The sequence below is a fragment of the Eleutherodactylus coqui genome, chromosome 6, assembly GCF_035609145.1.
Source record: "Eleutherodactylus coqui strain aEleCoq1 chromosome 6, aEleCoq1.hap1, whole genome shotgun sequence".
NCBI lineage: Eukaryota > Metazoa > Chordata > Amphibia > Anura > Eleutherodactylidae > Eleutherodactylus > Eleutherodactylus coqui.
In genome coordinates, this window is record NC_089842.1 from 141,078,901 (window position 1) to 141,367,258 (window position 288,358).

The 288,358-nt window shown below is 43.6% G+C and overlaps 2 protein-coding genes across 3 annotated transcripts in view; both read left to right on the plus strand.

Annotated features, from left to right (window-relative positions):
- Positions 1-10,791, plus strand: part of TMEM86B (transmembrane protein 86B) — a 15,226-nt gene extending 4,435 nt beyond the window's left edge. Inside the window, exons 2-3 of the mRNA XM_066605776.1 lie at positions 1,862-2,120; positions 10,364-10,791. Coding sequence (XP_066461873.1) covers positions 1,862-2,120; positions 10,364-10,791 — 687 coding nt within the window. The remainder of the gene's footprint in view (positions 1-1,861; positions 2,121-10,363) is intronic.
- Positions 10,792-39,065: 28,274 nt separating this feature from the next.
- On the plus strand, positions 39,066-171,865 carry PTPRH (protein tyrosine phosphatase receptor type H). 2 transcript variants are annotated; one of them, XM_066607753.1, is made up of 21 exons: positions 39,066-39,312; positions 122,422-122,467; positions 125,782-126,045; positions 128,749-129,012; positions 137,085-137,348; positions 139,801-140,064; positions 142,923-143,186; positions 144,046-144,315; positions 146,194-146,460; positions 149,313-149,627; positions 152,071-152,337; positions 152,471-152,555; positions 155,811-155,858; positions 156,705-156,792; positions 158,544-158,634; positions 161,392-161,468; positions 161,595-161,729; positions 162,418-162,540; positions 163,637-163,797; positions 164,820-164,955; positions 166,237-171,865. In XM_066607753.1, exons 1-21 carry the CDS (start codon positions 39,259-39,261, stop codon positions 166,381-166,383), a joined length of 3,630 nt encoding a protein of 1,209 aa, XP_066463850.1. In that variant the 5' UTR covers positions 39,066-39,258; the 3' UTR covers positions 166,384-171,865. The 2 variants fall into 2 exon arrangements, with proteins under 2 accessions (XP_066463850.1, XP_066463851.1); XM_066607754.1 differs by lacking the exon at positions 137,085-137,348.
- Positions 171,866-288,358: the final 116,493 nt, after the last annotated feature.

Below are 288,358 nucleotides of genomic sequence, written 5' to 3' on the forward strand. Positions count from 1 at the left end.
TGCATGAGGTAAGGCAAAAATTTCAGCCAGTGTGGATTGGTCTTTGAAAGGAGGTCTAATTTGGTGGGAGTGCAGAATTTGAGTGGAAAAACAAAAAAAAGCAGTTTTGAGAATTTACATTTGAAAGAATCTCTAGGTGTCAAGTTTGTAATTACTGAAAAAAAAACAATGGCTAGTATAGGTGTTCTCTGCATTGGCATTGAGAAAAAACCAGTAGGTGGAAGGTTCATGTTAAAAAAAACAAGGCGTTTTGTGAATTGACCTCTAAAAGAATCTTTTTTTGTAGGAAGAAGTAGCGAAAGCTGCTCGTGCCCAAAGATATATCCTCGATGTAGAGGCCGTGACCTTTGCATGCACAGTAAAAGATGGCGAATGTATTTTCGATCCTCTTTGTGGCTTCTGAGGTATATGGCAGAACTAGAGATGAGCGAGCACCCAAATGCTCGGGTCCGCGTTATTCGAGTCGAGCTTACCGTAAAATACGAGAGCTCTACTCAAGTAACGAACCCCATTGGGACGCTGGGTGCCAAGCTTTTTTTTTCTTTCTCTCTCTGCCAAAACAGGCACGGCACAGCGGGTTCGAACACGAATTGATGCTCGTTCGAGTAGCGAGCACCATCGAGTACGCTAATACTCGAAGGAGCATCAAGCTCGACAGAGTACGTTCGCTCAACTCTAGTCAGAACGGCCAATGATTTACCAGCAATTGGTTGAGCATTAGGAGAGCGTGTAAAAAGAGCTGCTTTGTTCCCCCAACAGCCAATTGCTCTGCCTTTTAAGACGCAAAATTGGTAACCACTCACCACAAATCGCTGAAGGGCTGAACGATTGTCATTGAAACCAAGCGAAAAGCGAACTGCCAAACGACGGATTTTATGTGGACTAAAAGTCAACGATGAACGAATACTGAATGAAAAATGCACAACTCCTCGCGTTTACGCGTAACGATTATAGCTTACTTTCGATCATTTGAACCAATCTTGAGCGATAATCGTTACATGTAAATGGGCCTTTAGAAGAAACTCCTAACCGAGAGCAAATGTCTTAGGCCGGTTTCGCACAGCCGAAATTTGTGCATTACGAGTCACACAAATCTCACCCAATTATGAACCCCATTCTTTTGAATGGGGTCATACACTTAAGCAAATTTTTCCTGCATTGCACGATGATACGATGCTATGCGGGAAACAAATCCCACCATGTTCTATCAGGTGCGTGCTCTTGCATCACATCTCCCATTGTTTCCAATGGGGCCGGCGGCAGCATCGCACCACGTGCTAGGTGCATGGGATGCAAGATCTCCTATTGAAAACAATAGGAGAAACTCCGTGAACCTCCCATTTTCTGGTGTGATGCGGGGAAAAAAATTGTGCGATGTCCTATCTTTGGGCGTGCCCTTACATTGCATCGCCCATTGTTTGAAATGGGACTGGCAGCAGGTGCCCGCGATGCGATGTTAGGTTTCCCCACTGAAAACAATGAAATCGCTACTTCCCCGAAATGATGCAAGATGTGTTTTATACAAAAACCGCAGCAAAATTACATGTTGGCGAGCGTGATATCTTGCAACCCGGACCGCTATCACACTTGCCCATGTGAAATTGGCCTAGGATCCACTACTATTTTGGGAATAAAACACCCCAGACATGTATCTTTCCTAGACAGATTTGGGACATTTATACTTGGCCAACATTCTATAAATAGATTTATAATAGCCTCACATTATTTTCTTGACATTGCATTGGACCATGCTGCTTCCATTAGCATCTTGGATGATATTTGAAGTTACTATTTTTGTTCTCTGCAAAACATACTGAAATGAATAAATAAACAAGGACATAACTGTTTGTTTTCTGTCTAGGTGAGGAACACTGTGTCAAAACTGCTCCCCTTCTTTATGGCTGTGTGCATTTACTTTGTGCTGTGGATTCCACTCTCCGAGCCCGGCTTGTACAATGCCTTCATTAAATGTCTGCCTATTGTAAGCCTGCAGTTCTATGTTCTCATCCATTCCATTGGTGTGTGCAAGATCAGCTTCTATGCTCAGAAAATCTATCTGGGACTAATCTTCTCAGCAGCTGGAGATATCTGCCTGGTTTGGCCAGAATACTTTCAACTAGGTAAGAGCGTTACAAGGAATGGCAAGCTTTAACTAACCCACAGCAGTGTCACAATATAATGCTATAGGCTCATCATAACTTAAATGGAACCCGCCATATCCCACCGCACCATAAACTAAGTTCAGAGTGCTGTTTGGGGACGTGACATGAAGCTGGGTGATGTGATCCAGAGGTGTCCCCCCTCTGAAGTCGGCAGGCGGCACAAAAATAGGACTCTTTTCAGAGTCCCCTGCATGCGTGCTACCACAGACATATTGGAGAGCGCATGCACGGGACTCTGATTAGAGTCAGATTAACAACTGGACCACAAGAGCGGGGGAATATAAAAAATGCATCACCTGACACCCTGCCCATCCCTTAACAGCACTATAACTTAGTTTATGGTGCTGTGGGGACGTGACAGGTTCCCTTTATAGGACTTTTTATGGACATTAAAAAAATTCAGTGAGCTTAAAATAGTGTGAAATAAAGAAAAAAATGAACACTTGCCTATTTGAGCAGTTCCACATCCAGCGCTTGGAACCTGGAAGATGGGGCGGGCAATCATGTACTGTTCATTGTGAGGATGACTGCTCAGCTAATCACAGGGTTCAGTGCCCAATTTTCCATGATCTTGCACAAAGAAGTACACGTAACCCCCTGTCTCTTATTCCGGGTTACAAGTGGTGGGTACTAGGGCTGCAGCACTTGACGGGGTGCCAACACATAGATGAGCATTGAGCATTCATATTTTCTTTATGGGATCAGTAAGAGAAACCAAGTAATTTTGAAGATATATCTTTTAATGGCTAACAAAAATACATGATGTTATAGCGAGCTTTTGAAGCTACTTGGGGTTCTTCCTCAGGCATAATGAAATAGATCTGAAAGGGTATATATACATATACATATGAGAAGGCACAGACGTGATGTGATTTTATTTTTGCACTTAAAAAAATACCAGAACAGGATGAGCAGAGGAGTAAAAACTTAATTAGTCCACTGATAAGGGATGTGAAAGTTTTATGGTCTCTAAATCGTGTTAATGGGTCACCAGTAGAGATGAGCGAGCACGCTCAGATAAGGCAGTTACTCGGGCAAGCATCGTTCTTCTCGAGTAACTGCATTCTTGTCCGAGCAGGTTCGGGGGTGAGCGGGGGGCGGCGGTGGCTAACCGGGGGGAGAAAGATCTTTCACTCCCCCCCCCCCCCCCCCCCCCCACTCCCACCCGAGCCTTCTCGGACGAGAATGCAGTTGCTCGAGAAGAATGATGCTCGCTCGAGTAACTGCCTTATCTGAGCGTGTTCGCTCATCTCTAGTCACTAGGCCAGAGTGTTATCTCTGCTCCAGATTTCTCATGTTCTTCTCTAATGTAAAAAGCCCCCTCCTAGGTTCAGTCCATTCTTGATCGTGTTAAAAATGGTCATAAACTTGTATTCCCAAATCCTTCTGTGATGCAGAAGGGGGGGAGGGGGAGGGGGAGGGAGATCTTGCCACCTGAGGCCCTAAAAGTGGTTTCACCCTTGCCCTATAAAAATGTTTTCAGAGGCTATTTGTGTGTAGTGACCTCTTTTTCCACTTGTGTAGAGCTTTATGACCACTAGACATGCCTCTATGATGTAATGCAAGAGATTTTACCCAGTTAATAGTTTGAGAGGGGAAGCCATGAAAAAAAAAAATGACTTACACAGATACAACCCAAACAAGGACTGGAGGAAAAGGATTGGGATAGGGGAACGTACATACACAATGAACTCTATAACAAGCTGAACTGCAAACAGGACTTGCGAGCAGACATCTAACAACGGCTGACAACCACCAAAACACTTACCTGGAATACCAACACCCGTAAGCAGATGTCCGCGTCTTGTCTTATTCCCTACTGTACCAAGACAACTTAACCCCAGGAGCCCTGCCTACAACTGGGGCGATCGTTCTAGCAGGGAGGGACCCACACTGGACCTTAGGTGCCTGGATCACTCTAGATGGTATACGCTGAACAGGACACAGTTCACACACACAAACAGACAAGGGACATACACCTTGAACAGGGAGCTGAACACACCAAGTGTCTGGTCTCCTATACAAGTCGTCGTTCACACTAACAACAGGGAATTCCACCCAGAACCTCATGCAAGCAAGGAAGACCACAGCAGAATATGCATGACTCCTAAAAACAGGGTTTTGAAAGGGAATTAGGAAAACAGCAAAAGGAATAATTGACCAGTGCCCTCCGGACAGAGGGGCTGGTATTTATATGCAGCAGACCTACAGGTCCCAGGAACACAAGATGACGGAATGTGGAATGTGGGAAGCTGAATGGTTGTATTGATGAATTGCTGCTACCTGAGCCATTCTGACCAGACTGTTAGGAGTTGTTGGGACTAGTGGATGTGTGAGAGCACACACACAAGGCAATCGGGCTCAAGACGCCCTTGACAGACCACCAGTAGACAGAATCATTTAATCGCCCGACAAGCATGGGCAGCTCCAACCGTTTCATTGTCCACAAGCCAGAAACAGGTGGCACCATCGTTACAGGCCCCCGTGGCCAAGCACCTGTAAATAGTTCTGACAGACAAAGGACATTTGATCTCATGGCATCCGTAACACATACTGTCTTTGAGACCCACCGTTGCTTCCATTTGCAGTGGTGTTGTGAATGACGAAACTGGAATGCTATGGAGTGGAACCAGGCTGTCTTCAGCTACGAATCTAGTTGAGCTTAGGCAATGATGACGGCCGTGTTCATGGCTGGAGATGTGTGGGTGAGTGCGTCAATCCTGCCTTTGCTGTGGAGCGGCACACTGCCCTCTGCTGGTGTGATGGTCTGAGGGAGCCATCCCATGCAACAGTTGGGCACCCCTAATAAGGGAAAATGATACCTCAGTGATATGCATGTGTTGCCTCTCATAGCGGCTTCCAAGAGGGATTTTCCAGCAGGATAACGTTTGGCCGCACACATAAGGGGGTCACAGGAATGCCTTCACAACATTGTCACACTTCCGTGCCTGCCCGTTCGCCAGATTTATCACTAATAGAACATGTATGGGAACATCTGGGACGCCAACTTCAACAGCCTATGAGTCTGCACGATCTAGAGGCTCAGTTACAGCAATTGTAGACCAATATGCCACAGGATTCCATATGGAACCTGTATGCATCCATGCTCGTCTGTATAAAATCTTGCGTCCACGCTAGAACTAGGCCAACAGGGTACTAGAGCCTCGCTTCAAGTTTTCAGTTTTGCATAATAAATTATCCTTTTTCTCTGATATTGTAATCACTTATCAACATTACAATCACACATAAAGTTTCATTCGATTTAGTCATGGTCACTTCTAGGTGCTTGATTTTGACAAATGCATTAAATAAGCATCCATATAATACAACACGTAGCCACAGGCCTGAGGGACTGGAAGGTGTTCCTTCCAAAGGCTCTCCATTCTGAGCAACAGATGTAATACACATGATTGGTTGTGCAGGATTAGAAAAACATGGCTACTTTCTTCTAGGAACAATGCCACATCTCTCCATGGGTTGTGTCTGGTATTGCAGCTCACCTGAATTTAAGGCCTGTTTCACACGGGCGACATGACATTGGCGCAAGCAAATTACAGCGATATCACATCAGTAGTCCGTGCAATATCGCTAAGCTTTCTTGCAACAGTACCGCAATTTTGTAGCACTACAAAGTCGCACGACTTTGTAGCACCACGTGCAAGGATTTTCGGGAGGTGGGGTGAAATATAAGCCCTACCCCAAAAATAAACCCTAGCTGCAGCAAAAGAAAAAGAATACATTACCTGTCCAACTAGGGCCTGTCTTCTCCCTGGTCCCCGGCAGTTGTCTTCAGCATCTCTTCTGGCCGAGGATTAGAAAATTCCCAACTCCAGCGCTCGCTGAACCAATTGAATCTGTGCTTGATTCTTTGAATGGTTGTGATTGGTTCATCGAGCACTGGCTCTGATTGGCTAAGCGGCACAGTGCTCAGCCAATCAGAGGCAGTGCTTCCAGGAGGCGGGGATTTTTTTAGATGATGAAGAACAGTACCAGTGACCGGGAAGAAGATGCAGTGGAGCCGTTGATGTATTCTTTTTTTTCCCCTGCAGCTACGGCTTAGTTTAGGGCTTTGACAATAGGATTTCCTACTGTCAAAGTAGCATCGTATTGCACGAAAACCGTGTTGCAAGAGAAAGGAAGGCTCCATAGGGAAAAATGGGCTACAAAGCTCGCGAATCGTGTGCATATCGCGAAACCTGCAAGGTTTTTGACTTGCAATGTTGCATGCTATAAAACATCGCAAATGTGAAGGAACCCATAGAAAAGCATGGGCTTCACATACATGTGATTTGTAGCATTGTAACAACGCGAGAAAATCGCGCAATTTTGTCTCCCATCTGAAAGAGGCCTAAAGGGTCACTGTGGTGCTTTTTTTTTCATTCATTATGTAACTATCCGCCCAGTATATGTAAGTGAGCTAGTGTTACCTTAATTAATTATTCCTTTCTATCTGGAACTGCTAGCCTCAGATGGTCATGTGATCTCTGTTCAGATCTACTTGGGAGTATGCTGTCTAAAACTAGTCGATTTCACTAGAGGGTGACACAGAATCTCCTGTCACAGTTACAGCTGATAACACAGCTCCTATCACACTGGTATATTAAAAGAGATCCCTCCTGACTGTATACGTATGGTCTGTAGTTTCTTTAGGTGAATATTGGAGGTAATAAAATTACCTCCTATATTGAATTAAACTGTCCCCACAGCAGACAGAAAAGATACAGCCTCTAGCTAATGCTGTGTTGATGCATCATAGGATTGATTTGAAAGTGAAAGTAAAAAAATCTTACTCTTAAGATGGTGCCCAATAAGCATCAGACAGGAGGCTGCACTGCATGTAAGTGGATTTAATACACAAAGAAGACAGTGACAGGCAATCAGGTGGTGGTGGTGGTGGTGGGAGGACTGAAGATAAGAAAATGTGTTTTTGCGACTCTTTAATTAAATAGGGCTGATCTGAGCAAAACTTCACCCAACTTTGGTGCTGTTTTTGGAGTGAAGCAGCCATATTAAGCAAAGCTACCAAAGAATAAGGCCCAATGCACATGATCTATGTTGTTTATAAATATGAGTGTTTTGGGTGTGGTAGTCAGTCCATCATTTTCTGGGTTCCTGAGCGAGAGTGCCCGGAACATGGGGGTACCTTCAACCCTCATGTAGTGCAGTATGAAAGAAGAGGAGCGGTTTCTGAGGGTTCATATGCCAGGAACCGTGAAGGAGAGAGAGCAAGAGAAGTAAGAGAGAGAGAAAGGGTTGAGAGTGAGCGTGTCCAGAAAAGGCTGAGATCACCATGCAGAGGTACTGCGGAGTGACCCTATGCTCCTCTTGACAGTTCCCCTGCCAGGAGCGGTTCCTGTCAGATAACTGAGACTGCAGGACTGATGCTTGACAAAGACCGGTGGTATACTTTGAAATGGAGGAATAAAAGTTTTTTTACTTTTCTACTGCATCGTTGTGCTGCCACAGACTATGTGTCTCTTATGGGTTATCTTGCAACTATAGTCCGGGCTCCCTTTTTTGTGGCTTTGCACTGCTGGATCCCGCCCTGTGGTCAATAAGTGAGTGCTGCTTGTGCAACTCTTTTTTTTAGACTGCAGGACCGGTGTCATTCTGTGCTTCCTCCCTGAGCTCAAATCTGCTGTTTTGCCTGCACAGCCGTCTTTTGTATTTTGTGCCTTGTACCAAAATTTTCTGCAAGTAAAGTTTTGCATGGCCCTGACCGTTCCCAGGGTAACAGAACGGTGGCATCACCCGTGACAACCTTATATCCCGTTTTCATGTTTATTGGCTTTCCCTCTCCTATGGGTGTCCGGAAAAGGCCCAGCGCTGCTCTGGCTGAGGCTACGTGTGTTCCTCCAGGAAGGGGCCTGGTAAGTGCCTCCGTGACAAGTGAACAATCTACCCTCCCAGCTCCTCAACGTATGTCCTGTGTCCAGAGTTACCCTATGGGTCGCTGCCCTTTTTAATGCATCACAGAAGGGGAAATCAAGAATTAAAAACAATCACAGAAAAATGGTCATTACTTACTGACTGAGGAGTGCATATAGATGCATCCTCCTCTCACCATGCAGGTAGCTGACTACCAAATGGAGGAGCCAATAACACCTGTGCAGGACACCGATAAAACATCCACTCACACTACCTCCTGATAATGAGGGGGGTGGATGTTTGGTGTACACTCCCACATATAGTGGATACAGGGTGCCAGACCATTATGATATATGTAGTTCGCCATGCAGACCAGCAACCTATTAATGACACCATGATAATTCGGCGGGTTGCCCTGCATATCCATCAGTGAACCACATTGGTACTGCCACCCTGGGCTCCCCCTGGAGTCTTAATGCCACACTGCATGTGAATGATAGATAATGAATGCAAGGCATTGGTTGGATGTTGGCCAAGATACATGAGCCCACTAACCACTTCACAGTTCCTTGCGTTGTAGTGGGTCCCTACACTAATATAAATGCATCACAGAAGGGGAAATCAAGAATTAAAAACAATCACAGAAAAATGGCCATTACTTACTGACTGAGGAGTGCATATAGATGCATCCTCCTCTCACCATGCAGGTAGCTGACTTTTTAATGCCCATAAGTGGAAATCAACTGCAATTTTCTGCTCGTGGGGGAAAAATCGCAGCATGTCCTATTCTAGTGCAAACCTCACACAGCCTCTCATGGACGGCTTCCTTTGCAGTTAATGGAAGCCGTCCATCCCACGGTGAGTCGCCGTATATCCGCATCATCGCAGGCGCGACGGCGCGTCATTCTCTGCACTGCACATGTGCGGCGGAGTGACAGCCAGCACATCCACAGAGCAGAGAGAAGACAACATGACAGGTACGCGGGGGTCTCAGCCGGGGCACAGGGTCTGAGTAGGAATCCGACCCAGCCATGTGCATTCGGCCTTAAATGTCTTTCTTATTCTGTTCCCTCAAAAAAATGAATAAAAGTCATAACATGTATCCTGTTTAACAAATACAACTCATCCTACAAAAAACAAGCCCTTATACAGCTACGTTGACAGAAAAAAAAAAAAAAAATGGATGACTTTTAAAATGTGGAATAAAAATAAAGAAAAAGTTGTACCAAATTAAGTGCCAAACTAGGCTGGGTCCCTAAGGGGTTAAATCTAATCGCAATAAAAGAGACAATGGCGCATATTTATTTTTCTGCATCTATAGATTTGTCTGCTTTCATTCAGTATTTATTTATGATAGCTTATCTTTTATATTTACTAATGGTGACTTTTTGAAAGGTTAATAATCTATGCACAAAATCCTTTCACTCTTAGGCTAGTCTCACACGGGCGATCGCAATTTTGCCGTGAGAAAATCGCCTCTTTGTTTCTGCAATGTTAAAATCGCAACGTGCGTTTATTGCGTTGCGATAAAAAACACCTCCCTGGGGAAACATGAAAGATAAAATATTTGCTCATCGCAATTTTTTATTCTCTCAACATCGCAGATGGGAAGAAAACCAAAGTAAATCATTGGTTTCATAATCTGCTTTTTTACTGACTCTCGCACCACGTGAAAATCACGAGAAAACACTAGCAAGCACGATATGGATCTGTGAATCCCAACCCTTATATCGCGTTTTCATGTCAAAACCGCCTGGCATCACTTTGGTGAAGAAGCAATCTCTGACTGCCGCAGCAGAGGTTTGCGGAGTTTCTCCCATTGTTTTCAATGGGAGACCTTGCATGGCATCGTGTGCACCTAGCACATGGTGCAATGCTGCCGCCGACCCCATTCAGAACAATGGGCACTGGGATGCGAAAGCACACAGCAAGATAGAACATGCTGCGATTTGTTTTCTGTATAGCATCGCATCGCGGTTCCATGCAGGAAAATATCGCTCATGAGTATGACCCCATTCAAAAGAATAGGGTTCATATTTGTGTGTCTCACAACACGCAAATCTCGCACGATTTTGACACCACTGTGAAGGCAACCTAAAACAATCTTGTCTAATTGTCAATTACTGATAAATGTGGGCTAATGAGTTAATCTGAGTACGTTTTCTATTTATAATTCAGTGTCTCTTATTTTAGAATGTTGTTATATTATATTATTCGCAGAATAGCTTTCATTTTATCTGTTTGATTTTCTGCATGCTGACTATTTCCATGTTTAGCCCAAATAAGCATCTGAAAGGCATATTTACATGAAAACATGTTTTGGTCTCTTTCAGGTATGGTCATGTTTGGATTGGCACATATCATGTACACAATTGCATTTGGCTTTCACCCTCTGAATCTCCGAATCTTCATTTTTATTGCCCTGCTTTGTGGCGGTTTTTATTCTGTGACTTTCTCATACCTCAGTGGTCCTTTTGTATATATGGTAGCAGGATACACTATGCTGATTGGAACAATGACATGGAGGGCACTTTCTAGGGTCAACTTGGCATCTCACACATTCTCATGGACATGTGTCTCTGCAGCTCTGGGATCCATCTTCTTCATAATTTCTGACTGTGTACTGGCCATTGATAAATTCTGCTTTCCTGTTTTCAACTCCCGGGAGGTTATCATGTCAACGTATTATGGTGCACAGATGCTGATAGCCCTCTCCATCCCTGACTTGTCCAGGGATAACTTTATGTGGAAGTCAAAATAATTTTTGAAACAAAAGATTTTCATCATATCATGTATTGGTAATTGAGCTGGCCTGGTCATCACTTCACTAAAATAAAATCCAGTTAGCATAAACGTATATTTCTATGCAATGTAATTCTGCTATTATATGGATTATTTCATAAAGACAATTTTATACAGAAGTTGGTGCAGTGATCAGCTTACTACTGTAGGTATGACTTAGAGGAAGCATGGCAGGTGGGGCACTTGCCCTGGGTGCAGTGAGGCAAGGATGTGTTTGGGAAGCATTCCAGGGATTGTGGTTTATTTAGTTGGTGCTGCTTCTTTTGTTAACGTAAAACATTAAGAAAACCAAGTAGGGAAATAGCAAATAAACACAGTGCATGTCAACAGCCTCAGATATCATTCAAAGTCGCCAGTCCAGCCACTATAAATTATTTACAGGCATTATGCAGCTAGCAGTGGTTTTCTGCCAACTACAAGGCTGATAAGTTGCATAAAACTACATTAAATAGTAAGCAAAGCTAAATAAAAACAGATGACGCTTATCGTTAAGCTTAAACAGCCACCGTTCCATAGCGAACGGCCGCTGTATATATCAATGGAGATGGGCGGGGGAGCAAGAGGAGAGAAATCTCCTGCACTGCCCTGCCCCCCTCCTGGCCGCTCCATGTGTGGGACAGCTGTGCGAGCTCCTGTGCAGGAGCACGGGAGCGCAGAGACACAGGGATGAGTGTCGGGCATCGTTTGCCCAACACTCGTCCAATGTAAATGGGCTTTAAGAAGGAAGCATGAAGAAAGCAAGGGGTAGAAGACATGGAGGTGGTGGAGGACTGACTAAGTTGGTACCTAAAGCAGCTTCCATTGAAGCAACAGCTCCACGTTCCACCACCCCATTTTCCTCCCAGTTGCGGACAGGCAGCAGTCAGTCGGCACCAGTTGGCCATAAGCATCGCTTCTAATTCACCTTGTGTCACATCCCACGCACCCTCCGAAGTACGGTGCATGGATCAATCTGGGGAGCTGTTTGTCTCGGATGTTAATCGAGCAGTCCAAACAGCCAGAGGGAGAAGACCAACACGTTGAATGCACTGATGCCCAACCATTTTTTCCTCTGAAGAGGAAGCTGAGGGTGGTTCTGTGCATGTGGTCAGCCCACCACAGACAATGTGTACTCAGGAAAATATGGAAACAGAGGTGCCAGCTCTTGGTCCTCACTGTGACATAGAGTTTATTCAGGAGGAGAAGGACGATGAAGGGGATGAAGTACTTTATCTAACATGCAGAGGCACGGTATCAGCTTGCAAGGAGAGAGGAAGAGGCGGATGTTGCAGGGCAGCACCGTGCTAAGACAGTGAGCAGGGTGTTGCAGACAAACATAAGAGCTGTACCATCACCATCAGCTACTACTAGTTGCAGCAGCACCAACATCAGGCCCACAGGTAGGTCTGTTCACAGGACTTGTGCATTCTTTGAAACGGCACATGATGACAGAAGAACGGTCATCTGTAAGATCTACGGTTAGAATTTAGAACGTGGAAAGAATGTAAACAACCTCAGAACAAAATGTCTTAACAGTCACATGAGCTCCCCCCAGCCGCTGCCTTGGAGAGCCCACCTGGGCCAGAGGGCAAAGACTCAGCCACATCCTGCTCCCTCTTCCACTACTGTAGCTGTCTCTTCCTCCATCTCCCTCCCTGTTCACACAGTAGCCTCTGAGCACAGAGAGGTAGTTTTGTGTAGGGGCAGTAGCACACCTACTTCAGGCCTCTCCTTGACGATCCGACTGCAGGCTTCAGAGCCAGGAGTGGAAAACAGAGAGCAGAAGTTGAGCCGCCACCACCTTCACCGAAATTGACATCTACCTCAAATTCCATCATGTCCCAGGTCAGCAGCCAGCCCTCCATTCCCCAGCTATGGAAACATTAAAAAAAATACCACCCCACCATTACACAGCTGTTTGCAATGGAAACAATGCCCTTGAGGCTAGTGGACACAGATGCTTTTTGCAACGTGATACTCCATGCTAACTCACAGTACTAGATGCCCAGCCATCATTTCTTTGCCGAAAAAGCTGTCCCTGCCCTGTATTGCCATGTGAGTGATAATTTACCCCTGGTGTTGAAAAACCTTGTCAGTGGCAGGGTGCACCACTGCATGGCCACAGGCATTACACATCCTTAACAGCACTCTGGGTCAATGTCCTGCAGGTGGGGTAGAAAGCCTAAAGTGGTGGTCCACATTTCATGGTGCCCCAATGAAATGTGGACTCCGCTGTGTTCAGTATGACTATCCCTGATGTCTGCCTGTAGGGACAGATGGGTACTGGTGTACCTTGAGCCACTGGAAGCTAGGGTACGCCCCTGTCAAACCCCTAGCTCCCGATTGGCTGCGGACCCATCACAGCTTTGAGAAGGCAGAAAGCAGTGTGCCGTGATTTGTGACAGGGATGGAGCATTGGGGTGAGAGGTAAGTGTAACAGTTAGCCTTACTTTAATAATATAAGGCTAATTGTTACACTTAGCCCTCACCCTAAACCTTGATCTCTGCCAAAAATTGCCGCATGGTGCTGTTCCCCTGCCGGACCGCTCCTCCACTGACAGACCCCAATCCTGACACTGTGCTCTCAGCCCCTCTTTCCCCTGCAGCCAGCTGCACATGTGCCCCTGCCGACACTGTCCTGGCCATGTGCCCCCGCACTGCAGCCCTGCCCCCCTTGTCCCTGTGGCCGCTTGGCCATGTAACCCTGCCCACAGTGCACCAAACCCGCCTCCGCTGCGCTGGCCCTTCCAATGCTACCGTTGTGCTGCCGATGCCGCCGCCTCTCACAATGCTGCCCTCCTGCTCTGTTGCTTGTCTGGGGCCAACCAAGGAACTGCTGCTGGTCCTGGTCCCACTGCCGCGGCTGCCGTCCTCTCTTTTTTCGCTGGCCCAGGTGCTGCTGCTGGTCCCAGTCCGCTGCCGCGGTTGCCGCCCTTTCTTCTTCTGCTGTCCCGGCGGCCCAGATGTCCGAATGCCCCCAGCCAATCACAAACTGGGGGCGATACCATTTCTGACAACTGATGTCTTATGTCGCCACCCCTAGCTTCCGGTGGCGACATAATACACTATTAACGAACAGATGCTACAGGACCTCAAAGACAATGACGTGTTGATGTCACAAGAGAAGGAGGAGGGGATACCAATCTCCCAACTGTCTTTCTGAATGCCAGTCTGCCATTACTCAACACCACAGGGAGGGTGGCTTTTGGCAAAAAGGGGGAGCTAACTCCAGCTATTCTACGTGGATGGCAGGAACAGCCAGAGGGCAGGATGGGGGAGGGCACACATAGCATTTTAAGGGAAAAACACCACTCTTTTATGTATTCTTTCTGGTGTTTTTTTTCAGCATTTTTTAAAAAATCTGCAGTTAGTTGTTAAAGTCAATATTGAGATATGAAACCCACTACAAATAGTGCATTTTTTGTGGAATGTTTCTTCAACCCTGGTACATTTTTTTTAGGTCCATGGCATTTTTTTCAAAATGCAGCAGGCTCTAGATGTGGTATTTTTCCCATGCAGTTCCCATAAGCTTCTACACAACTAGAAAACACATCAAGAAACATATATTAAAAAAAGGCCTCATAAAAAATTTGAAAAAGAGGAATTAAAACAGGATGATGTTTTTTATAAGCCAAAAAAAAACTACAGAAACCCGTGCAGCGGCCTTCAGACAAAATGTAAATGCTGGAGAGATTTCACAAGTCTCCTTCACATGGAATGGAAAATTTCCACACCAAATTCGCAGCATTTTTGAAAAATGCTGTAGATTCTAAATCTGCTGCAAGACTATTTATGCTTTGAATTTCTGCTCTGGATTTTAACCATACCATTTAGGTGTTGATTTGGCTGCTGTGGATTTGTGGCATATTTGTTGTGGATTTTTTTCTGCAGAATGCCAATAGCAGATACGCCCTGTGCTAAGGCAGCTCAAAGAAGTTGTGCCAAGAATGCAAGTTATGCCCTATCCATAGGATCATTGGGGGACTTATTACTGAGACCTGCGCCAATCTGCAGAATGGGACTCCAGTGTCTGTCACTCCGGGAGCTGCTTCTTCCTCCGGAGTAATGTCAAGATGTAGGGAGCGCTGGCCGAGCCTGCACAGTCAACACTCCATTCATTTCAATAGGGCCAATGGAAATAACCAAAAGGGTCATGCTCAATTGTCTCCTTAGCCACATTGAAAGTGAATGAAGCACTGATGCACTTTTGTGACCAGTGCTCCATTGAGTCTCCACCTCACTGCAGCAATAAAGTGAGGAGGATGGGAAACAAAGGAACCTCGGTCTTAAGATTGTCGAGGGGTCTCACCTGTGAGACTTCCACCGATTAGTGAGCTATCCCCTATATTATGTACATTATGCATAGGGGATCACTTGTAATCTCAATCCTTTTAAGGGTGGCTTTACATGGAACGACGATCTTCTGAATAATTGCTCAATTCATTGAATGTAAGCAATAATTGTTCTGTGTAAACATGGCCACCAACCGGATGACAATCAATAATTTGTTCGCTAGTTGCATCGTTTCAGCTCACCTAAAAATAGCTGGTGGTTGATTAATTATCGTCTGGTTACACAGGCAATCATTTTTCTTTCAAAAACTAGCCAATGAACGTTGCAGGAAGGTGTGTGCTTTAGTGACTGTGAACAGGTACAAGAATTGCTCTGTGTAAAAGCACAAGAACAACAGTTGCTTGTATGCTAACAACTGATAATAGTTGTTCCATGTAAACCCACTCTAAGGGCTCATTAACATGGGAATCATAATCGCACAGAAGTTAGTCGCACAAAAAAATCTCGGCTAACTGCGCTACAATGTGCATGAATGGATGATTTTCTGCAATCGAGTCCCGAGCCTCATTAGCGGTAAAGATGCCTATTCCCACAATCTGGAGCTGCATGTTGCAGGTAAAAATGCGCTGCTCTTCGGAATTCCCTCGGTCAATAGAAATCCTCCTAGTGACTTCTAATGTCCAAAATACATGGCATCTGTCTTCTCTTCCGAGTGTTACACGCAACTAAACTGCCTCCGCCTCGCTTTTTTTCCCCATCTCCCATAGGAGTCTACAACAACTCCTGTGCATCGTGCACCAAAGATAGATCAGGTCCTATCTTTACACACAGCAGGGAATTTGAGTTGCGTGAATTTTGGTCGCTGTTTTTTTTTAGGTGCAAGTTTTTTGCGTGGCTAAAATCCCTTCGCCTGAACATTCCCATTGGGAAACTATTGGTTCTAGTAGTTGCAATTTTTTTCGCAACTATGTAAATTAGCTTTATAATGTTAGTTAGCTGCGCAAATTCCCCCGTGTGAAAGAGCCCTAAGGCTGGTGTCACACGGGCATGTGTGCATTTACCTGTGCACCTGCGCCACTTCTTTGCATAGTGGACGTTGCATTTTTGTGTGCTCCCCTGCGTTTTGCACTTGCGTTTTTGCGAGCACAAATCATCCGCACTTTCTTGTGCAGAAAAACACGCAGCCACGGTCCCAGCCATTGAGATGGCCAGTTAGTCTAATGAGTTCCAAATGTTCTATTTCCCTGCATAAATGTGCAGGAAAATAGAACATGCTGCATATTTTTTTGCGTGACCGAATTGCGCAAGCAAGATATGCGGATGTGAACAAACCCATTGATTTCAAGTACTGCAAACACACATTTTATGTGCACAAATAGACCTGGGTGACACAGGCCTAAGATCAATAGTTAAAACAGGGGAGAAAAGAGTTCGTCACGACTGGGGTGCTGAATTGATAAGACGCTGCATCATCAGAATTTTAATGACATCCTCTAAGGCAGACAAGAATGCAGAAAACAGTAAAAGGCAAGTGGTCACTTACACCCACTTCTAGTGCTTGGATCTTTTGTCATCCTAACAAAAGAATTTGTTTTGTAATTATTAACTATTGTATACAAAATATTCCATTCCCAATTTAAATGTACTCCCAGTTGCCACTAGGGGGAAACCTAATCAAAGCCCTGCATACAACTACAGACCTTGCAGCCCTAGTAGTAAGCACAGTGACTACCATGACAGCGCAAGAGTCCGGGAAACACATATGTAATATTAAATATAAAACAAAAATTTAAAAAATTATGGAGGTGATAGCTTTATTGGCGAACTAAATAAATGATATATGCAAACTTTCGGGGCTACTTAAGGCTTCTTCATCAGGCTAGGGTCAGATGAAAACTGAGAAAATAGCCAATGAGTGAAGTACGTAACACACGTGTGCGATAAAAGTATTGAAATTATTAAAGAAAGAGGTGACAGCTGGGTTCACTTACTTTTTCTTGCACCTGTATGTAGTGCTGCATACATGAAATTTCTTCTCATCGCTATTACTATCAGTGCATGAATATCCGTGTTGCCTTATTGCTTGCTGGCTGCACAGAACATGCTCGGCAGGACAGTTAGGAAGTTGATCAATATGTAATTTAGGTTGCCATGTAACTTTGTGGCTACATTACACACATCACATATAAGTAGAGCTTCGTTCTTAGCGAAACGGCATTCTTTGTTAAATCTAACATCCAAACTGTTACCCCACATTCCTTGGCAGATGCCCAAGATCTGGGAGTGAGCGCAGAGAAAGCATCTCATTATGTCAAGTCACACAGACACTCCCTGATGATATAAATAGCTTTCCACACAATACTAATTTCTTCTTCCACCATGACCAGGAGTCCAGACTTCATTCTGCCAGGAAGTGGGAAGGAGGGGGGGGGGGGGGGCACTGTGTACTGACACTTGGCTCCTTCATCCACTGTAACATTGACCTACTTCTCCCGACACAAGTAAGGCCATTGTACCCATTTTGTACCCTTTTAGATTGTGATCTCCAGGCCTCTCATAGTTAGACTCAGTAATAAATGATGATAGATGACTGCTCTCCATGCTGAAGTCTACCATTTTCAATGCTCCAGACTATTCCATGTTAGTGATGACAGCATATGGGAAGTCTAGAATGCAAATGTGTCAATATCTTATTGTATATCTATTGCTTGAATATCCTTATTAAGCACTATGATCAAATAACATTCTTACTTGTCATGTAGCTATGCACAGAATTAACATGTGCTACCGGTACAGGGGCCCCGCAGGCAAGGGGCCCACTGCTTCCTTAAAAGGAAGTAACAGCGGCTCCTAGTGGTGATTACTGTAGATGTAATGTCCGAGCCTGGGTTTTCGGGTTCTTTCTCTGGATCGGAGTTAAGCCAAGGCTCAGCATCAGATTGTAAGTGCCCACATAGGGGAAGATTTATGAAACTGCTTGGAATTAAAATGGTCTTTGTTGCCCGTAGCATCCAATCACAGAGCAGCTTTCATGTTTCAACAACAGAATATGAAATGAAATGAAACAAATGTTATTGGTTGCTATGGGCAACAGTCATTTTTTGTTTTAGACATAAATCTCTCACATAGGGACTATAACTGAGGACTAATAAGCCGAAAACACAGATTCTAACATCATCAATTGAATACTATACAGATATAGCAAAAATGGTCAAACACCTGTGGGGTGGATATATAGAACCATAGAGGAAATGGTTGGCAATTGGTGATATTAAAAGTTATGTCTTCAGCTTACGCACCCCCTTGGTATTGCATTGTATATACCATAAGCCCTTTATATCCTTTCATGTTGGTCATAGTAGTGTTGAGTGTCCGCATAGCGTTCACCAAAATAATTGCACCATTCTAAGTGTTCCCAACTGCAATAGTGCCAATAATTCCCCCCAAAATAAATGTGCCGACCACAATGCCCCCAACATTAATAGTGCCAGCATAGTAATCCCAAAATAACTGTGCCAAAGTAGAGGTCCCCCATAGCACCCCCAACATTAGTGCCCTATGTGTTCCTCTAAGTGCCCCTAAAAGTAATAGCTCCCCCAAGCGGAGTTCTTAACCGTGTATTCCTAAAAATAAAGTAAAAGTAGCTGAGAAGCCTTCAGAACGGCACAGGCAGACACATTGACTGTATAGCATTTGCTTATGCTGGGGACCTGCTTTCTCATAGGCCGCGGGCCTAAAGTGGCCTGTGGGATATGAGGATGAACTGCGGGGCATGGAGCCGATGGCAGCATTCAGTTTAATCCATTTTCTGAGGACAAAGTTAAAAAGAACACTGGCATTGGCATGTAATCTATGCAGGAAGTACAGGCGATTGACGCATTGCTAACCCCTGCCTTAGGGGATAAGCTGTTGTCAGAAGTTCTCACATTCTTTGTATTGAAACCTCTGGCTAAGCCGAAAATACGTTTATGAGAGATAGCTGTCAGTGATGATGAGCAGAAATGCAGCCGACAGCCATATGACGTCTGTGACCTGCTTAAGACCGTCATATATGGCCTATCCAACAGCTTAAGCCATTGGTCATATAACATGGGAAACATGTTGCATTAGGCCACTTCCACACATCACGCGATTTTGTCACTATGTGACAGTGCTACAAATCGCATGTATGGGAAGCCCATGCTTTCCTATGGGTTCTTCCACCCAAGTGATGTTTTGTAGCCTGCGACATTGTGAGAATACAAAATCGTCGCATGCTTGATTTTTTTGTAACCCATGTTTCATTATGGAGCCTTCCTATGTGTTGCATCTCACTGCACGAAAACTGTGTTTTTGTGTGGTGCGATGCAACTTTTACAGTAGAAAAACCTAGTGTTTGAGTCTTAAAATAAGCCCTAGCTGCATAAAAAAACACAAACATCACCTAAGATGTGCTGTCAGCTGCGCCGCGTCTTCTCCCCGGTCCCCGGCACTTGTCTTCAGGCATCTTTTCCTGGTCAGGGATTTGAAAATCCCCGCCTAAAGAAAGCGCTGCCTCTGATTGGCGGAGTGCTGCGGTGCTCAGTCAATCAGAGCCAGCACTCCATGAACAAATCACAGCCATTCATTGACTTTGTAGCGACCCAAAATCAAGATATCGCTGTGAGAAAATGCAGCGATATAGCATAGACCACCAATGTGATAGCGCTAAGATTTTCTTGCAGCGATATCTCATTGCCCGTGTGGTAGCGGGATTAATCAAAGATATGGAAAAATTGCATGTAGTCTAGTCAAACTGTAGACCGCCACCGCTATCAGAAGATAACTACACCACTAATCTGAATATTCCTTTTTTCCAACAGCATTTCCTGGTATGACTAATAAGGATACTTTTGGAGGTGACTGCTTAACAATATGCAAAACCATGGACATTTTACATATACCGTACACAGCATGGAAATCCTCTAGGCTGGTTTCACAGGGCTACAAAAATTTTTGTTGATTTTGTAGTGATGCGAAAGTACTACGAAACGCATGTATGTGGAGCCAATAGATCGAGCGAGCATTGCCTTTATCGAGTACCTGCTCGCTCGAGACCAAAGATTCGGGTGCCGGCGGGGGGCGGGGAGCGGCGGGGGAGAGCGGGGAGGAACAGAGGGGAGATCTCTCTCTCCCTCTCTCCCCCCGCTCCCTCCTGCTGACTGCCGCTACTCACTGCTCCCCCGCGCCGGCACCCGAACCTTTGGTCTCGAGCGGGCAGGTACTCGCTAAAGGCAATGCTCGCTCGAGCAATTGTCTTTAGCGAGTATACTCGCTCATCTCTATTTCCAATGGGTTCTTCCACACAAGAGATGTCTTGTAGGCTGCTACATTGTGAGAATCTATACAGCCGCGATTTGCTATATTCTGTAGCCTGCGTTTCCCTATGGAGCCTCCTTGTTTATCGCATCGCACGAATTTGTGATTTTCGTGCGATATAATTTTAACATTAGAAAGTCCTATTAACTTTCTCGCTATAAAATCGCGGCTAGCAGCGACGCAATGTTACATTTTTCCCCTTTTGCAGTGATATCGCTGTCGCCTGTGTGAAAGAGGCCGTAGCCTGCTGTTGGGTGGGGGTCCCAGCGATAGTCCATCTATGTGTTTTCCTGGTAAACTTTTTTCCCACTTGCATTCATTCTGTCCCATCTCATACTGCAATTCTAATTAGGGTTAGGAATAGAAAAAAGCACGTCTTTGTTAAGTGATTCAGAAAACCATTAATTTCCATCCTTCCCTAATGAAAATGCGATGAAGCTTGTGCTGGGCTGTCCTGGCTGGGAGGCAGCTGCTGTGTGCAATGAGGACCAGATCTTCTCTCACTTGGTTCTTATCTGCAGATAGTAGGGTTTAATGACTGCTTCAGGGGTTCGAAGAACTAACAAATAAATGCAAAGTGGGTGCATCTTCATTGTGGGAGCAGTTTGGCAAATAACTGTATGCTTTGGTATTGCTCATTTTTCCAGGCAGCGCCTGCTGGCAGTGCTGGGATACACCGGGGTCAGAGTGGAAGCTGCTGCTCCGACCCCTGTGTAGTGGCTGGTATTTGTAAACTGCAGGTATGGCTCCCATGGGTGCAGGCACAGCCTCCTGCAATTACAAGCGCCAGCCACTACATGGGGTCGGAGCAGCAGCTTACATTCCGATCCTGGTGTATCCAGGTGCTGCCTGGAAAACCCGTTTATTAATCATGAAAAGCTGAAAGGATCTCACATTACAAAAGGCTGTTTTATTATGAAACGCTGAAACATAGCTTTCAGCATTTCAGATGAGCGCTGCAGCTGCTTCGCTCCAATGATCAGTGCGGATCTCAGCACCCAGACTGCCGGCAATCAAAACTTTTGACATGTCTCTATGTTTTTTTTTCATCAGACGACCAGTTCAAGTGCAAAAAAAATCACAACATGTCTTATTCTGTTGCAATTTTGGGATCAAAATAAGCCTTCAAGTCTATGGGCCTCTTTAACAAAATGGATTGCACTTGTTTGATGCTTTTGTAATCATTTTTCAATGCCTGTAACGATGGTAACCATAAAAAAAGAACAAGGAAGTGCCAAGCTTGGACATTTCTGCATTCAATGCATAAAAACTGCATGCAAATCACAAGAAAAACAAGACAGATTTTTCAGCACTAGGAAAAAAAAAATCTTATTCACAGGAATGTATATCGGCCGGGTTTTCACGCTACCATCTAAGCTGTTTTCCCCTTCCCTCCCCCTCGCCGGCTCACATCCTCTCTCCTCCCCTCCAGCTGTTTGCAATGTGAGGGCGCGGGGCAGAGCTAAGCTCCCGCCCCCTCCCTGCCCTTTCTCCACAACCAGCAATGGGAGGGGGCGAGATGTTAGTCCTGAAAAATCACACCAAATCTTCCTGCACTTTTCACATGATTTTTATGCACTTGTGCAGTTTTTTCCCCCGCCCCCTTTCTGCCTTCTCTCCACCCCCCTGCACTATTTTCAATGAGGAGAGGTGGGGATCGGAGCCAATTCCTGGAACTTAGCCCCACCTCCGTCCCACCTCCTCTCTTTGCAAATAGTGCAGAGGGGCGGAGAGGGGGTGGAGAGGAGGCAGAGAGGGGGCGGGAGCTCAGAGCACTGCTCCCGGCTCTTCTAGCCTTCTCCCCCTGCAGAGAGAGACGCCGTATATCGGCTGGGCGTGAATACCCGACCGTCTGAATGCACCCGTAAAATCAGATGGATGGATGATTTTTCCGTCCAAGTTTCGAAAAAACTGGACCAATATTGTATGGAATTAGAGCACATTCATTTGAATGTGGATCTTCATACGGGCTTTTTTTTTTTAACTTAGACGAATAGTCAGAGTAAAATAAAACTCATCTATCCTATTTTCATCTGATTGTCTGCCGAAAATTGCTCATTCACTGAATGGGTGCATTAAAAAAAACGGATTGCACTCACTTGATGAGATTTTGATCTGTTTTTAACGCATGTAACCATGGTTTTTTCTACAAGCATGAAAAAAAGATGCAAAATAGATAGCAAATCGTGTGAAAATCGACATAAAATCAGACTTATTTTTCAGGACTGAAACTTAATGCCCTTGTGCATAAAGCCGAGGAGAGAATACTCTGGAAGACGAATAGTGCAGACACTGTATGAAATGTTTTGTACACAAGTAACCAGCAACGCTGCACAAGTAAACATTGTGGATAGGACATTATGTTAATATTTGCCTGGCACCACATGCTTCCTTTTATCTGCACCTTGAGTGCTGTTATGTTCATTTTATGTTGCCATTAATTCACCCTATTATTACCACTCTGAGTCCAAAAAAGTTGAGACACTGTGTAAAATATAAATAAAAGTTAAGAAAAAAAGAATGCAATGATTTGGAAGTCTCACCATATTTTATTCATAAGAGAACACAAAAGGTGAAAGTGAGACATTTTTCCATTTCATTAAAAACAATGAACTTAGAAATTGATGGCAGCAACACATCTCAAAAAAGTTGGGACAGGGTTAAAAAGAGGCTGGAAAAGTAGGTGGTACCAATAAAAAACAAATCACATGACTGTTTATAAAAAGAGCATGTTAGGGAGGCATCATTTCTCAGAAGCAAAGATGGTCAGAGGTTCACCAATCTGTGAAAAACTGCATCTAAAAATTGTGGAAGAATTTCAGAAAAATGTTTCCCCATGTGAAATGGTAAAGACTTTGAATATCCCACCATCTACAGTACGTAATATCATCAAATCTGGAGAAATTCACGTGTACAAGGGACAAGGCCAACAATCAATACTGAATGCTGAAAGTGATCTATGGGTCCTCATGCTTCACTGCATTGAAAACAGGCATGATACTGTATTGCAAATCACTGCATGGGCTCAGGAATAGTTCCAGAAATCACCATCTGTGAACACAGTTAGCAGTGCAATCCACAAATGAAAGTTAAAGTTGTATCATGCTATGAAGAAGCCCTTTAACCCCTCAGTGTCACGTTTATTATTACCATGTCATGCCTCACAGGTTTTTCAAATGAGTGGAATTTAATCTTGCAAGTATTTGAAAGTGCTGTACTACTATGACAGTTGGTATTATGGCAGGGAAATTTCCAGGGCTTGCTGCGCTGAGTATGCAGTAAAACCTCCGGAAGACTTCAGATGACAGCTCAGTGCTTTGCACATTTCAGCACTAGAGCTGACCACGGAAATCTTCTGGGGTTTAAATGCATGGTCAGTGCAGCAAGCCCTGGAGATTTTTCGGGCGTGCCACTAAAGGGGTTTTCCTGGCAAGTACTATTGGTGACCTATGTTCAGGATGGGGCATCAATAGTTCAGCACTGGTGATCCAATGTTCGGGATCCCTGTTGATCAGCTGACCCACTGTCAGTGCAGGGGCGGCGGGCATCATCATCGGAACAGGAAGTCTCAGAGGTGTATTCACTACTATGGAAGTCACTGGGATTGAAGCCCCCCCCTAAGACCTCCTACTCCAACCCGAATGTGGAGCCGGAAGCACACGAGGTGGCTTTGCTCACACTGGAGGGCTCCCAAACCCCATGGTCATCCAAAGAGACATAACTTTAAGCTCCTGGGCCTCAATGCAAAACCTGTAACAGGGCCCCCAACTATAATGCTTTATTAATAGTACTGGGCTCCCTATATGGAGAAGAGAGGCCTTATGAGCCCTCTAAAGCTCCTGGGCCCGGGGGCAACCGCATCCCCTATAGTTACACCCCTGGTCATCCAATAACGTCAGTCAATCAGTCAATTATACTGATTAGAAAAAAAAATCTGTCTTTAATAACTGCTCCACCTTGGACCTTAATGACCAAGCAATATTTTACATTTTTTCATCTTCCCATTCAAAGAGCGAGAACTTTTTTATTTTTCCATTGATGTAGTCATATGAGAACTTTGTTTCATTTACAATATGGATTTTATTTATAATGGCAGCGTTTTGGGGCTCATATTATATGTATATGGTATGACATCTACAAATTTATTGGGGGGAGGGGAGGTGAACAAAAAACTGCAATTCCACTGCAGCTTTTTAGGTTTTATTTTTATGGTGTGCACTGTGAGTTATGTACAAACCTGATAACATTAGACTCTGTGTCAGCATGATTACAATGATAACACATGTATACTATTTTTTTTTCAAAATATTTTTAAATTTGCACAATAAAATACTTTAAAAAATTGTTTTTGTGTTGCCATAACCTTTTGGTCGATGAAGCTATATCAGGGCATGTTGGTTGCAGAGTGACATGCATAGTTTTGTGTTGCCTGACAGACAGGCTTTCCTTGCAGTGCCTTGATCAGAGAAAACTACGATCCCGGTCATTGAACTCCCTACATGCCATGGTCAATAATGACCGTGGCATCTAGGTGGTTAGATTGCAAATGCAATTGTGGTATGCCGATGGGTAGCCACGGCAGCAAGAGGCATAGGAGAGGCCTCCAGGCATGCCACAACCCTATGCCTATTAGGCTAAGCCTTCAGCACAGACTAATACATTGCTTTGCAGTTTCAGAAGCATATGGAATAATTCTTGGCTATTCTGACTATACCAAAGAATTAAAAAAGGGTTCAAACTGTCACAGGACCCTATAAAATCTGGATGCTAGGAGACAAGCTGGGGGGCGGACAGTTCTTATAGCGAGTACAATCTCCTGGAGTTCTGATGAAGAAAGCTTCCCTGGGGTCTTAAGGACTCTCCCAGTCACACCTTCTACCTCCCACTCACAGCAGAAGGCTGATTAGATGTTAGAAGCTTGAAGATGAATATACAACTCAACATATTGATCATATCGCCTCATGAGGAACTTCTAGGCACAATCTATGACTGCAATGTTTTATAACCTGATTGTATATAGCTATAGACACCAGGCTTGCATAGGAGACATTATTAACTCAGTTTGATATCAGTTTTGGCCTGATTCAAATGCTGCACAAAGATGGAAGCCGATGCCTGAAGATATGATTGTTTTCAGTCTACACCCTACAGGGGACCCGGAATCTTCAGTTATTAATTCTCCCATAGTTTAACACTGTTCTCGTCCTCTAGGATAATCTGGAGATGTGACGTGTGGGGGATTGTGTATTTGCCTGAATAGTTACTGAAAATGGCCATATACTTACTGACACAGAGGGCAAACATGTGCACCACCTCAGCATGCAGGCAGCCATACTGCCAAATGAGGGAGCCAATTACACCTGTGGAGGACACCGATGAGACTGCCACTTACACAGCCTCCTATATAGAGGGGGGTAGCTGCTTGGTGTATACTCGTGCACAGAGTAGATACAAAGTGTCTGACCATCCTGATACATGTAGTTCACCATGCAAACAAGCAACCTCTAAATGATGCCATAATAGTTCGACAGCTTGCCCTGCACCTTAAAAAGTGAACCACATTGGTACTCTCACCCTTGTCTCCCCTGGTGTTTAAAGCCGCAGTACATGTAAATAATACATAATAATTGTGAGGTATTAGTTGGAATTTGGCTAAAACACTTGGGCTCATAAGCCAATCGTCAAGGCTCCTCGCATTTTGTGAGTCCCTACACTAATATAAATATATCACAGAAAGGGAAATATAGAAACAAACAATCACTGAAAACGACCATATACTAACTGACAGAGGAGGGCAAACCTGTGCACCAACCTCAGCATGCAGGCAGCCATACTGCTGAATGAGGGAGCCAATAACACCTGTGAAGTATCTACTCTGTGCAGGAGTGTACACCAAGCAGCCACCCCCCTCTATATAGCAGGTTGTGTGAGTGGCTGTCTCATCGGTGTCCTCCACAGGTGTAATTGACTCCCTCATTTGGCATTTGGCTGCCTGCATGCTGAGGTGGTGCACATGTTTGCCCTCCCATGTCTATTCAGGCATCCCTTTCTTAGATGCCTGAATAGTTAGGACAATAAGGCTGCTTTCACACAGGCGACAAAACGTGCGATTTTCTCGTGTTGCGACAGTGTTACAAACTGCATGTATGTGAAGCCTGTGCTTTCCAATGGGTTACTTCACATTAGTGATGTTTTGTAGCCTGTGACAGTGTGAGAAAAAAATAGTGGCATGCTCTATACAGCTGCAATTTGCGATGTTTTGTAGCCTATGTTTCCCTATGGAGCCTTCCTTTGTGTTGCATTGCATCGCACAAAAAAGCAGTTTTCGTGCGGTGCAACTTTTACAGTAGGAAGTCCTACTGTTTGTCCCTAAAATAAGTCCTAGCTGCATTAAAAAAATCCAAAACAACAAATTACTTAACAGGTGCTGTCCACTCCACCACACTTCTCCTCCTGAAGCTCTGGCACACTTGTCTGCAGTCTTCAGCCAGTGCTTCCTGGTCAGGGGATTCAAAAATCCCGCCTCCAGGAAGCGCTGGCTCTGATAGGTTTTCGGGTGTCGCGGCTCAGCCAATCACTGCAGTGCTCGAAGAACCAATCACACCCATTCAATGTACCATTCATTCTAGACTGTGAAACGCTGAGCAAGAAGCAAAAGCCCAGCGATCCAGCCGCCAAGTCTGTCTATCTAAACGCTCTGGACAAGCACTAATGACTGTAGAGGTAACCACAGGAGTACCGCTAGGGGTCGCAATTGCGACCCGTCCTCTTAGCTGGTGGGGCCCCTCACCACCGACCACACACAACTTGCAAGCACAGGGATTGTGGCAGAGTACAGGAAGACCTTAGTAATCAATGAGCGATTCCGTCATCAGACCACACTCATTGGTTTTCCCACTGATCAATCAGAGCTTCTATCACTGGTCAGTGACATCTGGCTGAGAGGCTGCAGTTACAGCTCTGCTGCATATGGTCATTCCTCACAGCCTCCCGCCTTCCTGCACTGACAGAGCAGCTCTGCTGTCGGAAGGGAGGGGAGGAGGGAGGAGGCTGCAGAGACAGACATCAGGGCTGGAGGACCGCCACATCCATCCTGTGCTACGCCCTCCTGCTGCCCGGAGAACATATGGCTCCTCTGCTGCTGTCCTGCCTAGTAAACACAGAGGTCCAGGATACAGGAATGGTAAGTATGTGTGTAATGTTGTGTCTGTATACTGGATGTATGGACGGCCACTCACCGCTTTTTACAGTATTTAGCTCTATGTTTCAAATGTCGCGCTAAACGCTGTAAAACGCCTCCATTGATTGCATTGGGGCCTCTCAGACTGGCGTTCAAACGCAGCATTTCGAACACTGTGATTTTCGGGTGCTGTCTGTTCTCTCGCTGGCATTAAGTATTTTTAAATGCAGTACATCGCCCATTGAAATCAATGGGGATCATTTTCAATGCTGTCAAAAACACAGGTGAACATTGTGCACTGCATTTTTGAACACAGCGTTCAATGTCACTGAGAGGGAAAATGGTGATGTCATCAGCTTGCTCTGCCTACGTTTTTACTATCACCTATGTGAGCCTGGCCTAAGGCCTCATGTCCACAGGCGGGTCGGATTCTGCATGCATACCTGTCCGGATCTTCTATTGTGCGTGGAAGCACCAGCCAGCGCACATGCTCGGTAGACTTTGTTTTGCTTTTAAACTCCTGCTTTCCCATAGAATCCGTGGCCTGTCCGCAATTGAATTGCGGACAGGCAGCGGATCGGATGGCTTTCATTGACTTCAACGGAAGCCGCCCGTGCGGAATCCGCATGGACATGGAGCATGCTGCCAATTCTTTTTCCGGACAAAAGGGTCCTCAAAACAAATCTGCATACTTTAATTCTGGTGTGGATGCCCATGCTTCCCTATGGGTGGATTTAATTGCGGATCTTCTGTGCGGATGCCCCGCACGGATTCCGCAACTGAGATCCACCCATGGACATTGGGCCAAAGGGTCAGTTCACATCAGCGTTGGAGGTTTAATTCAGAGCCTCCATCATTGAATTCGCTAAAAAAACATGACTAAATGGTGCAGCATGCTGTAAAATGCAAGATGGAAACCAAATAGACCCCGCTGTAGTCAATGCGATCCGTTCGGTTGATCTATTTGACCAACGGATGCTGCTCCCCCAAACAGAGAAGGAACACCGCATCCTTTAGCACCAATGAGACTGAGCCCTGATATGTGTAATGTATATCTGATTAATGTATGTGCATGTAGTGCAAAGGCATCAAAACACCTTAAAAGGCCTCCGTCAGACGAGTGGGTTTTTTTTTGCACGCCTATGTGCACAAAAAAACCCCAAAACGCTCCACATATGTGCAAAATGTGCGTGACCGAAGCTCCGTACTGTTTTTGACATGTGTGGGAGCAACTGTACTTCTAGAAGCACAGCTGCTTCATGAAGGTCCCCTCATCACTGAACACTGTGACAGCACTGTTACAGTGTTTAGTGATGATAGGACTCCCCGTGGACACGAAAGAATCCCCTGCCACAGCTGTCAGAGCTGTGGCAGAGGACCATGATGCTATCCGATTGCTTTCAATGCAATGGGATGAAGGTAACCCCTGCAGTGATGATTTTCAAGGTAGGGAAGGGGCTTGAAATATAAGCCTTACCCCAAAAATGATCCCTAGCTGTTAAAAAAAAAATGAACTCCCCTAGAAGCGCTGTCCAGCTCTTCTCCTCGTCCACGGCAGTCTTCATCTGAATTCTGGTGTCCGGAGATTGAAAAATCCCCACCTCCATAGAGCACTGCCTCTGACTGGCTGAGTGCTGTGACCAATCAGAGGCAGCGCTCCGCTTTCATTCAAGGCACGCATATCCTATTTTTGCAGGTGCGAGAATCCTGTGCCTCTAAAAAAATGGACATGTGAGCACTTCATAGGAAAACAATGGTTCTAATAGACGATATTTGGAAAGCGACAGTTGGAGATGACCACCGGTGGTTGAAATGTCTGCTGACCCTAAGCGGAGCGATTTCACAACCTCCTTAATACTATAACAGTAGATGGACTAAAGGTCGCTTTACTGTTTCTAGTATATTTCAGTGATAGTGATGACTATGAGCATGTTTTATTGTCTCTACTGCTTACATTCTTGGGTTTTGCTTTATCATTTGTGACTCCTTCTCAAAGATTTTGCCAGCCACTTAGGACTCAATGGTAACATTAGAAAGCATAGGCTCTTTCAGTGTATTGACTGGGTTGAAGTGGAACCCCTAAAACTGACTCCACCATAACCAATTGAAGTAAGTATATTAAGTTTTATTCTTGTAGTTGCATTTAATTAGCCTAATTAGTTTTATATAGAGAGACTAAGGTAAAAAGTCTTAATCTTAAGGCTAGCTTCATATTGGCTAGAAGATCGCGGAAGTTTGGACGTTGCGAGATGCACAAATATGAAGCCGTTCTTTTGAATTGGGGTCATATACATGAGCTTCGCATCCGCAGAGAAAATGCATGTTGGCGAGCGCGATATCACGCTCGCCCTTGTGAAGTTAGCCTAATATTATAATTCTACTGTTTTCCTTTTATATAGCCAAGTGAACCTCGTTATTATTCTAGGCCATTCTATCTGGATAAATTAGAAGAGCGCAGGTCAGAACAGAAATGTCTGCAAAAGACCAGGCCTTGTTTGAGCGATTTTTTTCCCCCCGCTATTTTGAAAACCCTTGATAAGACACCAGCTCTATTGTCCTCAGACCCAAGGTATGGCCCTGAAGGTGGAGAACCCAGAAGGTACCATCGCTGGTGGTAAGTATAAGCACAAAAATATCTGTGCTTCATTATAAGGCTGGGTTCACACGGGGAAGAACTGACACAAAATTTCCGTGCAGACTTTCGTCAGAAAAATTCTGCCTGCAATCTTAAACCCAAACCTAAGCAGCAAAAATCTTTTTCACACTCTGGGGGCAGTCCGCTGTGGCCAAGCCGCACGGAAACTGACATGCAGCATGGAATTCAAATCCTCAGCATGTCAGTTGTATCACTGTTTCCGCTGCGGGCTCTCTCCTCTCTATGGGGAGAGATTCCCGCAGTGGAATACAGGCGGACAAGCCGCTTCAAACCCGAGTTTTGAAGCTGGCTTTCTGCTGCAGAAATTTCACGGAATTTCCGTGGAGTCCCGCTTCGGACATTCCGTTAGATTTCCGTCCCATGGGAACCCAGCCTAAACATGCAAAAAAACATTTCTTACTACCAGTTACTGAAGAACTTATTTTGAAAGTGACTTAAATCCAAAACAAGATTTTCTGTGGTGTGACTTTGGATACTTTGGAATAAAGCATGATCTTTGCAGCGAATGTTTTGTAGGTATTTTAATGTTTTGGGCTATAATATATTGCTGATGATACAGCAGGCATCATGAAAAGTACATAACCACACTTGCCTCAGCTTCTTCCGAAAGTGGATATGTCACTTTGGAAATCACCTCTTCAATTAGATTTCCTCATGCTCATATTGGCTCCAGCTTTTAGTGCTGTTTTGGCTATAGAGGAAATTATATGGTGTGTGATGGCCAACTATGAAGGGTTATGGTGGAAGCTAGATTTTTTCCCAAGTAACAACCTTGCATGTGCCTGTATTAATTTTACCATTACTGATAGTTGGAATGATGGGAAGAGCTGAATGCTGGGAACAGTAGAGTATGAAGAAGGAAGGACTCCTGATCCAAAGCATACCACATCATCTGTCATATAGTGGAGGAAGTATTACAGCATAGACAAGTATGACTGCCAATGGAACTGGGTCACTGGTGTTAATTAAAGGGGTTGTATAAACTAATTAGGGTCTATCCTTAGGATAGGCCATCAATAAGTGGATCAGCGGGGGTCGCTGGGCCAGTGTGCTTGTGCACTGAGGTGATTCCTGCAGGAAGCAGACAGCTCCATTCTTACTGCAGTGACGAGGCTTGGTATTAAAGAGAATGGGAACTTTCGATGTAATACCAAGCCTCATCACTGCAGTGGGAACTGGGCTCTCTGCTTCCTGCAGAAATCAGGATAGTGCATGAACAGAACAGCAAATCCTTGCTGATCTACTATTGATGGCCTATCTTAAGGATAAGTCTTCAGTAGTTTACAACTAGACAACCCCTTTAATGATGTGACTGCGGATAGACATTGCAGTGTGAATTCTGAAGTTTTTAGAGCTAGACCTTCTGCTCACATACAGTCAATTGCTGCAAAAATGATGCGACAGCGCAGCACAGTATAGATAGATAATGACCCAAAACAGAAATAACCCAAGAGCTTCTGGACTATAGGACTCTACTAAATGCCTGTTATCTGATCTCTACCTGATTGAACTTTCACTCTTTGAAGAAACAAACAAACAAGCAATAAATGAAGGCGGCTGCAGTAAAGGCCTGGCAGAGCATCTCAAAAGAGGAAATTTGGTAATGTCCATGCATGTCTATTTATAAGGCCGCTCTCACATGACAGAGTTTGAATTGCGGAATCCGTGATATTCACCCGCATGGACGATTTTCAATATTCTGCAATCATACAAAAAATAGAAATTCACTGGAGCAGAGAGGTCTATGTCAAATTATAATGCCCTTTACTATATAAACACTAAAATCAACTTTATTAGATATTCATTAAAACATACGGGGCTAAGACTGACACTCAAACATACAACAATTAGTTTTCCTCAATATTGGAATGGTTAGTGCAGGATGAGAGAGGCCTGCTTAATCCAGAATGGACAAGAAGAAAGAAGGGTACAATTCAGAGATTTGATCCCTATGATAAGACACTAATCACAGTAGGGACAGATATAATTATTAAACAACTAGTCGCCAATCAATGTGACAGGTCATTAACGAGTAGATCTGTCCTCATACATAGTGTATAATTTAGTGTTATTTCAAGAGTCAAGAACACCTAGATGTTCCCAGAAGCTGACCTGCTGAATGTTACAGATGATGGGATCACGAAGACTAGAAAAATATAGACCCTCTTACATTAGTGCCATAGTGCCCCCACTATAGCTAGTATAGACTAAGAAGACAGAGTAAGGACTAGATGTCTCCCTAATTGAATAGTTTTTTCAGGAACCAAATATCAATGTCTAAATAAATTCCAACTCGTGGAAGACAACAAATGCTGCCCCACTGGAAGATGACGAATTGTGGAATGTCCGTCAATCCTGATTGTCAACGACGGTAGACGACTAAAAAGATACACTTTCTAGTGTAGTGGCGGGCTCAATGACCCAACTTAGCTAGCAGTTATAGAACTCAGATATATATTAGTCCGTAGCAGGCCAGATAGTCGGCATTATTGTATCTTGTCACCACCAGGAAGCTAAGGGTTTGACAGGAGTTGGATGGAGGAACGCCCCTGTCACACTCCTAGATTCTGATTGTGTGACTTCTCAAAGGTCCTTACAGTAGACCTTATGGTTAGGGTTAGGGGTTTGTCTTCAGGTGAGCGTTACATTTTTCGCTCAAAATAGTTCCAAGATAGAGGGGTAACATGGAACCATAAACAGTGATTAATCTAAGCCTCACCTGAAGAAAAACCCCTAACCCTAAACGATAGCATGCAGCCCAGGGAAAAATCTATACACACGCTGCTGTAAGGAGCTTCTTCGGAATATTACCCCTAATATTTCCCCATGGCAAGTGTTAGATCGAACAGAGGCAGAGGTTCCGCTGACTCTGTGCTCCGGTGTCTGCAGCCCCTGCCCCAATCACCCTCCAGTATGGACTCAGTGTTCTTCAGTGTCCTGCCTGTGCTGCTATCCACCTGCACTCACCCAGGAGCTCCGCTCACTCACTGGTCCGCTATGTACTGCCGCATCCGCAATCCACCAGCACTGAGGCAGGGCCTCTGCTGCCTCTGTGCTCTGGTGTGTCCTGCCGCCGCATGTACTCCGAGCCTTGCCGCAGATGTAGGGGCATTACCAATCCCTCTGCATCGCCTCCCACGGCTGGATGTCCATGTGCTGCCGCTGCCTTCGCTGCTCCCAGGTTTGCGCAGCTTGTTCCCTGCCTGAGGATCCTCTGCCACTGTGGAAGAAGCCTTAGTGGGCTGCCAGGACCAGCAGCCCAGCTTGGGCTGTAGCCAATCAGCTACAGGAGGCGTAACCGGCCTGTCAGTCTTGTATCTACCAGCACTTCCTGGTGGTGACAAGATACAGTAATACCCAGATAGTCCTACCTAGGAGCTAAGAGAATGAAAACTGACTATCGATCCGAACTGCCAGCAGCAGTAAGTCGTTACAATGACTTAGCCCCATACGTTTTAATGAATATCTAATGATGTTGATTTTAGTGTCTATACTGTGAAGGGCATTTCACAAAATAGAACATTTGCATGTCCGCTCACATGAGCGGACAGCAATTGCGATTTCCACTCGCAGAAATTAGATTGCAGCATGTTCTATTTTAGTGCGGATTCCGCACGGACAGCTTCCATTGAAGTCAATGGAAGCTGTCCGACCCACGGCCCATTCGCAACTGACATTGCGGATAGGTCACAGGCACCCAGTGATGGCGCAGGAAAAATAGAAATTTTTTTTAAAAAACTACTGCACATGACCGACGGCAGTTCACCACAGCCATCCGCAATACAGATATTGAAAGGTACGCACGGATATCGGCCAGGAACAGGGACGAATTCCATTGTGGAGTCCCACATGCAGGATCCAACCTGCCCGTGTGAGACCGGCCTTATTATGTTAGTTTGTCCAATTACTTTTGATTCAGTGAAAAGGGAGGGGCCATATAAGAAATGGCTGCAATTCCTAAATAACTAATGTAATATTAAACCCCTGACTTAACCCTTTCCAATCCACTGTCTGATGTCTTCCTACATTCTGATTGAAGTTTGTACAGCTCCAATGTCAAAAGATGTCTGACAGGGAATTCTTACCATCTATTTCCAACCACTGTGCTGTCGGAGCCTCTCTGGCGCACACACACTGGCTTTAGCCAGCAAATGGCACCATTGTATAACAGCAAAAAGAGAAAGCCTTTTAGGAAACCCTGAAAGGTTAACCCTTTCCAATCCACTGTCTGACGTTTTCAGACATTCTGATTGAAGCCTGTGCAGCTCCGATGTCGGAAGACGTCCGGCAGGATATTCTTATTGTATATTACTGGCCACTTTGTTGTCAGGGGCCTCTCCAGCATGCCCCATACCGCAGTGCTGGCTCTAGCCAGCTGATGGCACCATTGTATGATGGCAGAAAGAGAAAAACCCCTAGGAAACACTGAATCTAAAATTGGATTGCAAAGGGTTAAACCTGAAAACCTACACTTCAATCATATATTGATGGCTTTGCTTTAAATGCATTCTAGTAGTGTACAGAGGCAAAATTACGAAAACTGTTACTGCCTTAATACTTCTACACCCAAAAAGTATACACACAAATATAAACAGACTTATTTTTAACATAGTTCTCATTATTTATGGAGTGCTAATGGAAGATAGGACAATGCCTCTGCAGCGCCACCTATTGGAAGGCAGCATTCCTGCAAGTCAGTGTCAGACTCTTTAACAAGCCTTTCCCATATTAGCATAGTAGTTTCATAAATTGTTACAGAATAAAACGTGTTCTAACTCCTGGTCTTAGCTAACTGTTTGCTATGATAACTTCAGTAAGGGCATTCCCTTCAGTTCTGATAGCTTAGGCCTCATACCCACGGACACGCATGGTTTCCAAGTGTAGAATCCCACAGCTGTTTCCACCTGTGCCTGCAGCCATGAGGCCAAAAATTACATTTGTTGACCTGATGGACGCTGCAGGGCTCTCCTCCGTCATGGCCGGATCTTCTTTATTCTGCCTGGCAGCATGCTGCGAAGCATGCGCCATGCTCACTCTTTAAAAAAAACTGCTCTCCCACGAATTTGTGCTGTGCCGCGGATATGACAGCTTCCACTGACTTCAATGGAAGCTGTCCCTGCGGGATCGCAGGACAATGGAGCATGCTGCGATTTCTTACCGCGCCTGGGATTCCACACGTCGGGAAAAAGAACACATCTTCATGCTTTAAATTGCCCTGCAGATGCTAATGCATTCCTATGAGTTTCTAGTTCTGCAGATCTCCCGTGGGGGAGACACGCGCGGAAATCAGCCCGTGGACATTGGGCCTAAATCTGAATTTTTTTTTACATAGAAAGACATGGTTTATACACTAAGTAATCATATATTGTTTCACTAGTATTACCAGTAATATTAGCTAAAAAGTAATACTTAGGCCGGGCTCTCACGAGTATATTGTAAAGTGCTGCGTGTATAACTCAGCGGTTTATCTCACAAACGCTGTCATGCACAGTCTGACTTGTTTCTTTTTTTATTTCCCCCTCTGTCACTTAGCAATGTTGCGTATAAATGCCACACATACGCAATGTAATGGCATATGTACAGCGTTTATTACATGCCCATAGGAAACAATAGAGCTCTATCTCACATAACACATGGTAAAATAGTACGTTAGGTAGTTTTTTTGCGTGCATTATATGCAATGTATATAAAAAAGTGTGAATGGTTCAATGAAAATCAATGTACTTTCATTGACCCCATGCACCGCACATTATACACGAGTATATCATGCATGTAATATGCTATTAAATTACGCTCATGCGAGCCTTCCGTTACTACAAGCAGTATTCACTTTAGAAGCGCCTCCCAGCATGCCTTGTGCTCTCCTGAAAAGGGTTTGTACAGTTTCTTAATGTCATTCACTTTTAGCTTATCAACTTTGGGTTCGTTAGGAGAGATGAGCGAGCGTACTCGGAAAAGCACTACTCGCTCGAGTAATGTGCTTTATCCAAGTATCGCTGTGCTCGTCCCTGAAGATTCGGGTGCCGCTGCGGCTGACAGGTGAGTCGCAGCGGGGAGCAGGGGAGAGCGGGCGGGAGAGAGGGAGAGAAAGATCTCCCCTCCATTCCTCCCCGCTCTCCCCTGCAGCTCCCCGCTCCGTGCCGGCACCCGAATCTTCAGGGACGAGCACAGCGATACTCGGATAAAGCAAATTACTCGAGCGAGTAGTGCTTTTCCGAGTACGCTCGCTCATCCCTATTCGTTAGTATTCAGCTTCGCAGTAGGAATGATATCTACCTCTGTTTCTAGCAAATCATCCATAATTAAAGGGGTTTTCTCACAACCTAAAATAGCCTCAAAACCACTCTGTGCTTCCTGGTGGCAGCTGACCAGGACCTGTGACTGCGGCAGCCAATCACTGGTTATAGATGGTTGTGAGCAGTGATTGGCTGCCACAGTCACAGGTCCTGGTCAGCAGCAACCAGGAAGGACAAAGTACTTGTAAAGCAATTTTACATAGAGAGAAAATCCCTTTAATAACAATTTGATGCAGTTTTACACCACATACAACTCCGCTCTCCACCGTTACCAGCACCGTCACATTTCCGCCTGTCAGCTGACAAAATACAAGACGGCAATTGGTCAGAAGAATTAGAACACTATGGCTCGGACTATACCGTATCCTGCGGAGTTAGAACAAAATGGAATGATTGGTATCCCTCATAGACATGCGATCTGAGCTTATATAATACTGTCTCCTCGTAAACAACGGAAGTTAGAATACAGGTGTCTGTTTAGCAGAAATCAGTCTAAAGTGAGGTTAAAACAGTATAGAACTAAGGTAGCGCTGTATCAGATTTACAGAAGTGACAGGATGTAACTGTGTTGTTGGCATAATATTTACGTGCCCCTTTAATTTTGCCCAGGCCACACGTTGCCTAAAACTGAGGCCGGGCTCACACGAACGGGTAGGATTCCACAGCGGAAGACCTGTGATCATTTGCGGAAAGTAATTGCAAGTGATCGCAGAAGATCGCGTATGTGAGCGTTTTTCCGTGTGGATGTACGTGTATTGCCCAAGCGAAGAAAGATCTCACTCTCCCCTCCAGCCAGCATTCCAGGTTTTCTATCTATTTTTCTATGAAGTTGCGAGCGTTTCCACTGCTCATACACAATTAACATTGCGTATGGGCGATGGAACACTCGCATCCATTGACTTTAATAGAGGCCAGCTGCGCGGAATCTGCGCTAGCATAGAGCATGCTATGCACGCAGAACATGTAATTGGTACTCGGAAGTGTGAACGAAAATTAGAAAATACATGCCTTTCAATGCCCGCGTTTTACCTTCCGCGGACCTTCCGTGTGGACGGTGATTGCGGAATCAGCAATTCAAATCCGTTCGTGTGAACCTGGCCTGACTCTGACTGCCTGCAAATACATATTTCAAATGAATACAAAACTGATCATTGCAATGAATCATTTTTAGAAAAACTTGCATATGAAGTATCTGCACTTCTGGACACTTGTTAGTGGGACCTTAGTTGAATTTCTGCAATAATCGTGATCATGAAATCAATATCATGTTATATCAAAGACTCATATTGCACAAAATTTAGCGTACATGCACAATAATACACTGCATTTATGGCCATTATGCTAACAGCTAGTTGTTATATCCCCACATAGAGAAAAGGAAGAATAAGGGTACCTTAACACGGGATGAATGTCGGGCAAACGATGCCTGACACTCATCCCCGCACATACTCGCTCTTGTGCTGCTTCAGGGGAGCTAGTATCACTGGCTCACAGCAGGGAGGCTGCAGGACATTTGTCTCCTCGCTCTCCCCTGCTCCTTTCCATTGACTTAACATAGCGGCCGTTGAGTACTGAACGGCTGCTATTTACACTGAACGATGATCGTTCAGCTGATCATCCATTGTTTATGCTGCATAAATGATGGACAATGAGCTGATCGTTCATCGTTCAGTGTAAATAGCAGCCGTTCAGTATTAAATGGCCACTATGCTAAGTCAATGGAGAGGTGCGGGGGAGTATGAGGAGACAAATCTCCTGCAGCTGCCCCACCACCCTGCTGGCCACTTTGTGAGCGAACCAGCGATACTAGCTCCCATGCAGGAGCACGGGAGCTAGCATGTTCGGGGACGAGTGTCGGACATCGTTTGCCCGACATTCGTCCCGTGTAATTGGGACTTTACACATAGGTCACTTTCACGTATGCATAATACGGGCACATTTTTGTGCAGGTATTACAGACAAGTCCCTGGACGGACTGCAGGTCTACCCAAACCCAAGCTTACAGCATCGTAGACCCCTATAATAAATGTGGCTATATTACGCTGGTAAGAAAGTGGCCATAGAGGGTTTGTGTGTCTGCGGGCTTCCATAAAAATAAAGTGTGATTGTTCTCAGTGAGAGAAACCAAGTAATCTTGTAGATATGATACCTTTTAATGGCTAACAAAAATACATGATGTTACAGCGAGCTTTCCAACTTACTTAGGGTTCTTCTTTCAGTAAAAATACAAGACACCTGCAGTGGGGTATGCTGGAGCTACTTGTATATTGATTTTGTCATTTATCTGCCCCTTGTATTTGAATACAGGGCAGGTGTCTTACATAGTAGAGCTCAGTTTGCTACCAGAACTCAGTTATTAACTTTGTGTAAGATGCAACTTCCTACTGTGCAAAGGGAGGTGGCCATTCTAATAGAAGAATAAAAGGTTAAAGTCCTGCCTTGAATAGAGGAGGGGAATTGTGTGACGACTGCTGCTCCTATTAGTAATTTCACTGTCTCACTTCCCTGTTGCTCTAAAAGTACAAAGATCTGTCTAGTCCTAACTTCATTCTGAGTGATAATGAGAGAGTGACCGGAGCAGCAGGTGACAGTGACATCCAGAATTCTAGCACAGCAGGTGAAACTGGAGTTCCCGGGGACCTGAGCCTCTCAGGTGTTTGTCCTAACAAGAATCTCAATGTACCAATGGCGTTTCACTACATCACCCCAGGGCCATGCAACCTGGCGTCTCTGCTACTGGTAAGTTTTGTGCAGTTATGGCAGAAGTCTGATCAGTATTTGGGACAGCTGGGACTTGTATTTTCACAGCAACTTCTCAATAATGATGACTCCAATTGAAACATGTTGGAGCCGATATGTACAAACTGCTGGTAGTGAGAAATATCTCTAAAATAGTACATATATGTGCGCTACGTATACAGTGAGACACTTATCTTCCATTGATAGGGCTTCTTATTTTGTGTTTACAATATATGGTGAAACATTGTGTCATTTTTCCCCAAAACACACATTTGGAATATATACGAGAGCAGATAGCTGTCATATACTGTCTTGTGAGTGATATGCAGTATATATCGAACATTGTGAGCCCTTTTCTGCTTATGTCGCACTTCTGAGACAATGCCGTCCCATAGATATGATTTATACGGCACTATTTGTATAGTGATTGGATATGAAATAGGATTGTGATGTGTTGGCATGTGGTGTCTTTACAGTTCCAGGTTGTGTTATATTGGCCGAAGTAGCAGAAAAGTCGTATAATGTGCACAGATACATTTCTACATCTTTCTATGAATTTTTGTGTACTTTCTTAAGTGCTGATTTAACTTTGTTTGTGTTTTCGGTTCCTCATTTCGAATCCTAAAGTTCATGGAGAAAAACCATCTATATAAATACCTTCTACATACAGTGTATTGTAATGCTATAGAGTTAAACATCTAGTAAGTGGAAACTTGATGTTAATATAGTCATTATGCAAATAAGCAGTGCAGAAATCCTATTTGCATATTCATATTATGATCAGGCTTGATGAGCAAACCACATTCTCCAGAGAGGTGCGCTATTACATATGGAGCAACAGATAACTTATTGGGGCAGATTTATCAATACCGATACAGAAAAATTGTCATTATTTTAAGCAATGTCTGAGACTGGTTGCAGACGAGCGTATTACAACACGTGTGGAAGGTGGATCCATATTACGGACAGGCTTCAAAAGATATTACATCCGTAGTTACCAATTTGTCATCGGTATTTGCCTCTGTATTTTCTATTAGGCAAATACTAATCATATACTGATAGCTGGGCAATGACGCAGAATCCATGACCTTTCCACAATGTCAACTGTGGAAGAGCTGCAGGTCAGACGGCTCCCATTGACTTCAATGGAAGCCGTTCATGTGGAATCCACACGTAAATAGAGAATGCCACGATTTCTCCTCCACTTATGTAAATTGCAATTCATTTTGCACGAGCGGAGGAAACCACAATGTGTAGGAAAAAGCTATTTTACATTGCATGCTCTGAACGGTATTTGCTGCGGAGTGGTTGCTGCGGATTCACGGTGTGGACGCCGACCGCGGATTCCCCAAGGCAAATCCGTTTGTGTGCCACTGGCTTTAGGCCTGTTTCAGACAAGCGTATTTTACGGATCCATAATACGGAGGTGTTACAGATGACCTTACAACCGGACGTCTTCTGAGTTTCATTGCTGTTTCATTTGTATTTGCTGTCATTGGTATTATTTTCTGCTCGGTAAATATGGATCCATATTTGCCCAATAGAACACAATACACACAAAAGTAAATGCGGGGGTAAAATTAGGTCATGCTGCGTCTTTAAAACATGGCCATGAAAAATACAACCTTGTAAATAAATACATAGATTTACATTAGCTCTGTGTTACGGCCCATAAAATAAGGGCCAAATACAGAGTAACAATAGCCTAGTCTGAAATCGTCCCTTAGGCCGCCTGCAGATGATTCTCGCCGCGGGACCCGACCCGAGCGCCTGCAGGGACCAGCGCGTACTCACCCGCGCCCGCGGCTCTGGCTGCCGGCGCATGCGCAGACCGGAGACGGCGGTGGGTGAGTGACATTTCTGTGCGGGGCTCGCAAGAAATAGAGCATGCCGCGATTTGTTTGCTGCGCAAGATTTTGCGCGTTCCAAATCGCGGCCGTCTGCATAGGATGGCGTTTGTTAACGCCATCGTATGCAGGCTTCCAGCAGCGAAAATTCCACGGGAAATCCCGCCATGGAATTTCCGCTTGTGTGCAGGCGCCCTAAGGCTGCCATCACACGTGGAATAATCGCTGGGGGCATTCTGCTGCAAAAAGCTGCAGCAATTACACTGGAAATCAACTGTGGCCAAATTCACACCTAAATAGGACAGATTTGGCCACGTTTTTAATTGCGGATCAACTTTGGGATTTAACCCTTGTTTTGCACGGGGCAGTTTGTGCAGCATAAATTTGCAGCATAAATACACATTGTGGGGATTTAGAATCTGCAGTGTCATGGGCGCAACCACGTTCGGCACTGCTCAGCATAGTTGCTCAAACGGAAGTTCAAACTCTGTGGCAGAGCGTAGGAGTTTGAAAAAAGAAGCAGGAACATAGCGGCTGCTCCATCTTCCCCGCACCATGTAGTTACTATATGCGGGGAAGATGGGGCATGTCCTGCATTTTCTCGGCTGTAGTATTCACTGCTGAGAAATCCCCGCAGTGAAAACGAAACCACTGAACTCCTATGAATATCGCCCCCATATTACGCTCCCCACCATGTGAAAGTCACTTGGAAGTGAGGAGTTTTCATATGAAAACAGCCTTTCATCACTGCGGGGATGTAAGGAATCCCCTGCCGCGGCTGTCACAGCTGTGGCAAAGGATCACAGAGTTCTCCTTCTGCTTTCAATGGGGTTGGCACTGCTGCCGCGGCCTATTATAAGCAAATGGGATGCGATGTGAGATCCCGCAGCCAGATAGAACTTGCCGCAATTTGTTTCCTGACATGCAAAACAGCATTGCTAATGTGTATGGCCCAATGCAAAAAACGGGGTTCATATTTGTGCGTCTCACAAAGCACAAATCTTGCGCGATTTTCACGCCAGTTTGAAGGCAGCCTGAGTGTGGCCTTATAGCTTCTGTTGATTCCACTTGTGGCTTTAGCTTTTTGGAAAAACACCACTGTAGTTCTTTTAAGCTAAAGCTACAAGTGGATCCCGCAGGATGAAGTAGATGTCCTTTCTTTATAATGCCCATTACTTTTGAATCACTTCTGGCTGTGGATCAAAAAGCTGCACGGAAAACTGCCACAAAAATGTGTTTTGTTTTTTAATGCAGTGTGTGAATCCGCTCTCACTCAATTTTTACAGCTGTAATACCATTCTGAGTAATTACACCTTAAATTACACACCACTCATAAAATGGGACTTTTATTTCTTTATTAGACATCTACTGGGAGCTATAAAGTCATCTAAAAACGCCCTTACTGGTATTGATCATGCTTTAAAGATATCCTGCTTTGTACATAATGCTCATGGTCATCCACACGGTCGGTTGTATGAAGGGCTTCTGTAGCGGTGCCTGAACTCTCTACTGTACTTGCATTTGCATCTATTATTTTATGGAGGTCATGTGTCATGCTCCACGCTAGACTCCAATAAGTATGGAGGTATTAGTAACAGCAAGATGGAGATGATATAGGTAGAGACTGAATTCCATCCCATTTGGAATTTATTTGGGAAGGTTGTGTTGTTTTTATACCTGAAATTCTACAGCAAGCATCTATCTAGTCGTTTAGGTCGGGTGTTTGTACCATTTTGTATAATATACCGTTCCAAGGACATCATGTGCACACAGAATGTACGGGGGACAAACAGACGTACCCTATCCTACCAAAAGTGATTGAACAAGAATCAAAAGTAGTATTTATTTACATATGTTAATACTTAGTGGGGCTCATTTGACCCTAATGACATTGGATACTCCCCGTGGCATACTTACTACTAATGTGTGATACACTTCAGATGGTATTTCCCTTCATTCATCCTGCAATTTTCTTTCAAGTTCTTTCAAAGAAGATGGGCGCTGTTCATATTTCCTGACCCCATGTTCCATTTCATCCTAAAGATGTTGAGTAGGGTTCAGTTCAGTACTCTGTGCAGACAAGCCCAATCGTGTAACATCCATATCCTCAAGCCTACGTAAAGCAGCATTTGATTTGTGACAAGGTGTGTTGCCTTGTTGCCTTGTTGTGACAAGGTGTATTGCTGAGCATTTCCAGAGTATCCCTACATTGTTGGTAGCCCAGTATTTTCTAGAATGTCAAGGTACACCTCCGTATTCATGGTTCTTTTAACTACAACCAGCAGACCGAGACCATGCCATGTAACATATCCCCAGACTATGACGGAACTTCTGCCGTACTTAACTGTTGGCACAACACACTTGGGCAAAAGGTGTTCATCAGACCTCTCCCACACCCAAGTATAGACATCTGATTTGAAGACAGAGTATCGTGATTTGTCACTCCATAGAATGTTCTTCCATTGCTCAACTGTCCAATGATGAAGCTACTTGCATCACTGTAGTTGGGCCAGAGCATCTTCCTTGAGAGAACTTGACAGACATTTGCAGGTTGAATGGAGGGACATAGCAGCATACGTGTATCAGACGTTAGTAGAAAGTCTGCCACTGAGATATCCGATGTCATTAGTGCGAAAGGTGCCCCACGAAGTATTACCATATGTAAATAAATACTACTTTTGATTCCTGCTCAGGTTTCCAATTACTTTTAGTAGGATAGTGTACATAGAATTGTTTGTGCCCCTAACAGTTTCTTTATTGTTGGCAGCACATCCCCGTTCACATGGGGGGATGTGTTGCAGGCAGTGGTAATTTATTTGGTTGCACAAAAAATGCGATCAGCTGATGAACAAGTATTTGCGCGTTCATCAGCTGATTGGGTACAGCTTCACATGATCCCGATCCGGCAAGCAGTATTTATGGGTAAAAGGCCCTTAACTACTAGTTAAAATCTCAGTAGTTAGTGGAAACTAAGTCTCATTTCTGTATTTTATATTGTGAAATATATGGAAGAACTGAATGGCTAAGTATTATATGCAATATTTACATTATATTGGAAGGCCATATTCAGAAATGCAGTTCTGCAAAAGCAAGGAAAACTGTATGTACCATAAAGTCACATGAAATCAGACAAAACAACAGAACTGGAGTCTGCAGCCTAGAGCTCTCATGTGTCAGATGGGAATCGTAGCAGAATAAGGGGGAAAAGACAAAGGCCGTTTTCATACCGACTACTGAGGCTTGTGTGTGACTGTGCACTATGATGATACTGTGTACGTCTCTAACCATTTTACCCACAGCGGGCTAGACCCTCGGTTACCACCCCTCAGCTTAAGGAACTTTTCTGCTTTAAACTATACCCATATATAGATATTTAATGATGATCATAAAGATTTTTCAATGGATTCATATTAGAAATTATTGCAATTAGATATATTCTAGGGGGGAATATGCTTAAAAAAGTGATTCATAAGTCTCAAAAAGTTTCAGTGAGCTGTTAGTTGACTGTCTCAAGGACAGATTCTGGCCAAATGGGGGCCCAAGACTGCATAGAGAATTCAACATAAGGGCTCCTTCACACATATTTATTTTCTGGTGCTTTAAAATGAATGGAATGGCCTTTTAATTTGCCTGGGAATGCTTTTAACAGTAGGTAACAGGTGCTTTTTCTGACATTTTTCAACTCCCATACAGATAATTATGGGGAAAAAAACTGCAAAAAAAATACCATACCCAGAGTGTTCTGTCTGGAAAATAATAGCACATAAAATAGCATTTTATGTAATAAGTATTATGTAACGATAGACTTCAAATAAACATTTGGCTGAAAAAAATACACAATAAAATCGCTGTTAAATATGAAATGAAGGCCATGGCGTGTATTAGAACAACTCAGTGAAACTAACCCTTTTCTCTTGAAATAGTTGTGTTGTATTGAAATAGGTAAAACTGCAGCAAAATCTTCATACTGCAGATTTTTCCTGGGTTTGGTTGTGAACATACCCCTAAATGTTTCTTCTAGTTTAACTAAAAGCCACCTCAGTGATCAGATAGCCATTGCCTGAAAACAGCAGATATTGCCGGAGGAAGTTTCATTTGCCCACAGAGGTATTGCACAGGGGTCTGGGGTATAACCTGGTGCTTGTTCAGCATTGTAGCCAATCTTTCTTTCTTTTTTTGTGGGTCTCCATCTATAATACTACGGGTGGGTCGTGACTGAAGAGCCTGCCTTTATGATGTCCTAATAAATCAAATTGACAGGGGTTGTCTTCATTAATTAACTTTTTTTTTAAAAGGACTTATCTTGTCCTTATGTCAGTGGGGCTGGCTGCATAGCTTTTCAGCTGTGGTCCTGCTGACTCTAATGATGTCTCTCTTTTCCCTCTACTTCCTCCCATTTTCCCATATGGACTTGTCTTAGTTTCAGAATTTGTGAATGTGTCAAGTGGGGAGTCCCAACTACTTACTGTCAATAGGTAATGTCAGACGTGATTGACAGTGAGCAGTGGAAACCACCCACGTGACCAGTCCATGGGATAGGGGATAACTAGCTGATCAGTGGGTTCACGACCGCTGGGACCAATACCGATCTCAAGAAAGGGGGTTTGGTCAGTCCTGAAATGAATGCAGTGGAGCTTGTACAAGCACACCACTGTTCCATTCATATCAATGAGAATACTCGAGATTTCCAAGTGTAAGTGCTTGGCAGTCATTGACGCTCCCATTGAAGTGAATGGAGCAGTGGTGTACTTGTGCAACCTTTGCTGCATTCATTTCGGGACTGATCAGACTCCAGTTGTCGGGATTGGTGGAGGTCCAGTGGTCTGACTCCCACTAATCAGCTGGTAACAGTTAGATAATTTGTAACAACCAGAATACTCCTTTAATGTAATAGAAAAAAAGCTAACAACCTCTTTGGCTCTCTGACCCTGATATTATTTAATTAAATAACTTTCCCCTATTAGCAGACATTATAATAGCCATTTGAAGACAGTCAGTCACATCCATCTTACCTAAGGAACCTTGTTGTGGCCCCTACCCCTGCCAGTTAGTGTAGAGTACACTATAGGGGACATAGACTTAACTTGATGTCCCTATTTCAGACTTTTATAGCATATCCACAGGATGTAATATAAAAGTCTGATAGGTTTCAACCCTCACTCAGTGGCCTCACTAGCTATGGTGGTCCGGGGCATATGTCCCTGATCTCTAATGCAGTATCCCAAGTGCCACCTGTGCCAGGACTGTGACAGAGGGAGATTGAGCATTAAGGGATCGCAATGTTTGGGTAAAGGGGTTGTTTTATGCATATTTTCTGTTCCAGTGACAGTAAATGGTAAAGAAGGTAGCCTCTGACTTCCTGCTCTATCATTGTAATCAACTACATCGGACACTGAAGGGGGACATCATCAGTATCATGTAAGGTAGCTCTCAAGAGGGAGGCATTATAACGACACAAGGGGGCTCTAATGTGGGGCATTATTGCTTTATAAGGGTGTGGCAGATTTTGGTAAGGATGCGCAGCAAAATTAGCATCAAAATCCACATTCAGTTTTACAATTGGTCTGGCGGTATTATTTGGGCTATGTATAGTCATATTGGTCATTCTATATTGGATTTTATTCAGTAACAGTATGGTTATATAAAAGGGAATCTGTCAGCTTGTACATGCTGTCCAAACTGCAGGCATTATGTTATAGAGCAGGAGGAGCTGAGCAGACCGATATATAGTATTATGGAGAAATGATTGAGTAGAACTTGTATTCATTTATACCTCTGCACATTCTGAGCTGAACAGTCCAATGGGCGGTCCTATCAGTGACTGACAGCTATGTGTATATGGCTGTTAATACACAGTCCCAATGCTAACCTTAAACATGACACATTCACACAGAAACTAAGAAGAGTCCGTAAAGGGGAACAAAAAAAAGTAGAGGAAAAGAAGAACCATTGTTAGAGTCAGTGGGACACCAGCTGTAGAGCTATGCAGCCAGCCCTGCTGATATGAGGAAATGGCGGGTTCTCTTTAAGGTTAACTGGAAAGAAGACAAAAATAACAGCAAAATAATTCCCCTTTAATAGATACACAAGGTTGAAGGGAACTTGTATAATCCAATTCATTAATATTGAACTTTACGTCTCAGTCTTTATATCCTTCAGGGCAAAGGGCAGACCAAAACACCCCAAATATGCAACAATGTAGCTGCATTAAAATACAATTAATATCAAATTTTCTAATTACTGCTATAATTACTTCATCTACTCTTTTACTAATATGTATGGTAATGTAATATAGATTTCATGCCTATGTCATTTCAAAGAAGGATCTTTTTCTTCTCCTTCCACAGAGAATTAAATTGGTAACAGAAGTGGTAAACTGGAACTACAGGTTCACAGACTAGAGGAACCTTAGAGTAAAAATAGTGAGAACAATGAGAAATAGTGAAAGGATGACACATCCTATGTTTACAGCCACTATTAATAATATCTGTCATACAACACGCGATATACGTAGAGTCCTTCAAATAGTTCTACTACACAAACAAGAGAACTCATAGAGAGGGTAACATCCAAATCATCACTGGAAATATGGGTCTCACTCCTTTTTATGATTTTTAAAGGGAATGTCCCATCAAAAAATGACGCCTTGTATAAATTATGTTTTCTGTTCAACATATTTTTTAAGAACTTTTACAGTTTACATTTATTTTAACTTTCAATGTCACAATTTATATTTAAAAAGAAATCCTAAAATTCTGCCATTTGACCACTAAAATTCATAATAGGCAGAGACTTTCTGCTCTGCAGAGAAAACCTGTCGGCAGTCATCTCATTTTCATCACAGACAGGAATACAATGAACGGTCTTCCAAAGGCCCACTTCTTCTCCGTTGTGTTTATAATCCATTAATTCTGCTGTAAAGCATCTATGAATGCTGTTAAATGCAGCAAAGGCAAGATGGCAGCCCCATAGTCATATAGAGACAATAGAATGCAAAAATCTACCATCAGAAAATAAAAACAGATTAGAAAATTTTAATTTTTGTTTTACTATCTGTTTTTTTTAATGTGTTTTTTTTATTTGTGTGTAAAGTGTGCAATTATATACAGGGAGATGTATAACTTATACCAGCCATAGATAGATAGATAGATAGATAGATAGATAGATAGATAGATAGATAGATAGATAGATTACAGTACTTACCATCTCCTCCACTGCCGGACTCGTGATTGGTCAGTGCACTGCAGGCCAGACCAATTACGTGGCTGCCAGTGCACTGATAGACTGTAGTTGTGCCCAATCACAACTGCAGTCAATCAGTGGAAAGGAGAAGCGATCCGGGGAGGTCTGCAGCCTGCAATTGGCAGCTGGCTGCCAGGATAACAGCCCTTCCCTCCCCCAGCGTCACCCACAGCCGGGCCACGGGCCTCGGCGGTGAGAGTGTATCTGGCAGGGGGTTTTAGGACCCCCATTTTCTTGGGGGCCGGGTCACAATTGCAATCCCTAGTGATACGCCATTGACTCCAGATGATTGGCTATCCTTGTAATACAACGACAGCTCAGAATCCAGCAAAATTTCAGCCTCTCTGTTCCAGCTTGAAGAAAGGAATCCAGAGCAGGGGCCGTTTCTCTATGATTTTCATGCCCTAATAGGGTATATAAACAGGGTTTGAAGTTCTTAGCAGTACCCCTCTTAACTCATTGGAACCACTGTTGGACAAATGACGCATAGGATATGTTAACTCTTTGTTTTGTGTTTATTCATTTGTTTTCTATTGACTTTAAAGGCCCCTTTACACACAACGATTATCGCTGAAAATGTATCCATTAATGCCATTAACACTTTATGCAAATACATCGCTAAATCTTTCAATCTTTCAGCCGTTTGAAAGATTATCTTTGCGTGTAAAAGGACCTTAAGGCTACTTTCACACGGCAGTATTTTGGTCAGTAAGACGAAACCAGAGTGGAGACTGCAAAGAAAAAAGCATAATTGAAAGATTTACATGTCTTCCATGTTTTGGACTGAGTTCTAGCTTTTGCTTACAAATACTGATGAAAAACTCTGACCAAATACTGCCATGTGAAAGCGGCCTAAGAAGGCAAAAGCAGACATATATTTTTGAGTTCATTGGTGCCCTCCCCCAAACAATGTAGTCAATGGATCTAAACTAAAACTGATGACAAATTCGCATTCAGTGAATGAAAAAAGCAGTCTCATGATTCAACCGATAAAAACTGATTAAACTATGGCATTAGTTTAGGTTATTCAGCAAACAAATGAATGGGATCAGGATATAGACATGAGATACATGATTGCAAAAGTGGGAAATAACATTATTTCTTATAAATGGTCTATTTATTAGCCTTGGTCATTTGTGCAGATTTGAATTATTCGGTTATTTAAAAATGATGACATACCCTTAGCATAGGCAATGAATGCCAGACCTGTGGGCTTAAGCTCTTGGCACCCCCAACAATCAGTTATTTGTAGGGGCTGGGGCACTTCTGTGAGTGCTATGTCCCCTCACAGCTGTACTCAGCTCTGTCACACACACAGCAGGGTGCGTTGCTCTTGCCTGCTGCCGGAAAGCCCTGTCTCCTGCGCGGGGCCAACAAGAGACATATATACAGACCTCTATTAATGTAAGCGGGGAGTCTTCTTTTGGTCCAACGCCGGAGGTGTTTCAGCTGGCCTGCATAGCAGCGGGGTCTGTTCTTGTGGACGGCCGAGGGGAGTGTGTTTTAGGTGTCCCAATGCACGGATCGGCAATAAACGGAGGTAAAGGAATCCCAAAATTTTTGCTGCAGCCTAAGCTTACTGTGCTGCCAGAACCTGCTGCACAAAAGGTCTTCCAGCCAATCATGTACAGGGGCGTCAACCTCTGACAATCTCGACTCCACCAGTAAATCCTGGTGGCGTCAAAATACTTTAATACTGGCAAGTGCGATATCATATGTGATGCATATGATAAACACGCAATATGCATCAGATGTACTTGTGTTTTTCATGCAAGTGAAAAAAATCACAAGTGGTTCCAATAGGTAAAATGGACTCGCATTAAAAAAAATCGCATTTACATGAGAGTGTGAAGCATTTTTTTGGATTCAATAGGAATAAATGGTCGATTCTCACAGCAGAATCACCCAAAAATAGGATTATTGGTGCAAGCAAAAAATCGTTAATGTAATTTAACCCAATGTAAATAATGGATTCTATTCACATGCAAGTTCACAGAAATTGTACGTTAAAATCGCCTATGTGAATGCACCCTTAGATAAACAAGCTTAACAAATCCAGAGCCACGTATAGGTCAACGCCTGTTATTGGTGGGGATCCCAGGCTCAGTTATGTAACGCAAGATCTCTTAAGATACCCATTATAGACCTTTTTCATAGAGTGGTTTTGCTACCATTTTAAAAGACATGAAAAATGTCTGTAGTTTTACACTTTTTTATATAGTATTTTTTACAAGTGTGTCATTTTGCCTGATTACACTGCATCACAGAAAATTTAAAGTTTTGTCTGCTACTTGGGCTATTTCATGTGTTCTTTACCAAATCTGTAGTCGGGTTTTGCCTAGGGCAGCGGGTTCTGAAGTTATACACTGTGTCATTGGCTATTCATGCAGATACAAGAAACTGATGTTATGTTGGTTATCCAGCTACTCTACATATCTATATTGTGCTACAAAACTGTGAGATTACAAAAGCTTGTTCACATTAACAAACGTGTAATTAAAAAGTTCACTTGTCTTTACACAATGCACATACACCGTACAGAAGTGCTTTAGACACTTGCTTTTGCACTTGTGAGTTTCTGTTGTTGACCGCTGCAGAAGGCAGCAGTAGTCGCCCATTATATTGAGGTTGAAGTGGCCTTGATATCTTTTTTCCATGGTGGCACTATCCTGTTGGAATCTTTCCCCATGTTCATCCATTACGTCACCCCAAAAATCCAGGTGAGAATGTAAGAAATGAATTTTGGGCGACATTCGGCAGCCGAGTTGCTGATACGCTGCTAACATGTTGCTTACAAGTTCAGCATGGTTTCAGCTCAATGGTTGCCAAGAAAGTTTTGCACAACTAGCTTAAATGTGTCCCAAGTGACGAGTTGAAGCACGCTCAATTTGGATCTGAATGTGTCATCACGCATTAATTTGCAGATTTCCAGACCCACAAAATTCCTGCTTTTACTTTGGCTTCCGTTTTGGTTTTTCCAAACTTGTCCTTCAGATACTGGAAACCATTTCCATTATGATCCATAGCCATGGCAAAGTTTTTCATTAGGCCCAACTTAAAGTGAAATGGTGAAAGGTACACTTTAATTGGATCAACCAGTGATGTATGTAGCACATTGGACATGCACATATGGACTTATTCAAACTCCGCACTAATGTACGCGAGTTTGGGGGAAAAAAAGCGGTAAGATAGGTCCTGCCCTATTGTTGTGTCGGTTTGAGTTGCACTCTGCTGGTGGTTTGGTTTTTCTGATGTCTCTCTGACACTGATGGGACTGGTTGTGGGTTGTTACTGTTGGAGCACACCTGAGGGCTATCAGAATAGGGTTTTATTTCCTATTCAGCCATGGTTCTGTGCCAGTCAATTGTGATTGCAGTCTCGGGGAGTGTAGGAGACAATAGCTGGGTTCAGTGGCCCACCCAGTGTTTGGATTCTGTGTCCCTTCCAGCAGCCTTAAGGCTGGGTTCACACGGGGCGGTTATGCCGCGGTTTTGCCGCGGCAGATCCGCCCGCGGCAAAACCGCCTGCGGCCGCTAATCTCGGGGTTAGCCAGCCATGTGGACGAGATTTCTCAGAAACCTCGTCCACATGGGACGGCTAATCCGCTGTGGTAAATCCGGCTGAAACCGCGGCTGCGGCCGCCGCAGCCGCGGTTTCAAAAGAAGCAGCATGTCTATTTACTTTTTTTTTTTTAGTTTATTTACGTTGTGGCTGCGCTCTCCTCTATGGGAGCGCTGGCCACAAGGTAAAAAAGCATGCGGCCGGGCCGCTTCAAAGCCGCCGCGGCTTAAACCGCGGCAGTTATCCCGGCGGAAATCTCACAGTTTTTGCTGCGGCCAATCCGCGAGATTTACGACGGGAATCCGCCCTGTGTGAACCCAGCCTAAAACACAAGTTCTGTGTTTAATTTATAGTGGAGTGTGTACACTGGTTTTGGGATATATTTATCTCTAGGTCAGGGATAGTGAGAGCCCCAGGTTCCAGCGTGAGTGCGTCCTTCTCAGGACGATCCATTCATTATTTATTTAGGTACGGACTATCACTTGCTAGAGTTCCATAGGGATAGTTCTCTTCTTTGTTTTCTTCTGTCCACTTACTATTTGCTTTCTGGGTTCTGTGATGTGAACAGTTCCTGAGCGTTTATTTCAGGAATACAGTTACCGCATGTTTGTAGTGACGTGACGCCTATCTGTTCTTGTATGTACTATTAACACGCAAGAATACTGCTAGTGAAAACGAAACCATTAAAAACAATGGTTTTGTTTCATCCCGTTATGATTTTCATGGCCGCATAACGAGACAAAATCAACCCATCTGTTAAGGTCCTTAGTAAATAAAATGCAGCCAAATGCAGTGTGTGAAGTCGGCCTTAACATTTATACATTCAGTTGCCATCCATTTCCTAAAATCCATCCTTTGATTGACAACTCTTGATCTACTGCTCTCATTATTCTTGGGGGTTTAATTACATGGAAGGAATATTAAAATATTAAAGAGGGAACGGTGAACCCCAGGTTAGGATTCTTAGATTGTAGCTACCAATGTGCTTGGCAAAAACAGATGATATTCTCTTTTGTAATAGGCGCATTAGAGGAAAAAGGGAAATGGTGAAAAAGAATCTAACATACAACAATGCCAACAATGAAACTAACAGAGAAAAGTTGGCAATTTTACACAATGCCTATATTTCAAATTGTAATATAGGGAACTGAAACCTAAAGGGAATTTCCAGCCTGTCATTACTATATAAAGACTTGATCTGTATTTCCTTTTTTATTCAACTCATGAAAATATATTGCATGCAGGTCAGTGCCTCCGACTGATGCTTGTGTGTTGGTTGCTTTTCACTTTAGTTCTGGTAGGGCACAGCTACCGTACGATCAGTGACTACATTGTGTAATCTTGGTCTGGGTTTGGCCTGAAATCTGGTGTGAAAGACAGAAGTGAAACAGAATGTGGTCAAAAGTGTTCTCAGCAGCCTCAACAACCATGGAAACAAACCCTGATCCGCACGGTTGGTTTCTGTGGTTGCACATTTATCTGGGCATTAATTACAATGTGGTTCTATATTAAAGGGATTTTCTAGATCTTAGTAAATAAAGCTTTTATAATCTACTTTACCTTTACCCTCAGGTTTTTATTTTGAAATGCACAGATGATATAAACTATGGACCTCGTGTATCTAAAGGGTCTCAGGAAACAAGTATCTTTGCTTCCCATAGCAACAATTTAGAGACCTCTTCTTATTTCTCAAAAACAATATGCAAAACGTATGATGAACTCTAATTGGTTACTTTGACAATACGACCATTTTTCTGGGACAGAAAACAGGAAAATAAATATTTAAAGGGAAACTTTACAAAATAAAGATCAATGAGACGTGTCTGAAAATGGCATTGGTTGGGATTTGTTTCCTTTGACTTACATCAAGTGAAACATTCCTTTGCTTTTATGACTCTTGAGATCTTTGTATCTTTGAGGGTATGGTTAGAATCTTTAATTTATAGCAATGGAGTTTTAATGTAGGTGTATAGCCTGTGAGGAGTTATAGTTCTAAATGCATTGTGCTACTGAAGGAAAAACATGAACATTTTAAAAAGTTTGTTATTTGTATAGTGCCAATTTATTCTGCAGTGCTTTCATGTAATTTATTTATTACCCCCCACTAAGCTTGGTACTCATTTTACCGGCCTCGAAAGGATGGAAGGCTGAGTAAAGCCCATTTACACAGGACAAGTGTTGGGCAAATGATGCCCGATACTCATCCCTGTGTCTCTGCGCTCCCGTGCTCCTGCACAGGAGCTAGCGGAGCTGGCTGGGTCACAGAGCGGCCAGCAGGGGAGCGGGGCAGTGCAGGAGATTTCTCTGCTCTCACCCCCCTCCTCCCCTCCATTGAGATAACACAGCGGCCGTTTGCTAATGAACAGCCCGATGAGTGATGAGCTTCATCGCTGATCTTTCATGCTGCATAAAAGATGAGCGATGATACAGTTTAAACAGTGGCTGTTCAGTAGCGAACGGCCACTGTGTTATTTCAATGGAGGGGAGGAGGGGGGTGAGAGCAGAGAAATCTCCTGCACTGCCCCGCTCCCCTGCTGGCCGCTCTGTGACCCAGCCAGCTCCGCTAGCTCCCGTGCAGGAGCACGGGAGCACGGGGATACAGGGATGAGTGTCGGGCATTGTTTGCCCGACACTCGTCCTGTGTAAATGGACCTTTAACCTTAAGGTTGACAGTGAGGATGATCAATGAGTGGAACAGGTTACCACAGGAGGTGGTGAGTTCTCCTTCAATGGAAGTGTTCATACAAAGGCTTGACAAATATCTGTCTGGGATGATTTAGTGAATCCTGCACTGGGCAGGCGGTTGTACCTGATGACCTAATGACCCTTCCAACTCTACCATTCTATGATTCTATGAACCTTGAGCCGGCTACCTGAACCACGCGGGGATTAAACTTGCAACCATCAGGTCGTGGTTAAAATGAAAACACCAAACAGTTAGTGGTGTGAATGAGCTGCTTTTCTACACTATTTGCATATAATAGAACAGTGTCTAAAAGTTTTATAAAATGACAATAAAACTTTTAACAATTAGAATGTAAAGTGAAGCCTGCAACTATTCATATATAAGTATTCTTCATTTCCTATAAAGCAGACATATTGTAATTCAAAAAGTGAACGATTAAAGGATAAAAATTAATGTCCCTGTGTGAGACTTACTTCACCTTTAATGTGAATTGAAAGGTGAACTTAGTTTCCATTGACTAAAAATAACATATTGCACGTTCAGGGCACATATAGACACCTGGAAGCCAAGCAAGTGTGAACCAAGTTCTGCAACCGTTTATTGAACTGTTCCTTAAAGTGGAACTAGCCAAATTTCAGATGTTGGCGACAAGTGTTTCCATTCAACTGAACATAAATCATCTAGAAGGAGGCAAATTGACAAAAGTGCATAATACAAAGAATTCATGGATGAGATGTACAGAAAACCCAGTAGAGGCTGTTTTCAAACACTGCGGTCTTATTGCAGTTTTTGTAGTGACCATGGCAAAAAACATCCCATTGTAAAATAGGATTCAAGACCTTATATGAAATTTACATAAAAATGCAAATATATAGCTTTTTCCACAATTCTAAACCTAACAGCTCAGCTAATTGTGTAACTGTCATCAGAGCTCTCACAACACACTACTCTCTTTTAACAGGAAACCAATTTTTCGCTTTACACAAGCACATCCCAAAATCATTGCAAAATAAGCAATGCAGAACATTTACAAAGTTACTTAAAGGAACAATCCAGGTAAAACTGAGACACTGTGCAAAGTGCAGAGCCGGAATTAGAGGGGCATTTCTTCACACAGAAATGTCATCTCTGCTACTGTATGCTTGGAGTTCCTCTGTCATGGACCGCTCCCTCATGCCGTTTTTCTAACATCTTGCAGACTTTAACAATGCAATATTGTAAACGATTGTACAAAAAAGAGGAGTTGCTCTTTAAGTTTTGCCCTACAGGATTTTTTTAGGGGATCCACACAAGGCAGCTACATTGTAGCAACCATTGCATGTTGTTCATGACATTCATGAATGCTTTTTCTTCTGTTACCCTATGCAATGGATTCCCAACTGAGGGGCTGTGAGCATCTACAAGAGTTCTCCAACATTCGGGCTAGGAAATGAGAAGTAGATGCACTGCAGTCACTTTCCGTCCCCAATACTTCCATCCAAAAGGACCCAGGCCTGGGACCAGAGAACACGCCAGACAAAAGTACCACCCATGACATACATTCACGTTGCCTTACAAGAGAGGAGCAGAACAGGAGAAAAGATGAAAACTATAAAAAAAACACAAAGACATAGATTGATTACTGGGGACAGGCAAGAGGGTGGCTGGCAAATTACATGGCTGCTGGAGGGGATGGGGTGACAAATTACATGGCTGCTGTTTGGCATGATAGCAGTAAGAAGAGAGGGAGTACTGAAAATGGTTGCTTCTGGGGGTGAGGTAGCGGAAGTGAGCCTTGCAAATGGCATGGGGGAGAATTAAGCCCTGAACATGGCTGCTACTTGGGGAGAGGGGGAGAATGAGCTTTATACACTTTTGAATGTGATTATACTGTTGTGGGGAGGGATGGTGCAGGTCTGAATGTGATTATATTGCAGTTGGGAGGGATGGTAAAGTCATAGATGCGACTATACTGTGGAGGGGAGAAATAAGAATGGTTCTGGATGTGATTGGCTATTAAAAACTACTTATTTTTATCTGGTTCCCCCAGATATTTTTTTTCCTTAGGGATGCACTGATACTGAATAGTTAGAGAACACTGTCCTATCCACGTTTCCTTGTATATTTTGTCACAAGATAGTTGTATGGAAATTTCATGACAGCAGCAGATACTTCCATTTCAGTGCATCCCTATTGACTGTTACGCTATAATAATGACATATTGCCACTTGATTGTGGCTTCTATTCATAAACAGAAGCCATAACACTGTTGGATCCATCACAAGTTGTGAATTACAGTGGGGTTCATCATTTTCATGGGACGAATGGCCACTGTACTCAACTTCTCTTTGGCAATCCCACAGAACTGAATGAAATGGCAGTCTGCATGCTCGGTCATTGCTCTATTTAAGCTCATACTCACTGTGTAGGTGCAGTGCGGAGAAAATTAAATTCCTAATTGAGAGTATACTCCTTAAAGGATTTTCAGTAACAATACTTATATGTATTCAACTGATCATGGTCTTTCCTATACTTGAGTAACCACACAAAAGTTTCCTTCTAGTAGGTCAGTTCAAAGCTTTGCCAAAGATTGAGTTAGTGCTATGTAAATATTGTATGTCAGTACTATGTAGCCACTGTATGGCATCATTATTTGGAAGACACTCTACTATCACAGGATTAATTTCCATTTTCCTCCTTGCTTAAAGGGGGTTTCCAAAAGTAAGATAATGATGACCTATCCTTAATATAGGTCATCAATATCAGATTAGTGGGGTCTGCCGCTCAGCTATTTGACACGGCTTCCTTAGTGCATACCAGGCACAGCACCATGCATTGTATAGCGGCTGTGTCTGGTATGCGCAATTCAATCCTATTTATTTGAATCCGGCTGAGCTGCCATCAAATTATGTGACCAATGAACATGGCGTCACATGCCTGAAAAGAGGCCACAGCACTTACATGAGGGCTTTGGCATCTTCAAAAAGCTGATCGGTAGACCTCCACCAATTTGATATTCATATCTTAGTCCTAGTGTACCTCCAAGTATGTAGAAAAACAATTCTACAATAGTGCTGAAGTGTGCACTGATAATCATTTTAATAAATAACCTGTATAACAGACTTTGCTACTAAATAGCAGCATGAACTGGCTGCAGTCCATTCAGCTGGCTGCTCACGACTGTGCAGGAGTAGTCAGGGAGTCCTCAGGTTCACAACACAGTCTTGTCAAATCACATTGCATCAAATGATTATTGTGGACACTCCTGCACTATAATTACTAAAAACTAGAAAAAACAACTAGAAAACATTTTTGTGGGGCTTCCATGCTTGTTTTGCTCATCGGTCTCCATAGATGTTGTTCCGGTATAAACAATAGAATAAATAACTAAAAAGTTCTAAATAAATAAAAGGACATAAAAATGAAGATTACGTGGACATCTCTCTCGCCACGTCTACATTTGGTAGAGATTGCAGCAGATTGGAACTTTGAATGTGGACCTTTTGGTCAGTCTACCTATACAGAGATAGCTGTGTACTATCACACTGGTTTCCTTAATATTAGTCGGGGGAAACTGTATATGGTCGACATCCTTGTGGAGCTTCAAGGGTCTCTGTTTTTGTATACAGCAATGAGAAGCTGACGTCAAATGTACTTTCTTTTACAGGTGGTGCACGTTTCATATTGTTTGAGTGTTAAAGAGAATGTATCACCTATATTTTTTTAACTAATTATCCCCTTAAAGGAGATGTCCCGCGCCGAAACGGGTTTTTTTTTTTTTTAAACCCCCCCCCCGTTCGGCGCGAGACAACCCCGATGCAGGGGTTAAAAAACCCACCCGCACAGCGCTTACCTGAATCCCGGCGGTCCGGCGTCTTCATACTCACCTGCTGAAGATGGCCGCCGGGATCCTCTGTCTTCATGGACCGCAGGGCTTCTGTGCGGTCCATTGCCGATTCCAGCCTCCTGATTGGCTGGAATCGGCACGTGACGGGGCGGAGCTACACGGAGCTACACGGAGCCCCATAGAGAAGAGGAGAAGACCCGGACTGCGCAAGCGCGGCTAATTTGGCCATCGGAGGGCGAAAATTAGTCGGCACCATGGAGACGAGGACGCCAGCAACGGAGCAGGTAAGTATAAAACTTTTGATAACTTCTGTATGGCTCATAATTAATGCACAATGTACATTACAAAGTGCATTAATATGGCCATACAGAAGTGTATAGACCCACTTGCTGCCTCGGGACAACCCCTTTAAGGCCACATGACGTATATTTGCATCATAGAGGCAGAGGGTTTGTATGGAGCGGAAGCTGATCCCCCTCCATACACAGCAGGTGGCAGCTGTTATTTATAATAAGAATAGCAAATCAAACCTATAAACATAATTAGTATCGCTGCATCCATAAAAGTCTGATCTATCAAAGTAATACATCAACTATCCCGCACGGTGAATGTCGTCAGAGAAAAAAAATACACATGACCAGAATTGCACTTGTCTACCCCCCTCCCCCCCCATGCCAAGAAAAAATGGGATTAAAAGAGATCAAAAAGTCGTATGTACTCCAAAATGGGACCAATAGAAACTACAGGACTGCGGCAGTATGTATACCGTAAAAACAAATTTCCCTCTCCCCCAAACATGGAGGAATTGCGTCTTTTTTTTCATTTCAGTCCCCTTAGAAACTTTTTAAAGTTTTTCACTACATTATATGGTACATTAAATAGTACCACTGAAAAATCCAACTCACCCCACAAAAAACAAGCCTTCAGATACTTACTTTGACGGAAAAATAAAAGAATTACAATTTTTTTGAAACTAGAGAGGAGAAAAAAAGGGACTGTATTAATGATGAGCGAGCATACTCGCTAAGGGCAATTGCCCTTAGCGAGTACCTGCCAGCCCGAGAGAAAAGGTTCGGGTGCCGGTGGCGGGCAAGGAGCTGCGGGGGAGAGCGGGGAGGAACCAAGGGGAGATCTCTCTCTCCCTCTCCCCCCCCCCCCCACTCCCTCTGCTCACTGCCGCAACCCACCTGTCGCCCATGCCGGCAGCCGAACCTTTTCTCTCGAGTGGGCAGGTACTCGCTAAGGGCAATGCTCGCTCGAGCAATTGCCCTTAGCGAGTATGCTCGCTCATCACTAGACTGTATCCTTCGCCCTTAAGGGGCTAAAATTTGACAGAGAAAGATATTCCATAATTCTAATGTTTTTATTTTCTGACTGCAGAATTTTTATTCTGTTGCCTTAACATGACTATGGGGGCGGCCATCTTTGCAGAACTACATTTGCTGCTCTTTTCCGATGGCTCTGTGCACACATTCTCCCATTCATCTCTATGGGAGCGCATGCGCACAGAGCCGTCTGAAAAGGGTCTCTCTGTTTACGTGTGCTGATTTCCAGGGGACACAGCGATGGAATAGAGTTAGCCTAATTTGGAGGAATTTTTAATGAGCACAACTCCCTTTTTGAACTTTAGTAGTTCTGGATGTGTACCATCCAGGGATTACATAGCCTGAAGATAGTCCACTGATTGATGTCACCGCAGCTCATAATTACTGTTTTTTTATGTGCTAATAATGATAATATAAATACAAAAGTAATCCATGTTGAGCTGCTGTAACATTGCTCCGCACCAATTATCCCGTGCGGAGTGACTCACAGAGGAGGCCTTGGGGTAGACTTATTCTGTAATGTTTACAACAACATCACCTCTAATTGAGTAGGATAATATCACATGTGCGTTAACACTGAACGGGTGTCATTTATATGTCACAATATTATAGTAACAAGAGGATAAGAATCTTCCTGTCTGTTCTACATACGCTACTAAGAGTGCAATATGTCAGGGTGTAATATGATTATGTTGGTGCTTATGAAGGATTCACAACCTTTGTGAAGCCACTGATCACTATATAATGCTGTGCAATATAATATAAACAACTATACTGTATTCTACTGTATTATATATGCTTTATATATCAAGGTTTGTCTTCATTTTTGTTTTGACTTACGTATGTTCACTTGAAGGCAGGAGAAATCTACTTTACATGGGATATATAGAGTTATTATATTCAACTTTTACAGTCCAAAATGACTGTTTCTAGTAGCAAAGTGTATGTATGGACATAGTCTAGGAATAAAACTATAAGTAGTTGATTTCACCATTTAGGGAAGGCCTACTGGCAAACAAAATTGGGCCTCCATGCAGTTGTGCACTTTTGGCTGTATTATAGTTGGCAGTCTCAGATGGCGGCTTATCCTACCTCCTCCCTTTGCCCGTTATGGTCCGTAACATCTCCCTTGTGTCATGTGCGGCAGACACTGCACCATCCAGTCAGTCAGGGACCCTGTCAATTCTGCCCCTAGGGTGCACATGCTTGCTCTCCCTGTTTCTTAAAGGGCCAGCGTGTGCATTCAGGTTTCCTTCCCCAGCCAATCTGGATATATCTTATATCCTATTTTAGGCATCCTCCCCCACTGGACAGCACCTGAGCAATTGGTTCCACATGGTTCTGCAATCGTGCTATTGTATTCTCACTGACTACTGGTATGACCAATGCTTGATTCATCCAGCTTTTTCGTCTTTCCCTGTCCACACCTTGGCTTGTACCCTGACCACAAAATATCTATTTTCTGCCTGCCCTAACTCTCTGCCTGCCTCCCTGTTGTGCAAGAACTTTGCCTGTCACAACCTTAGCTTTGTATATCAACTACATCGATGTTTGTTCCTCTGGTACCGTGCTAGGCTATTTTTGACCTCCTGGGGTAATGGCTTAGGACCCCTACAGTGCAGATTGTATCCAAATTGAAAGGGTTAAAGGGTGACAACTTGGGTACCCCCTAGGTGCTGCCTTCAGGAGTAACCCAAGTCAAATCAGTCACTGGCATGGTGGGTTCACACCGGCTGCTAGCTGTATCACATGTTTTCAGTGTCCTGTATTGACTATACATTGTTTCTGGTGTGCCTTACATGTTGAAACGACCAATACTGCATGGGAAGTGTAGTGTTGTCTTGCTCGCCACAAGATACAGATCCTGGAGAATGTGAGTCAGGTGTCCTGGCTCTGAATAGCTCTTTCTTCAAGTGCATATTTGGTAATTTATCATGTATTCTTAGGGAATTTGAGGGGAAACTGATCAAATTTGCCAATGACACAAAGCTAGGAGGGATAGCTAATATTAGAGAAGAAAGAGAGGATTCAAAAAGATATAGAAAAGCTTGAACAGTGAGTGGTGACTAACAGAATGGTATTTATCATAGAGAAATGCAAAGTCCTACATCTGGGCAAGAAAAATGAAAAAAGCACATACAGAATGGGAGGAATTGATCTAAGCAGCAGCACATGTGAAAAAGACTTGGGTATACTAATAGATCACATACTGAAGTTGAGTCAATAGTACGACGCAGCAGCAAAAAGGCAAACACAATTCTGGGATGTATTAAAAGATGTATTATTCTTGCCTACTCTTCCTTATTGAGACCTCATCTGGAATACTGTATCTAGTGCTGGGCACCCCAATTTAAAAAAGACCAATAAACTGGAGCAAGTTCAGAGAAGAGCTACCAGGATGGTGAGCGGTTTGCAAATTATGTCCTATGAGGAACGGTTAAAGGATCTGGGAATGTTTAGCCTGCAAAAAAGAAGGCTGAGAGGATACTTGATAACGGTCTACAAATATCTGAAGGGCTGTCACAGTGCAGAGGGATCAGCCCTATTCTCATTTGCACAAGGAAAGACTAGAAGCAATAGGATGAAACTGATAGGGATGAGACAGAAATTAGATATTAGAAAAAACTTTCTAACGGTGAGGGGGATCAATGAGTGGAACAGGTTACCACAGGAGGTGGTGAGTTCTCTTTCAATGGAAGTCTTCAACCAGAGGCTGGACAAATGTCTGTTTGGGATGATTTAGTAAATCCTACAACGAGCAGGCGGTTGGACCCGATGACCCTGGAGGTCCCATCCAACTCTACCATTCTATGATTCTGAGCAGAGAGGACATAGGTAAGTATGTCTTTACCCCACATCCCTGTACCATGACTGCCCCGATCTTGCTGCTCTGCGCTGTCTGTTCTGGGCAGTCAGATGGTGGTGTGTGTGGGGTCTAGCAGCTAAGGGGAGCAGCACTGCATCCCTACATCTTTATCCTGTTCTAGTGGCTCTGAAGCTCTCAGTATGCATGTGCCTTTAGAAGTCATTTTGGACACATACCGTAGATGGCAGGGGTTGCAACATAAATAGCTCCTGAGGATGCAAATCTAGTTGGAATTAGGACACGTGGCTTGTCTCGTGGGGGCAACGTGACAGCGCCAAAAAGGACTGTGCCTCTGGATCCAGGACAGTTGGGAGGCTTATCAATCTTGTAAAGCATGATTTACGGTTATAGACAGAGGCGTAACTTGAAGCTCCTGGGCCCCAATGCAAAACCTGTAATAGGGCCCCCAACTGTAATGCTTTATTCATAGTACTGGGCTCCCTATGTGGAGAGGAGAGGCCTTATGGGCCCCCTAAGGCTCCTGGGCCCGGGTGCAACCGCATCCACTGCACCCTCTATAGTTACGCCCCTGGTTATAGAGGAATGCACAGTTGCAAGAGTGTAAGCACCATATATGCGCACCACGCAGTGGCTTCAAAAGGTCTTGTTAGAAACATGCAGTTTTTAAATATATATGTGATGCAAGAACTGGATTTACTTGTACCACCAAAATTACTTCATGGTATTTTGTGTCGGTATTTGTATGAAGAGACTTGTCAATCTAGTAGGTCTGGGTAAGGAGAGGCTGGCAGGAAGCCGCCCTCATGACTCATCTTACCATCCCCGTGTTTTTTAAAGAATATTTTCTCTGAAATGTCTTAGCATTTCAGAATAAACCCCTCGGACATCTTTTTCAGGTTCCTTTTAAATGAGGTTCTGACAAAAGACAAGAAAAGTAAATTATTTTATTTTCTGAAAAAGCGCCACTCTTGCACATGGGCTGAGACTAGTATTGCAACTTTTTAAGTATGGCAAAGCGGCAATAGCAATCACAACTGATTGACAAGAGTGATACTATGTTTTAAAAGGAAAAAAAATGTTTTTTTTTTTTTTAATATAGTCATATGGTCTTTTATTTATGTTCCTGCATACACATTTCATTACATTTCTTTCTCTTTATTTACTGATATCATATGCAGAGCTGTGGAGGTAGAATCAGTTTTGGGTGAAGTTGGAGTCCGTACAAATTTACGGTATTTTTCTATCAAGTCCTGGCGGAAACAAGAGTGACAGGGGGGTGATGCCCCCTGTACCTTATTGGCTGGAAAAGATGGGTTGGCTGCAGGTCCTGCCAGGCCAGTATAACTCTGGTGTCCCGGCTCCGAGCTGCTGTACTTTGGTCCCCGGCGCTGTGGTCCCAGGTGGTGTTGGTAACTTTCCATAGCTGTGCTTCCCCCTTGTGCTGTATTGTCCCCAGCCCAGTGCTCCCCACTCCTGCAGTTTACTCACCTGGCGTTCGCCGCTGCAGCTCCTCATCTCCACTGCCAGGCAACTTGAAAACTCTCCCCTCTGGCCTGGGCGGCGGTAGCAGCAGATCCACGGCAGTGCTAGATGTTTTGCTGCTTACTGTGTATTGACTGTTGGCTGCCGTGGACGGTTAGGGTGAGGGATCTTTCACCTGTTAGCCTTACATTGTTAACTGTAAATGCTTCCATGTTACATGTGTAACATGCAAGCATTTCGAAATAACAATGTAAGGCTAACAGGTGAAAGATTCCTCACCCTAACCGTCCACGGCAGCCAACAGTCAATACACAGCGTCCTGCTAGGACCTTTTATCAAGTCACCCAATCAAGAGCTAGGGTTGTGACAGGGCCGTTTCTCCTGTCAAACCCCTAGCTTCCTGGTGGCGTCAAGATACAATAATACCCAAATGTACTAACTCTAAGGGCTCACTCACACGGCCATGATTTTGGCGCGTATTATGCACTGTCGCGTGATATGCGGTGAATAGAATCAATGAAAGTATATGGACCTTCACTGCTCTGTTCACATTAGTGTGTAATAACTGCGTGTAGATACATGTGTGAAAAAGATCACAGTATGCTCTAGTTCACCACGTATCATGAGCCCTATTTTCTATGGGTAACGTATGCAGCGCTGTCCGTATGCAATACATTGCGAACGGGCGATGATGCATAAACAACCCCGCTATGAAAAAACACAGTGGGGAATTGAAAAAAAAAATACAAAAGTCACACTGCGCATAACAGAGTGCGTGACGTACACTGTCATGCGCAGTGCACTTGCTGCCATAAGCAACTGGTAAAACGCTGCATAACCCACGCAGCGTTTTATGTATACGGTTATACAGAGTCGCAGTATGGAAAATAGAAGAGTTGGGATTGTAAGTTTGGCCTACCAATTCCACAGCCCTGATTTTATGTTTCTTTTACTATTAGTATTGTGAACTGAAGTGTTCAGCATACCAATTTTCCTTTAGTTGTCTGTTTTACTGCAGGCTGCTTTTCACCCTAGGTTAATATGAAGCAACATATAATAGAACATACTCATGATATACACTATAACCTATATATAACATGCTATAGCTTAACATACAATAACAAAATGAAAGATCAGAGGATGGAAATATTTGCACGTGGTGACTGTATACTGAAATAACAGCCTGTGGGCAGTGGGATGTGAAAGGTTTTCTTGTGGCACAAAGATTAGCAATGAAGAGAACAAAATTACCAAGCCCTTTCCTGTGCACTCCTTGTATTTCATAGCCTCAAGTGCAGAGAAAAATGAAACTTGGTGCAGCCACACTTCACCGCACTCCGCCTGCTCTGCCCAGCAACTATTTCCTCTCCGATAAGTTTGCACTGGAAACTGCTGTTTGGGTTCTAATCTGCAGTATGGGGGTTTTCTTGTAGGTGACAATAGAATGCATTGTATTACTGGCAAGCAGAGGACATGACTAATAATGTATGTATCTTATAATGCCGTGGTCTGTAGTCACCTGAAGGACAGGGAAGATCTATAACTCACAGAGTATAATGATCCAGTATTACTGCGCTCCATCAGACATTACTTAAACTTCCTAGGCCACAACGCAGAATTTTTAATAAGGCCCCCACCTACTATGGGCCATTTATAATACTAGTGGTAGCTTTTGGGCCCCTAGGCAACCAGGACCGGAGGCAAATACTTATCCTGCTGAGCTAAAATGTTCTACAGTACATGTTATGATTAAAATCACTATAATTATTGATAAGTGGTTATGACTTGAAACCACGTAACTAATTACGAGCACCCTTGATAAACATATAAAATTTTATAACTCTGCACACAAAGACCTGTACTCTTACTCCTCTCATCTCTCTCTCTCTCTCTCTCTCTCTCACTTATTTCCTACTTATTCCTCTCTTTTCCTTTAGACTGCGTTTCCACGGGACGGAAATCTTGCGGAAATCTCGCGGAATGTCCGCAGCGGGACTGCATGGGAATTCTGTGAGATTTCCGCAGTGGAAAGGTTGTTCCAAAACCTGCGGCTTTTCCGCTTGTGTTCCCCAAAGAGATACAATTAATATGAATTCGGCGCCGCATGTCAGTTTCCACGCGGTTTGTCTGCAGGGGACTGTCCGCAGCGTGTTTATGAGATTTTTGCAAATCTCATCCACTTTGCTGCTTAGTCTTGGGCTTAAGAATGCATGCAGAATGGAGCGTTCGCACGGAAATTCCATGGCAATTCCGCCCCGTGTGAACCCAGTGTTAAGGGCTGTCAACCTGTTTTTTTTTCTTTTTTTTTTGGATTACTTAAAGAATAATAGACAATCAACATTTTTTATAGAAACACTGGAAAACAATAATGAACCACAGAGAGTATAAGCGATATATGTCTGTAGGCCAGATACTGATATGTACTCATTACCAGCATTCACTGTGACTTGTAAAATAAGGACACTTTTATAATAATCTTTACAATCTTCTCCAGCCGCAGATAAGTCAAGGTCACATCGATTGTATTTTTACGGACAGGCTAGAAATTATTCCTGCACAGTTTGTAAAAACAGGGCGCTTTTTCCAGTCTCTGTGAAGAAAAACGGTGCGTCTGCGATTTTTCTTCTTAAGGCTGTTGGCACTTGAGAAGGTTATTATGACTGTAATTATCATCATTTTACAGCTCCCAGTAAATGCTGGTAATGAGTTCATATCTTATACTCATATAGAAAACGCAAAATCTGTTTGTTTGTGTCGTTTACAAATCCACAGTTCTGGTCTGATTTGAGTGAAAGTTTGCATGAGAGTTCTTCAGCACCCGGCGACCAACACTGGCGTAATTAAAAATCGAAAACTCACCGACTTCCCCTGTAATTTTTATTGCCAATAGCAACCTTTCTCAGATTTTATTTCTTACACAGCTGGGGTACAATGAAAGCTGCGCTGTAATTGGTTGTTATGGGCATGGTTTTCCATTCGGACAGCTTCCATAAGGCCTCATGTCCACGGGGGAAAATCAGGCCCGCGCGGATTCTTCATGTAGAATCCGCAGCGGGTCCCTCCTGCCCTGCGGACATGAGGCTAAAAATCAGAATAAACTCACCTGCTACGGACGATGCGGATTTTCCTTCCTTCGCGGCCGGATCTTCTTTCTTCGGCCCGGCGGATGTGCTCAGCACGCCGGTGGCGTGTCACGCGCATGCGCCGAGCACATCCGCCGGGCTGAAGAAAGAAGATCCGGCAGCGAAGGAAGGAAGATCCGCATCGTCCGGAGCAGGTGAGTTTTATTCTGGTACGGGTCTCCTGCGGATCCGGACGGCTTCCATAGGCTTCAATAGAAGCCTGCGGGAGCTGTCCCCGCGGGAGACCCACACAAAAATGGAGCACGTCCATTTTTTTTCCTGCACGCGGATCCGCGCCTGATGGGACAAATGACATCCGCAGGTATTTAACTACCTGCGGATGTCCAATGCATCCCTATGGGGCGCGGATCCGCGTGCGGGAAAAACGCAGCAGATTTTAAATAATAATTTACCCGTGGACATGAGGCCTAACAGTGTGGTGCTGGGCTCATATTTGTCACTCACTTTGTATATTCCAGGGCTGCTATTCAAAAAAATCGCCATGCAACGCATGGATATACGCCACTTGTAATCTTTATCATTCGTTAGGGCTTTCCAATGTGTCCGTAAAAATATTAACTGTCTGTGATTTTTGGATAAGTTGTCTTGTAAAAAGAAAAAAGCAGGTTGACAACCCTTCTTCCTTTGTCTCCTTTTCCATTTTAATTCTTCCTCTTGTGTTTCTCTAGAATGTCTTCAAGATCTCTGGAGTCTTGAAGCACAATATCTCTGGTACTTTATAGCTCACCCATTAATAAATTCCCATCCAAACCATTCCCCATATACAAATAAACGGGAATCTTGAATAAATTTGTATTATTGACCAAGATCCTGTCAAATTCTATAATTTCATTACTTGCATAAGAATTGTTATATGTAACTTTCTGAAAGTAAGCCTTTTGTAGCACGGGGGCGCTGTTCATCTACCCCACGTTCAGATCTATTGTCCAACAATATTGAAGAAATAGTTCAGGTAGCTTTCGCTAGAACTGGCCCAAAGGGGGTTTTAAATGATGGTCAATGTTTTTTTAATCTATTGTGCTGGCATATATGTGTATGTTAATACATTAGTCTGTGTACTAATAGCAGGCAGGCAGTTGTTGGGGCTTAATTTACTATATGCAAATTGGACTGAGAGCTCTAGAGTCCTTCAATGGACACATGGACTATCTGCCCATAAATGGTATGGGCACATTATTGTGTCACAGGAATTCCCTTTGATGCAATCAGAAGGATGCTCATTTGTGTGATGTAATCAGTGTTGAATATGGCAACCAATGGGTTAAACAGCAGAAATCAGAGGTTGTGTATTAGAACCCATGTCTACCTTGTTTACCTTTATACTCCTCATGATTTGGCTACTGCTTATCTCTCATGATGTGATACCTATTTTTTGTGTCTTCATCATGGGATGAAATAAAAAGAAATGTAAATGTATTTCCGTAAGTTGTCTTCTTATAACTTGTTAAATAGAGGATTCCTGTATCAGGGTGGTAGCCATATGCATCACTACAGCACCAATGGGGGAGTTAGGCTAGTTTCAGGTATTAGTGTACCTTGACGCCACCAGCAAGTGCTGGTGGAGTCAAGATTGACAGGTGGTGACGCCCCCTGTACCTGATTGGCTGGCCAGATGCAAAGGTTCTAGATCCTGAGAGCCACAATGCGGAAGCCCCCTCACTGTTTTGCCGGAGTGCAAAACACGGCAAAATCGCAACTTTTTTCCTGCGATTTTTGAATGGCGGTGCTGCTTATTTTCACAAGAACATAGATGTCACTTTTTTCTGCACGATTTTGCTGTAATCTTGTAGCGCGAAAGACAATAGGACTTTCTAATGTTAGAAACGCATCCCACGAAAATCGCACGTTTGTGCTTTGTGATGCTATAAAAGGCACACTTCATAGGAAAACATGGGAGATAATAAAAATCCGCAAAATGTAGAAAGATAGGACAAGCCGCAATTTTTTTCTCTCGCAACATCGCATGAGTGAAAACATCGCAAATGTGAAGGAAACCATTGAAAATCATTAGTTTCATAATTCTGCGTTTTTACTCACTCTGTGCGAAAATGGTGTGATTTTATCACCTGTGTGAACCCGCCCTTACCTGGTTTTCCCAGACTGTCTAATACCATTGTTTTATCACTGGCCATATTTACTATTCAGGAGGAGCTGTATAAACAGACATTGTGTCATATTGTTACCCAGTGTTCTTAGAAACAGATAAAACAAAGGCCGGTCTCACACGACTGGATGTGGATTCTGCGATCGTATGATCTGCGCTAATATGGTGTTCAATCAATTATATTGGAATACAGAAAATAAAACGCAGCATGTTCTATTCAACCATCCATTGTGCTCTATGGTAGCAGATATACCCACAGCCCATTCACAGCGCTAAGCAACCGTGTGGGAAATACAAACAAACAGAACAAGCGGTCATATGCAGTGTAATTACGCAACGTATGCAGGGTCACCGCCTGGAATCTTCTGCAGGCCCCCCACACGTGGTATCCCCCCCGGCCATGGGAGCCTGGCCTTAGAAATGTCCAAACAGAATATAAAGCAACTTAATAGAAAATATATACTGTAATTCTTAGGAGTTAGTTCACTGTGTGCTCAGAGCAGGAGCGCTTTACTAGGACCGGGCTCTTTTGCATATCACAATAGTACACCTATTTCTGAATGCCCATATCTGTGTCTGAAAGAGGAAGTCACTGTGTTCTCTTTCAGGATTATAAATGACACCCTGCTGGGCCTTTGTTAGGGAAGGGAAAGAACAAAGTATTTACAAATACTTGACTTATTAATTCATTATAGTACATAATAGTCACAAAACTGCCAGCTTTGTAGATAAGCTGGTGGATAATAATTCTTTTTACGTCGCTCTTACAGTCATTTGGGAGCACTTCCTGATTCTGCCTTATAATCGGGCAGGTCTTTGTATTTCATGCTCTAGGCCTAAGGGGAATGAAAACTGGTTACTTATCAAGAGTATTTTCTAACATGCATTGAAATACATAGGCTCACTTCACCTTTTGTTTCTTGCTCACATTTGACATCTCTATTCCTTTGACTGGCATCAGCATTCACATCCTTGGCACCATGATGCCAAGAATTTAGAACAGCAAGGCCGAATGCACACGACCGGGTCCGGTTCCACATGAGGGATCACGCAGCAGAAGCTGACCAGGTGCCCAGCCGGTGAGCCCTGCGTACCGGTCCGGATGCTTTTTCTCTTGTGCTGTGGATGTGCCATCCATCACGATGGTATACATGCGCAGTACCGATGTGACCGCGCCGTTGCTAAGCAATGATGCAGATCCCGCTGCATTTCCACAATGATGATTGCAGAAGGGTCACGGGATGGACGTAATCCGGCTCAAAATAGAGCATGCTGCGATTTTGCCCCCGCGAGCAGAAAATCACACTTGATTTTTACTCGTGGGAATGGAAACCCGCTTTTACATTGCTTGCTATGGCAGGTATTTGCTGCGGATTCAAGAGGCGGACACCCGCTCCAGATTCTGCAATGAAAATCCGCCCGTGTGCATTGGGCCTAACACAGCAGCCTCTAATTGCCCGCAGCAGTCAGGTTACTTCCATTGACATCAACAACCCCTTTAAACTATTGATCACCTATCCTCATGATGGGTCATCAATAGTTGGTTGGCAGGGGTCTGCCACTATTATCCCTGCCAATCAGCTGAAGAGGCTGAGGCAAATGAGTGAGCACTGAGGCCTCTTCTCAGACCTGTCATGTCACATTCATCAGTTAGTCACATGACCTGAGAGCAGATCAGTCCCATCAAAGTCAATTGGATTGAGCTGAAGTGCCATACACAGTCGCAATACAATGTAGGGAGCTGTGTCTGGTAGGAGCTGAAGTGACAGCAGTGCTTAATGGAGATCTGTTGTCACTTCAATCAAATGATCGATGGGGATTCTGAGTGATAGTCCCCTACCAGTCAACTATTGATGATCTGTCCTGAGGATAGGTCATCAATAGTTTAGGGTTGGAAGTCTCTTTTAAAAAGAAAACAATGAAGATATACAAAATTTCAGAATGTCACCAAATCCACGATGTATACCTTTCTGTACGGCATTATCTTCCAAGCAGCAAAAGATAGCTGATTCAGAATGTACATTGTATCTTAAAGGGGTTGTTTCCACTTGTAACCTGTAGACATTTCTTCAATGTATAATCATGACATTGGTATTTTCGACATTTCACCATTTTCTAGAATGAGGAGTGAGGCAGTCTTCTTATAAGTGTGATGCAAATAAGACACATCAGTGACCCCACAAGGATGCGGTTGCATACAATGTGAGTAGTCTTTAGATGGACAATTAGATAGCACTGTTAACTCATTCTTTTGCTTTTAGCAAAACTTTCTTGTTGTTCTGGTGACTTTGTACATTTTTCCACTGCCATAGTAAAAGGTTATTGCAAAACCGATCACAACCAAGGTGTATGGTCAGAAAAAAGTTGAAAATACGGGTGCAATTATTGTTGCATTTGTATGAAGAAATAGTTCAAGTTTACTCTCTGTACCATTAACCTTTAACAACCTCACACCATTTATTTACTGTCCACTGAAATATGTACTGGTTATACAAGTAGAAGACTACATTAAAGGGGTTGTCCCGCGCCGAAACGTTTTTTTTTTTTTTTCAACCCCCGCCCCGGTCGGCGCGAGACAACCCCGATGCAGGGAGGTAAAGAAAGCTTACCGGAGCGCTTACCTTAATCCCCGCGCTCCGGTGACTTCAATACTTACCGCTGAAGATGGCCGCCGGGATCCTCTGTCTCCGTGGACCGCAGCTCTTCTGTGCGGTCCATTGCCGATTCCAGCCTCCTGATTGGCTGGAATCGGCACGTGACGGGGCGGAGCTACACGGAGCCTGCATTCTGCACGAGCGGCTCCATAGAAGACTGCAGAAGACCCGGACTGCGCAAGCGCGGCTAATTTGGCCATCGGAGGGCGAAAATTAGTCGGCACCATGGAGACGAGGACGCCAGCAACGGAGCAGGTAAGTATAAAACTTTTTATAACTTCTGTATGGCTCATAATTAATGCACAATGTATATTACAAAGTGCATTATTATGGCCATACAGAAGTGTATAGACCCACTTGCTGCCGCGGGACAACCCCTTTAAGAGCCTACCATTTAATACTACATAGGCCTTGTATACTGTAGGTCTACTCAGCTTGCTTTGGGCACTTGGCAAATGGAAAATTAACATGTGAATGCATAGAACAGTGAATATACCAATGTATGTTATGTATATGTATACATGAATTAGATAATCTGCTGCTGTGGGAATGAAACAAGGTTAAAGTAAAAGCTACATACATTCTAAAACCAAACATAACTTTAAAAAGGTTGTCTCATATGCAGGCATAACTTGAAACTCCTGGGCCCCAATGCAAAGTCTGTAACAGGGCCCCCAACTATAATGCTTTATTCATAGTACTGGGCTCCCTATATGGAGAAGAGAGGCCTTATGGGCCCCCTAAGGCTCCTGGGCCCGGGTGCAACCGTATCCCTTGCATCCTCTATAGTTACGCCAGTGCTCATATGGATATCATAGGGTGGGGTTTCTGTGAGCAGGACCACCCTCTTTGAATGAAAGTGAAGACCTTCTGCATGGGAAATTTCAGGGGTTGCCTCTGTATAAATCTGATAGCTAGGGGTGTGAAATGCCGGAAGGGGTAATCCCTATAAAGTACTTGATATGTTGGATCTAAGCCACCAGACAATTTGCAGTTAGGCTCCTGAGATGTAAATCTGGTATTGCCTATGAACAGAGGTGTAACTTATAGCTCCTTGGCTCCAATGCAAAACCTGTAGCAGGGCCCCCAGCTATAATCCTTTATTCATAGTACTGGGTTCCCTATATGGAGAGGAGAGGCCTTATGGGTCCCCTAAGGCTCCTGGGCCTGGGTGCAACCACATCCCCTGCATCCTCTATAGTTACACCTGTGCTTATGAACCACATGCTATGCAGCTATGCGTAGACAAAATATTCACATTTTCTGTTCTATTTGTACTTAGGGTGACTTAATTTACTATAAAATCATATTAGATATAAATTAGAGTCTTAGAGTAAAGTTAAATGTTATTTGTAAGTTCCTGAAAAATGTCTCTAAATGTATATTTAGATGTACACTCATGCATATCATTCCATAATATAGTGCAATTTGGATTCTAATTGTAATGGTGGACATGGGAGTAACTTACCCAGGGGAAATATTGTGTATAAGGCCTCCTTCCCACGAACGGATTTCCGCCGCGTAATTCGCGGCGAAAATCCGCTGCGTTGCCCGCAGCTATTAGGTTCTATTGAACCTAATAGCACAATGCTCACGATGCGTAATTCCAGCGCGGAATTACGCACCGCGATTTCTCCCGTCCTCACCCGCAGCATGCTCTATTTTCTGCGGGTGAGGACGGGCTGTACGCACTGACGGCTTCCATTGCAGTCAATGGAAGCCGTCCGTTCACGCTATCTCCCGCTGTAACCAGCGGGAGATAGCGTGAAAAAACGCTTTCCCGCCCACCGCCGCGCGTCATCTGACGCCAAATGACGCGGCCGGCCGCGTCACGTGACACGCTCGGTGACGCGGCGGTGGTGGGCGGTGACGGGCGGTGACGCGGCGGTGGTGGGCGGGGAAGCGATTTCACGCTATCTCCCGCAGGTAAGTATAGGGGCTCTGGGGGGCGCCGTGACGGGCTTCACTGCGTAATATTACGCGGCGGACCCCGTCACGCTCGTGGGAAGGAGGCCTAAAAGGTAATGTTGAAATTGTATTGGGTTTTGTATACAACCTCTTCTAGTCACATTCTAATATAACTATTGCTGTAGTTTAATATTTTATATAGTGTGTGCTGATTGGCCGTAGGGGTGTATGTGGGACGTAGAGACGTCTGAGTCACGCACGTGTTCTAAATAGATGCGCCCTTCCTGAACACAAAGTCTTCCTTTTATAGTGTGCTGCAGAATAAGGGTGAACCGATGGTTGTTGAATCAGGCCTATGGATATGACTTGAAGACCAGGCCTATGGCCTTTTAATTGATCCTTTATGGAGTCTCATTGGGGAATCCCCATGACTGATAGTTCCCAGTCAAGTACTCACAGAGATGCCTCCACCTTGTGTGTACCGCCTTGCTCCTATGACTACTCACAGCATGATTTAGCTACAAACAGTAGTTTTTACAATATTTCGGTACAAACCCTTGTCTCTAACCCTGCAGGGTGGTGCTTGTGTGCACCATTGGGCCTACGGCCTGATCGAGCACGGGGTTCCAGTCCCAGAGCCATCTTTCTGAGAGGAAGTGGAGACTCCACCATCCTTATCTGCCCCAGCTAGAGCCAAAAGAGGCAAGCTGAAATCAAGCTCCTATTTTGTGAACCTGTGGGGACGATCAATACAACTCAGTGCCACACGTCACATAAAAATTTCTAGATCTAGATGATTTCTGTGCTAATATTTAAATTAAAAGCATTTATAGAATCATCCTGGATGGGCTGATGAGGGATTTGCCAAATAATGCCGGGAAATGGGAAAAGGAACTTTCAGTGGAATTGCAGGACTCTGATTGGGAGAAGGACTTCACATTCGCACATAAGCTACCAGTGGCCTGCTCTGCGCAAGAAAAATTTTTTAAACTCCTCTCCAGGTTGTATAGATGTCCGGATGTACTCCACCACATTCTCCCCTCAGTCCCGGAGGAGTGTTGGAGGTGCGGGTCCGAGCGGGGTACCATGCTGCACATCTGGTGGGACTGCGCACTTATACAGCCTTTCTGGAAGAAAGTGTTTGAGTTGTATGAGGGGGCGTCGCGATGCGCAGTGGAGGTCACCCCGCAGTTAGCACTGCTGTCAATCATCTCTGGCCCATTCGCTGCCATAAAAAAGGGGCTGTTACGACATTTCCTTACGGCAGCCAGAGCAGTTATCCCACACCATCCGCGCAGCATCTCGGCTCCTTCGACCCTGGAATTTGTCCAAGAACTAAACCAGTAAATGTACATGGAGGAGCTAGGCGACGAAGGAGCGGAGGGACCCAGACTGGGGGATCGAGCTTGGGCGCTATGGAACATGTACCGTGACTCACCACAATTTCAGATGGCGGTGGGGTGGTGACATGAGAGGCCACAGGGGGCACATGGAGAAGGTTCTCAGCCACAATCTTAACCGGGCAACTATAAACAGAGGGATTCATGATTGGCTTCCTCCTACCTCTACGCTACCTCCTTTTCTCCCGAGTCTCTCCTCTCCTATCTCTAACTTCCCCTTTGTTACTGTACATGTTAGTTTGTCTATTTCAGTGTTGGTTAATAATTTGTTTATTTAAGAGTCTAACTTGTCAAGAACCGAACTGATTTAACAAAGGCGCTGGTCACGAGGGCCAAATGACATACCTCAATAGTTGTTGAAAGACACAATCAGGACTTTACGAGAAGGACTCTTAAAGTAACAGTTTGAGTAGCTGCAGTGGCATTTGCGCTCAGCACTCCTAATCGCGAGTGGTGGTCCTGTGAGACCCACCATAAAATAGATGCCACCCATTTCTCGTCACTTTTGTATTGTTTTATATGTGATTAATATGGAAAACTTCACTAAAAACATTAAACATAAATTAAAAGCATTCAAATAGATATGTATGGGAAAATGGATGTCACACAATGAACCATAAGTGTCCTTTGTCTGTCCACAAAGTTGGGAAGTATGCATAGGGAATAGTGGATGGATGTGAGCCTACCTCCATTCACAGGTTATATGGTCACAAGAGCTCGACAGGAAGTGTGCAAGGGCTAGAGCGTGGTGGCTAGAGAGAAGTGTTCCTGTGGAGATAGTCGGAGACTACAGGCCTGAGAAGAAAAAGTGCTACCAGGAGTTAAAGAGGCTCTGTTACCTACTTTTATCAATCACTGAGACAGAGGGGTCCCAAATTAAATCAAAATAAGCCCTTTCTTATCTGCTAAGCTTATGGGCTGAAAGTAGGTGATGTGCTGAGTCCGTGAATGTAAGTATTTTACTTATCTCCTCTATCATAAAATTAGAACGGGTGGATTGCTTAGAGCGCCTCTCAATGCATTGATCTGTGGCTTTTAGCGCTCACACTGGGGGGAATGATGGGGGAGGTAAGTATAACACATGGCCGGCTTAGCAGGTCTCCTACTTTTAGCCCATAATCTTAGTTTATAGGGTGAAAAGTTGGTGAGAGATTCCCTTTAAGAGTGTGGTGGACACATCCCCGAGTAAGAGGGGAGTACAGCATATAAAAGGAGAGACATCGGGAGCTCCCCTGAACATCGGAACCCCAAGGAGACAATGTAGCCATGATCTACAGAGAGGGAGATCAATTGCTGGTGCTGCTTTTACAAGGCCTATGTGCTATGGCTTGCATAATCCGAAACTGGTTAACGGAATACTGGAATTGAAACGCTTGGAAACGCTGCGCTAAACGCTTTAAAAAGCGGGCTGTGTGAGAGCAGCCTTAGGGCGCCCACCCACTGGCGTTTTTTTTTCCCTGCGAATTTCGCAGCTTTTTTTTTCTCCTGGGGTCTATGGGACTTGTAATGTTAAAATCGCGATCGCGATCGCGATTTTAACATTACAAGTCCCATAGACCCCTGCAGAAAAAAAATGCTGCGAATTTCGCAGGGGAAAAAAAACGCCAGTGGGTGGGCGCCCTTAGTGTGGACAGTATGAAGTAACCATAGAGTGAAACTGTTTGTTTGTTTATTGCCAGTTACTCTTGTTGCTATTTACTCTCATATCGGTAAAATCATCATTTCTATATTTTTAAATAAAATTTTATATTTTCACACAAGCGTAGCAATTTTTGGTCAGTCGTGTCACTGCCACAGCGAGACCGAAAAAATCTGCAATTTGTGCGCCTGATCGAACGGCCCGGTCTGGCAAGTATATGCCGAGCCTGGAATGCTGTCTGCTGAACTGCCTTCCCCTTTCCAGAAGTGTGTGTGTGTGTGGTGGGGGTGGAGGGTTATTGTGCTAGGCTCCTGCCCCCTCTTCGCCCCTTGTTGGCCACCAGCAGAGTTCCCGCTTCATCCCACCCTCCCATTACAAACAGCCTTGGTGTGGATAGTATTAAGTAACCAAGGTAAGTAACCAAGTATCAAGTTACTCTTGTTCCTATTTATTCTCATATCGGTAAAATCATAATTTCTGTATTCTTAAATAAAACCATATTTTTTTTGTTAACTCTGTGACTCCTGCCACCACCTCCTCGTGACGATGGCTCACCAGCCAATTTCACCAGCAGTTGGGGCAGTGGGTTGTTTCACAGCAAAGACGGAATTGAAGTCCTCACCATGAAATGCCCCATGCTCGAACATGACTGTCATTGGCTTCCAAACAGAACCTGGATTTGTTGCTAAAGATGATACAGTTCAAGTCTGTAGAAGTCCTTGTTTTCCATTCATGACAACACTACAAATGAAGGGTACAGTATTTGGCTACTAATCGCAGGACACGTAATGGGCACAGTGACACCAAATTTCCTTCTGCTAAGTACCTGGATATGGTCTGGGTAGAGACAGGGTTCTGAAATGAAGGTGGCACCTGTATCTGGATGATGGACAATGAAACTGTTGCATCCAGTCATGCTTGTCGGCAGACCACACGATCCTCTCTACTGGCGATTTGTCTGGCCTGTTTGAAGCCTGTTCACCATATCTATGTGCCCTCACATAACCAACACCTCCTAAAAGCTTGGTCTGAATGGCCTATATGTCGGGCAATTTTTCGAAACGACCTTCTTGCTTCTGTCATTCCTATGATGCGCCCCTTCTCAAAGTCTGTTAACTGGGCAAAATGTCTCCGTATGCATCATAGAGGCATGTCTAGCAGTCAACGACCTCTCAACTAGAGGCACACTACACGAAATTTCGGAGGGCCTTTTTATGGAGCAACAGGGAAAGCACTATTATAGCCTCTGGTGATAAGACCCAGTGTCTAACCAGACCACATAATTTACATATCTGCCCGAGACCTAACCTCATGCCGTGTTTTGCAGCAATCCAACATTTCTTTTTGCATTATTTTTTCTTGTCAATGAGTGTACATGTAAGAAAATGACACAGGAGACAACAAACGCTTTGCCTTTTGATGTATTTGATATGGTTTGTGCTTATTTTACTTCGAAAAATCAGCTACTATATGAACATTGAGACTGTTTGTCCTGGCATAAGAATAATTCAGGATTGACAATGTGATATGGCTTTATACAATGTCAAATTAATGGAAGCACTGCGAGTTATCTGATTCTTCTGCACAAACCATTTCCTGCCTCTGAATATCTTGGTAGCAGCTAATTCTTAAAACTATACTTTTTATTGTTTTCTTTAGTGATACCATTCTAAATTAGTCCTATTCAGGGCGTTTATCACAGTAGCCCATTTCAATGTGTCCTGGGAGGTGACCATCTAGTAATGTCTTTTACCACTTAACTATAACTAAACTGGTAACCAGGGGTGTAACTATAGAGGCTGCAGGGGATGTGGTTGCACCTGGGCCCAGGAGCCTTAGGGGGCCCATAAGGCCTCTCTTCTCCATATAGGGAACCCAGTACTATGAATAAAGCATTATAGTTGGGGACCCTATTACAGATTTTGCATTGGGGCCCAGAAGCTTCAAGTTATGTCTCTGTGCAGCATGGTTTAGGTATGGGTACAGGTACAGATACAGATCGAGGAGGGCCCCAGCTCACGTTTTGCATCAGGGCCCCTGAGTCTTTAGTTACACCCCTGCTGGTAACTATAAATAACTTTATTCTAATGTTAAACCCTTAACGCCACAGGACGTAAGTTTATGTCCTGTCAGGAGGGCACTTAACACAACAGGACGTAAACACAATCCCACAGCAGGAGCTGGCTGTGACTGATAGCTGGCCTCCCACTACATCAGCAGAGATCGATGAGAACCTCGATCCCCGCCCTTAACCCGTTACATGCTGTGATCAATGTACATCACTGCATGTAAAGGGTTGATGGAGGGGACGCACTCCCTCTATAATGTAATCAGCACTCCATAATGTAATCGTGGAGGGCCAATGGGTTGCCATGGCAACCAGACGGCTAGACTGGTGTCCGAGCGTGCCATGGCCAGTGATTGCTATTGTGAATGATAATACATTGCAGTACAGAATTGCTGCAATGCATTATCACAGTGCTCAAAGTGTTTATGGTTTAAGTCCCCCACAGGTGGAAAATAGTGTAAAAAAATGTATTGTCATAATCACACTGAAGTATTGCAGTACATTATAGAACCGATCAAACTATCGCTAGTGCAAGTTCCCTATAGCGATAAGGTAATGATTGTTTTGAAAGCAGAGGAGAAAAAACAAAAATATAAATGCCGTGTCCTCGAGGGTACATGCACATTATTTGTATTTTTCTGGAAATTTGTTACTTCTGTATTTTTGACATCTGTTTTGCAAACCACAGGATTAACTGCATACAAAAACACATCAGTACTTGTATGTGTGAATGTGAAGGGCTAAACATTGCTTGCTAACATCTCATCCATAAAACTTCTATTGAATAGATACCTGCATTGTTCCCTATGGATATGACTCTGATGGTGATTGATTCAATTACTCAATAACAACTGAAACACGTGGTTAGACTAACTTTAACTCCTTAGTGACCAAACCTGTTCATGCCTTGATGACTATTTTTTCATCATCGCATTTCGGGAACCATAACTTTTTCATTTTTCCATCAACACAGCCATATGAGGGCTTGTTTTTTGTAGGAAAAGTTGTGTTGTTTGATGGCATCATTTTGGGGTACATATAATGTACTGTATAACTTTTATAAAAAAATATAGGGGGGGGGATTGAGGGAATAAAAGAAATTCTGCCATTTGTTTTTGGATTTCATTTTTATGGTGTTCCGTGTGCAAAATAAATAATATGATAAAATTCTTTAGGGCAGCACGATTCTGGTGATACCAAGTTTATACATTTTTTAAATCTTTTTGTACACAAAAAACTTTCTTTTTTAAGATTTGCATTCCAGGAGCCTTAGCATTTTTATTTTTCTATCGATAGGGCTCTATGGAGGCTTGTTTTTTGCGGGATGAACTCTAGTCTACATTTATCCAATTTTTGGTAACATATAATATTTTGTTTGCTTTTTATTCCATTCTTTTCTAGAGGCAAGTTTAACAAAATTTACAATTCTGGCCCGTTTTTTTTGTTTTTTTTCTCTCTTTTTAACGGTGTTCACCTTACAGCATAAATAATGTGTTAAATTAATTCTGCAGACCAGTACAATTTTGTCAATACCATATTTATATAGGCTTTTTTTACAACTTTTTCACACAAAAAAAAATGTATTGTTTGTTTATTGCAGCATTCAAAGACTCTTAACTAGAGTTGAGCGAACATGTTCGTCCAGGTATTAGCATACTCGATGGTGCTCGTTATGTGCCAGCGTGCACACGTCCACGGCAGTATGTGGCTTGCTGAAAGAGAGAGAGAGATGCTCAAGTCCCCCATTGACTTTAATGGGGTTCGTTACTCGAATAGAGCTCTCGAATATTACGAAAAGCTCGATTTGAATAACGAGGACCCGAGCATTTTGGTACTCGCTCATCTCTACTCTTAACATTGTTCTTTTTTGTTAACGGTGCTGTGAAAGGATTTTTTGTGCGGGATGAGCTGTACATTTTAATGGTACGATTTGGTAATGGTACCATCCATGTGTCGTTTTGATCACTTTCTATTCCATTTTTTGTAATCCGAGATAGGCAAAATTAGGTATTTCGCAGTTTTATTTTCATGACATGCACTATGCAGGTTAAATAATATAACAACTCTTTTCTATGGGTCATTATGAACGCAGTGATACCACATAAGTGATTGGTTTTCTTTTGTTTTTTTTCTTTTACATAGTAAAAGGGGAAAGGGGGTTTTGATATTTTTTTTCTTACTTTTTTAAAAATGCTTTTTACTTTTGTTCCACTAGTGGACTTGATTATCACCATATTTTATCATTCTTCTAATACACTACTATATTTCAGTATATAAGTGCATTAAAATGCCTATAGTTCTGAGCCTCATAGGCCACCGTAGCTGACAAAACCGGTGTCTATATTCAAGCCTACAGGTGCCATAGCAATTCATTGGAACCCCGCGATTGGGTGATAGAGAAAGCTCCCACCCTTTGCCAGCCTTTTACATGCCGCAGTCGCAAATGGTATGTTTGGTGCAAAGCCAACACTCTGCATCACCAAAAGGCCACCATACCCGCAGTGAAGATGGTGGAGGCAGCATTATGGTTTGGGCTGTTTTTCTGCTGCTGGAACTGGGGCTTTAGCCAAAGTGGAGAGAATTATGAACAGTTCCAAATATCAGTCGATTTTAGCACAAAACCTTCAAGCCTCTGCTAAAAAGCTGAAGATGAAGAAGAATTTCACCTTTCAGCACAATGACCCAAAGCATACCGCCAAATCACCGAAAGAATGGCTTCACCTGTAGATTGAAGTTTTGAAATGGCCAAGCCAGAGCCCAGACCTGAATCCCGTTGAAGATCTTTGGATTGACCTGAAGAGGGCGCTACACACGAGCTGCCCTCGCAATCTGACAGATTTGGAACGCTTTTGTAAGGCAGAGTGGGCTAAGTTTGCCAAGTCAAGATGTGCCAAGCTGATAGACAACAACCCAAAAAGACTGAATGCTGTCAATTCAAAAGGTACATAGACAAAGTATTAGTTTTAGGGTGTGTATATTTATGCAACCACATAGTTTTGTTTTATTTTTTTACACCCTAGAAGATTTCAGTTTGTTTTTTAATGGAATTGTACAGATAATTGAAGGGGGCAGTAAATCTAAAATGATTCATCTGGGTCGGATTTTTTAACATGACTTAAACATGGCCTTTTAACAAGGGTGTGTAGACTTTATATATCCAGTGTATGTGTGTATGCATGTAGATACAGTATATGTCACTATCAATTTACAAGGCAAATTCTGAACAGCCAGAGGCTGTGCTATTGAAGGCATTTCCCTGTTGAATAGACTCATTGGTGGATTGTAATTTTACCTAAAAGGAGGGTAGAATACTTGTTGTGCTCATACTTTAATATAATAGTTGAAAGCATATATTCTTTTAAAGATTAATTGATAAGTTATTTTATGTTAATAGGATAATTGTTGTTACCCTGTTTCCCTGAAAATAAGACATAGCATGATTTTCCAGAATTTTTGAGGAGGCAAAATGATTCTTTTTGAGGATGCTTGAAATATAAGCCCTACTCCAAAATTAAGCCCTGCTAACAGTTAATTAAAAAAGTCAATTTAAATAGTGTCCAGGCAGCTATATATGTAAAAAGTTAAACCTTTTTGAACAAAAATTAATATAAAACACTGTCTTATTTTCGGGGAAACACAGTAATCCCTCTAGTGTACTAAAGGTGATCTAATATCCCTATGCTCATTTCCAATTGACGCATCGGACTCTTTTTTACTAGAATAGTTACGATATGTTCAGTATGTGGTGCACAGTATTACATAGTGAATAGAGATGAGCGAACGTACTCGGATAAGCACTACTCGTCCGAGTAATGTGCTTTATCCGAGTATCGCTGTGCTCGTCCTGAAAGATTCGGAACGCGCTGCGGAGCGGGGAGCTGCAGGGGAGAGCGGGGAGGAATGGAGGGGAGATCTTTCTCTCCTTCTCTCCCGCCCGCTCTGCCCCGCTCCCCGCTACGACTCACCTGTCAGCAGCGGAGCGCCCCGAATCTTTCAGGACGAGCGGAGAGATACTCGGATAAGGCACATTACTCGGACGAGTAGTGCTTATCCGAGTACGTTCGCTCATCTCTAATAGTGAACAGTAGTGAGACATAATCTGATAAAACTGCTATATAGTTATATAGGCTAAACCAGGCGTAGTTCCACACCAACTGGTTCATTCATACAGATATTACAATGTGCATGATATATCTATGGTAGTCTGTAATGAAGCTGTATCAGTTGATAACTAGTATTACTGCTGTTTGTGCTTATAATTGACTGACTGTATTCTTGATTGATACTACCATTACATTCCTTCTAATGCAAACCACAAGGAAGTCATTGTTAGTAATAAAATGTAATTTGTCACACTCATCATCTCTACGTGTCATACCTTCTATATTTCATATATTACATACCTATATAATTATAGTACTAAATTAGCAGATGAGCTATACTTAAAGGTGTTGTCTCGCGAAAGCAAGTGGGGTTCAGCACTTCTGTATGGCCATATTAATGCACTTTGTAATGTACATCGTGCATTAAATATGAGCCATACAGAAGTTATACACTTACCTGCTCCGTTGCTGGCGTCCCCGTCTCCATGGCTCCGTCTAATTTCGGGGTCTTCTTGCTTTTTTAGACGCGCTTGCGCAGTCCGGTCTTCTCCCGTCTGGTCGTCCAGGCACGAGCGGCGTTCTGCCTCCGCCCCCTTCTACGCGTCATCGCATAGCTCCGCCCCGTCACGTGTGCCAATTCCAGCCAATCAGGAGGCTGGAATCGGCAATGGACCGCACAGAGCCCATGGTGCACCATGGGAGAAGACCCGCGGTGCACCATGGGAGAAAACCGCAGTGCATCCCTGGGAAAGGACCGGCGGCCATCTTAGGGAGAAGATTTTTAAAACTTCATATTTCGTCAGATCAGTAAGTAGCAAGCGGTTTAAAAACCGCTTTAAATTGCTATTTTATGCCAGGGGGGTGACAGGGGGAATGGGCTAATGTAAAATTTTGATGTTTGCCGCGAGACAACCCCTTTAAGCACCCTGCAAAAATATAGTATTAAGGCTACATTCACACGTGAAAAAGCAATATCAGGCCCTGAAACTCCAGGGGCCGCAAGGGTATATGTCATAGTAAATCAAAGTCCACTTCCAGGACTCCCACTTATTGGAAGAAAGGGGTTCACCTTGCCCACCAATCAGCCATCCAGAGAGAAAACGACAATGCATGTGGCTCGCTTCATTGTACATGACGGATGTCAAGGTAACAACCTGACATTTCATAAGTCCTATAAACTACAATAGAGAGAGCTGCATGCATGTGCTGTACAAAGCCTCTAACTAATATACTCATTTCTGGAGTGCCAAACCGGTTAGCAGACTTTATTCTCCTAATGTATAGAGGACCCAGACATGGCTACACAGTGCACCCTTAGTACTTGTCTTAATATATAGGGGACCCAGACATGACTACACAGTGCACCCTTAGTAGTTGTCCTAATGTATAGGGGACCCAGACATGGTTACATAGTGCGCCCTTAGTACTTGTTCTAATATATGAGGCCCAGACATGGCTCCACAGTCCAACCATAGTGTTTGTCCTAATATATAAGGGACCCAGATATTGCTACACAGTGCACCCTTAGTACTTGTCCCAACATATAGGGGACCCAGACATGGCTAAACAGTGCACCCTTAGTACTTGTCCTAATATATAGGGGACCCAGACATGGCTACACAGTGCACCCTTAGTACTTGTCCTAATATATAGGGGACCAGACATGGCTACACAGTGCACCCTTAGTACTTGTCCTAATATATAGGGGACCCAGGGATGGCTAAACAGTGCACCCTTAGTACTTGTCCTAAAATATAGGTGACCAGACATGGCTGCACAGGGCACTCTTAGTACTTGTCCTAATATATAGGGGACCCAGACATGGCTACACAGTGCACCCTTAGTACTTGTCCTAATATATAGGTGACCAGACATGGCTGCACAGTGTACCCTTAGTACTTGTCCCAATATATAGGGGACCCAGGGATGGCTAAACAGTGCACCCTTGGTACTTGTCCTAAAATATAGGTGACCAGACATGGCTGCACAGGGCACTCTTAGTACTTGTCCTAATATATAGGGGACCCAGACATGGCTATACAGTGCACCATTAGTACTTGTCCTAATATATTGAGGACCCCCAGACATGCCTATACAGTGCACCCTTAATACTTGTCCTAATATATAGGAGACCCAAACATGACTGCACAGTGCACCCTTAGTACTTGTCCTAATATACAGGGACCCAGACATGGTTACACAGTGCACCCTTAGTACTTGTCCTAATATATTTATGAATACACCACTAGTATATTCTCAGTAGATATACTGCTTCATTACTTGCCCGTAAATCAAGGGCTATAAGAAACGGTTCCTGATGAACTGCATAATCTGCAGGGAAACATGTAGAACCGATTAAGAACCCGTCTGAACTGAGCCAATTTCTGAGAGCTAAATTAGTCTAGTTGCCAGAATTCCATAATAGTCATCTTCTAACAGTGGGGCTATCATACCAGTATTACACTTTGTAAAGTAAAAATTCCCCTGTCATGTTGGCTAACCAGATATATGCACAAACACCCGGGTATTCCAGGAAGGCCTATTATCCATAATTACGCCTATCAAAAACCCCTCTGTCAGGATCTCTGACCTCCTGCAGCCAACAATCAGGTTCTGCGAGATCTATGAGTAGAGGCATACGTGTGGCTCCCCTATTGTTGAGGCCTCCACAAAATTAATTGTTCTGTGCCGTCCGTATATGTCAACCACCCACGCGTCTATATTTGTTCAATTGTGGACCCACGTGGGATCTGTGTGTGTCTCAGTAGCTCTGATTTTAGTAGAAATCATTAAAATAGAGTTTTAGACGTCTATCCTGTGAGGGCTTGTTATATATAGGGGACTCAGACATGGCTACACAGTGCAATCTTAGTACTTGTGTGTTCCTGTTGCCCTGTTATGTGCCACTCTACACTAACATGGAAACCACCAAGCACTAGTCGATCTCTCCCCCCTGGAATGGTCAATAATGGGGTTCTTAATATTTTCTGACGACTGCTTGCATTATTTAATAGAAACGTGCTATCCGACACGGTCATCCTTCCTCTACACGGAAAGAACATGTCTTAATCAACGCTGAAGCAACCGACCAAAACATGTTATGAAATGAACACAATTGTATAAATGCTGCAGAACATTCCATAGTTCTGCTGACAACAAAGGCGATATAGTTGTCCAGACCGAGGAGTGTACACTACAGTGCGTCTGGCAGGTCATCGTGTTTTGTTATGTGATGATGAACAGATGAAGAAGGCAAACAACCTGCTGCCTCTGCGACCAGACAAAGAGGCCTATGACTGGCCGTGTTTGGAAACAAACAGTTGGATATTTACCACTTAGAGAAAGTTCTTTAGTGTACAAGTATTTTATTTATAAACCTTAGTAACAAACAGGGCCATAAATATCTTCATAATAGGTGACATTTGCAGAGAATGTCTTATGATGAGACGGCCTGGTGGTTTACAGAGTAGGATAAGATCACGGTAAGGCGAACAACAAAGCTAGATTTATCAATGTAATCACGACAGTCATCTGGTGGAAATGACAAATCTGGCATTGGAATCACCCACATTATGAAAGGTAATCTATAGTAAGAAAGTGACATTACATAAATCAGTTTTTATTGCACTTTTACTATATACAGTCACAGGATGAGTAAAGTCATTTTACTACTTTAGGGGGGGGGCAAGCTTCAGCATGCGGCAAGTCTGGGCAGCTGTCAGGACCTACTAATTCTGGAGAGCCCACTCCCGATTGGGATTGATCTGGTCCTCTTTCTTTTAAATCACCTGTGTCTACCTCTTAAAGTCATAGATACAATTGACTATGACAGTGGCGCTGCAGGAGGCTTACTGCTCTGCCGCCGGCTCCTTTTTGTCACACAGGCAGCGCGATCATGATAGCGCACCGTTTGGGGCATGCTGCACAATTCGGATCAAGAGAGGTGAAGGCAGAAGAAGGAGGATGCTGTGTGAGTGAGTCTCTTAGTTTATTGCCAGGCACAATGGAACCTATAAATGACTCGAAGCACAATAAGGCCTTATTAACGACTCAGGAAGTACAATGGGGCATTATTAATAACAGAAGTGGCACGGTGGGGCTTTTTAAATTACTCAGGGGGCCCAGCAGGCCCTATAAATTATTAAAGGGGCCCGCTGTAACTCTGTTGTCCAAGGGCCTATGTAAACCTAGAGATGGCAAGTTAATGACAGCTCTTATGTGTTGTTGGAAGCCTAGATAAAGCAGCATACCAACACCATGCACATAGCAAAGGCTCTGTATGCTTCTCCCCTGGTCTTTGGGGCAGGGGGTTGTATTCAATTCCTGAAGAATGTAAAAATGTAAGACATTCCTTAGTTCACTCCCATTCATTTTAATTGCCATAAAGCACATACACCCTGGTGCATTGACTATACAGAAAGTACAAAAGGAAATTTGTGCCTCTAGTAAAGGCAGCCACTAGTCAAAGTTTTATAAATAATAATAAATAGCTAAAAAAGAGGATAAATACATTATCATTCAGATTCTTAAATCCAATTAAACCCTTAACGGCATCTTTCCTCCACCAGATTGATGGTCGCACACCAGTAAACCAGGTCTAGGCCAGAAATTTGGTACAAACTCACTAAATCCATCCTTTATTGTCGCAAATCACCAGAAATTATAGCACAATCTTCACAATGTTTTTATTCATCACAGTGTACATGAAAATATGCAAGCCCCTGGCCGTCTGTTTGCTTAATGACATAGACTTTACACTATCTACGATACAGGCCTAATGACTCAAACTCATAGCATAGTCCATCACTTTATTACCCAATTAGGGTGATAGTCTAATGGCTGTCCACACTTGTCAGACTCCTGGTTCTCACAGGTAGTATCAGGAGTTCCATATCAGACCAACACTTGGTTTCCAATGAACATCTCAGGGATCTCCCCCAGGGACCTTTTCAGGGACATAGAACTCCGTAGGTTGTCGCTTCTCCAGCCACACCCACACCTGTGTCTGCTGATCAACAGGTGAAACCATCCCCGTCCCCACCGAACATTTCCTGAGTAATTCTGCACTCAAGCCCACTAAAGGCCATTTTCGGTATTGCACTCCTACAATAATGATAATAAATAGAGTTAATAAAATGATAATGTACCATCAAATATTTGAGCTACAAAAGTCTACACCCGCAAATAATATATGAAAAAATACATTGTATCATTTGTCCCGCCATGGGCATCCACACCATACCAGTTTCCTCAGGGAATGTAGGTTGTGACTAACTCTATACAGAAAAGATCAAAGTGCTAACCAATAACAATTTGATAATCTAAATGATGCACTTACATATTTAAAGTTGTTACAAAGGTTGCTAACAACATTGAAGGGTCTAATTCTTGGCATAAACTAAGGCAACTAATGGGTGGTATAAACATAGCTTAGACAGTCTTTAAATTTGAGAGATTTAGCCCACCTGCAGACGGCCGGGTTGGGTCCCGCTACAGGGGGACCCGACCTCAGCCCCTGCAGGGACCAGCGCGGCACTCACCTCTCCCGCAGCTCCAGCTCTTTGATGTGCCGGCTGCTAGCCAGCCGGCGCATGCACAGAGCGGAGCCAGCAGCCGGGGAGTAACATCTCTAGAGCATTCCGTGATTTGATTTCCACGCGTGATTTCACATGGACAAATTGTGGCCTTCTGCCTAGGATTGCATTTTCTAACGGAATCCTATGGCAGCTTCCATGGGTGGAAATTCAGCAGGAAATTCCGCCGCGGAATTTCTGCCCGTGTGCAGGGGGCCTTATTATTCAGGTGTGATTAATCTGGCACATTTTAGGACTGTTTAGTTTGCGCTGTCTAAGGGTCCATTTAGATGTGCTGTCACACGGGAGCTAGTAGTGCTGGCTTGCTCACAGAGCAGCTAGCAGGGGGGCATGGCAGCTGGAGGAGATTTCTTTTCTCTTCTCGCTCCCCTGCCCCTCTCCATTTACTTTACATAGCGGATGTTCAATACTGAACGGCTGCTATTTACGCTCAGCGATCAGCTCATCGTCCATCGTTTATGCTGAATAAACAATGGACGGTGAGCTGAATGATGATCGCTCAGTGTAAATAGCAGCTGTTCAGTATTGAGCAGCCGCTGTGTTAAGTCAATGGAGAGGGGCGGGGGAGCGCGAGAAGAGAAATCTCCTGCAGCCTCCCCACTGTGAGCCAGCGATACTAGCTCCTGTGCAGCAGCACGAGAGCTAGCATGTTCGGGGATGAGTGTCGGGCATCGTTTGCCCGACATTCGTCCCGTCTAAATGGGGCTTAACTTTTAGACAGAATTACTAAATGTACCTCATGGTGTGACAAGTTTGCTGTGGGAGAACGTAGATGTGTGCACAGAGCCCAACGTAACCACTGAACACCTCTGGGATAAATTGGAAAGCTGATTGTGAGCCAGACGTCATGTTAATATCAGTACCTGGTTTCACGAATGCTCTTTTTGCTTAATGGTCAGAAACTCTAGTAGACATGCACGAAAGTCTTGTTGGAATTTATCCCAGAAGAGTGGTGGCTGTTATACTGTAGCTGCAATAGGAAGCCCAACTCCATATTAATGCCCAACAAGCTCATATAGGTGTGATAAAAAGGAGTCCACATACTTTTGGCCATGTAGTATAGTAAATTGTTGTCACTCAGGTTTTTTTGGAAATGGACATAACTAAAAAAATATCAATTTTTATTTCTCAAACTATTCAAGGACTTCTATTTGCTGATGATTTCTAAATGAAGGGATGTTCTTTTTAAGAATGCCAGACATTTTTAATTAGGTTTTGTCTCAGTACTGTTTTGTTATTTCCACTTCAGAAATACTCCATTGAGAGACAGGAAGAGTCTGAGCCACGGGTCACAGGATAATTTTTGTTTAGTAAACAGTGTTTTAGGCATTAACAGCTGTTTTTATAAAATAGATTAAATATGACCTTTACTGGAAAGTGAAAGATGGGCATTGATGTGCAATCTACAATAAAGCACAGTAAGACAATAGCAGTGATAATCTTGGGAATTTCACAGCATTCGGTATTCGGCATCTGCTTTTGGAACACGACTGTTGGGAGACCAATCTGTCTGAGGTGTGACTTTGCCAACATTTCTAAAGCTGGAAGTTCAAAAATTTGCCACAAAATGCTATTTGTTTATTTAATGTTTCCAGATTCTGTTAACATGGGGATGACGACCAATTGGTTGTCATTTTAAAGGGGTTATTCAGGGTTTGTCTGCTATTGCAGCTATACTTTGTTGAAGGGAATGAAGACGAGCTGAAATACTAGACACAACCTATGGACAGATGTGGTGCCTTTTTTTGGAAGAAAGCAGATATGCCTTACTAAGCTTGTACAACCCTTCCGACTATTAACCCCTTAATGACGCGGGCATTTTTCTTTTTCCATTTTCGTTTTTTCCTCCCCCCTTTAAAAAAATCATAACTCCTTTATTTATCCATCCACGTCGCTGTATGAGGGCTTGTTTTTTGCAGGACGAGTTGTATTTTTCAATGGTGCTATTTAAGGTACCATATAATGTACTGAAAAACTTTTAAAAAATTCTAAGTGGAGTAAAATGAAAAAAAAACGACATTTTGCCATCTTTTAGTGCGTCTTGCTTCTACTGCGCACAAATGGCAACAAAAACGACATGATAAGTTTATTCTATGGGTCGGTACGATTACTACGATGCCAAACTTGTATAGGTTTTTTTTACTATACTCCTCTTTTTTTTTTTTAAAGACATAAAAATTTTTTCAATTATTTTCTGCGGTCATTTTGTGTGCGCAATAACTTTTTTATTTTTCCATCGACGTAGTTGAGCAAGGTTCCATTTTTTGCGGGATGTCCTGTAGTTTCTGATAGTACCATTTTGAAATACATACGACTTTTTGATCGCTTTTTATTGCGTTTTTTCTGGGAGACAGGGTAACTAAAAAAATGCATTTCTGGTGTTCTTCATTTCTTTTTTCGAACGACGTTCACCGTGCGGGAAAAATTATGTGGTACTTTGATAGTTCGGACTTTTACGGACGCGGTGATACCAAATACATATTTTTAATTTATTATTTAGATTTTTTAATAATAGATATGGCAAAAGGGGGGTGATTTAAACTTTTACAACTTTTTTTTTTTTCAATTAAAAAAAAACTTTATTGATTTTTTTTTTTACTTTACTTTGAAGTCCCCCTGGGGGACTTTAAGATGCGATGCTTTGATCGCTCCTGCAGTATGACGTAATGCTATAGCATTACGTCATATTGCTTTTTGACAGGCAGCCTATGAAGCCACCCCACGGGGACGGCTTGATAGGCAGTCTGCTAAGGCAGCCCTGGGGCCTTTCATTAGGCCCCCGGCTGCCATGACACATGCACGGCTCTCCCGATCTCACCGCGGGGGGGCCGTGCGGGACCCCCGAACATCGTTCGGGGGATTTAAATGCCGCTGTCAGAATTGACAGCGGCATTTAAATGGTTAATAGCCGCGATCGGCCGCGCGGCCGCTCGCGGCTATTGCCCGCGGATGTCAGCTGTTATAAACAGCTGATGCCCGCACTGTATGAAGAGAGGTTGCATCGCAACCTCTCTTCATACATACCCCGACGCTCCATGACGTACCAGGTACGTCATTGGTCGTTAAGGGGTTAAAGTGGTTGTCACTCAACTCGGTTCAGGTCTCCAGACTACAGATGCATTTATTTGCTATAAGAGACACTCCAGCTAAGTCAGCCAAACTGTTATTTTTTTTCTGCCACCTCTACATTATTATAGAGAGGACAGTATATGACTGCAATTGGATCTGAAAAGTTGGGGGCAGAAAAGTGGCAAATGAGTTTAACACTGATAAATGTAAGGTTCTGCACATGGGCAGAGGAAATACATGTCACCATTACACACTAAATGGGGACCCACTGGGTAACACTGACATGGAAAAGGACTTGGGGGTTTCAGTTAACTGTAAGCTTACTGGAGCAACTAGTGTCAGGCAGCTGCTACCAAGGCAAATAGGATCATGGGGTGCATCAAATGTAGTCTAGGGGCACATGACGAGAACATTGTTCTTCTTTACAACTAACTGGTCAGACCACACATGGAATATTGTAATATAATAAATCAAAGTTGCATATATTACAACCATCAACATCAGACATGTATGTACAAAGAATATCCAATGCTATCACAATCATACAGAAGGTACCCCCTGAGGAAGCTTGAGCGAAATATGCTTCGTGCGCAGGTGATAAGGTTGGCATTATTGATATGTTCATGTTCTTATTATTGTCCTGTACATGTGAATATGTAGTATTTAATATGTTTGTTTTATTGTAAACATGATTGTGATAGCATTGGATCAGCTCCTGAGCCATCTATATGTACATGTATATCCTTTCCAGCTAACCACTTTCCTCCCATGAGCTACATGTACGTTATGGGGAAGGAAGGGGTTAATGTTGTACTGCTGATATGTACCTATGTACCTTACACTGGTGGATTTTGGAATCTCATTAGTGAGATTTTTATTAGTGAAAGTGGTGGTTGCCTCCTGTTATCTCTCTAACGTTTAATCCAGATCCTATTAACAGCAAGTCACACAGCTCATTATCTGCTTCTGCAAATTCACTTTAACATGTAAAACACAAAGTCCAATGTGACCTATTGAGGACTGATAAGAAATGCTGATAATCCAGCATCTGAAAAATGTATTTTGAAGTACGGTGACAATTTAAGGCCCATTTACATGCAGCGATGATCGCTCGAAAATCACTCAAAAGCGATCGTTTGAACGATAATCGTTGCGTCTAAATGTGCGACCATCGTTCACTTTTTGTGCACTGCTAGCTGATCGGTAAATTCAAGCCACCCTAAAAATCATCCTGAGTTCTTATCAGGACCGCACGCTGAGTTCTTCATGGGTAGTGCTGATAGCATTGTTTCCCGCTAGAGAACAAAGGAGCTGAATGCAGATAAGAGCCCTCTAGCTATTAACTGCATTCAGCGAAGGCTTCATTTGCACGCTAATAAGCTATTAAGTAGCTCAGTAGCTACTAATAGTTTATGCAAAATGATCACTCGTCACTCAAACTGTCGTTTGAGCGATTTTTGAGAGATCATAGTAATATGTGAATGACAAGTAAGACATAAATGATTCTCATTCATTGTTCAGACATTAGCTCACATTTAGGCCTTATTCATGCGAGCATATACATTTTTACGCTGGCCGCATTGTGGCCGCAAACCGCTTCAATGAAGATTATCCGTGATCAAGTCCGGAGCTTAATTAGCGTTTTCTCTGCCATTCACACGGGCTTATTTCGGGAAAAATATGCAGCAGCGTGGAAATCCTTTGACTGGCAGAAATCCTTGGAATGACTTCTAAGAGCTTGGTCAGACTAGCGTGCTTTTTTTTGCACGCCTAAGTGTGCGAAAAAAAATCTGTTCCTCGCATAAGCAGAAAACTCATGAGCAGGCAAAGTTTCATATGCACAGCGCAGGAATGAAAGAATCCCCTGCCACAGCTGTCAAGCTATGGCAGAGGACCGCGATGCTATCCCATTACTTTCACTAGGGCTGGCGCTGCTGTCACCCCATTGAAAGCAATGGGATGAAGGCAACATCCACAAGGATTTTCAGGGAAGGGCTTGAAATCTAAGCCCTTCTCTGAAAATAACCCCTAGCTGCTGGAATAAAATAAAATAAAATACATCTCCTAGCAGCGCTGTTGGGGCTCCAGCGCGTCTTCTGCCTGGCTTCCCAGCCCTCTTTTGAATCGTCATCTTTAAAAATCCCCGCCTCCTGGAAGCTCTGCCTTTGATTGGCTGAGCGCAGGGACCAATCACAGCTATTCAATCATTGATAAATTATATAAAACAGTATAAGTACTCCAAAATGGTACTAATAGACCACAGCTTGTCCTGCAGGGAACAATCTTTCATATGGCTATGTTGATGGAAAAATAAAAAACTTGTAGTGTATATAAAGCGTAGATGAATATCCCGTGTTTGCGCCTTAATGGCTAACCAATTTTTCATTGTTTTTTCATTGCATTCTAGGAGCCATAACATTTTAATTTTTCTGTCGACATAGCCATCCAAGGGCTTGTTTTTTGCAGGAAAAGTTGTATTTTTAACTGAACCATTTTTAGGTTCATATGATGTATTTTATAACTTTTATGATTTTTTAGACTTCATTTTCATGGCGTTCCGTGTACAAAATAAATGTGATCACATTCTCTGGATCAGCACGATTCCGGTGATACCAAGTTTATACAGTTGGTATTTTAATAAACAAAATACACTTTTTTTAAAGATTTGCTTTTGTGCTGTTGCTTTCCAAGAGCCATAGCATTTTTATCTTTACATCAAAGGAGCTCTGTAAGGGCTTGTGTTTTGCAGGATGAACTCTACTTTTATCCAATTTTTGGAAACATAACATTTTGATTGCTTTTTATTCCATTTTTCTCTAGAGGCACGATTAACAAAATCTGCAATTCTGGCATTGTTTTTATTTTTAACAGCATTCAACAGACAGTATAAATAATATGTTAAATTAATTCTTCAGGCCAGATTGATTATGTCAATACCAAATTGATGTAGTTTTTTTTTGCAACTTTCTTCCATTTCTTTAAATGTATTTTTTGTATTTCCGCTCAGTCACACAAGCGGGGGTACGCACGTATCAGCAGCGATACGCGCGTATTTCCATGTGGAAAAATGTCTGCACCTGTCAAAAAAAGAACATATGGGTGGCAATGGAGCTGCTCATGTGGATTTTCGTCCGCACGTGGTGCAGGCGGTTTTTCGCTTGAAGACACACACGGATCACCGCCCATGTGTCTGAGCCCCAAGGAGAACTCCACTGCCTAAAGAAAGGCATTAAAAAAAGAGTGGCTTTACTTTGCCAAAAAGTTCATAAACAAACCACAATCCTTCTGGGTAAACATTGTATGGGTAGATGAAACTGAACTGGAACTTTTTGGCAATGCATACCAGAGTTATGTTTATGGTGATGACATCAAGCCTGTAAAGAAAAGTGCATCCTACCAACAGTGACACATGGTGAAGGACCCATAATGTTATTGGGCTACTTTTGGCTTTTTTATATATTGGCTTTTTTATACTAAACAGGCAAGGGTGTCAATAATGTTGACCACAACTGTAATAATCACACAATTTACAGATCAAAACATATGAGCTCCATTTTCAGGTCACAATTTATACTTTTGTGCAGCTTGAAATGCTATTTTTTGATCAATAACTGGTAAGGCCTTTTATATATGGGTTTTTGTTCAAAGAGCTATTTAATGGCAGAACCATGTTATAAAGGTTGACCCGCCTAGAAACAGAATCTTGTATACCCCTTGACCAGATACAAGTTCCATCCCTGTACATCATACTTTTTACTGCCGTGGGTGAATTTGGTAGCAAAAATTGAAGTTCTCGGAAAAAGAGAAGAAATGTGAGATTCCCATGATCATCAGAACATGGTCACGTGTCCCTGTGTAAATGGAGTGACAGTTGAGCATACACACTGCTACTTCTTTCATATTCCATGGAACTACCTATAGTTATCTCAGTCTCATATGAAATAAGATTGTTCCCAGCAAGAGAAACCAAGTAATCTTGTAGATATGATACCTTTCAATGACTAACAAAAAGACATGATGTTAATGCGAGCTTTCGAACAAACGCAGGGTTCTTCCTCAGGCTGAAACCCAGAAATAACAATCCTGGTAGACCTTTTATGAGAATTCTACACTGTACCATTCCTTTCCTATTCCTCCTAGGGTCCCCCCTCAACTTGAACAGTACTTGCAGTACCAAGCACAACCACAACTATACTTATGACGCTGTACTTTAGTAAATCAAGGTTGCAGCCAGTCCTGCATTGCCGAGGCCCCTTTAATGTGCTGAATGGTAGTAATCTCAGGAATGTGACCCCTAGATCAAATATTTATATCCTATAATCAATATATAAATCCTAGACAACTGTTTAAATGTAAGGCCATTATAACTGAACCAAATATATGATATTGGTATAATATTAGGTTAAAATTTTCTTAAACTAGAATCCTAATATGTCATTATCGCCACACCTATCAAGGATAGGGTTAACAATGGTGCCATATGTGACTGTGCTGCCCAAAAGCCCACATACACCAGAAACTAAACCTGATCTGTTAATCTACCTTCTAATAAAAAAGTCTTAGATGACGGGAATAATAATGTCAGCACGTCATAAATTTTTTAAGTGGATACTTACATAGGGCATGTGCCGCCTGTTCAACAGCACAGTGGCCCACAAGTATCCATCACTACACTATCTAAGACCATCAGAGATGATACTATTAACCCTTTCACTGACCTAGGCACTAATATTGCAGTCCTGGAAAAACACTCTAAAATGTCCAGAGTATTTTAGAATGTGTGTCCAAATTTTTTTTAGAGGTACCATATTTTTATATGACACTCTTACTGGCAAGAAAAAAATATCTGGCAAAAATATTCTGGAAGGGGGAGGGTGGCAGAACCCCCTGACTACTTTGTTAATGATAAGGCAAGACGCTTATGAAGCACATACTTTTTCTTTGGGGGGAAGGGGGGGGGGGGCAAGGAGAGGCAACATGCTTTTGAAGGAGTGGGTCATCACCAATTGGATTTGTCTTTTGTATGAAAGGATATATGTTGTCTTTTATATTCATACAGAGAAAAGTATCTTACAACTTGTTCAAGAACGTAACTTTTTGGTTCAAGAAAGATTACAATTATCTCTAGAACATATTTGTGAATTTACTGTATTTACATATAGGTATGTTACTTGTAATGTTTAGGTTCTATGGAACAATATGATATTCTAGCTAAACTCTGGTTCTATCTGCAGCTGCTTTTTAATGTTTAAATGTTGTAAGGTCTCTTTATCAGTAATCTTATTTTAAGAGCCACAAAACCACATTTGGGAAGGAAGACTGAATACTGCAATAGACCATTGAGTGAGTCATGTGGCTTAATTAAGAATGATAGAAGGATTACGGACATAGCTGTAGAGGTTATAGAGGTTGCAGTTGCATGCAGCCCTGGTGCCACATAATAGGGCAGCAGAGCTTGGAGGTTGGCAGAGTTGGTGGCTGCCATGGTAAAGAATGGGGAGCACGATTGCTAGATTACAAAGAAACTATGATCTGCCTATAGATTTACTATCTAAACCAATTGGATGAAATGCACAGCCTGTTAATAATGCTGTCAATAGACTTTAACCCCTTAGTGACGGAGCTTTTTTGCTTTTTTCCGTTTTTGTTTTTTCCTACTCCCTTTTAAAAAATCGTAGCTCCTTAATTTATCCATCGACGTTGCTGTATGAGGGCTTGTTTTTTGCGGGACGAGTTGTATTTTTCAATGGCACTATTTATTGTACCATATAATTTACTGAAAAACTTTTAAAAAATTCTTAGCGGAGAGAAATGGAAAAAAAAAAGACATTCCACCATCTTTCGGTGCGTCCTGTTTCTACAGCACACAAATTGCAACAAAGACGTCCTGATATTTTTATTCTATGGGTCAGTACGATTGCTTTTTTCAATTATTTTCTGCGGTCATTTTGTGCGCGCAATATCTTTTTTATTTTTTCGTCGACATAGTTGAGCAAGGGCTCATTTTTTGCGGGATGTCCTGAAGTTTCCGATAGTATCAATTTGGAATACATATGACTTTTTGATCACTTTTTATTGCGTTTTTTCTGGGAGACAGGGTAACTAAGAAAGTGTATTTCTGGCGTTCTTTATTTTTTTTTTCAGACGACGTTCACCGTGTGGGAAAAATAATGCACTACTTTGATAGATCGGACTTTTATGGACACAGCGATACAAAATACATATTTTTATTTTATGATTTAGATTTTTTAATAATAGATATGGCAAAAGGGGGGTGATTTAAACTTTTATAACTTTTTATTTTTTTTAACAATTAAAAACACTTTATTGATTTTTTTTTTTACATTACTTTGAAGTCCCCCTGGGGGACTTTAACATGCGATGCTTTGATCACTCCTGCAGTATGACGTAATGCTATAGCATTACGTCATACTGCTTTTTTACAGGCAGTCTTTCAAGCCACCCTGTGTGGATGGCTTGATAGGCAGTCTGCTAAGGCAGCCCTGGGGCCATTCATTAGGCCCCCGGCTGCCATGACACCTGCACGGATCCCCTGATCTCACCGCGGGGGGGCCGTGCGGTGGATTCGGGGCATTTAAAGGGTTAATAGCCGCGATCGGCCGAACGGCCGAGCGCAGCTATTGCCCGCGGGTGTCTGCTGTAATAAACAGCTGATGCCCGCGCTGTATGGAGGGAGATAGCGGCACTACCTCCCTCCATACACGTCCAGCAACAGCAGGACGTAGTTTTACGATAGGGCTGTCACTAAGGGATTAATAAACGGCTGTCACTGCAGCAGGCAGTGAACCCTACTAGAAATAGGTGCAAGGGGGTATAACCGGAGGATTGCAACTGTCAGATGTCAGCCGAGTAGGACAGAGCTATACAGGCACAATCCCAAGGACAGTCATGGTAAAGATTTTATTAGGTGATAGGTGATGATTATTCGTTCAGTTGCATCCGACCTTTGGTCACTCCAAGGATCAATGTTCTCTCATGTATTCCTGTCTTTCACGGCTTCTTTCAGTTCTGCGATTGACATGTTGGTGGTGGCCTTGGTTGTATCTAGTCATCTTGTTCTTTGTCATCCTGATCTTCTCTTTCCGATGACCTTGCCAAGCATCAGTACTGTTCCCAGTGACTTAGCGTGCATCACGTGTCCAAAAAAAGAGAGCCGCTGTTTGATGATTTTGCCCTCTAGTGATATTTTCAGTTTGATGCGATCTAACACTACCTTGTTCATTATCATGGCAGTCCAAGGTATCCGCAGCATTCTCCTCCAGCACCATAGTTCGAACACATCAATTCTTCTTCTGTCTGTTTTCCTGAGCGTCCAACTTTCGCAACCATACGTCATTATGGGAAAGATGATTGCATTGATCAGTCTGGTTTTTATTGCAATGCTAATATCCTTGCTTTTCCAGATCTTTTCCATTGCTTGCATTGCAATCTTACCAAGTGTAACTATTATTACATAGTGACTATTAAGAGATCAATGGATCAATGTTCTCGTATGTATTCCTGTCTTTCACGGCTTCTTTCAGCTCTGCGATTGACATGTTGGTGGTGGCCTTGATTGTATCTAGCCATTCTGCTCTTTGTCGTCCTGATCTTCTCTTTCCGATGACCTTGCCAAGCATCAGTACTGTTTCCAGTGAGTTAGCGCGCATCACGTGTCCAAAAAAAAAAGAGAGCTGCTGTTTGATGATTTTGCCCTCTAGTGATATTTTTGGTTTGACGCGACCTAACACTACCTTGTTTATTGTCATGGCAGTCCAAGGTATCCGTAGGATTCTCCTCCAGCGCAAGAGTTCTAATGCATCAATTTTCCTTCTGTCTGTTTTCCTGAGCGTCCAACTTTCGCAACCATACGTCATTATTGGAAAGATGATTGCATTGATCAGTCTGGTTTTTGTTGCAATACTAATATCCTTGCTTTTCCAGATCTTTTCCATTCCTTGCATTGCAATCTTACCAATGTAACTATAGTTACATAGTGACTATGGAGAGACGCATTCTAAAACCTCTCCCTTGTGTAATGGGGTGATCTGCAAGTGCTAAACACTTGCCCTTGCAAAGCATTCCCCTGTTATACAGTATTTTGCACTTAAAAGCAATGTAATTGATGTTATTGCGCTTAACGCATGAAAATGTTATGTTGTTTGATACTGTATTGTATTGTTTATGCCATGTAACCACAAAGTACAGGTATTCCCCCGCATGCTTCAGTAAACGTTGGTAAACTATTTACTCAGCTGTATCACCATTCCTCTGTTAGTTGATGAATAGTCTTCCTGTATGCCATGCTGCAGTAGGAGGGGGCATCATTTGGAAAGAGGCCATTTTCTTGGTGCCTTGCACTGAAATGATGGTGGATGTTGTGGTGCTAGAAGCATTGTGTTACAGCGTCTGTTGGTGGGGTTCATTGCATCTATATAATTGTGTTTTGCGCACTTTTAATAAGTGTGTGTGCAGTAAAGGAAGGTCTGGGCCCACTTGTGTAACTGTAGGGGACGCAGTTGCCCATAAGGCCTCTCTTTTCCATATAGGGAGCCCAGTACTATGAATAAGGTATTATAGTTGGGGGCCCTGTTACAGGTTTTGCATTGGTGTCCAGGAGCTTCGAGGTATGCCTCTGTCTGGGCCTAGTTAGCCATGAAGAAGCACACCGGTGGGCTTTGGAAAAGAGTGGCCAGGAGAGTACCTGGAGTCTGAGGAGAAGTGGAGTCCATGAGTACAGTGTTAGGTGGGTCCTGGTACTGGAAGAGCTTAGAGGAGCAACTGGGTGATTGATATAATGTTGCAGAGGTTGATTAGTCTGAAAAACTGTATCAAGGGAGTCAATTGATGCATATTGCCCCGCAGCATCGTTTAAGCTCCCACAAATTCAGCATCATAATAGGACTGATTATTGCATGGCCTGGTCAAAGCTCATGTTGAGACTAAAACTGAGAGAGAGCACATATTATATTTGTAAGGAAGCGTGAAGTCATGTCTGAAAGCTGACAGAATCAGTTAAAGGGGTTTTTCCAGAATCACATGTTATCCCCTATCCACAACCAAACGCTCATACTTAGCTAATATTGGTGCTCCAATTGAAATTAATGGAGCTTCAACATGCATTCACAGCCACTGCTGCATTCATTACTGAACACTCTGGACCCTCATTCTCGGGATCAGTAGGGGTCCCAGTGGTTGGATCCACATGATTAACAAGTTACCCCCTATCTTTTGGATAGGAAATAATTTGGGATTCTCGGAAAACCCCTTTAAGACTGAGCCAGAAAACAGCATCTGTAGTTATCCTTCTCCCGCAAGTAGAAAAAGGTACAAGAGGCATCAAGAGTTAAGTGATGTAAATAGCAAAGTTACTGCCGAGTTAAACCCTGTTCTGTATTTCTAAGTTGAAGTTGTATTCTGCAAGAGGTGGTAAGTCTGATATGGACTATATGAAATCTAAATGAGCTGTCCTTTGTACAGTCGCAAGCGTTGCTGGCATACATGCTGTCTGTACACAGTTGGCACTGCTCAGGGTGATTCTGAAAAACAGAGAATGGCTTAGTGGTAACAGAGACCCCCGAAGGCACCAGAGCCACCATAGACACAAGTAGTTAGTGCAACCCCCCTTAGATCCATATCAGCACTGAAGACTCAAGTCAAAAGTCAGCCCTCTGGGGTTCAACATGACCTCTAGGCCTTAGCAAGGGACAGTACAACACCTTCCCTATTAAGTAACATAATCAAATTGTCATATACTTACCTATCCCCGCTGCTGCTATGCTATGTCCTGCAATGGTGCTCAGCCCCCCGTTCTGGCCTCCGTTTACAGCTACAAACTCGGCCAGTTTACGGGATGTCACAGGGGCTACAGCCTATAATAGAGCTCAGCTATCGATCAAACAACCCCTATGAGTACCACTTAAAGTGACAGTAACCATCAAGATAGTTGAGAAAATAAATGTTTATTTTTATTGTATTTGCATCAACTTTCCAGTGGGGTGCAGACCCCCTTCTTCACTTGAGTACCAGATGAGCCTGTCCCACTGGTGACAGTGCTATAGATAGAATATGATGGGTGGGGGGACATTGGCATGATATGTTACCACAAAAGGATGCTAGACTAGTTCTACCTAAATTATGTTCAGTCTGCAGTCTACTTTATTTACAGTGTTCATACTATGACAGCTTCTAAACCTAATCAGCCTGCAGAGGTAAATCATTCCTTCCTGGGCTTTCATGCTTTTTGTAATTCTGTTTAGTTCTATGTTTGTTACCTGTTTATGTTATAACATTGTCTAGATATTAATTCCTCATGTTGGAACAGATTATTTGTTACACAGCAGAATGATTTGCAGAACTTGCAAAACTTTCATGTACTGAAATTTAAAGTGTAAACTCGCCTTTTCTGAACATTACATTTGTACATTTCGCAACTGCATTTGCAGCTATTTCTTACTACACTTCTATTACTGAAATTGCTCTTTACTAAAGATCTAGTAACAGACAATGCTGTCTTTTTGTTTGTTTTCCCCTCTGATGTGTGGCCCCCTTGTACCTTTCCTGTGTTGCTTGCCCCTATTCCTACATTTGTTTGTCCTGAGGTTTCCCATCCTGATCTACATCTTTGCTGTATTTTTGTGCACGTGTGTAAGGGACCGCAGGCAGTGGGTTCGGGGCTTTCAGCCTGACGGATGTCAGCCTGATGTCAGCCTGACAGACATAGGGCGCAGGAGTCATTATTGCTGAACAAAAGCGCTTTATTAACCCTTTCCAATCCACTGTGTGACCTCTGAAGACATTATGATTTAAGGTTGTACAGCTTCGATGTTGGAAGACATCCATCGGGGTTCTCTTACTGTATATTACCAGCCTCTCTGCTGTCGGAGCCTATCCAACGTGTCACCTCATGCAGTACTGGCTTTAGCCAGCATATAGCGTCGTTGTAGTACTGCAGAAAAAGAGTAAGCCCCCTAGGAAAACCAGGATACAAGTTGGATTGGAAAGGGTTAAATGTAAAACATGGAAATGGTAACTTGTGATCTGGTGATTCACGGTACCTTTGTCTGTCAGAAAAAGTCTGTATAAATGGTTGTTAATTCGAGTCCTAGCCCGATTGACTTGGATCAGCCAAAAAAGATAATTGTCTCACTAAACAGTCTTTAGACTCGTCAGCATTGGACACCTGTAGTAGCTCTGTGTAGCCAACCGGGAATGACTCTCTTGCAGGCCTGCTGGCGCAGGTTCACTGTTGTTGGAGGCAAGGGGAATGGAAGAACCACTTTGCACTGACTTCCCTGTTCAGTCCTCCTCTTCCTGTTTGTCAAAAGAAATCTGTCTGTATGAAAATTGCTACAGCCCTGTAGCACAAACCAGGGAAGACTCCCTTCTTCGTCTGTCCACAGCTTAGCTGCTCTCTGCATACTCTATAAGCATCTCATTGGCTGCATCTCTTTCTCCTGGAGGGTACTGTCCTTAGGACTATATCTGCAACACTGCAGTACACCAGGTTAGACTCCTACTGCAACCTCCGTCTGACACCAAGCACCGCTCTCAACTACTTCCTGTCTCTTCTTCCTGCTCAGCTCTGTTCCTCCGTTCCTGTCAGCTTTTGAAGAGACCATACCATGAAAAACAAAATAAACTGTACCCCCTTAAAGAGACTGTAAGACCACCTTGAGTATGAAAGAGACTAGAAATGAGCAAAATCGATTGAAAGGAGCTCTGAGATTGGAATAAAAAGTTGATAGAGTGATTGGCTGTTCTGGATGCAACTACAAGCCTACTGGTGTTCCTTCAGGCTAATAGAGTGAGTGGACTGGTGGGTAGAAAAGGGAGCAATCGCAAGAGTAAAACTCCTCCTTTGTGCTTCGCAGAGTGCACTGTTTCACTGTGGAATTCATAGCTGAATCAAACGCTTGGCTCGAGGCCTACTGTGCTGCCCGGAGAGACTGGATAAGCTTTACAACATCCTTCACATAAAGGTCCGTCATGGAAAGACCTGGCCCCCGATCCACACACTGATTTCTTCTCTGCCTCCTCTTCAACTGAGCTGATACCACACCTCATTCAACCCCTTACCTATATGATTTACCTAACCTCAGCAGGCCTTATATACGTTATTCGCCAACCCGATATTTCAAAGTTAAAGGGGTTGTCCCACGAAAGCAAGTGGGTCTATACACTTCTGTATGGCCATATTAATGCACTTTGTAATGTACATTGTGCATTAATTATGAGCCATACAGAAGTTATCAGAAATTATTCACTTACCTGTTCCGTTGCTAGCGTCCTCGTCTCCATGGTGCCGTCTAATTTTCAGCGTCTAATCGCCGGATTAGACGCGCTTGCGCAGTCCGGTCTTCTTCTTTTCTCAATGGGGCCGCTCGTGCCGGAGAGCGGCTCCGTGTAGCTCCGCCCCGTCACGTGCCGATTCCAGCCAATCAGGAGGCTGGAATCGACAATGGACCGCACAGAAGCCCTGCGGTCCACCGAGGGAGAAGATCCCGGCGGCCATCTTCACCAGGTAAGTAAGAAGTCACCGGAGCGCGGGGATTCAGGTAAGCGCTGTGCGGTTTTTTTTTTAAGTCCCTGCATCGGGTTTGTCTCGCGCCGAACGGGGGGGGGCTGTTGAAAAAAAAAACCCGTTTCAGCGCGGGACAACCCCTTTAAGCTACTGTTTTACTGTTTCTATAAATTAAATTAACCCATCCTTTAAAGAGATGGCACCTCTTCTCAAAAGGACAGGACGTAGAACTGTGTTTGCCACCATAGCTTGGGACTGTGTCCCTGTGTTGAGCAGTATATATACAAGGTGCATGTGTAGCATCCCATAGGGAGACCCCGGACACCTGACATACGTAGGGAGCTGGGAGGGTAAAGTGATGGCTTGTCACGACGGCACTTACCAGACTCCTTTCCCTGAGGGATAGCACACGCAGCCAAGGCCAGAGTATCACTGCAGGCCACAGGAACACCCCTAGGATAGGGAATGCCCTCTCACGGGATAACGGGTTGTAGTTGTCATGGGTGACAACTGCATTTCCACATGCAGATGGAGGGCTGCGCTGAAACGCACGAAGGTCACATCCAGAAAAGGAGACGTGACGTTGTGCGTTCAGCGTCTAACGCGTTCGCGTCACTTCAGTTCCTGCAGAAAGAATGTTTTCAAAAGCTGGTGAAATTATGTCTGTTCGAAGGAGCATTTTGAAGGGAGAGCATGCGAGCAAATTAATATTTCTTGGCTCATTAGATAACGATTATTGGGGCCAATGATAAAAAATTCTTTTCATAGACCTAATTTTAATTATATGTGTCATCTGCAATTTTTTATCTTCATTTGTAACTTTAATATATTTTCATGTTATTAATTGTTATAAGTTAATAATAAATTCAACAGTTTAAAGTTTTAAAAGAAAACTATAATTTTTTTTTGCTGATTGTTTCTTTATTAACCCCGGACCTGTTTTATTTTTTATACAGCATTTTAAAAAGTTGATAAATCAAAATATTGATCGTTTTCCAGTGATATTTTACAATAATCGATAGTTTGTTCAGCGATAGTCGATACTATTGACTATCAATATTTTTGTGTCCATGTCCCAACTTTACTCCACTCACATCCAGAATACAAACAGCACGGGATATCTCTCCTCCGCTTCCATCTTCACCACAAGGAGGCTAAAGGTGCCTCCATGTGGCTCTGCATTAGGTGGAACTCAGGTGGCAGACAAGACCTTTTTCTGCTCTCAATCACTCCTATTTATACTCTCTCTCATACCACATGACATGACAGACTGATACATTTACATGCAGACTTTGATTTTATTAATGTTAACCTCTCAAGCGCTGCAGCTGTGCAACACATATACTGGAAATGACAAGACAGGATTTGCACAGTGCATCTACATAGGACAAACATATGCCATTTATGGAGGGGACCAGGATGATGTACTGGGCCACTACATATGTTGCACTCTTACCACAGAGGGTAGTCAGAATTCATTGAAAGGTAGTTCTTTAGTGGCCTCAAGGACCTCTCAGAGACCTACAGCGACGCAGTAGGACGGGCTAATAGCCATTGCCACAGTAATGGACAGGTTGATAACCCGACTTGGTGAGACCTTTGACAGATATTGAGATCTCAGTTTAAAGAATGCTTAGAAAAGTTGTGCTGCTGTTAAATGAAGCAAGTATTACAACATTTTGAGGAGCCTACCTTACAACCTGTTATATATGCAAATATGTAACAGAAAAATAGGTTATTGTTATAATTCGAATGTTGTTTTTCTTTATTTAATTTAATTCATGAGTCATCAAGACATTCTGCAATTTTGGTTATCTGTCATAAACTCTACAGCAGTCACTGAAGCGAAAATGTGGCATTATATGGTGGCAACAGACCCCCCCCCACCCCCCCCGTAACATCTATATGCTCTGCTAAAGCTTATGGAGAAGGGTTGTTTCTTTTCTTTTAACATTGGACAAGCTCTGTGGTTTTCAGCTTCTGCTCTAATGCACCCCTAGTCTGTCCAGACAGAAAAATTAAAGCAATACTTAAATCACAGCTTGTTATCCCCTATCCTAGCAGTTACCCCTCATTGATCCCAACATTTCATCCCCAGGGTACATCAAGGTGTTGGCCGTGGAGGCCACACATGCGCGCCTCCTTTCCGTTCACTTCAGTAGAAGTACCGGAGATAGCCAAGTGCTTGAACTCTGGTGTCATCGAAGTGAATGGAGCGGAGGCATGCATGGCCTCCATTGTTCACACTTCAGGATGCCACTGGGCTACAATCTAGGGTTCTGTGAGGTCCCAACAGTCAGATCCTCACGATCAATAAGTCATCTCCTATCCACAGCCTAGAGTATAACTTGCTGTGGTGGGAATAACCCTTTAGTGGAAGATTACCACATATTTTGGAAATGTTTGAGGAGGAGAGAAAACAAAATGTTTGCAATTGGAAAGACTCGCTCTTCTAAAGGTTTATCCTTTGTATTTATTAATGCTATAATGTCAAAGCTGTTGAGAAAACACAGGTGTCTGCAAAGTGCATAAAACAGGTGACAGACAGGTCCTCTTGACATAAGAAATAAATTGGAGAATTAAATGGTAATTGTCTCTTCACAGTCCATTACAACCAGTTATTCCACTTTATCTGCCAATTGGTGGAGATACTAAATTTCTTATATGCACTGCATTTTGCAGAAAGGAAATGTCTGAGTGTTATTTACATAGAAAGTATCTATCTATCTATCGTCTATCAATCTCATATCTATCTATCTGTCTATCTTATATCTATCCCTCTCATATCTCTGTCATAGCTGTCTCATATCTATCTATCTCATATCTATCTATCTCATATCTATCCATCCATCTATCTATCTATCTCATATCTATCTATCTATCTATCTATCTATCTATCTATCTATCTATCTATCTATCTATCTATCTATCTATCTATCTCATATCTCCCTCTCTCTCATATCTGTGTCATAGCTATCTCATATCTATCTATCTATCTATCTATCTATCTATCTATCTATCTATCTATCTAATATCTATCTATCTATCTCATATCTCCCTCTCTCTCATATCTGTGTCATAGCTATCTCATATCTATCTATCTGTCTATCTATCTATCTATCTATCTATCTATCTGATATCTATCTCTCTCATATCTATCTATCTATCTATCTATCTCCTATCTATCTATCTATCTATCTATCTATCTATCTATCTATCTATCTATCTATCTATCTATCTATCTCATATCTATCTATCTATATCATATCTATCTATCGATCTATCTATCTATCTATCTATCTATCTCACTATTCTATCTATCTATCTATCTATCTATCTATCTATCTATCTATCTATCTATCTATCTATTTTTGGTGGATCTTTGGATAAAGTCCAATCCCATTTTGCCATGATCTGCTGCTCTAATATCACCCTGTGAAAGGAATCTTCCAGGTTGATATCTCGGTAACCATATGTATATTTGTATTTTGGTCAACCCGTTTTAAAATGTCCAATAGACATTTTGGTATTATTATGGAATCCCTAAATATGTACAAGATTTAAATTCAGTTGGATTAGGGTAAAAAATATGTATTAGTTCAAAATATGGTCAATATATAAAAATGACTAATGCTTCACACCAAGGGCCATTGGTCAAAACTGCTTGAAAAAATGTCTTTATTGTAGATAGCAACCAATCACAGGGGAGCTTCATTGTTTTTAATGCAGTTTATATGATGAAAGCTGCACTGTGATTGGTTGCTATGGGCAGTAAGGCCAGATTTTCTGTTTCACAGTTTTGGTAAATGACGTCCAATGAGGCAGAAATGTGAAACTGTCTGAACAAAAATTTCTTTGTTGTTCATAATGACTAATCACAGCATAGCTTTCATTTTTCAAGTGCAGAATATGAAGTGAAGCTTTTATTTGCTGCTTTGGCAAAAAACCCTTTTTTTTCTAGAAAATTTCATAAATCTCGCCTCATGTGTTATACGTATGAGTGAGAATGGTAAAGCTAGAACACAAACTCACACCCTCAAAGAGCTGATAAGTCGTATTTATTTTTCTCTAGATAACATTGAATATAGTTTCCACAAAATTTCCAGAAGGAGGAAGCTTGCCTGTCAAATCAGTTGTGTCAGAGAGGACTTGTCACGGGAGTCTTATCTGGATACAAATATCAGTTATCTTGAGATGAGGAACTGCGATCTCCCGTCAGTGAATCACCATTTTTGTTTCTATTCAGTATTAGTAAATATCAGCAGCCTAGGATACTTTTACACGGGACAACAGGCCCAACAGCCATTGCTCACATAGCAGCGATAGTCGTTCAGTGAATTGAGGTGGAACGTACTGGAGGTGTCCCCCAGCTGCCCACCTCCATTCACTGTGAGGCCTTAGTCAGACGGCCGTTTTTTCGCGCGACTTGCGCATGCGCATGCGTCCGGCGATTTTTAAAAACCATTGCTTTGCAATGGTATCGGACACATGAGCGCTTTTTATGCGCTCGTCCGATAAATTATAGAACAGAAATCGCAGATCGCACCTATCTGCGATCTGCGATTCCTGTTCTCTTCTCTATATGCGCTCAATGGGGCCGGTGGCAGCAGCGCCGACCCCATTGAGAACATATAGAAGACAAATCATTATTCTCTGCCACAGCTGTTACAGCTGTGGCAGAGAAGAACGATGTTTGCCCATTGAATTCAATGGAGTCGGCAATACAGCCGCCTCCATTGAAAGCAATGGGCTGCCAGCGTGCGCGGGATGAATTGTCGGGAAGGGCTTAAATCTATAAGCCCTTCCCTGCAATTCATCCAGAAAAGTGTTAAAATAAAATATATATATATACTTACCTTGTCCCGGCAGACGGAGTTCAGAGCGGCCGGCCTGCAGTGGGTGTGAACCGGGTGTGAGTCAGACTTGCCCCTGATTGGCTCAGCGCTGAGCCAATCAGAGGCAAGGCTGACTCACACCCCCTTCACACCCACTGAGCCAATCAGGGGCAAGTCTGACTCACACCCCCTTCACACCCACTGCAGGCCGGCCGCTCTGAACTCCGTCTGCCGGGACCAGGTGAGTATATAGATTTTTTTTATTTTTACACTTTTCTGGATGAATTGCAGGGAAGGGCTTATATATTTAAGCCCTTCCCGACAATTCATCCTGCGCTCGCCCGCAGCGCATTGCTTTCAATGGAGGCGGCTGTATTGCCGGCTCCATTGAATTCAATGCGCTAGACAGCTCCAGCCCGTTTCTAATGAAACGCGGCTAGGAGCAGATTTTTTGGGTGATTTTTTTGGCCCCGGTCACGCGATTTGCGGATGCGCATCCGTCATGCGATCCGCAAATCGCACGAAAAAACGCCCGTGTGACTAAGGCCTGAACAGGTAGTTGTCAAAGATGAGTGACTACCTGTTTACACTCAGAGTGAAGTTACTCACCAGTCACTTAGTTTCAGTGAGCTGAAACAAAGTGACTAGTGACTAATGAGGGATTTTTTGCTTAGCACCCTTTTGGGTCTCACTTTTAAATGGAATAACTATGGTCAAAATCGTTTATTTAAGCTATATTTTTGGCTGATAGTTGACCCATGTAAAAGTACTCTCACAATATTATCTGCAAGATTGTACAGGCCCATTTACATGCTAAGACAATCTTTCAAATGATCGAAAGATTGACAGTTTTAGGGATTGTTTTGCATAAACTGCTAATGGACACTAATGTCCATTAGCAGTTTATTACCTTCATTTGAGTGTAAATGAGCCTCCAGCAGCTGTTTGTAAATCGCAGCATGTAGTCTGGACCTTGCACTCAGCTGCACTGTCTTCACATGGGCTGCTATGGGCTGTCACCTGAATACAATGTAATCAGCTGCTCCCGTAGAGAACACAGAGTGCGGTCCCTGCTATCTCTCTCCGGCTGAATGATGGATTTTAAGCTCACCTAAAAATAATTGTTAGCCGAAGAGTGAAAGATGGAAATGTTTAAATACAACGATTATCGCTCATAAGCCATCGTTTGAATGAATTTTGAGCGATAATCTTTGCATGTAAATGGGGCTTATCTCTCAAGGGTCTCTGTTTTGGAAGGATAGTCTCCATTTCTGTTCTCCTTTGCTAGTGAAATACCCCTATTTATAAGTTATCAATAGATTGCATTTATACATTCTCTACATGTCTCCAGAAATTGTCAGTCTGATTGGTAGCTGTTCAATGGCAGACACCCTGCACATTAATACATTGTATATGGAGGAAGGGAAGATCCTATCACAAGCCAGTATATTTTTCCTGCACATACATTTCCTGCTGTGTAGCTCTTTAGGTAAGGGCAACATGGCAAAATAAAGTCAAATTGTGGTGAAATCAGTGGCAGATTTACATTTCTGTAAGTAAAGTTTGCAATCTTGGGCACTTGTGTTACGCCTTAGTATTTACACAACGTCAATTATTCTCTATACGAAGGAAAGTTTCAAACAACTTGGCAACTATTATAAAAATCCCAATGGACTCCTATAGAAAACAATTGAAGTGACACTTGTGATAGTGGTTAATGGTAACATCTTGTCTTTGGGTAGTCCTAGACTAATTTAGAACTGTCATGCCCCACTCACTTCATGTTCCACTCTTCCCTGCTGCTCCCTGCTGAGTTGCTTCCTTGGCTGGTGTCCCTTCTGCTCGTAGCCTCTGAGTTTGGCTTCCTTTTCCCTGCCTTGTGTCCTCTGCTGCTTGCCAAAAGTGTGCTGACTCATAATGCTTAAAGGGCCAACACATATCAATGCACCTGCTCTCCAACCAATGTTTGGCTGGCGAAGACTTCTTAAGGACCCTTCCCCTACCTTACAGTGGTTGAGCAATAAGGTCCTTTAGGATTCTTGTACTGCACAAAGTGTACAGCTATTCTGTCCCATTGAAGCTCAGCTTCTTTCTGACCATATCTACCCCTCTTTTGCCTGTCCTGACCTTCTCCTTGTCCACTGCTTTGGAAGGACTCCACCTGCACTGATTTTAACCCATATGTCTGTGGCCACTGATTGGCCCAGAGTATTGGCATCCTCTGTTCTGCTGTTCTTAACAGAGGCTACTCCTAGGGTAGCATCCTGGGATTCTATGCTGTGAAATCCAGATCCCTGTAAAGGGCTTAAGGATGAAAACCACGAAATCCCCTGGACTCTGCTCCTGCCCTAAATCAAAACTATTGCAACCCAACACATCCAAAACATCACCAGCAATGTGCTTGACGAGAACCTTGATCTTTTTCCTCATATCTGTCTTTTACAAAATCGGCCCATGTTGACCCTGTTGTCCTTTTGAAGTGACATTGGTACTTTTATGGACCTGCCCACCAGCTGATACATGGTGAACCAGGAAAATGTTTGACTGATCCAGATAGTGTTAGAATGGAAAGGCCCTCAGTTTTTATCTGATTGCATTCAGTAAGCTGCCACCTGTGCTTTGGCTCTTTACACTGGTGTTTATATGTTCTAGCAGAGCTTTGTGTGTAATTCCCATAAGTGTGCCTGTCTCCTCTAACCACCGTGAGCGTGTAATTCTGATAAAACATCTGTGATGTCAGATATTTATAAAATAAAGCAATGATATCAGCAGACATAATGTATTCTCTCTAGCACTGTATTTCCCCAGCTTGTCCTTAAGAAACCTCAACAGGTCATGTATTCAGGATTTCCCATAATTCTCATACTTATTCATTTAGCAAAATGAACTAACTCACATTAACTAACTAACTTGTTAATGTATAAAGGAACATACTAGTTTACTTAACTTTATATGGAAGATCCACAACTGTGTTTCCATTTCTGATCACTGTCATATTGCATCTAAAATACATCAAATAGGTTGTCCAGTTGTAAACTAGTGATGGCCTATCCTTAGGATAGAACATCATAAGTAGATTGGCGGGTTTGTTCACCCAGGACCCCTGCAGATAAGCTGTTTGCCAGGCCAGTGAACTCATGCACTGAGCGGATTTCTGCAGGAAAAAGACTGTAGTAGCCAGGCTTGGTATTGCAGGCCAAGCTACCTTTAAAATGAATGGAAACAGCCTGCAATACCAAGCGTGGCCACTATAGTAAGAATGGAGCTGTCTGTTTCCTGCAGAAATCAGCTCAGTGCATGAGTGCACTACCCTGAGCGACGTACCCCCACCAATCTACTAATGATAGTTAACAACAGGACAGCCCCTTTAAGACCTCCATCTTGATTCATTAAAGAAATTCACTCAAAGAAAAACAATAAAAATTGATTAAGAAGTTGTATATACTCCAAAATGAAGACTACAAGTCATCCCACAAAAAACAAGCCTTAGGATAGAAAAGTACCTACCTTAAAAATAAAGGGGCATAATTCCTAAGGCCAGCATTTCATTCACCAGTCTAAGTAAACTAATAATAATAATAATCTTTATTTGTATAGCGCCAACTATGTGTATGGTGTAAATGTAACAAATGTGTTAAGTGGCGCAAGTCTCTGGTGTAAATATGCATTACAAATCCACACTAAATTGCATGGATTTTGGTGTAAATTTGTGAAAGTTAAAAAAGGAGAAAAATCAACATTGGTGTAAAATCCACAACAGGATTTGAGTGACTGATATAATTAGAACTGATGCAAATTGATACAATATTATTTTATATTTACAATATCCAATGGCTCAGATCAGTGATTGAATAAATGTGTCCCCAGCTAAATTTACTGCTTGACTCATAGCAAAAAAATGCAAAAGTGATAATGAAGTGTGATTAGTGTACCATGACAAGTCACCTGTGTTTTTGTCTGCACGTGTACATGAACATGTACACACCCTTATGTTAGTGAAGACAATGTCTGTGTATAAATTTGCTCAACCACAGGCCATGAGATTAATACATAGCATAGAAATATTGCACAAGAAACAGAAGTCAAATATGTAAATGGTGATGGACTGGAGTTTTCTTTGGTGATCTCACTAATGTAGTTGAGATCTACTAAAGATAAAGACATGTTATAATTATCTAGCAGTTGGAAATCTTCCAAAGCATGTTAGGTGGACTTGTTACAAAGGGCTTTATCCAATTTTGTTTTGCCCAACTCTATCTTTTAGTTACCTTTTTGTCAGGTATAAATTTACATAGACGTAAGTGTTGAGCTTAATTCTGACTCCCATTAAATTCAATGGGAGTAAAAATCAAGAGAGAGTGTATGTGTTTTCTATCAGTTTGGACAGATTTGAACCTAAAACTCCAAGAGTGCAAGGCAGCAGTGCTAACAACTGAGCCACCACACTTCTTTCTTCTTCAGAGAAAAAGAAGATGGGGAGGAACAAGAAAAATAAACACTAAGAGAACATGCAAACTCCATGCAGATGTTGTCCATTATTAGCCTTGGGCCTAAAACCCCAGTGCTACAAGGCAACAGTACTAGCTACTGAGCTACCAAGCTTCTTCCTTCTTCTTTCCCCTTCTTCTTCTTCTCCAGAGTAAGAGAAGGAAAAAGAAAGGAGAAGTAAAAGTTTTTCTTATTCTCCTACAAGTTCTTCTTCCCTTTCTCCTCCTCTTTCTACTTCTCCTCCATCTCCTTCTCATACTTCTTTTCTCCTATATGCTTATCTTCTTCTCCTCTGGAGGAAGATGAAGAAGAAGGAAGAACAAGCAGCCAAACAGACAAGTGTGGTGGCTCAGTTTTAAGCACTGCTCCTTTGCAATGCTGGAGTTTTAGGTTCAAATCTGACCAAGGGCAACATCTTAGTACAAGTTTACTAACTGCACCAAGCAAATCTTATAGAGTTACATGGGTAAATCCATCTTGTATAGTATTATATATAAAGTCATCACTAGCAAGAGGTGATTCTGGCCTTTGATGCCCCTTGCAGGTGTAAGGGTCTGTATGGGCAAGTCAGAGTCACAATGAGATTGTAGGGGCTTGTACAAGCAGGTCGTCTAGATGTGAAGGTGTTCATCAATTGCCAACCAAAGTTAAGAAAGTTGTTTAGTATTGTAGAAATTGTTCAGAAGTTTTAGACTAAAGTTATTTAGATATTGTGTCTTTCATAAATCTTATGCAATTGCGTTAAACAGCTGTGGTGACCAAAATGGCTGTGTGAAAGGGGAGACATGGTCTGTATCGGGAATGTACTTTAAAAGCTGGGTTCCTGCACTAGTGGATAATGTAGGACTTTGAAGCAAACATGGAAGTACTGTGATGCGTTTCATGCAGGAGGTGAAGCAGTGGAAGATGTGTTGAGTTGACCAGGGCAGAATTGAACAGTGAGGTGAGTGAGCCAGCATTGTGGAGTACCACTGTTACGATCGTGTGGGCAACCTAGGCACGGGGCCCACATGATCATGACCAAAAGAGGACTGGGTACGCACACGGGTTTCTGGCAACTGACCCTGCGCTACCAGGAGGTTGACCTGGCCCTACCTAAGCGGGGACATTGCCCCAATAAGGGCAGCCCAGCGGTCTTTGGATCTGGGCCCTAGCTGATCCTAGGAGCCACGCACCAGAACAGAATGCATTCACATGACAGGGACTGAACAACAGGACACACAGAGCCAGAATACACAGCATACAGCAGCTACAATGCAAACACTAATAGCAAATGATAAGCTGAATATAAATGCAAGGTGTTAGTTCGTACATTGGCCAATGAACTTAAGCTGCAAGCCCCGGCAAGGCCCCTCGTATCTTGCAGTCCCTACATTAGCAAGACTCATCTACTAGAGGGCCCTAGGGGCCACCCTAGTGCAGCCTTAGCAAACAAACTCAGCAGACCAAACTGACACAAAATAAACGTACAAACGGACATGAACCACAAGGCACAGATCACACAGCAAGCTGCAACAGAACACAGATAGCAGGTCACACAGCAAGCTGCAACAGAAGACAGGACAGGATAGGTAAAAGGACAGGTAACAGGACACATGTCACAGATACATCCAAACAGTACAAGACCAGCTTCAGACTGACCAGGAGCTGGGTTTATATGTGAGCACAGACCCAGGGGATTGGCTAGCAGGAAGTACCACACCCAGCCAGCTCAATCAATTAAAATTGTGAGGGCTGTGCTGCTAGGAAGCTTAGAACTACAGATCCCAGCAGCACACGTAACAATCACCCTAGATAAGTGAATGCCTGGGGAAATAAAAGGCTACTGTAGTTGTAAATGACCGGAGTAATTCCAAATTGTACCAAACCAGGAAGCTACTGGTTAATATCTGCAGTAACTACTGTATGCTGTTGTTCCAGGTTATCTTAAGTAAAAAGTACCTAAGCAAAACTGTTGAGCATCCAGCGGTATTATGTTTCTTTCTACACAATCTCCTCTCACACCACGAGGTCCTCACGATAAGTATGGTTTTACTAAACCTGTACCAATGTCTAGTGATTCGCACCAGTCTGAAGTTGCAGTGGCCAGTCCAGAACCCCCTGGTCTATCTGATGGGGCTGCAGCCTGCTTACACAATAATGGAAATCCAAATTGTAGATGGGGAAAGTACCTGGATAGATGGTATATGCAGCAAAGGTACAAATGAATTGTATTTGTATCATGTTGAGAAAAGGTGAGGATATAACCAGTTTATGATATTTTTTACTCATCATGGTCATCCAGAACATCTGAAAAACATGTAGAGATGTTCTAATTGTTGTGTTTGACAGACTTTCTTATTTTTTGCTCAACTAATTAAACTATGGAGAATAAGGAAGTAGTGAATAAAAATGCCCGATTGGCAACTTCCTGGTAATGGAATGAGTAAGTTGTCCTTGATTAATGAGTTGAAAAGAATGAAACATATTCTGAGATACTGTGTAATTCTCGTCAGGCTTTATGGCCCACAGTAACTTCTCCATAGTTTGATGTTGAAAGAAGATAGTTCCTCAAAGCTACATTGTACAGTTAAATAAAAAATTGCAGAAGGGTTTCTAATTTATAATGTTCATGAATCAGCATCCTCTGACTTCTGTATACTGTCGCTTGAAATGTTTAAGGCTCAATTCACATCTGCATTAGGGCTTCACCCATAATTCCGATCCTCTGTTCCATTTCTCGAGCAGAGAAATGGAATTAAATAAGAAATAAACTGATCCGCTTTTTTTTCCTCATTGATTTCAGAGGGGTTTTTATAAAATAGAGAGCAAATGAAAAGTGTTCCCATAGGCTTCCGTTTATAGCTAGGCATGATTTTCAGGGAAGGGCTTTAAATATAAATCACTGCGGAGGTTGCCTGCATCCCAGTGCTTTCAATGGGGCCAACGGCAGCAGCAGCAGCCCCATTGAAAGCAATGGGAGAACATCGCAATCCTCTGCCACAGCTCTGACAGCTGTGGCAGGGGATTCTTTACTCCCCACGGGGAGTATCTTTGTCACTGAACACTGTGACAGTGCTGTCACAGTGTTCAGTGATGAGGGGACTCCCCGTGGGGAATATTTACGCGCAGCACGATCCTTCCCGGAGCGCAGATGTCCTATCTTTTGCAGGTGCATGACTTTGCATGCCTGCAAAAGACGGACATGTGAACACATCATTGGGAACCATTGATTCTAATACATGCACTGTTTTGCAGCACAACACACGTGCAAAACCACGCTCGTGTGAACGAGGCCAAAATCTGTATTATGGCCAAATGTTGCGAGTTGATACGAGTCCATAATTATATGTGTGTGGGTTCACAAAAGCTAAACCCCCTCATTTAATCCCACTTTCATATTCTTGAAAATGAAAGTGTGAGAATTTTGTAAGTCTTGTTTATATCAACATAAATCCACCATAAATGAATCAAGGAAGTTTAGGACATAGAGTATGGTGGAGGTGGCACGTATGACAAATTCCTGGCATGTGGGACATTATTGGGGGACCGGGACTTCAGGAGAGGGGTGAGGAAAGGACGTTGTGCATCACTTGTGACACTGAGTGACATTCAGAGTGCAACTACATGCACAGCTTATTCGTCTCCACAGTCTTCTAAACAGGGACAGCACCCCTTAAAATATATTATATAATTGTTATGGTGGTCTATTAAGAGGGTCCTGTAGCAGGACATGTAATGTAATCCTGTGGCAGGCTCTGTTATGGAAGTCCTGTAGCTTTTAGTTTTATGAGTGTCCTGCCAGGCACAACTGTATATTTGGGGTCTTTTTATTGATATGGCGGTCCTATGGCTGTTAGTTTTATGAATGTCCCCTTACAACATGCGCTGTCTCACACACTGAGGAAGAGATACTGCAGCTTCATCCCCTCCTGCTCCCCATCTTCTATTTTCTGTATTATTCTAGACAGAATTTTTGTGTGCAGACCAAGGTTAGAAAGCTTTATGTATTCACATTTACTACTATAAATGTGTACTACTGCAAATGTATAAGAGTTAGGCCGAATGCACACGGCTGGGTCGGATTCCACATGCGGGATCCTGCAGCAGAATCCGACCCAGTACACGGCTGAGGCCCCCTGCACACCGCTGCTTACCTGTCTGCAGTGTTCTTCACCTGTAATGCAGATGTGCTGACCAGCGCGCCGGTACACATGTGCAGTACAGATGACGCCACGCTGTCGCCCACTCCGGATTCCGCAATGCAAATACGTCTGTGTACATTGGGCCTAAGGCCTCCCTCACACAGACATTTGCAAAAACACAGCGTTTTTCAATGCTGCATTTTTCATCGCTGCATTTATTGCGCTTTCAGCTGCGTTGACATGCATTTTGACAGCGTTTTCAGCACAGTTAAACGCAGCCAAGAAAGCTGATAATGCCAGAAGTGAAAAAACGCAGCTGAGAGCGGAGTGAAAAATGCGGAAGTCACATCTACCGCGCTATCAGCAGCGCTAAAAACGCACTCCATTCATTTCAATGGGCGAAGACCAGCATTTAAAAACGCTGAAACACCCCAAAATAGAAGAGACAGCGCTTCAAAATCACACCTTAAAAAACGCTGCGTTTTAAAGCTTTTGAGAGAAGCCTCATTGAAATGAGAGGCAGCGTTATACAGCGCTTAGGGCAGCACTGAAAACGCAGCATTAAACGCTGAAAAACGCCTGTGTGAGGGAGGCCTGAAAAGGTCTAGACATTCTGTTATGTCCTTTATGGGAATGGGAGAATGAAGAGTGCAATTTAGGCCTCGGTCAAACGACTGTTTTTTGCAGCGATTTGCGGATCGCATGACGGATGCGCATCCGCAAATCGCGTGACCGGGGCCAACGATCCGCCAAAAAATCTGTAGCTAGCAGCGTTTTCGGCGAAACGGGCCCGATCAAAGGAGTGCTGTCCAACCCATTGAAATTCAATGGAGCCGGCAATACAGCCAGCTCCATTGAAAGCAATGGGCTGCCAGCGAGCGCAGGACGAATTTTCGGGAAGGGCTTAATCATATAAGCCCTTCCCTGAAAACCATCCAAAAATGTGTAAAAATAAAAAAAAATATATAAACTCACCTTGTCCCTGCAGCCGGAGTTCAGCCGCGGCTGGCCGGCAGTTCTCCTGAACTGCTCTGTGTAGTATTCAGCAGCCGGGGATTTTAAATCCCCGCCTGCTGAATGGGCTGCCTCTGATTGGTCACAGCCCTCACCAATCAGAGGCAGCTCTCACTCACCCATTCATGAATTCATGAATTCATGAATGGGTGAGTGTGTGCTGCCTCTGATTGGCTCAGCGAAGGGGCCAATCAGGGGCAGCTCTCAGCTGTCATTCAATAGTGGCTCAGCTCTATATTTGGTAGTATACCAAATAATGATTTCAATGGTTTCGATCACACAAGCATAGATGTTCAGGCAATGGACGATCGCATGCAAAAATATACCGAATGACCTATTTTGATGCATATTACGCACCGCAATAAGCCATTGCAGTGAGTGAAGCGGCACGAAACCTGCATATTTACTGCATATTTGTGCACCATTTCAGTAGGCCCATCTGTGTTCTTTTTTGCATGTGCAAATACACAGTGTATTTGCAGGCATATGCAATTTTTGATCCCACAAATATGCTTCATATTAGCGTTACTGAAATGTGCTTACCCATCTGAATAAGCCTGAATAGTGACCCCCATAGTGGTTGCATTAGTAATAGTGTCCCGCACAGTTGTTCCAGTAGTCATAGTGATCCTCATTGTCACCCCCATAGTGTCCCTCGTAGGTGGCCCCAGTAATAATAGTGGCCCACCATAGTGGCCCCAGTAGTATTAAGTGACCCCCCCCCCCCATAGTAATCCCAGTAGTTATAGCGACCTCACTATTGGCCTCAGGCCAGGTAGCATTCACTCACCTAGCCTGCAGGTCCTTTATGGCGGCAGTGCAGTCTGTGATCGTTGACCTCTCCCCTTGGGGGTCTGTGCTGCATACAGGTAGGTGTACACAGACACTGTGGGGTGGGAGAGGTCAGTGGACACAGAGTGAACTGCTGCCGAACCAGACCTGCAGGCTGGGTGAGAAGAATGCTGCATGGCTGGACGCATAAAACAAAAGGGAGGGCCAAATTGAGCTCACGGGCCTTAAGTTTGACACGTGTACACTAGAGGATCCTCTGGTCCTCCAATTGGGCAGTCTGATGTTGTATATCATTTTATGAAAGATGAAACTGCATTGTAAACAGTGTTAATGTTACTGCAAGAAGTGTAAAATGTTGGAAATAATGGAACAAATAAAAGAAGTAATGGAACAGCATAATTGGTGCAAAAAATGGAAAAAAAAGTATAATAACCGTAAAATAAAAAATACTTTATTCCTCCATACGAATAAGCGACGTTTCAACTTTAAGCATGATACTTTATTCAAGCATGATAATGATTGAACATTGATATACAATCGAATGTGATACCGGTATCATAAAAAAAATAAAATCTGTACTGTAGCAACACTGAACATGTGCAAGTTCACAATATCTGAGAAACACCGCCATCTGCTGGTCAGTTTTGTCATATTACAGGGTCTGTTTCCACTGAATGATTCGCACGTGCAGCCTGTTTATATGGACAGATACCTTGTTGGCTCATTCAAATGAGAAATCGTTTAGTCCTTCACTTCCACTGTAGAAGTTAATGAGACTGAACGATTAGTGAATGAGCCAATGATGATTTTTATGCCTGTATAAAATGAACGATGAATGAACAGTGAACAATCTATTATTCGTCATTGCATCCTTGGCTGTGTTTATACTGAATGATTTAGTTTGTCCGAACAATAACACTGTGCAACAAATTTTTTTAAAATTTCCGTAACAGAAAGTAATTGATACGTCTCAGTAAAATTAAAACCTGCTGATTCCACTGGTATAACTGAATAATAGCGGCACGTCTCATTTGCAAGTTATTTAACCCCTTACTGACCAAGCATTGTTTTAAATTTAAAAAATCGTAACTCCTTTATTTATCCATCGACCTCGCTGTATGAGGCTTGTTTTTTGCGGGACGAGTTGTATTTTTCAATGGTGCTATTTAATGTACTATATAATGTACTGAAAACTTTTTAAAAGTTCTAAGTGGAGTAAAATGAAAAAAAACCCACATTCTGCCATCTTATTTCTGCGGGCCACAAACTGCAACAAAAATGACATTTTTATTCTATGGATCAGTACAATTACAACAATACCAAACTTATGTAGTTTTTTTTGCTGTATTACTTATATATATTTTTTTAAGGACATTTATTTTTTTGTAAATTATTTTCTGCCGCCATCTTCGACGTCCTGTAGTTTTTGTTAGTGCTATATTGGAATACATACGACTTTTTGATCACTTTTTATTGCATTTTTTCTTGAAGACAGAATGACCAAAAAAGTGCATTTTGGCGTTCTGAATTTTTTTCCGTATGACGTTCACCGTGGAGGGTAAATAATGCATTATTTTGTTAGATCGGATTTTTACTGATGCAGCGATACCAAACATGTATTTTTGTTTTATGATTTTAATTCTTTTATTGAGTCTAACCAATGACCTGTAAAAACACAGTTCATTAATTACAGCTTACTGCTGGATGATCCGCAGTGTTTACGCCACGTAGAAACATACCCTATATGTTACATAAACCTACCCTTATAGTGTTCTGTCAGCACACGGTGTGTAACAGTGATTACAAAATAGTTGCGCAATCACTTTTATTGTTCTTTTTATTAAGCAGGTTAATGGCGAGCCGACTGGATTAATTGTATAGGCAGATTTCTAAAAAAATACAATACAACAGCAATTGGATTGCCGATAAATACCCCATAATTGGAAAACCTTTCGTGGTAGAAAAAAACTGATATCATATTTTAATTCAGCTCACTAAAGTTACTATGACACTTATCTGCTCATCTGTTACATAAAAAATGTGTTACACAGTGTAATCATTCCGTGTAAAAGGGCCTTAAAAGTAGCTCACAGATGAGCTAAAAGATGTATAAAAAAATAAGATCTTAGAATTTCTTTGCTGCTTCTATTTCTATTATGTGTATTTAATATGGCCATCTTAAGTTTATGAAGTGTGTACCCACCATTTCCCTGATATTGGTCTAATTATAGAATAAACAGTCTCTGTATAAAACTATATGCAAAATATAACTCCCTTGAAAAGGTGCTGGACTTTAGCCTCATATTACCTGTGTATAGAAGGGCAGGAAGGCCAGAGACTGACACTAGAGATGAGCGAGCACCCAAATGCTCAGGTCCGCGTTATTCGAGTCAAGCTTTTCGTAAAATTCGAGGGCTCTACTCGAGTAATGAACCCTATTGACTACAAAGGGAGACTTGAGCATTTTTGTATGTGGGACACCGGGTGCCGAACGTTTTTTTTTTTCTAGGTGTGTCTCTCTCTCTCCTTCCAGACAAAAAATTTGCCAATGACGCGTGCTGCGTCGCGGCGGGGAGGGGCCAAAACTGGCACGTCACAGCAGGAAGAGCCAAAAACTGGGGCGGGGTCGAACACGTCTTGATGCTGGTTCGAGTAACAAGCACCATCGAGTACGCTAATACTTGAACAAGCATCAAGCTCGGCAGAGTACGTTCGCTCAACTCTAACTGGCACTTTTACATTCCTTATTCTAGTCATAGCAATAAGTTTTGGATTTCATCCGTGTTTTGGCACTTATAATACATTTGTCTGTAGGGTATATATGTATTCATACATGATTTTCTTTTTGCTTATAGACTTTTCTCCTTTTCCTGGGTACATACAGAATCGTTGCTCTAGATGGTGAGTATATATTTGCTATCATTGTTATATTGGTGATTTGCATTCAATCATGGATTTGGCATTCAGTTGCTATATATTAAGCTGCTTTTACGCGGAGCAATTATCGTTCGGATTCCCGCGATCCAGCGAGCATCTGAATGATAATCGCTCGGTGTAAATGCAGGCAGCGACTGAACAACGAATGAGAAGTCTTTCACTTCTCGTTCAGTTTCTGCATGCAGAAAACCAAATAACGTATCGTTCCATGTAAACAGGCAGCCGTTCAGTTATGAATGACTGCCTGCTCACTGTGAATGGAGGCGTGTGGGCCGGAACGATCCTAGACCTGCTCAGCCTCCATTCAGTCAACGATGCTCGTTCCTTTATAAGAGCGCAGGAATGATTATCGCTGGGACGACCTGTAGCGTGTCTATTGCCTGACAGATCATCCCGTGTAAAAGGACCTTTAGGCCTCTTTCACACGGGGACCTGTGCGCGCAAAAATCACGTGTGTAAAAAACTTGCGGCTATTAGAACCAATATTTCCTATAGGAACGTTCAGATGTTTTTTGTGCATCTAAGATTCCTTCATCCTAAGGTTCCCATAGAAAACCATTGGTTCTAATGGCCGCAAGTTTTTTTATGCGCGTGATTTTTGCGCATGTAGGTCCCTGTGTAAAAGTGGCCTTAGGCCCAGTCTTTGGTGGGCAGTTCTTCATTAGCCAAACTTATTGACTGTGGTCAGGTAAAAAGATATTCCGGTGAGAAGCAGTTATTGCCTATAACTACTAGATCGGTATGGATCTGACAGATGGGACTACTGACGGCCAGAACACGACACCCTTGTCTCTCATTACCACGAGTCACAAAGCCACAAGTGGTAGGAGTCTGAATTAAGCGGTGTTCCAGCGTATACCCTGCTGCTTCATTTAAAGTCTATAAGAACAAAGATAGTAAAGTGCTGTGTTTGCTATCTAATCAGTGCCTGCGGCTGGGGACCAGGCTGCCCGGTGATCAGTAGGGCAGCCGGTGGTTGGACCATCACCAATCTAGAAATTATCACGGATTCAGCGCAAAGATGATAAATGCTTCTAATTAGAATACCCTTTATTAATTACGTAGTTAGCATACAAATGCAAACTCACTGCAATTCCCCTCATCCTCAAACTGCAGACTAATTATACTAACAAGTGTTTGTTCCTGTTTGAAAATAATCATTGTATTGCTATAGTCTACCTAAAAAGCTGAATAGAATAGATGATCATTACAGTACTATGGTAGCATTTTAACATCCATATTATAGCAGGAAGACCAGGACCAAGTCCTAAGTGTTACAGCCTTAACTAAAGGCCCTTTTACACGCAACAATTATTGCTCAAAATTCACTTAAAAGCCATCTTTTTAGCGATAATCGTTGCTTGTAAATGTGCGCCCATCGTGCACTTACCACTGACTTTTCATCCATCGCTGAGTTCAGCTCAGCTTCATATCCATCATCCCTGATAAGAGGGAACGCACGCCGAGTTCTCCGTACGCAGCGCTGATAGCATTTTTTCAGCTACTGTCCCACTGGAGACCAATAGCGATGTATTTAGAGAACAGACCACCTGCTGTTCCCTAAATACATGCAAATGAAACTAGTTAGCTACTAATGGGCTGATTAACCCATTAGTAGCTAATGCGAAATGATCGCTCAAAACTGTCAGTTTCTGACAAATTTTGAGCGATCATGTGTGTGTGGAAATGTGGCTTAACACTGTAAATTGATCCCATATTTCAGCTGAGCACAGGAATGAGTATTAAAGGTGTAGCGGTAGCATTTGCAGCCAAACGCTGATGTCTGGTGGGGCCAAAACACCCCTTTGCCATTTAAGAAGACATCAGTATTATAAATGGGGCATGGTATGTAGGGATCCTGTTTCAAATTTTCCTTTAGGCCTTAGAACTTTAAGTTAGCCCCTAATCTTGTGAAACCTATCACATACAATGTGAGGTTTCTTTCCCACGAGTGTATATCAGCTGGCCAATATACGCTGTGATCTGATGCATTGGATTCCAATGCATCAGATCACATGGCTGTATTCCTGACCCGTAAAAGCGCCCGGCCAGACCAATATAGCGCCGTGCATTTTTGCGCCGGGCACAAAAGATAGAACTGGAACTATCTTTTTGGCTGGAATACGTTGGCCGCTGCATGGGCTCCTATGGGCTCCTATGGGAGCCCATGGCAGCGGCCGCAAGTGGGAGGGAGTTTAGCAGCGTGGTTGTTAAACTCCCTCCCTCTGCTCTCCTCCCCCCGTGCAGGCTCACCTCTGCTCTCCTCCCCGCTGGCTCTTTGCAATAAGAGGGGGCAGGTGGGGACGCAGCTAAGCACAGTCCCGTTCCGCTTCATCGCATTGCTGGCTGTGGACAAAGGGTGGGACGTTGGCGGAGATAAGACCCCGCCCTCTTACCACCCCTTGTCCATAGCCATCAATGGGAGGAGGCAGGACGGACTGACACTTAACTCTGCCCCCGTCCCGCCCCCATTGCAAAGAACAAGCGGGCAGGAGAAGACAGGTGAGCCTGCAATGGGGAGGGAGGAAAAAGGGGCGACAGCATGGTAGTCTCGGCATATGTATGTCAGGACTCATGCCATCTGAACGGGCGCACAAATGCTTGATTTGTGCGGTTCACCAGTTTTAGCTCCCCCAACGTAGCGTCTATCGGTTGGTCATGAAAACGGCCGTCTCATACACGCTCGAGGGAAAGAAGCCTAATGATCCATCACAAACTATGGACTGATGAAAATAGCAGCTTGTAGCTTGTTATCAATATGTAAAAAGTCTTGCTCAAACTTGAAAAGTACTTTATAGGCCTACTAAATTAAGCGCATGTGAGAGTGATTTCAGTAATGCACAAGCATTGTAATGACCTTCCCCAAATTCTCACCAAGATGCCATTCTGTGGGGACCCAGGCTGCTGCTATCTAATTTGGAACAATTTAAAACCTTCCAATAGTCTTCCAATACAGGCTGCCATAGACACCATAGACACTGCTCTGTAGGTTATTATAGATACAGGCTGCCATAGACACTGCTCTGCAGGTTATTATAGATACAGGCTGCCATAGACACCATAGACACTGCTCTGCAGATTATTATAGATACAGGCTGCCATAGACACTGCTCTGCAGGTTATTATAGATACAGGCTGCCATAGACACTGCTCTGCAGGTTATTATAGTGTTGCAACGTCTACAGGGAACAAGTCTCATTTCACATTTTATTAGATTATTGATGATATGTTTCCCTAATACAGTCATTAATGTTATTATGTTATCCTTTTATTTTCAGCCCCAATTGAGGTTAGAGATGTTACAACAGTAAACGTCACTGAAAACTCCTTCATTGTGTCTTGGATGGCCCCTAGTGGCGATGTGAATATTACAAACTACAGAGTAATTATCAGGAATACAACACACATAATAATAAATGAAACTACTAGTAATAAAACTACATATACAGCAACGGATTTGTTTCCTGGAATAACCTATTCTATAAAAATAGTCAGTGAAAATGACAGCATCGACAACAGTACCATCTACAATGTAACAACATGTAAGTGGATTATTTCAATATGTAGACCACTGTCGAATCATCTGTAGTACTGCAACTTTGTAGCCTACTTTGTTACAATTCTGTCGAAAAGTACGATGTATGTTTTATTACTTGCATAGGCTGATATATTTAGAGGTTCTTATTGTCGCCATATAAAAGATTGTATTGACATGGACCAGGTAAAAGGAAAATGGAATGTGCATGTATATCAGCGCTCACAGGAGTGCAATCCAAACAAGAAACAATAAGAAATACAAAATAATTGGGAATATTACCCCACAATGGGAGTAGGTATATAAACTCTGCTCCCCATCTCTCTACCCCCGGAGTATGAGAGATTTCCAGATTGTGAACAGCCAGCCCCATACAGTCAGGGAATTAGAAAGATTCTTTGTCCGGTCGTAATGGTTTGTCCACCCAAGATAAATAGTGGAGCACTAATGGAGAAAGAGAAGACTCGAGATCTACTCACTGCTTCCAACCGGCACTATGGAACCAGTTCACTAGGCATGTGATGATAGAGATTTGGTGATATAGGTGAAAATCCGGGAGGTCTGTGTGTCTGTTTGACCAAACTAAAAAAATCATAGCCCCAGTTTTGTGCATACTGTAAAGAACCTGGGCTAGTTTTTGAGATGTGTTACATTTCCTAAAATTTAGGGAGGTGACTTCAAGAGAGGCCATATAAGCTATAGGGAAGGGGTAACAAGGATAATAGAAAAGAAAAACAAGAACGGGAGGGGGATTTGAGAAAGAAAGCAAAATGAGAAAAAATAAGAAGAGCCTACAAACCAGGAAGAAAATGCAGTAGGAAACAGAAGAAATAGCTCTGTCAATAAGACATGGTGCACTGACATGGTGGGGGTGTCTTTTAATGATCAAGGAGGAACTTCACCAGGCCCTGACTGCTACTACAGGAAACTCTAAGACGTAAGTGAAACATGTGCAAGGTAAGCCATCGAGGTTTTCCACATATGACATAAGCTCAGTCAAATAGATGGGAACTGCGTAACACAGGAAGAAAAGTAATAAGAAGCCACTAATGTGGAGACAATATGAATGGGTCAGGAATAAAACACTTTGAAGATGAGAGAACTAATAAAGCAATACAAAGTTATCATATAAGTACTAGAGATGAGCGAGCACGCTCGGTTAAGGCAGATACTCGAGCGAGCATCACTCTTCTCGAGTAACTACATACTCGTCCGAGCAAATGCGGGGGTAAGCTGGGTAAGCTGGGGGGAAAGAGAGAGAGAGATCTCTCTCACTCTCCCCCTGCTACACGCCGCCGCCCCCCGTATTTGCTCGGACGAGTATGCAGTTACTCAAGAAGAGCGATGCTCGCTCGAGTATCTGCCTTAACCGAGCATGCTCGCTCATCTCTAATAAGTACCCAACACAAGACTGTTGGCCCTAGGAAAAATTACGCAGAACTTGAACAACATAAAAGGTAATCAGTAACGACTATACACAAACAGGTACACGGTATGGATCACTCATAAGTCACCACAAGGCTGGTAAAGGCAGCAAACAATAGCATACTATAAGAGAAGAGAAGGTATATGTCTATCTCTAGAGAAAAACGCAACCACATGTGGTTCTGAACTAAGAAAGTAGGTCAGTAGTATGTAACAAAAAAAACCCAACAGGAGAAACAATGTATCTTAGGAACATCTGCGTACCCGGCATAACATCCCAAAGCCTGTTACGATGGCTGCTCTTTGGACGAGGGGCTCTATGTGTTCTATCAATATGCAAGTCTGTGTCAACGAGCTGGCCCAAAAGTGTATTAAATATCTCTTTGAGGGGCCATAGCTTGCGGCCAGGGCCATAGCTTTAGGGAGGACACAAACTTGGATCTTACGACAGTTGTGGTTTTCCAAGTCCTCAGTGATTCCAAATAAAGTGTAGAAGCAGTTTGACGGTCCAGAATTGCATGCTGTTCTGCTTGATGCAAAGACAGGGCGATGGATCTAGTCTCAAATTGTGAAATTTGCCCCATAACAGTAGACAGATTCTGTATCTGTAGTTTATACACAGCCTCTAGGCACTGGATATAGCCCTCCATGTCAAGTTTAGTAGGCATAGCCCAACCTGGAAGCACAGGTCTTACAGTTCTTCATACATGGGAACAGTCCCATGTATGGCTGTGAGCAACCGTAGACCATCCTATGCAGGACAAATTGTCAAATGTCCCTTGGAGGAAGCAGGGTAATCAGGTGTGGGGTCAGGAGAAGAGGGACACTGGTTCTGAGTGCCTGTATTATAAGTAGGTGGCAGAGGTAGCAGTAGTAGAGGCAGCAGCCATATTGGAACGAGTGCCATGGGAGCCACTTGAAGCCACAACAGCTAAAACGCGCTAAATTCCACCAAAGCCGGCAGAGGCAGCAGTGCCAGAGTGGGTGAAGGAGGTTTTCCTATTGTTTTTTCAATTTTTGCAGCTGCAGCAGGTAAGTAGAATGGTCAGGGCCATAGGGAAGCATGAAGCTCACACTATTACTTCAAGGGGGGGCACAAAGCATGCACTATAATCTCGTAGAAGGACACAAACGGGGCACAATTACCTTGTGGGACACAAAGATTTTATATTATGTAAATTGTAGTAACATTGTACCCTAGGCAATAATCATACTGATTACAGTATTTACCTCATGCATTTGGAATAGCTGCTAATCTGATGTATCCCATTCTGTACCCCCTCAGTGCCCTCCAGTGTTTCTGATTTCAAGGTCATTGGTGTATGGACGAAGGAAATGAATCTCAGTTGGACCATCCCTTCTGATGTTAATGCAGAAACCTACAAGTACAACATCCATGGAGAACCAGACAACATCACAGTTTCGAGTACCAGCAGCTTTATGCTTGTAACAGAGTTGTCGCCAGGAACGAACTACACTTTTACTATCTACACCGAGACCCAAAATGGAGTTCAAAGCAGCGAATTTCAACAGACGACAAATACAACACGTAAGTTAATTTATACATTCTGCATTCAATCCTCTGTATGACTGTGCCAAGCTTTCATATTGTAGCATCCTGTGCTACATCCGGTGCTTGAACAATTCAGCTGTAAGTGAAGGCCTACCCTCTTATTTTATCTAAAAAAGGTCCCTTTTTTTTTTACTGCCCTGCAAAGACATAGGGGTCATTTATTATTGAATTTGTTGCAAAGTCTTGGTTGCAAATTCTCGCAGTTTTAGCATTTTTCTTTTGCCTTTTTACATTTCTTTTGACACTTTTTAGAGGTGATGAGAAAAGTAGGTGGTGTTTTGTGGGAAGCGGGAAGGCCACTGCAGGCCTACAGATTTATTAGAATTTATACCAGAAACTGGCATGAATTAGAGAGCAAATCTCCGCTTGCTACCTTGGAACAGCACCACAAACTGAGCTAGCGCAATGTTAGGAAAAAACAGAAAAATATTTCCATGCAAGACTTACAAACTTCAGCTGGTAGCTGAGGTGACATTTTGGCTCGTCGCTGTATAATGTAAGCTGCAGTAGCTTCACAGAGGCATTAAACACTCCGTGGTGACATTTTTGCACGACAGCAACGGTTTGTTTCACCACTGGACAACAGTCAACGATTATATGAAGGCTGGACTGGTGTTGGTGGCATTAGCGCTCGAGATTACATGATATCACGTTCAGTAGACTGTGAAGATAGTGGGGAAGGACTATGCTTCAATGTTGTTGGTCAATATGCACAGCCAGCTATGAATGTGTACATTTGTGAGGTGTCATTTATTGGAGTCTCCACACAGGTGTGCAGCTGTCTCACAACCAGCTACAAACTGCCAGACTTAGTACTGCTATATCCATAGCAACTGAGGCCATGGGGGTTTGTGGGGGATGCAGATTGCCCATAATCTCTCATTCAGTGCACAGGGATGAAGGAGCTGTGATAACGCCACCGTCATTTGACCAAGGGCAGAGCTCAGAGCCCCGGTGGCTGATCACATGACGGTGACATTATCATATGTAACTCAAACAGTCACTCAGTCATTCATCACTCACAGACAGGTGCTCATTACTATTTTGATAACCTTTCCTTGCTTGTCCACTTTCCAGACATCAAAAAGTGGAGAGTGCTGGTCCCAGTGACTGTGTTACGGCACTCTGACCCCCGAGCGCCAGGTGGGGTGCCCTGAACTTCCCGCACCCCACTGTCCCTACCTACTTGCCTCGGCCCTGGCTAACCCCAGGCGGACAACTGGGCGGCGGTCCCTGCTCTGGCTAGGGACCTGGCGACTACCTAGATGGAACTAACTGATGGGGGAGAGAGTGCCGACAGAAGAGGCAGATGGAAAAGACCAACAAACAAAGACTGAGCTAAGACAGGCAGGAGGAAGCTGACTAGCAAACTAGGAGCTGCTGAGACTCGCTGCAGACAGACTAACTAGTGGCTAACAGAACTGGCAGTGAAGGGAGAAAAGGTTTCAATAACGACTTATGGAACACCCTGTGAACCCTCCATGTGGCTGGCAAACCCAGTTCGTAGGCGAGTGGGTTTACCACACGTGTGATGGCAAACGGCCCCACGTAACGTGGCGCCAGCTTCAAGGATGGGACCCGTAATTTGAGATTTTTAGAAGGCGGGTATACCTTCTGTCCCACCCTGTAAGGTTCAGATACAGACAGACTCTTCCCACTACGCAACTGCATACGGGTCCCCGCTGCTTCCAAGTTTCTCTGTACCTCTTTCCATACTCCCCGAAGCGTATCTGTGGCAACATCATCTGCAGGACAGACCGACGGAGTAGGGGTTGCAGTAAGGAAGTGAGGATGCTGCCCGTATACACAAAAAAATGGAGATACCCAAGTGGAAGAACAAGGGCGGTTGTTTAGTGCAAACTCTGCCAACGGCAGGAACTCTGCCCACTGATGAGCCCTTTCGCTAGCAAACAACCGTAAATATTGCACTAAATCTTGGATCATTAGTCTGCGGGTGGAACGCTGAAGAGAAGGAAAGCGACGTTCCCAGGTTTCTGCAGAAGGCACGCCAAAACTGCGACACAAACTGAACCCCGCGATCAGATACAATATTTTGGGGAACCCCACGTAGGCGAATTATTTCTTTTACAAAAATCGTGGCAAATTCTTTTGCCGAGGGTAGCTTTTTTAACGCCACAAAATGTGCCATCTTTGAGAACCGGTCGACCACCACTGGGATAGTGGTGCACTTCTGGGATTCTGGTATATCAGTGATGAAATCTACCGATAAGTGCGACCATGGACTGGAAGGAACCGGTAGCGGTCTCAGAGGACCCTCCGGAGGGCGCCGCCGACTCTTATTGCGAGCACAGACCGAGCATCCCCTCACAAAGTTGCAGATCTCCTGAGACATGCCTGGCCACCAGAAGTGTCTGGAACAAAGCTCCAGGGTCCCCTGGAACCCTGGATGCCCTGCGAGAACCGACGAGTGAGATTCATCCATGACTCTAGGACGTAGGGTCTCTGGCACAAACCATCTGCCCTCCGGCACCCCCGAAGGAGCGTCCTGCTGAGCATCCTGTAGTTGGGGGACGAAGTTAGACTCTACAGCTGCCACCACCACGCCAGGGGCTAAGATATTCTTGGGAGTCATGGTCTCACTATCGGGCACTCCGAAACTCCGTGACAGGGCATCCACCTTCACGTTCTTCTCTCCTGGGATATATGTCACGACGAAATTAAACCTGGCGAAGAACAACGCCCACCTGGCTTGACAAGCTGTGAGTCTTTTGGCATTGGCGAGATATACCAGATTCTTGTGATCTGTATATCTGGTAATTGGGTGTCTAGCACCCTCAAGATGCTGTCGCCACTCTTCCAGAGCCCATTTGATAGCCAATAATTCACGGTTACCCACGTCATAGTTGCGCTCTGCTGAATTAAACTTCCGTGAAAAGAATGCACATGGGCTATACCCAGGCCTCCCACTGACTTCCTGCGACAATACTGCTCCTGTCCCCACTTCAGACACATCTACCTCAATGAAAAAGGGTAGTCGTGCGTCCGGCTGTATTAGCACTGGGGCAGTCGTAAATGCCCTTTTTAGATGGCTAAAGGCCTCAAGGGCTGCAGGCGACCACTTTACCAAGTCGGCCCCCTTCTTAGTCAGGTCGGTCAGGGGTTGAGCAATAACCGAGTAATTCCTAATGAATTTGCGGTAAAAATTTGCAAAACCTAAGAACCGCTGGAGAGCCTTGAGGTTGTCTGGTCTGACCCATTGGGAGATTGCTGCTACTTTATCAGACTCCATCTGAATCTCCGTGGGTGAGATTACATAACCAAGGAAGGACACTTGTTTAGAACCAAATGTGCATTTTTCTAACTTGACAAAAAGTTGATACTCGCGCAAATGGGTCAGGACCAACCTCAGGTGCCGCACATGTGAATCCCAGTCAGACGAGTACACCAGAATGTCGTCAAGATAGATGACCAGAAATACCCCCAGGAAGTCGTGAAAGACCGCGTTCATAAAACCTTGAAACACAGCGGGGGCGTTACAGAGTCCGAAAGGCATGACCAGACATTCAAAATGTCCTAACGGGGTGTTGAACGCCGTCTTCCATTCATCTCCCTCTCTAATGCGAATTAGGTTGTAAGCCCCCTGCAAGTCCAGTTTGGAGAACAAGTGGGCCCCTACCACCTGATTCAACAAGTCAGGAATCAGGGGCAAGGAGCACTGGTTCTTCACTGTGATTTTATTCAAGGCCCGATAATCCACACAAGGCCTTAGCGTCCCGTCCTTCTTCTCTACAAAGAAGAGACCTGCCCCGGCAGGTGACCTGGACGGCCGGATATGTCGGTTGGCCAGAGCCTCCGAGATACAGGACTTGAGGGCCTCGTGCTCGCGGCCTGACAAATTAAAAATGGCTCCCTTAGGGATGGGACTTTCGGGGATCAGGTCAATACCACAATCCCACTCCCTATGCGGAGGCAGAGCCTCAGACAGTTTTTTGGAGAACACATCCTGAAAGTCTGACAAATACTCCGGAATGAGCACAGTATCTGCGGAGCACATGGCTATAGTAGACAGGTGACTATGACAGGATGATCCCTAATGAGTCAACTCCCGGGTGGACCAATCAAATTGGGGATTGTGCAGTGCCAACTAGGGCATACCAAGCACCACATCAACCGACATTTTTTCCATAACCATGAAAGACAGTTCTTCCGAGTGGAGAATCCCCACCGTGAACTGCAATCCTGGGGTCCTCCATCACACCAGGCCTGTAGAGAGAGGGGTAGCATCAATGCTGGTAAAGTGAATTGGCGTCTTCAGCGCCACAAATTCCGCCATCAGGGAACAGATAAAACATAGACTTATCAAGTTAGCAGCTGCTCCGGAATCAATAAACGCCCGCCCTGATCGGGAAAAATCCCGGAATCTGACCTGACACGGTACCAAAAGTTTAGGAAGTGCCTGAAGTCCTAGGCCATCCTCCCTACAATCGCCTAGGACTCAGAGTTTTCCGCCGGTTCCGGCTGCGAGCGTTGAGACCTCAGGGGGCAGGTTATCACCCGATGTCCAGCTTTCCCGCAGTAGAGGCAGAGACGATGCAACAAACGGATCCGGCGTCGCTCTTTGGGGTCCAGCGGATCCACCTCCATCGGCTCGGGAACAGAGACTGGTAAGGAGGAAGAGGGACCAGGGCAACCGACCTCCCTGACTCTACGGGCCTGCCTGTCCTGCTTCCTAGACCTGAGCCTCCTATCTGCCTTCACCACTAGCTCCATAGCCTCCCTTAAAGACCCGGGAACGGGATGGGAAATTAACAGGTCTTTAACTGTGTCCGAGAGGCCCTGCAGGAAAACGTCTTTCAGAGCGCTATCGTTCCATGCCGTTTCCCCCGCATAGCGTCTGAAGTTGGAGCAATAATCCTCCATACAAAACGACCCCTGCTGCAGTGCCAACAACCGCGAAACCGCCAACCCCGCTCGGTCCAGTTCGTCGAAGATACCCCCGAGTTCCTGGAAAAAGGAGTCCACGGACTGCAGGCAGGAGGAACCCTCGGGGATGGAAAAAGCCCAGGTCTGGGCAGAGCCCCGCAGCAGGGACATTATCAGCCCGACCCTCTGAGCCTCCAACCCGGAAGAACGGGGACGCATCCGAATAAACAGGCGACACGCCTGTCGGAAAACAAAAAACTTGTTCCTCTCCCCAGAAAACACCTCGGGAAGAGGGCACTTGGGTTCTGGTCTGGTTGAGGCGTCCGGCCCCTGCGAAACCCCCGCTGCTCCTGGGCCACCATGCATTGCAATTATCAAATGCTCCGTAACCAGAGCGTATAGCAAGGGGGAAAGGAGGCATACGGTACTTCCTTTGTGCCATTTGAAAAATTGAAAGGAGACGAAAGAATATCATTAGTGCGTACTTTCACTGTGGGGCAGCAATAAAGAGTCATGACTTTATTTAACAGTGAGGAACCCAGACCAATTTGGGACAAAGTACTACAAAAATAGGACCAGTGGACCCAGTTGAAAATCTTTTCAACGTCTATGATGGAACATGTATACTTACACCCTTAGATCTAAAAGAGGAATTGGTGCAATGAAACCATTGGTTAAAATAGCAACTTACAATGGAAGGATAGTGATCTGTTTTGAAATGAGTTTCCTTGATAATCATAGGTCCAGTTTTGTGCATACTGTAAAGAACTTGGCCTTATTTTTGAGGTGTGTTAGAGCTCCTAAAATCTAGGGAGGTGACTTTAAGGGAAGCCTTATAAGAGATAGGGAAGGGGTAACAAGGACAACAAAAAGAAAAGAAAAACAAAACAACAAGGGTAGGGGGATTTGAGAAAGAAGGCAAAAAGAAGGAAAAGTGAAGAAAACTAAAGAGACTACAACAAAGGTAGACTGCCTGAATCTAGACCAGGGAGAAAATACAGTAGGAAACATAATGAGAAATAGCTCTGTCAATAAGACATGGTGCCCTAAATGCTACCAGAGCAAACTCTTGGACGTACGTAAAACATATGCAAAGTAAGCCATTGAGGTTTTCCACATATGACATAAGCCCAGTCAAATAGATGGGAACAGCGTAGTACAGGGAGAAAAGTAATAAGAAGCCACTAATGCGCAGACAATGTGAATGGGTCAGAAATCAGAAACGCTATATTTTCTCTTTAGGGAGAGCACCCAGAAAGAATGTGAGTGAGGAGACTTAAAAGACCATTCCTGCTTCTCTGGGTAATATGCAAATAAGTCATTGTTACAAGGCTTGTATAAAGTGTCTAATATTGACTTAAAAGTGGCACTGTGGAGGTATTGTTCCATCTCCTATATCTGAGTCAGGAATAAAACACTGAAGATGAGAGAACTAATAAAGCAATACAAAGTTATCATCTAAGTACCTAACATAAGACTGTTGACCCTAGGAGAAATTACGCAGAATCTAAACAAAATAAAAGGCAATCAGTACCGACTATACACAAATAGGTACATGGTATGGATCATTCATAGGTCACCACAAGGCTGGTAAAGGCCATAAAATAAACCAGCTCAAGCAAAAAATAGCATACTAGAAGAAAAGAGAAGGTATATGTCCATCTGTAGAGAAAAAGGCAACAAAATGTGGTTCTGAACTAATGCAGTCGGTCAGTAGTATGTAACAAAAAAGAAAAACAACAGGAAACACAATGTATCTTTGGAACATCTGAGCACCCGGCATAACATCATGAAGCCTCTTACAATGGCTGCTCTTTGGACGCGGGGCTCTATGTGCTCTATCAATACGCAAGTCTGGGTCATAGGTCTGGCCCAGAAGAGTATTAAATATCTCTTTGAGGGTGGAAAGGAGGTCTGCCAGGGCCATGGCTTCGGGGAGGACACAAATCTGCATGTTATTACAACGGTTGTGGTTTTCCAAGTCCTGAGTGATTTCTTAACAAAGTACTTGAGCAGTTTGACCATCTAGAATTACATGCTGTTCAGTTTAATGCAAAGACAAGGTGAGGGAGCTAGTCTCAAGTCGTGAAATTTGCCCCATAACAGTACACAGATTCTGTATCTGTAGTTTATACACAGCGTCCAGGCACTGGATATAGCCCTCCATGTCACGTTTAGTAGGCATAGCCCAACCTGGAAGCACAGGTCTTTCAGTTCTTCATACATGAGAGAAGTCCCATGTACGGCTGTGAGCAGCAGTGGACCATCGTATGCAGGACAAAGTGTCAAATGTCACTTGGAGGAAACAGGAAAATCAGGTGCGGGGTCAGGAGAAGAGGGACACTGGTTCTCAGTGCCTGTATCACTAGTAGGTGCTAGGGAGGAAGTGGGAGAGGCAGCAGCCATATTGGAATGAGTGCCATGGGAGCTACTAGCAGCCAGAGGCAGGAGCGCCTGAGTCAGTGAAGAAGGTTTTCCTATTGCTTTTATCCATTATGGAGCTACAGCAAGCAAGTAGAGCAGTCAGGGCCTAGGGAAAGCATGGAGCTCACACTATATGCAGTTTCTCAACACACAGACAGGCCGCACCCCCCTGACTAGTGAAATGTAATGGACATTTACTTTATTGTTCTGACCCTGTCACCTGACATTTCATTTCTGAATTTAGTGGAGAAAAAAATGTATGTATTAGATTTGCTTTCCCCTCAGCTGCATCCTGGGGGGGCAAAGAGAGATGAGTAAACTATATTTTGTTATTTTACGCCGCATCCAGCAGCTCAAAAATTTTTTTTTAGTTAGTAACTAGAGATGAGCGAGCATGCTCGGTGAAGGCTGATACTTGAGCGAGCATCGGTCTTCTCGAGTAACTGCATACTCGTCCGAGCACATGCGGGGGGGGGGGGGGCGGCGGATTGGAGCGAGGAGCAGCAAGGGGGGGGGGGGAGTGAGAGAGATCTTTCTCTGTCTTTCCCCTCCACTATCTTTAGTTATTGGCAGAAAATTGTTACCTTTATGAGATACAAACGGGGCACCATTACCTTCCGGGACACGAAGAAAATTGTAGTAACATTGTACCCTAGGCAATAATCATACTGATTACAGTATTTACCTCATGCATTTGGAATAACTGCTAATCTGATATATCCCATTCTGTACCCCCTCAGTGCCCTCCAGTGTTTCTGATTTCAGGGTCATTGGTGTATGGACGAAGGAAATGAATCTTAGTTGGACCATCCCTTCTGATGTTAATGCAGAAACCTACAAGTACAACATCCATAGAGAACCAGGCAACATCACAGTTTCGAGTACCAGCAGCTTTATGCTTGTAACACAGCTGTCGCCAGGAACGAACTACACTTTTACTATTTACACCGAGACCCAAAATGGAGTTCAAAGCAGCAAATTTGAACGGACGACAAATACAACACGTAAGTTAATTTATACATTCTGCATTTAATCCTCTGTATGACTGTGCCAAGCTTTCATATTGTAGCATCCTGTGCCACATCCGGTGCTTGAACAATTCAGCTGTAAGTGAAGGCCTACCCTCTTATTTTATCTAAAAAGTTCCAATTTTTTTTTGCTGCCCTGCGAAGACATAAGGGGTCATTTATTATTGAATTTGCTGCAAAGTCTTGGTGTTAAAAAGTTGCAAATTCTCACAGTTTTAGCATTTTTCTTTTGCCTTTTTACATTTCCATTGACACTTTTTAGAAGTGAGGAAAAAAGTAGGTGGTGTTTTGTGGGAAGCAGGAAGGCCACTGCAGGCCTACAGATTTGTTAGAATTTCTACCAGAAACTGGCATGAATTAGAGTGCAAATCTCCGTTTGCTCATATCAGGCATAGATTTGAAAGGAAACTGGTTACCTTGGAACAGCACCATAAACTAAGCTAGCGTAATGTTGGGAATAATCAGGGAAATAGCCCCCCTGGCAGGACACGTGTAAAGATGTGATACGTTATAATAAGTGTGTTCTAGAAAATGGACTCACCCGGGGTGGGCAGAGGACTGGCAAGTCACTCTGGGCAGCAGAAGGCTTGTGTGGTCTTTATAGGTTGTATAAGCTTTCCCTGCCTGTCCACGTCTCAGACAACCATAAGTGGAGAGCGCTGGTCCCAGTGACTGTTAATCGTCTGTAGACACGGTATGAAATAAATACAAGAATAAGAGAAAAACATGTGTTGAGCAGTGCTTCGAGGAATGAACAGTGATGTATATTGCTAGGAAGTTCCTTCTATTACCGTGTTTCCCTGAAAATAAGACAGTGTCTTATATTAATTTTTGTTCAAAAAGGTTTAACTTTTTTACATGTATAGCTGCCTGGACACTATTTAAATTGACATTTTTATCTAAGTGTTAGCAGGGCTTAATTTTGGAGTAGGGCTTATATTTCAAGCATCCTCAAAAAGCCTAAAAAATCATTTTGCATCCTCAAAAATTCTGGAAAATCATGCTATGTCTTATTTTCAGGGTATGTCTTATTTTCAGGGAAACAGGGTAGTAGTCAAATGTGTGCATAAAGCCAAGGCAGAGATAAACGTATCCACAGTTGTTTGTTTGAGTGTTCATGTACAGACAAATATAAAGTGTAGGTATGCAGGTAAACATTCTTTGGCTGGTAACCTGTATCAGGGGTATCAACAGGGTCCCCCTTTCTCTAGCCCTACGATCATACATCACTGTGCATTCTCCAAAGCACTGTCCAATGCCAGTTTCTTTCATTCTTGTATTTATAAACAAAGTTAGGGGTGTCCAAATGTTTGGTGTCTCTGGGCCACATCGGAAAAAGAAGAATTCTCTTGGGCTGCAAGTTGGTAAGCAAAAAAAAAGGTTTCCGCATAATTTTTGTGATATCCACCACCACAGATAAGTAAAAAAGACATCACATAATAATCCTAATCCGCAGCCCTTCAAATAACCCCTGTCGTCCTCCATACAACTTCCGTCGTCCTCCACAAAACTCTGTCGTCCCCCCACACATCCTGCATGGTCCTACAAACAACCCATATCGCCTTCCACTGTGCCCCAAACAACCCCATTATTCTCCAAATAACTGCCTCTACCAGGCCATATGGGCTCCAGGTTTCTGCATGCAAGGCTGGACATAGAAACCTGGCCAGGCTCACATGCATTACTGACACCAGGGCAGGGTCACACAGTGTCAGCTGGCCATGGTCAGACCACCGTCTTTCGTCCCAACTTTGACACTAGGTCAGGAAGGAGAATCACTGCAGCATGCTGGACATGGGGTGAGTAAGTCAAACCGTCACAGAGCAGCAAGTGCCGCCCCATGCTATGTGAGTCTGTATGAGCAGAAACTCACAGCCTGCCATTGCCAGGTACTGCCTGCGGCCTCATCTCCTCCAGATTCGGCCTCCCCCCTGTGTTGGGCTGCATTCATAGCCATCCAGGGCCGCTGGTTGGACATCTTCTGCTGGAAGTGATAGAGCCAGGGGATGAAATTTTCATATTATCCACTCCCCCATTCCTGCAGTGTCCCCCGGTGAAGATCACACGTGGTTGGAAAATATAATTTTTTTCAGACCACCATGCATGTGCTCTCCAATAGAAGGGCAGGGAGAGGAGTTGTCACTCTTGATGCCGTGGGCAGGGAGAACCTGGCACGGCCCGCCTCTGTGACTTCAGAGCTGAGTCAAACTTCTGAAATGCAGAATAAATTTCAGAATAAAATATACATGTTCCAAAAGGGCATATCTGTCACGAATTCATGATGCCGGTGCCCTGGGCAGTTCCTTTTAAAGCCTACAGTGGTCCTCATGTTAGAATTGTTCTTCTATAAGTAGGTTTCAAAATTGAATTACAATGTGAATTCTATTATGAATGCTATTCATAATGTTTGTTATTTGTGTCTCCCAAGTGCCCTCTCTTGTCACGGGCCTGAGTGTAACTTCTGTATCCGACAATTCTGTGATCCTCGTGTGGATGCTGTCCTCTGATCCCAATAGTCAATTATATACCTATACTGTGGCTTATGGACGATCTCACTATATAGCAAATATAAAGGAAAACATCACAGAGGTGACGAACCTAACTGCAGGAACTGACTACAACTTCACCGTCTTTGCAGTCACCCCGAATGGAGTATATAGCGAACCATCGGATCATGTTAATGCTACAACACGTAAGTCAATCTTTACGTATTTTAACACTGCTTCTCTGCCCTTTAAGATCAACACTGCAGTTGTGATGATTCCATCATCTGTATCACTGTTCTAGTTAAGACTTAGGTTTGGCTCACACGTTTTTCCGCTGTGTGGGCTGGTGTATCGCTGCATATGGTAGCGATTTTTGACTGCACATTTCACGCACGCTGTCATGTGGAGTCTTTCTTGTTTCATTTTTTTTTTTACATTTCCCGCTCTGTGACTTAGGGCGACCGCACGCGGGTGTATTTGTGACTGCTAAATCTGCCCACCGGTTTCAATGGGTTCCTTCATCTGTGCTTTTTTATCAGCGCATTCCGAGCATGGGGGGAAAGCGTGACAGGCTCTATCTTTGAGCACAGTTGGGCACTGAAGACCCCATCCTGTTTGAAATTGCGCACTAAACTGCGTGATTTCGCAGCATTAAACAATAACACCTGGGCCTACTGAGTCAGCTGACCCACCTACTGAAACATGGCACTGCCAGGACTGCGCCGATGTGAGCGGTCCTGGCAGCACAAAATAGGGCATAATGCATATAGGTCATGCTATAGCGAGCGTATATGTGCTTATGCCCAGTTGCAGCCGCTGTTAGCGACATTCCATATAAACGCCACACATTCACAATGTATTTGCATATGTACAGCACTTAGCATGCACCCATAGAGAACAATATGGCACCATCTCGCCTAATAAGTGGTAAAATAGAACATACTTTTTACGTGCATATTATGCGCAGTGAATATACGTAAGTGTGAATGGGTCCGTGAAAATCAATGTACTTTCATTGATTTCATTCACCGCGTATTATGAGCCACAATACACAATTAAATTACGCTGGGTGAGCCAGGCCTTAGGTTGGGTTAGGGTGATAGAATGAGCAGAGAGGTGGCTGTGGCTCTGTTCATCTACTTCTATGGCAGGTAGGCAGATGTGTGTTCTTCTCTTTCTCAAAAATGTAATGCAATAGAATGTGAAATCGCTTATTAATGCAGAATTTGTGTCTTGTTACCCACACATGGATTAGCCGCATTAAATCATGAAAATCCATATGCAGATCTGTCACAGTTCTAAATGCAAATCCACAGCAGAAATCTGTCTTCCCCTCAGATTTTTGCTATGGATTACTTTGAAAAAGGATAATTTTTCATTCAATTTTTTAGACTTTTCTTGGTATTTATCATATATTTTTCACTGCTCTGCCCTGCCTGGTTCTTTTTTTATGTGGTTCCCATAGTACTCTGCATTAAAAATGCATCCCTTAGAAAATAATGCTCTGATAGAAAATAATAAGCAATTCTTGAAGAATTACAAAAAAAATAGGACATGCAGGGAATTGGTCAAAGAGAAAAATCAATCATGTGAATTAGGCCGCTTAAATCAAGGGGTTCTTTTCCCGTGTGAGTTCTATCTATCTCGGAATCAGACTTAACTCGCATGTCAAGATCGCCAGTGTGAATATAGCCTTATGTGGCAATCCATCGCTGAAAACTGGCATATGAGCATGCTCTTACATCACCCCCCTCAGGCTTACCCAGACAAAATTTTGTGGTCCTCCCTTCAATTTGTTGGAATACTACAACTCCCAGCATGCCTTGACATCTGCTGACTTTCACAACTTGCTGAGAGTTGTAGTTTTCTGTAGGCTTAGGTTGCTTTCACATGTGGCAGAAAAATCTGCCATGAACAAATTCACACCAAACTCTGTTGGTCTAAGGGCTTCTTCAGGCGAGTGTATTTTAGTGAGTTTTTGCACGTGGAAGAATTACATGCGCAAAACGCAGAGAATAGAACCCATTGATTTCAATGGGTTTATACTTCTTTCTTTTTTTTTGCGTGCACGGTTCTTGTAAGCGCAAAAAAATAGGACCTGCTATGTAGGCTCTGCTCTGCCCCGCCCACTCCTATTGCTGGCTGTGGACAAGGGGCGGGAGCTTAGGTCCGCCCCCATCCCGCCCACTCTCATTGAAAACGGCTAGAGGGGGAGGAGAGATGCAGAGAGCCGGTGAGGGGGGGGGGGGGCTGCTCAGATGGTAGCATATATTGGCCGGCCATGAAAACGCCGGTGATATACGCTCGTGTAAATAAGCCCTAACATGGTATTAACATAATTGTTCTGGCCTGCAGCATTGATTGAACATAATATTTATACTGTACCGTGAATGCTGTTAAAAATAAAAAAAAATTATTGCAGATTTTGTTAATCTTGCCTCTAGAACAAAATGCAATAAAAGCAATCCAAATACTATATGTACCCAAAAATTTGATAAAGAAAGACTAGAGTTCATCCTTCGAAAAACAAGTCCTTAAAGAGCTCCGTTGAAGGAAAAATGAAAATGCTACGGTGGGAAAACAAAAGCAAATGTAAAAAAAAAAAGTTTTTTGTGTACAAAAATAGTAGGACATAGAAAATAATTGTATAAACTTGCTATGGCTGGAATCGTGCTGACCCAGACAATGAGGTTATCACATGAACGCTGTAAAAATGAAATCCAAAAAACAAATGATAGAATTTCTTTTTTTCCTAATCCCACAAAAAAAAACAAAAAAACATTATACAGTCCAAAAGTGATGCCATTTAAAAATACAACTTGTCCTGCAAAAAACAAGCCCTTATATGGCTATGTCAATGGAGAAACTAAAAAGTTATGTCTCCTGGAATGATATGATGGAAAAAAAACTAAAAAATTAGTTGGTCATTAAGACGCAAACTGGCTTCGTCACTAAGGGGTTAAATCCTACCGCCCTCCTAGTATTTCTTCCCGTTAACAAAATCGAATTGCAATGGGAAAGATGAGACTATTTATAATAATTTGTGGTATTTGTGTCTCCCAAGTGCCCTCTCCTGTCAAGGACCTGGAAGTATCTTCTGTATCAAACGATTCTGTGACCCTCGAGTGGATGTTGTCCTCTGACCCCAATAGCAACTCATACACCTATACTGTGGCTGATGGAGAATCTAACAGAATGACACATATAAAGGAAAACATTATGGTGATAGAGAACCTAACTGCGGGAACAAATTATGACTTCATGGTCTTTGCAGTCACTGAAAATGGAATATACAGCAATTCCTCTAATGTTGTTAATGCGACAACACGTAAGTCCATGTCTATGTAATTTAGCATTACTGTAATTTTAAGGTCAAAACTGCAATTGTGCTAAAATGGCAGTAAATTTCATTATCTATTAGACTGTTCTAGTGAAGACTCAGGTTTGGTTATGGTGCAATTATAGAGCTATGCATTCAATTATTTTCTTACCCTTAAATAGATCCATTTGTAGAATTTCATGGCACATAAAACATTGAAAGATCGGGTGTCAATCGTTTTTAGACCCCATTAACATAGAGACAGATGTAAGGTTAAACACTCATGCACTATGATAGTACAGTACTGTGTAGTATTAACTCCCTCATTGTGACGTACTATTACAGGTTAATAGTTATATGTGTATGGACAAGGGTGTCTTATGGGTATCTCACCCGCTGATCTGCTTTCTCACCCCTTCAATACTCAACTGCCTCTTCTGTAGAATTAGGGAGGAAAGCTTAGGCAGGGGCTGAGACACAGATCAGCCGCCTTTAGCTACAATGAGGGGCAGCACTGGTCATTTATCCTTGCAGGCACTTTGGATCAAACGGTTGGGAAATATTGGGACCCGTTCCGTTTTGTAGTGCACCCATGATCTTAGGCTTATTCTGTGGTATCTACTATACCATTCCCTTACTGCTATTTCAGGCTTGCAAATCTGCATCAAAAGCAGACAATTCTGTAAAGTAGGGCTTGAGGGGCAACCAGACATTAGAACCAGTAAGAGTATAGTGTGTTTCCACAGTCGGTTTGGTTGTCCGTGTGGAAGTTCATATGTTGCTCTTGTGTATTAAATGTAGTGTTCAATATTAAATAAGTAGAGATATGATACAATCTGTTTAAAAAATATATATTTTATATTTCAAGGACCAAACATAGTCCAAGGAGTGAATGTATCGAGTGTATCAGAGACTACAGCGACTCTCCAGTGGGATTCCTCCAAGGACAGCAATACTGATAGATATACTTATACTGTGGATGTTTATAACACAACCTTCTTCAAGATTGAAAATATAAGGAGCAACTCTGAAGTCATACCAAATCTGTCGCCGGGAGTGGACTACAACTTCACAGTCTTTGCAGTTACTGAGAATGGAATTTATAGTCAATCATCTGAAGTTGTTTATACAACAACAAGTAGGTTCACAATTAAGTAGCAATGTTGTATACCTGTAAAGGATGTGTTTTGGACACTTTATGTTTTGGAAACACCAAATCTCAATAACAAACTATACATTTTTTTAGGGTATGATGTTCTTCTACAGAAGATGGGGTATGGTGTTGCAGAAGAGTAAGAAACCAGATTGTCCTTTCCAATGATCTAGGAGAAAATGAGTGGGACAATCTTGTTCTCACCCTCCTGCAACCTCATGCTCCACCTTCTGTAGAGCCCTGGGGCTACTTCGGCAGGTGCATAGGCTGATGCCAGAGCACAAATGGGTCTTCTTAAGTGTTGTTGGAAAAGGGACACTGGATCTTGTCCTTTTGTCTCAGGGGTGACTCTCCACTGGAATCTCTCCAAGGACATTAATCATGCTACATATACTTATACTGTGCATGGCCAAGGCAACAATTTCATGAATATTTCAGATCTAAAAAACAACTCTGTAATTGTACAAAAACTGTTGCCAGGAGTAGACTACACCATCACAGTCCTCTCAGTCACCAATAACAATATTGATAGTGTGTCATCTAAACCTGTTTTGACAATGTATACTTGTCCATAATTGATGTATTTTGGAGACTCTGTGATTGAAGCATTGTATTATATGCTGAAGTAATGGAGCGGTGTTAAGGATTCGCTCACATCAGCATCAGAGGTTCCTTTAGGAACCTTTGCTGCTAATTTCTGCTAGAAAACAGGAAGCCACGCCATTCTGTCCTGTAAACTCCGGCAAAAAGATGGCTTGCTTGCCGGAAATCAAATGGACCCTTCAATATAGTCAAATGGGGAGGAACGGGGCAGGAAAACGGAATCTCCTAATGCTGATGTGAATGACATAACGCATGATCAAATTTTGTGTCTTTTGTATTTGCAGATATACAGGCACCGCAGGGGAAATGTAGCAATATTATTATTATTTATCTTAAATGCTGTTAATTCCAGGACATTCTATATATGATAATAGGGGTTCAAGTACATTAAAGAATATAAAAAACAAGTACAATAAATATCAATAAAACGAGTGACAAACCGATATAGACAGAGAGAATACCCTGCCAGCAAGGGCTTACAATCTACAAGGGAAGAGGAAAACAAGAGGCATGGTTGGAACCTGCTCATTGGTAGTGTGGTGGCTGTAGGGATTATTTCAGGTTGTAGTCTTTTCCGAATAAATCAGACTTTCCCCTGTCTTAAAAACCTTCAAAAAAAGCCTGAAAAGTATTGTTTGGTGTAGTGAGCGGACAAGAGCAGAGCAAAAGAGGAGGTCTTGTAGGATTGAAGATTATGTGTGCGGAGTTAGGTCAGAGATGTACAAAGGGGAAAGGCTGTGGACTGCCTTGTATGTCATTGCTCATATTTTCAGTAGTGTATATATATATATATATATATATATATATATAATGTCTTTATTAGGTTATGCAAGTTGAGGCACAGCGCTTACCTGTCAATCTACAGACGTTCCGTTGCCATCTCTGTGCCGCTTAATCGCCAGAATGCGGCCTAGTTCACCATAGCTGCAACATCAGCAGTTGACTGTAGAATAGCAGTCCTTGTGCTGTTCGGAAATCAGCCGCTGATACCGCAGCCACAGTCCGTGCCTGCAACATACTCCAATATCCTGTCGGCTTTAGTGCCAGTCAGCCTGACAAGAACGACCAGAGAGCAGCTTTCTTAGGCGCTAAATCTGTTAAATATACATATTGCATATCTCATTTATCAATTTTGGACATATGTGAAGATCTTCAAACGAGGGTAGAGCCCTTTATTATCTACTGTGTATAAAGTGTTTTACTGAAAGGTACATTTTGAAATAAATTTGAAATTAAAAATAGTTTGCTCATTTTTTTCAGTTCCCAATGCACCAAGAGATCTTCGAGGAAATGCAGTTAGTGTCTCTGAAATAGACGTCACATGGACAGCCCCAACAGATGTTAATGAAAAGTCCTATGTCTACATGGTGACATGGGACGATAAGAAGATATCACAGACCAATACTACTACTGAAAAACATTATAACATAAGTAAACTTCTTCCAGGACACCTTTACACGATAACTGTGAAATCCGTTATCAAAAATACTTCAAGTGTTCATAATAATGAAACATACACAGTGACCAGTAAGATTTTTTTGATTGTTTATCTCCTTAAAGGAATTGTATAGTTTTTGAAAACAGTGTTTACTTTTTTTTTTCTTCTAGAAACAGTGCCACACTTTTCTGTGGGTTGTGTCTGGTATTGCAGCTCAACCCCATTCACTACAATAGTAGTACACAGTCCATGGGCTAGGGTGCCACTGTTTCTAATCCTAGAAACTTCTTTGATGACCAGGACTTCCTTATAGACACTTGAAGAATGTCTAATAATCCCTTCCTGCAACATGATGTACATTTACATGGGTGGGAAGACTAACGCAAAATGCCATATATTTACGGCACAATAATATCATGGGTCGGGAACTTAGCCCACAGCATGAGCTGCAGGTGTCAGCTGTAACATACAACAGACCTTGCAGTAGCAGCCAGGATAGGAAAAAACTCCAATTCTGGACCGTCCAACCCCTTAGATGTCACGGTCAATAGCAACCACAGCATCTGAAGGATTAGAAAGGATGACTGTTTACTCCATTGGGGCCACTGCAAAGTGATAGCAGGGTACTGATGTGATTTTATGGCAGCTGGGGACCTAATAAAGGACCCCAAGTCTGCCATTTTTATATATTTAAAGGCCTAATAAGATATGCCTTCACACTAGCGATCGCGATATCGCTGCGCTTTTTTTTAACGCAAATGTCAATAAGACTTTCTAATGAAATATTTCATTACCTCTCACATCTTCATCCGGTAATCTTCTATTCTGTACCCAGTATAAAAGTACAATGTTGCTTTTTTTGTGGTGTTTCTTCTCACCTTTGGTGTAATTTTAGTCTATGACATTTTTTTCCAACTGTAGTGTACTTTGGGTTTGTCATTTTTTTTTTTTACTTTTCAGGTGCTTTCCCATTGGCTTATCAATTAGAAATAAAAAGCGTATTAAAAATGTGTGATAAAAAAAAGCACCAACCAAAAGACACTTGTAAAAAAATGCCTAAAAATCTGGCCACTTTTTGCAAGCTCAAAAATGCCACAAAAATGTGTGTGTGACGGAAGTCTAATGTTCATCAAAGTTTGGTTCAATAGAAAGGTGGGAGATCCAGATTTTGTGTCTATAATACGGACTCTATAATGTGGCTATATTGTGGCTGCCTAAAAAAAGTTGTCAAGATGTATTCCCTTTAAGTCTGATATCTTTTATGGCAGTACACAAGCTGCTGTAAATGATGTCTCCAGTTAAAAGGGAGTTTAGAAAAAAAAAGTCCAAAAAGAGTGCCACTATTGTCCATTGGGTGTCTGGTTTGGTAGTTTAGCCTCATTGAATTGAATGTAGCTGAGTTGCAATACCAGATACAACCAAGAGGGGTGCTGTTTCTGAAAAAAAGTAGTCACTTTGGGGCAGGTTTACTTTGACCAACAGTTTATACACTGGAGTGAAGTGTGCCACATGTGTTAAGAGGCGCAAACCTCTTAATACATTTGGTGTATCTCAGAGCTGGCGTAGATTTCGACTATAATTTAAACCAGTTTCTGGTGTAAATTGTAGTAAATAAGATTGGCCATGGAAGACATACTGCCTCCCTATAAAGTCCCACATCCTTTTCACACCGCTTTTCAAAAGCGTCGAGGAAAGTTAAAACACACACATCTTAGAAATCTGAGAAAACGCAGAATTGTGAAACCAATGATTTTCAATGGTATCATTCCCATTTGCGATATTTTCTGTCCTGCAATGTTGTGAGATTTGAAGATTGCAGCATGCCCTATCATCCTGCGTTTCGCTTTTGGTCATCGCCCTTGTTTCCCTAGGGAGCCTTCGGTTTATCGCAGGACATGAACTTGCAATGTTCATGCGATGCATTTTTAACATTAGAAACTCCTATTGTCTTTCGTGCAAGAAAATCGCAAGCGGCAGCGATGCGATTCACGATTTTTCACGGAAAAAGCATCGCTGATGCTCAAAAAAATCGCATGAACAAAAATGTGATTTTGCCGCGATCACCAGTGTGAAGGAGCCCTAACTGATACAAACACCAAGTCCCAGCAACATGATGTGAGGCAAAATGCTATATGGGGAAGGGGCACATGTGCAAAATACTGATGAACAGCGACTCACACGCTTCTCCTACATGTGGAGAGGTAACTGCTCAGCATCTTTGCTCATGAACAAGATTGATGAGGTTGATTTGTGCGCATGTCTGGACATATTACTGTACTTTTTGCGCACGTAGGGCCAGTTCACAAGCGTGGAACATATGCCTTCCATGTATTAAAAGGCTCTTTAGCTTAATAAGGTCCAGATGTGTTCTTTTTATGCAGTTTTGCGCAGTGTTTTTTACGCATCCCCTTGCATATTTGTGTATCTCCCATAGAAATCTATGGGGGCCTTTGCTGTGCAAAACACAAAAGATAGAGCAGGTCCTTTTTTCTGTGCACGCAAAACCCACTTATGAGAAGAAAATCCATTGAAATCAATGGATTCTATTTTCTGTGTTTTGCACATGTATATTTTACGTGCTCAAAAATATGGGCATATACTTATACTTGCACATAAATAAGGCTCGTTTAGGTGTCAGTTGCACAGATACATGTAGTGCACTATGCAGACTTACAACCTATTAGTAATGCCCATTTCATTAGATCAGGTGGGCTGCCCTGCGGAATTGGAAGTGTACCCCAACAAAGCACTGACACCACAAGCTTCCCCAACATATCGGAGTCAGGGTGCTTTTGCAAATACATATGAGGTATAAGCTGATATGTTGGCCAAAATACGCTAGCTGGCAACCCCCGTCAAGGGTCCACCATTTATTAACTATATCTTTTTATGTGTGTTTTTTTATCTCATCATTTTATATGCAATCTCCTTTCTGTTTCAGTGCCGCTTTCTACAGAGCGCTTAGAAAATGGTACAATAAGCAACACAAGCATCACATTAGCATGGGCTGCATCTATTAATCCTGATAGTTTTGTGACAGGATATCGGGTCACCGTCTATTCAAATGGAACTAAAAAATTTCAAAGTGAAACAACCGAAACTACATTTGTTGTGAATAAGTTGGATCCCGGAAGCATTTATAGCTTCACTGTTGAAAGTTATGCACGGCATACAATTCCTGGAACTGCTAACCGTATGGCTACAGGGGATTATATTATTTCATACAGCACACCATCCTCCATTCAGGCTGAGACAGGTACAGTAGGACACCAGTGATCAATATGCTGTATTCCTAGCTGCCATGACAGACCTAGACTTAGCAGACTTGCCCAAAAGTCTCCAACAGTTTGTACGTTTCTGCGTTGTAGCATATTCTGTTCAGAAGTGCAGTTAGGCCTACTTTCAGCTGGGGCAAAGATTGAGCTTGTTGTTTCAACCTTTTATCTTAACACCTATACCTGTCAGAGGGGCCTTTTGGTGTAACCTCCAGGTAGACCATATTTACCCCTAGGCACTTGAGGTCCAGTGCTATGGGCAGCTCTTTTCAGAGGCTGGCTCTAGTTCAACTAATTCAAAGAATTTTTTTTTCTGTCTAAATCCTCCCACTCACCCTCGCTCCCCTTCACTGGACTTCCAAGCAAAAGCACAGCTGCACTCGCGGCCAACACACACCCTCTGTACCTTAGGGCTTTTTCACACGGGCGTATTTTTAATCTGTATTTGGTGAACCAAAACCAGCAGTGGGTCCAAAATACGGGTAAATTCAAATCTTTCCATTATACTTTCTCTCTGTATGTCCCACTCCTGGTTTTGTCTCAAATACTAATGAAAAATATGCCTGTGTGAAGGAGCTCTTATAGTTCCAATAGGTTCTTCTGTAAATTTCACAGTACTGCTGCAGGGACGCACGGAACACAGCGTGTGGACCCACGTTCCTCCTCACATCTTCTCCACCCGATGTTACTCTGAGGAGCAGAGAAAACAAGGAGAAGAGGTTAGGGGTGGAGAATCCTGGGCACACGCTGTCTTTGCGGCATCCCTACAGCAGCACTGTGATGTTTACAGAAGAACGGATTAGAAATCTAATGTACAGAGAGTGTCGGCTCGGCCATGAGTCCATCCCTCCCCTACTCCCATGCCACCAGTGTTTTTTTTTCTAGGAAGTTTTATGGGAAGTGGAATAAAACAAATAAACAAAAACTGTTGTCAAAAATATAAAAATTACATTAAAAGATGCCACAAAGGGCCCAGCATTACTTGGGGAAGGATGGTCAGGGGCATAGAGGGACCACTGTCAGGGAGCGATCTCTCACTGACAGCTGCAGAAAACAGCACTGTGATGGAACGCTCAAACAGAAATGACTGAAGCCATTCTCTTCTGCTGTGAAATCGACACCACTTTGGTGGGGGTTTTTTTTTCAAGGGTCCCATTCATTTTTGTTTTATTTGAAGTACAGAATAGTGCAGTTGACTGCATACTATAGATTCTATACTCCTAATAAAACAGACAAAATGAAGTGGTGTCCGTTTCACAGTCCAAGTGAAGGACTCTGTTCGTTTCCATTCAGGTGGTTCCATTTACAGTGCTGTTTTCTCCAGTTGAGTGGGCAGAGTGTCACGGGCTCAGAGGGACCACTATTACTTGAAGAAGGGGGTGGGAGCATAAAGGGACCACTGTTACTTGGCAAGGGGTCAGGGGCTTATAGGGACCACTGTTAGCCTCTGTTCACATAGATTTAGGGTTTTCCATCTTTCTGTTCTGTTTTTGAAGCAGAGAAATGGAAATACAACAAAAATAAATATTTCCATTTCCCCCCCATTGATTTCAGAGGGTTTTCAAAAGAATGGAAAAGCCTCCATTTATTTCTGTTCCATTATGCTTCCATTTTTTCAATGGAACAAAAAGCGCTGTATTATTTAGTCACTGTATAGTGATTTTAACCATTTCTAGAATGGCGGTATTATTTATGTTCAAAAGGCTTTTATTAAATTTTCGTGTGAAAATTACATTCAAAATTCAGATATAGAATATTATTGAACTGTTTACAATAACGGAAGGACATTTTCCACAAACTAATATAACATTACTAGCTTCTTCTTCTATCACAACGAATGTTTCACTTTCTTGCGTATGTATAGAAAGAAGAATAAACATTTCAACACTATTCTGTGTCCTGCCCAACTAATCCCCCCGTTTGGCGGTATTATTTAATCACAATATGGCAGCATCAGCAGTCAGGGTATGGTGGTGTTATCTAGTCCCAACCTTTAATTGGGGGGTACTCAGGCTTAGTGTCTACGGCAGCATGAGCTGCAAATATGGTCTTGCCTCCAGGCACCGAGCACCCAAAGCCCATGCACTCACCATTCCCCACCCAGCTATGTCCTTGTATGTACTTCAAATAGTCCCAGTGTTTCTTCTTCTTTCATGCTGACAATATTAGCTCTGCTACATCTGTACATTGTTTGTTATATGAAATAGATATGTAGCCTTCATCAAAATATGAGAGGTCACGTGCAATTTCAGAGTTATCTTCCCATAAATGACTATACTCTCCCCACCTATAACCTCTGTTCTTTACTCCATAATGCTATCATGTTTTCATGTGAAATATATAATCTGCTTATATGGTATGAGGAATATAGAAGAGGTACGAAGACCTCAGTCCTTTACTAACTGCACTTTTCCCTTTTTTCAGTCCCTGACCCTGTCCAGAACCTTAGATGTTCTAAAGTGGATGCATACCAGATAAAACTTGATTTTCAGTGCCCTGCTGGGAATTATTCTAAATTTGAGGTGTTGGTGGATAATATTAATGACAACAAAGTTGGAAGTTCAGACTGCGAAAAGAGCGTCATAATATCCCAACTTCAACCTACAGTCCGTTACAGCATTACAGTGAAGACCATAGCTACTGACAAGTATATTTTCACAGACCCAATAAACTGTGAAACTGACAGCACAGGTAAGTCATGAGCTGCCACAGACATCATTGTCATGAAGGCTGTATGATGTTGGCACTATATATATATATATATTACTATTATTACTATTGTTATGGATGGCCTATTACTGAACAAGTCTTTCTTTGTCGGCAGGAGTCATTGTTGGATCAATATTTGGCGTCTTACTATTCCTTCTCCTTATGGCACTTATAGCTTTTTTTGTTCTGAGGAGGAGAAGGTGAGATACTGTTTTACATCTTAGCTTAAATGACCTTTTATATAAATTAAGATTTTATTTAACACTTATTTTTAAACACTTTTGTTGATTTTTTTTATTTATGACAATCTTACAGTATGTCAGAAAAATGCTGCAGTTTTCACACCGACCACTGAGCCTAAGGCTGGGTTCACACAGGGCGGATTTGCCGCGGAAATTCGCCACGGCAAGTCCGCCCGCGGCTGCTAATCTCGGCATTAGCCAGCCATGTGGACGAGATTTCTCTGAAATCTCGTCCACACGGGACGGCCAATCCGCTGCGCTAAGTCCGGCTGAAACCGCGCGCAGCCGCGGTTTCAGAATATGCAGCATGTCTATTTATTGTTTATTTCCGCCTCTATGGGAGTGCCGGCCGCAGTGGAAGAGCGAGCGGCCAGGCCGCTTCAAAACCGCCGCGGGTTTTTCTGCGGCGGTTCTCCCGGCGGACATCTCGCGGTTTCGGCTGCGGCCAAACCGCGGGATTTCCGGCGGGAATATGCCCCGTGTGAACCCAGGCTAAGAAGAGTCTGATACATCCTGTTCTGTAAAAAAAACTTTGCAGCAGTCATTTCATTATCATCACAGGCAGTATTACACTGAAAGGTCCCATCTATACGCAGATAACACAAAACCCACCATTCACAATCCATGATGGTCATCGCTCATCTACTACCCTCCCTGCACAATGTCCTCTGCTTAGGTCACAGAGCATGTATTAAACAGCCTCCAATAGAAGTCAACGGGTCAGATCTTATCCATTGTGTGTATGGCCAATAGGACTGCTGTAAAGCATAACTCTAAGGCTTCTCTCATACACAGCATTGGCAAAACGTTTGCCATGATTTTACCGCCGTTTTCGAACGCAAGTTCCTGTTTTCGACAGCTGTTAACGCTCCCCATGTGATGGATGATGAGGTGCTTTAAAAAGCGAGAAAACACGGCACAATAGAGCAGACAGCGCTCGAAAATCGTGGCATTAGAAAAAATCTACAATCAGAAAAGAAAAACAGTTTAAGGGCTCTGTCAGATGAACAATATTTTAGCGCATAGATAACAGTGCTAAAAAAATAAATTGCGCGTTGCGTGTAGAAAAATTTGCACTCGGATGTCCTATCTTTTGCAGGTGGCAATTTTTTAGAGCCTCTAAAAAACGTACATGTGACTATCTTTTGCAGGTACATGTGAACACTTTCATTGGAATGCATTGGATCTAATAGAGCCGCTTTTTAAGCACGCCTATTCATGCGCTTGTCTGACCGAGTCCTCAAAAACGAAATATGTGTCACTATCAAGCTTTAATTTCTGAAAAAAAATATAGGTGATACATTCCTTTGAAGTCATTATTTTCATGGGAGATTTTGATAGTGGGAGATAATTGCCCAGAGGCATGATTGTCATTTTCGACTGTTGCTGTTAATGTGTTAGGCTCAGATCTGTGTCGGAGGCTTTGTTGGGAGCCGCCAGCGCGGAGATGGCACAAAATCCATGCTGTGCTATTTTGAATGGGAAAATACTGATCAGCATGATAGAAGCCCACAGACTTCATTATGGTCAGTTGGGTCTGTTGGGCACAGTTAATTTCCATCGGAGAGAGAGTGCCCTGTTGAGGGTGCTGTAGACCAGTAGGTGTGAGTGGGACTCCCTGAGCTGTGAAAGGCTCTGCAAGTGGAGAGAAGTCTCCCTGGGAGTGAGTGTGGGGAGATAAACTGGGGTAATTGGTTGAATACTGTATGTACAAGGAAGCCTATGGATATACAGTATTTATGCACTGAATGACTTATTAAAGAACTAGTAATTGTCACTAGTTGCTACAGGACTAAAAGGGGGAAGTACCACCATCAAGGCCGTACATGTCAAAGCCTTGCTCAAGTTGTGTTTTTCAGTGAGAACCAATATGCTTGTGTACCTCACCATAGCTGTAACTATTATGCACCTGTGCCTCTTTGGAGGATAAGTAAAATCAAGTTCACATTTACTATGGCCACGGTGACATTCCTTCTGGGCCATTTGCATCATGAGAACTATATCTGGCAGTCCACTAGGCTGGCGTCTTGCACCCTTGCTGCATCTGCATATTATTTTTGTAATGCAGTTTGGCTAGTTTGGGAAAGTGGAGCTGGCCCCATCCTGGGGTTGTGGTAATGTTTCATAGTTCGGAGGTAGTGTAAAACTAAGCTGAAAAAAAACTGAATTTTTCTGATTTGCTTATTCTAAAATCAAATCTTTTGATACATCCAATACAAGTCAAGTGATGGGTGATTTGATACAAAAATAAGGTATAGGACATTATTGTAAAGTACTGGAAATCTTTTGTAAGCGATCTTGCTTGAGTCATGGCTGTGAAGCAGTTTTTCTCAGCTTTTGAACCTATTTTATATAGGAACAACTCTCCCGACATTCTTTATCAGTAGGAGAAGCGGATATTTGTGTGTTTTTCCGCGCGAAAAAAGGAAAAAGCACTGCGTGCGGAAAAAAATACGCATGACCGTGTCCATTGCCACCCATATGTTCTATCTTTTGTAGGTGCAATTTTTTTCCGTAAACGCAGCGCGTTTTCTTTTCCGCGTGGAAAAACGCGTGAATATCCGCTCATCTGACTGAGCCCTAAACTGGTAATACTAGGGCATATTTTCTTAGAACATAGCTTATCTGATATGCTTGGTTTAATAAATACTTGCATTTCCCATGAAATAGCATTTTTAAACAGCTTTTATTTGAACTTTGCATTGTTTTGTTCCTCGGTCATTCCTCCTACAAATGTATAATGAAATTAAAAGCTGAGCATTCCCATTCCCATTGTAAATAAGGTCTGTCTGTACGCAGTGCCATGCATAGGCAATAAATAATGTTACATAGGTATGAGAGTACAAAACATGCTTGCTTTCTAACAGAAGCAGTGCCATTCTTGTCTATGGGCTGTACAATCTTTTTAAAGAGCCCCTTTCAATCCTGCTATAAAACCAGCTGTATATGTATTTAGAGGGGGTCATGAGTTCAGTGGCTTTGGATGAGTCTATTTGTGAAGTGCTTTTGCTTGTATGAGAATATTTGGTGAATAAGCAATGTTTACTAACTAAAAAAAAAGTAAAGTTTCAGTGGAGCTGTGATTACATTGGAGGTGTTATTTTTTTGTAGAGCCTTACATATTTGCTATTCATTTTTTAGGTTAAAAATTATATGCTTTAATTTAAAAAAATCTATAGAGATGAAATTCTAACACTTTCTGTCTTTTCTTAGGTTAAAGAATGGCAGTGAAAACATACCTACTACATTCAAACCAAGAAGGTAACCAGAGGCTGACAATTTGCATTGCTCTTTTGTGTGTCTTTAAACATAGGGGCATACGCTGGGATGAGGGGGCTTCTTCTTTGAGTTTAGAAGGAGGACAGTTTGGTGTTTCTATTCTCCAGGCCTCTTTCCATGAAATTTCTTGCTGCTGTTGCAGTTCCTAAGGCAAGAGGGAGCACCATGTCAATTTTCCTCTGTCAAACTTTCTCTAATGAAATTAAGAACTGTCCAAACTACCCCACTTTCTACCATTTACCTTTTTTATGCAAGTTAAAGGGATATTCCTATCTTAGCAAATTATCCCCTAACCATAGAACCCGTACCAATCCCAAGATTTCATCCCCATTGCATCCTAACGTTCAGGAAGTAGAGACATGTGTGCACACCTCCGCTCCATTAACTTCATTAGAAGTGCCGGAAATAGCTGAGCCCTTGAACTTGGCTATCTCCGTCACTGCCATTGAAGGGAATTGAGTGAAGGCATGCACATGGGGTCTCTATTGCCAGAACTAAGTACTAAGAATAAAAATCCTGGAAGAGGTCAGAACCCCACAGATTAGCAAATCATCGCCTCTCCTATGGATTAGGGATAAATGTGGAAATGGGAATACCCCTTTAAGGAGTAATGAAGACGATTTTTCATGCACTCCTCTAAGGATGTAGAAAAGAAGCCCCTTGATTAATATCTAAAAAGATGAATGATGATTGTATGACTATATTTAAGTGTAATCTTTATAGCATAGCTCCTTTACTGCGCTGCTGATTAAATAGAAAACACAATGGGATCTGCAGAACTATCAAGCATCCTGATCACCTCCTCATTTTGTTTTGGGTTGTGTCTAGATTTCCCCCTATTCCAAAAGACAAGTTCAAACAGCACTATGAAAACAATCATGCGGACAGCGACTTTGGATTCGCAGAAGAGTATCAGGTACGGTTCATTTACATTTGTAATCTCTCTCCTGCCTTGTTTGATAGCATAATTAGGAGTTATCTTTAAACCCCATAAGGACACAGTTTTCATGACGCAGTGTTTTATTTCCCCCTTTTTAATGCTTGCACATCCGGCCAGAGCTGTGTGACATCTATAAAGAGTTGTGCGTCTCTTAGTAATTTTTTCACATCTTATTCCAGCAGGCTTTGCTATAAGAGTGGCATATAAAACATTGCACTTAGTAAATATGCCCCTGTATGGGAGATTTAAAGCTCTGCATTCCCTAAATGAAACCCTCTCTAAGTGTTCAGTGACAAGGGGACTCCCCGTGGGGATAAAGGAATCCCCTGCCAAGGCTGTCACAACTGTGACAGATGTTGCAAAGTTCCACGATGCCATCTCATTGCTTTCAATGGGGCCGGCTCTACTGCCGCCGGCCCCATTGGAAGCAGTGGGATTCAGGCAACCGCCGCTGTGATTTTCAGGGAAGGGCTTGAAATATAAGCCCTTCCCTGAAAATCATCCCTAGCTGCTGTAAACAATTAAAAAAATATATACATCACCTCTCCGCCACTGTGCAGCTCTGGCGCGTCTTCTCGCTGGCATCCCCGGCACTCTTCTGAACTCTTCTGATTTAAAAATCCCCATCTCCTGAAAGGACTGTGTCTGATTGGATGAGCGCTCAGCCAATCACAGACAGTGCTCAGCTATTCATTGAATGACAGCTGAGCACTGCCTGTGATTGGTCACAGCGCTCAGCCAATCAGAGACAGCGCTCAGCCATTCATTGAATTCAATAAATCAGACACAGCTGTTTCAGGAGGTGGGGATTTTTTAATCCCTGGCAGGATTTAAGCAGTGGGCACGGAGCTTCAGTCACGCACATTTTTAACATGCGTGGAGTGCATTTTTTTTGCGCACATAGTTGCGCAAAAAAAACCCCACTCAGCTGAGTGAGCCCTAAAGATATAAATAGAAATTAATTAGTACAGTATTTTGGACCTGAAATTGACGATAAATCAAACAAATTTCATCAATGTAAATGCCATTATCAGATTTGATAACTTATGTGTCACTGAATGCGTTTTGTATTAAACATGCCCTACTGCAATACATAGTACTGTGCATGCTGAGCCCTAAGAGGTGACTCATTTTTGTTCCTTCCTCCCACATTAATTTGTTTCCATATGATATTGCATATCTGCATGCAACTTTCTATGGGTATCATCACAAAGACATATAGTAATGTGATAGAAAATCCCTTGCACAACCCTTCACCACATTCCCCTGCAGGTATTGACATCAAGATGTATCCTAAGGAGATCAGATATTTCATCTTTAGGGAATTATCTTTTCTTTCACAGTAATGACATATTTTAACCTGCTTATTGTTTCTGTTCTTCTGAAAGAACTATGAATGAGTAGCAGTCTGTATCAAGAGTGGTCATATCATACAGTACATATAGCCTATGTGGTTACACAAATGGTACTGTAGATCAGAAAGCCAGCCTACCCTAAAGAGTAAATTACAGCATGTAACACTGTCTACTAGATTTCATATAAAGAACTGTGTTAATGATTCTTATGGTTTGCTTGAATGCTTGAGAAGATCTCCATGAAGTGCTAATTGGCAGCTGGGCAACCTGGGTCTTCTGATGTCTTCGTTCACCACTGTTCTGTAGCCACTATTATTGAAGAGCACGTCATTTAATGTTTTATAGTCTGACTTCTTATTTCTATACCACTAGGAACTGAGCTTGGTTGGAACCTCACAGTCAAAAAGAATAGCTGAGTTCCCAGAAAACAGACCAAAGAACCGTTTTACCAATGTGCTACCATGTAAGTAGATGTAAAGTGACTACTTAGTATAGAACTAAGAAACATAGAAGGATTGACAACAGAAAAAGAGCACATGATCTATTTAGTCTGCCCTTGTATTATTTCTCCCTTCAGGTAGATATTTTCTTATCCCGACATGCTTACATTCCAAATTTCCAAAAACATCTGCTGGAAATTGGTTCAAAGCATCTACTACTCTTTCAGTAAAATAACATTTTCTGACATTGCTTGTGATCTTTCATGTCCAATTTTGCCCTCTTGTGCTTCTGTTTAGTTTGTTATTAAGAACATTTCCCTTGTACCTTGAAATTAATGTACAGGTTGGTCTTCAACATATAAATGGTATTTAAAGTGACCCTCCAGTCTTGGACAAGCAAGGATAGCCACAGCGCTTCTCTGACTACCTGATGCACATAATACTATATGTTGCTCTTACTGGCCAGTGCTGCTCACATGGGCAGCATTGGCCAATCAGAGCAACATGTAGTGTCTTAGGGCTTCTTCAGACAGGCAGATGTGCTAATATGCTCCCTGCTGTATTAACCCCTTAATGACATGGCCTATTTTGGCGTTGAGGACCAAATGATTTTTGGTATTTTTTTATCCCCATTTTTCAACAGCCATAACTTTTTTATTTTTCCGTCGACGCGGCCGCATAAGGGCTTGTTTTTTGCGTGGTGAACTGTAGTTTTTATTGGTACTATTTTTGGGTGCATAGACTACATTGTAAAACTTTTATTACTTTTTTTATGATAACAGGGAGTTATTTTTAGAGCGTTAAATATGCAGCATAAATGACACACTACATTTTTTTCTGCGGCATGGTACGGTTACAACGATACCAAAATTGTAATTTTTTTTTTAGGTTTTTCCACAATAAAAGCCCTTTTTTTGGAAATTATTATTTTTTTCTAAACTCACTGCATTCAAAGTCCTGTAACTTTTTTATTTTTCCATGGAAAACGCTCTGTGAGGGCTTATTTTTTTGCGAAATGAGCTGTTTTTTTTTTTTTATCTCACGATGTTATCACGAGAGCCGGTTAACGGCGGGTGGGCGCAACTCTGATGCCCCCCGCCATCGCAGCGGGACACCGGCTATCACTGAGAGCCAGCTCCTGCTGCGGGATAGCGCGAGATCTGCTATGATCTCGCGCTATCCCTATGATGTAAGGGTACATCATTTTGCGGGAAGTACCCCGCTCCGATGACATCATGGGGCGGGAAGGGGTTAACGCATGAACCTGTCAAAGGTATTTTTTTTAAGAGTGCACACCTGTGTGCTATTGCATGAGCAGAAAAAAAGGAGGAAGGGCAAGACCTATCCTTTCTCACGTGTAGTAATATTGCGCGAGAATCACTTTAGTGAAAATGAAACCATTGAACTCAATGGTATAGTCTTGTCACGTTTTGCGGGTGTGGTTTGCACGCCGGCAAAAAGATACGAAATCACAGTTTTGTGTTTAAGCCCTTAGACTAATGATGCATATTGATGTACAGCATGCATCAGGTAGTCAGAGAGGCCCTGCGGCTATCCTTGTTTGTCCAAGACCGGTAGGCTGCTTTCAACTACAGACATGTTCTAAGCCATTTATTTATATACATTTTACATTTGGTTCTCAAGAACTGACTTCGGGACTATCGCTGCAGAATGTTTTATGTTTTGGCTGGTTGTAGGGGATTTAATTAGATTTTCTTGTCCAAGGTCCTGCATTATGCCCATTAAGATGTAAAAACAAAAACCATCTTGTTCTCTCTTCCCAAATGGGGTTCTAGAAATCAGGGGCTTAAAGGGGTTGTCCCGCAGCAGCAAGTGGGTCTATACACTTCTGTATGGCCATATTAATGCACTTTGTAATGTACATTGTGCATTAATTATGAGCCATACAGAAGTTATAAGAAGTTTTTCACTTACCTGCTCCGTTGCTAGCGTCCTCGTTTCCATGGAGCCGACTAATTTTCGCCGTCTAATGGCCAAATTAGCCGCGCTTGCGCAGTCCGGGTCTTCTTCTTTTCTGAATGGGGCTCCATGTAGCTCCGTGTAGCTCCGCCCCGTCACGTGCCGATTCCAGCCAATCAGGAGGCTGGAATTGGCAATGGACCGCACAGAAGCCCTGCGGTCCACCGAGTGAGAAGATCCCCGCGGCCATCTTCATTAGGTAAGTAAGAAGTCACCGGAGCGCGGGGAAAAAAAAAAACCCGTTTCGGCGCGGGACAACCCCTTTAAGGTACACATTTTAATGGGGTATTCCCATCTCAGCCAAACATGGCTGTGGTGGGAATACTGCTGATTATGAGATGGCCAGGAGGAGCAGAAACAGCCAAGCGCAGCTAATCTACTCTATTTTCAGAATGGAAGTTATGGAAACGGCATAGCACAGCGAACTATGCTATTTATGTAACTTCCATTACATTCTACAGGCAGTTATGGAAACAGAGCAGCATGCTTGGCTGTTTCCATATTTTATGACCACCCCCAACTACCGGATACAGTAGTAGGGGCCACAACCCAAGATAGGTATGTGTCCTAGAGGTCGGACCTGCATCGATCCAAATTTTATGGCATATCCTGTGAATATGTCATGGAGGTCGAGATGGGAATAACCCTTTAAGTGAAAGTATAGCAAACATCTAGATGAATAAGTATCTTTATGTAACAGGAGGGGCCAAGCACTACTGTATGTACATGATAGATTCAGGTAGAAGCATTGTGTACTTCAATCTTCATTTATAATTGTGTCATTTGTGTCTTATTTCAAGATGATCATTCAAGAGTTAAACTCTCTGTTATGAATGGGATATCCACTTCTGATTACATGAATGCCAACTATATGCCAGTGAGTACCAGCTTATGATATGTTCTGCTGTTTCCGTTGCTTCCTTCTAACTATACATGAAATCCGATAAGATAATACATTCACTTGTGGATATTGTTTAGCAAATATTTTTTTTTTTATCTGTAGGGTTATAATTCTAACAAAGAATTTATAGCCAGCCAAGGTCCTTTACCAAATACTACTACTGATTTCTGGAGAATGGTATGGGAGCATCAAGTCAACACAGTCCTGATGTTGACCAACTGTATGGAGAATGGACGGGTAGGTTATTGTTCTCTAAACAAGAAATATTCAAATATCACTGCCCCTTATTCCTTTGTTATCTAGGACCATCCAATCGATATATATATACATATATATATATATATATATATATATATATATATATCATTGATAATACTGCTGTTCTACTTTGTGCTGAAATGGCCATCAAATGACTTTACCTTGAGGCAACTTCTGCACCGTCAATAGATTGGCCCCTGAAATACTTGTCCTTTTCGCATCAAAGGACAGTAAAATGCAACATTAACTTAACATACTGTACTGTACAAAGTCTACGACTTACGGCTGGGCATGCTGGGAATTATAGTTATGCAAGAGATGGAAAGCCACAGTTTGCAGATCCCAATTGTAGTGAGTGGACTCTGCAAATCTGAACTAGCCCTAATGGCTGTAATTTATGTTGCTTCCTTGTACATAGCAGAACAGACACAGAGATCGGTACGTAAGAAGTGTACATGCGGTGCATGCTGCTATGCTATTTGCGTAAAATGACTGTTCCCATTCGCTTTGAATTGTCGGCTATGATACACGACTAATGAAGCTGCCGTACCCTTTTGCCGTAGTCCACTAACGCAACATGCAATAGCAATGCAATCACACACAGTATGTATTAGTTTGGTTTGTAAAAAAATATATAATTGTTTCTCTTTCATTTCTTCTTTTCTAGGTAAAATGTGAACATTACTGGCCACTGGATTATACCCCATGTACTTATGGAGATATAACAGTTACTGTTACATCAGAAACCATCTTGTCTGAATGGACAATACGAGACTTCTCTGTCAAGCATGTATGTGACATGTTTATTGTCTAATACATTCACTCGAAGGTTACATTTCTAGAATGGCATTGTTCTATTTGTTCACCTTTAGACACCATTGTAAAGGTTAAAGATCACACACAAGTCCATGAAGTTCAACCTATTATCACTACAGTGCTGGTCTGGAGGAGGGCAAATGTAAAAAACAAGGCAAAAGTTGGTCATTGACTTGGGAAAAATTCCTACTGATTCCAAATTTGGCAGTCAGAATAAAATCCCTAAATTAACACCCCATCTTGAGAAATGTAATGCTCATTCAACTAATTCACTCTCTGTGGCCCCATCATTAATAATGTGTCTCTTGTTGCCCTGTTATTAATAATGCTGCCTTTTGTTCACCTTGTCAGTAATAATGATCTCTCTTATTTCCCCATCATTAATAATGCTCCTCGTTGCCCATCAGTAATAATGCTGCCTCTCATAGCCCTTCATCTGTAAAAACACTCCCCCTTGTTGACCCCATTAGCAATAGTGCTCCCCCTGTCCCGCTTAGGCTGCTTTCACATGGCTGAGAAAATTGCACAAGATCCCCCCTTTTAAATGGGGTCATACACATGAGCACCTTTTTCCACATCCTTGGCCACTGTAGTTGTGGGTGGCCCCAGGTTGTGACTGGCCCACTGGGATATTTACTGGTGGACTTAACGGTCAGTCTACCCCTGGTGTTGCGGTACTTTGGCTAGCTTTTATGGCACATCATGATGCCGCGGCACCCTGATTGGGAATCATTGGCTTAGACATTACAGAATGGTGTATGTGTGATTGTTCTCAGTGAGAGAAACCAAGAGATAAGACATATCATAAAATTGTCAAAATTGTCCTGAGCTCAGTGGATTGATTTTATCTTAAGGAGAATGGTGTATAAGATGAGGGAATGTTTCACATGGAGAACTTCTTAATCATATGCTGTGGAAAAGCATACATTTTATAAATACATGTGCTGCATATTATTCTAAACTGGAGCTCTAAAGTGTCAGATGTTAAAAAGGAGCAAAGACGAATTTCTGCATCTAAAGTGATTCTTGTCAGTAAGTCTTTGTGAGTATTGATACATTTTTTATTCCAGGCTAATCAACCAGGCATAAAATATGTGCGCCACTTTCATTTTACTGCATGGCCTGACCATGGGGTGCCGGATTCCACTTCATCTATCTTAAAGTTCCGTAATCTTGTACGAGAGCACATGGACCAGCGAAAGAGTAATGGGCCGACAGTTGTACATTGCAGGTGGGCTGGAAGAATAATATATGCTGTTTGAAAAATAAATTTAGTCAATACCAAATCAGTCTTGAAGAAGGAGCTTCGATTAACATTTTTTCGCCAAAACTGCACCACTCTTGCCTGTGTGTTGTGTCTGGTATTGCAGCTGGGGTCAATTCATTTGATAAGGGCTGAACTGCAATACCTGACAGAACCCGTAGACAAAAGTGGCACTGTTCCTGGATGAAAAGCAGACCATTTGTTTCTAATCTCATGATGGTACTTAAGGAGACACCTATGTCACTCCAAAGAACATAAACATTAGTGCAGAGCTTCATGATAAGTACATAATATAATAACTGTATACACAGCTGTCTTACTATAGATTTTTTAATGTATGTTAATAAATCATACTCAGTGTGAAGTCCCTGCATGCAATGACACTAGATGTTAGGTAGTGGGCAGCCCGTAGCGGAATCTGACACTGCCCGCGGCCGAGGACCCTGCATACCTGGGCAGGCGTCCGCGCGGATTTCTGTACTTCTGAGTTTTCTGTACTGTGGATGGTTTGCATGGCTTGCCGTTGGACGTGTGCAGTACAGTTTTTTTTTTCCATTTCCTGCTTTCTTCCGGAATTGCGGATGGGCCGCGGATTGGACGGCTTCCATTGACTTCAATAGAAGCTGTCCGTGTGGGATCTGTACTGAAATGGAGCATGCTGTGATTTTTTTTTCTGGACCAAAGGGTCCGCAAATCAAATCTGCATGCTTTATTTCATTTGTGGACTCCTAGTTTCCCTATGGGCAGCTTGCTTTGCAGATCTCCCACGCCGATTCTGCAAATCAAATCCGCCCGTGGACATTGGGTCACCTGATTATTTCAGTAAGTACCAGTCATGAATGTTGGCTCTACATACATTTCATTTGCTCTTTTTGGTGAATTTCTGGTTAGCATTATCTTGAATTAATATTGTTTGCCTTCATACTTTGTAATATTTCCACTCACTTTAGTCGTACATTTATCTGAACCTGTTTATATATCTTCTACAGTGCGGGAGTGGGCCGAACTGGAACGCTTATTGCTTTGGATTACCTAATCCAGCAGGTAGAGAAGGAGCAACGCATAGGAATTCATGGCTTTGTAGAGAAGATGAGAATAAATCGTAACTTAATGGTACAGACAGAGGTAAGCATGACTGATACCCATTATGTCGTTCTTTCCTCTCAGTAGAACATTTCCAGCACTGAAGAACACATTTTAAATCTTGTAAAATCTGGTTTGTGCATAATAAATATTTAGGGGGGACCATGAGTTGGGACTTTTTCTTGAACCTTAGGTTCTTGAATCTATAGCTTTTTAGTGAAATAATTAAAGCTATCCTACTCAAGTTAAGCTTTGTTGCATCTGTATGTGTGTGTATGGCTGGATATTTGATCATACGTACAGGCACACTAAGATTGGGCCACTTGATTAGAGTACTGCGCATCATGGCAGTAGTTAGAATGAACGGGAAAAGGTAGTACTCAAGATGCACCACCCTGGGGACAAGCAACACATGGAATAGGGCTGCACCACCCTAGATAGGTTACAGTGAGCTACGAGAAGCGTTCTGAGATTGTAGGACATTTGGGTATGCTATACTGCCCTAAGAAGCAGCCCTGGAAAGTGGAACTGATGAAATGCTAATTTGTTTGAAAAGAGAGAGTGCCGTGACACATACCTGGAAAGGATCCTGAGAGTGGTTAGAGACCATTGTCCAGAGAGTCCTTGGGTGCTCTACAAAAAAGACACCCTATAAGTGTGACCTGAGCCGTGCAGACGAGCCAATATCCTGCCCTGAGATCTCCTGTGGGGCTATTAGTAAAGTTTTTGCTCTGTAAAGACATGTAACAACTAAGGCTGTTGCCCTCATTGAGAGACTGTAACTGCCAAAGTAAGTAAAACCCCCTTTTGGTTAACCCTACTTTGCCTATGTCATTGTAAGTGTCATCCTTGAGTGGAGTCCTGTTTGCAGACTCTGGCTTAAAACCTATAAGAACTGACCCCCTTACACATCAAGGCCCAAATGTCTTTGGTCAAGAAAGGGTTTAATCCCAAATCATAGGACTTTTTAACTTACGACTGTCCACAAGTCAACCAGAAATGCCCCGTTTTAATGTAAACCCCCATAAATTTTGCAGTCTGGTTTTCAAGACTGTACTACACAACTCAGAACTCTAGCAAGCATACCCATGTAAGTAGATAAAACAGACCTCTACTGCTTTGGAATTGCTAGGGAATCTGTAACCATCTCGGTTCTAGAGTAACACAATCTTTGTCTCCTGATAACCACCAGCCTCTATAGACTTAGAACATCTCAATGTACCTTTTGTACCATTTGAACTAAAACAACCGAAGGTTGATTTCCAGTCTAGTCTATGAGCATACTAACTCATAACTTTGCAAATTACTTTATTCAATTTCTAGGCACAATATATATTCCTCAACAAATGTATGCTAGACTTGATTGAGCAACCTGCCGAAGAAAATATCTATGAAAGTCCCACTGGAACTGAACTACTATATGAGAATGTCTCTGCAATTCGAAATCTCCAAAGAGAAAATGTTAACTGAGAATCATCAACCGGTGGAGCTAACCATGGACATGTAAAAGGACATTCGCTCCTCGTGTGCCTTTCGCTGGACAGTTTATTCTGTTCCATTATATACTTTGTGTATTAAGCCCATGCACTGGTTGTCAGTAGTGAGATGCTGAGCATCCATATGTGCTTAGGTGCTCTCATTATATGGCTGCTGTACTTCACTCCCGGAATACGTTGACACAACCATCCAAATGTTGCTTTTGCTATAGCCTGACAATGTTACGATTCCTGACATCTCTTAGTACTGGAGAATGTGCCATAAAATCATGATTTCCCCGAAACCCTTTGAACAGGATGAAAAATGGATCAATGAAATATTCGGCACAATGTTTTATTGATTTTTATGATAATTTTCTTAAAAATGCAAATCACTTTTTTTTTTCCTCTACCTTTCACAAAGTGTAAAATCCACAATCCGTCTCTTTGCTAAATGCTCCGTGGATACAATTTGCAGGAACGCATTGCTGTAACATTGACCATTATTCTATATATTTAGCTTTAAACAGTTTTATACGATCAAAATGTAAGGATCAAAATCTATTAGTGTAATTCTTGAAAGAAGGCAAATCTGTCAGCAGTTCCGTAATTTGCACTTTTATTAGGTATTGTCTAAATGACTTTTATTCTTGATTCAAGCAATGACATAAAAGCTCATTTTTGGAGAGCTAATTTTATGAGATGCTGTAATTTAATATTAATTAATATGAAGAATGTATTTTTATATAATGCCATGAAGAAATAATAAGCTTTTCAATTTCCTTAGTAGAACTGTCCAATTTTTGTATTGACTAGATTTTATGCTCTTTTGTAGTGCATTGCTTATGCATGTAAAAGGGTTGTCTAGGACTAGAGTAATATGACTACTTTCTTCCAGAAACAGTACCACACTTATCCACAATTCGTGTCTAGCATTGCAGCTGAGCCCGATTCACTTCAATGTAGCCAACCGGTAACACCAGACACAACCCATGGACAGATGTGGTGCGGTTTCAGGATGAAAGCAGCCATGTGGTTCCAATCCTGGACAACCCCTTTAAAAATCTAACTTGAATGTCTTCAATATTCATATAGGCATTGCATATTCCTTCCAGCATGAAATGTTATGCAACTTAGTAATATACTTTTTTTTTTCCCAAGTCTTTGACATTTCAAGATCTTTGCATTCTTTTTGAATAGAAACATTATTATCTATGGCAGGAATTAAGAAAATGTATCCTGATAATGTGCTGCTGACACAGATACATGACAGTCAATATGGGCTCCACATTGGGCAGATTACATGACGGTGGGATGAAAAAAAAAAGGAAACAATATCACGTAGCTTCCATTTCCCAGACTATTCTCTTGGCAACTGCCTCAGAATGTAGCAGGATGGCAAATGTTGGTGTGTGATGTCGCCAGTTGTGTCGGCCGTTCACTTAGACTGTGCTGGTGTCCCATTACAGGTGCCAGCATAGACGTAGGCTACCCAAGCATACATATCAGAGAGCTGAATACTGTTTTGTCTGACAGATGTCTGTCCCAATCTACCCACATATGTGCATGTGTAGTGAAGGGAGAAAGTCACTGCAAGATACCTCTGGCAGTGTCTTATCTTCCAAGAACAAAAGGTCAGCCAGCAGTTATAATCTAACATCTCGATCCTTATCTCCGTCGGAATCTGGGAGAGTTGGGAGGTCACCATACCCATCATATGATCGGCTGGTCCAGCTAAGTTTGACGGGTTCGGACGGTCTATACATAAAACCAATGGTTTCCTATGGGTTCCATTAGATGAACGATTTTTGCCGCACCAAAAAAAAAAAAATCACCCGTCAAAAGATAGCACAATAGGCGCATTTTTAACGCCGATATTTCTCTGCGTCAAAAGATAAGACTTGTCCTATCTTTTGACAGCACAACGCAGGAGACTCCATAGACTCCTATGGCAGCTGACTGGCAAAGAGAGGGGTAGGGAGTTTAGCAGTGGCCAGTACTGCTAAACAATGACAGTTGCCTCTAGTTGAGACATTTAAATGTCATTAATAGTTGTTTTGCTGACCAAGGGGTTTCAGGGCTGTGGTGTTATTTCACCGCAGCCAGGCATGTGAATGGGTGATAAAATTGCGGAGAATAGCGGAAGACTTTGTTCATGAGATCTTAAGCTCCAATGGTCGCAATTTTTTAGCGCGGCTATCGAAGGGTTAAAATGACGTTCGTGTGAAAGAGGACATAGACTATAGCTTCTCCCAAAGTGCCATTGAAGGGAATTGGTTGTATGAAAGTTATACTGTCATGATTGCACTAGTGGCTAAAAACTGATTTTATAGAAGAAAGGATGTTGATGCTGAATATAAGTATTTAAAGTGACTTTCATCCCTGGACCTCTGAGATCTCTTATGAATGTAATTGTGTGAGCAGCACATTGTAAGGACTTTTTTTTCAGCCACTGGATGTAAACAAGAATGTCTTCATTCCATGACTTCAAATACCCATCTTGAGGAAGAGAGATACAGAGCAGAAAGTTTTATGTTTTTGTGAGTTAGGGCTCAGTCACACGGGTGCATCGGCACCCGTACACCGGCGCCGATGCGCCCGTGTGACTGACAGTTAGAAGACGGCCGTACCTGAAGACGGACGTCTCTCTGCAGCGCTGATGAAAGAACACATGACCAGCAATGAAGCCGATCACATGTTCTTTCCTCTGGCGCTGCAGAGAGACGTCCGTCTTCAGGTACGGCCGTCTGCTATATGCAGTAATGAATAAGCCTTAATTACATAAAACTGAAAAAAACTCCTTTAAAGGGACTCAATCATCAGAAAAGGATAATATCTTTTAATTATATATATTTTTGGTACTATATATTCTCTCATGTTTTCCATGAGAATAAATATGAAATATCGCAGCTTTCACCTGTGCTGACTTCTAGTGACTAATAGGCTGCCCTGCAGACTGATCCAGAAAATAGCATCTTGTTTTACAGCCAACAAAGGGATGAAATATCATTACTTCATTAGCTCTGGATGGTAACAGATTTATACCGGAATGACAGGTCTATTGTATTGCATCACATCATTTACACAAGAACTAAATAGCAGACACACTAGCATTCACCTTTTCCTGATGGTATCACTGACCTTCTCAAGCTCTGAACTTTGCTGACTTGACTGTAAGACATTGTACTTTTCCTGTGAATGGGTTCTGCTGAGGATGACCTCCAGGAAATAAAGTGCAATGGAACATAAGCTGACCAACAAAGTAATTCAATGATATTAGAAAAAAGCCTCATGCACTAGTAACACACCAGTTCATTTAAAGGAGATGAATAACTTTTGGCAATAGTTTAGCTAGAGGTAAGGTAAAGTCCCCTGGTGCCAGCACTGAGTCATGACTGACTCCTCGGGTGACGTCACGTGATGTTTTCTTGGCAAACTGTTTTTGCCGGGTGGTTTGCCATTGCCTTCCCCAGTCATTTTACCCCCCAGCAAGCTGAGTACTTATTTTACCGACCTCAGAAGGAACGGAAGGCTGAGTCAACCTTGAGCCGACTACCTGAAGCAAGTGGGGATTGAACCTGCAACCTTCAGGACTGCTTTTCTGCTGCCTTAACACTCTTTACCACATGGGGCTCTTTTTAACTAGAACATCTGTGCAAAACCCCTTCAAATAATATTTGAGTAGACCAATTCAATACTATAGCAATGGGGGGCATCCTTAGACTACCGAAGCACATAGAGTAGCCTGAGAAGTTAAAGGCCATTTTACATACTGAATATGAAGAGGGGACTGGAAATGGGTTGAACCGCGGAGGGCACCAATGATGTTAACTGTACATTCCTAAATTTGTAGTGTGAAGCAGAGTATTGCTTTAAATGTTTTGAAGATAAACACCTTTTCAATTAAACCTGGCTCATTGTTCCACGGACTCCAGTTGATCATGTTCCAGAAACTCTTCAGGAAGTTGCAGCCATCCATATATTTGCATAAATGCAGGAAAATATAGTTTTACATACTGGTCATTCAAATGGGTTGGAACAGACAGTGCAAGAACCATTCTTTCTAGACGGCTCCCTTCTCTGGCCCAGATAGGAGGGTTTTAAGAGTTTGGACCCCCTGTATGATGTCATACTGTAAGAGTGCATATGAAAAGGAGTTCTCCATCAAAGTATGTTTGATGTCTTTTACCATAATTAAATTGTATAATGTGCCTTTGACAGATTCTGTTCTATACATCCCTTTTAAAAAGGTGGAATAGGTTTTTAATAGAGATGAGCGAGTATACTCGCTAAGGCACATTACTCGAGCGAGTAGTGCCTTAGCCGAGTATCTCCCCGCTCCTCTCTAAAGATTCGGGGGCCGGCGCGGGTGACAGGTGAGTTGTGGCGGGGAGCGGGTGGGGGGTGGGGGAGGGAGAGAGAGATCTCCCCTCCGTTCCTCCCAGCTCTCCCCCACCACTCCCCGCCCCCCGCTGGTCCCCGGATCTTTAGAGACGAGTGGGGAGATATTCGGCTAAGGCACTACTCGCTCGACTAATGTGCCTTAGTGAGTATACTCGCTCATCTCTAGTTTTTAATATTCAAGGAAGTTCATATTGCAAATAATCCAGTTATGTGTGAACAGTACTTTAAAAAGCAATCAAACTGCAGATTCAATAACGGCCAAGTGTTTCATTCTTGGTCTAGAACAATTGTATTTTAGTTGTAAATGAATGAATTCAGTACTTTAAAGAGTGCGAACATCAAAGTATACAACATGTAATATATTGCTGTTTCTGTTATTTATACTGATGTTATGTACTTCAGGAAAAAAACTTATATCTTGTGTTATGCCTCATGCAAGCCAGAAAGGACTTGGGGATATATAAAACCTCACAGAAAGAACCCCTGTGTTATATCCCCCCTCAGTCCCTGAACTCAGCATAATACAACATACACATTTTTCCTAGAGTATTTCTTTAAAGCAGTTGTCCAGTTGTTAACTATTAATGGCCTATCTTTAAGACAGGCCATCAATAGTAGATTGGGAAGGGTTTACCACCTGGGATGCCCACAGATAAGCTGTTTGTCGGACCACTGGGCTCAATCACTAAGCTAATTTCTGCAGGAAGCAGATAGCACCTTTCTCACTGCAGTTGCCTAGCTAGGTATTATAGGCAAAGTTACCATTCACTTCAATGGGAATGTTGCCTATAATACCAAATCTGGCCACTGCAGTAAAAATGGAACTATCTGCTTTCTACAGAACTCAGCTCCGTTTGCAATCACACTGGCCCAGCAAACAGCTGATCAACAGGGGGTCCCAGGCGGCTGAAATCTGCTGATCAACTACTGATGGCTTATTCTGCGTATAGGTGATCAACAGTTTACAACTGGACAACGCCTTTAACAACTTGATTTGATTTGTACCATGTAAAATTAAAATGTTTGGATTGTGCAATTTATTTAATTAAATGCAAATTTTTAATAGATCTGTATATTTTTGTATGTCAGAAATGTTGTCTTTATTTTCGATATATATGGCAATAAGTAAGTATTTCTGCTGACTTATAGGTAGAAAGATCAGAGTGTTTGGTTATGCTGATTATACTGGTTATATTTCAAAAAGCCTTGCAACATCTATCCACAGGTCGCGTGTCATATTGCAACTTAGTAATACCAGACAAAAATCAAGGACAGGTGTAGCACTGTTTTTGGAAGAAAGCGGCCATGTTTTTCTAATTTGGTACAACCCCTTTAACCTTTAGCTCACTATGTTAGTTCTGCAATCACAACTTACTTTGCAGAGTCAAGAAAGACCCCAGTCTTGTGAATGATGGTTCTAACCTCAAATTGAGTTAATTTTTTGATTTTACTTCAAGGTTTTTCAGTAGAACACAATGCAATCTTGATATTATATACATTTTTGGCCAGAAAGAGGGTTTTTCCTCATGCCCTAATCTGGAAAGTAATTTGAAATCTCAGGTGTGCTTTAAAACCAAATATTCAAACAGCTGGTTACACCAAATCAACAATACTTGTCTTTCGAGAAAAAAAAAAAAATAAAGTTAGTCAACTGACGCACAAAAAACCTGACAGCCTTCCATCTAAGGCATTAATTGGAACTTATAAGAATCAGCCTTATTATTTGGTACTGGGAGGAACTAATAATTAAACAGGCTGTTCATCTTCACTTGCTTTCTCTAACATACAGTATGCCTTATTTGCTCTTGAGTTAGGAAACATGGCATATTTCCTATCTAAAACAAAATTAGAACATTGAAGTGCTGTGGAATATGTTGGCACTATACAAATAAAGATTATTATTATAAGAACACATAATAATGTCCTCTAAAAAACCTAATAAACATAATTCATTTATCATTCCTCAGCAATCCACTGTCTGTTGTTAGGTATTGAGTATTTGTAGTAACAGGGACACTTGGTCATTTGCTTAGTTGTGAGGGAGGGGCTGTCTTCACAGGCTGACAGATCTGCAGACACTGTGTAAACAATCTCCACAATCTCTGCCTTTTGTGCTGTTACAGAACATGTGTATGTGTGTCTGTTTGTATGTGCACATTACTTTGGGTTTACTAATCATTTTTGCCTGAGTGTCTTTGAATGCTCAACTTCTACAAATGTTCTTCAAAAGTAGAGGGGTGGCTATTCAGATACTACCTCACTGCTGATTGGACTAATACAGCATGGTAAGTGCAATACAGCATGGAAAGTGAGGGAAAGGAAGGAAAGTACAGGACAGTAAACTACTGGCAGAAAGGTAGGCCTGGACATGGCCTCTGCCTGAAAGTGGATTGCAAACAGCAGGGCTGCAGAAAAAAAGAGGAAGACCACCTGAAAATCAAAACTTAAAAAAAGAAACAGGGTACAAACAAAGGAGAACTATTAGTGTAGCTGGTGGTAGTGTGAGAGTGGAGGAATAGGTTTAAAAATCTAGTTATGATAAGCTGATTTCTAAGGGTCATCATTTTCAATAGTTCTTGACTCTAGGTTAAAGAAGTAGATCCTAAGCAAGAACTGAGTGAAGATCCCTTTGTCTATTAGTGAAGCATGCCCTCATAGGACACTTCCACCACTGCTTTTATTATGTATCTATTAGAAATGTCTGCAAAAACTGAACTGTTATTAGGTAGCAAGGGAATAATCACCTAGTTGGGTAGTATATTGATCATATTGAATGTGCCTAACTGTAGACCTGACTCCCAGAATGTCATGTTTGGGTAGGCACTTCAATACGCAGGTACTCTAGTAATCATGTTGGACACCACTGAAAGGTAGGGGACAGTGTTGTATTGGAGCTGATGATTGCAACATTATTACTCTTTTATATGGGTAATGTGGGAGTTCTCCCTTAAGGTTTTGCAGAACCACAGTGTCCATTTGTTTCAGAAATGAGTACACCAGACCGGGTTCATTCTATATGTGGTTTGATGGTTTGATGGTCTGAAATAAACACATTCTCAGAGCTGTGCAGAAGTATCAGAGCTGTCATTCTGTCATCTCTGGATTAACTTTTCTAACCATCACTGGGCTATCATGTTCTGAATTTGCATTTGAATTGAGTTTATTTTATATACACCATTCTGGTCCTCCCATGCATTTAGTGAAATGTCCAACAGTATATTAGATTAAGTCATAAAACCATAGTGGTAAAAACAAATCACATAGCTTTCCCACACTGTGGCACTGCTTAATGGACAGCTCCTTGAAACTGGAGTCAGCACAATTTGCATCTTAGCTTTGCCATTTACTAATTGAACTTCATGCTAGAAGGTTTTCATCTACCGGCGCATTAAACAAATATGGGGTTAACCATAATAGTAAGGTAATAGAATCAAATGGCTTCTGTAATTGGCCATATATAAAAACAATTACTTAGACACACAATATGGGTGAACTATATGATATAACTAAAACAGAACATGTGAAAATATATAGTATATTATGCAGATTATAAACCTCCATATTTACTGTGCATTGGATAGTCCTAAATTATATCATATGTAATGCTGCAACAACGGTGTGCTTATTTGTCTAGCATTGAAATTGCAGTGGATGGCAAAGAAGGAGCTATGAAAACATCTAATCAACCAATATTATAAATATGGTAATTGCCATGAATATGAGATAATACACATTCTTTATCTAGGCATAATAGAGGTAATGCAACATCCTAGTAATGATACTTGATGATTAGGGTAGGGGGGTGCATATATAATGTGAATGTCATAGCAATATATCAGTAGATAATATCAGTGAAAGTCCAGTATTTGAGGTGCCTACTAAACTCAAGAAACACACTTTCAGACCAAAGGCTACAGATGTGTCCTCTGTTCAGAGGTTACATCCAGAGTTTTCCATCACATATACCAGAAAAATATGGTGCAGCAGGCAGTGCTAACTTTTTTTTCCAGTAAAACAACAGACACCATGGCTTCAACCCAACAAGGTCCATTATAGTCAATTGGATCCATTGGACATGTTGGTATCTGTCAAATGACAGATCTAGCACTTCATTATTCTCATTTCTCTGTTCCTTTGACTGAACAGAAAAAAAGAGAAATATTACCGTAGATGTGATCAGAGCCTGAACGTGACATATCCTGAAATGTTTGGTGCAAGACAGTACAGCCCCCCACATATGCCAGTAACAGTTTCTCTATAAATGTCAGGTGCTGTCAGGGATCAACCTGGGACCTCCTGTGCTCCAGATAGTTTCTCTCCCCAGTGAGCTATCGAGCTTGCTGGACAAGCTCCTCTGCTGATCATAGCATTGTCCTGGCTCCTGATCTAGTTCCTGCCTCTCTGTTTTGGGCCAGCCCTGCTGCTAATTAGCACTTCCTATATAAGCCTCGCCCTTCCATCCACTTGTGTGATTATTGTGCTCCACGGCCTTGATCTAGCTCCTCTCCTCCTTCTCCACTACAAGTGACTTGAAGAATTCCTGATAATGACTCCTGGCTTCCCTCCTGGCAACTCTAGCTGTCTCATCCTTCTGTACTGCATACCGAGACCACCCATTGCAAACTTCTGGCTTTCCGTCAGACTACGTTACCCACCGCATACTTCTGTACTGCATACTGAGATCACCCATAGCTGATTTCTGGCTTTCCATTGGACTACGTAACCCACCATATAATTCTGTACTGCATACCGAGACCACCCATACCAGACTCCTGGCTCATCCCTGATTATCTCTCCAGACCTACACGGCTACTACCCCCATGGCACCTACCTAGCGCTGGTAAGACGCTACAGGTGCAGTGCCCTTGTAAATGCCATAGCTATAGCAAAACAGGCTTTCCTTGGACTATGTTACCCACCATATAATTCTGTACTGCATACCGAGACCACCCATACCAGACTCCTGGCTCATCCCTGATTATCTCTCCAGACCTACACGGCTACTACCCCCGTGGCTCCTACCTAGCGCTGGTAAGACTCTACAGGTGCAGTGCCCTTGTAAATGCCATAGCTATAGCAAAACAGGCACTTTTTAAATATTTTCATACTTTCCTTCTATTTAAGAATTTAAGAAAGTGGTAAAACTTTAAGACTTGATATGAAGATATGAAAGGGACAGAGCTATCAAAATCAATATGGAACTTCCCAAATAGATATATAGCGATAGTAGGGTCTATTTGTACGCACTGCAAACTAGAATAAGAATATAAGCAGAGAGGATATAAGAGGATGCTATATAAGTTAAATGCTGTTCATGGGTTATATAGCAGATGAAGAAAGTTGATTTATGTATATTATATTCTATATGCATGCATGTTCACATGTAGTTCGCATAGTATGACTGCACCTCTACAATTTAACTTTAATATACAGTACTATACAGGATCTGCAGTTTTTGCATTTTAAACATATCCATACAATTTGACTTATGGACAGATCCCAACTTTGCCCAAAACCTTAAAGAGGACCTGTCATATCAAAAAACTTCAACTCCCATTACCAGCCCATTGGCTCTGCTGCATTAATGGTAGCCCAGTTTTTTTCACTATACTCTCCTCCAATGCCCAGATATAGGAGCTACTGGTTTCTGCACCTGATTTGCAAATGAGGGCTTAAAATGCCATTGGGGCAGACATCGACGCTCTGATACAAAGGGGTGTGTATGTTACACATCAGACACTGTCCAATTAGCATTGCCAATGTCAGAGCAGTTATTGCTGTGTGCCCTCCCGTCCCTCCAAGTAGCCAAAGGAAGTTGCTGAAACAGAGGAGAAAAGACTGCTGAGCTGCCTGGAGAAAATCCCTTTAATAACAGTCAGGGCCAGGGGCTTTATCAATGTTTAATTTGCTGAGACACATCTGTTTTTCTTCATAATAATTTAAGTAACAGGAAAACAAACTAACTCTCAAGGCTACCTGAGTCTTATGTAATAAATGGAATAATATGTAATTTAGTACAAACCAATGTGATGACTGCTGATTTAAAAATGAAAAATAAAAAAAGCATAGTTAAGATAAAACAACACATAAAATGATAGCTCATAGGATATGTGCATATAAATGAATTGAAAAGGTGGACAAGCTCTCCACCATACTCTTTAAATCACATTTTACCACCTGTGCACTTGAACCTCTATCATGTCACCTCATCTCCAAACCTTAACACTGTGTTTGGTCTGGCCTTAACCCACCTTTTCAAACTCTCATTGACTATTAGTATCTTCCATTTTTCCTTTAAACATGCATCCATCACACCCATCCTCAAAAAGCCATCCCTCGATCCTTCCTCTCTGTCCAGCAATCTCACTGCTCCTATTTGCGTCAAACCTTCTGGAACAGCACATCCATCTTAAACTGTCCTCCTACCTCTCATCCAATTCATTATTTGACCAAGTGCAATCTGACTTCTGGCTCCACCACTCTACCGAAACCACCCTAACTAAAGTAGCTAACGATCTGCTAATCACAACAGCCTCTAAACTAGTCTTCTGCTTCCAACACAATTGGCCATTCCCTCCTGTTACAAACTCTCTCCTCCATTGGAGGAACCCACTTCCGTATCTCTTCATACCTCACTGACCGAACTTTTAGTGTCTCCAACTCAGAAACCTCATCCTTACCTTGCCCTCTCTCATTTAATGTCCCCCAAAGCTCCATCCTAAGCCCCATACTCTCCTCCATCTACTCCTTTGGCGTAGGACAGCTCATAGAATCCCATGGCTTTCAGTACCACCTTTACACTGATGACATTTTAATCTACCTTTCTGGCCCTGATATTACCTCTGTTCTATCCAGAATCTCAAAGTGTCTATCACCTATATCCTCCTTCTCTTCCTTCTTTCTAAAACTCAACACAGAGAAAACTGAATTTATCATCTTTTCCCCCACCTCACTAAACACCCCCATCAAACTTACCAATCACAATCAAAGGCTCCATACTTTCACTGACCCTACAAGTTTGCTGCCTTGGTGTAAAATTTGATTGCACACTTTCCTTCAAGCTGCCTACTATCTCCAACTCAGAAACATCCCTCGGATATGAGGTTTCCTCAACCCTAAGGCCGCTCTCACACTCACTGCTTTTTACCATGATTAGCGTGGCATCCCAAGCGCAACGCTAATTATGGTACAATGCTGCTATTGATTTCAATGGGGCTTCGCAGACCTGCGCTTGAACGCGGAGTTTCTAACACCGTGCTTTTCAAGCACTGGCTATTCTATTTTCTTGCATTTTAACACTTTTTAATGCACTTCATCACCCATCACAGTGATGGGGTGCATTAAAAAGCACTGTCAAACACTGTACAATGTGTTAAAAAATGCAGCTCGAATTGGCCCACTCCATTTATTAAATTAGTTGCCCCCCTTTGAACCTGTTTAAGTTCTGATATGTCCTTCTTGAGTACCGGTGCCTAAATCTGTGCACAATATTCCATGTGTAGTCTGACCAGTGATTTGTAAAGAGGAAGAACAATGTTGTTGTCATGTGACCCTAGACCTCTTTTGATGCCCCCATGATCCTATTAGCCTTCGCAACAGCTGCCTGACAATGGTTGCTCCAGTTAATCTTACAGTTAACTAAAATCCCCAAGTCCTTTTCCATGTCAGTGTTACCCAGTGGTTTCCCATTTAGTGTGTAACGGTGACATGTATTTCCCTGCCCATGTGTATAACCATACATTTATCAGTGTTAAACCTCATTCACCATTTTTTTGCCTCCCAACTTATCCACATCCATTTGCAACAGTATTCTGTCCTCTCTTGTGTTAATTTCTTTACATAGTTTTGTATCATCTGCAAACATTAATATTTTACTGCACAATCCTTCTAGCAGGTGATTAATAAATATATTAAAAAGAATAGGGACCAATACTGCCCCCTGTGGTACCCCACTAGTAATGGTGGCCCAATCAGAGTATGTACCATTAATAACCACCCTCTGCTTTCTATTACTGACCAGTTACTTACCCACTTACACACATTCTCACACAGACCAAGCATTCTCATTTTATATGCCAACCTTTTAGGTGGCACAGTATCAAACGATTTGGAAAAGTCCAGATACACAAGATCCGATGACTCTCCCAAGTCCAGTCTAAAACTTACCTCCTCGTAGAGGCTAATCAGATTGATTTGACGGGAGTGATCTCTCATAAACCTATGCTGCTATGGAGTTATACAGATATTTTCCTTGAGGCTCTCCAGGATAGCATCTCTTTGAAACCCTCATAGAGTTCTTAAGTATGAGAAACAACACTTCTTAATTCCCATAAAACCCAGGGGTGTATGCCATTGGGACCTGGTGATTTGTCTATATTAATCTGCACTTCTAGACTAGTGACATTTAGTAGAGAGTTTACATTATCACTCTGCATCTCATTTGACATTTCATTTTCCTCTGTAAATACACTGGAGAAAAGAAAACTATTTAATAGATTTGCTTTCTCCTCATCTTCCTCTACTATTTTCCTACATTATTTATTATGAGACCAACAGTTTCAGTATTAATCTTTTTACTATTTTTATAATTAAAGAACAGTTTAGGATTAGTTTTACTCTCCATGGCAATAAGCCTCTCTGTCTCCACCTTTGCTGCTTTTATCTGCTTTTTACATCATTTATTTTTTCCCTATAGGTTTTTAGTGCTTCTTTGCTACCTTCTTGTAATTAATAGTGCTTTATAAGGCCTTAGTCAGACGGGCGTTTTTAGCCGCGATTTGCGCATGCGCATGCGTCCGGCGATTTTATAAAACCATTGCTTTGCAATGGTATTGGACACATGAGCGCTTTTTATGCGCTCGTCCGATAAATTATAGAACAGAAATCGCAGATCGCACCTATCTGCGATCTGCGATTCCTGTTCTCTTCTCTATATGCGCTTAATGGGGCCGGCGGCAGCAGCGCCGACCCCATTGAGAACATATAGAAGACAAATCATTCTTCTCTGCCACAGCTGTAACAGCTGTGGCAGAGAAGAATGATGTTTGCCCATTGAATTCAATGGAGCCGGCAATACAACCGTCTCCACTGAAAGCAATGGGCTGCCGGCGAGCGCTGGATGAATTGTCGGGAAGGGCTTAAATATATAAGCCCTTCCCTGCAATTCATCCTAAAATGTGTTAAAATAAAAAAAAATTTGTATACTCACCTTTCCGCTGCAGCCGGAGTCCAGCCGCGGCCGCTGTCAGTTCTCCTGAACTGCTTCTCGGCACTATTCAGCCGGCGGGGCTTTAAAATCCCCGCCTGCTGAATGATCTGCCTCTGATTGGTCACAGCCTGACCAATCAGAGGCAGGTTTCACTCACACACCCATTCATGAATTCATGAATGGGTGAGTGACTGCTGCCTCTCATTGGCTCAGCGGGAGCTGCCCCTGATTGGTCCCGCTGAGCCAATGAGAGGCAGCAGTCACTCACCCATTCATGAATGGGTGTGTGAGTGAAACCTGCCTCTGATTGGTCAGGCTGTGACCAATCAGAGGCAACTCATTCAGCAGGCGGGGATTTTAAAGCCCCGCCGGCTGAATAGTGCCGAGAAGCAGTTCAGGAGAACTGACAGCGGCCGCGGCAGAACTCCGGCTGCAGCGGAAAGGTGAGTATACAATTTTTTTTTATTTTAACACATTTTAGGATGAATTGCAGGGAAGGGCTTATATATTTAACCCCTTCCCGACAATTCATCCAGCGCTCGCCGGCAGCCCATTGCTTTCAATGGAGCGGCTGTGTTGCCGGCTCCATTGAATGCAATGCGCTGGACAGCTCCGGCCCGTTTCTAATGAAACGCGGCTAGGAGCAGATTTTCAGGCGTTTTTTTGGCCGATTTTTCGGCGCCGGTCACGCGATTTGCGCATGCGCATCGGTCATGCGATGCGCAAATCGCGCGAAAAAACGCCCATGTGACTAAGGCCTAATACATAATTGTAAAATAGATGCATTCAATCCACCAATGGCATAAGTTGATGGTCTTGTGCCTAAATGCAAAATAAGGAAATAAAAGGTCCCCAATCAAAAATGTGCCATCTTGTAATAATACCTGGGGCCTCTTGCGTAGCAGGAAGATGTTCAGAACTTTGCAACACCTTCCTTAGCATCCCCTATAGTTATGCCTCTTCAGTCTACAGTACTTATGGTGTTCTACATGAATGTATAGACCTAATGTACAAGGCCCCACTTTATTTTACATCAACTTATTTGTTAGTGCTGGAAGGAAGGCAAATGAAGAATATTTTGTGCTGTGTAACTAAACTCCCAGACATACTGAGTCATTGCACAATCCAGTCTAATTATGTTTTCTATTCCCATCCATTTGCAAGCACTTCCATGAGATTTGATTTGATATATCCGCCATCTGTTATATTTCACTCAGTGCTAGGAACACATGATAAGGCTCAGGGGTAAGCCATATCAACAAGCCCATAATGTACTACAATATGGTACACTAAGCAAATTCATTGGCAATAAGAGACATTAGTTCAGTTAATATTTCCAGAGGAAGAATTTTGCTAATTATTTTCATTAGAAGAGGATCTAGAGGCAATAAACGCCTTATATTCCACTGAAGAACTGTTGAATCTGTAAAACAAGGATGAAACCAACAGGAATAACTTGAATTTGTGTCAAAAGGTACATAAAAACTCTTAGAACTTGGTTTATTTTGAGGTTTTTCTTCATAGTAATTTATAACTAACCAACTAATTTTTGAGATTGTGGCTGTTAAACTTGGGAGGATATACACTACAGTATGTCTATATAGGTGACACAAATGCTGTTCTATAGGTACCTAACATACATAGAGATCATATTGAAAGAAATGCGGCTGACCCTATTGCTCGTGCAACAGTTTTTATTGTCCTTCTGGTTAATCCATCAGTAATCTGCCCTGAGAGTGGTTGCATACATAGCAATTTTAGCAAAAATGCAGTTTTTGAAAGAGTTTTCCTTGGCATCTTTACTGGTGTCTACAATATTGATGCATCCTGTTCCATCATACATCCAACTGCAGATCTGTATTATGGCCGTGTACAATTATGATTATGTGAAAAAGGCCTTAAAACACCACCCAAAGAAGCATGCGAAAAATGTATGACATTTATGAGGTTTCCTACAATCCAAAAAAAGCTAAGTCTGAAGGAAACCTTAGAGCTCATTCATAAGAAGGACATTGGTGCAGAATCCACCTAAAATCTGCATCCCATTGTTTTCAATAGGGATTCTGCTTTGCTGTCTATGTACTGCTGATTTTTTTTGTTGTATATCAGAAATGTGCTTTGCAGAATGATAAGGAATAGCTTGTCACTTAGGCTATGTTTACTATAGCATTTTTTTTTACTAACGGAAGTCAGCATTCCTTCCATTTTTTGTCAGATTTATTAAACAGATCCATTAAAAAACAGAATGCTTTCCATTTCACAACATTGAAAACATAAGTAAACATTCAGGCTTGAATTGCTGACTTTCCCCCCTCCAACAGTAATTTAGGGACCATAAAACTTTCACTCCGCTATCAGTGCCTAGACAAAAAAAGTTTGTTTGCTGTTGCAGAATTCCTTTTAAGTGTGAACCAATCACATCCATATCTGTGCCTTGTCATAAGTATGTATGTTATAAGTATGTATAAATATCCATGCCTCTTCAGATCCAATCCATAAGCCTGAAGAAGTACCCTGCGTTGGTTCGGAAGCTCGCTATTATTACATCATGTATTTTTGTTAGTCATTAAAAGGTATCATATCTACAAGATTACGTCGTTTCTCTTGCTGAGAACAATCACATTTTGCTCTACTGGCTAACACGGTACCAGATCTTTGTTTTCATTTTACATAAATTAACATATGGTTAAACCCCACTGTAACCATAAAACTGAAAGGGGGGAGGTCCTTGGAGCCCAAAAACATCTGTGCCTCACCACTTAGGAAAATGTTCGTAATGCCTCCCGCTGCACACCAACTGACTCGGGAGACCCAATTTCCCAATTGCCTCCCGTAGCAAGCCAACTGACTCAGGTGACCCAATATCACCAATTGCCTCCTGACTCGGAGACCCACTAGCCATTACAAGACTAGACACCACCATCTCTGCAAGGATTCCGCCCTGTCAAAGCTAAGAGGCGACAGACCCATCATAACCATTAATCAAAGGGGGGAGAAGGTGGCTATCCAGCCCCTGCCTTCCCCCACCCCACTTTTATGCCGACTCCAAGGACCCCCACTATCCGGCGCTGCCATCACAATGCAACTCATTCTCCTTATAATAACATTACCCATCCCAACCCCACTTTATCTGTTCCGTAGGACTAGTGGTTGGGACTTCCTCGTTCCTGCTATTCACTCTTCAGTCTTCTTCACCACACTGTCTTCCCCCTCTTGTGTATCTCCTCCTTCTTCTTTCCTGCACTTCTGCAGCTCAACCCCTCCACATTCTTCACAGTTAATCCCTTCCTTCCCACTCCCCGTTAACCCTGTCATGGGCGACCTCTGTCCACAACCCTGCAGACCTACGCTACGGCCTTACTATTTTGAAAACTGTCAAGAAAATTAAGCATGTGCCAGATTCATTAATGGCATATACAATTTTGATGGAAAATATAAGTGTGCTGGCCAAGAGGTGGAATAAGGAACAGAAAAGTGCCTGGCAAGATATGACAAATCATACAACTTGCCCAATGTGATACATTTGGTGCATCTTCTGCCTGCCTTTTCTAGGCTTATGCTGTCTAAATTTTAGACAGTATTAATAAACCTGACCCATTTTGAAGAATTCTGTCGCCACCATCTCCCATCATACTTCTAAGAACATGTTTATAATACCGTAGTTTTGAACGTTACTGTTTGGAATACTATCTCTACTGTTATACCGCAATGAATGGTGTCTGCATGGTAACATATCCAACTTTTGGTGCTATAGTACTTAAATCTACATATGGATATGCACCTTTTTTGAATATATGTGGCATGTCAGGTAAAATCTACACAATCTTAGCTGGCAAACACGTAGACATTTTAAATGTGTATCTAAATCTAACCACCAGGTGACACTATAACACTACAGTATATAGTATGTAACGTCAATTAACAAGGGACAGTTTCCTCTATCTTGGAATCATGTTATAGATATGTGCGTTTATCTTGCTTAGAATGAAGATTTGGAGTGCCCTAAACATATTGATGGGTGCAGCGTGCCTTTTGTTATTCTGTTGCCCAAATGCCCATATGCATGTGGAGCTGATGGCGAACATATCAAATGTTAGAGTTTTATTTTACTGTGATGAAGTTCAGAATTCCCAGCTTTTTTCACAAAGTTGTGAAGAAAGTATTTAAGCTTCCTGCCGCTCTTGGGAACTCACTTCATATGGATTTATGCAGCTCTCATTAAAGGGAATCTGTCAGGAGTTTTACTTGTATCTTGCCTAAACCACAGGTACCATATAATTCCTACAGGCCCCCACATTACAGACATCTGTTTTATTCTGAAATGCCACAGCATTTCCAGAGAAAACATACTTATATTAAAATTGTTGGTATTGGTTTTACTAAAACTTTCCCCTAAACAATACAATTCAACCAACATCCACGGAAGCTGCAAATTAAAATGCAGTTGTTGAAAATTCAAGGCACTGGATTTTAAATGAATGAAGCTGATTGATCGGAATGTACTACACTAGTGACCATCTTAACATAGGGGCCTGATGAGCACTCGCCCGGGGCCCACAAGCATAGGGGCCCCATACTAATCAATGTATGTTACCATTTCAATGCACCTTGTATCATGTATGATAAAAGCTCCTCATGTCTTCCCCTAATCCGTCTTCCTACCCTAATGGCTAAAGACATTGCTGCATCAAGGCTTTGAGGCACGGCATACCCCACCAATAGGTCCTTAATGTTATCCGCTATGCCGCAATAAAACTGACTCCACAGGGTCGTTGCAGTTAGTCTCTGTTGACCAGCGGTGAAATTCGGCGCAGGACTCCTCAATAAAATAATCTCTCTGATATAAGCCTCTGAGCTTCCCCTCTGCCAGTGAGACCCTATCAGGGTCATCATAGATAAACCCTAAGGCCTCAAAAAAATGACCTACAGAGAGCAAACACCGTGTGCTGTGGCTTCACCACAACACTTAGCTGGTGGTGAAGCTGCAGCACACGGAAGCGTCCTCTGTTCATGTCACAGTAGAGACCACGCTGTCCACAAGAGCCACTTACTGCCAGCTCAGACAGCGAGCAACTGGCAATTCACAGCACCTCGCTCAGTATCCAGCCCAGGTGAATAGCCAACTAATCACCCACTGATATGACTACATTACGTCACACCTTCTGAGCTAGAAGTGCAGAACCAAATCTAAAACCCGCACTGGACTTAGTCAATCCAGCAGCTATCTCAGCACTGCTGCAACAGTTGTGTGGCGGGATATGAACTTGGCTCCAATCTGTCTATGCCGTGTGTGAAAACTTTAAATTTTTTCACTTTCTGTTTCACTTTCAAATTACCCATAATTCCTATTGTCAATTATCCATCATTTTCAAAATAAAAAGGGAGATTTCCCGCCTGATCATCTTGTGAAGTGTAGTACATCGCCTCGTTACTTTCTAGTGTAAAGTAGCCTGGCACTATGAACAAAGAGACGTCTATATGTTTAATATTTTCATCAATTTACATTTTTATTCCTGTGAGTAGTTGGCATAGGGGCCCCAGTACACTGCTTTGCCCGGGGGTTCATAATGCACAATGGTGGTAGCTTCTTCCCCTACAGGGACATCAGAATGAATGGAGTGCTGTCCGAGCATGCATGGTCAGTGCTGCATTCATTTTGGTGGGGCTGACGGAAATACCCAAGCGCTTGCTGCCAGGATATCTCTACAGTTCCATTAAAAGTGAAGAGTACAATAGGCACTTCTATTCAGTTTCCTCCTCACTGTGAGGATACAGTAAACCTGCAGGGAGGAGGAGGAGGAGGGCGGCACGAGATCCCTGTTCTCGAGATCGTCAGGAGTCTTAGTGGTAACCCTCCACCGATCAGCAATTTATTTTCTATCCTGTGTATAGAGGATAATTTATAATCTTAGTACAACATACAACCCATTTAATCAACTGGTGATAGAGGGAAAAGACAATAAGAGTCAGGGGTTAGGAGGACTTTGCCTGCCATGGGCATCACTACAACAAGCATGGAAATGGGAAGTTAGGGTTGAGATTCTCAAAAACATCTAGAAGTTTGGGGAGCAGTACTTCACTAAATCTGTACACATAATTCTTCCGGTAGGCCATCAGGCCCAGCTGATTTGTTATTAGAGAGAGATGTCACAGCTAATTACAGTTTTTGCAATTGTATGGGAGCATCTAAGAAATCCCTCTGGGTGTCTGACCGTATCGGTGAAGATACTGTACTGAGGTATTACAGAATCTGAAATGAAGTAACAGTAATTTTAGACTAATAATAATCTTTTTCTCAATAATAATACCTACCCTGATAATAAGCCCTATCCTGATTTTCAGGGGGATGGAGCTTGAAATATAAGCCCTCGCCCAAAAATAAGGCCTAGCTAGACTAGATAAAAATAGCAATTGGCTGTGAATGAATGAGCGCCAGCTCTGATTGGCTGAGCCATGGCACTTGTGATCGAATCACAGCACTCGCTTGCTGGAGGTAGGGTATTCAAAGCTCCATTACCAGGAAGAGAATGCTGTCAGTGCAGAGGACACGGCATCCTGCTGCAGCGCCGGAGACCAGCGTGAGACAGCGTCTTATTTTCAGGGACACACAGGAGTACCAGCATATTCCACAGCACTTTACAAACCAGAGGGCACATGAACAAAGTCAGACATTGCATACAGGATTACATAAACAATTTGAACAATAGGGCTGAGGGTCCTGCTCACATGAGCCTACAATCTGTAAAGAAATAGCGGGGGCGCAAGGGGTACAAGTGCAGTCATCTTTTTCTAAATAGGGAAGTATACACAAAGCTGTATGAGCCAGTCGGCAGCAAATATCTGTGCATGCACAAATATGAAGTGCATTGGGTACATGTGTGGGGGAATGTTAGATGAAGGGATTGGGTTTTGAAGAAGAATATAGAAGAATGGTAAATGTGAGTTAGATTAGGGAATGTGATAGGCCTCCCTAAAGAGATGTGTTTTTAGGGTGTGCTGATTGGGGTAGAGCATTCCAGAGAACTGGTGCAGCTTGGGAAAAATCTTACAGATGGGAGGGGAAGGTTTGGATTAGGGAGGAACTTAGTCTGAGATCATCAGCAGAATGGAAAGCATGGATTGGATGACAGAGATAAGGGAAGAGATATAGAGCAGTGCAAGAATGGGGAGAGCGTTATGGATTAAAGTCTCAGTGGGTGATATAGTGGCAAATGGTATTATGGACCCTATGCTTACATAAATACAGTATAAAGATTAGTGTACAAGAGTATAAAGATTCATAAAATGTATGCATGAGGTTTATAATACCTTTTTTGCCTGTCACCATATCACCCACTGGAGTTTTTAGGGCTGTGATATTGGAGGATTCCATTTGGGCATTAGCAATAGCAGCAAGCATGTGTTCAACCTTTTCACCCTCCTCAAAGAAAACCTATTTTGCAATCAACTTTTGTTAGAGACAGATTCCAGAGTATAAGGAGCTTGGGTCTCTTGAGCCTCCCACCATCACTCTGCTGCTGCAACACTACACTCTGCACTGCAGTTCCTGACCAAGTTGATGACTTTTTCTTTTAATCTGACTAATATTTTGGATAAGTACACCCCGGAGCTAAAAGATAGGCCTTCGTGGCATCCTACTCAACTATATAATTGTGTTTTGGTTTATAATCAAATTATTTAATAAGAGAAGCTTCAGTACTAGAGATGAGCGAACGTACTCGGATAAGCACTACTCGTCCGAGTAATGTGCTTTATCCGAGTACCGCTGTACTCGTGCTGAAAGATTCGGGGCGCTCCGCTGCTGACAGGTGAGTTGCAGCGGGGAGCGGGGCAGAGCGGGCGGGAGAGAAGGAGAGAAAGATCTCCCCTCCGTTCCTCCCCGCTCTCCCCTGCAGCTCCCCGCTCCGCAGCGCGTCCCGAATCTTTCAGCACGAGTACAGCGGTACTCGGATAAAGCACATTACTCGGACGAGTAGTGCCTATCCCAGTACGTTCGCTCATCTCTATTCAGTACCTCAACCAACAATATCAACCAATCAATAATATTAAACCAGGAAGCAATTTATTCCCATATTTTGTTGGCAAATAGTCTGATCTCAGATATTTTAGTGTCCAGAATAACAGCAGAGTAGTCAGATAAACTGCATGACAGATACTCTGTTTTGGTTACACACTAACCAATTACCTATTGCCAGCAGGGACGTAACTATAGAGGATGCAGGGGATGCGGTTGCACCCGGGCCCAGGAGCCTTAGGGGGCCCATAAGGCCTCTCTTTTCCATATAGGGAACCCAGTACTATGAGTAAAGCATTATAGTTGGGGGCCCTGTTACAAGTTTTGCATCGGGGCCCGGGAGCTTCAAGTTACACCTTTGACTGCCAGGTCAATATGTGACAAGGGATAAGTGTTAAAGTGACACATATATTGTCGCTGTCCAGCATGCTTATGCCACAAAATATTGAAAAGTAGAGTTTCTTGTAGGCTATGTCCAAATGGGGTTAAAGAGCAATCGGCAGATAGTGTGCTTGTGCATATTCTATCCCAGTGTGGGTCAACCACAGTATTAAAATATCCCAGTAATAGTATGGGTATGTCAAGTATTGTGTAGTAAAGTGTGTGGTAACCTGGGGGTTGCTAGATCACGGGGACCGCCATGATCACGGGGACCGCCATATATTCTTCTCTCTTAAGATGGATGGCATCACTTTCATAGAGACACTGGACAACTGGATTCTTCAACACTTTGGCATCTGCCAGCTTTATTGCAAACACAGGAAAGTATTCACAGGATTCAGCATACTGGAACATAACCCATCCATCTGGATTTCCAACCTATAGCTGTGCAATGGGCCTTTTGATCTGCTATTTTGAAAACATGTCCATGAGTCTGAATGTTTATTTCAAGAATCATGTGGTTTACTATCGTAGGTACATAGACGACCTCCTCATTCCATGCAGAGGCGATGAACAGACAGCCATCAATTTTGCTTCTTGGATGAATTCCAACCCCCTTGGTCTGACTTTTTCACATCACTTTTCTTGTTTTGAAAACTCAAAATCCAGATAATTCCATTTACACCAGAACTAATTTTAAATCAGTAGGCGTAAATAGTTTTTTGGATTGTCAGAGTGCTCATTATCATCCCTGGTTACTGAATGCCCCCCTTTGGGCAATTTAAATAGGTTATGACAAATTACTCATATTACAAAGTTTGCCAACTACAACAAAGATTCTTGAGAATCGGTCTAGATAGAAATAATATCCTAAAAGCTTAATAGAGAATAAAAGAACTAACCAGCTTTCTCAGGCTGACTGCTTACAGAAACCTTCCTTCAATTGATAATTGGGCATTTAACCACAACATTTAGCTCTAGACAAGGCTTGATTAAAACTATTTTACGCAAGCATTGGCCCATTTTGCTCAGTGAAGCCTGGCTTGCTGGAACACTACCTAGAAGCCCCAAAATTATGTTTCGATATTCTACCATTTCATGCAAACCTCCTAGTTCCTAGCCAATTATGTAGGAGACCTGAGTCTCCTGTTTCTTTGCTAGTATCTTTGGTTGGTTCATACAAGTGTGGAAAAAATCTCTGCCCATGTTGTCTCAGTATCACGTACAAACACAAGTCTTTTTCATCGAGGGTCACCTCAGAATCTATAACAATACAGTCCTTTTTACATTAAAGGGGTTGTCTCGCGAATGCAAGTGGGGTTAAGCACTTCTGTATGGCCATATTAATGCACTTTGTAATATACATCGTGCATTAAATATGAGCCATACAGAAGTTATTCACTTACCTTCCCTGCGCTGGCGTCCCCGTCTCCATGGCTCCGTCTAACTTCAGCGTCTAATCGCCCGATTAGACGCGCTTGCGCAGAAGGTTCTTCTGCCTTCGGGTCTGTCCGGCAGCAGCGGCATTCTGGCTCCGCCCCTTCTACGCATCATCGCGTAGCTCCGCCCCGTCACGTGTGCCGATTCCAGCCTCCTGATTAGCTGGAATCGGCACACGTGACGGGGCGGAGCTATGCCGCTGCTGCCGGACAGACCCGGACAGCGCAGGGAAGGTAAGTGAATAACTTCTGTATGGCTCATATTTAATGCACGATGTATATTACAAAGTGCATTAATATGGCCATACAGAAGTGCTTAACCCCACTTGCTTTCGCGGGACAACCCCTTTAATTTCCATGTGTTGTTGTTGTCTCTCTTTTTTTTATATTGATATTGTTTTGTGCTTTCTTATCACAGTTATCCTCCTAATTATTGTTTTTACTTAACTTTCTGTTTGATTGTTTATTTCACATACAATTATGCTTAATTTAGTTTATTTTTTTTTTATGTTCTTCCGTCATTTATTCGAACCCTATGATTGTTTTTTTACATCTTGACAAATTGATCCGTATTGTAGTTTTTTATGCTCATTAATACTAGGCACCATACAACTAATTTTAGCCCTATGCCGCAGTACAAATATCATTTTTTAATCATGCCTAACTATGACCATGATAATTATGTCACATTATATATATATTTTTTCTTTATATATCCACAAGTAATTTCATACATATATTTATTCCGTTTTGTACTATCTTTCAATTTTAGCTTTATGTGCTGATTATGAATTGATTGTTGATTAATTCATGGTTTTAACATAGTTGTTAAATGGACAACGTATATTGGTTGAGCAATACTCCATTTATTTGATTGCCAACTCAGCTACCTACTGACTATGAATTAGTTATTTATTTATGTATCTCATATTTATGTACTTTATTTTTTTATTTGTGGACTAAATAGATACTTCAGCCTGGATTCTAATTAGTCAGGTGGGTGATTCCCCTCAATTTTTTCTGGGAAACCCACGATGTGTACTACATGTACTTTATCTAGAGATGAGCGAACACCAAAATGTTCGGGTGTTCGTTATTCGGAACGAACTTCCCGCGATGTTCGAGGGTTCGTTTTGAACAACGAACCCCATTGAAATCAATGGGCGACCAGAGCATTTTTGTATTTCGCCGATGCTCGCTAAGGTTTTCATGTGTGAAAATCTGGGCAATTCAAGAAAGTGATGGGAACGACACAGAAACGGATAGGGCAGGCGAGGGGCTACATGTTGGGCTGCATCTCAAGTTCCTAGGTCCCACTATTAAGCCACAATACCGGCAAGAGTGGGCCCCCCCCCCCCTCCCAACAACTTTTACTTCTGAAAAGCCCTCATTAGCATGGCATACCTTTGCTAAGCACCACACTACCTCCAACAAAGCACAATCACTGCCTGCATGACACTCCACTGACACTTCTCCTGGGTTACATGCTGCCCAACCGCCCCCCCTCCCCCCCACAGCGCACACCAAAGTGTCCCTGGGCAGCCTTCAGCTGCCCTCATGCCACACCACGCTCATGTCTATTTAGAATTGCGTCTGCCATGACGAGGGACCGCAGGCACACACTGCAGAGGTTGGCACGGCTAGGCAGCGACCCTCTTTAAAAGTGGCGGAGCGATAGCCCACAATGCTGTACAGAAGCAATGAGAAATAGAATCCTGTGCCACCGCCATCAGGAGCTGCACACGTGGGTATAGCAATGGGGAACCTATGTGCCACACACTATTCATTCTGTCAAGGTGTCTGCATGCCCCAGTCAGACCGGGCTTTTTAATTCATAGACACAGGCAGGTACAACTCCCTATTGTGAAGTCCCTGTCGACCCACAGCATGGGTGGCTCCCTGGAACCCACCGGCGGTACACAGAAATATCCCATTGCATTGCCCAACACAGCTGAGGTAGTAATGTCGTGCTTAATGCAGGTGGGCTTCGGCCCACACTGCATGCCCCAGTCTGACTGGGGTTCTTTATAAGTGTACAGATGTAGTAAAAACTCCGTGTGCACCTACAGCATGGGTGGGTGCCAGGAAGCCACCGGCGGTACATAGAAATATCCCATTGCATTGCCCAACACAGCTGAGGTAGTAATGTTGTGCTTAACCCTTTCCAATCCAATTTGTATATGGTTTTCCTAGGGGGCTTACTCTTTTTCTGCCGTTATACAACGGCGCTATATGCTGGCTAAAGCCAGTACTGCATGAGCTGACACGTAGGATAGGCTCCGATAGCAGAGAGGCTGGCAATATACAGTAAGAGAACCCCGACGGACGTCTACCAACAACGGAGCTGTACAGCCTTAAACCCTAATGTCTTCACAGGTCACACAGTGGACTGGAAAGGGTTAATGCAGGTGGGTTTCGGCCCACACTGCATGCCCCAGTCAGACTGGGTTTCTTTATAAGTGGAAACAGATGCATTTATAATTCCCTGTGGACCCACAGCATGGGTGGGTGCCAGGAAGCCACCGGCGGTACATAGAAATATCCCATTGCATTGCCCAACACAGCTGAGGTAATAATGTCGTGCGTAATACAGGTGGGCTTCGGCCCACACTGCATGCCCCAGTCTGACCGGGGTTCTTTACAAGTGGACACATGTAGGTTAAACTCCCTGTGGACCCACTGCCTGGGTGGGTGCCAGGAAGCCACCGGCGGTACATAGAAATATCCCATTGCATTGCCCAACACAGCTGAGGTAGTAATGTCGTGCGTAATACAGGTGGGCTTCGGCCCACACTGCATGCCCCAGTCAGACTGGGGTTCTTTAGAAGTGGACACATGTATTAAAAACTCCGTGTGCACCTACAGCATGGGTGGCTCCCTGGAACCCACCGGTGGTACATAGAAATATCCCATTGCATTGCCCAACACAGCTGAGGTAGTAATGTCGTGCGTAATACAGGTGGGCTTCGGCCCACACTGCATGCCCCAGTCAGACTTGGGTTCTTTAGAAGTGGACACATGTAGGTTAAACTCCCTGTGGACCCACTGCCTGGGTGGGTGCCAGGAAGCCACCGGCGGTACATAGAAATATCCCATTGCATTGCCCAACACAGCTGAGGTAGTAATGTTGTGCTTAATGCAGGTGGGCTTCGGCCCACACTGCATGCCCCAGTCAGACTGGGGTTCTTTAGAAGTGGACACATGTATTAAAAACTCCGTGTGCACCTACAGCATGGGTGGCTCCCTGGAACCCACCGGCGGTACACAAAAATATCCCATTGCATTGCCCAACACAGCTGAGGTAACGTCAGCTGTAATGCAGGTGGGCTAAAAATTAATTTGATTACACTGTAGGCGAGGGCCCACAAAAATTGCTGTATCAACAGTACTAATGTACATCCCAAAAATTGGCCATGGCCAGCCAAGAGGGCAGGTGAAACCCATTAATCGCTTTGGTTAATGTGGCTTAAGTGGTAACTAGGCCGGGAGGCAGCCCAGTGTAACGAAAAATTGGTTCAAGTTAAAGTTCCAACGCTTTTAAGTGCATTGAAACTTATAAAAATTGTTCAGAAAAATTATTTGAGTGAGCCTTGTGGCCCTAAGAAAAATTGCCCGTTCAGCGTGATTACGTGAGGTTTCAGGAGGAGGAGCAGGAGGAGGAGGAGGAATATTAGACACAGATTGATGAAGCAGAAATGTCCCCGTTTTGGATGGTGAGAGAGAACGTAGCTTCCATCCGCGGGTGCAGCCTACGTATTGCTTACGTATCGCTGCTGTCCGCTGGTGGAGAACAGAAGTCTGGCGAAATCCAGCCTTTGTTCATCTTGATGAGTGTTAGCCTGTCGGCACTGTCGGTTGACAAGCGGCTACGCTTATCTGTGATGATTCCCCCAGCCGCACTAAACACCCTCTCCGACAAGACGCTAACCGCAGGACAAGCAAGCACCTCCAGGGCATACAGCGCTAGTTCAGGCCACGTGTCCAGCTTCGACACCCAGTAGTTGTAGGGGGCAGAGGCGTCACCAAGGATGGTCGTGCGATCCGCTACGTACTCCCTCACCATCCTTTTACAGTGCTTCCGCCGACTCAGCCGTGACTGGGGAGCGGTGACACAGTCTTGGTGGGGAGCCATAAAGCTGGCCAGGCCCTTAAAGACTGTTGCACTGCCTGGGATGTACATGCTGCTCGATCTACGCACATCCCCTGCTACCTTGCCCTCGGTACTGCGCCTTCTGCCACTAGCGCTGTCGGCTGGGAATTTTACCATCAGCTTGTCCGCAAGGGTCCTGTGGTATAGCAACACTCTCAAACCCCTTTCCTCTTCGGGAATCAGAGTGGGCAGGTTCTCCTTATACCGTGGATCGAGCAGTGTGTACACCCAGTAATCCGTCGTGGCCAGAATGCGTGCAACGCGAGGGTCACGAGAAAGGCATCCTAACATGAAGTCAGCCATGTGTGCCAGGGTACCTGTACGCAACACATGGCTGTCTTCACTAGGAAGATCACTTTCAGGATCCTCCTCCTCCTCCTCCTCCTCCTCAGGCCATACACACTGAAAGGATGACAGGCAATCAGCCGGTGTACCGTCAGCAGCGGCCCAAGCTGTCTCTTCCCCCTCCTCCTCATCCTCCTCATGCTCCTCCTCCTCCTCCTGTACGCGCTGAGAAATAGACAGGAGGGTGCCCTGACTATCCAGCGGCATACTGTCTTCCCCCGCCCCCGTTTCCGAGCGCAAAGCAGCTGCCTTTATGGTTTGCAGGGAATTTCTCAAGATGCATAGCAGAGGAATGGTGACGCTAATGATTGTAGCATCGCCGCTCACCACCTGGGTAGACTCCTCAAAATTACCAAGGACATGGCAGATGTCTGCCAACCAGGCCCACTCTTCTGAAAGGAATTGAGGAGGCTGACTCCCACTGCGCCGCCCATGTTGGAGTTGGTATTCGACTATAGCTCTACGTTGTTCATAGAGCCTGGCCAACATGTGGAGCGTAGAGTTCCACCGTGTGGGCACGTCGCACAGCAGTCGGTGCACTGGCAGCTTAAAGTGATGTTGCAGGGTGCGCAGGGTGGCAGCGTCCGTGTGGGACTTGCGGAAATGTGCGCAGAGCCGGCGCGCCTTTACGAGCAGGTCTGACAAGCGTGGGTAGCTTTTCAGAAAGCGCTGAACCACCAAATTCAAGACGTGGGCCAGGCATGGCACGTGCGTGAGGCTGCCGAGCTGCAGAGCCGCCACCAGGTTACGGCCGTTGTCACACACGACCATGCCCGGTTGGAGGCTCAGCGGCGCAAGCCAGCGGTCGGTCTGCTGTGTCAGACCCTGCAGCAGTTCGTGGGCCGTGTGCCTCTTATCGCCTAAGCTGAGTAGTTTCAGCACGGCCTGCTGACGCTTGCCCACCGCTGTGCTGCCACACCGCGCGACACCGACTGCTGGCGACATGCTGCTGCTAACACATCTTGATTGCGAGACAGAGGAGGAGGAGGAGGAGGAGGAGGAGGAGGAGGGTGCTTTAGTGGAGGAAGCATACACCTCCGAAGATACCACCACCGAGCTGGGGCCCGCAATTCTGGGGGTGGGTAGGACATGAGCGGTCCCAGGCTCTGACTCTGTCCCAGCCTCCACTAAATTCACCCAATGTGCCGTCAGGGAGATGTAGTGGCCCTGCCCGCCTGTGCTTGTCCACGTGTCCGTAGTTAAGTGGACCGTGGCAGTAACCGCGTTGGTGAGGGCGCGTACAATGTTGCGGGAGACGTGGTCGTGCAGGGCTGGGACGGCACATCGGGAAAAGTAGTGGCGACTGGGAACTGAGTAGCGCGGGGCCGCCGCCTCCATGATACTTTTGAAGGACTCCGTTTCCACAACCCTATACGGCAGCATCTCAAGGCTGATGAATTTTGCTATGCGGACGGTTAACGTTTGAGCGTGCGGGTGCGTGGCGGCGTACTTGCGCTTGCGCTCCAACAGTTGCGCAAGCGACGGCTGGACGGTGCGCTGAACTACACTGCTGGATGGGGCCGAGGACAGCGGAGGTGAGGGTGTGGGTGCAGGCCAGGAGACGGTAGTGCCTGTGTCCTGAGAGGGGGGTTGCATCTCAGTGGCAGGTTGGGGCACAGGGGGAGAGGCAGGGGTGCAAACCGGAGGCGCTGAACGGCCTTCGTCCCACCTTGCGGGGTGCTTGGCCATCATATGTCTGCGCATGGTGGTGGTGGTGAGGCTGTTGGTGTTGGCTCCCCGGCTGAGCTTTGCGCGACAAAGGTTGCACACCACTGTTCGTCGGTCGTCAGGCGTCTCTGTGAAAAACTGCCAGACCTTTGAGCACCTCGGCCTCTGCAGGGTGGCATGGCGCGAGGGGGCGCTTTGGGAAACACTTGGTGGATTGTTCGGTCTGGCCCTGCCTCTACCCCTGGCCACCGCACTGCCTCTTGCAACCTGCCCTGCTGATGCCCTTGACTCCCCCTCTGAAGACCTGTCCTCCTGAGTAAGCGTTGCACACCAGGTGGGGTCAGTCACCTCATCGTCCTGCTGCTCTTCCTCCGAATCCTCTGTGCGCTGCTCCCTCGGACCTACTGCCCTTACTACTACCTCACTGCAAGACAACTGTGTCTGATCGTCATCGTCCTCCTCACCCACAGAAAGTTGTTGAGACAGTTGGCGGAAGTCCCCAGCCTCTTCCCCCGGACCCCGGGAACTTTCGAATGGTTGGGCATCAGTGACGATAAACTCCTCTGGTGGGAGAGGAACCGCTGCTGCCCAATCTAAGCAGGGGCCCGAGAACAGTTCCTGGGAGTGTTCCCGCTCCTGAGCAGGTGTTATTGTAGTGGAATGAGGAGGCTGGGAGGAAGGAGGAGCAGCAGACAGAGGATTCGGATTGGCAGCAGTGGACGGCGCAGAACTGCGGGTAGACGAAAGGTTGCTCGAAGCACTTTCTGCCATCCAGGACAGGACCTGCTCACACTGCTCATTTTCTAATAACCGTCTCCCGCGTGGACCCATTAATTGGGCGATGAATGTGGGGACACCAGAAACGTGCCTCTCTCCTAATCGCGCAGCAGTCGGCTGCGACACACCTGGATCTGGAGCTTGGCCTGTGCCCACACCCTGACTTGGCCCTCCGCGTCCTCGGCCGCGTCCACGTCCTCTAGGCTTACCCCTACCCCTCAGCATGCTGTATTACCAGTGATTTGATTTCACAGGCAGCTAATAAATTGGCGCAAGACTGCAGGCCAAATACAATTTTTTCCCTTTTTTGAAAACGAAAGGCCCCACTGCCTCTAGTGAATGAATAATCTAAGTTTAATAACTGTGCTGTTTTCCTGCTAATGTGTCACAGAACGTGAGGGTAGCAGAGTTATTAACTGTGGCAGAGCAGATATTTTTTTTCCAAATTAAGGAAAGCAAATGGCGAAGCCAGGAGTAAAACGTAGCTGGGTGCGTCTGATTTTTACAGGTTGCACACGCAGCCGACACGTGTCCACCGGCGTTAGGACGGACAGAGGCAGGACAAATAGAATTATTTTCCGTTTTTTTGCACCAAAAGGCAGCACTGCGTATATTCTATGAACATGAGAAGTTTAATAACTGTGCTGTTTTCCTGCTAATGTGTCACAGAACGTGAGGGTAGCAGAGTTATTAACTGTGGCAGAGCAGGTATTTTTTTTCCCAATTAAAGAAAGCAAATGGCAAAGCCAGGAGTAAAACGTAGCTGGGTGCGTCTGATTTTTACAGGTTGCACACGCAGCCGACACGTGTCCACCGGCGTTAGGACGGACAGAGGCAGGACAAATAGAATTATTTTCCGTTTTTTTGCACCAAAAGGCAGCACTGCGTATATTCTATGAACATGAGAAGTTTAATAACTGTGCTGTTTTCCTGCTAATGTGTCACAGAACGTGAGGGTAGCAGAGTTATTAACTGTGGCAGAGCAGGTATTTTTTTTCCCAATTAAGGAAAGCAAATGGCAAAGCCAGGAGTAAAACGTAGCTGGGTGCGTCTGATTTTTACAGGTTGCACACGCAGCCGACACGTGTCCACCGGCGTTAGGACGGACAGAGGCAGGACAAATAGAATTATTTTCCGTTTTTTTGCACCAAAAGGCAGCACTGCGTATATTCTATGAACATGAGAAGTTTAATAACTGTGCTGTTTTCCTGCTAATGTGTCACAGAACGTGAGGGTAGCAGAGTTATTAACTGTGGCAGAGCAGGTATTTTTTTTCCCAATTAAGGAAAGCAAATGGCAAAGCCAGGAGTAAAACGTAGCTGGGTGTGTCTGATTTTTACAGGTTGCACACGCAGCCGACACGTGTCCACCGGCGTTAGGACGGACAGAGGCAGGACAAATAGAATTATTTTCCGTTTTTTTGCACCAAAAGGCAGCACTGCGTATATTCAATGAATAATAACTGTGTTGTGGCCCTGCCTATACAATTCTTTCCCTGCAGTATCAATGGAGGGTGCAATGGTCTGCAGAGGCGATTTTGAGAAGCAAAAAAAAATGCAGCACAGCTAACAGCAGCCTGGACAGTACTGCACACGGTTAAATATGGCCCTAGAAAGGACCGTTGAGGTTCTTGAAGGCTACACTCACTCCTAACACTCTCCCTGCCTATGCAGCACTTCTGTCCCTAATGCCAGGTGCAACGCTCTGCAGAGCCGATTTTGAGAAAAAAAAAATTGCCACTGCTAACAGCAGCCAACACACAGCTATCAGTGGCCCTAATAAGGACCTTTGGGGGGTCTTGAAGCCTACACTAACTAACAATTCTTTCCCTACAGCAGCTCCGGTACAAACAGCACTGTCCCTCATCTAACTCACACGGCATCTGAGGCGAACCGCGGGAGGGGCCGACTTTTATGTTCGGGTGACACCTGATCTTCCCAGCCACTCACAGCAGGGGGGTGGTATAGGGCTTGAATGTCACAGGGGGAAGTTGTAATGCCTTCCCTGTCTTTCAATTGGCCAGAAAAGCGCGCTAACGTCTCAGGGAAGGAAGTGAAAGTAACCAGAACACCGCATGGTGTTCGTTACGAATAACGAACATCCCGAACACCCTAATCAAGCTCGGAAGAACACGTTCGCTCATCTCTAACTTTATCCCTTCTCAGTTCAGTCTCTAAGTCCGTGATGGCGAACCTATGACACGCGTGTCAGCACTGACACGCGTAGCCATAGTCGGTGACACGCGGGCGCTCACCCAGTTAATGAATACCGGTAGGGGCCGTGACTCCCTTGCTGGTATTCACTAATCAGCACTACTAACAGCGCTGATCCTGGCGCACACTGTGATGTCAGTGTGCAGCCAGGATCCTCCTCCCCCTATCCCCCGACGTCTCTTACCTGTTGGTTCCGCGGGAGTGTCCAGGGGAAGAGGCGTCCTGCAACACAATGACGTCACAGTGTGTGCTGGAGATCATTGCTGCAGGAGGGCGCTGGGCACAGGAGGAGCGGAGCATCCACGAGGTAAGTATGTGGGTCTCGTGGGGGGCAGTCACCGCTGGGGGGCCGCTGTAAGGGGGGCAGGTAATACTGGGGGGGGGGGTGCTGTAAGGGGGGCAGGTAATGCTGGGGGGGCCTGCTGTAAGGGGGGGCAGATACTGCTGGGGGGGCCCACTGTAAGGGGGGGGCAGGTAATGCTGGGGGGGGCCCGCTGTGAGGGGGGGGCAGATACTGCTGGGGGGCTGCTGTAAGGGGGGCAGGTAATGCTGGAGGGTCCTGCTGTAAGGGGAGGCAGATACTGCTGGGGGGGGGGGGGGGGGCGCTGTAATGGGGGCCAGGTACTGCTGAGGGGCGCTGTAAGGGGGGCAGATACTGCTGGGGGGCGCTGTAATGGGGGCCAGGTACTGCTGGGGGGGGGCGCTGTAAGGGGGGCAGATACTGCTGGGGGGGTGCTGTAAGGGGGACAGGTAATACTGGTGGGTCACTGTGGGGTGCCGATACTGCTGGTGGGCCACTCTTGGTGGTGCTGTCGCCGCGGGGGCACCACTCTGGGTGGTGCTGTCGCTGCTGGGGGGCCCACTCTGGGTGGTGCTGTCGCTGCTGGGGGGGGGCGATCTGGGTGGTGCTGTCGCTGCTGGGGGGGGGGGGCGCTCTGGGTGGTGCTGTCTCTGCTGGGGGGGGGCACTCTGGGTGGTGCTGTCGCTGCTGGGGGGCGCTGTCGCCGCTGGGGGCTCATCATTACTGAGATAAGTGAGGGGGAGGCTGTGAGTGGCGAGGGCCTGTGCTATGGGTTTTTTGGGGTTTATTAAATACAGTTATACATTACAATTATACATTTTTGTTATTTAAACTTTAAATATCGCGAATTTATGGATTTTTTTCTCAAAGTGACACCCCACCCGAGTTATGCTCTGTTTTTTGGCGAATTTTGACACACCGAGCTCAAAAGGTTGGCCATCACTGCTCTAAGTCATCATACTTGGCCACCAAGTTAGAAATGATTTGATTACCCCTGTGCACATCCCACTGTACAGGAGCAAGTTGGTCTTCTGAGTCACTGATCCTTCCTTCTACTTACAGGAATGTGATATTCTTCCCTTCTTGTATATTAAGAGAAGAGTGTTGAATTACTGTTCACTTAGTGACAACTACATAATGGGAGTCCTTGGATGCCTGAAGGTTCCTAGAACAAAAGAGTCCCTTCCTTTTTAAATTAGTTGCTAGGCTGCAAAGAAAAAACACATATTTTTTGCAATAATACTTTGGTACTAGATGTAGCAGAGAGGGGATACACTAATTCATTTATAATGCAACAGTGGGTTCTTGTCTGTTTTCCACTGCTCAGGTCTTGCATTACTAAATACATAGAACAGAGTGAAGTGACCTAGTGGAATGTTAGATAGAGTTCTTACTGTATTATGATGGCCAAAAGGAATGCCAGAGAGGCAGTGTTCAACTTGAATGAATCTTTACTCATATTCTGAAGAGGCGCAGATGCATAATAGCTACAGCTACAGTAAGGCACACACGCATATTGGTTCTCACGAACAAGCCCAAATTGAACAAAGCTCTAACAGGCACTGTGGTGATAAAAATCCAGAAAATTTATGATAGTAAAAAAACACATGGTCCATCTAGTCTGCTCTTATACTGTACTAATTCCTTATTATTTCTTTCTTAGGATAGATATGTTTATCCCATGTCTGCTTGAAGTTTTTTCCAAGCATCTACTACTCTTTCAGTAAAATAATATTTCCTGATATTGCTTCGGGCCCCTCCTAACTAATCTCAGATAGTGCCCCTTTCTTCTAGTGTTTAGTTTCCCAATAAAAACTGAACCCTATTAATACATATATAAAGGTTTTGATCATGTCCCCTCTCTCCCTTCTTTCCTCCAGGCTATACAATTTAAGTTCTTAACTCCTGATAAGTTTTGTTTTGGAGACCTTACACCATATTTGTAGCCCGTCTTTGGACTTGCTCTGTTCTATAAATGTGTGTCTGTAGATGAGGTCCCCAGAACTGAGCAGAGTTCAGATAGTCCTTGACTTGTGAACGTTCGATTTACGAACTTCACAAGATGCGAACAATCTGTCCTGCACAGTATGATGTAATGCTATGGCATTACATCATACTGTGCAGGGATAAGACAGGCTTCTATCAAGCCTGATAGAAGCCTGTCCGGTCAGATCGCGGGACACAGTGTTATGCTAGGCAGCCGGGGGCCTTCTGAAAAGCTGTGCACTTGATGGGCACTCTGCATAGGCAGCCCTGGTGCCTTCGAAAGGCCCCAGGCTGCTTAGCAACCGGACAGTGTCCTGTGATCTTATCGCGGGACACACTGTACGGGCCCTCTGAACTCCGCGTGCCGGCTGTTTCTTACAGCCGACACCCGGCGGCAGCAGTTCCAACGAGCCGCGCCGCTCGTCGGAACTGTTAACACTTTAAATACCGCTATGATGCAGAATTGCAGGCAGATTTTTAACCATTTTCAATTCTGTATCAAAATCTACAGGTAGCCTTCAGATTTTAGTGCAGAATCTACAGTTGCTTGCAGCGCGTTGTGCGGTCTATTCCATCCCATGTGAACGGTCCTTAAGGGGGTTTTCCAGTGTAATACTATTGATGACCTATCATTAGGATAGGTCATCAATAGTTGATCGGCCGGGGTCTGTCGCTAGGGACCCCAACCAATCAGCTGAGTGGGCATGGCTCCCATTAAAATCAATGAGAGCCATGCCTACAGTTACAAGCGCTGGCCACTACACAGAGGTTGGCATGCAGGCTTCTGCTCCAACCTCTGTGTTATTGCGGCACTGATAACAGGCGCCCACTCAGCTGATCGGTCAGGGATCTGAGCGACAGACCCCGTCCGATCTATTATTGATGCCCTGTCCTGATAATAGGTCATCAATAGTGTTTCACTGGAAAACACCTTTAGGGGTCAGTCAGACAAGCGTTTTGAATAACAGCTGAGCGCTGCCTGTGATTGGTCCCTGCGCTCAGTCAATCAGAGGCAGTTCTCAGCCCTTTATTGAATTCAGCCATTCATTGATTTTCAATCCCCGGTCACCAGAAGAGAGAAAAACACTGCCGGGGACAGAGCGAAGAGCCGGTCAGTGCTTCTAGGTGAGTTACCTTTTTTTTTTCTTTTTTTACAGCTAGGGATAATTTTCAGGTAAGGGCTTATATTTAAAGCCCTTCTCTGAAAATCCCTGCAGGGCTTGCCATCATCCTATTGCTTTCAATGGGGCTGAAGAAGCGCTGGCCCCATTGAAAGCAATGGGAGAACATTGCGCTCCTGTGCCACAGCTGTGCCAGCTGTGGCAGGGGAATTCTTAACCCTTACGGAGGGTCCCCTTGTCACTGAACACTGGGACAGTGCTGTCACAGTGTTCAGTAATGAGGGGACTTCCTGCGGAGATGAAGAAATCCTCTGCCACTGCTGTCACAGCTGTGGCAGAGGATTGCGATCTTCTCTGTATGTTGTCAATGGGGTTGCTGCTGCTGCCGGCTCCATTGACCACAAGGTGAAACCCCTGGATGTGACAGAATCCAGGGGTTTCACATCCAAGAGATCCTGATGCCACAGTTAGTTGTGTTTTGCAATTCGTTGTCCTATTTTTTGCGTAGGTAAAAATCAGACATGTGACCGCTGCCATTGAAAAGGATTGGTTCTAATAGATGCGAATCACAAACGCAAAAAACATGCATAACACTAAACGCTCGTCTGACTGAGCCCTTAAGGTGGGCTGCAGATTTTTGGTGTGGATTTGGCTGCGTTCTGTGGTGCAATTCCGTCCCGAGTGAAAGGTTCCTTTAAGTAATATCCATACATTGTACTGAACAGCAGTTCTGATCATGAAGAAATACTGGATTATTAGACAGACCTGTCACCATGATCAGATTGTCCTGAGAGAAGTATGTAGATAATAGATTCTGTACGGATTGTGTTACAAAACCTTGTTATAAGGGTTTGTATGCATGCGAGTCTACAGGCACAATGCTTCTAAGCTCTGGAGTTGGTTTTCTTCCACCCACACAGTGATTTACAGCTTCCATTGTATACAACTGATCTAGAAATTGTGTTTCAGAGCTCCAATATCCTTTATCCCCTTCACATAGCCAGAGAGGTCAATGGTAACTGCAGGCTGCAGAATTTTATTATTGAACTGTAAGGCTAACTTCACACGGGCGAGCGCGATATGGGCCTGTGAATCCTGCCCTCGTATCATACTCGCCATGCAAGTGAAATCCCCGAGGATGCAAGGCGTTTTCATGTGAACAGCTGACAGCCGTGGCGGAGATATGCGGAGTTTCTTTTATTATTTTCAATGGGAGACCTCGCATTGCAACGCGTGCAATACACTGCGCAATTCCACTGGAAAAAAATATATCTGGTCCTCATCAGGCTAAATGCCCATTTAAATGAAGGCGTATTTGTCTGTTGCGCATAAATGAATAGGCCCAGCGTGCGCAAAAAGTACATTGCAATGAGCCAATATGCCCGCAAATCAACCTCATTCATAGCACAAATTCATTGCACTATGTTTGCACGCAAGGAGATGCGTAATACATAGCGTAATTCTGCTGGAAAAATAATGCATCTGAAAGTCAGTAGATGAATTAGTCAGGACATTGTCATAGGCCTCTCAGTAGCCAAGCCAGGATCCTACTGCACATTGATGAGGGGCAAATGCCCCGAAACAGCTGTCTGTGTATGGATTCTGGCTTGGTTTTCAATTCCCAATCATTGCTTTACAGGCCTGTATAAAGAGTCGGACATTGATTTACAGGAATGCTGCTAGCCAATAGGTGGCGCTGCAGAGGTATTGTTCCATCTTCCTTATTTACATATGATCCAGAGGAGCATGCATGGCCTTATAAGCCTCCACACTCAGCCTCTGATAGGAACTCTTATGTCCCATGTACACGAGACAAGAGTCGTCTAAACGACTGCATGGGTGCTGACATCAGTGCTAAGCTCGTTAGCGCTCATATAGAGCATTTAGACAGGCAGACTTCTCACTGGATTGCTGGCTTCTCGCTCAGCACTTTAAATTCTATGCGACCAAATAGTAAATCCTTTTTTTGCATTTAAACGGGACGATAAACAAACTCTTGTGTTTTTGCCCCTAACAAGCTTTGTGGCATTGGCCACATTGGCATTTTTATGTGTGGATTCCCTGTTGCGGAATGTGTGGCTTTTTTGTGATATGGTCGGTGTAGTTCCTGCACTGGCTTCACACTGGCAAGTTTAAAGGCAAATGTAGAATTCTAAACTACTGATGGCCTATCAGCAGGATTGAGTTAATGTGCTCAGCTGTTTGCTGGGTTGGTGTGCTCATATGATGAACTGTTTTCTTCAGGAAGCAGACAGCTCCACAGCCACTGCAGTGATCAAGCTTGGTATTGCAGGCAAAGTTCCTATTCATTTCAATGTACACAAGACCTTCAATACTAAGCATGGCCACTGCAGTGAGAATGGAGCTGTCTGTTTCCTGCAGAAATCTGCTCAGTACACAAGCACACAGGCCCAGTGATCTGCTGATTTGCAGGGATCCCTAACATAAAATGACCAAATTTTTTAGGGTCAAAGTGGGAAAGAGGGGTGTGGTCAGGGAGTGGGGCTTATCACAATGTATGATTTTACCTCTGGTGTTATAAAAAGTACAAGGCTGTTTTAAAAAAAGACAGGGAGCACATTCTGCAGTAATTCTGCATCCAAAAACAGTAAAAAATCTGTAGCATTGCTGCAGATTTTGACTGGAAATCATCTGATTTAATACTATGCTGCACTCCCCGTCACCTCCTCCATAGGTTTCCCGTAATCAGTGTTTCCGGCTTTCAGTTCCCAGCGCCACTGGTCAGGTGCTGCTGGTTAGGTTAAGCTAATACAGGCCAATGGAAAAACAAGGTGTATCCCAAGATATCAACTTTTACCCTTTTTTATCCCACAATATCAACTTTTACCCTATCCGCAGAATAGCTGCAAGTGTCTGGTCAGTGGGGACCTCTGGGACCACTACCAACCATGAGAACAGGAGTCTCTAACCTCCCCACCCCTTCCCTATATGAATGGAATGGAGGTTGAGCAGGTGTGCTACAGTTCCATTTATTTCTAAGGGACTGCCAAAGATTGCCAAGTACTGTGCTTGACTTCTCCTCTATAGCACATAGAAATGAATGGAGAAGCACTGTGCGTGCTTGGTGACCAGTCCATTCATATGGGGAATCCAGGACTCGTGATCTGTTGGGATCGCAACAGTCAAACCTCCACTGATCACACACTTAGTTCACAAAATAGGGGATAAGTTGATATTTTGGGATAAACCCTTTTTCTGCAGGCAACACTATTGGGCCAGATTTCCCTTTTAATAAGTTGCTAGGATTGATGCAGCCAGTGGAAGAGAAAAGGGGAACTGAAGCTATGAACAGCAGAGCCATGGCTGTCAGCAGGGGATCATCCCTAGCTCTGGAAGAGGACAGTGGTGAGTAACAGATACCCTTCAAATGGTACGTTACAAAAATTCTATGGACTTTTATATAGAACTTTAAAAATACTGTTGACTTTCTGGTTTCATTGTGACATAAGTATTAATAACCACTAGATAAAATTAGTATATGTAGTGCTTTGCTCCCACTATGAACCGCATGCCATGTGTAAGGTGCCCTGTTCTCGTAAACCCAAATTTTCTTATGCTAGTTCTGTTGTCTTGCAAAACTCAAACAAAACTGTACAAGCTAATTTCATGATTTATTTTATGACTCTTCAGTTCTTTTTTGCCACTGGTAAGGCAAAATAAATAAAGAATAGAGATCTTAAATGTTTTGGACAGGCTGCGCAGAGCAGTATAAACACATCAGAGGTTCTGCTTAGCATCAGAGTCTTTGGAATCGGTTCACTGCCACAAACCAGAGGCCATCCTGGGAGCAGAGACTCCCCGGGGCAACCTGGTTTCCGCTCAGTGCACTGGCCTTTTTCAAACCGGAATAGAAACGCAGAACATTTTGACTTGAACTGAGGCATGAGGGAAAATGTTATCTGATGAGTCATATCCACCTAAAACAATAAATAAAGGGATAGATTAAGAAATGCTCAGTTTTTTGCAAAAGGAACTTAAAACAAGTAATGCAAGTGAGGTCTCTATCCCGCAGCTCCTCAAGGTTCAACCTTCCTTCTTCATCCCTCCATCTAATGGACCTGCGAGTCTCGTTGACTTGTGAGATAGTTGCTAAGCAACTACATGAAATGATTGTATCACTGAGGGCATTGAGCTGCTGTCTGTATTTACTGTGTCCCACTTACAGCATTCACCCAGTGGAGGGTTAGTGGGGTTGGCAATCTATCAAAACATCGGAAGTTACAAAAGAGTTCTTTTTTTTATATTTTGCTCTCTGCAACATTTAGTATTTAAAACAGATGTCCGTTTTGAACTACATTTTTGTTATAAGAAGGATAAGCTGCTCATAGGGAACCTGGAATAGAGGTCATGCTTGTACAGTGCAGCTCCATTCATTTCCAATGGGATTGCCAGAGATAGCCAAGTACAAAGTGTTTGGCTCTTTGCGTTGGTTCAGGGCCATATCTCGACACTCCGGGGCCAGAGGTCAGCAGCAGTCGTGGCGCTGCAATATGGTAGGCAGCAACTGTTGCAGAAAAGGGGTTCAAGGTCAACGGGAATCTCTAAGCCAAAGTGCAGTCACCTGGCCTTCCTAGGCCTTGGCTCTGCCAGTTAGCATTCAAGGAAGGAATCCACTCCATAGTACTGTGCAGTCCAACAGAAAACCTTATTTAACTTAAGAAGCCTCTTGTCCCTTCTCCCAGGGACAGGAGCAGGAAAGGATTCAGGCCCAGTCACCATCTTACTTTACCATCACAGGAGAAATGACGCAAAACACTATGCATGATGAATCTGCAGGATGTTAGCAGTATAGGAAAGGCTTAGAGGAGCACTTAAAGACTTTATTAGCTCTACTGCATAGATGCTTGATCAAAAGCTGACAATGTCCTAGGTTCTGAACCTCCAGAGTTCTTGTTTGATAGTCTACCCTATTTCTGAAGTACTACAAGCCTCATATATATTGATATATGCTTCATTGGTAAGCCACTGGTATAAAAAGTATCTCCAATATTTTGACATGATTTCATCAATAATATCTTATGGTATTATTATCTAATGGTGATCCCTCACTGATACTTCTTTAATAGAGATGAGCGAACGTACTCGTCCGAGCTTGATACTCGTTCGAGTATTAGCGTGTTCGAGATGCTCGTTACTAGAGGCGAGTACCACGCGATGTTCAAGTTACTTTCACTTTCATCTCTGAGACGTTAGCGCACTTTTCTGGCCAATAGAAAGACAGGGAAGGCATTACAACTTCCTCCTGTGATGTTCAAGCCCTATACCACCCCCCCGCAGTGAGTGGCTGGCGAGATCAGGTGTCACCCGAGTATATAAATCGGCCCCTCCCGCGGCTCGCCACAGATGCATTCTGACATAGCTCAGGGAAAGTGCTGCTGATGGTGGAGCTGCTATAGGGAGAGCGTTAGGAGTGATTTTAGGCTTCAAGAACCCCAACGGTCCTTCTTAGGGCCACATCTGACCGTGTGCAGTACTGTTGAGGCTGCTTTTTGCAGTGTTGCACATTTTTTTTTTTTTTCTTGTATATCGACCGTGCAGAGCATTGCGTCCTCAGTCTGCAGTAATTTTACATAGTATAGGGCCAGTAGTGCTGAGGCAGGGACAGTGAAAAAGGTGAAAGACATATACTGTCTATATAGGCAGTGGGCTTTTCCAAAAAAATTTGGGACAAAAAAATCTATTTGGGCTGCCTGTCACCGTCCTGAGTGTACTGCGTTTCTGCTAGGGGAAGTAGTCCTAATTAATACGCAGCCAGCTAAGTGTTACAGCAGGCTTGCGCAAAATTCTTTCCTGGCTCTGCTGTGCGTTCCGTAAGCGAAGTCAGCCTCCAACCACAGGCCAATAAGCGGCACATTTAATTACAGCGTTCTGTTTCTACACTACTGGTAATACACCATGCTGAGGGGTAGGGGTAGGCCTAGAGGACATGGACGCAGGCGAGGATGCGGAGGCCCAAGTCAGGGTGTGGGCACAGGCCGAGCTCCTGATCCAGGTGTATCGCAGCCGACTGCTGCGGGATTAGGAGAGAGGCACGTTTCTGGCGTCCCAAGATTAATCTCACAATTAATGGGTCCACGCGGTAGACCTTTATTAGAAAATGAGCAGTGTGAGCAGGTCCTGTCGTGGATGGCAGAAAGTGCATCCAGCAATCTATCGACCACCCAGAGTTCAGCGCCGTCCACTGCTGCAACTCTGAATCCTCTGGCTGCTGCTCCTCCTTCCTCCCAGCCTCCTCACTCCATTACAATGACACATTCTGAGGAGCAGGCAGACTCCCAGGAACTGTTCTCGGGCCCCTGCCCAGAATGGGCAGCAATGGTTTCTCTCCCACCGGAGGAGTTTTTCGTGACCGATGCCCAACCTTTGGAAAGTTCCCGGGGTCCGGGGGATGAGGCTGGGGACTTCCAGCAACTGTCTCAAGAGCTTTCAGTGGGTGAGGAGGATGACGACGATGAGACACAGTTGTTTATCACTCAGGTAGTAGTAATTGGAGTAAGTCCGAGGGAGGAGCGCACAGAGGATTCGGAGGAAGAGCAGCAGGACGATGAGGTGACTGACCCCACCTGGTTTGCTAAGCCTACTGAGGACAGGTCTTCAGAGGGGGAGGCAAGGGCAGCAGCAGGGCAGGTTGGAAGAGGCAGTGCGGTGGCCAGGGGTAGAGGCAGGGCCAGACCGAATAATCCACCAACTATTTCCCAAAGCTCCCCCTCGCGCCATGCCACCCTGCAGAGGCCGAGGTGCTCAAAGGTCTGGCAGTTTTTCACTGAGAGTGCAGACGACCGACGAACAGTGGTGTGCAACCTTTGTCGCGCCAAGATCAGCCGGGGAGCCACCACCACCAGCCTCACCACCAGCATGCGCAGGCATATGATGGCCAAGCACCCCACAAGGTGGAACGAAGGCCGTTCACCGCCTCCGGTTTGCACCACTGCCTCTCCCCCTGTGCCCCAACCTGCCACTGAGATCCAACCCCCCTCTCAGGACACAGACACGACCGTCTTCCGGCCTGCACCCACACCCTCACCTCCGCTGTCCTCGGCCCCCTCCACCAATGTCTCTCAGCGCACCATCCAGCCGTCGCTAGCGCATGTGTTTGAGCGCAAGCGCAAGTACGCTGCCACGCACCCGCACGCTCAAGCGTTAAACGTGCACATAGCCAATTTGATCAGCCTGGAGATGCTGCCGTATAGGCTTGTGGAAACGGAGGCTTTCAAAAGCATGATGGCGGCGGCGGCCCCACGCTATTCGGTTCCCAGTCGCCACTACTTTTCCCGATGTGCCGTCCCAGCCCTGCACGACCACGTCTCCCGCAACATTGTACGCGCTCTCACCAACGCGGTTACTGCCAAGGTCCACTTAACAACGGACACGTGGACAAGCACAGGGCCACTATATCTCCCTGACGGCACATTGGGTGAATTTAGTGGAGGCTGGGACCGAGTCAGAGCCTGGGACCGCTCACGTCCTACCCACCCCCAGAATTGCGGGCCCCAGCTGGGTGGTGGTATCTGCGGCGGTGTATGCTTCCTCCACTAAACCACCCTCCTCCTCCTCCTCCTCCTCCTACGCAACCTCCGTTTTGCAATCAAGATGTGTCAGCAGCAGCACGTCGCCAGCAGTCGGTGTCACGCGGCACGGCAGCACAGCGGTGGGCAAGCGTCAGCAGGCCGTGCTGAAACTACTCAGCTTAGGAGAGAAGAGGCACACGGCCCACGAACTGCTGCAGGGTCTGACAGAGCAGACCGACCGCTGACCTGCGCCGCTGAGCCTCCAACCGGGCATGGTCATGTGTGACAACGGCCGTAACCTGGTGGCGGCTCTGCAGCTCGGCAGCCTCACGCACGTGCTATGCCTCGCCCACGTCTTTAATTTGGTGGTTCAGCGCTTTCTGAAAATCGACCCATGCTTGTCAGACCTGCTCGGAAAGGTGCGCCGGCTCAGCGCACATTTCCACAAGTCCAACACGGACGCTGCCACCCTGCGCACCCTGCAACATCGGTTTAATCTGCCAGTGCACCGACTGCTGTGCGACGTGCCCACACGGGGGAACTCTACGCTCCACATGTTGGCCAGGCTCTATGAGCAGCGTAGAGCTATAGTGGAATACCAACTCCAACATGGGCGGCGTAGTGGGAGTCAGCCTCCTCAATTCTTTACAGAAGAGTGGGCCTGGTTGGCAGACATCTGCCAGGTCCTTGGAAACTTTGAGGAGTCTACCCAGATGGTGAGTGGCGATGCTGCAATCATTAGCGTCACCATTCCTCTGCTATGCCTCTTGAGAAGTTCCCTGCAAAGCATAAAGGCAGACGCTTTGCGCTCGGAAACGGAAGCGGGGGAAGACAGTATGTTGCTGGATAGTCAGAGCACCCTCCTGTCTATATATCAGCGCGTTGAGGAGGAGGAGGAGGAGGTGGAGGAGCATGAGGAGGAGGGGGAAGAGACAGCTTGGCCCAATGCTGAGGGTACCCATGCTGCTTGCCTGTCATCCTTTCAGCGTGTATGGCCTGAGGAGGAGGAGGAGGATCCTGAAAGTGATCTCCCTAGTGAGGACAGCCATGTGTTGCGTACAGGTACCCTGGCACACATGGCTGACTTTATGTTAGGATGCCTTTCTCGTGACCCTCGCGTTACACGCATTCTGGCCACTACGGATTACTGGGTGTACACACTGCTCGACCCACGGTATAAGGAGAACCTTTCCACTCTCATACCCGAAGAGGAAAGGGGTTCGAGAGTGATGCTATACCACAGGACCCTGGCGGACTAGCTGATGGTAAAATTCCCATCCGACAGCGCTAGTGGCAGAAGACACAGTTCCGAGGGCCAGGTAGCAGGGGAGGCGCGGAGATCAGACAGCATGTACAGCACAGGCAGGGGAACACTGTCCAAGGCCTTTGACAGCTTTATGGCTCCCCAGCAAGACTGTGTCACCGCTCCCCAGTCAAGGCTGAGTCGGCGGGAGCACTGTAAAAGGATGGTGAGGGAGTACGTAGCCGATCGCACGACCGTCCTCCGTGATGCCTCTGCCCCCTACAACTACTGGGTGTCGAAGCTGGACACGTGGCCTGAACTCGCGCTGTATGCCCTGGAGGTGCTTGCTTGTCCTGCGGCTAGCGTCTTGTCAGAGAGGGTGTTTAGTGCGGCTGGGGGAATCATCACGGATAAGCGTACCCGCCTGTCAACCGACAGTGCCGACAGGCTTACAATCATAAAGATGAACAAAGCCTGGATTTCCCCAGACTTCTCTTCTCCACCAGCGGACAGCAGCAGTACCTAAACAATATGTAGGCTGCACCCGCAGATGGAAGAATCATTCTCTATCACCATAAAAAACGGGGACCTTTTAAGCTTCATCAATCTGTGTATTATATTCATCCTCCTGCTCCTGCTCCTCCTCCTGAAACCTCACGTAATCACGCCGAACGGGCAATTTTTCTGAGGCCCACAAGGCTCAGTCATATAACTTTTGTAAACAATGTTTTTATGTTTCAATTCTCAATTCAATAAAGCGTTGCACTTGCACCTGAACCAATTTTTAATTTAACTGGACCGCCTACAGGCCTAGTTACAAATTAAGCCACATTAACCAAAGCGATTAATGGGTTTCACCTGCCCTCTTGGTTGGGCATGGGCAATTTTTCTGAAGTACATTTGTACTGTTGGTACACCAATTTTTTTGGGCCCTATCTACATTGTAATCCTAGTAATTTTTAGCCCACCTGCATTAAAGCTGACGTTACCTCAGCTGTGCTGGGCACTGCAATGGGCTATATTTATGTACCGCCGGTGGGTTCCAGGGAGCCACCCATGCTGTCGGTCCACACGGAGTTGTAACTGCATGTGTCCACTTCTAAAGAACCCCAGTCTGACTGTGGCATGCAGTGTGGGCCGAAGAGCACCTGCATTAAACCTGACGTTACCTCAGCTGTGATGGGCAATGCAATGGGATATATTTATGTACCGCCGCTGGCTTCCTGGCACCCACCCATGCTGTCGGTCCACACGGAGTTGTAACTGCATGTGTCCACTTCTAAAGAACACCAGTCTGACTGGGGAATGAAGTGTGGGCCGAAGACCACCTGCATTTAATTGGACGTTACCTCAGCTGTGATGGGCAATGCAATGGGATATATTTATGTACTGCCGGTGGGTTCCAGGGACCCACCCATGCTGTCGGTCCACACGGAGTTGTAACTGCATGTGTCCACTTCTAAAGGACCCCAGTCTGACTGGGGCATGCAGTGTGGGCCGAAGACCACCTGCATTAAACCTGACGTTACCTCAGCTGTGATGGGCACTGCAATGGGATATATTTATGTACCGCCGGTGGGTTCCAGGGAGCCACCCATGCTGTGGGTCCACAGGGACTTCACATTAGGGATTTGTACCTGCTAGTGTCTATGTATTAAAAACCCCGGTCAGACTGGGGCATGCAGTGTGGGCCGAAGACCACCTGCATTAAACCTGACGTTACCTCAGCTGTGCTGGGCACAGCAATGGCATATATTTATGTACCGCCGGTGGCTTCCTGGGAACCACCCATGCTGTCGGTCCACACGGAGTTGTAACTGCATGTGTCCACTTCTAAAGAACCCCAGTCTGACTGGGGCATGCAGTGTGGGCCGAAGCCCACCTGCATTAAACCTGATGTTACCTCAGCTGTGATGGGCAATGCAATGGGATTTATTTATGTACAGCCGGTGGGTTCCAGGGAGCCACCCATGCTGTGGGTGCACACGGAATTCCCATTGCGGAGTTGTACCTGCCTGTGACTATTTATAAAAAACCCCGGTCTGACTGGGGCATGCAGAAACCTTGACAGAATGAATAGTGTATGGCACATAGGTTCCCCATTGCTTTGCCCACGTGTGCAGCTCCTGATGGAGGGGGCACAGGATTGGATTTCTCATTGCTTCTGTACAGCATTATGGGCTATCGCCCCCCCCTTTTAAAGAGGGTCGCTGCCTAGCCGTGCCAACCCTCTGCAGTGTGTGCCTGCGGTTCCTTCTCATGGCAGACGCGCTTATAAACAGACATGAGGGTGGTGTGGCATGAGGACAGCTGAAGGCTGCGCAGGGACACTTTGGAGTGCGCTGTGGACACTGGGTCGTGCGGGGGGGGGGGGGGGGGGGTTGGGCAGCATGTAACCCAGGAGAAGTGGCAGCGGAGTGTCATGCAGGCAGTGATTGTGCTTTGTTGGAGGTAGTGTGGTGCTTAGCTAAGGTATGCATTGCTAATGAGGGCTTTTCAGAAGTAAAAGTTGTTGGGATCGGGGGGGGGGGGCCCACTCTTGCCGCTATTGTGGCTTAATAGTGGGACCTGGGAACTTGAGATGCAGCCCAACATGTAGCCCCTTACCTCCCCTATCCGTTGCTGTGTCGTTCCCATCACTTTCTTGAATTGCCCAGATTTTCACAAATGGAAACCTTAGCGAGCATTGGCGATATACAAAAATGCTCGGGTCGCCCATTGACTTCAATGGGGTTCGTTACTCGAACAGAACCCTCGAGCATCGCAAAAATTTCGTCTCGAGTAACGAGCACCCGAGCATTTTGGTGCTCGCTCATCTCTACTATCTATCTATCTATCTATCTATCTATCTATCTATCTATCTATCTATCTATCTCCTATCTATCTATCTATCTATCGATCTTCTATCTATCTATCTATCTATCTCTCTCTTTAAAGAGGGTTTGCCTTAGTTTAAAACTACAACTTACTATTGCAAGCCATTATAACAAAGAAATGTGTTAAACTTCTTTGGGGTCTGCAGACAGTCTGAAGACATAGGTAACGAATTCAAGTGAATATTTTCTTTAGCGCCATGTTTACTTGCAGAGCTAATTCACATAAGCAAACAGTAATTCTAAGCTACGTAGCAAAATGTTTTGTAGCTGCCGGCTATCATCACTAGAGGGCACATGCAGTCAATGGCATGCAGTGTAACAAAAGAAAGGTAAGGGTTTTCTTATCTGGTGAAAGGTGTCAATATTTTGTCTTTGTGAGTGAGTCAGTATCACATCTAATGGCACATGGGAGCTTACACCTGTGTCGTAGATAACAGTTGTCATTGCTTATGTATGTAATAACAGGGTGGAGATTTACCACTGTCTTCATGTAGGTTATATAGAATAAAGAGATGGTGAAATGGAAACCTTCCATATCAAGCACATAAATTAACAAGTTCTAAAGTATTTCCATATTCGTATGCCCTGGACTGACCTTTGTACCTAAAATAGCATATAAAACAGCCTGCTAAGTTGGATAGACAAATCTGGTTGCTAAAAATGGCTTTTAAGTTCTTAATAATACCCAGCATGCAGCAAATAGTGACATCCTACTGTAGATGTAATTAACATCTTGTACTATCTTCTCTGGCTTCAGCGGTGAAAAGAAGACGCCTCTTCCTGCTGTTCTGACACTTGGCCAGCATTTCGTTATAATTTAAATGTCACTTCTTTAATTGTGAGGAAGTCTTTAGTTTATCCCTCCCACTAATTGCAATGCACTTTAAATGTAATTTATTAATCATATGTTGAAAGAGAAGACTAGAATGGAGTCCAACTGTTATGTTGCATGTTTGTGTAGATGGCTCTAACATGTGCTGTTCAACAACATAAAGTCTAATGGTAGTGTGTCATCATAGTGCATGTGTTTAGGCATACACAAATCTACACTGACATGCCAAAAGTCCTGGGATAGCAGTATATAAATTGATTATGAACTGGCATTACCTCTGGTGATGACTTGGGAATGCCCATACCTGTATAAGTTGTGAGGTGCTATCTTGCGGGGGAAGTTGAAAGCTGGCAGCATGCTCATGCAAGGTCATGTGAATTTGGGACATTCCAATTCAAAACTTGTGCAGGCATTTAATGCTCCTCGATCCACAGTGTCATGTGTGTACTGAGACTATGTCATTGAAGGCATTACCACCTAAAGTGCACAGTGCAGTGGGTGCCCACAGGCGCTTAATGATAACGACCAGTAGCATCTGGCTAAAATTGTCTGTACAAAAAAACAAGCGACTCTAGTAGAAATAATATCCACATTCAATACAGGAGGCTCCACATGCATAACCTGCAGGTAAGTGCAGCATTTGTTTGGTTTCATGGGATATAGGAGCAGAAGAACTACCAGATTGCCTTTGTTAACATCACAACACCGAACACATCTCTCCTGGCTTCATGAGGTTGCTAACTGAACCTAGAAGACTGGCAACATGTGGTGTTGTTCCGATGAGTCACGTACCAATTATAATTATTTTAGGTTGATGGTAGGGTTCATGTGAAGATAGATCCCATGAAGCCATGGACCCTAGTTATGAACAAAGCACTGTACAGGCTGGTGGTGGTTCCACACTGATGCGGGGTATGTTTTCATGGCATGGGTCAGGTCTACTGATCCACCTAAACATATCATTGACTGGTGCCCACTACTGCTTAGTGATCATTTCCAGACCTTCATGAACTTCATATACCCCCACAATGACCGGATATTCCAGCAGAATAATACATCCTTCCATTGGGGCCAAGTTGTCCAAAATTGATTCGAGGAGCATTCTGGAGAGTTTGTACGAATGGTGTGGCTTGCACATTTGCCCGACATAAACCCAATTGAGCATTTATGGGACGTGTTGGAGAGGTCCATTCACGCCTGAGATCCCGCACCTACAAAATACCAAATAGCTGTGGGTGACTATCTAGACAGCATGGCTTAACATCCCTTTAGACATTTTCCATCCTCTTGTGGAATCAAAGCCATGTCAAGTTACTGTACTTTGCTGGGCTAGAGGGAGTCCTACATGATATTAGTTCCTGTACCATGACTTCTGGCATGTTAATGTATATACTATACATACACTCATTGTTAAAAAAAGCACCTAGAAACAGTTGCCAGAATCAAATGAAACTTTATATGTGTCATTATAATGCTGATATAAGTAAGTGATTACAATATTGTTACGTCCATATGGCACACTAAAGCGCCACGCCTCAGCACAGACACAAGACGGCATTTACACAAACACCATAAGCACATACACACAATGCATACTGAACACCAAAAGAAGGATTGTGTACTGAACTCACGGGCAGACATAATATACCCCTACTCTAAAGGAGAAAACCACCATGTGAAAACCTGCCTTCCAGCAGGGCGATCGTCCCGATAAGGACAACCCTGCGCTGGAACCTAGGGACCTACCTATCCCTGGAATGGCAAACAATCCACAGCAGGAAAGGATGCAGTTCACACAAACTCACAGAGCAGGACTGTTCACACTTGGTGTCTGGAAACTCACACAGACACCGAATTTGTCACCATCCACACCAACACCCCAGGGACCCACACGCAAGACAAAACAGGACCAATCACACACCCCATCTGCCCCCGCATAGACCCAATGAACATAACACTGCCCACACACGTCAGGCCACCGACACAGACACGCACCACACAACATGCATGAATGCAAAACTCCGGGGTGACAGAGAAACCCAACACAAAAAACCCACTCAGAGCTCACATGCATACAGATAAACCATTGCTAGTGCAAGTGTCCTCACAACAAGGGGAAAGAGTCAGACACTGTATTGACATACAGGGAACAGTGTCTGACACAAATCTGACACACTCATAAGACATCAGACATCTGGAGGCTACACCAGTCAAAGAGAAGGGGAGAGGGGGTCTGCATAAGATGCAGACAGGTACTATAGGTGTCCAGACCATCCTCAAGGAAGGTGAGAGACACACTACAGACTAGACATGTATAACACTGAGCTCAGAGTGGGATTAACACAGAGTGCATAAACAAGATAAATACCCAGCATTCTCAGGCAAGAGAAGCTGGCATCTATGTGCAACAGACCAGGGGCATTGGCTGCTTGGAGAATACCACACCCAGCCAGCTCAATTAACCCTCAACTGTGAAGGTCTGCTCATGTAAACCTGTAGAACCACAGGTCCCAGAGGCACAACCTAACAAATATCAGAGCAAAAGGAGAGTTTATTGTAGAAAACTAAACACTTGAAGGGAGGCTCTAGTACCCTGCTGGGCCACCTCTAGCTTGGATGCAAGATGTGATATGAGTGGGCATGGAGGCATACAGGTTGTGATGGGCTCTACATTTGCTGTAACAACCTCTAGATTGTACAAACCTGTGGGCTGTAGAAGTTGGCATTCCAGATGGTCCCACACATGTTCTATTGCTGATAAATCTGGTGACCAGGCAGGCCACAGAAGTGTGTCAATGTTGTAGAGACATTCCTGTGACACCCTTACTGTGTGCAGCCAAGCATTTTCCTGCTCAAAAATGCCTCTTGGATGCCCTGCTATGAGAGACAACACATGTGGCAGCAGGATGTTTTGAACATATCATTGAGCTGTCATGGTCACTCTTACCACTACTGAAGGTGACTAACTGTCATATGCGATGGCCCCCCAGACCATCACACCAGCAGTGGAGACAGTGTGCTGCTCCACAGCAAAGGTGGGATTGAGGCGCCCAGCCCTGGGTCTCCAAACATGAACATGGCCGTTGTTCGTGCCCAAACTAAACCTGAATTTGTTGCTGAAGACAACCTGGTTCCACTCAGTAGCAGTCCAATTTCATAATTTATGACATCACTGTAAACAGAAATGACAGTGGGTGAGTGTCAAAGGCAGTACACTTAATGGGCACTGTGAGACCAAATGTTCTTCAGCCAAGCATCTGAAAATAGTTCCAACAGACTCAGGGGCTTGTAACGATGGTGCCACCTGTATTTGGATATACAATGAAAAAGTTGGAGCTGCTCATGCAAAATCCTCTCTACTGGTGATCTGTTGAGGATCTCCTAAGCCCTGTCACTTTGTGTGCAGGCCATCAAGCACCCAATGGTCCTAACACCTCCTAGTAGTCTGGTCAGAATGGCAGGCAATTTGTCGATATGACCATCCAGTTTCTTGTATTCCAATAATATGCCCCCTCTCAAGTTTAGTTAACCGGGCAGAATCTTTTCGATCGCATCATAGAGGCATATTTAGTGGTCAACGAGCTCTACACAAGTGGAGCAAGAGGTCCACTACACACAAGTAGCCTCTGAGAGTCTATAGACTAGTTATAGTTCAAGAGTGTAACCACTTTTAGGGTCTTAGGTGGCAAGACCATTCATATAATCACACCACAACTCTAATCATTTTTATATCTGTCTGAGATGTAACTGTTTGCTGAGTTTTGCAGCAAAAAGACAATTTCTTCTAGGTCCTTGATTGTTTTTGACAAAGAGTGTGTGTGAAACACACACATACACAGACGTTTCAGATCTGACTTTGTCTTTTAAATCTAGAGTTGCATTGTATGTGTGTTCTTATGCATTTGGTATTGTAGTTAATTTAGCTGAGAATGAAATATAAAATCTTCATAAACCATGTTGATTTTACCTTGGTTATTAACAAAAGATACACTCTGGTCTACTGCATCTACAACTAAGCTCCGCTTCATCTCTTGAGCAAGAGGCATCTAGAGTTGACAAGTCTGCTGAATAAATACATGAGGTGCAACAGGGTTTCAGGACACACAGAGAGGGAATGTAGGCAAGTTGTTAGCAACAGTTTGTATGAGGATTTGAAGGCTTCATTCATTCACTCCACCCTGCTTGTTAGAGACAGATGGAAGAGTCCTTGTGATAAAGAAGATTCCTGGCTGTCTATGTGTTTGTCTCCTCCTCCCAAGCTTGCTGGGGCTCCACCTTAGCCAAACAACTCTGTTCTCACTGCTCAGTTCAGCACCGTGAGCTGTGGACAGCTCCCTCCACCAACACAAAGGAGACATTCAGCACCTGGGAGTGCTGGACAGCGCACAGGCTTCTGGCTGGGGACCACTTTCTCCTTTCTTCCCTTTCCTAGCTGTGATTTGCTGATTGTCTTGGAAGACAAATAAAAGAACTTGGAAGAATAGGTGCAATCAGGTAAGGAAAGACCCTCGTACTCCACAGCTCTTCTATGTATGGTGATTATAGGAATACATTGGTGATTTATTTTGTAAGAGGTACTTGTGGCTTTGGCACAGTAGATGAATTATATATAAAGCTCACATCTCTATGTCACCGATCTATGGAGTTCAGCCTTCTCTTTCAGCTATTTATGGTATGGTGTAGGATGTGAGCTTTAACATTAACCCATGCTTGCAGCAATAACTATATCAAGTGTCTTTACTATACCATGGCATAGGAACGGACTTGTGTATTAAGTGTATCTGTGTTTTAGAACATAAGTTGAAGATATTTATTACAGAGAACTGACAACAAAGCAACATATGGCTTCAACATGAGACTACAAGTCTAAGCATGTCGTTTCAGATGAAACATAATGATTATCGTATACTGTACATTATAGCTAATAAGGGTGAGGGGCATGCTGAGATTTGTAGTTCTCCATGTAGGGATACACTGATCGTTGATCGTCTACCTCTAAATGTGATGGTAGATGCCTTTAAATAAGGTGTGGCTTGGAGGTGATATTAAACTGCAATTACCATCACATTGCAGGATTGATAGTGTGTTGATGAGTATTGCAGTGTACTTCTGGAGAAGATAATGGGAATTCCTATCTTCTTCTCTGATATCATTAGATGATAGCACTCTATCCAATAGTCAGATCTTGTTGGCTTCTAAAATGCCTTCTATTATTTTCATTTGCAAATCTCTGGTGTTCAAGTTTGAAATCTCAGTGAGGTTGAAGAAGAGCTCTTCAAAGTTTGTTGCTTGTTGATATCAGGGTGATTTCTTCTCATGTGTTTTAATGGTTGTGGCCAAGTTTAGTATATTAATATTAATGAGCTATGGATAGTTCTTGCTTGTGTTGTACAGATTTGATTTTTATACCAGGTCACCTGGTGGCATTACACAATACTCTTCTCAACATGTTAACTCAGTGACCTTTACATATCCAGGTAATACGTGCAATCGCATAATTGTAGGTGAACTGTGAAAAGTCCTGCCAAGCAGAACTACAGGGAAGGCAAAAGTAATGGCTAAAATCCAGATGTTAATATTCAATTACTGTCAGTTCTGAAAATAAGGGATACATATTTAATAGGTTTTTAATGGAGAAATTCTGCCAAGTAGCAACAGTTTTATCCAAGCCACACTTGTGGAAGAGATTGTTCTTCAATGTCAGTCTTGTTTAATTTTCTATGTATGAGTGCTGACCTGCCATAATGATTTGTGACAAGGCCTCTTTAATCTTGAAAGGGTTAAGCACTTGCACCTGTGTGCATTCATGTACTGTTGCTTTCAGGTGTATTGTTGTAGTGAGAAGCAAACATCCCTTGTTTATGAGTTCATGGTGAATATTACTGGCAAATACCTTGGTTATCTGATTTGTTACCATGACTCCACTTGGGTATGTAGAAGAAAACACATTCCAGTCTTGGATATAGAAAAATATTCTTGTGTCTCGGCACCTAAATACTCCTTCTGGTTAAAGGAATAGATTCTACAGACATCTTTGTGCATTATATACATAGTAGCAATAAGTAATAATTGTGACATATGCAATGTAATCTACAGTTATCATATGAGACACCAGAAGGCGATGTATGATTCATACCGGTACATTTTATGTGTTATTCACACTGCAACATGTTTTGCAATGAAGGCTGTTATGGTCTTCATGAATCTTTCCAATTCTATTGATGAATGTTACAGGCCATTTATTTACACATTATATTCCTTTGTGGAACAACTCATGATTTATTATATTTTAATGTACTGTGCAACATACAGAAAACCAAGGCCTGCTCCAAGTATTATGTAAGTGACCTTAGGGAGAGAGAATTGTTGGATATTTCATTGAACCTTCCTTTGTGCTGTAAATCAACTAAAAGTATAATACATTATTGCAATATATCGAAAGTGGCTCAGAGTAAATATTACTAAATAGTAGCATAAACATAAGATTTTTGTATAATTTTCTGCAAAATAGAGTATCCATTTCTATTTTTGTGGGCCTTAACCATTCACGTATTAAAGGCTCTGTTCACATCCGGTTTGTCATCTAAATTCAGTTTATGAAATTGAGAAGCCTTGATACATATGTCAAGTGCAGTCTTGGACTGGGGTGCCGAGGGCCCACCAGTACAGCTAAGAAAAGAAAATGTGGGGCCGAGGAAGGTAGGATAGTGTCCAGCCTCCTGATAAACCTAGATGTCATCTCGGCCAGCCTATGCATCTATATAAATAGATATACTAGCCCCTTTGTTATATGATCATACTGGTTGACTGATATGCTGTCTATCTGTATGTCCTGCAGTGAGTGTACTGTGCTATGTGCTGTTTGTGGGGGGGGGGGGGGGGGGAGCTGGGGGACCTCTCCTGAATCAGGGCCCACTAGAGGATTCATCTGTTCACCTATGGGCCAGTCCAAGCCTGGTAAACATATCTATTGGTCTCTATTAACCTGATGCTCAATGAGTGTCATTTTTATTATGGGAGCCTATAGATAATATATGTTACAGAATGCCCATAACGATGGCATACATGGAGGTATACATTTGGCAATACACTACTTTGAATATATAGCTCCAAAGGAAGCCTCACACATTATATGAACTGAGATTTTGATTTCTTTTTAAAGTTTACAGTTGGTTCTATGATGGTATTTAGGGTCCATATTTTGTCTAATTGCCTAAACATGGCCATTAATAATTTTAAGATTTTCTTTATTGACCTTAAAGGTATTATCTGAGGTCAGACAAAAACTAGCCAAGAGGGATAAAATGCCACTGAAAAAAGCAAAAGAGGCATTACTTACCCAGTAAATCTGATATTTAGCTGAGGGCAGTAATTGATTGCAGTGGCTGCTTGTTGTAGACATGACGTCATCACTACAGCCAAGTAAAAAAAACAACAACACGGTATACTGGAGTGATGGTGCTGCAATGGGGGTGGATATACTGATTAAATAATGGCTCATTTGTTTTAGAATGGCATTTTCCCCTTGACTAGATTTTGTCCAATCTTAAACAACTCTTTTAATAATGAAATATGATGCTTATATACAAGTAATAGACAGAGATGCTCTACTCAGGACTCTCATCTATTAGACGTAGTGAAGAGCTGCTAGAAGGAATGCATTTTACTCTAACAATCCAACATGTCCATGCATTACTCAAAAAGCCCATTTATTTAAATAAGAACTATGTATTGCAGAAGGATACTGTAGGGGAATGGAAAATTTGTAGTTGGCTTCCACAGCTATTTAAATTTGAACACTAGGGTTCATAGGATGACATCTAACAAAAAGGGATTGTCCAAAGTGGTAAACACCTTCGAAAAGGAACCTGACACTAGTTTGGAGCAAGTTAAACCACTTCTAGTTACAGAACATAAAAATAGAGATCATTCCACGGATTATCTTTGTTACTCTTATACAGGGCTTATTCACCCAGCCTGATTGAATGAACTAAGAAAGGGGTTCACACCAAAAGATAACAGTCCAAGATCTACCACACCAACAAACGTTAAAGCGGAAGTTATCCCTAGCACCCTAGCAACCTTTGGGGACCTTACCTACAAGCATTTCAGAAGTCCTGACAAGAAAGGCCCTGCATCTCATTCCTAACGTCCTAGTCTATCGCTAGATAGAAAGTATATTAGAGGACAGAACTAGATAGATGTGAGTCAAACCCAATTGGTACTCAACATACAGATAACCAACCGCATACATACCCCACACACCAAACAAGACATGGATTCAGGCATCTGCATACCAACGGACAGAAGGGATACAGTCAAACCAGACCAGGCATCTGCACACCTACAGACGAAGGGGAAATTCCGGCATCCGCACACCTATGGACAGAAGTAGATTTTGACATCTGCAACCTACAGACAGAGGTGGATTTAGAGATCTGCACATCTATGGACAGAGGGGGTTTCAAGTGTCAAACACCTACGGATGAAGGGGGATTTGGGCATCCACACACCTACAGACAAAGAGGGATTCAAGTGTCCACACACCTATGGACAACGGGGACACAAACAACACCAAACATGAATTCCAATTTGAATTTAGGCAAACACCAATAGAACATAGAGTCTAGACTTAATCACCAATAAACAGACCACACCTATGTCATACAACATGGAACTAGACTACCTCACCCAACTGGATCCAGACAGAGAGCTACACAGCACATATCCTCACACAAACAGTTATGTATTTCCAACAATGTCACAGAGACCTTTTGCAGCAACAGATAAAAGGTAAGAAGGCGTAGCCACATGGACAAGGCTGACGTAATAACTCGACCTTGGTTCCACTACCTGTTATAGATGACACACCATGACAATTGTGTTATAGTTCTTAATGCCAGAATGCCTTGTAAAATTTACCTTTTAATATTTTACATGCCGTATTTTAATAGTGCCAGAACAATCAAGTGTGTGGTTCCGGACCATCTATGCTGCCCACTGTGCGCTCCATAACCTGATCCCTCACCGGATGAATGATGTGGATGATGTCTCCATCATCTATACAAGAGTCCAAATCTTGTGTATTTGTAGGTAACAAACCAGTGCATACACAGAAGAGTCAACTGAATGTGTCCATACGAGAGCTAAATTGACTGTGCATGTGCATGATTTGGACCAGCCTGTGGATGATGTAGGAGACATCACACATCCAGAGATGGGCCAGATTATGGAGAGCTCAGTGGGCAACAGAGATGGTCTTTATCATCCGGGGACTACTAACATACAGAATAGGAAATATAAAAAGGCAACAGCATTGTCTAGTAGTCCGTGTTTATTGTGCGCAGCAAAGTGTAGAGCAGCAACATTTCGACCCTTACAATAGACAGGTCTGTATGCTTTGCTGGCCTCAGTAAACATGAATTACTAGAGGATGCTGTTACTATGATCTTTTACTTCCTCAAATTCCCATCTTAGGAACTGAGCACCTTCTTATTTTGACGTACCTACATGCTTTCTCACTACAATGTTTACTTGTAGATATTAGTGGATGTAGTGATCTCGCCTAAAATCTAATGGAGAAGTTTGTCCTTCGGTCTTTAAAGTGCTTTGGCCACCTGAGCTTCTATGACTGGTTTCAGGTAGTGAACATAGAATAACATTTGATACCTGCTACACCTACTATATGATTTCCCCTATAATAAATCGCTTTTAATTTTTGTATTCCTCCTCGCTCATGAAGCTGCCATATAATAAATTTTGTGTATAAGACAGTATTTCGTAGGTTTCGTTATTCTTATCTGTTTTTGACTATTCTTTTATACTCTGTGAACAATATCAAATAGCACTCAGTTACTAACAGTACCATCGCAAAAATAATAGAGAGGGTGGAATACAATGCATATCTTCAATTTGGTAATTACCTCCTCAACACGGTCTTTTAGAAAGGCTGGTTCCTGTGTAGATGTGTTATGTCCCTTGAAATAAGAAAGTCCATGACACTGGTTCTAGAGATGAGCGAACGTACTCGGTAAGGGCGATTACGCAATCGAGCACCGCGATTTTCGAGTACTTCACTACTCGGGCGAAAAGTACTCGGGTGCGCTGTGGATGAGCGGGGGGTTGCAGCAGGAAGTGGGGGGGAGAGAGAGAGAGGGCTCCCCCCTGTTCCCCGCTGCTACCCCCCGCTCCGCCGCGCCTCCCCCTGCCCCCCGGCGACCCCGAGTACTTTTCACCCGAGTAGTGAAGTACTCGAAAATCGCGGTGCTCGATTGCGAAATCGCCCTTACCGAGTACGTTCGCTCATCTCTAACTGGTTCAAGCACAGCAAACATACACAATATTTGTGACCATACTATTAACCTATCTCCTATAGCAGGTCTGCTAAAGCTGTCTTTAAGCCTCTACTCAGTGGGCACATCTAGTATTTTTTTATGAGGCCAGCCTCACTTACAACTTGTTGCTGATGAACTCTCCGATCTTCATGTGTCCTTGCCAATGTTGTTCAGCTCTCTCCCACTCAGAGCCACAGGATACTCCTCTAATTGCTTTGGGATCTGCTCACCCTTTCCTCCTTTCAGCCAGGTGCTCAGCTGAGCTTGTCTTTCCTTTGTCCACCTCACTCTTGCCCACCTTCCCAGGTGGCAATCTCCTCATCCACAGCTTGCCAAGCAGCAGATCTTCTCACTGTGCTTTTGTTCCTACATACTTACACAGTAAAAATGGTCTCTTTTGTGCATTTTCTCCAGTTTGTTCCTATGACAGCTTTTTAACCCCTTTATGGTGAGTACCTTCCAAAACGTTTAGTTTTTATTGGTTTTGTGATATCATTTTTGTACCTGCCGCATCTCAATGCCAACTGGCAGTGACTGGAATATACAAGTTGTTTGCTTGAACAAATGGAACAGATAAAAAATATAACTGATTCTTCTATTCCTGAAGCAACAGATTCATTTAGATCAGGGGTGCACAAAAGGTCAAGTTTTCAGGATTTCCTCAGTATTGCACAGGTGATGTAATTATTGTCAGTGCCTCAGACATTGCCACAGGTGTTCTTACCATAGGAGATCCTGAAACCATGACCTGTTGGTGGTCCCTGAGGACTGGAGTTGTGCACCCCTGATTTAGATGAACAATAAACGGCATGATATTTACCAGATACAAAACTCAACTACAGATGCTCATTGCTGTTGATATTATTCGAACATCTGTGTGTACATAGTAAAATTCTGTTTATAGTATTGACATTTCTAATGGAAGGCAATACATGAAAAATGGATATACAAATGGTCCCTAAGGAAGGCCACCCATTATTTTTCCCACAAAGCTGAATTCTGGTTTCCTAGGGGGTCCTCGGAAAATGAAATCTAAATAAATGCCCCTTTGTAGCTATACCTCCATAGTAACTAGTGAAATCTGAGATGATAAAAGTTGCTCTATGATCAGTTGCAATAGGCAACAATGCCAGCTTTTTCTTCTAGACATTTTGATGAATGAGAGCCAGTAGTAAGTTACAGTATATGCCCAACTGACCCATCACAATTAATTCTGAATGCCAAAAGAGATCACCTGATTGACTCCTTCAGGATCTCTATGGCCACCCTGCCAGTTTTAACCCTATAACTGGGACTTTGGAAAGCTGTTTTGCACCCGTTAGCATAACTGTAATAGGAAAGAACCCCAGATAAACAAAAATGAAAGTTTTTACATTATATGAAAATAACAAAATTTTTACCTGAAATGGCATCGGTGTCCACATAGGGGTTAAGTCTCTGAGTACGTAAATCAATACAATGTTTCAGTCTCCATTTGCGAAAAAAAAGTACAGTGGAAAGAAATGATTTTTTGCCACTTTGCCGCCAATTGAAATGTTACCTGCTGATTCCTTTTGGGAGCAATTATCCAAAGTGCTTCTGGTTGCTCCATATGGATGATGTTGCGATTCAATTGGATTGGGAGAGTTGTAATGTTGCCCTAGACTATGCACTGCCACCTATTAGGTACAGCATGACTGACAGCATTAATGCACAAAGTTCCATCCCGTTGAGATGCATTAAGCAAAAAGCACAAGCACATATAGTCAAGCTCCTCTCTGTATTGTAACTGTGGGGGCAGTCATGATGGATAGAAGAGCTGTTAACTAAGTAAAAGACAATCTAATAAAATAGTCTTACATATGTTGTGCCAATTAAAGGATCTTTCTAAGGAAATTATGGATAATCTGCAGTTCATGATAAGATACCATATGAGGCCTAAAAACAAAGCTCTTGTCTGTGTAATAGTAAATGATCAGTGTCTAATGCCCCTTTTTGCACGGGTCGATTCCCATTTGAGCGAGTGACATCATTGTTAGCAGTTAGCGCTCATGCAGAATGTTTAGACAGGCAGATCATCGCTAACTTCTCGTTCAGTGCTCACATTCCTATGTGAAACACCGAGTGGGGAGTGTGTAGACATAATGAAAAGTGAGCGAACCAACAATGATAATTATGCAGGCTGAAACTGAGCGACAAAGGAAAAGTGCACAATAGCTCGCATTTAGACGTAGCAATTATTGCGCACTTTCTTTCATTTGAGCGACAATCGTTACGTGTAAATGGGCTTAAGGCAGTATTCTTGAACCTATAGCTCCCTAGCTTTTGCAAAGCTACAACTGGGGAGCCCCAGTTTGGAAATCATTGGGCTAAGGTTTACAGTGTTGGACTAGTAATGAATAACTTTATTCTATTTTATTACATTAATCATGAAACTGACGGCAATTAATAAAGGGGTATGAAAAGATAATATAATAATTGTAATAGTATGCTAGTTTCATACAATATATACAGCATGTCGTACTATGTGACCAAAATATTTGTGCGGGGCTGGGAAGCGAGGTCGGTGTAGTAGTCAATTGCCTAAGGCACAGGTAAGTTGTGGTGGTGGTTTTGGACCAGTGTTGCAAAATATGGCCCTAATGTGACCCTCTTGACCCAGGAGAAATCAACTCAGCATATAGCATCTTAGACTACTGAAGTACTATCAATACACAGTGCCCATTAGGTACAGTAGTTCAGGAAGCAGTGCATCTATCTTGGTTTGTCTCAGGACTGGAGGATTACTTTGATGGAAACAAACAAAACTTGGGAAACTGTGCACAAGTTGTAATAATGCTGTAGGTGCCAGTCGGAGCCCTTCCCACAGGTGCCCACTGTAAACAATCAGAGGGCAGCGGCTAATTGAAGAGAGCGTGCTATTCCTCCATTAGAAGTATGTTTCTGCAAGCAGTGTCTGCATCTCTTGCATTCTTACCTGCCTATCATCAGTCAGGTGATCTTCAGCCTGTCCTTCCTCCCATAAACAATCCATGTCTCAGCTGTTTCCAGCCTCATAAGGGTGCGTTCACACAAGCGGGTTTCTCACGCGACTCGTGTTACTTGCGAAACGCACAAAACTCTTACTGAAATAGCTCCTGTTGTGTGTCTACTTACATGTGCGATTTCTCTCTTGCAGATATTTTTCTGCGATGGGTGAGAAAAATAATTACATCGCATTCGCATGTTGATGCTGTGCAATAGAATTTTTAATTTTTCCTATTGAAAATGCACACAATGTGATTCACAATGCATTCACAGTGAACATCGCAATTTTACAAGCGTGATATATGTCTGAGAATAGTTATCTTGGGTTTCTTCAATTGCATTGTCACGCTTGGTTTATGAAGAAATATGGTTATCCTAGTTCGAATAGCAGTATGGTCCTCCTTAGATCCTAATGGTATTTTGAGTTCCTCAATGTGAATAGTTATCCTTACCTTCTCGAGTCGCCTTACCATCATTACTTCCTGACTTCACATGGTTATCCTTCTTCCTTAAGTAGTCTGGTTATCCATAATTCCTCATGCAATTCATTTGTTCCTCAAGCATGGTTATTCTTGGGTTTCTTAAAGGAGTTTTCCCATTACTTAAAATTGCTTCACAGCCATTCTGCCCTTCCTGGTTGCTGCTGACCAGGACATGTGACTGCTGCAGCCTATCACTGATCACAGCAGTGACCTTCTATAGCAGTCATTGGCTGCAGCAGTCACATGTCCTGGGTCCAACATCCAAGAAGGACAGAGTGATTGTGAAGCAATTTTAAGTTGTGGGAAACCTCTTTAATTACATTGTCACCTTTGGTTCCTGAAGTAGCATGGTTATTCTTGTATTTAACATAATGTGCTTATTCTCATGTGACTATTCTCAAAGCCCCCAACAACATGATTAGCCTTGGATTCTAAAGTTCTATAGTCACCCTTAGTTCCTGAAGTAAGTATGATTACGCTAATTTCTGAAGTATTATGATCTATGCATAGAACTTATGGTATGCCTTTTTTTTAGTGCCTTTCTATATAGGCTTTCTATATGGGCTTCATTTTCTGTACATTTATCCAACAATCTATGTGCATGAAAACGGAATTGGGGCATCTTGGAAATCAGTGTTTTTTAATAGAAATCCCTGTCTTTTTTTGTAAAACACAATAAACTAAAGGTTAAATCCTATTCATTTACATAATTTTATATATTCCCCAGCAGTTTACACCATCAGAGATTGCTTTTATCCAGTTTAATCTAATTATTCCAAGGTAAGGTGGCCCTGTGCATTATTATTTGCCCATAGAGGTCTGACACAATAATAATTCAACTCCTTTCATTGTCGTCTTGGAGTCAATATCCATAGTTTCACTGGGAAGAGATTAGCATTTTCAGATGTGTTACTACAAATTAATTCCACTATTCCATGGTAGAACAAGCAATTTATGATACACTAATGTGTTGTTTTTGGTAACAGTCAGTATTAAACTAGGAGGAAAAGTTAAGGAGCATATAAGCTATACGACGAGTATTCCATATACTAGCAGCTGGATATAATGTTAGCTCTGTCCTTTAAAATTTGAACTACTTACAATGACATTTTAAACAATTTATCATATTTGGATACATATGATATCAGCCTGCAGCTAGTGTTAGAACACTAGTAATACCAACTCAGGGTTCCCATAGTATTGTGCATGCCATATGGAATAGTCATAATTTTACACTAGCCTCATAGTACTATCTATGTGTGTTACTCGTCTTGATCCGGCAGGCATAAAAACCACTCTAATTTTCACCAAACTGAATTGTGTAAATCCAACTAAATTTTTGGCGAAAATCGAATTTCCCAAAATGCCTTCTACAGAGGTCAGAGTGCAGCCAATCAGCCACGGTGCCCAGAGGATGTCACCAAATGTGTTCTTCATCTTGCATGTAGGCAGAAGTTTCATCAGGCGCCAGCATTACATGACCTAGGCATATATAACATTGGCACAGTGTAACTAGTTGCCATTTTACAGCTGAGAACAGGACAGCGAAGCTGCATCATGTTTATATGTCTATATAAAACAGTCTGTTCTTATGGAGAGATATTCTACAGAGGATATATTGCTGCTGGGGTGAAAACTTGCATACCAGCAGAAAGAATTATACAGGGTTGTATTGGAATGACCAGAGAAAGAAACTGCATGACTTTTATATAGCTATATAAAATGTGGTCTGTTCTTAGGGAGAGATATTTTATAGCAGATATATTGTTAGTGTGAAAGCTTGTATACCAACTGGGAAGTCAAACAGGGATGCATTGGAGGAAGCAGTGAAAGAAGCTGCATCATGTTTAGATACCTATAAACAGTCCCAGTCTACCATTTTTGTATTTTTTATGTTTAGATACCTATACAAAACATGGTCTGTACATTGGGAGAGAATATATCTCTGTTGCTGTCACCATATATAGCAGCAAAGTAGTAGACACACTGCTTTGGCGTAGGGGATATTGCATTCCTCTGTATGTGTTCTCAGGCGTTGTTCAAAGTCACGAGCCCGGACGTTACAAATTATTTCTGAGTCTTACACAGTTATCTGATGGGTGAGAGGAATTAAACTATGCTGCATGAACAGGGACAATTCACAATGTACAATCCATACACTGTGGCTTTCTGTTCTCACATATTGTGCCATTCAGGGATTGCAACTCAGTTTCGGTGATTTTTTGGTGAATATAAACCAAAAATAATCCCAAACAGGGAAAAAGCAAATGCACATAGTGCATGTTAGTGACTTCAGATGTTGTTCCAAGTTGTGAGTCAGGCCACTACGAAGTATTGGCAGGCCTTACGCAGCTACCAGTGGTGTGAGGGGAATTAAATTATGCTGTGCAAAACAAGGACCAGTCACAAAGATACAAGCTATACTCTGTGGTCTTCTTTTGTCCCATATCATACCGCCCAGGTATTGTGGCCAAACTGGTTGTCAGTGGGTTTTGGTGAATATTAATCAAAATGAATCCCAAAGAGGGAAACAGCAAATACACATAGTGCATGTCAAAGGCCTCAGACATTGTTCAAAGTTGCGAGTTCAGCCACTACGAATAATTTGTAGGCCTTATGCAGCTACCTGTGGTTTTCTGCAAACTACAAAGTTAGCTGAAAAATACACAAAACTACACTACAAAGTAAACAAAAGAAACTGAATAAAAAAAATAAAAAGGGGAACATGAAATAAGCAAGAGGTAGGGGATGTGTTGGTAGTGGTGATGGAGGTGGTAGAGGACCGACCGAGTTAGCACTTGAAGTGGCTCCCATGGAAGCAACAGCTCCACATTCTGCAGGAGGTGAGGCAAGCCCACTGTCACTTCTTAGAAGTGATTCAGCCCATGCATTACATCTGCAGCTTAGGCAGGACTGAAAGCCACAGGCAGCACTTATCCATGGTGGACCAAGAGTATGTCAGCTCCCATGTGGATGTACTCAGACATGGTGTTTTCCCCTTCGACTTCTGGGTCAACTTACCTGCCCTGCTGTCAGTGTTCTATCAGAAAGGGTGTTCAGCACAGCTGGGGGTAAAAGAGGGGGGGGGGGGGATTTGATAACTGACAGATACATCCGTGTGTATTGCCTGATGTTTATAAAAATGAATCATGCTATTTGGGAGGCTTTGGCAGCATTAGGTACCTTCTGGAAGGCAAAGTGGTGAAGCTGTATAAGACTGAGTTCTTTATGGGCCCCTTAGTAGCAACATGGCCTATCTCTACAGCACCAAACAGATGATGGTTCATTGCACAGCACTGTTGTTTTGAAGTGTTAGAGTAACCCTTTAAATTTATATTTGGTAATACATTAACTGGGATCTGAGTTTACTCATGTGTCCAGATTAATTAACGATGATCATTGGAGAAAGAACAAGAAACATCAACTGTGTGAAGTCACTGCTATGCTCTTCCTAAAGTGCCCAGCTCAGTTTTAACTTAATTTATAGTGCAAGTAGACAAAGAGTATAATGTCCTATAATGGTGGACCACCTTTCTGAACTTAACAAATCATGACAAAATATAATGAATAATTATGGGATTTTTGCCCACACCATCCTAGTAAAGGAATGCAGACACAATGACCAAATATGGTCTTTAGGGAATTTCCAAATTCCCCCATGACCAAGAATAGCTTAGTCAGCTGTGTGCTGCTTTAAAAGTTTCAGATTTAAAGTTGTACTAACCCATGAATGACAAGTGTAACAATCATCTTAAGGACGGCCGCAGATTGGCATATTAACACAGGCAATATTTGCGCACGCAATCTGCGGCAAACAAAACACATTGCTTTCAATGGATTCATTCTCATGGTTCTTTTTTTGTGCGTGCATTTCACTTGCGTGAAAAAAAAAGTGATGTGCTCTATTTTTGTGTGCATTTGCACATGAATGGTCCCCATAAAAGTCTATATGTATGCGTGGGTATGCACAAAACACTGCGCATACCAATGAACACCAGCACTTTGTTGGACTAATTAGCCTTTTAATTCGGGGCGAAGGTTACTTCCCTGGCCAGTGTAAATGAGTAGTGCCTGCGCAAATACTCTCAGTACTTGCGCAGGCACAGAAAACACTCCTTTGCGCAAACACGGTGCGCAGTGGCAAGCGTTTTTACGCTTATGCTTGTGTGCAGCAACCTTAATACTTTCTCAGGTGTTGGTGCTATACAAATAGATAAAATAATAATATGCCATTGCGTCTATTCCAACTCTGTCACCTCCCTGATATTCATTCATTCCCTCCTTCCATTATCCCTCCATTTTATTAAAATACAAGTACAACTTGTCCTCCACTTGCTCTTGTAAGTACATTTCCCACATAATGAACTGTATTGCCGATTTCATCTTATTCCTATCGCCATGAAGCTGCAGATTTAAAAAAGGGGCGACCAATCTTCAGCTTCAATCTCAATGTGCCTGAATATGATGGTCTGCCTTCTGTTGCCTGTAATAACTGCCACTTAAATGGGAATCTGTTGTAGCACGTCAAATAGCCGTAATCTCTAGCAGAGAGATTCAATATCTTTATGCAATTGCTGGGACTTTCACAAAACTGTATTTTTACATGATTCATGCAATAATGACTGGAAGGTTTTTAATCCTATATACTGTAATAGCGCTCAGCTTTCTCAGCAAAACATCTATTCACATCTTAACTCCATTACTGTCCATTAGTCAGCTATAGCTGGGGAAGGATGTTGTGTGTTTCTACATATTCTTCTTCTTTAGTGCTCTTGAATAAGAATTTCTGTTGTATTACCATTCTGAAATACAAAATGTCTAATTGACTTATACAATACTTACGTTTCAGACTTCCTTTGTGGAGAACGTGACTTTTGTACTGTAGGTCACAAAGCCTTGCAATGCATACTTTCATACCACAATCATGATAGTCATAGGCATAAATTGAAGTTTTCCGCGCCCCAATGCAAGATCTATAACAGGGACCCCAAATTATCATGTCATTTAAAGTCCAAATCTTCTCCTGTAGCGCAGAGGGAACGTTTGGATTATTAATATAATAGGAAAGGCATTACATTGATTTGTTAATATCCATCTATATCCTACTCAACAGTCACAATCTGAGGCCTCCTTTATACGAACGTGGTTTTAGCGCATTAAAGGTGCATGAAAAGATTGCATCTATTAGAACAAAGATAGGACATGCGACTGCAATGCTCACATCTAAGGTCCGTGGTGCGCAAAAAGATAAGACCTGACCTATCTTTGGTGTGCGCTGCAAAGGAGTTTCCATAGACTCCTATGGGAGCTGGATAACACGCACCACGCAGCTCCCAATCGTATGAACAGGCACTTTCACAGCTAATTAAAGCTGGAGACTTAATTGCTAGAAATCACCCATCTCATTATCTTTAGTGCAGCATAGCTGCATTCTATTCACGCACCTATACTGAGCTAAAACTACGCTCATCCGAACGAGCCCTGAAAGAACAAAATGTGAAGAATGTATACCTGAGGGCTCTTTCACATCAGCGTATATCGGCTGCCATTTTCACGGCTGTCTGATATATGCTACGATCTGATGCATTGGATTCCAATGCATCAGATCACATGGCTGTATTCCCATGGTGTAAAAGCGCCCGGCCAGGCCAATATAGTGCCAAGCGCTTCCACGTGGGGCCGAATTGATAGTCCTGGAATTATCATTCCGGCCGGAATACGTCTGCCCATGCATGGGCACCTATGGGTGCCAATGACAGTGGCCGGAGAAGGGAGGTGGGAGGGAGTTTAGCAGCGTGACTGCTAAATTCTCTCCATCTTCTCTTCTTCTCTCTCCCCCCCTCCGGCTGTTTGCAATGGGAGGGTGCGGAATGGAAGGAGAGCTAAGCTCTGCCCTGCCTCTCCTATTGCTGGAGGGGGCGGATGCTTAGCTCTGCCCCCATTTCACCCACTCCCATTGCAAACAGCTAGAGGGAAGGAGAGAGGACGTGAGCCGGCCAGGGGGAGGGAAGGGGAGGTAATGGCTTTGTGGCCTCGGCGTATATGCGTCAGAGCCCGCGCCATATGAACAGGTGCATAAACGTTTGTATGTGCACTTGCCGGTGCCATAAAAATGCATGAACATGTGCACAAATCTAACACCTACAGCCATATGAAAGAGACCTAAGGCTCACATTTGAGATGTGTCTGCTACTTATTACCCATTTCTAAGATATTCTATATGGAGACTTCACCAGTCTCTCTACCCATCTAATAATATATCTTTTGCACTGGCTGAAGCTGGTGAACTGTGTGAACCCAGAATATGTATGGCAAGAGATATACTGTCTAGTCTGATGGCAGAATATGATGTAAGAGTGAGGAGGGTCATAGTATGTGAGATACCTTGGATAAATACATCTGAAGCCATAAGAGAGAATACCTGAAAGACAGTCGGCCTTATTACTGTCTTTATCGTGGGTTCTAGGAATGTCCAAAAAAATATTATTCTTTTTTTATTTTAGAAAGCAGCATAATCCTTTCTGCATCAAATAATGAGAACTCCTTTTTAACAGGACTTTATCTTTTTGATGAGAGCTCTTTGATGGCTCAGGTTATTGTACATGCAGTATTGTTGGGTGCTAAAAGATGTATATTGAAGAACTGGATGCACGTGCAGTCACCTATAATGGGCACATTGTGGGATTTGCTGAATAAACTTATGTGTTGTATTTAAGGAAGCTGTAGGCCTAAAAAGCATGAGGCGAGCAGACTGGCAACCCTGTTTTCATAGGGCTCCCATAGAGGGAGAAAGGCATGATCCAGTGCCACATATTTCCTATTCCGGTGGGTATTTAAAGGGGTTGTACCAGGATCAGAAGTTTTCCCCTATCTACAGGATCGGGGCAACTTGCTGCTCGGTGGGGATTTCACTGCTGAGACCCTGGCCGATCTCAAGAATAGGGGGCCTCATATCCACCTCTGCCTATCACTGCGAGGTCAATTCAGCCCTCATAGTAGCTTCAGAATGAATGGACTGCTGACTGAGCATGTACAGTCGGTGCTCCAGTCATTTAACTTGGGTTGGTGGACATAGCCAAGCGCTTGCCGCTTGGCTATCTGCACAGTACTATGAAAAGTGATTAGAGCGTCAGCACACTCGTGCAACCAGCACTCCATTCAGTATCCTCTTCATTGTGGGGAATGTAGTAAGTCCGCTGTGAGGAGGTTGGGGGACATGGGAACCCCATTCTTTGTATCAAAGGGGGTCTCTTTGGTGAAACCCCCACCAATCAGCAAGTTGTTCCCTATCCTCTATGATTGTTACCATATTCCACTCACATTAGAGTTAAGCATATTAGATTGTCTAATGTTTTTGAATAACTGCATATTGTTTATCTATTAACAGAATATTCTGCTGCCAACTTAATCTCCAATGTTATTTGTTAAAATAAAAAAAATATATGTTTTTGTAAGCATATTGTCTGCATCACACCCTGATTCCTGTGTCTCCTACCTCTACCAGGGCATGAATCTGGTAATCTAGTGTAGTGAGTGGCAGGATACGATGTTGGATACTGAGATGCATAGCACAAATGCTAATATGGCAGCAGCTGGCTCATCAGGTAGTGGCAGAACCCCAAAAGGGTCCTACCACCTGGTGCCATACTAAGCCATATCACCAAATTTGACAGGCACAAGGTTATGCTCACAGACTAAGCAGCTAGGCTGAGAAGCATTATCTGCCTGTACAACGTACTTGTAGAGTGGCAGACAGACATGGCTCTGAATGTATTGGAAGGGAATGCATGTAAAACTATCCTTCTGCAACCCAAATCTGAGCATGAGACAGTGGATGCCATTATTAAGTTACCTGAGGACATTTATGGGAAAGCAGCAAGCGCTGGAAATTTCAGGGCTCCTTTCTTCACTAAAGTCCAGAGAGAAGAAGAGAATATATTGCAGTATGCCAATGCGCTTCAGGAAATTCTAGTCAACATACACAAAAGAAATGCATCTGGAATTAAGAATCTGGGGCCAATTAAATAAATCTTGAGAGATCAGTTGATCCTTGGGTTATGCAATGGGCCCCTTTGCCAAATTCTACATGAGTGGTTCCGGGTTGATTCTTCAATGACTTTCCACCGATAGCTTACCAAAGCTGTCGCCCAGAGCCAGGATGAAAACTATGGACCATATATTGTAAGGTCACAAACCATGGAGGGCTGTGATGCCACTGGAGGAGAGGAATGATGGGACAAAATAGTTCATGAATTACAGAGTGCTCTAAGCTCTGTAACATCAGAATTAATGTAAGGTAAAGCTAGAATGCACCAGCCCCTGTCTGAGAGACAAAGATACAAAGGAGCATCACTATCAATGCCGGTCAGCCCCTGGTATGAAACGTCACCTTACACCCCTGCTTCGAAGTGCGAGATGATCTGGTTATTGGCTAGAGCTGCAATGTTGGTGGTGTGGAGAAAAGGGATGTTTCGCTAGAGAATGTCGAAGTGAGATGCCTCGATGTCCAGAGCAGCTGTTAAACTAAATCCCCCTGCAGCAGTGAAGCATTATGCAGGGGAGTTGTGGAGAGAACCAACTAACCACTGATCCAAATATCTACTTGCTGGGTGCCCAATGCTGCGGGCTGATACCTGTGAATACCAGTTTGCAAATAAAATTTCCAAGCCCTAGTTAAGCCAGAAAGAGAAACCATAATTAAATTGACTGCTGCTAATTATTTGCCTGTTCCTGTAACAGGATTCACTTGGATGAGCAGGACATTGGCACAGTCATTGTCTGTGAACCCTTCCAAGATGTCCTCATGATACTGGGCATGAATATTCTACATGAATTAGGCCACATAATGTTTATTAAGAAGTGACCCAGTTATTGGAAGCAAGCAGCGACCCATCGGCCGACACAGAAAGCCTTCCCGCAACTAATGTGAGTATGTGGTTTACAAAAAAGTATACCCAGACACTGGGCAGTGGGACTGTCAGAATCTTTAGCAAAGGCTTTCTCACTCTACCTCCTTGGCATGAGACTCTCCTGATCTTGCCGACTAGGAGACATCAAAAATTAGATGGGGTTGAAAAAATGGTGGTATATACAGACAAGCTACTATTAAATGGACAGTTTTTGGACTTGGCTTTAAAGCTAACCTTGATATATACTACCAATAGAAGGGGGTTCTGTGAATTGGCTCGGTACCCCTCTCCTTCAAAGTAAGTGACATTTGTTTGCTATTTCTACTGTGCTTTACAAAAGTGAACATTATTAACAAACTCCTAATCCTCTTATGAGTGCAAGTTTTTTTCTTGTGTGGTTTCTCTTTTTGTTGCAAAGCTCCGTTGGAGCTTTTGGTCTTTGCGGCTCTTCATTTTACTAGTCCTCGATGTTTTACCAAGCATAAGAGGATTAACTCTACGTACACCAGGACTACAGGTGTGACACCTGGTCCATCAGGGCCTAGTTGTGTTCACACCAGGTGAGTCCATTCATATATTTGAAAAAATTGATATTCAAAAAGACTGCTATTTTATACAATCCATCCCTGTGAGGTGCTTCACAATCTCATAACTATCAATATATATATTGCTACCTTCAATAAACGTCAGAAGAGATTCAGACAAGCAAGCTCATAGCCTGAAAGTTAAACCAAAGAATTGCCACTTATTTAAATGGAAAATTAAGTATCTGGTCCAAACATTGTCCAAAGATGGAGTTCTGCCCTTTCAGGTTAAAGTAGTCGCTGTGAAACAATAGCCACCACCAAAGACATTGCGAGAATTGAGAGCAATTCTTGGCCTAGCCGGATATTAGAGACAATTTATTAAGGACTTTGCAAAAATTGAAAGCCCACTTAATGAACTGTTAAAAGGAACAGCTGATGGCCCGATCAATCCAAAAAACAGCATACGGAGCGTCAAAAGAAGCTCTAACCACCGCTCCTATCGTAGCATATGCTGATTTTGACTAGCAGTTCTTACTGTATACCAACGGCAGCCTTTATGGTCTAGGAGTAGTGCTAGTGCAGATACAAGACAGACACAAAAGAATAATTGCTTACGCTAGCTGATCCCTATGGGACTGAGAGCACAATCCCAATAATTACAGCTCCTTCAATTTAGAGCTGCTCGCCTTAGTCTGAGCTATGAGAGAAAAATTTGCAGAGTACTTAACTGGGGCTGAGATACAAATCTGGACTGAGACCAATCCGCTAGCTTATCTGGACACAGCTAAACTAGGAGCAGTGGAACAGCATTGGGTGGCCTGGCGAAATACAATTTTTACTATCTGATACCGGTCAAAGACAGAAAAAAGGGATGCGGATGCATTGTCACAAGTTATGCTTGAAGTCCCCATGGAATCCCCGCTTTAGGATAAAGAGACACCAAACTTTCAGAAGTTCCCTTCTACAGTAATGGCCCAATCAGGATTAGAAGTCCGACCACTGATGGCAGTATTAGGAAAAACTAATGCTGAGTGTAGCAAGGTCCAGAGTGAGACTTCAGGACTGTCTCAGGTGAAGAGCTGGGTTGCTCAAGAAAAACCTGGAAAGGAAGAAAAGGCCTATCTTAATTAAGAGATCCTTTCTGTACTGCAACAGTGGGAATGCCTGCAAGTAAAAGACAATGACCTGCATTGAAGAGTTCAGCTTTCCATTGTACCTTGAGGCAAGGTGGCAGGTAGTGATCCCTTTAAAGTTTTGAAAGATTCTGCTGAAGAAGCACATGAGTAGGGAGCTCACTTTGAGGGTGATAAGATGTTTTAGTGTCTGCAACAGTTTGTGTATTTCCCGCAATTAGAAGACTGTTGAAGGAGTTTGTCAAACTTGTCAGAAGTGTGAAGCAACGAAACGTCTGGAACAGCATACCCTTGAACAAGCCATGCAGACTAAAGAGCCTCTCAAAGTCATGATGATCGACTACACACTTATCGGGCAGTCAGTTAGTGGACATCAGCTCCATTTGGTTATGACTGACCACTTCTGAAAGTTTATGGTGATGACTCCTATCTGGGCCCAGACTGCTGAATCCACTGCCTATGCAATCTACCAAGACATCTGAGTGTATGGGTGCCCAAAATCTATCCACTCAGATCAAGGAGCCTGTTTTCAGGGGAAGGTCATGGAAGAATTGCATAAGCTGTATGGCATTGAGAAATCCCAGACTACCCTGTACCATCCACAGGGTAATAGAGCATGTGAACACTTTAATAGGACTTTGCTACAAATTCTTCGCACCTTGGAGGACAATAAAAAGATGAGATGGCTTGAGTACCTCCCAGAGCTTGTGTGGGCTTACAACAATCAGTTCCACAATACCACAGGTTACTCCCCTTACATGCTGCTTTTTGGATGAACCAGAAGAAAAATTGTTGAGCTGAATTTTGAGTAACCTAAAGATATAACTGAAAGAATTGTTATATCTTGGATGCGCGAGCACCAACATCGGTTGCCAACAATACAACAGCTCGCAGGACATAGACTTTGAGAGAAAACACATGTAGCTAGAAGTCCGAAGCAAGAGATCCGCTGTAGCCCAAAGACTGAGTTCTGGTCTAAAGGCAAATTAAACAAGAGATGAGAAGTAAAGCCCTTTAGAGTATTGGAGCATGTCTTCACTTATGGACATGTGTATGAAGTACAGGGATTCCTGGAACATGTCCTTAAATTTTACACCAAAATATGCTGAAGCTCCATCGATTCCAGGAGGATACTCGTTCCCAAGAGACAATGCTCCAACCTCAGCCTGTGATTGAGCCAAATATGACTTACCTGAAGAGTGGTGGACCCCACCGACAATATCCCAGCATTATGCATGTGGAAGCTTCCACTGCAGTACCATCAGCTGAGGCCAGAGTAGGAACATAACCATAGGGGATGCAGAGGATACAGTTACACCCAGGCTTAGGAGACTTAAGGGCCCATAAGGCTTCTCTTCTCCATATAGGGAGCCCAGTACTATGAATAAAGCATTATAGTTAGGGGCCCTGTTACAGTTTTTGCATTGGGGTCCAGAAGCTTCAAGTTACACCTCTGGGCCAGAGAATGACATGAAACAAGCCACATGCCTGCCCAATCGGAGGAAAGTCAGTCAACCCTCTGACTATCTACTAGGCCTAATGTAGGGGTTCTGCCACAACGCTACGCTGCCGACAATTCATCTGGCAAATTCAGGTGCAAAATTGATGTATTTACTATTATTATATAACCTTGCTGGTAGTTCTTTTGTCAGGGGATTGGCAAGTTTAAAGCGGGGGGTTAATGTAAGAAGGGAGCCCAGGTTCGAGTTTGTGCTGTAATTAGCTCTGTTATAGTTCCTGTAGTTATGTAATCGGGATGGCCATCATACATTACTCCAGTTTGTGTATTTCTCTATGGAGTGTTGTATGTGATTTCCCATTAGCTGCAGAGGTCAGGTGGGAGATCTGGAGGACTTGAGATCACAGAGAGCTGCAAGCTTTGATAATCTCTGTATTCCATTATGTATCACAACTAAGAAATCACCAGAATGTAGCCTTGACCACTCAATCATGCTTAACATGTACTCATATAGAAGTAAGGATTAGACTTATCCACAGGTAGTTGATAAACCCAGGGGCGTAACTATAGAGGATGCAGGGGATGTGATTGCACCCGGGCCCAGAAGCCCTGGGGGGCCCATAAGGCCTCTCTTCTTCATATAGGGAGCCCAGTACTATGAATAAAGCATTATAGTTGGGGGCCCTGTTACAGGTTTTGCATTGAGGCCCAGGAGCTTCAAGTTTCGCCTCTGGATAAACCTAATCCTTTGCAGAACTATAAACACTTAAAGAGTACCTGCACTTTCACTTTGGAGCACCCCTACTCTGTCCGCCATTTTCACCTCTTTCCAGCAGCTGAAGACAGCCCTTGCAAAAGGAGCCACAAACAGCCGAGCAGGAACATTCATAAGTGGAAGTGCAGCTACTCTTTAACCCTTACTTCACTAATTTTCTGCCAGATGTACCAAAGATGCTAAATATATACAATGAAATGCTGAACTCTAGATCCAAATATCTCCAATACTTCATACTAATTTTGGTACTTGGCCAACTACTCACTATATGCATTTGTGAGATCATGTAGCACATGCAAGGCTCATATCACTGAATGAAGACGTGTACCATAAAAGCTCATAGGATACAGTTGGCTATGGTAAGGAGGAGGAGGTCAGTGATTGATTTGGTGCTAAAGACCACATATTCCAGCTACTGAGATTATTTCTGCTGTATTGTTTGTATGAGCTCACATGCCCGTCTACAAAATAAGCTTCAATATAGCATGTAGGCTTATTTCTCTAATGCACTGATAACGGAAAAAAACATTGTAGCAGCAAAGATCCAGCTGTGCTGTATTTCCATCAGGCCTGGAGGATAATCCATCCTTTCTCTTGATCTAATTTCCTTACTTGGGTGATGGATGGGACTTAGCAAGCCATGAGTGGGTGTATGGGTGTGGCGAAAGAAGTCCTCTTTATTAAATCTGTTGTTATTATTACGTATTTCCGAACATTGTACTTGCCTGTAAACCAAACGTATCCTCCATTAAACTGATAAAGCCTCTAAACAAAATCATGCAGAAAATCCCCATAAAATTGCTGGAGTTAGGAGGTATTCATGTGGCTTTTTGGCAATGAAATAGCAGGAACCTTGTCAAAGACTTACTTATATTGGTAAGTGCTGTGCACTGAAATAGCAGGTACCACACAAGGTATTTAGTGTGTAAACTTTCAATTAAATGTCAGGGAGCAGAAACTGTAAAGAGAAGACTATTCCTCTGTCATAAACTAGCAGGAAGCTTGTAAATAGGTTGTTTAATGGCACAATGTTTAAAAACTTGCAGTATTTCATTTTATAGCCTGCACATATAATTGCTTTCTGTTGCTCTTCCTTAAAAAAAATCTTGTAAAGCTGCTAATTGGTGAACCTATTAGACAATCAAATTAATCAAATTGTGATATTTCGCATGCAGCACTCTATAAAGATATAGAATAACAAAGAATTAAAATTCCATGTCATCGCCATATGCACGTAGCAGAGCGGAATTAGCTATTTAACAGAGTAGTTCTCATCAAGGTAGACCGATTTTCAATTGACCCAGACTTGGCAATCAACTGACTTCTGAAGCCCCTAGTCATCCGTTGGCATTACCAGGGAAAGTCATGATGACTAGTTATACGTAGAGGGAGAAGTCTATCAGAGCAAGCTGTTTGTTACCTGTTCTCTTCTCTGGCTCTTAGAACACTTTCAGGTGAGCATATATTAGCTCCGCATTTGGTCCATGTTTTGTGGACCATAATATGGAGTTCATGTAATTCTACGTATCCATTCAGATGGTCATATTTTTCACAGCTGTTTTTAAAAACACAGCATGACCCATTTTTTGCATTTCTTCCTTCATATTGCTGTTATTTCCTATTAGGCAAATACAGATCAGTATTTGCCCAGCAGAAAGGAGCCTAAGGCCAGGCTCACACAAGCTTAAGATTACCGCGTATTATACTTGCAATGTACATGCGTGTGATACGCAGTAATTCGCAGGCAATCAAATACATTGCCTTACACTCTTTCGGTCACATTTGCGTGTAAGAGTTGCGTAATATGCGAGCATGGAAAAGAACACAGCATGTTCTATTTTGCAGCATATTACGAACAAAAGAGCCCATTGTTCAATCAACGCCGCTGTTGCAAAGTGTCAGCATGGGAAATTTAAACAAAAAAACTCCCAGACTGTGCATCCCAGGGTGCATGAGATATGCTATCATGCACAGTGCAATATCACTGCCATATACTACGATAGACCGACCCAGCACCAGCTCCACAGCGGTAAAAGCTTGCATGAGTCGCAGGGTTTTACGCATGCGGACGTGCGAGCCCAGCCTAAGAGAGGGTTCTGCAGACAGCGCCTTTTACTTGCAAAGCCTTGTTTGTCATCTGCAATCTCAGTCCTAATATCAGATAAGCCCCATGATGATAGCAATATATTTCTTCTTATTTCCATTGCTTTGGGAAAGCATCATATTTTAGAGATTTCTCTATGACGCATGTTATCTCATTATTTTATTCTGAATGTGCAAGTGAAAGGCTTTTACATCAGAGCCGATATCTTTATAGATCTGACTGATTAACTTACAGTATGCTGGATGAAGGGAAGGTTTGGGGGCAGAATGTCAGACTGAATGACACAACAATAAATGATAATGATAATGAAAGGTTTAAGGTCCAGTGGGGCTTTTACTATTCTATACTATTGATCTCTCGCAGTTGTTTTTGCTGTTTGATAACAATCTGAAATAGATTAGTTAAAATGGGCAAGAAAGAGGCAAATTCAATCAATAGTGTACCTGCTAAATCATGGTTATGGAGGACATCATGATATTAATGAAGATTCTATTTTCTGACAAAGAATGTATCAATTCTTCCTCTATCTCAGGATTAGCATAGCTGTGGGAGCAGAAGAAAAGATTGAGGAGGCACAGATTTTCAAAGGAACACCCATAGATGGGGGGACATCTTTATTCTGGTAGGTTTCTTCTGCACCGTGATAAACCTCGGCTAGAACAGTAAAATGATTGCTGCCTATATTTTACAGTGAAAATGATAAAGGCCCTCATTTTCTGGTGTATGTTATGCCAGTCTATGCAAAGAATATTTGCATTACATAAACGGTGCATATCTGTTACGATTGTGTGAGCAAACTGAGCACGGGGCCACACGATCGTGACCAAAGGAGGACTGGGTACGCACATGGGTCACACAGGTTTCAAGCAGCTGGCCCTGGCTATAGGGAGGTTGACCTGGCCCTACCTAAGCGGGGACATTGCCCCAATAAGGGCAGCCCAGCGGTCTTCGGGTCAGGGCCCCAGCTGATCCTAGGAGCCACGCACCAAAACAGGATGCATTCACATTCCAGATGGCAGGGACTGAACAACAGGACACACAGAGCCAGAATACACAGCATACAGCAGCCAAAATGCAACCACTAGTAGCAGATAGGAAGCTGAATATAAATACCAGGTATTAGTTGACATTTTGTACAACACATGAAAGCTAGCGGGCCACTTCACGGTTCCTGGTTATACTGCTAGTCCCTACACTAACCAGGAGTCCAGCAGAACCGGACACAGTTCACACAGCACGCTGCAACAGGACAAGACACAGATCGCAGGTCACACAGCAAGCTAACACAAAACTGACAGAATATAAATGAACAAACGGACATGAACCAGCAAGACACAGATCACACAGCAAGCTTGCAACAGACAAGGATTCATGACTGCTCACCCTGAACACCAGACAGAGACTGACCAGGAGCTGGGTTTATATGTGAGCACAAACTCAGGAGATTGGCTAGCAGGAAATACCACACCCAGCCAGCTCAATCAATTAACCCTGTGAGGGCTGTACTGCTAGGAAGCTTAGAACTACAGATCCCAGCAGCACACGTAACAATACCTCTCAATTAACTTGGCAGGTTCGGGATTGGGAATGGTCATAATATCAAATCTGTGCTGCCTATGAGCAAGCGTAGATTTGAGGCAAACTTTACCCAATTTTTAGATTGGAGGCCATGACCACTTTTTTTTGTTTCTTCTGATTTGGTGAAGGGTGAGGAAAGTTGCAAATTTTTGCTCAAATTTGTTGCACATAATCATTTATGACCTTGTACAGGTTAACGCAAAAAGTGACGTAAACAGCTTAGTAAATGTGAGCCAAAGTATTGTAAATGTAGTGGAACTACATAAAATACAATGTCTTCTAGAGTGGCTACTGGCCTGAATCCATTCTCTGGGTTTTGTCTGAAAGAATCAACACCATGTCCAGAGAGATGTCCGTAAGCATAATAGGAATCGACATCTGAGGAAGACTAGTATGTCCACTGGCTTTGAAATTCATAAGTAATTAAGCTCACCCAGAAATTTTCAGAGGGCATGTAGGGATACATTTAGATCATCAGAGATGTTAGATTCTCACAGAGCACTCATTATACGCTATGTTCCTTGTTAATGCCAACTCTTAGTAATTTTAGATCTGAGGTATTTCAGGTGTCAAATAAAAACTAATCTGCTCTTATCACCTTATACTGCGTATGAACAGTATGGTTATGTTCAGTGTCGGATTGGGGTGCCAAGGGCCCACAAGTGAAATTCATTCTAGGGCTTTACTATTCAGCTAATGATAGAGAATGCAGGGCCCAGATAGTAAGGATAATGTGCGGCTTCCCAATAGACCTAAATGTAATCTCAGCCAGCCTATATAAATAGATAAACTGGTAACGTATTGATGTATAGGCTGGCTGATATGCTGTCTATCTGTATTTACTGACGTAAGTGTATCCCAAGTGGGATGTGTTCCAACACAAATTTAGGATAGGATGCAACAGGAGTTACAAAAATATGCAATATTTACTTACGAACAAAGGAATAAAAATGAGTAGAGATGAGCGAGCACCAAAATGCTCGGGTGCTCGTTACTCGGGACGAACTTTTCGCGATGCTCGAGGGTTCGTTTCGAATAACGAACCCCATTGAAGTCAATGGGCGACCCGAGCATTTTTGTATTTCGCCGATGCTCGCTAAGGTTTTCATGTGTGAAAATCTGGGCAATTCAAGAAAGTGATGGGAACGACACAGCAACGGATAGGGCAGGCGAGGGGCTACGTGTTGGGCTGCATCTCAAGTTCACAGGTCCCACTATTAAGCCACAAGAGCGGCAAGAGTGGGGGCCCCCCCCCTCCCAAAAACTTTTACTTCTGAAAAGCCCTCATTAGCATGGCATACCTTTGCTAAGCACCACACTAGCTACAACAAAGCACAATCACTGCCTGGATGACACTCCGCTGCCACTTCTCCTGGGTTACATGCTGCCCAACCCCCCCCCCCCCCGCACGACGCAGTGTCCACAGCGCACAACAAACTGTCCCTGCGCAGCCTTCAGCTGCCCTCATGCCACACCACCCTCATGTCTATTTAGAAGTGCGTCTGCCATGAGGAGGAACCGCAGGCACACACTGCAGAGGGGTTGGCACGGCTAGGCAGCGACCCTCTTTAAAAGTGGTGGGGTGATAGCCCACAATGCTGTACAGAAGCAATGAGAAATAGAATCCTGTGCCACCGCCATCAGGAGCTGCACACGTGGGCATAGCAATGGGGAACCTATGTGCCACACACTATTCATTCTGTCAAGGTGTCTGCATGCCCCAGTCAGACTGGTAATATGTACCTTAACAGTAACCGCGTTGGTGGTAATGTGGTGGTGACTGCGGACCTAGTAGCGCGGTTTTATTTTGTTGGTTTTCGGAATGTGGCCAGGATTAAGTGGGCCGTGGCGGGGGGATGTTTTTGAGGCACTACGTGTCCTCTCCACGTGTCCGTGGTTATATGCACCTTAACAGTAACCGCGTTGGTGGTAATGTGGTGGTGACTGCGGACCTAGTAGCGCGGTTTTATTTTGTTGGTTTTCGGAATGTGGCCAGGATTAAGTGGGCCGTGGCGGGGGGATGTTTTTGAGGCACTACGTGTCCTCTCCACGTGTCCGTGGTTATATGCACCTTAACAGTAACCGCGTTGGTGGTAATGTGGTGGTGACTGCGGACCTAGTAGCGCGGTTTTATTTTGTTGGTTTTCGGAATGTGGCCAGGATTAAGTGGGCCGTGGCGGGGGGATGGTGGGGGGGCTCTCTTGTAGTGTCGGTAAAGGTGAAATTCTTGGACTGCCACCAGACGAACCAATGCAAAGGCATTTGCCAAGAATGTTTTCCCTGTTGGAGGAGGAGGGGGATGTTTTTGAGGCACTACGTGTCCTCTCCACGTGTCCGTGGTTATATGCACCTTAACAGTAACCGCGTTGGTGGGAAATGGCCTCGCCGCCATCATGTCTTTGGGAAGCCTCTGTTTCCACACCCCAGTGACATACCATTAGCAGCGGTATAGGCAGAGCCCATAATTCGTAACATTTCAGCCGTAGCATTAGGACAGGCCCCACTAACATATCACTAGCAGCATTATAGGAGGAGCGCAGTCTTCGTTCAATGTCAGCAATAGTAGCACTCAAGACAGGCCCCAGTAACAATTCCGAAGCAGCAGTATAGCGGGAGCGCAGTCTTCGTTCCATGTCAGCAATAGTAGCACTCAAGACAGGCCCCAGTAACAATTCCGAAACAGCAGTATAGTGGGAGCGCAGTCTTAGTTCCATTTCAGTAGCTGCAGTATAGCCAAGGCCCAAGTTACATTTATGTAGCTAAAGTGTAGGCCAACCCCACACACACTTCTGTACCATGAGTGCAGGCGAAGAACATACAAATTGCTATGATTACACTGTAGGTGAGGGCCCCAAAAAATTGGTGTACCAACAGTACTAATGTACCTCAGTAAAAATTGGCCATGCCCAACCAAGATGGCAGGTGAAACCCATTAATCGCTTTGGTTAATGTGGCTTAAGTGGTAACTAGGCCTGGAGGCAGCCCAGTGTAACGAAAAATTGGTTCAAGTTAAAGTTTCAACGCTTTTAAGAGCATTGAAACATATAAAAATTGTTTAGAAAAATTAGATGAGTGAGCCTTGTGGCCCTAAGAAAAATTGCCCGTTCAGCGTGATTACGTGAGGTTTCAGGAGGAGGAGCAGGAGGAGGAGGAGGAATATTAGACACAGATTGATGAAGCAGAAATGTCCCCGTTTTGGATGGTGAGAGAGAACTTAGCTTCCATCCGCGGGTGCAGCCTACGTATTGCTTACGTATCGCTGCTGTCCGCTGGTGGAGAAGAGAAGTCTGGGGAAATCCAGGCTTTGTTCATCTTGATGAGTGTTAGCCTGTCGGCACTGTCGGTTGACAGGCGGGTACGCTTATCTGTGATGATTCCCCCAGCCGCACTAAACACCCTTTCCGACAAGACGCTAGCCGCAGGACAAGCAAGCACCTCCAGGGCATACAGCGCTAGTTCAGACCACGTGTCCAGCTTCGACACCCAGTAGTTGTAGGGGGCAGAGGCGTCACCGAGGACGGTCGTGCGATCGGCTACGTACTCCCTCACCATCCTTTTACAGTGCTCCCGCCGACTCAGCCTTGACTGGGGAGCGGTGACACAGTCTTGCTGGGGAGCCATAAAGCTGTCCAGGCCCTTAAAGACTGTTGCACTGCCTGGGCTGTACATGCTGCTCGATCTCCGCACCTCCCCTGCTACCTGGCCCTCGGAACTGCGCCTTCTGCCACTACCGCTGTCGGATGGGAATTTTACCATCAGCTTGTCCGCCAGGGTCCTGTGGTATAGCAACACTCTCGAACCCCTTTCCTCTTCGGGAATGAGAGTGGGAAGGTTCTCCTTATAGCGTGGGTCGAGCAGTGTGTACACCCAGTAATCCGTAGTGGCCAGAATGCGTTGAATGCGAGGGTCACGAGAAAGGCATCCTAACATGAAGTCAGCCATGTGTGCCAGGGTACCTGTACGCAACACATGGCTGTCCGCACTAGGAAGATCACTTTCAGGATCCTCCTCCTCCTCCTCCTCCTCCTCCTCAGGCCATACACGCTGAAATGATGACAGGCAAGCAGCATGGGTACCGTCAGCAGTGGGCCAAGCTGTCTCTTCCCCCTCCTCCTCATCCTCCTCATGCTCCTCCTCCTCCTCCTGAACGCGCTGAGATATAGACAGGAGGGTGCTCTGACTATCCAGCGACATACTGTCTTCCCCCGGCTCGGTTTCCGAGCGCAAAGCGGCTGCCTTTATGGTTTGCAGGGAACTTCTCAAGATGCATAGCAGAGGAATGGTGACGCTAATGATTGCAGCATCGCCGCTCACCACCTGGGTAGACTGCTCAAAGTTTCGAAGGACCTGGCAGATGTCTGCCAACCAGGCCCACTCTTCTGAAAATAATTGAGGAGGCTGACTCCCACTGCGCCGCCCATGTTGGAGTTGGTATTCCACTATAGCTCTACGCTGCTCATAGAGCCTAGCCAACATGTGGAGCGTAGAGTTCCACCGTGTGGGCACGTCGCACAGCAGTCGGTGCACTGGCAGATTAAACCGATGTTGCAGGGTGCGCAGGGTGGCAGCGTCCGTGTGGGACTTGCGGAAATGTGCGCAGAGCCGGCGCACCTTTAAGAGCAGGTCTGACAAGCGTGGGTAGCTTTTCAGAAAGCGCTGAACCACCAGATTAAAGACGTGGGCCAGGCATGGCACGTGCGTGAGGCTGCCGAGCTGCAGAGCCGCCACCAGGTTACGGCCGTTGTCACACACGACCATGCCCGGTTGGAGGCTCAGCAGCGCAAGCCAACGGTCGGTCTGCTCTGTCAGACCCTGCAGCAGTTCGTGGGCCGTGTGCCTCCTATCTCCTAAGCTGAATAGTTTCAGCACGACCTGCTGATGCTTGCCCACCGCTGTGCTGCCACGCCGCGCGACACCGACTGCTGGCGACGTCCTGCTGCTGCTGACACATCTAGATTGCGAGACAGAGGTTGAGGAGGAGGAGGAGGAGGAGGGTGCTTTAGTGGAAGAAGCATACACCACCGAACATACCACCACCGAGCAGGGGCCCGCAATTCTGGGGGTGGGTAGGACGTGAGCGGTCCCAGGCTCTGACTCTGTCCCAGCCTCCACTAAATTCACCCAATGTGCCGTCAGGGAGATGTAGTGGCCCTGCCCGCCTGTGCTTGTCCACGTGTCCGTAGTTAAGTGGACCTTGCCACTAACCGCATTGGTGAGGGCGCGTACAATGTTGCGGGAGACGTGGTCGTGCAGGGCTGGGACGGCACATCGGGAAAAGTAGTGGCGACTGGGAACTGAGTAGCGCGGGGCCACCGCCGCCATCATAGCTTTGAAGGACTCCGTTTCCACAACCCTATACGGCAGCATCTCAAGGCTGATAAATTTGGCTATGTGGACGGTTAACGATTGAGCGTGCGGGTGCGTGGCGGCGTACTTGCGCTTGCGCTCCAACACTTGCGCTAGCGACGGCTGGACTGTGCGGTGCGAGACATTGGTGGATGGGGCCGAGGACAGCGGAGGTGAGGGTGTGGGTGCAGGCCATGAGACGGTCGTGCCTGTGTCCTGAGAGGGGGGTTGGATCTCAGTGGCAGGTTGGGGCACAGGGGGAGAGGCAGCGGTGCAAACCGGAGGCGGTGAACGGCCTTCGTCCCACCTTGTGGGGTGCTTGGCCATCATATGTCTGCGCATGCTGGTGGTGGTCAGGCTGTTGGTGGTGGCTCCCCGGCTGATCTTGGCGCGACAAAGGTTGCACACCACTGTTCGTCGGTCGTCAGGCGTCTCGGTGAAAAACTGCCAGACCTTAGAGCACCTCGGCCTCTGCAGGGTGGCATGGCGCGAGGGTGCGCTTTGGGAAACACTTGGTGGATTATTCGGTCTGGCCCTGCCTCTACCCCTGGCCACCGCACTGCCTCTTCCAACCTGCCCTGCTGCTGCCCGTGCCTCCCCCTCTGAAGACCTGTCCTGTGTAGGCGTTGCACACCAGGTGGGGTCAGTCACCTCATCGTCCTGCTGCTCTTCCTCCGAATCCTCTGTGCGCTGCTCCCTCGGACTTACTGCCCTTACTACTACCTCACTGCAAGACAACTGTGTCTCATCGTCATCGTCCTCCTTACCCACTGAAAGGTCTTGAGACAGTTGGCGGAAGTCCCCAGCCTCATCCCTCGGACCCCGGGAACTTTCCAATGGTTGAGCATCAGTGACGATAAACTCCTCTGGTGGTAGAGGAACCACTGCTGCCCAATCTGAGCAGGGGCCCGAGAAAAGTTCCTGGGAGTGTTCCCGCTCCTGAGCATGTGTCATTGTAGTGGAGTGAGGAGGCTGGGAGGAAGGAGGAGCAGCAGACAGAGGATTCGGATTTGCAGCAGTGGACGGCGCAGAACTGTGGCTGGACGATAGGTTGCTCGAAGCACTTTCTGCCATCCAGGACAGGACCTGCTCACACTGCTCATTTTCTAATAAAGGTCTCCCGCGTGGACCCATTAATTGGGCGATGAATGTGGGGACGCCAGAAACGTGCCTCTCTCCTAATCGCGCAGCAGTCGGCTGCGACACACCTGATTCAGGAGCTCGGCCTGTGCCCACACCCTCACTTGGCCCTCCGCGTCCTCGGCCGCGTCCACATCCTCTAGGCCTACCCCTACCCCTCAGCATGCTGTATTACCAGTGATTTGATTTCCCAGGCAGGAAAGAAATTGGCGCAAGGCTGCACTGAACCGTAGCTGGTTGCGTCTGATTTTTTTTACGTTCTCCACGCAGCACACACGTACCCAGAGCCCTTAGGACTGACAGAGGCAGGGCAAATATACTTTCTTCCCTTTTGTTTAAAAGGATAGGCCCACTGCGTCTATTCACTGAATAATAAGTTTAATAACTGACACTGTGTTGCGGCCCTGCAAAAGTGTCACAGAACTTTACTGTTGCAGAGTTATTAACTGTGGCAGATCAGGGATTTCCCATGCAGGAAAAAAATTGCCGCACGCCTGCGGTAAAACGTAGCTGACTGCGTCTGATTTTTTCTGAACGTTCAGCGCACAGCACACACGTACACAGAGCCCTGAGTACTGTAAGAGGCAGGCCAAATAGAATTTTTTCCCTGCTTTTTACAAGGAACACCCACACTGCGTGTATTCAATGAATACTAAGTTTAATAACTGTGTTGTGGCCCTGCCAATTTGTCCCAGAACTGCAGTGATGCAAAGTAATTCGCTACCTACAGCAGATCAGGGATTTCCCATGCAGGAAAAAAATTGCCGCACGCCTGCGGTAAAACGTAGCTGACTGCGTCTGATTTTTTCTGAACGTTCAGCGCACAGCACACACGTACACAGAGCCCTGAGTACTGTAAGAGGCAGGCCAAATAGAATTTTTTCCCTGCTTTTTACAAGGAACACCCACACTGCGTGTATTCAATGAATAATGTATGTCTTCTGGCCCTGCCTACACAATTCTATCCCTGTAGTATTAATGCCGGGTGCAATGCTCTGCACAGCCGGTTTTGAGAAAAAAAAAAAAATATGCAACACTGCTAACAGCAGCCTGGACAGTACTGCACACGGATAGATGTGGCCCTAGAAAGGACCGTTGGGGTTCTTGAAGCCTACACTAACTCCTAACACTCTCCCTGCCTAACCCCCACTTCTGTCCCTATTGCAGGGTGCAATGCTCTGCAGATCCAATTTTGGGGAAAAAAAAAAAAATACTGTGCTAACACAGTACTGCACACTAGTAGATGTGGCCCTAAGAAGGGCCGTTGGGGTTCTTGAAGCCTACACTAACTCCTAACGCTCTCCCTACAGCAGCTCCAGCACGATAGTACTTTCCCTCAGCTAAGTCACAAGGCATGTGTGGCGAGCCGCGGGAGGGGCCGATTTTTATACTCGGGTGACATCTGATCTTTCCAGCCACTCACAGCAGGGGGGTGGTATAGGGCTTGAACGTCGCAGGGGGAAGTTGTAATGCCTTCCCTGTCTTTCAATTGGCCAGAAAAGCGCGCTAACGTCTCAGAGAGGAAACTGAAAGTAACCGGAACATCGCGTGGTACTCGTTAAGAGTAACGAGCATCCCGAACACGCTAATATTCGCACGAATATCAAGCTCGGACGAGTACGTTCGCTCATCTCTAAAAATGAGTAATGTTGTATTAACAAGCAAACAATATCTTTTATCATAGATTTACCTGACGCTAACTACGGCTAACTAAATCATAGGATCAATAGCAGTAATGTGGAAAACAGTATCAATAATGTTGTAAATAGATCAGTCCTGTTAAACAAAAATATAAAATTTACAGTGCATACTTTAAGGGGTTAACACTACTAGGACACAGCCCACCTCAAACATATCATTCAAACTCCCCCTGATATGTCTCTATGCAATAGGCTCGCTCCCCTGGGACACTATCTCAGTTTGTACTGGTGAGCACCAGTACAGTCCTAGTCCTACACAATAGATCTGTTGTTTAATTGTTTGTATCCCTATGGTGTGCACACCTAGCAGTTTTTACTGAGGCTAGCCTCACTTACAACTAATTGACAACAAACCTCTTGATGTCCTCTTTCTTGGTCCTTTGCTCTGCTGCACAGTCCCACACTCTCTCTCTATTCAGCAGATGGCTCTTCTCCCTGGATCCAGGCATTCACTCTGGCTGTATAACAGCAGCAACTCAGGCAGCTCTTCTGCAGGCTGTAGCAGCTCACCAGCAGCACCTTCATTCACTAACACAGTCTCTGCACTCTGTGGTGCAACAGAAATTCCTTTTATAGTGCTATCATCTAACTAGAAAGTTGCCAAAGAGCATGCTCAGTTCTGTTTGGAGTAGCTATCAGTGCTCCATTATGAAGCTCAGTACACCCTTTAGGGGAGTCCCTCCCAAGTGTATTGTGCCATGCCATATCAGCTCATGCAAGATGTGAGAGGCTAGGGGAGGGGGGCACTCCTCGATGAGGGCCCACCGAGTGATACACGGATTCACCTATGGCCCACTCCAAGCCTGGTTATCTTATTTATGTGTTTGTATGTGTATCTGTGTGCACACACTTTCATACCCCTCATCACTTGACAAAATTCTATGCATGCAGATGCAGTCTATATGGATGAGAGTTACAGAGGGGGAACAAGCAATCTATCCACCTCTAGTACTGGTACCTGAGTTCTAGTGGCTGTTAAAGTGGAAGATTTACTCTTGAAAGTCCCAGAAACCACAAGTCTGTCCAGTCTCTGTTTCAAGACTTCCATTGAAGGAGAACTCACCACCTCCCGTGGCAACCTGTTCCACTCATTGATCACTCTCACTGTCAGAATTCATAACACATGTTAGTATGTAACATGGCCACAGTAGCAAAACACTTTACATGCAAGGTCCTGTGGATGAACAAACAATCTATCTTCCTATAATACTGATCCCTGAGTTCTAGTGGCTGTTAAAGAGAAGGATTTACTCTTGAAATTCCCAGACACCACCGCATATATATATATATATATCATTTCCTCTATGCAGTTACCAAAGGAATAAGTTATAAGCCGGCATGAACGATCTTTTCATATTCCTGTGAAAGTGAACTGTTCATCGCAGCCCTGCAGAGTGTATTGTTTGTACAGAATGCCGTTTTTATCCCATTTCACTATTGGACCCCACTGCAGCTACAGAGTTTGTATTATGTTAGAACAGCTTGGGATCAAAGGGTAATAATAGTATTCACATTTTCTGGTCATGCAGTGATACACACTCAGCTTTTCTACCTGGGTCTTCTTTCTGCATTGCACAGGATTTAAATGGCAATATTGCTGGGAACATAATAGCCATTTTGATTCTTTCTAACCTTTTATGTTGTTGAAGCACAGTTATAGCATTTATTGCAGACATTAGTTTGCATTCTGTCTCTATTTCTTAAATACAGAGACTGGTGGCTATGAGCTGGAAGAGCTGTGTCCTACATTGACTCATGTAATGAGCAATAAAGTGGATAGGTGTAGAGTAATGAGAAAGATTTAGTGGTGTAATTAGTAGTAGTTAAGCTGTTTAGTGTTCAATATCAATTTTTGGCATCCTCCTTTCATTTTATTTAGACATTTTTGGAGGTCTTAAAGGGGTTTCTGGGATTATATGTTGCCCTTTACCCCTTCCCTCGCACCCTTGCAACATATTGGACACCTGTATATTGCACAGAAAGGGTTATACTGCTGCAGGCATGTCCTTATGTGTTAATATCATAGAATGTTAGAATTGGAAGAGACGGTCCAACCCCCTGCTCAATGCAGGATTCACTAAATCATCCTAGACAGTCTCTGTTTGAAGACATTGTAGGAGAACTCACCACCTCCTGTGGCAACGTGTTCCACTCATTGATCATCTTCACTGTCAAGAAAGTTTGACACGTTGGTATATAACATGGCCACAGTAGCGAAACACTTTACATGCAACATGCATGGGTCTAGTACATTGCATAAGCTGAAAGGCAGGCTGCCAATGTGGGCAGAGCACCACTGCAATGTTAACATGTAACAGCACCTGGCTCTGTTGGATGCAACAGGGATGGAAGGGTTGATTCTGCAACAAAGTAGATTACTATGTGAATAACAACCCAGAGAGTGAAATCAATGGTCAAAGTTGATAGGCGGCAAACAATATGGTCACTATAACATTAGCCACAGGGGTAGACATTAAAGGGGTTGACTTGGAATTGTCCTCAGGATAGGTCATCAATAGTTGAATGGCAGGGGTCCACCGCCCAAGATCCCTGCCGATCAGCTGATCACCTTGTCTGCTGTCAATGCTGGAAACAGATAGCACTGTCTATATTGCGGTAGCCCAGGTCTGAACTGCTGGCACAGCTCCCATTCAATTTAATGGGAACTGCGCCTGTAGTACCAACCCAGGCCACTGCAATGTTGACAGTGCTATCTGCTTGCAGCTCAGTCTGCACTGACAGCTGATTGGGTGGAGTCCCTGGACAGACTCCTGCTGATCAATTATTGATGACCTATCCTGAGAATAGGTAATCAATAGCAAAAGTGCCAAACAGCCCTTCATTGAATATATGACCAACATCCCACTCATTTTTTAATGAGATTTGCATGCATATTCGATGCATTTTTGTGAAAACGGCGGCCAATATACGCTTGTGTAAAAGAGCTCTCAGGACTGCTTGACCAGAGCGTTGCGATTTTATGTTCCGCAGCTTTCACCATAAAATTGCATGAACGAAGAATAGCCGCGGTCTATGGAGCCTCCAGCATTGTGCAGTCCAAAGATAGGGCAAGAGCTATATTTTTGTGCAGAAAGAAATTTCAGTTGCAGAAATAACGCGCTTATGTGCTTTTTTTTTAGCTCCAATATTTTGGCGCTTAAAAAAAAAAAAAAAAAAATCATACATCTGACTGAATACATTGGAAACCAATGCGTCAGATGGTCGCCATTTTTTTGCGTGGCTAAATTAGCCGCAATATAATTCTCGTGTGAATAAAGCCTTACTGTCTATATAACTATTCAAGATAATATGTTGAAAATAGTAAAAATAATAGGTAGCAAGTAAGATGAAATGCTTCCCTTCTTCTGTCACGTGTAATTCATAGTCAGTGCAGTGTTTATAACCTTTGTTACATGCAGTTATCCTCTCTGTGTCCCGCTATCCTAGGAGCTCCTTAATTGTCACTAAATGACTGATATATGAAATAATTTATGGTAATTTATACCTTCCTCATCATAGTAATTAAATAAAATGCATGAAAACATGTCATTAATGTTAAATTGTAAGGCAGGCAGAATATTTTTTGGAGGATAGGAAAGGGTTAAGTGGTGGGAAATATGATTTTAATTTTTTTGGTGAATATAACCATTCATTTAAGTACATGAGTCACTTAGGAACAATATGAATGTAAAACTATGGAGTAAAATGGAAAATGCACAATAGGTATTATCATTACAGCGCTATGTCATGCTAGTTAGTCAAGGACGTGCTTCACTTTATGCTTTATAAGCTGTACTTACAGGAAGCTGCACTGAAAGTAACCAACCATCTGCTGGCTACAGTTCTTACTCCCTTATTGTTGGTGGGAATTCCACACACATAAAGAGGCTTATCCTTAAAATCTGGCTCTAGTGCAGATTTAAATAGAAGACGGAATGATTACTTGTCTTTTAAAGAGTACCTGTCACGGGGGAGAATTAGCTGGACTGGCTGCAGGGCTCCGTAGCTGCAGCTCCGCCGACTCAATCCACATTTTATTCCCATACTTACCTTCCTTCACCCAGACAGGCTCTTCTTACATTCAGCTCTCGGCGCTGTCATTGTGTCAAGTGGTGCTGTAGGACTGTCAATCCAGGCCAGTAATACCCACTGAGCATGAGCGGAAGGGACCACCTAATGACATATTTAATAGTCCAAAAATATAAAAATGTGCACTCACCACTGGAGGTATGCTTCAATCATCAACCGGGCTCATATCTCCTGGGTTCACGGAGCATGGGTAGCAATAGTATAACCAATATGGAAGCAAGAAGCTATCCAGTACATCCAGGAACACAATTAAAAACTACACTTTATTTAATTCCATATTTAAAAACTAGTTCAACAACACCAATGTGTCACACTTACGCATTTCTGGCAAAAGCTGCCCTTGATCACAGCATAATCAACACACAACTGTGAGAAAATGTATAAACAAACTACATATTCTATTTGAAGTGGCATACAACTAAAACTCAGTCCCTAAAAAAAGGAGAACTATACATAATATTGAATAGACATCTAAAAGATCATTTCTGTAATTCAAATTAGGTGAAAATCTAGTACCTAGACATAACATCCAAAATGCCTAGGGATTTAAAATGCAGCTTCTCCAACCACCCCCTCTGCTCTGCTTCTTAACTAATGCAATCTTTTTAACCCCTTAAGGAAGCGGCTTTTTTCTTATTTTTACGTTTTTAGTTATCATAACTTTTTTATTTTTCCACTTACCTACCCTGAAAATAAGCCCTATCATGATTTTTCAGGATTTTCAGTGAGGCTTGAAAAATAAGCCCTACCCTGAAAATAAGCTTTAGCTGCATTACATTAAAAAAAGAGTATATTAACAGCCTTGGTCCAGGTCCCTCCTGCTGCTCTCTGGAGCTCCGACGCACTTCTTGCAGTCCTTGGCCACCCACAGAAGATCACTTCCTGGTTACGGGATTTATAAATCCCGACCCAAGAGGATGCAATGTTTCTGATTGGCTTAGCAGCACTTAAGAACCAATCAATTCAGCGCTAGATGAACAAATGCGATGGTTGTGATTGGCTCGTCCAGCGCTGCATTGATTGGCTGAGCAGTGATCGAAGAACCAATCACAGCCATTGCATTGTGGAGGCAAGATTTATGAATTGGCTGAGTCGCGGCATTGAATGTCCAATTCATAAATCATACCTCCACAACGGCTGTGATTGATTCTTTGACCGCTGCTCAGCCAATCAATGCAGCGCTTGATGAACCAATTGGTTCATTGAGCGCTGCATTGCTTAGCTGAGAAGCACTCGAGAAACAATCAGAGCCATTATTACCTGGAGGCGAGGACTGAAAGAAGCGCATCAGAGCTCTGGAGAGCAGTGGGAGGGACCTGGACTGAGCCTGCTAGGTATAATAAGACATTCCCCCGAAAATACCTAGCACCTTTGGGGCAAAAATTAATATGACAAGCTCTTATAATTGGGGGAAACACGGTAGCTACATGAGGGCTTGTTTTTTGCGGGACGAGTTGTATATTTTAATGGTACCATTTAATGTACCATATAATTCACTGGAAAAAAAAAAAGTGAGTGAAGAGGAAAAAGGTTAGTACGTTCCATGATAGTCAGCGCCTCCGTAAGAACTGCACCAGTTGCATCTTGCAGCTGAAGGACTGAGTTGGAGCTATTCTCTTGCTAAATGAGGTGAGTTAAAAGATGACTGGATTTATTATCCATCTCAAAATAGTACTGCTGAGTGAAAAAAAGTTTGTGTCTTAGATTTAATGTGAAGCTAGGGCTTGTGAAGACAAGGCAAACCTAAGCAGCTTATTTTATTGGCTTCAGCATCATATAGACATTCAGCCTCTGCCACCTGCGTCTCAAGTGAGAGATTCTCCTGAGTGGTGGACCTCTTAAAAAAATAAAATGGGAGATTTTAGACACCCTCTCAAAAAAGCTCTAAAAGTGTCCCACTTCATGGTGTGAGAAACCTCATCACCATAAATTGGAAGAAAGAGGAAATGTGGTCTGGAATTCTATCATTAGCCTCTATCAGCTTCAACCAAAAAGGATTAACCCCTTAACGACCAGCCCATAGTGTTTTTACGTCCTCCCGAAGTGGGCTCTATTCTCTGAGGACGTAAAAACATGCTTCCTGCAGAGAATAGTGCCCCTCGGGCTGTGGACGTGACAGCTCCATGCTGTCGGTGTCCGCAGGTAGCTGACAGCATGGAGCTGTCATCCCGGGCTGTTCGGACACCCCCCGGCATTGCGATCGGCGCTATGCAATGTATAGCGCCGATCGCAAAAAAGTAAACAAAACTGCAAAAAAAGTGACATATTCAGCTGCTCTGATGGATCGGATCCATCGGAGCAGCTGAAACTACTTACCGAGGTCCATCGCACGGCTCCCCGCTGTCCTGATGCTCCGGGCCCCGCAGCCGTCCTTCTGCGCATGCGCGCCAGGCGGCATTACGTCAGCCGCATGCGCAGAAGGCCCGGCGGCGCGGGAAATTTAAAATCTCCTGGCTCCCGGCTCCTGTAGGTAGCCGGGAGGCAGGAGATGTCAGCGGGGACTGCGGTGAGCGGTCCCCGGTACCGCGATCGCCATTATCCAATGGATAATGGCGATCGCGAAAAAGTTAAAAAAAGTTAAAAAAAAGTAAATGTTTCAGCTGCCATCATGGATCGGATCCATGAGGGCAGCTGAAAATACTCACCTCCATCCTCCACGATGTCTCCGGTGATCTGGAGCCGCCACGGGCTTCTGCGCATGCGCGCCGAGGGGGAAATGGCGGCGCATGCGCAGAAGCGCCGAAGCGGCGCGAAATTTTAAAATCCCTTGTCTCCCGGCTACCTTCAGTAGCCGGGAGACAGGAGATGTCACCGGGGACCGCGGAGTGCGGTTCCCGAGCACGCGATCGCCGGTATCCAACGGATACCGGCGATCAAAAAAAAGTTGAAAACAGTTGAAAAAAGTTGTAGTTTCATCTCCCCTCATGGATCCGATCCATGGGGGGAGATGAAAATGCTCCCCCAAGGTCCCCAAAAGCCCCCCCAAAGCACAGGGCATTACCCTCTACTGCGCATGCGCAGTAGAGCCTAAGGCAAAAGTTGCCTTAGGCATAGTTACTTGCAGGGACCAAAGTAATTGGTCCCTGCTGACATGGGTGGCTGTGATAAACCTATCACAGCCACCCATGTCTTTTGTTTAATAAATATGGCACACAGTTAGTCCTGGTATCTCTCCCCTGTCACTGAGAGTGATTTGTGACAGGAGAGAGATAGCTGAGAAAAATCGTGTGCCATATAGAGAGTTAAAAAAAGAAAAAAAAAAACCGTTATTACCCGCCTTCACCTTCCCTTATACCCCAATTACCCTATTTTATCCCTGTCCACTTTTTTGGGGGCTATTTTTTTTTTTTTTACCCCCATTAAATTTTTTTTTAATAAAATGGAGCGTAGGCGCTACACCACCGAGCAAGCGTACGCGCTGCTCACTGCGTCAAGCTCCGGTAGCGATGCTACCAGCGAGTCGGAGGAGGAGGAGGTTTTTTTTGAGAGTGACAACTCTGCCTCCAGCGCTATGGAGGTAGAGGAAGTCGTTGGGGCAGCGGGGCCAAGTTATGCGGCGCCCACCACTGTGTGGAGTGCCGCAAGTTTGTTTGCGCCCCGCATCCCAGAATTTTTAGCGGCTCCAGGCGTTAATCTGGACGTCGCAAATTTCACCCCGTATCATTTTTTTAATTTATTCATTACTGACGATGTGCTGCAGTTAATTGTCCAGCAGACAAATATATACGCTGGACAATACATGACCGCGCACCCCACGTCGGTTTATTCCGTGATGTGGACCGCCGTAGATGTCCCTGAGCTAAAAAAATTTTTGGGACTTATTTTACTAATGGGACTCGTAAAAAAGTCATCAATACGGTCCTATTGGTCCACGAGCGCCATTCACGCGACGCCCGTATTTGCGTCGATAATGCCCCGACGCAGATACGAAAACATTCTGCGTTTTCTTCATTTTGCGAATAATACGCAAATCCCCCCAAGAAGTGACCCAGCATACGATAGACTGGGCAAATTAAGGCCCCTTATATCGCTATTAAGGGACGCCTTTAAAAACATTTATACCCCCCAAAAAAATCTGGCGGTGGATGAATCTCTGATGAGTTTCAAAGGGCGTTTATCTTTCCGCCAGTTTATTCCCTCAAAGCGCGCAAGATACGGCGTCAAGCTGTACAAAATCTGTGAGAGCGCCACAGGTTATACTTGCGACTTTTTTATTTACGAGGGCAGAGATCGCCAATTAAACCCCCCCAACTGCCCTGAAGACATTGGCATCAACGGGAAAATTGTGTGGGAGCTCGTGGGCCCTTTTTTAAATAAGGGGTACCACGTATATACTGACAACTATTATACGAGCGTCCCCCTTTTTAAAGCGTTACACGCCGCAGGTACAGGGGCCTGCGGAACTATCCGTAAAAATAGGGTAGGATTCCCACAGCCCCTTGTTTCCAGGCGTGTCGACAAAGGCGCGTCTTACGCACTGGCCTATGACCCCTTGCTGGCAGTTAAATGGCGTGACAGAAAGGACGTCTTTATGCTGTCCACTGTGCACGCAGACACCTCCGTTACAGTTAGGGAGAGGGGGGCTGCAGCGGAGAAAATTAAACCGGTCTGCGTCACAGATTATAATAAATTCATGGGGGGCGTCGATCTGTCAGACCAGGCACTACAGCCCTACCTTGTAAAACGTAAAACGCGAGCGTGGTACAAGAAGGTAGCCATCTACCTTATACAGATGGCTACATATAACGCTCACGTGATTTATAAATCGTCTGGGGGCACGCTGAGCTTCCTCCAATTTCAGGAGGAGCTCGTAGAAAATCTTTTATTTGGGACCACCGCACCCCAAGACGCATTGCAATCGGAGGAGGTGCGGAGGCTAACGGAGCGTCATTTTATGAATCCCATCCCCGAGACTGCAAGCAAAAAATACCCCCCAAAAAAGTGTCGCGTCTGCACTAAGCAAGGGAGGAGGAGAGATACGCGTTTTTATTGTCCCACGTGCCCATCCCACCCTGGCCTTTGTAATTACCCCTGCTTTGAAATTTACCATACAGTTTTACATTATTAATTTTATTTCACATATAAAAAACGCCAAAAGGGTGTGTGGGTGGGGTGGGGGTCTTTTTAGGGAATCAGTTTTACTTTTATTATTAGTCCGTCTCCCCAGTTTTTCCTGCTTGAAACAAAAAAAACGGTCCTAAAAGTGTCAAATTTGGTGAAAAAAATGAAATCACATTTATATTTCACTCACATTATAATTATTTTAAAAAATAAAAATGTAGCGTCAGAATGCCCAGTACACCCCTAGATAAATTAACTAAGGGGTCTTGATGTCAAAATTGGGTCACTAGTGAGGGGCATTTTATTATTTTGGCAGTTTACTATCTCTACTAGTGTGCAATGGGCCCTGTAAATTATTCAGTTGCGCCCTAAAATCAAACGGGTGCTCCATACACTATAGGCCTAGCCATGCGCCCTCTAAGAAAATTGGGGCTACAATGGGTATGTTTCTGAGCAAAGGACAAACAGGGGTATCCATTTTGGGGTGCAGGTCTTTATTCATATATGTGCTGTACAAAAAAAAATTCGCTTTTAAAATGACAGAATTACCAAAAAAATGAAAATCGTAATTTTTTTCTTCTGCTTGGCTTAGATTCATACAAAAACCATGAAGTCAAAAAAGACATTGTACCCCTAGATAAATTCGTTAAGGGGTCTAGTTTTCAAAATGGGGTCACTTGTGGGCGTTCTCCATCGTTTTGGTCACTCAAGGGCTCTACAAGTGTACAATAGGGCCTAAATCTCATTCAAGCAAATTTTCTGTTCGAAAAGTCACCGGTTGCTCTTTTCATTTTGGGCCCCATTGTGCATTCAGACATAAGATTAGGGCCACAATGGGTATATTTCTGAAAACAGGACAAACAGGGGTATCCATTTTAGGGTGCAAGTCTTTATTCATATATGTGCTGTACAAAGAAAACGCTTTTAAAATGACAGAATTACCCAAAAAATGAAAATCGTAATTGTTTTCCTTATGCTTGGCTTAGATTCATTCAAAAACCGTGAAGTCAAAAAAGACATTGTACCCCTAGATAAATTCTTTAAGGGGTCTACTTTTCAAAATGGGGTCACTTGTGGGGGTTCTCTATCGGTTTGGTCACTCAAGGGCTCTACAAGTGTACAATAGGGCCTAAGTCTCCTTCAAGCAAAATTTCTGTTCCAAAAGTCACCGGTTGCTCTTTTCATTTTTGGCCCCATTGTGCATTCAGACATAAGATCAGGGCCACAATGGGTATATTTCTGAAAACAGGACCAACAGGGGTATCCATTTTGGGGTGCAAGTCTTTATTCATATATGTGCTGTACAAAAAAAACTGCTTTTAAAATGACAGAATTACCAAAAAAATGAAAATCGAAATTTTTTCCTTCTGCTTGGCTTAGATTTATTCAAAAACCGTGAAGTCAAGAAAGACATCGTACCCCTAGATAAATTCGTTAAGGGGTCTAGTTTTCAAAATGGGGTCACTTGTGGGGGTTTTCCATCGTTTTGGTCACTCAATGGCTCTACAAGCATACAATAGGGCCTAAATCTCCTCCAAGCAAAATTTCTGTTCCAAAAGTCACCGGTTGCTCTTTTCATTTTGGGCCCCATTGTGCATACAGACGTAAGATTAGGGCCACAATGGGTATATTTCTGAAAACAGGACAAACAGGGGTATCCATTTTGGGGTGCAAGTCTTCATTCATATATGTGCTGTACAAACAAAAACTGCTTTTAAAATGACAAAATTACCAAAAAAATGAAAATCGGAATTTTTTCCTTCTGCTTGGCTTAGATTCATTCAAAAACCGTGAAGTCAAAAAAGACATTGTACCCCTAGATAAATTCGTTAAGGGGTCTAGTTTTCAAAATAGTGTCATTTGTGGGGGTTCTCCATCGTTTTGGTCACTCAAATGCTCTACGAGTGGGCAATGGGGACTAAATCTACTTCAAGCAAAATTTCTTTTCGAAAAGTCACCAATTGCTCCTTTCATTTTGGGCCCCATTGTGCATACAGACGTAATACTAGGGCCACAATGGGTATATTTCTGAGCACGGGACAAACAGGGGTATCCATTCTGGGGTGCAAATCCTAATTTTCATGTGTACTATAGAAAAAAGTCCTGTCTTTAAAATGACATATTTGCAAAAATATGAAATTTTAGTTTTTCTCTTCTAAATTGCATTGACTCCTGAAAAAAAACTGTGGGGTTAAAATACTCATGGCACCCCTCAGTGAATACGTTAAGGGGTGTAGTTTTTAAAATGGGGTCACTTGTGGGGGTATCTATCATTTTGACTCCTATGAACCTTTCCAATCTTGGCTTGGTGTAGGAAAACAAAGTGTTCCTCAAAATGCTGAAAAGTAATGTTAAATTTGTACGTCTCCTAAATGGTTAAAAAAAAACAAAAGTTTTTCCAATGTGCACCCAAAATAAAGTAAACTGATGGAAATATATATCTTAGCAAAAATTTCTATATTATGTTTGCACATTTTTGAGATATTGCAGTTGGAAATGTGAAAAAATGACGATTTTTTCAAAATTTTCCCTATTTTGGCGCTTTTAATAAATAAACACAAATTCTATTGGTCAATTTTTTCCGCCTAAATGAAGTACAACATGTGGCGAAAAAACAATGTCAGAATCGCTTGGCTATGCAAAACCTTTCTGGTGTTTTTCCATGTTAAAGTGACACATGTCAGATTTGCAAAATTTGGCCTGGTCATTAAGGCGCAAACAGGCTTGGTCACTAAGGGGTTAAGTTTCCAGGTGGGTAGGATTTAATGGCCCAGGAACGGTATATGTAAAATGATCGGTCAATGATTAGATATTCCTCCCATACCATGAGTAACAGAAACTTTACCTATTTTCACATTTTGTTTTAGTCCCCATAGTGGACTTGAACTTGGGTTTGTTTGATTGCTCATACGGTATAATGTAATACCACAGTATTGCATAATACCGCATTTTAACAGTTAGTCTATGAAGGCTTACCGCAGGCACCACCTGTTGCTGCCTAATGTACTTTACACAGATGATTTCTTCCTTTAAATACATTAATGACATACACCACTTATTTGGATAATTTGGCCACAGCTGCCATTTTACTACATACATAACATTACATAAAATAACATTTCTTTTTTAACTCCCCTATCGAACCATATCTGAACGAGGGGTGGTCCTGGAGCCACACAATTCATTGCCTCACCATTTTAGGGAAAAACAACGGTAATGCCTCCCACCGCAACCAACTGACTTGGGAGACCCAAATTTTCCAATTGCTTCCTGTCGCAAGCAAACTGACTCGGGAGACCCATTAGCCATTACTAGGTAGACTCCACCATCTCTGCAAGGACTTTGCTCTGTCAGAACCAAGAGGCGACAGACCCCACCGTTTCCATTAATCAAAAGGGGATAAGGTGGCTATCCCGCCCCTGCCTTCCCCCCTTCACCTCACTTTTATGTCGACTCCAAGGACCCCCCATCTGCTGCTATGGCAATGCAACACATTCACCCCCATTCCCTCCTTACTTTAATACAATTAAACCATGCCCATCGCACCATAACTCTTCCATAGGGTGGGCGGGTGCGACTTTCTTATTCTCTTGGTGTTCCTTTTTCCATCTCTTCTTCTCCAACTGTGCTCCTGCTTCTCTGCATCTCCTCCTCTTATCTTCCTCCCCCTTTCGCTCCACCTCTCCTCCTATGTGCTTGGTAACCCCTCCCTTATCATTCCCTGTTAACTCTGTCATGGTCAGCCTCCACCCACAGACCTGTAGGTCTCCACTTCAGCCTTACTATATAACTGAGATTTTAAAGGGGTGGTCTCGCGAAACCAAGTGGGGTTATACACTTCCGTATGGCCATATTAATGCACTTTGTAATGTACATTGTGCATTAAATATGAGCCATACAGAAGTTATTCCACTTACCTGCTCCGTTGCTAGCGTCCTCGTCTCCATGGTTCCGTCTAAATTCGCTGGCAGCTTGCTTTTTTAGACGCGCTTGCGCAGTCCGGTCTTCTCCATTCAGCACGAGCCGCTTCAGTGTGCTCCCCGCTACAGCTCTTCTGCGCATGCGCAGACGAGCTGTCACTGCTCGGGAGCGCGCTGAAGCGGCCATTCTGCACCATCCTCTGTTAGAGGAAGGTGCAGAAACTGGAGCTGCCCAGCGGAGAAGACCAGCCCAGCCCAGCCCAGCAGCCCCGAGAAGCCTCCCAGGTAAGTGATGGGTCGGGGGGGGCTGCCGCTGCGCCGGGCTGCGCCGGGGGGGGGCTGCCGCTGCGCCGGGGGGGCTGCCGCTGCGCCGGGGGAGCTAGCGCTAGGCCGGGGGGGCTGTCGCTAGGCCGGGGGGGCTGTCGCTAGGCCGGGGGAGCTAGCGCTAGGCCGGGGGAGCTAGCGCTAGGCCGGGGGGGCTGTCGCTGCGATGGGGGGGGCTGTCGCTAGGCCGGGGGGGCTGTCGCTAGGCCGGGGGAGCTAGCGCTAGGCCGGGGGGGCTGTCGCTGCGCCGGGGGAGCTAGCGCTGGGGAGCCGGGGGCTAGCGCCGGTTACCTGCTGTCTGGTCGGCGGCTGCGGGGCGTCTGGTCGGCGGCTGCGATGCGTCCGGTTGCCATGGAGACACAGCTGGCGGCGTCTCGGGAGCGCGCACGTCGGGCTGCAGCGAGCGACTGGGAAAGAGCCGGCGGCCATCTTGAGGAAACTTTTATAACTTGCTGAAACGCTGGAACGGTAAGTACGAACCAGCTAGAAATGTCATTTACAGGGGGGCTTAGTAATGTGTGTTTAATGGGGGGGACTGGGCAAAAAAAAAAATTTACTGCTTCCTCGAGACATCTCCTTTAAGTGTCTGCAGTGACCATGAAGAGTTGAATGTTTTTCAGTCTAATGCTGTTGAATTCCACCAGGTGTCTGAAACCCTCCAAAAATAATATGCTTGGTAGAGCTAGAAGAAAAAAATTCACTAAAGACACATTAGCAAAAAACAAGCTGTTTGGAACATATTTAGCTTAACAGGTCATTCTGTTAGTAGTAAGCCTGTGTTATAGTCAACAGAAAATATGGTGATTTCAGTATAGAAATTGTGTATTGTTATCGTAAAATGTAGCAAAGTTTGTACCCACCTGTGTAGCATTTTCTAAAGTGAATGTATTTGCCCTAACCACCAAGTAACTAGAAAAGATGTGAAAAATTGGAAGCTGGGAACCTTTTTTATTGATAGTACTATTGGAGAGCAATGAAAGGTTTACAGCAGTCTCTTACTACCCCATTTGTAGTCATTAGAAATCTAGACAGCTTTCCAGAATTTTGAGTCAAACTCAAGTGGTTGCAGTTGGTTTGAAAAGTTGCTCCTTTGAATCTTATGATCATTTAATGATGAAAAGCATTTTAGTTCCTTAACAATGGTTTCCATTGCAAGCGTTGCTATGCGCAAAATTACATTTACCGATTATGCAGCCGAAAACATTCATGTATATGGCAGATGAGTATCCGTAATAAATCATGGTTCTAGTTTATTGTTGGTTTGATACTTCTTCAAAGTAGCTAATTATTGTTACAATAAACTTGCGATGCATTGCAATAATTGCCCAGTGTTACCAGGCCTTTAACCATACTAACAAAGCCATGAAGAATTAATGTGAATGTGTGAATATGAAGGGTGCTGCTTAAACTCCATAACGACCCTATAGTGTTTTTACATCCTGCCATTGCAGGACGTGTATGGAGGGGGATCGCGCAGCTATTTCCCTCCATACATCGCGGGCGCCGGCTTTTTATTACAGCTGACACCCGTGAGCGACAGCTCCAATGGGCTGCGCGGCTCATATCAGCTGTGAACCCTTTAAATGCCACTGTCAATTCTGACAGCAGCATTTAAATCCGATGTTTGGTGGTCCCGTATGGCCCCCTGCGATAAGATTGCAGGGAGCCGTGCAAATGTCATGGCAAACAGGGCCTTCTAAAAGATCCCAGGGCTGTCACAGTAGAATGCCTATCAAGCCATCCCCGTGGAGTGGCTTGATAGACTGCCTGTCAGATTGCAGTATGATGTAATGCTATGGCATTACATCATACTGCTGGAGCGTTTAAAGGTTCGCAAGCTGTGGTCCCCTGGGGGGACTAAAAAAAAAAAGGAAAAATAAGACCAATAAATTTTACTGATTATTAAAGAAAAAGGTAATAGTTTAAAAAAAAAAACCCTTTTACCATATTTATAATAAAATAATCTAAATAATAAAACAAAAATACATATTTGGTATTGATGTGTCCATAAAATTCTGATCTATCAAAGTAACGCATTATTTACAATGCACAGTGAACGTCATCCGAAAAAAATATAATGCCAGAAATGCACTTTTTAGGTCACCCGGTCTCCAAGAAAAAATGCAACAAAAAGCGATCAAAAAGTATTCCAAAATATCAACACAAACTACAGGACGTCCCGCAAAAAAATGAGCCCTCGCACAACTACGTCGACGGAAAAATAGAAAAGTAATTGCGCTCAGAAGATGGTGGCAGAAAATAATTGAAAGAAACTAAATATCTTTGAAAAAAAATACAAGTAGTACAGCAAAGAAAAACCCATACGTTTGATATCGTAGTAATCCTACTGACCCATAGAATAAATTTATCATATCATTTTTGTTTCAGTTTGTGTGCCATAGAAACAAGACACCGAAAGATGGCAGAATTTTTTTTTTTTTTCATTTTCGCCACTTAGGATTTTTTTTTTACGCTTTTCAGTATGCTATATGGTACATTAAATAGTACCATTGAAAAATACAACTCATCTTGCAAAAAACAAGCCCTCAAACAGCGACGGCGATGGATAAATAAATAAAGGAGTTACGATTTTTTAAAAGAAGGGAGAAAAAAAGAAGCACTACTTTGGGCCATTGGATTTGGCATCTAGTAACATCACCATAAGTATAATAGTTGATCACTTAACAGATCATTACAGAAGCAAGGGATATGTTCAATTGAAGGTTTTCAGCTTCCTAGGAGAGCCCCTTCATCTATATAAGGCAGATGGAGATCTCATAGACCCTTTCAACTGTTCTGCCATTTGGCACTGCCTTCCTTTCCAGTTGCTCTGTGACTTATAAAATTAAAAAACACTATATATATATATATATATATATATATATATATATATATATATATATATATATCATACTGGGTTACAAAATTACCTAACAAAATAGGTCCCTATTGGAATGGAGGAATAGTAATAATAACAATAATAAACACAAATATCAATCACCAGGCAGGAGCAATGTTACCAGGAAGTAACATGGGCAAATTAAGAGTGTGTCTATACTTACATATGCACAGCGGTGAGAAGTGACAAAGCGTGGGTGCAAACGAATGAAAGAACTTGCACGTTCTAAAAAAGCAAGCCATGGCGTGAGATAAAGAACAAGAGTGGAAGGGGTGGGGGGAGGGAGAAAAAAGTAACAATCAAACGAGTAAAGATAGAAGTGGGAAAAAATAGAGAATTCAAGCTGAATAGTAGAAAACAATGGACCAGAGGAGAATAGAGAACATAGTGCTGCGTGAAATGTTTTGTATGAAAAGGAGCTGGCAGATTAGAACACGATGAAGTCCTTTTAAACCTGGTAATATTACATGTAAAGCAGCTATAAGTGGAGAGACAACGCTTTCTCTGAAATTATTAGCTGTGAAACCCTATTATGGGAAGAAAATAACAGAATTAAAGGGGTGGTCTCGCGAAACCAAGTGGGGTTATACACTTCCGTATGGCCATATTAATGCACTTTGTAATGTACATTGTGCATTAAATATGAGCCATACAGAAGTTATTCCACTTACCTGCTCCGTTGCTAGCGTCCTCGTCTCCATGGTTCCGTCTAAATTCGCTGGCAGCTTGCTTTTTTAGACGCGCTTGCGCAGTCCGGTCTTCTCCATTCAGCACGAGCCGCTTCAGTGTGCTCCCCGCTACAGCTCTTCTGCGCATGCGCAGACGAGCTGTCACTGCTCGGGAGCGCGCTGAAGCGGCCATTCTGCACCATCCTCTGTTAGAGGAAGGTGCAGAAACTGGAGCTGCCCAGCGGAGAAGACCAGCCCAGCCCAGCAGCCCCGAGAAGCCTCCCAGGTAAGTGATGGGTCGGGGGGGGCTGCCGCTGCGCCGGGCTGCGCCGGGGGGGGGCTGCCGCTGCGCCGGGCTGCGCCGGGGGGGCTGTCGCTAGGCCGGGGGGGCTGCCGCTGCGCCGGGGGGGCTGCCGCTAGGCCGGGGGAGCTAGCGCTAGGCCGGGGGGGCTGTCGCTGCGATGGGGGGGCTGTCGCTAGGCCGGGGGGGCTGTCGCTAGGCCGGGGGAGCTAGCGCTAGGCCGGGGGGGCTGTCGCTGCGATGGGGGGGGCTGTCGCTAGGCCGGGGGGGCTGTCGCTAGGCCGGGGGGGCTGTCGCTGCGCCGGGGGAACTAGCGCTGGGGAGCCGGGGGCTAGCGCCGGTTACCTGCTGTCTGGTCGGCGGCTGCGGGGCGTCCGGTTGCCATGGAGACACAGCTGGCGGCGTCTCGGGAGCGCGCACGTCGGGCTGCAGCGAGCGACTGGGAAAGAGCCGGCGGCCATCTTGAGGAAACTTTTATAACTTGCTGAAACGCTGGAACGGTAAGTACGAACCAGCTAGAAATGTCATTTACAGGGGGGCTTAGTAATGTGTGTTTAATGGGGGGGACTGGGCAAAAAAAAAAATTAACTGCTTCCTCGAGACATCTCCTTTAAGATTCTTTCTCGGTGTAGACTGTCCTTTCAGAAGATTGGTGGGAGTGAGGATGGAGAAGAAAAGTCAGAACACTGAGTCATTTTAGCCACGCGCTAATTGCTAAAATACATTAATAGTTACAGACCATGTCACTTCTTATACATCGAACTTGGCTTTTGTGCAATGAGAGGGAAAGAAATGGTTTAGGAGAGGGCTGTAAGGCAGATCACACCAGCCATGCAACCAAGAAGTTTAATATGTGGATTCTCTGGGGTGAAATGGGTTGCAGGAATCATAGTGATAATGTTGGTTGAGGAGGATAAATGAATTATGATAGCGTTTCTACTTTGATTCTAAATGTATGCAAAATCTTTTCTAGTAGACTACAGGTGTCATACATAGAGGAAAAATGGGCATGGCAAGGATTGGGCCATTCTTTACAGTGCAGGGTAATACCAGCCAGCACAGAATGGCATGGTGCTTGTTTTGCCCTCCCCATCCTTTTTCCATTACTCTTGTGCTTGTTCCCCTTTCACTTGTGGCAGAAGGGAGACCTTCACAGGTTCTCACCACCCAGAAGCAAAAATAATGGGACCAAGCACTGCACGTTCTCTCCAGGGCCCCATGACCACTACAATGGATGGATGCCTTTATTGTACCCCTGTACATATGTCCTTGATAAAAACTAAAAAATTTTAGTGTTCCTACAGTTTAGATTTTGCCACATTGTCAAACCACCCATTTGGGGGTAATTTTGTTTTGGTAGAATTCTGTAGTTGTATACAGTCTGCCTGAATAAGAACGGTTGTATACCAAGACATCCCTTTTGTTACGGTACTATGTGTTGGCACATGATGAAAACAAGGTAGGCCCATTGCTAGTGCCACCCAGAAAAAAAAACTACAAGCAAACTATTGTAGTAGCCATGGATAGATTAATAAAAACTAAAACTAGTATTTCCTAGATACATTTGTTAAACTGTTATATCTAATTGTTATATCAGATGAATATAATTTCCTTCCATGACAGAATTACTGACTGGGTTGATCAGGTAAATGCGGTGGCTATAGTATATTTTGACTTTAGTAAAGCATTTGACAAATCCTTATTGAAAAAAATTACCAAATATGGGATTGACAAGACAACTGTTAGGATTCACAACTAGCTGAGTGATCGTACTCAAAGAGTGGTCATAAATGGCTGCATATCCAAGTGGTAGAATGTCTCAAGTGGGGTACCATATGGCTCTGTCCTAGGCCCAGTGTTGTTCAACATTTTTATAAATAACCTGGAGAAGGGAATTGAGGGGAAACTGATCAAATTTGCAGATGACGCAAAGCTTGGAGGGATGGCTAACATAAGAGGGGGGGGGGTTAAAAACAATCTAGACAAGCTTGAACAGGGGGCAGCGACTAACAGAATGGTATTTAACAAGGAGAAATGTAAGGTCCTACATCTGGACAAGAAAAATGAAAAAAGCACATACAGAATGGGAGGAATTGAGCTATGCAGGAGCACATGTGAAAAAGACTTGGGTATACTAATAGATAACAGACTGAACATGAGACAACAGTGTGATGCAGCAGCAAAAAAGGCAAACATAATTCTGGGATATATTAAGAGAAGCATAGAGTCTAGATCACGTGAGGTAATTATCCCCCTCTACTCTTCCTTAGTCAGACCTCATCTGGAATACTGTGTCCTGTTCTGGGCACCCCACTTTAAAAAAGACATCAACAAACTGGAGCAAGTTCAGAGAAGAGTTACCAAGCTGGTGAGTGGTCCACAAACCATGTTCTATTAAGAACGGTTAAAGGATCTGGGAATGTTTAGCTTGCAAAAAAGAAGGCTGAGAGGAGACTTAATAGCGGTCTACAAATATCTGAAGGGCTGTCACAGTGCAGAGGGATCAGCCCTATTCTCATTTGCACAAAGAAAGACTAGAAGCAATGGGATGAAACTGAAAGGGAGGAGACACAAATTAGATATTAGAAAAAACTTTCTGACAGTGAGGGTGATCAATGAGTGGAACAGGTTACCATGGGAGGTGGTGAGTTCTCCTTCAAAAGAAGTCTTCAAACAAAGGCTGGACAAATATCTGTCTGGGATGATTTAGTGAATCCTGCACTGAGCAGGGGGTTGGATCCGATGTCCCTGGAGGTCCCTTCCAACTCTACCATTCTATGATCTTAGCACAAATTAAGGTGTAGAAATCCTAAGAGCCACCATACACATTTTACTTCAGTCATCTGAACCTGCTGATAATGACAGGGCCAAACAACTCTCTGATGTTTATGTGGGAAATTCAGCTTTTCCCTGACAGATGATGTCATGGGAATGAAGAATAGGGAATATTGAATTTCAGCACCTAATCCTTTTATTCACCATGAGATAGGTCAGGGCAAGAGCTGTCTGGCTGCAGCTTACCTCCCTAAACACATGAATGTTCCACTGAATTCGACATTCATATATATGATGTAGCCAGAGGAAACAGCTGTTAGATGAAGGATCGTTTGTTCAACAGTTGTTGAATAAGTATGGGCACCTAATTTATGTAAGAAAGTTTGATGTAAAGCTCTAATCTACTTTTGCTTTGTGAGTGAATTACTATGATGATGATTATCCGTTCAGTCACATCCGACCTTCGGTCACTCTATGGATCAATGTTCTCCACGCATTTCTGTCTTTCAGTTCCATGATTGACATGTTCATGTTGGCCTTGGTTGTATCTAGCCATTCTGCTCTTTGTCGTCCTGATCTTCTCTTTCCGATGACCTTGCCAAGCATCAGTACTGTTCCCAGTGAGTTAGCGTGCATCACGTGTCCAAAAAAGAGAGCTGCTGTTTGATGGTTTTGCCCTCTAGTGATATTTTCGGTTTGACGCGATATTACACTACCTTGTTTATTGTCATGGCAGTCCAAGGTATCCGTAGCATTCTCCTTCAGCACGAGAGTTCTAATGCATCAATTTTCCTTCTGTCTGTTTTTCTGAGCGTCCAACTTTCGCTACCATATGTCATTATTGGAAAGATGATTGCATTGACCAGTCTGGTTTTTATTGCAATGCTAATATCCTTGCTTTTCCAGATCTTTTCCGTTACTATACTGAGTACTATACAGTATCATATACAGTATCCTACCTAGTTCTATTGTGAGGCATAATATGTGGATGTAACAGCTCACCTATACTGTGAGATTAATGGGATTGCAATATGTTACGTTAAACTACTACGAGGAGCAGTCACAATATTGTATACAATCTTACTATAACTTACTGTAACTGGGGCTAGGTATGACGTCACTATAAGGGGTGCAGTGGTAGCAATTGCCCTCTGTCCCTATTGCCTGAGGGAGCCCATTAGACATCAGCAGCATTATAAATAGTAGGTAGGAGACCTTGTTATAGATTTTGCTTTGGGGCCCAGGAGCTTCACGTTTTTGCTGTCGAGGCTAAGAAATTGCAGCCAACTCAATCGCAAGGTTGTAGACTTTTTTGACTGTTCATATCTCTATTGTGGTTTCTGGATCTGTTGCATAAATTTACCTATAATTGGATCTTTCAGGTTCTGCCATGGTGTATGTTGCTTTGACAGGAAATGGCATAATCTGTATGAGTCATCCAAATCTATTGCACTGTCGATGCTCATGACTGATGTAAACATATGACAACCATAATTTCTGGATGAATATGCACATTGTCCAAAGTGCTGTAATAATGGCTGCTGTGCTAGCCTTCAGTATAACTGATAATAATGATAGTGTTTTATTAATAGTTACTGGAGAAATGAAAGGCACATTCAATAGATGACCTATATTATATATAACTTTCATATTTCTATAGATACTTAGACATTGTTTAGTTCTAGACATTCATCTAGTCATAGCAATGAGTCCATTGGTAGAAGGATTTGTTTCAGGCACAAGTCAGGCAAGAAGACACAAAGTCCTTTGTGTCCTTGAGCAAGGATGGCCACCAATAATAGCATCTTGTTTACTCCAGTATGACCAGCCCTACTGGAACTACGACCCTCAGGGACAAGTTCCGGTGTCGCAAACTGGTCAGGATTACAGTAGCATGGTACCGAACGAGCAGACAGAGACATGATCGTGATACAAAGCTGAGGCAGGGCAGGCTGATTTCTTGCGTAACAGGCCAAGGGTCCAGGCAGGCAGCAGACAGATTAAGCATGGTCCAGAAACAAGCCAAGGTCAGGAATGGAGAAGACAGGAAAGCTGAATGGAAAAGGCATAGGTCAAACCAGGAGTCAGTCAAACAGGTAAATACCTTTGCATACCAGGCTTAACAAATTGTTTAAGCACCTGCTAGTGAGGGAGGGGGCCTTAAATAGACAGAAAGTTGTCGAGATTGACTGGGAATGGAAAGGCTGGGTGCGTTCACTAGTCATTTTAAGAGGTCGATTGGACACACTTGTGCACCCTAAGGGAGAACAAAGTTGAGTTGAAGCCATGTCTGCGACAGAGGACATAGGGAATACGGCAGTGACCACGATTGACAGCAGAAGGATGTAGGGAACCTTATCAGCCGTGGCTAGCACAATAGGCAGTCCTGAAAGACATGAGAATGAACTGAAAGGTAACAGCAGAAAACATACAGAAGACTGTATAAATAAAAGAAAAACTATGTTCATATGTCCACAATTAGAAAAACACTGAACAACTGTGTTCATGGGACACAACGTAAAAGTTGCTACTGTCCAAAAAAATATTGCAGTCCATCTCAAGTTTTCCTGAGACCACCTGGATGTTTCATAATGCCAGAAGAAAAAGTGCTGCATGCAACCCCTTTTCTTCTGGCCATAACCCGAGCATCTGAGCAGAAATCAAATGGACTTCATTATAGTCAATGGGGTCCGTTCAGTGCTGTTCAGTTCTATCGTAAGACAGAGCCGTTCGGCTATGGGGATTTGCTTTTTCTGTTTCCCGAACGGAGCAGGAAAGTGTAACCCATGAGTCAGGCGTGAAACCACCCTTAGGCTTTATTCACCCATCCGTATTTACGCATGTATTTAGTCGCATTAAAAAATCGCCCCAAAATCACGACCAACCAAAGCATTGGATTCCAATGTACTCATTCAGATGAACGATTATTGGGGAGCGTAAAAAATGGTGCCAGGGAAAATAGCACATAGATTTTATACGCGGCATGAAAAGACATGGCTTGCCCTATCTTTTGCCAAGATACGCAGGAAGCTCCCATAGACTTCTATGGAAACTGGAAAAAAAAGGAGGGGGAGAGAGTTAACCTGCATACAACGCTGGGAAAAGAAGACCGCTGGCCTGAGTTAAGCATTATTGGTCATTCCGAGCATTTTACAGCGATCGATGGTTTTCATTGCCTCTGCGTATTTTTTTCCGATATAGAGCAGTGGCTCTTGTGAATAGTTGAAAATATGCAAATAAAGATTGGGACTTGATCGTGGCAATTATTCTTCATGCGATTATACGTAAAATCGCATATGGTCATGTGAAGGAGGCCTTAGAATGTGCTTGCCCATAATTGTGGCTTAGATAATAACCAGACCACATTTTAGTAGTAATCAGTGCAGAAATCTAGGTAGTTCCAAAGGGTTCACTCACTTTTTACTGCAGCTGTATAGAGAAGATAATGTGCTTGAAAAGTAAATCAAGGTATAATATGTCTGGGGTTTTTTCAAAGTCATTACAGCCAGGGATTATAAGAGTGTAAATTGCCTTGTTGCTATGTCAGATATCTAGGCATACCGTCTGTAAGGGGTAATTGCCTTTTCCTAGTGATCTTGGAGCAGATACTTCTCTCTATCTTTTATTAAAATGACCCTATAGCCCATTCTAATGACATAAGTAGTTGGCTATACTATTTCTTTCTAATGATGATGGAATATTAAACAGGACACTAAGAAATCTGTACTTTCATGCAGCTGTCATAATTTAGGAACCGCTAATGTAGTGTAATACTCCACTGAATAAGGTAAGCAGGATCAGGCCCAGAGACAGCCAGTCTGGTTTCTTCAATATTACATTAGTCAGTAATAATTACATCAGTGTTTGAGTGGCCAATCCATATGGGAATTAGTGTTTAGCGTCTATCCTGGCTTTTTCGAAATGTAATTCGGAACACAATTTCTCTATAAAGTTTTATTTTGTGCGCTCTGTTACAATTGCAGGAGAGTGCCAAGTCGGCAAAGGAAGGCTTATGTGGGCCATGCAATGCTTCCCTGAAAAAAACTGTAAATAGGGGATGGAAAAGTACCTCCACAGCGCCACTTATTGGAAGACAACCAGAAGCCTTGGTAACATGACTAAGAATTAGTGTCGAGCCAACTGAACCAGGCAAAGTCTGTATTAGGGAGGAGGAGGCTCAATGATTAGTATTCTTGCTTTGCAGCGCTGTGGTCCCAGGTTCAAACCTGACCAAGGGCAACATCTGCAAGGAGTTTGTATGTTCTTCCTCTATTCCTGTGGGTCTTCTCCCACACTGCAAAAATATACTAAAAGGTGAATATAGATTGTGGACTCCAATGGATACAGAAAATATCAGTGATGTAAAGTGCTGCGTAATACTGTATGCATGTGCTATATAAATAAAGGTGATGATTAGGAAACACAGGGAAAACATACAGACTCCATACAGATGTTGTCCGAGCACTACAAGACAAAATTCCTAACTACTGAGCCACAGGAGAGCCATCACCACTGTATGGCCAGTCTATATTTCTATAGCTTCCTACAGACTATAGTGATCAGGCTACACATCCTGTAACTACCAAGATAGCAGATATAGGAGCTGCTATGGCACTGAACAACTAAGGTCTCCATTTACAATCAGACATAAGATGCAATCAGTAGTTACCATGGATGATGGAAGACAGCATGGAAAATTGAATGATACGTTTTACGGTATTAGGGAGCATGGCGGTCCTGCTGTGTGCATTATCTTTTCCCTTTCTTTTGCATTACTTTTGTGCTATGACATCACTGCATTATCCCTTTTTCTGTAACATCCCTGCTTGTGGAATCCTTGTCACAATCATGTTACAGAGTAAAGGGTGAACTGTCTTGTGTGCATTTTTCCTGAGCTATGATATTATGTTGTGCATTTTCCCTGCACTATATCACATATTTTCCCTGTATAGCCTTCACCTCAATACATCTCCACTTTGTAATGACGGGCATCACAGCAGGGATCTCCAACCTGTGTCCTGAAACATGCTTGAAGTTGTAGATTCCTAACATCTAAGGGAACCATTTGCCTATGGATTACAAATGACCAAATAAGACAGTTTAAGTTGCAATTGAAGAAATTGGAAATATAGAAAAAACTAAAATCTTTATTTCCATTCATTAACATACTAGACCACCGAGTTAATCAATGGCCATGACCTTACGATATGTCACTAGGCGGTAGAGTCCCTTTTTACTCTTTGTTAGTGTTCTTGATAGTGCTTGTAATTTTCAACATTATCAATCTTTATGGTACCAATGTAAGTATGAGCTGTATAAAGCAAACTGATGGTATGACATAGTACAAGAGCACAGCAGAAAATGCAGCAAACCAATTATGTCCCCTTGTTCTTCGTGAGAATCACAGGAGAAGCCAAAAAGACTTGTATCTTTATTTCAGATGGAGGTTAAGAGTCTTAACTTCTTATCTGGGATTAAGTCAAAGTGTACTGGATGTCATATGTGGATCCGGCATTAGCCATACACTATATATTCTTTTATACTGTACATGGCATTTCAGAGGTAGCACTCATTACCAGCAACTTTATATAGTGAAAGTCTTCTAAAACACCTCTCTTTAAGAAGACCACCCTAACCTAACCGGATTTTAATTATATCCTGTATATATTGGCCCACTTCTGAATCAGTTTCCCGTCAGAGCCAGTTTTTGCTTTTATGTTTGTTTTTTTGGCAATTACTATACAATAATAGTCATGACAATAATACTTGTATAGGGTTGATCATCAATAGATGCTATACACATGTCCCGTACAGTCAGGAGACGTAAGTCCTACAGAGCAGAACAGTGGAAGAAGGTAGCATTCTGTCTCTTGTTGGGACATGTAAAAAATCCGGTACAGCGAGCACATGGATTTGTTACACAGCGCTTTACATATTTCCGAAGGCTGTAGAATGGTACAAAGCACTAAATGAAAGACCATGTGCGGTATATAAAATGCAGTAACCGTCTGCCTGATTTATGGGGGTAAGAGAGGTTTGACATCTGCTGCCTGTACAGATGGCATGTACAGCATCCACAGTACAGTAGACCCTACATTAGTAATTGCACTAAAATTCCTTTCGTCCGGCATTAATGTTATGTTATGATTTATGAAATGTTTGGGTTTTTAGAATTATTTTCAAATCCCAAGAAGACAGGTCAAAATTAGAGATGAGCGAGTATACTCGCTAAGGCACATTACTCGAGCGAGTAGTGCCTTAGCCGAGTATCTCCCCGCTCGTCTCTAAAGATTTGAGGGTCGGCGCGGGTGACAGGTGAGTTGAGGCGGGGAGAGAGGGAGAGACATCTCCCCTCCGTTCCTCCCCGCTCTCCCCCGCCGCTCCCCCGAATCTTTAGAGACAAGCGGGGAGATACTCGGCTAAGGCACTACTCGCTCGAGTAATCTACCTTAGCGAGTATACTCGCTCATCTCTAGTCAAAATGTAAAGTAGCGTTATCTACAGCCATCACTGTGTTGTGTGGTGAGAGGAACGCTGCGTATTTCACGGGCCAAAACCACATACCCCCTAAGGGCTCCTTCATATGGGCGTATTTGTGCACTTTTTTACATGCATAAAATTTGCATGTGCAATACGTACAGAATAGAACCCATTGATTTCAATGGGTTCGTTCACATTTACTTTTTTACATAAGTGGGAAAAAAACGCAGCATGCTCTACACTTGCGCACCAAAGTTCCCTATTAAAGTCTATGGGAAATGCACAAATGTGCATGCAATACACATGCAGGTGAGAAGTACGCTGCGCAATTCCGCAAGAAATTGTTTGCATGAGCAAGCGATGACGGTCTTGGTTTGTGCAGTCAGTTTATACATGCAAATATATTGTTGAAAGTTCGTTCACTGGAAGTCATTCCCATTCACTGCACTAGTGAATGTGACAACTGAATGAGCGTTATTTACATGCGACAAGTTGCAAATGAACAATGATTTTCATGCCTGCATAAAAGGAACCATAAGGGAACGAACTATCATTGGCCATGTTTACACTGAACCATTATTGCTCAAATTTGCATGATCTAATGATTTTTTTGAATAATAATCATAACATGTAAAGGGGCCCCAAAGCCAGGCAAACATGAAACACCGCGATTATGCGCGGGACATTCTTGTATGCATAACTTGCAAAATTTCAATGGCTTCATCTTCACATCTAATTTTTGTGCCCGTTGTTTTTGCAGGCACGTAAAAATAGGACCTGACCTACCTTTTTGCGTTTTGCCCACCAAAGACCTCCATAGACGTCTATGGGAAGTAAAAACACGCACAGCTGCCCGTTAGGCAGCTTTTTAAATCAGGCCAGGGTGATTCCCCCACCTGTGTGAATGAGTGGTGCCTGCGCAACTATGCTCTGCATAAGTGATAAATACACTCATTCAATGCAAAAACAAATTGCGCAGAAGCTAGCGTATTATGTTACATGCTCATCTGTCGAAGCCCTAATTAGGGCTCAGTCACACGGCTGCATTTGGGCGCCAATGCGCCCGTGTTACTGCAGGATAAGACGGCCACACTGCAGGTACGGACGACTCTCCGCACCGCCGGAAGAAAGAATACATGACCGGCTCCACTGCCTGTCATGTGTTCTTTCTTCTGCGGAGAGTCGTCTGCACCTGCAGTGCGGCCGTCTTCTTCGTGCAGTAACATGGGCGCATCGGCGCCCTGATGCGCCCGTGTGATTGAGCCCTCACACATAATACTACACTAATTAACAATCTGTACAATAGGGGTCCTGCTCACAAGAGCTTACAATCTATGAGGATTTAGAGGGGGACACAGGAGGTAGAAGTACTTGTTCTGTACAGAATAAATGCCTTGTATTCCTGCCAGTAACAGATTAATAGAATTCCTGGGATATCAAATACAAGATTAAAGGAATTTCAGTATATTACTATATTTTTCCAGTATTCTCCAGCATAATATCTTCCAGCTAGGGAACCTCCTTCGGTTCCTTCATGTACGTAACTACTGTTCTCCGTTCCTTATAAACGACTGATCCTTATGACGCCGGCCGACGTGCTTGTAAAAGCAGAACAAACCATTCCAAGTGTCTAATACAAGTGGTGGATATACATTTCACAGAGATCTATATTCTCCCGGCCAGTAATTAAACCCTGCTTGTTTCCAGTGTTTAAGGTTCCCATGGCAACTGGGATTTTTCCCAGGCCTACATACTTATGCTAACGGTCCGCCCACGCCGGCACTGGCAATAATAAATATATAAATACAACACAGCGTATAGAATAGACGAGGCAGCTTCGCCTGTTTGCACTTGTTCTTTTTGCATTTCATACATTTGATTTAATCTATGATAAACACTTTGTACTTGTACCATAAACAACGCCTCAAGCCGCCCGTCATCCTAATGATCTCCAATGATGGCCAATAATGAGTCCTTGGGAGAATAATAGCTGCGCCTGTCATACTGGAGTTACTGAGTAGGAGTTTTACTCATTAGGAAAATACATCTGACGTGATTTAATGGTCATTTTATGGGGAGGCATTGAAAATCTTACATAATCTTGACATACTGTATATATGGCGGTCTGATGAGTCATGGGACGTACATAGTACACGTTTCTGTTTATGTCCTAGTCACAAAAAACGTCCGAAATTGATACATTTAGCTACATTGTTTATTAAAATGGTATAATTAAGGCCTCCTTCACACGACCGTATGCGTTTTTGCCTGTATACACCCTATTTTGACACAATCGAGTCAATTTGAAATTGCGTATTTAAAGCCATTTACATTGGACGCTGCTGCGCAAATGTTAAGAGATACATAGAAGCGATGGCAAGCAACGATCGGAAGAAATCCTAGCAATGGCATAAAAATGCGTGATTAGGGCCAGCTGTCTGCTTTTCCCAGCGTTGTACTCAGGGTAACTCCCTCCCTTTTTTCCAGCTGCCATAAAAGTCTACGGGAGCTTCCTGCGTATCCTGCTGAAAGATAGGGCAAGACCTATCTCTTTACGCGCTGTATAAGATTTATATGTCCTATTATTTCACGCGCGTATATTTTATGTGGGAAAAAAAAACATTCGTCTAAATAAAGCCATTGAAATCCAGGGCTTCACATGGTCGCATTTTAGGTGTTTTTTTATGCAACGAAATACCTGTGTAAATACGGTCGTACGAATAAGCCCTCAAATTGTAAAATAATTACTTCATTGATTTAGCACAATTGTCACATCACTCAACCCCAAAGTCCTTCCCATTTACAAGATATACAGTGACAGCACTGGCATAACTATAGGGGATGCAGGGGATGCGGTTGTACCCGGGCCCTTAGGGGGCCATAAGACCTCTCTTCTCCATATAGGGTGCTCAGTACTATGACTAAAGCATTATAGTTGGGGGCCCTGTTACAGGTTTTGCATTGGGCCCAGGAGCTTCAAGTTACACCTCTGGATGACAGGAAACGATATCACGGGATTATGAGTCACCTTTTGCCGCCATGTAATGTCCCATTAATGACGTCATTGTGTAATTAATAAGGACCTCAGCAGGTAGGGAGAAGTTGAGAAGGAATGCAACAAAATAAGTATAATATAATTCTTTATTCTCTTTAGGCCGAATGCACAGGCCAGCGGAATCCGACCCTGTGCCCGACTGGTGACCCCGCCATACCTGTCCACAGTCATCTCTTCTGTATTGCAGATGTGCCGGCCGGGGCACTGGCGCACATGCACAGTACAGGAAATGTTGCGCTGTCACTAGGTGATGACGCGGAATCCGCAACCTTTCCGCAATGTCATTCTGTCATTTCTGTAGTTGGCCAGAGTTAGGGAATGTTCACAAATAGCGGAAATGCGGTGGGATTTCCTGCTGACCAGTCACTTGGTGAACACTAGAGGCTGCGGAGTGATGTGTTAAGGTTTCCTGCACACAGGCGTATTTGCACATATTTTTGTACGCATAATATAGTCACACACTAAACACAGAGAATAGAGCCCATTGATTTGAATGAGTTCATTCTCATTAGCATATTTTGCGCATGTGCAACAAAGTAGAACCTGCTCTATCTGTCTGCAATTTGCACAGCAAAGGCTGCAATATAAGCATTGCGCACAAAGTGGGGAAATGAACAAATCTGGACCTCATTAGGCTAATTAGCCTTTTGATCCACAGAAAGAGTGTGTCGTGCGCGCATGTGAACTGGCCCTGCATGCACAAGAAGGACCTCAATATGTGCGGACACCCACGCAAATCTACCTAAAAATCTCATTCATGCACAAATACGTTGTATTGAGCACTTTTGTGCATACGGTCGTTTAAAAAAAGCCCTCATATGGAGCATGATTTTCCAATGGTTTTGCTTTGGGGCATTCAGACTTGCATTCTTTATATGCGTATTTACGTGTGTGAAAAAAACGCAGCTTGTCCTATTAGGGTCTGTAATAGCCCATTGAAGTCAATGGTATTTTGCAAATACACAGTGTATTATACGGTATTTGCGTGTAAAATCAATGGGACCTGCTTGCGTTTTTTTCCCTTTGTTTTGCACATGTAAATACAGAACAATTATAGATTCAAAAGTAAAAGCACATTTAGACATAAAGATGATCGCTCAAAAAAATGGGTTTTGAGTGATCATTTAGCATAATCTACTAATTGGTACTAATGCCTATTAGTACCAATTAGTAGTGTGTGAGCCACCACGAGCTGATTTTATTCAGAGGACCCCCTGCTGTTCTCTGGATAAATTCTCTTTGTTCTGCCGCATTGATTACAGCTGAGACAATGTAATCACCTGTTATGAGCGGTCCCCGGCAGAACACAGCATGCGGTCCTGCTTATCAGCTGTTCTGCTGAATGACGAATTTCAAGACAAACTGAAATCCATGGTTCAGCAGAAAACTGGAAGATGAGCACATTTACACGTAACGATTATCCCTCAAAACATGGCTTTTGAGCGATAATCGTTGCGTCTAAATAGGCCTTAAGAGGGGCCAAAATATGCATTGAATAGGCAGAATTTCTGTCCGTGAATACGCAGTGTATTCACTGGCTGAAACAAAATACACCTGTTGCATTATAGCCCACGTCTGCTGACCGCTCTGCATAGTAAGTGGTCATGTTTGATATTCCCACAGTCTTTTCTAGCTGCGGTCTCACGCCTGCAGGGAAATATTCCCAGAATATTAGAATTATTTATCCCTACAATTGTGGGGGTTTTCTTGAAGAAACACATGCACTTATCCTTACTGAGGGCTGGAAGCCTTCTAGGGTCAGATCATTTCTGCATTGATGACAGCGCCTTCATCTTTTATTTTTGTTCTGAGGTTTTGTATATTCCTTTTTTCCCGGCCTTTGAAGTCTTTTTGTCGGTATGCACATTTCATCTCTTTGTAGAAGCATAAAAATGGACTAAGAACAAGCTACATCACAGATATACTGTACAGAACCAAACAAGATGTATCAAGTCTCATCATTGTATCACACAGAATGTAGCGAGGGCTGCTGCCGCAAATGAAAGACTTCGGGAAGAATGGATGATGGGTCATGCGCATCAATTGAAAGAAGTCAGTCATTGTTATTCAAAAACCTGTGCATTTTTAGCCTTTCTACATCGGCTTCACTACTTTTTGCCTGCAGCCCAAAAGATCTACTGAGATTTAGGCCTCATTCAGATGAGCGTTTTTTGCGCACAAATGAACCAATGGTTTCCTATTGAAGCGTTCACATGAATGATTTTTAGACGTGCGAAATGCTCGCACCTGCAAAAGATCAGATATGCATGGCTACAATGCACACATCTAAGGTGTGTGCTGCAAGAAAAAGATAGGACCTGACCTATCTTTGGTGCGTGTTGCGCAGGAGTTTCCATTGACTCCTATGGGAGCTGGATTAACATGCAGCACGTACCAAAAATCGCCCATAAGGCCAAATGCCCATGGATATATTATTGCTTCGGAAATCGCGGCCAGACATCTGCCGTGAATTCCGCAGCAATGTCCATCCATAGACATGCTGTGTTGAATGATTCTTCTATGCCCACGAGTGGAAATCAACTGCGATTTTTTTTGCAGCACGTTCTATTCTGTCTGGAAAAACGCACAGACAGCTTCCATTGCAGTCAATGGAAGCCATCTATCCTGTGATATATCTGCAATGAGCACAACGGAAGTATCGCGGTTATCTGCGTCAGTGCCCAGCGCTGGCGCATCATGCGCTTGTGGCGGATCCAGAGAGGTGAGTATAGAGTCTCTGGGACATGCCGGGTCTGATTCTGATGTGATATTTCGCAGACGGAATCCGACCCAGCCGTGGGCATGAGGTCTAAAACGTGACCATATTGAATTTCAATTGCTTCATTCAGACTGATTTTTTTTTGCTGCATAAAAAAAAATCACGCCTGGTAAAATAGCACCTATGCGACCGCTTTTGGTCATCTGTTTTATTCAGCGTGTGACGACCGTATATTGTCCGGGTTTTCACGCCCGGCCGATATATGGTGTTCCGATACTTAGCCCCTCCCCTCCCATTGCAAATAGTGCCGAGGGGCGGAGAGGCGGTGGGAGCTCAGTGCACTGCTCCCGGCTCTTCCAGCCTCCCCAACTTGCAGAGAGAAACGCCGTATATCGGCCGGCGTGAAAACCCGGCCGATATACAGTCACCTGAGTAAACCCTAAAGCATACATTTTTCTGGTAAAATCACAGAAATCTGATGGAACCCTGTAATAGTCAATGGGTTGCATCAGGCGTAGTTGGTGTCTGTTATATGACGGATCTGGCATTCCATTAAGGAGTCATCATTATTGACCTTGGCACAGTTTGACATCCGGAGGTCTCTCACATGGAAATGTATTACACTAAAGTAGAATTCTATTGCAATTATTGAGACACTATGACTGTAGTGGTCAGTATGTGGGCACTGGAGAATACCTGTGGCATAAGATGAACTGTAAGCTATCATTTCATGGACCTACCTTCAAGTTATGGCTTGTATCATTTTGAATAGAGGACCTAAATAAATGTGACCTACAGTTGTAAATAGAGATGAGCGAACATACTCGGTAAAGCACTACTCGTCCGAGTAATGTGCTTTATCCGAGTACCTCCCCGCTCGTCCTGAAAGATTCGGGACGCGTTGCGGAGCGGGGAGCTGCAGGGGAGAGCGGGGAGGAACGGAGGGGAGATCTTTCTCTCCTTCTCTCCCGCCCGCTCTGCCCTGCTCCCCGCCGCAACTCACCTGTCAGCAGCGGAGCGCCCCGAATCTTTCAGGACGAGCACAGCGATACTCGGATAAAGCAAATTACTCGGACGAGTAGTGCTTATCCGAGTACGCTCGCTCATCTCTAGTTGTAAACAATTGACCATTAAAGGTTTTTACTAGGAGTGTAGTTATAGGGGTATAGAAGCAGCAGTTGCATCCCGATGGTGTTACTTGGGCCCCATCATATAAAAAGACACAGGAATGTAAATGGCACATTGTAGATGAGGGCCTTGTTACAGGTTCTTCTTTGGGACTCTGGAGCTTCAAGCTAGACTTCTGCTGTATGGAATACTGCTTCTCAGGCAGTCTGCTCTCTGTAACAAAATAATGTAGTCAAGTCCACAAGTAACAGAACACATTTATCACAAATAATCATCACCCTCGGAAATCCATGAGTTATGGCTATGGTGGTGAGGCCTTGGAGAGCCACATTTCAGGGCTGAACAGAGTATAGCCATTGGATACATTGTGGCATCCACTGCATTATGCAGAGTTACCAGTGATTTAGTCATAGACATTTCACATTACTAAACATCTCACTGAGTTGCTTTCGAGAAACAAAAATAAAACCAAGATTCAATATAGTACTGTATTAAGTTCTTCCCTTTTTACTTGTTTTTTAGTCAATCTTTATGATCCCAGCTTAAGTCCTAACCTTAGCCTACTAATCATGGTAATTTATGGTTTCAAACAGAACTTTGATGTCGACACTGCTACGCATTTTGGGTGCATTGTATTATATCGCTGAAGTGGGTGGTATATAAGAAGGTGGTACATGCAGTCAGGTGGCATGCTGATAGCGGACTGTTCCAGAATATAATCCTACTGTCTCAGGCAGTGGCCACCAGCTAGGACCAGCCAGCTGTTACAAAGCTAGAACTACCAGCATGTCCTGGCAACCGCAAGCTGCCATGACATGCTGGGAAGTTTTAGTTTCAGCTTGGAGAACACTGATATAGAGACTACCAGGTAATCTGGATGGGGTAATTTTTTTTTTTTAAATATACCACTAGGCTGTAGTTTTGACAAACTAGCAGTCAGAGGTTGGCAACAGCTGAACTATTATGTCATGCACTCTAAATACTAAGTGGGGTTTACAATTCAGGTCTACAATACAAACCCATATTTCCCAAAGTACCTTGGTATTCCACAGTAGTAATGCAACTATGGGCTCGGTCACATGGGCTACAAAATCATGCAAGAGTCACCGCACAAAAAAATCACAGCTAACTTGCGAGAAAATTGCTATCAAGTCCGGAGCTTAATTAGCGGTGAAATTGCCCATTCACATGATTGGGAGCTGTGTGTTGCAGAAAAAAAGTGCTGCTGCTCTGGGAGGAGAGAGGGAGAGAGATGAAGGAGAGCCTTGCGGGGCTTCCTTTCATCCCTGGGGACTCCATTCATCTCATCGGAGATGGAGGAATTCAATTGCAGGAGAGACGGAGGAATTCCCCCGTAGTGGGGGAGATCCCTCAATCTCTCCTGCAGGGGAACCCCTCTCTCCCCGCTACAGAGGAATCTCTCAGCTCTCTTTGCTGGCTGGCTCTCATAGTCTCCTATATTAGTCTATGGAGGCTACTGCAATTTTAGGCCAAAAGATAGATCAAGACTAGAGATAAGCGAGCACCAAAATGCTCGGGTGCTCGTTACTCGAGACGAACTTTTCGCGATG

What these genes read in the sequence shown, in the direction of transcription:
- PTPRH (XM_066607753.1), top strand. Translation starts at nt 39,259, where the DNA reads ATGGCGTTTCACTACATCACCCCAGGGCCATGCAACCTGGCGTCTCTG. An exon ending in CAGAATCGTTGCTCTAGATG is followed by an intron (nt 122,468 to 125,781) that starts GTGAGTATATAT and finishes TTTTATTTTCAG; the next exon opens with CCCCAATTGAGGTTAGAGAT. An exon ending in CCGACAGTTGTACATTGCAG is followed by an intron (nt 163,798 to 164,819) that starts GTGGGCTGGAAG and finishes TATCTTCTACAG; the next exon opens with TGCGGGAGTGGGCCGAACTG.